Source organism: Platichthys flesus, chromosome 6 (genome assembly GCF_949316205.1).
Source record: "Platichthys flesus chromosome 6, fPlaFle2.1, whole genome shotgun sequence".
Taxonomy (NCBI): Eukaryota; Metazoa; Chordata; class Actinopteri; order Pleuronectiformes; family Pleuronectidae; genus Platichthys; species Platichthys flesus.
In genome coordinates this window covers 27376953-27620920 of record NC_084950.1, presented here as the reverse complement: position 1 = coordinate 27620920, position 243968 = coordinate 27376953, and the positions used below count along the sequence as shown (strand labels likewise).

At 42.7% G+C, this 243968-nt stretch overlaps 1 protein-coding gene and 1 long non-coding RNA gene across 3 annotated transcripts; both read right to left on the bottom strand.

Moving 5' to 3' along the window:
• Positions 1 to 34464: 34464 nt before the first annotated feature.
• LOC133955750 (uncharacterized) lies at positions 34465 to 35676 on the bottom strand. The gene is made up of 4 exons (XR_009920903.1): positions 35458 to 35676; positions 35065 to 35264; positions 34841 to 34959; positions 34465 to 34751 (listed from the first exon to the last, which is right to left on the bottom strand). It is a non-coding gene; the product is annotated as an uncharacterized LOC133955750 (long non-coding RNA).
• A 20391-nt stretch (positions 35677 to 56067) lies between these two features.
• Positions 56068 to 222578, bottom strand: LOC133955570 (cytosolic carboxypeptidase 4). 2 transcript variants are annotated; one of them, XM_062390471.1, is made up of 26 exons: positions 222451 to 222578; positions 204550 to 204613; positions 204196 to 204342; positions 202322 to 202453; positions 199836 to 199929; positions 182567 to 182604; positions 164239 to 164447; positions 162854 to 163019; positions 160629 to 160693; positions 146737 to 146853; positions 146275 to 146464; positions 135800 to 135878; positions 135141 to 135407; positions 122958 to 123041; positions 122683 to 122763; positions 122432 to 122580; positions 108378 to 108465; positions 108081 to 108213; positions 102723 to 102876; positions 97477 to 97657; positions 94350 to 94479; positions 81844 to 81975; positions 69947 to 70009; positions 69615 to 69728; positions 63434 to 63588; positions 56068 to 56912 (listed from the first exon to the last, which is right to left on the bottom strand). In XM_062390471.1, exons 1-26 carry the CDS (start codon positions 222505 to 222507, stop codon positions 56600 to 56602), a joined length of 3402 nt encoding a protein of 1133 aa, XP_062246455.1. In that variant the 5' UTR covers positions 222508 to 222578; the 3' UTR covers positions 56068 to 56599. The 2 variants fall into 2 exon arrangements, with proteins under 2 accessions (XP_062246455.1, XP_062246456.1); XM_062390472.1 differs by lacking the exons at positions 56068 to 56912; positions 63434 to 63588; positions 69615 to 69728; positions 69947 to 70009 and adding an exon at positions 72335 to 74827.
• Positions 222579 to 243968: the final 21390 nt, after the last annotated feature.

Here is a 243968-nt window from a genome sequence, read left to right as displayed (position 1 = left end):
GCTCCGATCGATCCTCCGCATTCTCACAAGAGATCTAAATCACAAGGTAGGCAGAAACCTGTTAAAGCAAATTCTGTATTAGTTAGATAGTCATTGTTATAGGTGTGAGAGTGCGGTGGAGAGATCGGAGGTAAGATATAAATAAGTTCTGTGTTTTTTGAGATGCAATGAAATGAGATAAAGAAATGAAATGAGATAAAGACATGAAATGAGATAAAGACATGAAATGAAATGGGATAAAGAAATGAAATGAGATAGAGACATGAAATGAAATGAGATAAAGAAATGAGATGAAGGGGAAATGAGATAGAGAAACCAAGAGAAGGATTTGAGGGTTTTTTCAGCTTGGCGCAAAAGATTTCAAAATTTGACGATTCAAACAATTGTTTGCAAATACAACAAACTGCAACCTGAATTAGTCAGGGGGTTTTGGAGGAAGCAGTTTTTGCCTGCACCGGCGAGTGAGGGACCAAGCTGCCAAATACCCTGTTGTTGAATCGGGTCCTAATAGATAGAAGATTCAGTGACGACGAATGCGGTGGGATCTGGGGTCGGAGTGGTGTTCTGACGGGGACAGTTGCTTAACGGGCCAGATACTGTTGAATCGATCCTGAAGCAATGATAATAAGGGTCTGCGAAAATATTGTGTACTGGGAAGTCAGCGCTGTTATGACGAGACCAGGCGCTTCACTGCAACCAGTTACAAAGCTTTGGAGCGCCCTTGAATTCGGAGTATAACGGCTGTGAAAATATTGTAGTTCTGACCGTGGCATCAGTTTCGACGGATCTGAAGCTTAACAACCCAGAGTGCAACTTTGAATCAAGTACCTAAGATTAATTAACGGGACTCAGGTAATACTATGATAACTCTGCACCTAGCACCTGTGCTGACGAGGCAGGAGCTTGACTAGCAGACTTTACAGTTATTCTGAGTCTAGCCTAAAAAATGGGGTAAGACGCCAAGCTGCTATTAATAGTATTGTGAGCTCACCTGAATTGTACAAGTTTTGTAAAGTCTATGGTGATTCAGCACTGAGGCTGATCACCGTAGGAAGCTGTCTGCTGTTTTGTTTTGTTTCCGTGGAGCTGCTGTTGCTGCAGTCGCCACGGTAACGCTTCCATATGTAGATACATATATGCAATGTCCGTTTTGGCTTATGTGGTTTATTATTCATGACACAAAGACTTGAGAGAATTTATTCTGGCTTAGTTTTGTAAAAGTTATTTTTTGTGTTGTGTCTTTTACGTTTAGAAATCAGAGTTGAGATTTTCAGACAGTGACTGAAGACGTAAAAGCAGGGGAACACTGTAAATAAAAACCTGTTAAAATCTTTGCAATCACTATTAGCTCTGTGTAAAACGCATTGATCATAGAATTAGTTTTCAAGGATGTTTTTGTGACCTAGAGACTCATTTGTTGCTTGAATCAGGCCCAAATTATAGGTCACCGAGACATTAATATTCTGTTTGCACCAAAGGTGAACAGAAAAATTTGTTTTATGTTTTTCCCTCTCTCTCTGGAGAGGTTTTGTGGTTAAATATAAGGTTTTAGGAGGGTAATGTGGGGATATTACTAAGATTCCTATTTTTTGCTTTGTGTAAATGAACTAGTTAGAATTAAAGAGTTTATTCTCAGGGCATTTATTTATTATCAATCACTGGCTTAAAGAGCTTATTCTGAGGGAAAGTTAATATACCTGATATCAGATTTAACTTTGTGCTATTGTTATAAACAAAATAGCGACTAGAAATTCAAACTAAATTGGCACAAAATAGGGAGAATAATCTTTCAATTTATTTTTAAGGCTGCCTGAATCACAAAAAATACTAAATCTAGGTTGAATTAAAAAGTATGTCTATGAAAACGAGCGAGGATGAGAGGAAAAAGAGTCAAGGTCACACTGCTGACTGAGACACAGAAAAAACTGACTGAGCAGAAAACTGACTGACAGGAAAACTAGGAAAAAAAATAGGAAAATAGACTAGAGGCTATACGCCTGCCATCTGATGTATGTTGTATGTATGGACGGGAGGAGCAAACTTGTAAAGAACTTGCCAAAGAAAGTAAAAGAATGTTGACTGAAGGTTTGAGAGATTAACGGATGACAAGAAAAATAAAGCTATGTTTAGGAATAAGATAGGAGTGAGATGTTTCAATTCAGTAATATCTTGCTCTGAGATGGATAATAGAATGTAAAACTTGAGGGGTAAAGAAAGTAGGGGAAGAGATGTGGGATAGAAAGATTTTGTATGTGCACAACAGTAGGAATGGGAGGGAGATAAGAGTGTTTGGGAGTCAGAAAGCCATCTGGGGAAGGCCAAACGCTTTGCAGCTTGCAACTGGCATTGACCACATAAGGAGGCTTGGTTGTTTGTTTCTATGTTGGGTTGTTTGTTTTTTACTATTGCTTCATTTAGAAGTAATAAATTCCAAACTTAATTGTTAAAATTATACTTTTTAGGCACAAATTTGTGGTTTCAGATTTTTCAAATATATCCAATCCATTAGAGGAAAGGAGAAAAGGTTTAAGCCTCCAAATTTCTACATAAAATCTGATCATTTAATATCTTATTTTTTACCTAGCACCGCAGGGATAATAGTAGACACCAGTTTAATACTTCACAATTTATAACTTTGATTCATAATATAACTTCAATGATGAGTGATTAACCGAACCTTACATAATCACATTAATGTGTCCTTTAAAAGTCCATCTCTGAGTACAGTCAAAATTTAATGTTTAGTGATTTTTCTTTCTTTGTTTTTTGATATTTATTAGCCATTTACACCCTTGAAAAGTGTCATCCTCAACTGTGGTTGTGTGACAATGAAACAATAATTGTTTTTGTTTTTAGTATGGAGAACTTGATTCTCTGATGTAATGAGCCCTGTGAAGCTAGACAGAGCTGGTCTGCTTTGCTCTGCTCGAGTTTGATGAGAAGGGAAAATCTATCTGTTCTCTTTGGAATATAAATCCATACTCCACCCCTTTTATTTTTATTTTTATTTCACAACAGTTTATGTTGAAACAATCATCGATTATATCTGTGAGCATAATCTAACAACTGTTTCATATCAACTGAAAACAAAGGATAATTGTTTCCAAAAGAGGGATTAATGTTTGAGTCTTGTTGAAATGGTCTAATACTGCATCTTTATTTTTATTTTTTAGAGCTGAAGTCATTAATGTGCTTGCGATGAACCAAATCAGTCATGAGGATGAGAAATTCAACTTAAACTTTCAACTTAATTCTGTGCTGCCTGAAATTATCAAAATACTAAAATTTAGACCTTTTGAATTAATACTTTTGCCATTTTGGCCTCTATACACCAACTGGTTGCTGATAAAGTGTATTACACCTGGGGAAAACTAAAGATATTAAAGCTCAGGTTACAACTGGTTTGACATAATTGGATTTGCTTGTTTAATTGTATAATAAATTAGGTTTTATTTAATATTTTATTATGTTTGTTTTGTTTTATTTTGGTCTTTGTTATTGTTTTTAATGTTAATTTTAAATTAATTTAATTTTTAGTTTTAGTTTTAATTTGGATTTAGATTTTGAATTAGAATTTTGAGTCTGATTCTGATTTTAACTTTTTACAGACAGAGATACATACCCCTGACATACCACCATGACCAACACCGACCAACCAAAATACACACACATTCATCGACATGTCACAGCGCTACAAAAACATTGAGTGGCTGAAGTAGAGGATCTGGTTTATTCTGAGTCTGTCCCTTCTGCTTGGTGTGCTGTTCTGGAGGTATTATTATTAACAGGCTAAAGAAAAATAAATAATAACCACTCAAAAACAGTGCTTTTATCCCGAAAGATGGCCGCCGCCCCTGTCTAGACCCCCACCACCCTGTTGCAGCTTCTCTCTCAGCTGGAATACGCAGCCTGCGAGGCCGAACGTCAAATCCAGAGTCTACAAGAGATAAGTATCGACCTTCAGGCACGTGCTGATATTGCCCTTGAACAGTTGCACCAGTGCAGAGCTTCTTTCGCAGAGAACAAGGAGAGTAGAGACCAACTGAGACGGGATGTGATGAACGGCAAACGCCAGTCCAACCAAACTCAGGACGCAGCAGAAAACCACAGGAAAGAGAGTATGGAGCTGCAACGCAACCTCAGTGAGGTCAGCAAAGAGTGGGACACTCTCAGACGATCAAACACCAAACTGAGAGGGAGTTTGCGAAGTGCAGACACCGAAAGAATTAGTATGAAGCGACAGTTTGAGGAGGAGGTGGCTGAGCTAAGCAACAACCTCAGAGAAGTGGAAAAATCACGACTGGAAGTTCGGAGAGAACTCCAAGAGCTGCAGACTCGTCGGTCAGGGGAGGTGCCCCTTAATCAGATGGCTGCCGTGTCAGAATTACATTTGGAAATAGCAGAGGCAGTAGCGCAGGCTATGAAAATCTAAAGAGACAATCAACCCATGGCTCCATACGTTCAACCCCCTCCATTCAGACCAAGACGGGGGTACGGCCGTGGTCAGAATGGAGATCAAACCATAGGTTATAACGATAATCGATGCCATCGGTGCGGCCAATCTGACCATTGGATCCGAGATTGCGCTAATATGGGACAAAGACGATCATCACCTAACCCTAACCCCCCCATTGCGGAGGACCCCCATGACGAGGCCGAGGAAGAGGCATGCCCCCCCGCACCCATACCTGATGCCATCTGCCGCCAGGGAACACGGCAACGGCTATGACCATTGAAGTTGCCCATTGTGTTAGGTTTAAATGAAGGTTCGGACCCCAAAGCAGACACGGAGTGGATTGTAGTAAGATATATGAACAGAGTTTATTTTAGCTGGCGAGGTAGGCAGGAGTAGCAGGGTGCTGGTTGGCTTGAGGATCCTGGCAACAAGGAGGACGAAGAGCCGTGCGACGAGGCACACAAGAGTATAAGGAGGAGGATGATTAGAAGGATTGGAAGCAGGTGGGTCTTGTCCTGTTGCAGCCACCAGCCAGCCACACACAACCACACAGGAGAACACAGAAGGGAAACGGGAGAACACAGCCAAAAACCATACAAACAAAAACACAATATCCACAGTACCCCCCCCTCAAGGGACGCCACCTGGCGGCCGACCCGGCTTGTCCGGGAAACGTTCAAGTCATCCAATAAGGCAGGACCAATGAAGAGGGAACGAGAAATCCACTGTCTCTCCTCTGGACCGTAACCCTCCCAGTCCACGAGGTACTGGTAGCCTCGACCACGCCGGCGTACGTCCAATACCCTATTAACTATGTACGCCGGGTGGTCATCAATGTCATCAATGGGCTCCGCAGGAGGGCTTAGTGGGCTGGTGGACACTGGCTTGAGGAGAGAGACATGGAAAGTGGGGTGAATCTTAAGAGACAGGGGGAGTTTGAGTCTTACAGCAGAAGGGTTAATGATCTGGTCAACCTCGAATGGCCCAATATACCTGGGTGTCAGTTTTCGGGACTCAGTCTGGAGGGATAGATCACGGGTCGATAGCCAGACCATCTGTCCTGGCTGATAGTCCCGGGGCCGGGGTGCGGTGCCGGTCAGCCACTCGCTGGTTGCGGGCAGCAGAGCAGACGAGGGCCGCTCGGGCCTTGCGCCAGTCACGGCGAGCACGACGGAGGTGCTCCTCCACGGAGTGCACTGCCACGCCAGTCTCCTGAGAAGGGAACAGAGGAGGCTGGAAACCATTAGCTGCCATGAAAGGAGACATACCTGTGGCGGAGCAGACCAGGGAGTTGTGAGCATATTCAATCCAGGCGAGGTGTGGCCCAGGAGGCAGGATGTTGAGCAGTGACACAACGCAGGGCCGTCCCCAAATCCTGGTTTGCCCGTTCCGCCTGGCCGTTGGACTGAGGGTGGTAACCTGACGAAAGGCTGGCTGACGCCCCCAACGCCTGGCAGAACGCCCTCCACGTTCTGGCGGCGAACTGCGGACCTCTATCAGAGACGATATCCATGGGGATGCCATGCAGGCGGAAGACGTGGGTCACCAGCAGGTTGGCGGTCTGGATGAAGTGGGCTGCCTTGGAGAACCGGTCAACCACGGTCAGAATCACGGTGTTGCCTTCCGATAGGGGTAATCCAGTGACGAAGTCGACCGCCACATGCGACCAAAGGCGGTGAGGGATGGGAACCCGGCGGGGGCTTGATGTGAGGCTTTGCTCCGGGCGCAGACGGAACAGGCAGCGACGAATTCCCTGGTATCCATTGTCATGGCGGGCCACCAGAACCGTTGTTGCAGGTGAGCCAGTGTTCTACGAAACCCAGGGTGGCAGGCAATCCGGGAGGCGTGTCCCCACTGCAGGACAGGAGATCTCACCACCTCTGGAACGTACAACCTGTCCGGAGGGCAACCCTGAGGAACCGGCTGGTCCCTCTGGGCCCCCTGGACCACACCCTCGATCTCCCACCCAGCTGCTCCAACCACACAGGCAGATGGCAGGATGGTGCTTCCAGCGGTGTCCTCAACCGGGAGAGCAAACTGACGTGACAGTGCGTCCGGTTTGACGTTCTTGGATCCTGGCCGATATGTGAGGGTGAATTGAAAACGCCCCAGGAACAGGGCCCACCGGGCCTGCCGTGAGTTGAGCCTCCGAGCTGATCCGAGGAAGGAGAGGTTCTTGTGATCCGACCAAACAATGAACGGGGGAGTGGATCCCTCAAGCCAGTGCCTCCACTCCTGCAGAGCTAGGACAACCGCCAGCAGCTCCCGATTCCCCACGTCATAATTCCTTTCAGCTGAAGAGAGCTGGCGGGAGAAAAAAGCACACGGGTGCTGCTTCTGATCGGCCGAGGAGCGCTGCGACAGCACAGCGCCCACCCCGGAGTCAGAAGCATCCACCTCCACAATAAACTGTAGCGCGGGGTCAGGGTGGACAAGGACAGGTGCAGAAGAAAATAACAATTTCAATCTTGCAAAAGCAGCCTCGGCCACCGGGGACCACACAAAAGGTACTTTAACAGAAGTTAGTTTCGTAAGGGGTGTGGCAACTAGTTCCGGATAAACCTACGGTAGAAATTGGCAAAACCGAGAAACCTCTGCAGCTGCTTCCTTGATGTGGGAGTAGGCCACTGCCTTAACCTTGGCAGGGTCGGTCTTAATTTGCCCCTTCTCCACAATGAAACCCAAAAAACTAACAGAAGAAACATGAAATTCACACTTCTCCGCCTTCACATATAAACGATTCTCCAGGAGTCTTTTAAGGACTAAACTAACATGTTGCACATGCTCCTGGAGATTGCGGGAGAAAATCAAGATGTCGTCTAAATAAACAAACACAAAACAGTTCAACATGTCTCTTAGCACGTCATTGATCAGGTTTTGAAAAACCACAGGTGCATTTGTGAGACCAAAGGGCATCACCATGTACTCGAAATGTCCCAGAGAGGTGTTAAACCCAGTCTTCCACTCGTCCCCCTTCTTGATTCTCACCAGGTGATACGCGTTTCGTAGGTCCAACTTCGTAAAAATAGAAGCCTCATGAAGAGGTCCGAACGCAGAGTCTATGAGCGGGAGTGGATAGCTGTTCTTAACAGTAATGTCATTGGGACCCCGAAAGTCAATACAAGGGCGCAGCGATTTATCCTTCTTCTCCACGGAAAAAAAACCTCCCCCTAGAGGAGAAGACGAAGGACGGATTAGACCAGTGGCCAAGGAGTCAGTAATATAATTTTCCATGGCCCCTCTCTCCGGCTTAGATAAATTATACAGTTTGCTGGAAGGATAGGGAGCGTCTGGAATCAAGTCAATGGAGCAGTCATAGGGTCTGTGAGGGGGAAGAGACAGAGCGCGGTCCTTGCTAAACACCTCCCGGAGGTGATGATAGACTGAGGGCACAGAGCTGACATCCACTGGTTTGGGTGGTAACAGCGTGGACGATAAGGTTGACGGGATGGCGGAATGCAAACAATGAGAATGACAGAACAGACAGTTGATAATGGCGACGGAAGACCAGTCAATCTGAGGGTTGTGCAAGCTTAACCAAGGAAGCCCTAGCACTACTGGGGAAGCCGGAGAAGGAATTAGAAAATAGGAAATAATCTCCCGGTGGTTGCCGGATAGCATCAGGTTAACAGGTGCCGTGCGATGGGTGACCTGAGCAGTGGTGGGAGGTAACGAAGTACAAATACTTCTTTCCTGTACTTAAGTAGATTTTTCACATATCTGTATTTTACTTGAGTATTTATTTTCCTGACGACTTTTTACTTTTACTCGCTACATTTGAACCCAGATATCTATACTTTCTACTTCTTACATTCTCAAAACTGTCTCGTTACTTGAGCAGCGGAGGTTGGTGCAACATGCGCCTGTACGCACGGTGCACCTCTCTCTCTCTCTCTCTCTCTCTCGCTCACTCGCGTACCCGCTGCCTCGGGAGATTTGCAGGTGCACCCCCCCTCACGCGAGACCCTCATGGTCCGGAGGTTGTTCGAGCTGCCTTGGTCGACTGGGTCGAGCAGGCTGTACCAGTAATGATCCCTCTGCAGGTTCACCATCAGGAACCCTGTTACGAGTTTAACTTCCACTAGATTCAAGTTTATTGATGATTTTTAATTTTGGTACTTGTACTTTTACTTTTGATACTTAAGTAAATTTCAACACCAGATACTTTTAATACTTAAGTACATTTAATATGAGCTAATTTAAGACTTTTACTCAAGTCATTTTCTGACGGGTAACTTTTACTTTTACCGAAGTCACTTTCAAGTAAGATATCTGTACTTTTACTCAAGTATGGCTTTCAAGTACTTTATACACCACTGGACCTGAGCTAAGAGCCTGCCATCTAAAGCAAAAACCCGCTTAGGGTGAGAAAGAAGCTGGAAGGGGATCTTTGCCTGAGAAGCAAAACTAGAGTCAATAAAATTGTCATCGGCCCCGGAGTCCACTAAAATGGACAGGGACCGGGAGGACTGATCCTATGAAACAGTCCCTTTAACATTCAAACGAGAAGGAGACGAAAAAACAGAGGTCTGGCTCACCAGTGCTCCTCCAGTGACTGGTGAGCCCCCCCTTTTGACAGAAGCGGGCAGTGCATCTTCAGATGTCCATCCTGCCCGCAGTAAAGGCAGAGACCATGGCGCTGGCCACGTTGACGCTCCCGTGGAGTCAGTCTTGTCCGTCCAAGCTGCATGGGTTCATCGGGAACGGAGAGGGGAAGAGCAGTCCGCGGGAGCCTCCTGTCGGGACATGAAGAAGTAGATGGAGGAGGCGCCAGCTCCCACTGAGGAGGATTCATATTCCGAGACATGGGAGGGGTGTGACTCACTTTCCCTAATCTCTCCCTGCGCCGCTTGTGGAGACGGGAATCTAAACGAATAGCTAATGAAATTAGCTCATCTAGTGATGAGGTCTCGTCCCAAGCGGCCAATTCGTCCCTTAATTCCTCTCTTAGTTCCCGGAGAAAAACCCCCTGCAGCGCTCTTTCATCCCACCCGGCCTCAACAGCAAGAATCCGGAAATTCACAGAGTGCTTAGCTACGGAGTTCTCTCCCTGTCGTAGCGACAGGAGCCGGCTGCTAGCCTCCTTGCTACGCAGCGGGTGATCAAACACTTTGAGGAACTCCTCGGAGAAAGAAAAATAAGAAGAACAAACCGGAGAATTTCTGAAAGAGAGAGCTACAGCCCAAGCCGCGGCTTTCTCCGACAGGAGACTCATAACAAAAGCTATCCGCGACCTGTCTGTAGTGTAAGTGAGGGGCTGCTGTTCAAAAACGAGATTACACTGAAAAAGAAAATCTCTACCTGTCCCTGACTGACCTGAAAACCTAGCGGGTTTGGGAATGACGGGTTCCCTGGGTTGAGTGGAGGAAGAGCTCGGTGGAGCCGCAGGAGGTGGCGGAGCAGGATCCGGAACCGGAGCTGGAGCGTGAGACGAAGCAGTCAGCGTGGAAAGGAGAATAGAAACTTGGTCCATCTGGCTGCCGATCCGAGCCACTGCGGAGGTAAGATTGTTGAGCGTTTCTGACATCTCGTTTAGGGCTGCCTCATGCTGCCCCACTCGACTCCCTTGGGAGGAAAGCGCCAGTCTGAATCTCTCCAAGTCTGCGGGGTCCATGTGTGGCCAGATTATTCTGTTAGGTTTAAATGAAGGTCCGGACCCCAAAGCAGACACGGAGTGGATTGTAGTAAGATATATGAACAGAGTTTATTTTAGCTGGCGAGGTAGGCAGTAGCAGGGTGCTGGTTGGCTTGTGGATCCTGGCAACAAGGAGGACGAAGAGCCGAGCGACGAGGCAAACAAGAGTTCTGTGTGAAGAGAGCAACAAGGTAGCGTACATCCAAAAAGACAAAAGGTCGAGAGTATCCTGCAAGTCCTTTGCTACCGTATTGGACGGAATAATCTGGCGTTGAAGTGATGAGACGCCCAGGCTTATATGGAGGAGGATGATTAGAAGGATTGGAAGCAGGTGTGTCTTGTCCTGTTGCAGCCACCAGCCAGCCACACCCCCTGCCACACAGGAGAACACAGAAGGGAAACGGGAGAACACAGCCAAAAACCATACAAACAAAAACACAATCACCACACATTGTCCACGGAAGGTCACGTTATACCCCCAAATTAGACCCCAAAGTGACCTTTTAAAACTAATGGAGAGTCCATCCCCTTATCATGTATAAATACAGCCCAATACCCACTTTTAAACAAAACCCTCACCGCCATTGAATTAGGAAAAACAGTCACCTGGATTATAGGTGACATTATAGCCACATTTTTATATGTCACCCCCTAAAAAAGTCAACTCGGACCACGGCATCACTAGAGTTCTGAACTTTAAAGCAATTACCTTTACACCGGCCCCGACAAACCAAAAGAGCTCAGGTGCTCAAACACCCTGACATCACCTGAAGGATCCAAACCCATCAACATGGCCAATGGAATGATATCGGAAACACACGCCCCACATAACTCCAAGGCCCTCTCCCAAGAAGAGATCAAACTCAGAAAAGTTCTCCAATCCAAACTAGCCCAGATATTTCTCAACCAGGCCCCTGGACCCACACACATCAGTAGGAAACAGACTCAGAAGAACATAGAAATACTCTGGTGGCATCAACAAATGACAGCTCTGGTAGAGAACTTAGTACACAAATACGGTACATGCAATTCACACAACACTTAAAAGACCATACAAATGACTATGGGCCGTTTCCCTGTTTCTAATGCGCCATTCAAAGCGCTGACCTCCAAGTACAGGGCAATTTAGGATAGGAGTTTGATTCACCCTGAATGTAACTATTGTAAGACTCTTGAGACCTAAAATAAATATGTTTCACCACTTAAAAAGGAATTAATCTGAATCCAATTAAAGGACCAGAGGTCTAAAACACTTTAACTCATAACGTGTTTCATCTCAAATGAAAAGCACAAACCATAATACAAGCCCTTTGTTTACACTTTATTGAATGCCATATCTATAATAATATTTAAATTTTGTTGCAACACTTTAAACTCTTAATTTCAGGGAAGAAGGTTTTTAGTTTTTGGTTTCACCAATTATCTTAACATCCAATGCTCTTAATTTGAAAGGTGTTGTTAAGCTCTACTTATGTTTTTATTATTTTATCATGAAAGAAAAGTCTGTCAGAATAACTTTTATTTAATCTGTTTCACCTGTCGACTCTGAAACGGTTTGTTGAATCTCATTTCTAACACATTTTTCCTTTGTATGTGATTCCTGTGTTACCACAGTGCAATTTGAAGTCAAAGTTTCTGAATTATCATGTATAGAAGCAGTCAGATGATTTTTGGAGAATGGTTTGAACACAAATACTCAAACGCTGTCATATCTGCTGCTTATTGAAATTTAGCTTGTTGATCATTTAATATTTCATGAAATGCCAAAGATTTTTGTCACTCTTCTGCCTCTTTTTGAATCTTTATTTGTTTGTGTCCACTAATTTGGCTACTACTCCTCAAAATCTTAAAGAAATTGTTGACCTCAAAAAAAGGGTCTACGTGTTTGTCTTGTTTTGATTACTTGTTAATTTTCCTTTGCAAATATAAGTTTATATAATCAACTTTACACTCAGTTACGCACTGCAGCATATTAATCACTTTACTGTTTGTTTCCTTTCAATCTGTGGGATCTGGGCTCCATGTCTCCACAACCCACTCCCATCCGGTGACAGCTGCACCTCTTGCAACCTGACAAACGGAAAGTATTAATTCCACAAAAGGATCTCAACAAGGCTAGGATCCGAGATCATTGACTCTTAAACTAATGTCCGAACAGCACTGGATGGGATGGTGGTTAGGGGTACATGGATGTCCCCAGTAAGTTGTTCACACCATGAAAATGGTGTGAAAAGAGGGATTGTTAGGAATTTAAATTCTAGATGGTATTTGGGTCTGACTGAAACTATTTGCAACTAAAGGGGGGGGGGGAGCATGAGCAGTTGGGCCATACATAAGGCCTTTATTCAAATGATTTATAAATAACTCTTGCTGCATATTGTTAATAATGAATCTTATAATTGTTCTGAATTCTAACTTTTGGTATTAAACTATTATTCCCTTAGAGTCATTCACAAATATGTTTCAAGCAACTGTCTGATAAAGTTCTGGAGTTCGGACAGAGTGACTTTGTTGACATTGTTTTGTCTCGTTGTTTTGGTTTCGAGGATCCTAATGTTTACATCAACAGGACATTGTTTGAATATAGCAGGAACATCTTATTCCTTTCTCCAATGTCCCACATGGCATCAGCTGTGTCAAGGCCTTTCATGAAGAGAACATTTTGCTTAGCAACTATCAGAGTAGTAGTAGCGTCACAGAGAGCGGCTTCTTGTTACTTCCTGGATTTCTGTGCCAAGAGGCGTGGACATGCCTGTGCACCTACAAGGGAGAACCAAATTGATTTGCGGTGACTCCCCTTCAATCTTTCATAACCAATCATATTAAATCTACTGTTATAACTATATCAAACCCCTTTTGTTCGGGGCCATTATTAACTACCTATTGCTAACTTAATTAGCCTAGGCTGTGATAATTGTCCATAGCTATGTTTTTCAACTTTCATTGCATCTCAATAAATATTTAAATTGGACCAGTCCGGCTCTTCTCTTATTTAGGATAAACCAACACACCTGACAGATATCAGATGGATCGTCCAATCACATGCGAGCACATGGTCACGTGGAAGACCTCGCGAGATTCAGTATGAACAGACGAGTCCTCAACTTTACATCGCTTTTCAGGCAGTCCTGCCTCCACGGACAGGATAGTTGTATCTTCGATGAATGGGATGTCTCGCCAGATCTCTGTTTTGCACCGGGAGTTGCATCTTAGAATGGACAAAGACCGCGAAGCCACCGTCGCCGCTCTCGCATCCGTGAACGAGCAGCTGACTGCCCTGGAGAGTAACCGTTCCACTTGGCCGGAGCCGAAACGGAAAAGACGGGCGCAGTGTCCCAAGCTTGCGGTAAGTGTTAAGCGAAAAATAATCCATTTTGCTAACTGCTAAGCTACGTAACTGGCAAATCTGAATAGCGTATAAACAACTGTAGGATAAGTGAGAAAGCCAGAAGAACAAATCAATGAGTGCCAAACTAGTGTACTTTTAAATGTTTATGTATTGTTAGAACCTGATTGTTCATAAATGTGACTTTTATATGTTCTTTTGCATTTTTTAGGAAACTGTGCAACGTCTCCATAACTCCGAGACAAATGGCAGGAGCTATGACCAGAGCAAAGGTAAGATTAAAAAAAGAAACGCTTTGTTTCTGTGTTAAATTCGTTCTCTCTCTGAATTCTTTCTACCATTTTGTTTTCACAGCGTGAGCTCCCGACACAATGAGTCAGTGACTTTACATTTAGTTGCTGCTCTCGCCGAAAGCGCGGATTGGCGCACTGAACGCACCAACGTCATTTCATTTAAGTTACTGTAGTAATGGTGTTATAGTGTTTTAATGTGGATCTTATTACAGTGTTTCAGTGACTGCTTTACTTGCTTTAATAGTATTGAACTAATGCTACTCATGTTGGTTTCCAGCTGCATGTAAAACGTATTATGGGACAATACGGAGGAACATCTGCTATGGTCAACCACGACATGAGGCTATAGGAGCTGCACGGAAAAGTTCAGCTCGGGATCGACAGAGAAGGAAGAGGGTAAGATAACTGCTATCACAAAAAAATGATTCACAGTTGTAAGTTTATTGTGTCATTGAAGGCTAAGGATGCCAACAAGACTGAGCAAACTAATCAGGAAGGCAGAGTCTGTGGTTGGCTCTAAGCTTGTCACCCTGGAGGAGGTGGTGGAGGACAGGATGCTGGCAGAACTGCTGGCAATCATGGACAATCCCTCTCCCCCCCTCCACAAAACACTGGACAAGCTAAGGAGCAGCTTCAGCCACAGACTCATTCATCCCCGCTGCTCTAAGGAACGATACAGAAAATCGTTCCTCCCAACCGCAATAAGACTGTACAACTCATCTTCCTCTGTCAGAGCCACCATCACAGAACTGACCTAAATATACCTGTCTCCTTCACTGTGTACCCTGTACAACACTCCGCTCCATATACTGGAACACTTCACATCATATATGATATGTGATAATATAAACCATATTGATACTATATATCATTTTATACAATAATACTGTCTTTTGAACACTCTGTCTACATATTCTTACACTTATAGTATATTATATTATCTATTGTATCGTCAAATATTTATATTTATACCCGTACTATAAATCATATATTATATCATTCTCTTTCAATATTCTTTGTATATATAAGTCTATATACACATATTTATACATGTGTACATGTTATTATTATTATTATTATTATATTTACTATTATTATATATATACTGTTGCTGCCATTATTACTATATACTGCTATTATATTGGTATAATTACTATCATATATAAATATATATTATGTTATATCATATACTATATATACTGTACTATTTTTTATATACTGTTTAACAATAACATGACCATCATCTCATCAGTACTATTACCATCATCTGCCACTGCACCTTATCTACCTATTTATCTTGTGTTTCTGTTTTTATTCTTTCTACCTCAATATTTTTTATTAATATAATATAATATTGTATTGTATTTTATTGTATTCAAATGTGACGGCTGCTATGACGACTTAATTTCCCTCCGGGGATGAATAAAGTAATCTATCTATCTATCTATCTAACTGTGCTGACTGTACTGATCTGTTTCAGTTGCTTGGAGCGAGGCAGAGGGTCCTGGCGCCAGATGAGGTGGAGTTCTGGAGGGGAACCACCATCGACATGATGTCGGATGAGGAGGATGGCTCATCTGAGGGGATTTCTGGGTGGATTGTGCGGCCTCCATCTTTCCGCAGCCGGGAGCTCTCCGATCTGTGCGCAAAACTCCAGACCAGGGTGGAAGCTGCCACCAATTACACAGCCATTCGCAACATGCAGCTGCACACTGGGGCAGATTCAGAAAGATTGCCACCCAGATTATTGAATCCAGGGGATGCACAGAAATTCTTTAAGCCACACATGAGACCCTAGGTGTGGATTCAGTCTGACTTTTGCTGATACTGCTTGGGCCAGTTTTGTGCACTGTAAATAAAGCTTTCATTCAACATTTGCAGCATTACTGTTTTTCTCTTTGCCCCAGCAATGTATATTGATGGCATAGATAGTGTTGCCAATATGATAACATGACATGAATAAATCTAGCGTCAAGCATCTGCAGTGCTTTTTGCAAAGGATTAATAATTAATATTAATAAATATAACAATATTAATAATACTTTTTATTATGGTTATTAAAATTATCATTGTTAATTTGTGGGAGGGGTTTACCACACGTGTGCTGCATACCCCACGTGTGTGCTGCAATGACTAAATGTGACCAATAACAACACTTCTACCAACCAATCACGAGTGACTTTCTGGGTTGGTTTCCTCCAATGGGGAATCGAGAGCGGCTCAGCAGCGGCTTCGCCTGGAGTCATATGCTAATTAGATAACACCTTCGCTCCAGGAAGAACTCGGTGCTGACGTGCTGTGAATACCTAATAACTTCAGGGGATCAGGTAACTTCCATAAGATTTCCCATGACACTAATTCTGCTTTTCGCCTAGTGATTGTCAAGTCAAATGGTTTGGCGAGTTAAAAATCTTCAAATGTTATTAGATATCTTACATGGTGGAGCTTATTCTCCGGACACACAAAGTCTCCGGCTCATGCCAGTTCAAGTCGGTGGGTGTCCTTAATACTCCCGTACGATCCTGTTAGCATTGTGATTACTGCTGCTATCATGCCTGTGGGTTAGCGGAGCAAAGCTAACAAGCCAGGTACAGGTACCTGCGAATCACTACTAACACCTAAATGAAATACTAGGGATGAGCGAGTACAGCATTATCTGTATCTGTATCTGTTAACCATATGAATTATCTGTATCCGTATCCGTACTCGGAGTGGGCGGGGCCTAACCCGGAAGTGGGTGTGATTTAACCCGGGAGTGTGTGTGTGTGCGTGTGTGTGAGTTTGAGTGAGTAAGAGAGAGACATAGAGAGAGAGGGGGAGTGTGTGTGTGTGTGTGTAGCTTAATTTGTAATATTTTTTATACCACTACTACGTAGAATGTGTCAGACACTCAGTGCGTGAAGTAAAATAAAACTGGTTAGAGCCAACTGACGGTTTAAAAAAGAAAAAAAAAAAACTCCAACGACTGGCAGAGAGAGGGAGAGAGAGAGAGAGAGAGAGAGCGAGAGAGAGAGTGAGAGAGCGTAGCCAGACGCTAGAGAGTAGTCAGACACTTAATGCGTGAAGTAAAAAAAAAAAGGCAGAGACACAACGCGAGTCGCTTTCTACCAGCACCACGTCTGAACGAACCCACGTTTAACAGAACTCTACTGGTTAATAAGTAAGTAAAACTGAAATAAAAACAAACTTCAAGCTGAAGAAACCCTAAACGTTAACCGAAAAGACCCGCGAACCTGAGTGACTGAGAGAGACAGAGAGCTGTTCTGTGAGTGAGTGAGCAGAGCGGTGTGTGAAGGGGAGGAGCGCTGTGACGCTGTGTGAGGATTTTCATTCAGTCCGAGCAGAGATAATGACTCGTATTACTCGTATAATACTCGTGCTCGGCAAAAGTGCTTTATCCGTACCGGATACTCGTTTCAGCCGAGTATCCGGCTCATCTCTATGAAATACTAAACTTTACTTACCACAGAAACGGGAGCGCAGACGTCTTTAGCTTCTCCGTCAGGAGAACAAGCAGAACATCAAACCGTGTTATTCATCCGATATGTGAGTGAAATCTCTCCACAGACTCAGGTCATGTTCACTGACTGGGGATAGTCTGTTAGCTCAGGTGAAGCCAAGCAGGCAACAGGCTAGGAGCTAGTGTTTCGCATTATTCAAGTTGCTAGGCAGATTTCGTGGGGCATATCTGAAAATGTGCATTTCACAGAGCAAGCACACAGACAGTAACACACACAAATAAAATTACTCCAAAAATAAGGCTATAATGCTTGTGAGTCAAGTTTATTCAAACGGACATTCACGCTACTTTGCATATAAAGTAAAATAAAATATATTTTGCCACAAAGTACAGATGTATTGAGCTTTCTGCACAACAGCGCAATCTGGATCTGGTGGGCCAGTGCCCTACGTCCCCCTAATGTAGAAACGCCACTGGTCGTTGTCATGTTGATAGGAGAAATTCCTCTTCATCTTCAGCTTTCTATTGGAAATATGAAGTTTTGTGCCAAACTGACTGGTATTTTTTAACTGTTCATTATTCCCTCCACCTTGACGAAGGCCCCTGTACCAGCTGAGGTAAAACAGCCATAAAGCATGATGCTGCCACCACCATGCTTCACTGTGGGTATGTTGTTCTTTGGGTGATGTGCAGTGTGGTTTTGTGCCAAACATACCTTTTGGAATTATGGACAAAAAGTTCAACCTTGGATTTGATGATTTTCTTCGAAAGAAAAAGCTTCCGTCTTGCCACCCTAACTGATAGACCAAACACATGAAGAATCACGGAGATTATTGTCACATGTAGTACACAGCAAGTCCTTGCCAGAAATTCCCGCAGCTCCTTTAATGTTGCTGTAGGCCTCTTGGAAGCCTCCCTGAACAGTTTTCTTCTCATCGTTTCATCAATTTTGGAGGGACGACCAGTTCTTGGTAATGTCACTGTTGTCCCATATTTTCTCCACTTGATGATAGTCTTCACTGAGTTCCATGGTATATCTAATGCCTTGAAAATTATTTTGTACCCTTCTTCTGACTGATACCTTTCAACAATGAGATCCCTCTGATGCTTAGGAAGCTCTCTGCATATGACAATCCGACAGGGGACAACAGAAAGACTGGGCTTAAATAGCAGGGTGAACAAAGACAAGACACAGGTGAACAATCAGGCAAACACTCAGGGTGACGATAGGGAACAGGTGAGGGAGAAAAAGAGCGGGAAGCAGCAGAGGGCAGAGTCTCCGGACAATAACAGGGCACACATGGTCTGAGACATAAACACAAGCACATGGCAACATAAATAAACAGGGGGAAACACATGACATAACAAAACACAAGCAGTCACATTGTTTTAGTTTTTTATATAAATTTTTCCCCCTAAAATTACAGTTTGTTTTTTCAATTGAATTGTTTGAGGTCACATTAATGGTGGAAAGGTTCTGACATTATAAAAGTTCTGACAAGATTTATCTTGGTCCCATTTGTTTACATCAGAAAACCTGGCATTTAAAAAGTCTACACGCCCTGGCAGGGGTGTGTAGACTTTTATATCCACTGTATATGTTAACTAATACCTATACAATAACTTTTATATTTTACAAACCATAATAAAGATAAACTTGTTAAAGGAAAGTTATAAATTAGAATCATCTCACGCGATAATTAAGTCCAGACTTAATTATCAGGCTCCAGCAGTAAGTCAAAATGCTGCAGCATGTGTCCTGACAGAACCAGACCGAATTTCTGCTGCATTAGCTTCACAAGATTGGCTTCCGATGAAATCTAGAATTTTAAATTTTCCTCCTCACATTCAAGGCCCTTAATAATATGACACCATTATACCTTAAAGAGTTGATAGTAATATATCAACCCACTAGAGCACTGCACTCCAAGAACTAAGTCTTACTTATCCTCCCTAAAGTCTTTAAAAGTAGACTAGGAGCCAGAGCTTTCAGATATCAAGCTCCTCTCCTGTGGAATCATCTCCATGGACTTTGCATGGCTCCCTAGTGTCTGCCCCCGACTTGGTGGCGCTGCGGCCGGGCTGGGTGCCTTCTCCCAGCTGTGGAGCTGTTCTTAGATTAGTTTCAACTTTATTGTCATGATATTGTTGCAAATTGCATGATTTCCCTAATATCGTGCAGCCCTAATAGTTAGTAGTTTGGGACACTTGCATTATAGAATAGAACAGAATGTCTTTATTATCATCATACAGAGGGAATTTTGTGCAACTCTCAGTGGCAGGCTTAACATAAAATATATATAAATATCAGCAACAATACATAAACCCAACTCTTCACACAAAGTTTAGAAAGTATGGAGGATGAAAAATGACTTAGCCATAAATAATTAGGGCCCGAGCACCGAATGGTGAGAGGCCCTATTGAAATTGTAAGGATTTTTATTATTAGGGCCCGAGCACCTGCGGTGGGAGGCCCTATTGAAATTTAAAGGATTATTATGAGCATTTTTCAACGGGCTCAAAAAATTGTAAAACTTTGCAGTAAATTAGAAAGTGGTGAAAATTCACGTATTCTGGAGAATTTGGAAATGGGCGTGGCAAAATGCCTCAACGACGCCACCTACGGAAAAGCCCCTCATTTAGCATTCACTGATCCTCACGAAAATGAGGATAGTTGTGTATCATGACCAGATGCACAAAAAGACTCAAGGACCATTATGAAAAACGCAACAGGAAGCCCGCCATTTTTGATTTAGTGGCCATTTTAGCCATATTCCACATTTTTATTTTGATGTACTTGTCGTAGAGCTTTCATCAGATCAACTTAAAAATCTGAGTGTCATCACAACAAGATTGAGATAAAAAAATGATTAAGGGATTTATTTTTTGTCACAACATGTGACTGTGGCGTGGCGTCAAAGTTTGGTTACACGCCATCAAAACGCGAGCATCTGTATCTCGCACATACATTGTCCAATCGAGTCCAAACTAGACATGTAAGACAAGAGTCCCAGCCTGATGACATCTACACAGAAATTATGACATGAAATCACAGCGCACAGGAAGTGACATGTTTTATATTTTGATGAACTGCTCCTGGCTGCTTTACAATATAAAGCTGAAATGAGCTCAGACAAGTCATTGGATCAAGGTCAGAATTGTGACATTTCCTCAAACCATGTAAACATTGATGTTTGGAGAGACGAGACGATGTTTTCGTAAGTCCACTATGCATTGTCCTATCACTACCAAACTTCTGTCACATGATAAGCGTACAAGCCTGAACAGCTCTATGTGTCAATATTTCCTCAATGTCACCTTTTGATTATCCATGAAACAGGAAGTACTTTGTTATTCCACTCTGCATTATCCAACAGGCTCCAAACTACTGACCTCTGATCACAATCGTGACCTGAACAGCTCCATATCTGAATATTAGGGTTAGGGTCATAGCGCTACCTACTGATCAGTGTGAAAATTACGTTGTGGTAAAATTGTCCAATCTACACAAAATTGCTCACGCTACATCAGAGCGCCTACTTGAACAGATCAGGTCTGTGTGTAATAATAGTGATGGCGCCACCTACTGGCAACAGGAAGTAAACTATCAATCGATTTAAATGTAATTTTCACAGGGTGACGTGCAATTGATAGCTTGGACCGTAATGAGCAATTAGCAGGCAAGGATCGGCGTCACTTGAAGGACGAAGATAGTGAAGCGTTTATCTTGCTGCAGTGCGCAAAATGCATGCAATGCAGATACGTGCGCTTGGTCATCGATCGCTCTCTCCACCAACCACTACAGGCTTCAACGTGTGGGTGCTCGGGCCCGCAAGTGCTACAACGTAGCCCTAGTTAAATGTATAAATACATACGAACATAAATAACTATAAGCATAGTCCTAAAGATCGATAAAATTATTATTGTTGGTGACTTTAATATTCATGTTGACAATAATAAAGATTGCCTTAGCGTAGCATTTATTTAGATACTACACTCAATTGGTTTCAGTCAGTGTGTACACCAACCTACTTATTGTTGTAACCACACACTATTACAGACAAATATCTAATCACCCCATCATCTCTAAAATCTTAGAAAAAGTTGTAGCCAATCAGCTGTGTGATAATATATATGAAGACTTTCAGTCGGGGGTTTAGATCCAAAATATTATCAGGACACACTCGGTAAATTTCCACTGCTATGCGGATGACACCCAGTTATACTTGTCAATAAAACCTGAACAAAGTAATCAATTAACTAAACTTTGAGCATGTCTCAAGGACATAAAAACCTGGATGACCCGCAATTTTCTCTTATTAAACTCAGACAAAACAGAGGTTATAATACTTGGCCCCAAACACCTTAGAGATACATTATCTAATGATGTAGCTGTGCTAGACGACATTGCCCTTGCTTGCAACGAAACAGTCAGGAACTTGGGAGTGATCTTCGATCCTGATTTATCCTTTAACCTCTTAAGAAACGGGTGAAATTCGCCTAAAACGCCTGTTTGAGGACACCAAAATTAAATTGAATGCTGTTCTTGAACTAGGTTCGGTTGGAGCCCTTCGTGTGAATACCAAGACACAGAGACAAAAAGGTGCTTTTAAATATAAATTGTATTATACACATTTAATTCACTCCATGCATGCGTTCATTCATTCATTCAGTTATATGTTCAGTTAATTAGAGTCTGTTGGTCCAAAAAAATGTTATTCCAAGGAGGGGGGAAAAAAAAGGTTACGGTTAGTTCTCTCCTACCGCTCGCAGGGCAAGGAGGCTGGTAGGGAAAGGTTGGTTCTGAAAAAAAGTCCATACAGGGATAGCTCGCCATCAATTGTCGGTAGCTTCACTCTTCGCACTTCGCACTGCCCAGCCATTTAAGAGGAAGTGCGCCTCTCGACCCGGATATTTATAGTGCCGAAACCGGAAGCAGTAGTTGCCCTTCCGGTTCGGATTTTTTTTTTTTTAAATTATTTTAAAGTCATGAGACCTGGGTTACACTTTCCCCCCCTGATCTCATGTCCATCCTGTGACATGGAACTGGCAGATTATCAATAGAATATTCTGATGTGACAGACGGGGGAACTTCAGGATCTGTTATGTATGCAAAAACAGTTGCCAACCCATGGTAAAGTGATTGGATAGTGTCCAATACGGGGCTTCCAAGTTTGGTATACTGTAGTCGATAGGGCGGTTTCCTGGTTCTGGTGGATTGTCGAATAGCAGGTTCATCATGATTGGGGGTGTGGGAAAAGTCAGTGGAATTTTCCAAGTCTCTGCTAGGAGAATCAACTTGTTCAATTTCCAATTCTACTGGTGAACTTAATGTTGGTTCTGCAACTAGTGATGACGCCGGGGATTCCGGACTGTCGGGCGGTGATGCGTTGGATGGAGTTCCAACTGCAATAGGTACATCAGGGGTCATAACTTGCGTTGTCTCTGAGGTAGTATGAACCGTGAATCTCTGCGGTTCCTGGTTAGATGTGCTGTACCAGTGGAACGGAATCAGTTCATCGTCGGATTGATTATCAGTGTCGGAAAAACTTTCAGGGTCTGGACTCGAATGAGTTGCTGGTCTGCGGGGAGGTTTTGGAGGTAGAGTTTCTTGATCAGCTACAGGTAAGAATCCACAAGCCAGAATAAGGTCTCTGTGAAGTGTTCGCAGTGGACCGTCTTTATGTTCAGGCCTGACCGTGTAGACAGGCAACAGATCCACTTTCTTCACCACAATGTAGACACTGGGCTCCCACTTATCAGCTATTTTATGCTTGCCTCTCAACTGGAAATTTCGGATCAACACACGGTCCCCCCACGGACAAATCAGCAGCAATGACATGTTTGTCAAATCTGGTTTTGTTTCGTTGCATCGCTTTCCCTGCATTGGCTGCCGCTATTTTATAGCTCTCCTCTAAATGTGACTTTAGATTCAGCACATACTGGGAATGAGTTACTTCCCTGTTCTTTAGCAATAGGCAGTCCGAAGGCCAAATCAACAGGTAGTCGTGGTTGTCTTCCAAACATCAATTCATATGGTGAAAATCCAGTTACATCATTCCGAGTGCAATTATATGCATGTACTAAGGGTTTGACAAAATCTTTCCAGTGGGCCTTTTTCTGTTCCGTTAATGTTCCAAGCATGTTTTGCAACGTGCAATTTAAACGCTCCACTGGATTACCTCTCGGATGGTATGGGGTTGTTCTTGTTTTTTTAATTCCATCCATTGCACATAATTCCTTGATTGTCCTAGACTCAAAGTCTCGTCCTTGGTCACTGTGAAGTTTTTCTGGAATTCCATAGTACTGAAAGAAGTTGTCCCAAAAACATTTCGCCACTGTCCTTGCTTTTTGGGTGGGTGTTGGAATAGCCAACGCATACTTTGTGAAATGGTCCGTGATCACAAGAATGTCCTTGACACTGCTTCTATCTGGTTCCAAAGACAAGAAATCCATGCAGACGAGTTCTAGAGGTTGTGTTGTTTTAATGTTCACCAAGGGTGCAGATTTTTCCGACAACACTTTCCTTTTTACACATCTTTCACAGGTTTTGATTTTGTGATAAACATCTGCAGACATTCTTGACCAATAAAACCTTGATCGAACCAGATCAAGTGTTCTCTCAAGTCCCATGTGACCATGTCATCATGTAAGCTGGTAAGGATTGTGTGTCGAAATTCTTGGGGTAATACAAGTTGATACGAGCATTTGGGTCCTATTTGCCTCCTCCTAACAAGAATATCGTTACGAAGCTCTAGTCGATTCAATTCCCGAAGAAGGAGGGGCAATTCTGGAAGTTCATTTCTCAAGGTAGGTGATGGTGTCTCTCCATTCTCCAGTTGAGTTATGACATGTCTTATGGCTTGGTCTTCTCGTTGTTTCTCAGCCACCTCAACTTCCGTAAGCCAAGGGATGACTGAGGTTCCAGCCAGACTTTCGTTGACAAAACTATCTGGCAGTGCGTCGCTAGACATGGAAAGTGACTGAACAAGGGCAAGATTATAGCTCTGGGAGTCTGGGTGGGTAGAACTGTAGAAGTGATGTCTTTGACAGATGGCTTTTGGTAAATGGTAAATGGATTTGTATTTATATAGCGCTTTACACTACAGTTTCACATTCACCCAATCACACACACATTCATACAGTGCATCTATCCCAGCAATTTGTTATTCTATGGGGGCCATTCAGGGTTCAGCATCTTGCCCAAGGACACTTCGGCATGCAGATTGTTCAGACTGGGGATCGAACCGCCGACCTTCAGGTTGGAGGACGACCACTCTACCCCTCAGCCACAGCCGCCCATGGTGTGTTGATCAATAGAGACATAATGAGGATCAGACAAATGATGTTGAGTAAAGTTCCATATTCTCTCCCTCTCTTTCTGAGACTTTAAATTACATTACATTACATTTAGCTGACGCTTTTATCCAAAGGGACTTCCAATAAGTACATTCAAACCCGAGGGTACATACTAAGGACGACAAGAATCAAGAAAGTACAATTTCTTCAAAATAAAGCAAAACTACAAAGTGTCATTTAAGTGCTACTAAAGTGTTAGTTTCATAAGTTGTTATGTTGTTTTTTTTTTGTTATTCAAGGTAAAGTCGGAAGAGGTATTTTTTTTGTTTTCGGCGGAAGATGTGTAAACTTTCTGATGTCCGGATGTCAATGGGGAGCTCATCCCACCATTTAGGAGCCAGGACGGCAAACAGTCGTGTTTTTGATGTGTTTACCTCGCAGTGAGGGAGCAACGAGCCGATTAGCCAAAGCAGAGCGGAGTGAACGAGCTGGGGTGTAACGTTTGACCATGTCCTGGATGTAGACTGGACCGGATCCGTTCACAGCATGGTACGCAAGTACTAGTGTTTTGAACCGGATGCGAGCAGCCACTGGTAACCAGTGAAGGGAGCGGAGGAGAGGAGTAGTGTGAGTGAATTTAGGTTGGTTAAAAACCAGTCGAGCTGCTGCATTCTGGATGAGCTGCAAAGGTCGGATGGCAGTAGCAGGTAGAGCTGCCAGGAGGGAGTTACAGTAATCTAGACGTGAGATGACCAGAGCCTGGACTAGAACCTGCACCGCCTTCTGAGTGAGAAGGGGGCGTATTCTCCTGATGTTGTACAGCATGAATCTACAGGACTGTGTTGTTGCAGTAATGTTGGCAGTAAGGGAGAGTTGGCTGTCGAGTGTTACGCCCAGATTCCTAGCCGTCTCTCTCGTGTAACATCAGAGGTCCAACTCAGTGTCTTGTAGCCATGACCTCGTCTCTGGTCCCACGTCAAAGAGGCCGGCTTCCGAGGGTGGTCTGTGTAGGGGGCAGGTGGTCATAATATGTTCGACAGTCTGTTCAGGGGCACCACACTCGCATGCAGCGCTGTCTGCCAGGCCCCACTTCTTCATTGAAGATTTAAACCGGCCGACCCCAGTACGCAGACGGTTCAGCAGAGTCCATTGCCGGCATGGAAGAAGGTCTCCTTTGGCTCCATCTCCTGGATCCAAGATGTAGTGGTGGATTTGGGTTGGCCCAGCCCTCTCCCACTCCTGTTTCCAGGCTGCCGCCAGCCATCCATCTTTGGACAGGTCCTCAGTGGTGGACCGGAGCAACTCTTGTGCCGCCTTGTTGTAAGGGTGGCGGTACTTGAGTCTGCTCAGAGGAGCTGCTGTCTCTGTGGTGTCATGGAGGATGTGCCAGTCATGCTTCCGTGCTTTCCTTGCCAGGACGAGAGTGGCAGCCTCTCGTCGTAGGCCAGCCGGTGCGATTCCTACTAGGACTGGCAGCAGGACGATTGGGGTAGGCTTCAGGCATCCAGTGATGATCCGGAGGGCGTTGTTGATAGCCACATCCACCATTTTCGTGTGTGGACTTCTGCTCCATACTGGGGCACAGTACTCCGCTGCTGAAAAGACCAGGGCTTGGGTGGATACCCGTAGTGTCTTGGCAGTGGCTCCCCAGGTTGTGCCAGCGAGGCGACGGATCAGTGCGACCCTTGATATTGTCTTTGCCCGGACATCTTCGAGATGTTGTTTGAAGGTCAGTGTCCGGTCCAGACGCACACCAAGGTATTTAGGCGCTTGCTGGGACTCCAGGCGCTTGTGGTCGGTGTATACCTCCAGTGCCCTCTTGGCGTCTCTGTTGCAGAGATGGTATGCTGCTGTAACAGTCTTGCCGGTGCTGAGTTGCAGGCGCCACTGATGAATTTCACCATATGTCGATCGGTTATTGTCCTCAGCAGCTTCAGGTGAAGTCCGCGGTGCCAGACGGTATCGTACGCGGCGGTCAAGTCCAGGTACACTACCCCAGCTTTCTCATTATCCTGGAAGCTGTCCTCGATGTCTTGAGACAGAAGTGTAACCTGGTCCACTGTGGACCTACCGTGACGAAAACCGGCCTGTTCCTGTGGAAGCTGTGGGTCAATCACTGGCTCAATGCGGCAGTGGATCATTCTTTCCAGGATTTTAAATGGAACACAGAGCAGCAATATGGGTCGGTATGCCTTGGGGTCTTCCGCAGGTTTGTTTGGCTTTGGCAGGGCGATTACAGAAGCACGGCGCCAGATCATGGGCAGCTTGCATCTCTGGTAGCAGCATGAGAAGAATGCACAGAGCCAGCTGGATGTTATTGTGCTCTGGTGCATAACAAACTCTGGGTGGATGTTGTCACGTCCTGGAGGTTTGCCTGGCTTGAGCTTGCTCATGGCCTTACTGAGTTCATCTGCTGTGAATTCTCCTGAGAGGTTGGAATCCGCACTGGCCACCCTGGAGAGGGAAGTCACCTCCTGCGTTATCAGACGGGCAACATCTTTATCTGCGTCTGGGAAGCGACCGTTTTTCAGGAGCTCGGACGCGATGGCATCTGCTGTGACTGGGCAGCTTGGGGGCTTTGTGCATCTGCCTGTTAGCCGGTTGATGGTTTGCCACGCCTTCCGACTAGAGTGGGTAAAGTCAATTGACTCAACAACTTCAGTCCATCTGTCTCTGCGTGTGGTGTCCAGTCTCTGAAGCAGTACTTCTGCAGTCGCATCCACATCTTCCCTGGAGATAGCCCTCTGGTGGGTGCTCAGGAGGCGGCTGCACTCCTCGTCCCAGCCAGGGATGTAGTTCCTGTTGTAGCCGCGTGGGATGGTCCATTTTGCCGCTCCTAGGAGGACCATACAGTAGGCTTCATAGGCGGTGTCCACGTTGGCTGCATCAGGTTCTAGCAGACTAGCAATCCTTCTTTCTGTCTCCTGAGCAAATGACTCCCAGTTGGCCTTTCGAAAGTTCCATCTTTTGACAGGTTTCCCTGGTACCGGTTGCACCAGTGATGGGACTTTAATGATGGACAGTCGGTGGTGTAAGCGGGGAAACCTGTCTAGGACGGGTCATTGCTCTGGCACACAGCGAAGACCAGGTCCGGGTTGGTAGAGGTGTTCCAGCGTGCAGAGAAGAAGCTTGGCGGCTCCTTGGGGTCGTACAGTAGCAGGGCATCGGTGTTGGAGGCCCATTCACTCAGCGCCACTCCGTTTGATGTTGTGTAGTTGTAACCCCAGTCTGTGTGTTGGCAGTTGAAGTCACCTGCGTAGATGGCGGGAGCAGTTATGGGCGGGAGTGACGTAGCAGACAGCTCTGATGGTGGGGGCTTATATACACTGATGACTGAAGTTTCCTGGATTTTAGTAACCAGCCACTCGATGTTGGAGCCTGGTGGGGATTGGCTAGTGGCTGACCAGGTTAGTTCAGTCCTCACGAAGGTTGCCACTCCGTGCTGCTTGCTGTGAATGGACCCAGCGAGATGGAAACCTGGCATCTTGAGGATGTTATTGTTAGTGCAGTGTGTCTCCTGTAGGAGTACAGCCGCTGCCCCATTGGAATCAGCCAGGTGACGTACGATTTCGAGTTTGGCGGTGGTGAGGCCCTACCTAGCCGTCTGAGTAGGGGTTAATACAGAGTTGTCAAAGTTAATAGTCAGGTCGTGGATGGGAGAGTCTTTCCCTGGAAGGAAAAGTAGTTCAGTCTTGTCAAGGTTAATCTTCAGGTGTTGTTGAGACATCCACTGAGAGATGTCGGTCAGACAGGCAGAGATTTGTGCTGCTACCTGTGTTTCTGATCGGGGAAAAGACAGGATTAGTTGGGTGGAATCGGCATAGCTATGGTAGGAAAAGCCGTGTGAGTGAATGACAGAGCCGAGGGAGTTGGTGTACAAAGAGAAGAGGAGAGGACCAAGGACAGAACCTTGAGGGACCCCAGTAGTGAGGGGACAAGGTTCAGACACAGATCCTCTCCAAGTTACCCTATAATTGCTTTCATTGAGGTAGGAAGAGAGCAGGGAGAGAGCAGAGCCTGAGACACCGAGGTCCTGAAGGGAGGAAATGAGGATCTGGTGGTTCACTGTGTCAAATGCAGCAGAGAGGTCTAGAAGGATGAGGACAGAGGAGAGAGAGGCTGCTCTAGCAGTGTGAAGCTGCTGAGAGACAGCAAGGAGGGCAGTCTCAGGAGGGCAGCAAGGAGGGCAGTTGAGTGACCTGCCTTGAAACCAGACTGGTGAGGGTCAAGAAGATTATTGTGGTTAAGATAGGAGGAAAGTTGATTAAAGATAGCACGCTCAAGAATTTTGGAAACAAAGGGAAGGAGAGAGACAGGTCTATAGTTATTTACTTCAGACGGGTCGAGGGTGGGAATTCTTCAGGAGAGGATTTACTCTTGCCTCCTTCAGAGAATTAGGGAAACAGCCAGTTGACAGGGAAGTGTTGATTAGATGGATAAGAAAAGGAAGAAGGTCAGGGGCAATAGTAAATTAGTTATCACCGAATTATCCCAACATCCCCGACAGAATTGTTTAACTAAGTGTTTTTCTATTTCAGTGGAAAGAATGCCTCCCCTTTTTACAACTGAATTTAAGTTGAGCTGCAGTCTCTGGAGGTATGAGGAGGGTCTTTCACCTGAGTCCTGAAGAGTGTTTAGGAACTGAGCAAAGAGCTCCTCCCCATCCTGCACAGTAGCAAAGGCCGAGTCCAGAACCTGCAAGTACCTAGCAGGTAAGGCTTCAGGACCTAACCCTTTAACCACATCGGCTGCACGGGACAGCAAACTCTCAAGGATTCGCCTGGTGACGTTTAAGGGAGAAAGACTTGGATCCGCTAGGAGAAATTCAATATGCGATCGCCATGTTTCAAAATCTGCTTGACTGCTTGGCTTCGGACACTTCCCTGAGAACGCACGCAGTCTGAAAGGAACAAGAGTGTGGGAGCTGAAATCATCCCTTCTCACAATGTGTTCCACCACCACTCTCTGTATTTCTGGTGGATTTAAATCATGTCTGGAAAGAGAAACTGGTCTTTGGGTAAGTACAGGGTTTGAGGGAAACAGTGGCTCCTGCTGGTCAGGGCTTGGAGGTGCTCGTTCAATTACTGGCTTTATGTCTCCATCCTCACTTCCTTGCTCCTCCACTTCGTCACTGATGCGACACATCATATCTTTCAAGACCTCTTCAAATGTCATTCCACTGTGATTAGCTATGTTCTTCAAGTCAGTTAGGTATTCCGTTGTGCGATCACCACCTAGGGTAGATGTGTATTCACCTGCTAAAGCTTTCACATGGTAGGTGGCATCTGGCACAGTGGGTGAGGGATGGGCATATGGTAGCAGTGGCTGTAACCCGTCTAAGACTGAGCAGTGCGAAAATTCTACGATCAGGTTTTTATAATACTTGCTAGTGGATATATCAACCCCTGACAGTTTAACAAAATCCATGTAGATACAATATGATATAATATAATTAAGGTATATGAATAGTTAATTTGTGAAACCTAATGTTGGGATTCACACATCAGGGCTCCTGGCTAGCTCGCCAATTTGTAACAAGTGTGGACTATAAGGTTCGGTTGGAGCCCTTCGTGTGAATACCAAGACACAGAGACAAAAAGGTGCTATTAAATATAAATTGTATTATACACATTTAATTCACTCCATGCATGCATTCATTCATTCATTCAGTTATATGTTCAGTTAATTAGAGTCTGTTGGTCCAAAAAAATGTTATTCCAAGGAGGGGGGAAAAAAAAGGTTACGGTTAGTTCTCTCCTACTGCTCGCAGGGCAAGGAGGCTCGTAGGGATAGGTTGGTTCTGAAAAAAAGTCCATACAGGGATAGCTTGCCGTCAATTGTCGGTAGCTTCACTCTTCGCACTTCGCACTGCCCAGCCATTAAAGAGGAAGTGCGCCTCTCAACCCGGATATTTATAGTGCCGAAACCGGAAGTAGTAGTTACAGTAGTATTTTAAAGTCATGAGACCTGGGTTACAAGTACATGCATGATCTTGGTCTCTTTTGAAAGGTAACATCCTGAACTTTCCCCCCAAACAGTCAGAATCAATCTAACTGCTCCTGGCATTTGGCACACAGTGAGGTAGAAGGTTTTTATTTTCGCCTGAATATTTTTGGTAAACAGATGCCTGCTGATGACTCTAGCTGGGACATATGAGCTGAAAAACATAATGGGACCCTAGCATGAAGCCTTGACTAGCCCAAGTTCAAATTTGACTACAATACCACAGAAAATGAATATTTTACAGATGTTTTACTAAGGGCATGTCTAGGCGTTTTCCAAAAAGGTCATTTGGAGGCTCCAAAGGACCCTTGGTACCCATGGTAACCAAATAGACTAAAAAGGCTACTTTTAGACTAAAAATCATACTTTTATATAAAGGAGACAAAACGGGTCGTATGGTTAAAAATGTATTCAACTATACATCTTTCATATTTTTGGATACATGCCAGCCATTGTAGCAGTCACGACTGCAGGAGGAGGCTTGTGGAGGACTTTGTAGTGCCCTATCAGGATGTCAGCACCCATGAACCTCGATGGACCTATGTGGGAAAAGAAAAATTAGTCGGGAGCTATTAGAAGAGCCGTACAGAGGCACCACGCCCACACCTATATGCATATCTGTTCACATTCATCTCGACACACAAAGGCACACTCATCTCTCCACCATCTATATGCACATTTTAATTCTCAAACAAAGACAACTATTATCTCTCCCACATCTAAATCCACACCTTTTACTAATCAACAGTAAATCCTAAAAAAACAGACAAACACACACACACAGTAATTTAGTTATTTATTATGATAAAATACATACTTGTCAAGAGTAATGTCTCGTCCTTCCTGAAACATGGCGTCTGCCTCGTAGTCAAACGACGTGTCGCTGTCTTCCTCTGATACGTCATCATCAGACTTGTCGCTGTCACGCCGATAACACAGATCCCTTTGCTTGTTCGGTCGTCAAGTTTCATTTCTCTAAACTTTTCTCCTTAGTGTAGCTTCAAAACTCTCCATAGCAAGACTGAATTCTGCACACAGATCTCACAGCAACGCCCCCGAACTTTTACGCACCGATCTCAAAACGAGTGCTCACTTACTGTTACGCACGGAGATGAGATGCTCTGGAAGCACCTGTTCGCTGTTTTGCAGTGACTTGCTGTGTGTTGATAGTTATCTATCAGGTAGCGGAGGACATGTACTTCCTGGAAAATGTAATTGGCTAAACGATAAATCAGTCATAACAAAAATCGACTGCAGTTGTCTGAGCCTCGCCACGTCAGAAGAAGGGCGCGCACTGTCTGTAAACGAGGGCTCTCGTTGGCTTTTGCCGAATGTGGACAACCCCTGCCTTCTCCAATTGGGTCGAATGAGCTGTCCATCTAAAGGTTAGAGTGCACCCTCCATTTTGAAATCCAGAGAGCCACTGTGTTTACTTTCTAACAGAAGTTAGGACGGAAAAAAAGTCAAAGCTGGCACTTAGCTGCTGGCTACTCTGAGATTACGCATCAGCTGGCTGTGGCTATTCTGTGATGATAATAGTGTGCTATGGAGTGATTATGTTACTGGATTCGATCGTCTGGACCTTTGGCAATGTACCAACACCTTTTTTGTTGGAATGATATCGATCTGTGGATTAATATCATGCTTCTTAGGTGAGTGACGTTAACTGTCTTAATAATTTTTTTTGGTAAGTTGTCTGACTGTTTCGTTGATTTTACCGGCTGTGGTGATCGGATTTTTAAATGGTTTACATCAGTGGAATCAGAAGAATCTTAGCTTTCTACCGATATGTTGCATTAGTACCTAGCTATACAACACAGTTCTTTAAATACAAATGTTTGACGCTGATCAAAAAAAACACACCTTGCAGGCTCTCACGGCCCGAATACGGGCCGCGATTGCATAGGTGGTTAATTCTCAATTAAAACCCACTAGAGCACTCCGCTCCCAGAATTCAGGCCTACTTGTCGTCCCTAAAGTCTCTAAAGGTTGAGTAGGAGCCAGAGCTTTTAGCCATCAAGCCCCTCTGCTGTGGAATAATCTACCACTTTCAGTTCGGGAGGCAGACACTATCTGTCGTTTAAGAGTAGGCTCAAAACCTTCCTTTTTGATAAAGCTTATAGTTAGAGCTAATTAGTGCGGCAGAACGTAATTTGTTCTATTTTATGACACATGACACACTGAGCTTCTTTTTCCAGCTTCTCCTTCCTCTTCTCCATCCCTATCCCCCTTCCCCGGAATCCCTTTGCTTTATCACCCGCAGATCCAGGGACTCTGTGGCTGCACCATGGATTGCGGTTTTTGGATCGCGTACCAGAGGTGGCGGTGGTGGATCCAGTGTGGCGGATTCTGTGTCATGTGGGCTGATATTGGTGGCGTCTGGTCTGGATGGTGGATCGTGTTCCTGCTGGTTGCTGACCATGGACTGTGATTGCAGGGGGACTGCTTGGCATGTCATGTTGGGGTTATCCTTCGGGATGTTTACGCTCATCAAATGCTGCTAACAACTTTATTCTTGATGATGTTTTCCTATCCGTCCTGGGAGAGGGATCCCTCACATGTGGCTCTCTCTCTGGTTTCTATGTATTTTTACCCTGTTAAAAGGGTTTTGAGTAGTTTTTCCTTACTCTTGCTGAGGGTTAGGGCCGAGGATGCAGAGGATGTCACACCCTGTTAAAGCCGATGAGACGAATTGTAATTTGTGAATATGGGCTATACAAATACAATTTGATTGATTATTGATTAATGACTAAAGGACACACAGGAACACCCGTTCCGAGGATTGGCGACTTCTAGGAGTGGAAAGGGGATGGAGAATCTTCAGAAATGTGATGGGAAGGCCAGACCATTTAAGTTCGAAGGATTGGAGAGTACACATTTGGAAAAAAATATATATAATTTAAGTTATTTTAAGACCCTACACCAGGAAAAAAGTTTGAAATACTAGAGAAAGTGTGGCTCAATGGACACATATTTCCACATATTCAGGGATTGTCTCAACCTAAGATTATGATGGAAAGGAATTCAGAAAACTTGTGGTGTATTTGACTCAAATACTCCTGGACTCCTGGTAGAAACATGTTATTTTTTTAAATCACTAATGGCACAAAGCTGAGGCAGGCCCTTTCAGCAACGTGTAAAATAATATTCACGAACAAGGGGCTTATACCAGTTCATCCAACATTGAAAGACTGTTTTTTTATAATTGTTAAAATAGTTCAAATGGATAAGTGGACTTATTCTTTGGGAGTATAAAAAGATGTTGTTAAAATTTGGATCAAATGTTAACCCCATTGCGATCAGACTTTGTTATATGCTTATTCTCTCTTCCTGAGCAGACCTGTTGAAATGTAAGCTCCCTTGGTTTTAACTAAATTATGGATTGATTTAAGTACTAAGATTTAAAGATATGTAGGATGTGGACTAGCTGGGTTGCAGGTTTGTATAGATGAGTTTATTGAGAAAGTGATATATTTAAAAGCGAAAAATTTAATTGATGTATACATCTGTCCTCCACACTACAAGTCTCACTTAAATGATATACTGTCCCTGTGCTTTATCCCTTGTGAGGGCCCAGCCTGTGAGCAGGGCCCCACATGGCTGAGGACAGCCAGACAGAGGAAAATAAGGGGCGTGGTGTTATCTAATTAGCATTTGACTCCGGGCGAAGCCGCTGCTGATTCTCGATTCCCCATTGGAGGAAACCAACCCGGAAAGTCACTCGTGATTGGTTGGTAGAAGTGTTGCCATTGGTCACCCTGGGTCATGCAGCACACACGTGGGGTAAACCCCTCCCACACAACATTTATAATAAAAATTAATTTATAGTTGTTACTAATAATATATATAATATTTAATAATTTATTTGTAAGCCTTTACCAAAAGCAATGCAGTTAATTAAGATATTCATTCATTTGATGCTTGATGTAATATGTGAACATATTGTACAGGGAAAAAAACATGAACAAGGTATATGTTGAGTCAAAGCTTTATTTACATACAGCACAAATATTGTACAAACACAACTGGCCTAGCCAGTGAAAAGCTAATCAGGTGAAGCTTGAAATGTCTCTTTGCAGCCTCTGGGTCATATGTTCTTTGTGGGACTCTGTCCGAATCTGCCCCAGTGTGTAGACATCTGTGGTGTGTAGCTGTGAGATCCAGTGTAGCTTCTGGTCTTATTTGAAGTGTGGCACACAGGTTGTTGAGCTCCTGGCTGTGGAAGGATGGATCGATGTCATCTGTCCCGCTTCAATCAGCTGTAGACACAATCAGTACAATTAGCACAGTTCAATGACAACATACACCTACATGCATCTGAAAAATGATTTAATGAATCTAACCTTACCCTCTTTCTTCTCTGCCGTCTCCTGAACGCCTCAATGCTGAGGCAAGGTCCGGTTGGTTGTACTGGAAGCTCCTTCATACCGGCTCATAATGGGTCTTAGGACGTCATAGTACAGGCAGCTGTAAAACAATATGAGAAACATGAGTTTATTATTAATAAACGGAAATAGCCTTGCTGCATCACCGTTGGAAGATCCACAGCAAAAATCCTAAACACATACTTACGCACTGCAAATGCGGACTTTCAGCGAGTCTCGGCGTAATGTGCAGTGACTGCGTCATTGTGTGCAGGAATCCGGCTGTGAAAACTATGAAATGGATCAGATAAAGTAAAGCTGGAGGATGTATTTTAAACAGAACAGCTCTTCTTTATTCATTCCCTCGCTCCGCCGGCCATTTTCATCACAGCTATGAGGGAGAGTTTCCTACAAACAAACAAAAACCACGTTTATGAAAAATGTTACAGAGAACAAACTGTTCATACATATTCAAACATGCACTAGTTCCGCTAAAGCACTCGATGCTTTATTTCACTTTTAACAACTGTCGCGCTAATGTTCACACGTTTTTCAAATCTGAGTTAGCTTAGCAGTTAGCAATGGCTTCGCTGGGTATCACCTTTGTTCAGGGACTGTGCGTCCGTCTTCTCCGCTTCGACTCCTCCACACCGGGCCCTCGGGCTTTGCTTTCCCACGCACTCATCTTCTCCTCCAGGGAAACAGCGTCGTGTCGACTTCAGCAAGTTATTAAAACCGAAAATAGAGTCACTTGTACGGAACAAACTACAGGAGCCTCGCATATCTGCGGCAGACAGACTCTGTATTCACGAGGCTGTGATTGGACATGCCGATCAGGTGATGACGCAAACGACTGACGTCCGCTTTTCAGAGTAAAGCTTCAAAACTGTCCTTTTCATCTTAAAGCAGCGGTTAAAACAGCTTTTAAATTTACATTTTATATGGGATGAGTATGTGACTGAGAGGACCCGTTTATGTTATCTGGTTTTAAGTTATTGTACTTACATGATTTCTGCTGTTCTGTGTTTGTACCCTCATAGTTAAATGCACATATTGTAAGTCGTTGAGTGTTTTAATTGAATACTGAGAAAGTTTAATAAGAAGTTCAAATGAGGGAATTTCCAGTATTTTGGGAGGACAGATATCTTTATGGAAAGCCAGTAGGGGAGAGCGGGGTAATGTTAGACACCCCTGTATCTAGGCAACGGAACACATTTGTGGTCATTTGACCATTATGTTTAAAAGCCCCTCCCGTTCTCCCCTTGCTGTGAAGGAGAAGTTGGTGCTGGTGCTGTGGAATAAACTGTTGTGTCAAAACAAATTGAATAAGGTAGAAACACTCCAACATATAAAACCATGTGATTGATGCTAACTGAAGATTAGCCTGAATTGCTAAGAGATGTTTTCAAAAACGGTGGCTGTGGGGTAAAGTGGGTCAAATGCTGTGGGGTAAAGTGAGACAGTGTCTCACTTTACCCCACCATGAAGCACAAGTTAAGTTTAGTTTAAAACATATTTTAGTGTTATATTACATTATAAATGTTTTATTTTTAATGTCATGAACATTGTAGAAAAGCCATCATGCCAAGAAACTATACACCAGGAAAACAACCTGGGGCCATACACCCCTCGCAGAGATGGAGAGTGTAGCTGCTGAGGTCATGCAAGGAAAGAAGTCCTTAAGAAAAGCTGGAAGGGATAGAAATATTGACAAGACAACCCTCAAAAGATTCATAAAGAAAAAAGAGAAAGGGAAAGTAAAATCAGTAGCCTGGTGTGCAGTAGCTGAGGTAAAGAGAATATTCACAGATGACATGGAGGAGGAGCCAAACACTTGAAACAACTAGCTGACCAGTTCCATGGCCTTGCTCCAGTTAAGTGCCGTGAACTGGCATTTGAATACGCAAAGAAAAACAATATCCCTGTCCCTGCCAGTTGGACAGAGATCACATGAATCATAATAATCATAAATGTGCTTAATTGACCAATCCCCATGATTCTATTACTTCATTTCTTCCTGTTGAGCGGATTGGTGGTAGATGTGTGGTTAACACATCCACTGTGCATTTAACCAGCACAATTGAAAAGTGACTGTAATCATGCCACTCTGTACAGTGGTTGAGATTTAGGATTGTGTTTTGGATAATAATAAAATGCTGAAATGTGCTTTTTCAAAGCATTGATTTTGCTTGTGGTATACAATGTAATTAATTATAGCACACTTACTTGACTTAAGATCAATTTACAATTTCAGGTTTTATATCTATTTTAAGCCTGGTGTACCAACGCCAGACAGTTTAGAAAAAGGTGTTATCTGCTCCGAGGGAAACTATCCTGATTTGCATTTGTAAAGTGCAGAGCTTTGGCATTTGCATGTGAAAGCCTCCCCTAGGCTTAGGAGAAGGGGGATCACCTCCAAACATTTTCAGGCTTGTAAAACGGCAAGACACTGATAACAGAAATTTCACCAATAATTTCCTACGACATTAACTGGCACAATTTCTTCTTTTCATGCAGTGATAAGGTTGAGACCTTAAGTTTGTAGAGAAAACCCAACAGTTATTGTAGCTGCTCACCTCTGTTACAAGCCTTTATAGCAAGCTGGCATTTCCCTGCGTCATATTAAACACACAGGTTTGACAGTAGCATGCATCGAAATGCTAAAGGTTCTGTATTTATATTGCGCTTTTCTAGTCATAATGCTCACTCAAATCGTTTTTTTACAGTGTCATTTTTGCCATCCCCACTATTCAAACATACAGGCACAAAATGTATCAATGTGCATCTGTAACGGATGTAAACATGAGATTCAGGACTTGGTTTTGGGTTCTTTATTTAGCTGCAGACACCTGCAGAAACCCTTATCTATTACATAAAAACTAAACTCACCAGTAACACACTGTTGGGCAAACAGTTATTAAATCAAAAAGGAAACCCACATACCTGCAGAAACCTTTTTCCTCCATTCAAAAGTTTACAAAATAGAATACATTTTAATAAAGGCTGCCAAAATAATTGCGCGAAAACAAAATGGCGGCCGCATTACATAAAAAACATCTCCGTGGACGTTTTAATAATGTTAATTTACAGCATTTCCAAAACATATAAAGACTCAAAACAACAGCGCAATGTACTTTTATATACAACATGAAATTTACACCGGTCATTTATCTAGAAAACAATAAAACAGCACAGAGCATTTCAACAGGTGACTTACCCTCAGTGTAACAAAATTGCACTGAGGGAAGGAAGAGCCGACAGGAAGTAAGAACTTCGGGGACCACAAAAGTTGCTGCACAGCAACATCACTTCTGCAGGTAGCATTAACAAATAAAATTATAACAATAAAATTCACAAATACAAATTATAAATACAGTACATTCTTAAGTCTGTTACACATCACTGTCTCTATAAAAATGTCAGAGCATCAGGGGCTTAGTATCTCCGGTATGTGACAGAAGAAGACAGGGTCTTAGATCCAGTCTTTTAAGAGGCCTATCTGATTTCGATGCGGCAGAGATTAAGTTAGAACAAATTGAGACCTGAGTTTGAACAGGAACATAATGCGCATTAAGATGCAAGATTAAGATGCATTTATTAGTCCCAAACACATGCACAGACATGCAAAGGCACACTCATGCAGGTAGGGAAATTTAACCCCTGTTTTTAACCCATCTGGTGCAGGACACACAGAGCAGTGAGCGACCATGGTGCTCGGGGAGCAGATGTTGGGGGAGTAAGGTGCCTTGCTCAGGGGCACTAGACAGGGTAGGGAGACTCTTGGATTTTTGGACAGATCAATCCAGGTTCGTCTTTTGTTGTCTCTCCGTGGAGTCGAACCAGAGACGAACCAGAGACCTTCTCTGCCCATAGTCCAAGTTTCTGCCACTAGACCACCGTCTCACCTATACTTTGGATAGACCCCTCTTTAATGATGATTACATTTTTCCCTGGGAAAATACACTATTGTAGTATTGACAAGATTACGCTTAATGACTAACCGTGTGTCATTTAAAACCATATATTTGTTAGTCCTTTGTTTTGAGAGATGAACCAGGTAAAGGAAGAATCACCTCCTCACAAGTGTCTAATTTTAAATTCTTGTACTTATTGTAGGGGTTTATTAGAACTGTGTCCTCTTCTACAACCTAATCAGTGTCAGGTGACGAATGAAGAATGAACCTTTTTTAGAGGAATGAAAGTTACAGGCCTTCTCGGTTTACGAGCTCTAGAATTTAGAAACCCCCTCTGGTGTACCACATATACATGTATAAAAAGTGCTGTATTTGAAAATTCTGTAAATGTTAATAAAATCTGTAATTTCCTTTTCAAGGAAAAATTAATCAACATCTGTTTTAATCTTGAATATAAATATTTAACCCAATAATACACAAGTTATATTAATAGTGGAAATTTAACTTTTAATTGTTTTTACTTTAAGGTGCAAGTCTCTTAATTTCGGCATCATGAAAAGTAAGTTTCCAAATATTTGCCTTGGGATAAGAACTTATTAAGCAACTAAAGACTCAAAGGCCCAAGCATATGAAATGTTTCAGGGTGGATTGTGAAGTAAGGGGGTAACATAGACATACATCAACATACTGCACAACTTTTGTCATCACATTACCATGGCTGAAGAGTCTGCAGGGAAGGAGGGTGTTTATGTGTAAAAAAAGCAGATAGGGTTGCAGGGGCAGACCGGGGGTAGGTAGGTGGCTGCTCCTTAGAGGGCTAATATCACTAATATTTGATTTTTACCTAAAAAATAGTGGAATGAAGTCTGTACTATGATTTGTGATATGTGAATTATTTAGTAGTCTGAAAGCCTACGGTAAGGCCTATTGCCAAGGGTATAGTGAGTAATGTAAATATGATACTGCCTATCGCCAGTGACACAGACACTGAGGGCTCTGTAAAATCAGTGCCCTACAGAGCCAGTTAGCACAGTTAGTCCAGTCTCACTTCTTAAAAGGACAGGAAGTTATCCTAGGAAGTTTTGTTTTTTTCATCATGTGTTAAGATTTGTGTTAACATAGGGGATATTTAAAATGCATTTCTGCTTAAGTAATGCTCAGGGTTATTTATTTTACCGGGAAAGGATAAAAATAGATCTAAGAATAGCTCAACCTTGATTGTTATTTATACAGCTGCGCCCAACTACACTGAAAGTATAATTGCTATGAATTGTGATTGTGGCTGACCTGCTGTCAGAATATGCTACAGTAGCAGCGAGTGCTGTGGGTTATGCACAACAAAATCAATAATAATAATTCATCATCATCATAACAATATAAATTAATGAAATTGTATTTATAAAGTGCATATTCACAAACCACAGTTTGGCACAAACCACAATTAATATATATTCCTGGAACACGTTCAGGGGCTATTCTCTAACAAAGCCCCACAAAAAACGCTGTTTTCTATTTATACCTGCTGCTTCAACCGGGGCGACACACACACACACAGATAACTCGGGTTAGCCTCCGAGAGCATTGTTTCTCCCCACCGGACCCAAAATGGGATCTCTCCCCCACCTCCCAGTCCGATGCCTTCCGGTTGGGGTGCCACATATCCGTGCAACAGTGCTGTAAATACGTGCACAAGCAACCATTTCAGAAAGTGCTGCAACTTTAAACACAACCTAGCAGCAAGCTAGCGTTAGCTCGCTGCTGCTACCCGTAAACCATATAACTGGCCGCAGCGGCAGAGACACTGTCCCCTCACCGGCTCTTCCGGCAGCTCCCCACAAACAGCTGTTTTCTATTTATACCTGCTGCTTCAACCGGGGCGACATACACCCAAAGAAGCTAGCGTTAGCTCGCTGCTGCTACCCGTAAACAAATACCGACCTGTCACCGGAACAAACACCGTCACGTCCCCAGAAGCGATCCACTGACATGGAGCCAGCAGCCCGAGGACATCACCCCGGAGCACCCGAGCACCGTGGCAGGAACGCTGTGGCTATGCTATTAAGACTGGCTGTGACGTCAATTCTGGTCGTAATCCCATTCTCACTGTCGATCCCCCCAACTCTCTGGATTAACTAGCTGTTGTCGCGCCCAGATTAGCTGTTTGTCAGTTGTAAATGGCTTTGTATTTATATAGCGCGTTTCTAATCTTTATGACCACTCAAAGCGCTTTACAGTACAGTTCTACATTCACACACACATTCATACAGTGCATCAATTTGTAGCATTTAGTTATTCTATGGGGGGCCATTCAGGGTTCAGCATCTTGCCCAAGGACACTTCGGCATGCAGATGGGTCAGACTGGGGATCGAACTGCCCACCTTCAGGTTGGAGGACGACCACTCTACCCCTCAGCCACAGCCACCACCACAGTTGTCTGTTTTTCACACGCGCTGTGCTTCCTCTGCTGTTGTTGGAGTTGCAGGTTTATCTCCTGCATTTCCTTCCATAACAAGTAGGTTTATGTACTTAACTAAATGTCAGGACTCTACAGTATGAAGATGCGCATCTTTCGGTCTGTCGATAACAATCAAAGCCCTGTTTTTTTTTAAATATTTTATTTTCAGTTTTATATTTTAATGTGTACAAACAAACATATCAATATACTAACAGTATAGAGACATAACAAAGGACAAAAAAGAAATAACAAAATGCCCCCCGTCCCCCTTAAAAAAAATATACAAATAAATAAAAATAAAATAAGATACAAAAAATAAAATAAATGGTCAGTGTTCAAGGTCAATACAAACAACTACATTAAGTCATTGAGTGTTTGGTGTAAGATATGTACCAATATAATCTAAATATGGCTGCCAAATTTTCAAAAAGGTGTTATATCGCTTTCTGAGACAATACGTAAATTTTTCCAGGGGGATGCAACTATTCATCTCAACAGACCACCTGTCAATAAGAAGAGGGGAGTCAGATTTCCATGACACTGCAATGCACTTCTTAGCCACACATAGAGCAACTTCAATGAATTTGAGTTGTGTATTGGTTAGAGAACAGCGAATACTTGTTAAGTTCCCCAATAAACAAAATTCAGGGTCCACTGGAACATCTACTCCCGTGATCCTGGTTAAAGTGGAGCAGATATCATGCCAGAAAGGCCTAACTTTCATACACAGACAGGTACAATGCAAAAAGGAACCAACTTCAGTATCACATCTAAAGCACATTACTGACAGGTTAGATTTGAATGAGTGTAATTTTTCTGGGGTAAGATATAATTGATGTAGAATATTATAGTTAATCAATCTGTAGCGGGCATTGATAATAGTTGACAAGCTGTTTTGACATAGTTCTGTCCAAAATTGTTCGTCAATTGTAACATTGAGATCTGACTCCCACTTCATTCTAGATTTATGCACACCTGGTTTTGGACCTTCATTCAACAATAGGCGATACATTTTAGAAATAAATTTATGTGTGTTCCCATCACAAACAAGTCTTTCAACGTCGTTCATAACAGGCAGAGTCATTTCAGGACCCAAATTAGCCCTCAGAAAGGATCTTAATTGGAGATAACAGAAAAAGGTTTGATTGGACAAATTATATTTCCTCTTCAGGTGTTCGAATGGCATGAAAAGTCTTTTGTCGAAGCAATCTTCCACCTGTTGGATTCCCTTATGGTGCCATCTGTCCAGAATCTTATTATCAAGTGTCATGGGCATAAGTTCATTTTGCTTTAAATGTGTTTTAGGTGACAGCCCCACCTTCAATCCAAGAATTTTGTGAACCTCATACCATATTTTTATCAGATGCCTCAATATAGGGTTATCTGTCCTGTTGTTTACAGGTCTAGAATTGTGCTTATAAATGAAGTCACTGGGGACCTTTTCATTCAGGGGGTATAATCCGATTTGTGTCCAAGAGGGGGCGCCACTGCTCTCAAAAAAGAATGAGATGAACCTCAGTTGAGCTGCCAGGTAGTAGTTTTTAAAACTTGGCAGTCGTAGTCCCCCCGAGCCATAGTCCCATGTTAGTTTCTCCACAGATATCCGGGGTGTTTTACAATTCCATAAAAATTGCCTGACGTATCTATTGAGAGCTTTGAAGAATGATTGTGGCAGTGGAATGGGTAGGGATTGAAACAGATATTGCAATCTCGGTTTTACATTCATTTTAATACAATTCACTCTTCCAATCAAAGTGAGAGGCAAGCCCATCCATCTACGTAAATCATCTTCAATCTTACTGAGCAGTGGGAGGTAATTCAGTTTGTACAGGTTTTTGAGGTTGTTGTCTACAAATATACCAAGGTATTTTATACCATCCATAGGCCATCTAAATTGACTTGTTCGCTGGAGTTTAGAGTGATCAAAATTTGTCAATGGAATAATTTCACTTTTTTCCAAATTCACCTTATAGCCTGAAACATTACTATAAGTGTTTAATACAGTTTGTAATTTGGAAAGAGAGTTATCAGGATCTTTTAAGTACAGAATAACATCATCTGCCAGTAAATTAATTTTATGAACTGCCTGACCCACCTGAAAGCCTTTTATATCAGGATCTTGTCTAATTGCTTCAGCCAAAGGTTCAATTGCTAAGACAAAAAGTGCTGGAGACATAGGGCATCCCTGTCGACTTGATCTGCTTAAAGGGAACGTAGATGAAATCTTTCCATTGGTGCTGATTTTTGCCTGGGGTTTATGATATAAAGTTTGAACCCAGCTAATAAATAATTGACCGAACCCAAACTTGGCCAACACTTTAAATAAGTATGGCCACTCTAGCCTATCAAAGGCCTTCTCAGCATCTAAAGCCAAAGCTATACTGGGTTCCATTTCAGATTTTGTTAAGTGAATAATATTAAAAAGCCTACACAGGTTATTAGCTGAGAAACGTTTTGAAATAAAGCCACACTGGTCTGGATTTATTAGTCGTGGCAGGTATTGGCCAAGTCTGTTAGCCAGGGCCTTGGAAATTAATTTATAATCTGTATTTAACAATGAAATCGGCCGATATGAAGAGCATTTCAAAGGATCTCTATTTTTTTTGTAAATAACAGTAATTATGGCTGTAGAGGAGTGTTCGAGTCTTAGAGGCCAAGTTGATGACATCCATGAGAAGTGGGAGGAGTAAGTCCTTAAATTCCCTGTAAAATTCTGGAGGGAACCCATCTTCTCCTGGTGATTTGTTTGCTTGTAATGAGCCCAGAGCTTTTTCAATTTCTTTTTGTGTAAAGGGCAGATCAAGACTATTTTGATCTTCTTGGCCAAGTTTGGGCAGTTCAATCATGGACAAAAATTCATCAATGCTACTCAGATTCTCTGGTGGTTCTGATGTGTATAAATGTGTGTAAAATTGTTTGAATACATCATTAATTTCTGTTGGGTTATGTGATACAGAACCTGTTTCAGTTTGGATTGAATTAATCGTCCTAGAGGTTTCTTCTTTTCTCAGTTGCCAAGACAGAATTTTGTGCGCCTTCTCTCCCAATTCATAGTATCTCTGCTTGTTTCTTAGAATGTTTTTTTCAATTTTGTAAGTATGCAAAGTATTGTATCTCAGCTTTTTATTTACCAAAGACTGGTGTACATCTTTAGACCTTGATTTTTGAAACTCCTTTTCCAGTTTCAAAATGTCTCCTTCCAATTCTTCTATTTCTGCCATGTATTTCTTTTTGATACCTTTGGTATAAGAGATTATTTGTCCCCTTAAAAAGGCTTTTAGTGTGTCCCATAATATAAAACTATTGGGAGAAGAAGCACAATTTGTCTCACAGAATAGCCCAATCTGATCTCTTATAAATTTGCAGAAATCTGGCTTTTGAAGGAGAGTAGGGTTCAGACGCCACCTATACATATTAGTAGTTTTTTCAGGCATATAAATGAACAGGGTCAGAGGTGAGTGATCTGATAATATTCTGGACAAGTACTCAGATTCTACTGCTCTGTGGATCAGCTGTGACGACCACAGGAAAAGATCAATCCGAGTAAAAGAGTTGTGGCGACCAGAGTAAAAAGAATAATCTCGGGTTTGAGGGTGCATTTGTCTCCACACATCAGTTAAGTTTAGTTCCTTAATGAATTCTATTGTAATTTTGGTTGCTTTAGATTTGGATACCAATAGAGCTGACTTATCTAGAACAGGATCCAGGCAGAAATTAAAGTCACCCCCCATAAGAATGTTTTGCCGTCCTGCCGACACCTTCAGGAATATATCCTGAACAAATGACTCATCGTCATAATTGGGTGCATACAAATTTAAGAGGGTCCAGGGTTCCGAGTAGATCTGACAATTCACCAAAACATATCTCCCCAATGTATCAACAATGGTTTCTCCAATTGTTACAGGTGTGTTCTTATTTATCAAGATGGCCACTCCCCTAGCTTTAGAGTTAAAGGATGATGATATTACATGCCCTATCCAATCCCTTTTCAATTTTCTATGCTCCAGGGGCACCAGATGGGTTTCCTGTATAAAGGCAATGTCTATTTTCAATTTTTTCAAATGTGTTAGTACCCTCTTCCGTTTAATAGGTCCTTTTAACCCATTCACATTGAAGCTCACAAATTTAACCACCCTGTTCATCACTAGCAAATGATTCTACAGAGATATTGCCCCTTCCATAAGAAAATGTGTCCCCTACGACCAAATAGTGTAAAGTAAAGCACTGACCAAATGAAAAACGGTAAAAGACAACAAGAACGGTAACATCCCTCCCCTCCCACCCCACCTTATGCCTCCCCGAACCTGGCACATAGCATCCCGTGTTCATCTCAAAGGGAGCTACTGGGCAAGTAACTAGAATATGTTACCACTAGCCCCCTCCCCGCGACAATATAGTAACATTAATTATATGATACCGCGATATAAACAGTATCAGCACCTCAAGTTGTGCGAACATGGCAGCAGTTCAAAGTGGACCGTTGTAATATAGTGTATATAAGACAAAATGCAAAAAGTCCCAATGCTGTGAGCAGCTGGTTAGCTGCTTTGAACAAATAGTTGCCTCAACTCGGCGCAACCGTGAATTAAATGAAGAATGTCAGTGTGTGGATCTACTCCCCTTCTCGTACATTATTCCTTTCCAGGGACTTCGCCGCCTCCTTCGGGTCTGCGAATATCTTGGGTTGCCGGCCATCCCGGGGTAAACATAAAGCTTCTCTGAAGGCACGGCGCTGAGCCATTACCTCGCTGGTGTATTCCGGGAAGACAAGGACCTTTTCTCCCTTGTACTCCATGGATTGTTGTCTGCCGAGGCGAAGAATCAACTCCTTCTCCTGAAAGTGATGGATGCGCGCTAGGATGGTACGCTGTCTGGTGCCGACAGCCGGCTTCGGTTGGAGGGAGCGGTGCGCCCGGTCGACTTTTACTGGATGCGGAAAGTATTCGTCGCCAACCAGTTTAGGGATTAATCTGGAGACAAATTCACCGTCCTCCTCACCCTCTTAGATCCCCACAATTTTGATGTTGATCCTCCGAGAGCGGGCCTCCAGGTCAAGCACCTTGGTGTGAAGCTGAGTGTTGCGTCCCGTCAGCTCAGTGCATTTAGCCTCTAGCGCTAGCATGCGGACGTCAAGTTCGCTAATAGCCTGTTCCTGGCTAGCTACACGTGCTTGCAGTTCGGCCTGCGATGCAGCGAGTGACTGAAACTTAGCCTCAAAGGCATCGAAACGTTTGTTAATGCAGCGCAGGATTGACTCTGATACCTCTTTGCACAGCTCCATAGGTTTTATCTGGAGGCATGTCCGACCTGGTGGGAGAATCGCCAGCAAGGCTGCAGCTATCGGCGGTCCTAGCTCCAGCTCCGGCAGCTTGACTGTAGCGGGATTTGGCTTTGCTGGAGACGTTTGGCTTCGGCATTTTGGATTTTCATTTGATAAAGTTCTTAGGGAGATAAACATACACACACTTTGGGTCTATGGGCAAAAAAAACGCGGTATAAAGATGATTTTGTAAGTCGCGGAGAGGAGCGCCGACCAAACACGTCTACATCCTTTGCATGCGCACTAGCGCCCCCAATCAAAGCCCTGTTGGAACAAATGAGTGGATTCAGAATGTGAAAAAATTGAGTGCTTTTACTTGTACGTAAAGTGTCATAACGTTTGTGTCATAAACAGAAACATTGTGGTTCACAGCGGAGTAAACAGAGAAAGATTTTATCCTGAGTTTTAATGTTTCTAGTATTAATGACCACTTAAAGCGTGTCTATTCTCACACATAGGCATACAATGCATCTATGTGCAGCATTGTCCCTATAAACACGGCAGAGACATTAGAGGTAATTTATTCTTATACTTAAAAATGGGATAAAACTGACAGATTGATGGTTAGAGGACGACCCACTCAAGTCTTTTAAGACAGTTAGTCAGACCAAACAGACCCGAAGGTGCATAGGAGTATAATGCGTGGACAGGAAGAATGTGTTGCCACCTTTAATTCCAGCTTTGAGCTTTTATTGATTATTACATTTTTCCATTGGAGAACACACTATTGAAACATTGACACGATTTTGCTTCATGACTGACATTTAACTGACTGACAAAATATGTGTGTTCTTCTTCCTGTTTGTTTTGAGAGATGAACCAGTCAAAGGCAGAATCACGTCCACACAAGACCCAACAGTGTCAGCACAGACTGATTACATGTTTAATAAGGTATAATCAATGTCAAAGCACTGCTGTGACTTGTGGTGGATCCAGTAATTATAGTAGATGTTATACTCTCAGCTTCCCAGAGGAAGCTCTTTATGAGTCAACAGATTAAGCAATCTTCCCACAGTTCCTGGGAGAGGATACTGTACATGCTGCAGCAAATTACAGGCCCATTACTAACACTGTTTCTAAACCCACTGGAAACTATGTAAGCAGTCAGTATGATATTAGATAGGTCTCTCTTTAGTAGCATCAATTGGTGCCCTGAGAATGTCTAAATCAATAAGGCACTACTATACAGTATGATTAGACATGGTATTTATTTTACTATTACGCTTCAGGAGGTTTAACTCACTACCGTTTGGACAAATTCAAGGTACTTCAAGCTTAGTCCATTTTATGCAACGTTTTGAGTCTACTCCACTATATCTCAGATGCAATTGTAAAATATTAGACAACCTGTCTGTCTACTGAAGACCAACTTTCTTAATGAAATTATTCCTTTTGTTGAATTAAGTTTGAACTTCCCAACGATATAAAAAAATGTTAAACTCAATTTTAAACATCTACTGCAGTAACATTCACAAAGATGCAGCAGTTTTCTGATGATACATTGAGTTCAAGCTCATTCAACAGGGATGAAATTGACACCTTTAAAGACTGGTGTTTCACCTCAAAAACAGGAAGGCGATGATATTCAATCCCAGAGAGGTGAGAATCAAAATGTTTTTGAAACAAGTGAATCAGAAATAGTGCTAACGTCTTGCAGTGGAACCAGGGGCGTATCAAAAGATTTTGGGCCCTGTACACAAGCAGTCTCTGTCAGCCCCCTTCTTCTCGATTAATTTTATGGGTGGAGGGTAGAGTCTTTGTCCAGGTTGGGAAGAAGAGGTGTAATAGCTGTGGAGGGGGGTTGGGAATGTGGGGTAGGGTTAGAACTGGTCCATTGTCTGTCAAATCTGCAGTAAAAGTAATTCTGGTCTTTTGCAAGTTTAAGGTCTTCCAAAGAGTGGGTGTCATTTTTTCCCCTCCCATGTATGAGAAGAGCCGGGCTGTTCTGGGGCAGTGTGGCCTAGGGGGTAGAGCGGTGGTTCTCCAACAAGAAGGTTGCCTGTTCAAATCCCACTCTTCCCCATCTGCATGCCGAAGTGTCCCTGGCAAGATACTGAACCCCTAAATGGCCCCTCATAAATGCTGAGTGTACTAATTGTAAGTCGCTTCGGACAAAAGCGTCAGCCAAATGACATGTAATGTAATGTAATATTTAGAAGCAATGAAAAGTTAACAGCATTGCTATGGGCACTCATCACAGCCTCGGCTAAATCAGTAGCACGGGGTTATCAATAATCGCACCGCACGGACGGCGTTTGTAATATTTTTAGAGCTTTTTTTTTTTTTTACGCATTTAATACATGTGCAGAAGGACCTTCCAATATACCCACAATTCCGCCCACTATGCACTAGTCACCGCTCTAATGCAGTCAGACGGCAGCTGCCATTCAAACAAACAAACAACATGGATAAATCTGATGAACCTGGACGGGAAGATCGTGTTCCAAAAAAACAAAGATCGAACATTCAATAAAACCAAGTTGATATGTACACTCTGTGGGAAGACGTTATCGTTTCACAGTAGTAATACCAGCCTTAAGTACTACCGCAACGCGAAGCATGCGTTGCTTGGCGAGGGGGTTTCAAGTGCAATGCGCTTAACCAGACTCACCCGCAGGACACATTGGGCAAAAGAAGCGGTCAGCTTTACTGTCAGAGAATGTTAACAAGTTAGTTTGCCTCACCAACTGGCTAAAGAACGACTAGCTAAGAGGACCTTGAGAAGCATTAGATTGTGTCATGGTGTGGTGAAGGGTTGTTTGACAAAAAATATAAAAATGTCAACCATCCTATAAAAAGAATGGCAAAGAAGCTCAAATAATTTCTGTTTGATTTAAAAAGAAAAGAAAAAAGTTTTATTCAACCATACAATGGCTAAGAAGCCCGAATTCTGTTTAGGATGAAGATTATATTAATGTTCCATTTGGAATAGTAAAGAGAACTGCTGAGTTGCAGCACCATTGTTTTGTTTATTTATTGATATAAAAAGAAAACATTTTTTTTGGTATATATCCGTCTTTTGTCATAACATTTTTGTTTTCACAAAAATATACAGAGAAAATCGGTAATGTGATTAATCATGATTAATCCATAGAAACCTGTGATTCATTTGATAAAAAAATATTATCATTTTACAGCCCTAAATATTTTATAACAGGTATAACAGGATTGGTAAATTACGAGAGGAAGTCCTCCTTGATAGGTCCGCAGGCGTAGTACCATCATCCCGGGTTCAAATCAGGAAATGATTAGGAGCCGCTCCCAGGTTAGCCCCTCCTTCGACCGTCTGCTGGGAAAACCTTCATGTCATGACAGTGTTTATCCACGCATGCAAGCCAGATCCTTGTGCCTGATAGCCGTTCCCTCTCTCCACCAATCGCAACAGGTCCTGAGTTGTGTGTGCTCGGGCCCGTTCAGTGCTACAATGATTACAAAAATTATAATTGTCAGAATCAGATCAGAATTATTTTATTTGCCAAGTATATTTGCACATATAGGAAATTGCCTTGGTGTGGTTTGTGCACTGTACATAAAACAACAATTGGACATAAATCAACAATATACACTGTAAGACAACAATATATACAGTAAGAAACAATAAGGTATGGGCATGTGCGGTGCTAAGGTGCAGTGGTTGGTTTTGGATAAATTATGTGCGGGGGGCAAAGTCAGTCTGATGCAGGGGGATTGTTTGTGTGCCCCACTGCCATGGGGAAAAACTGTTCAGGTGGTGAAAGGTTTTAGTCCTGGAACCTTTTTCCGGATGGGAGTCTAGGAAATAGGTGGGTGACCGGGATGGGAAGGATCAGCGATGATCTTGCCTGCTCTCTTACTGGTTCTGGAGTGGAACAGGTCTAGGAGAGCCGGCAGGTCGTAGCCGATTGACCTTCTCAGCTGACCGAATGATCCGCTGCAGTCTGCCCTTGTCCTTGACAGTCGAGGCAGCGAACCAGACGGTAATTGATGCGTTGAGGATGGACTCAATGATGGCTGTGTAGAACTCAACCATCACTTTCCGCGGCATGTTGAATTTCTTCGTTGCCGCAGGAAGAACATCCTCTGCTGGGCCTTCTTGATGGTAGAGGTGATGTTCTCCGCCCATCTCAGGTCCTGTGCAAATAATAGTTTACTTGTACAATGCTCCTGGTAGAACGTAAACACATGTGAGCGTTCAATCTAAGTGGTTTTCAAATTGTATTTGGTTAATTTCTGTCTAAATACAGTACATGATATACTTCCTGGTGTGAGGCACTCGCCAAATAGATGATAATTGGGGTCCTTATATTTTTGGCAACCACGGGGATACAGGCTGCTCTTTAATTGGTTTGTGCAGATTTCACACGTGACGTAGCTCTCTAGAGCCAGCCGCAAGTTATGAGGACGAGTTCCCACCAGTGTCTCCTGCCTTTGTATTGAGAAACAGAGTTGGCTAACTTGATGCGGTATAAGTAATGTCTTTGATCGCTCTGAAAAATGCAAACGTTTGACAGTTGCTAAAGGCACTTAGACACAATGAGGCTACCTTTTTTCAGCAGGCTTAGCATTGGTCAGCAGCTCGATAAAGGCAATGGCATTGGTATATTGTGTTTTTTTTGGGGGGGGTTAGGGTTTAACAGCCGCCACTGGTCCTCACAAAGAAATCCATAGTACAAACCCAGGGGCAGAGTCAGATCCATGTGAAACTACTGTAGCATTCAGAGTAAACCGGTTTTCTATTGCTGCTTCAGCAGGTATACATAAAACTACACATTTTCTAGTACAGCATCTCTAGAACAGTGGTCCAAATCTTGCGACCTGCTGTTCATTGGTCAGACAATTGTCTGATCTCGCCCATTAAATATGAATGAGACCAAACCTGAGGATTGTCCCCTGTTACTGATGATAAAATTACTCCAAGACCACATGATCCAATGATAGACAATCGTTTCCCCTCAAACTGCACTTTGGGGTCACAGACATCAATTTGTGTGTGTGCGAGCAAAATTTGAATGACAAACTCTCAATCAGAAACCTCACCCAGCAAGAATCCGTTATCGCCCATTATCGATTTGGTATGTATTTCACTGTGTGTGTCTGTGTGCTGTGAGTAAGTGCCTTGGAACTATATCACATCGAACCGTTCAACTACAGGTCAGTGGATGACCTGCTTATCTACTGAGTAACAGTATGAGAAAGGAACTAGTCACTATTCTGTACACGTATGTTTTGGTTTTATTTCTGTATATCACATTAAAAGAATTGATATAAGCAACTTTGCCAGAAAAATAGACAGAATCTTTGAATGCATACGGCACACAGGATAACTGTGCAAAGCGGAGGACAAACAAGGGTAAGTCACTTCAACAAAACAAGAATTCAGAAAAAATCACAAGAAACGCACAGAGCACTACTGGACTAGACGGAATTGTCTGGCAGAGCAGTGGAGTCAAGACCAGGCATTTATGGTGAGGTTGATGAGAGAGTGAGAGCAGGTGTGCCTTGTCTGCTGCAGAGAAGGAGAAGCCAGCCACACCCCCTGCCACGCTAATGACCTGCAGGGGAAGAACAGAAAGGGGAGGCAGAGAGAGAACACAGAATTCATACAACAAAACCAAAACAAACATAGAATCATCACAGAAACAGCTAATATCTGGACTGTAAAACGTCAGAGGCACCATTGAACAAAAATTGAATTGAATACTGTATAGAGATTGTATGTCAAAGTCATATTTTGACAAGTAAAATTACTGTTTTTGATATGTGAAAAAACAAACATTTCAGCCTACAACCCCTAATCGCTCCAATTATCATATAGTCAACATGTGTGTGTGTTTCTCCTTTGTGAATGTTTTCAGACACTTATTCAAGACATCACTCTGAAGCACAGATGTCTGACAAGCATCCTATCTTGTAACAATTCACCTTTTTTTTTTAATCTAAGGGAAAAATATATTATATGTATAAAAATACACTATAAGGAGAATGGCTGGAAGCTGTGTACGGGCGCCGCCCACGACCCTCTTGCAATAATCGAAAAATACTTGATAGGATCGATAACCTTGTCTTCTGGCCCCACCACATATGAAAGAATATATAATAACGAATTTAACCCAGAACATTGCATTTAATAGTCTTTTTTTTTTCAATGAACCTAACTATACACATGTAGCGCCAGCAAACACAGACGGGAATGTGAGCACAACCACTCAACTTCAAACAAATCACATACATCAATACCCCAGGTTCATATAGACCCTCAGTTCATCAAACAAAATAGTTTGGCCTTTATAGTAACGAATCCCAAAAAACATCCCAAAGCAAAGTTTAAGCAGGTGTGGCGTGGTGAAATTGCGGCAAACAATAATATACAAAATAGTCCAGGCTATTCTCACCACCTCAGACCGCCCAGAAAATGAGCCTGATCCTAACGGAAATCCCTGAAAGTTTCACCCAGGCAATAATCCATCTATTTGGAAATAATCCTTTGTAAATCGCTGTTTCAACGAACTTTGCTGGTCGCTCACCGGGCCGCACAAACAAAAAACCCTGTTGAGACGTCACTTCCCCCCATTTATAACATTCAGATATAAAGAAACAAATATATGCACTATAATACATACAATACAATAAACAAGTACAGATGGAGATCCAATCCCTTACCATTTTAATTTAAGGCTTCTGCCAGATTAAAATGCAAAGACTAAAATATATGTAGGTAACAAAAGCAGATTTTCTGTCCTCCCTAACACATTTACTATACCTATAAAGTGCACTTCGGTGACCTTTACAATTAACTCAACAAAAATTGTGTTGGTTATTTTACGTTTGTCTTCAGACAAAACAAATTTGGGTCCACTTTATGTAGTGTTATGTTATGGTATGTTGTGCTCCTTTTTTACCAGTAGATGGAAGTATTTAGTCACACTTAATTCTGTTTGATTGGACATATTCCTTTATCCTCTGCAATTATCTGGCTGCTCTGCTGGTATCTGACAGATGTGACGTGAAATAAAAACATAAATTCAGTCATTAATTTCTTATCCACAATCTTCCTGGAACTTCAAGATCTCCAGCTGCTCACCCGACCAAATTTCCCTTGAGACCAAGGGCCTCTCATTCTGTGCAGGGTTTGTCGCCTGGTGGCAGTGGGGCTGGTCTAAGTCACCTGCCGTATCTCTTTTCAAATAACTGCTGTGTTGGCAGGACAAAGCAGCACATTAGCCCTTCCCCTATCACCCTAAAAGGATATTAAAGTCCTAATACATATTTTAGCCACACATTCAGATTATGGCACTGCTTTTGTGCATGAAGGTTGTGTCAAATAAGACTTTTGAATACAGGTTAATCTCACTTACAATAAAATGTACAATGGCACAGTGGATGCATTCCACCTTGGCTTCAGAGAGTTGAAAGAGGAGGACTGTTATTAACCGACGCTCTGCTCTCCAGACCTGTGCCAGTAACCGCTCATGGCTGGGTGCTTTCCCAGAGAGGCTTTGAATGTAAAACATCTTTGACAAATCACTATGGCCAGGGGGACTGCATGAAGAAGTCATTTGCGTTGTGGCTGCTGTTAACACATTCTATGATAGTGGCACTGTCAGTCCCCAGTGTATGGATATCAACTGCTCTCCTTGGCGACCCCTCAGCCCTCTCTACTGACTTCCCAAAGGCACTCAGGGTCTGTGAGGAGGATGTGTTTCAACCTTTTTTGGAGCTCCAGGCTCCTGTGAACTTCCTGTGTAAAGGTCTGTGCTTATCAGCTGGCCCTGATCTTCATACATATCGTCCTCAGATCACTGGAGCTGTTTGAAGTCCCGAACTGCTTCAAGGGTTCTTGATATTGCTTCTCCTTCTACACCAACGACTGCATCTCAAGAGACCTGTCCTGAAATTTGTAGGGGACACAATGATAAGTGGCATCAACCGGGACAGTGATGAGTCTGGCCCTGTGTGTTGCCATAACAAACTCTAGCCAGGGCAGGTCTTTCCTACAGGCGACATAGGCGGTTGCCTAGGGCGCCACTCAAAGGGGGGCGTCAAAACTGCGCCCAGCAAAAAAAATAAAAAATACAAAATTTGTTTTTTTGCGCCACCTTCTATATGTGTTATGCCCCAAAATATTGTATTTAATTACTTTAACAGTTATTTAAGATTATTCCTACTAATATACATGATAGTCACGTGGTTTTATGTTTCATTAGAGAAATCAGTGATTGACAGCAGCACTCAGGTGGAACGTTTGGCACGGGAGCAGTTGCTACCCGTCCTGTCTCTTTGGCCAGATGCAGTCTGGATGAGGAACTGAATGTACCATGTCTTTATTGCTGCTGCATTCATCCTGTATTTTACAGGTTAGTAGTGGGTGAGAGTCCCCTACGTTAGCTTCTTAAGCTTCGCTTGATCACCACGAGTGTCATTGAGACATGTTGATGTTGTTTTGATTGTCTACTTAGACTGGTAAAACTTACAAACTCTGCTGGGCAGCGAGGCGGGAGACACTTGCGCCACTAGGTGGGCGAGGCTACATTCGCCTGTATAGGTGTTTATTTTACATTCGCGTCGTCTTGCAGGCGAGTCGCAATAGTATATTGTTTACTTTACAGTATGTAGTTCAGCTCCGACACACAGACTCTGTAATTAAGTTATGTAATGTTATTGTGCCTTATAAAGACCAGTTATAAGCTAATGTTCAATAGGTCTATATTGTAAATGTTTATATTTCTTTATGAGTGATAATGTATATTAAGATGATTGAAGTAAAGATACACCGTAATAATTGAATGTATGTTTTATGCACTTTTAAATGCAGTTACACTCAGAGAAATGCTTGTACTTGAAATTGTGTTTAATTTGAATAAGATGCAGAGAACATATATCTCCAACCAATATTTTAACATTAAAAAAATAAATCTATCATTAGGGTAAAATGAGCAAAAATCGAGAAACGGAAGGTTGTTCCTTGGTGTTGTCAGAACATGCTAGCACAGTGAGGCTTATGGTTAGTGTGTGTGTCCAAGCAACTTCCAGGAAGAAAGAAATAATTTTATAATAAGTTTTTGTTGAAAATCTGTCTCCCTGGACCTAAAGTGGACATCAAACTCTACATCCGTCATCAAAAAGGCCCAGCAGAGAATGTGTGTAAGGCTGAACCAGGGAGGGTCAATGGCAATGCTGAGGTTAGTTGGCCGATTACTTTCCCTGGATTGTAAAGGTGACATGAAAAATGCCAAAAAGAGAGGAGCGAGACTGGAAACAGCTGAGCAGCCAAGATGCTAGCAGTAACTGCATGACAGTTTGATGATTGATTAGTCGATTATAATTTTTTTACATTTATGTTTGCTTGAGTCACCAATAAAAGCATGTTGAAACCTGAATGGATGGTCAGTGACTATTATTGGGAGACCACAATGGCAACTTAATTTATGACAATGTAATTCCTGCAATAATCCATGGAGTTGAACCTGCCTAAGACCTGCTGATACAGTTCTACACTGTCTTTTGTAATCTGGTCTTGTACTTCTAAACAAGACATGGATGGATATCAATCAATCAAATTTTATTTGTAAAGCCCATATTCACAAATCACAATTTTCTCATAGGGCTTTAACAAAGTTTGATATCATCTGCCCATAACCTTCATATGGATATTGAGAGAACAGATTCGATTATGGCAGTCAGAAGTGCAGTAGAAATCATTGGTGGCCACCTGCAGTCCATCCATGGCAAATACATGCCAGGTTTAGGAAATGAACAGGAAACATCACTGCTCATCCATCACACCATAGACACAACTTATGGGTGGCACCACAGAACACTGTACAGCAAGTGAACGAGACACAGGAACAGTTTTACAACCAGGCCATCAAACTAATGAACACTTAGATGAAGTCCAAATCAATCTAAAGTCTATGTAAAAACACTTTGCTTATATATAGAGTGAGATGGCGGTTTGACTTTTTTATTTATTTCAAATAAAAAAAAAAAATTCTGTTATTAATTTAGAGCAGGCCTTGCAGGCGGGGTTGTCATTTCTATCTCTTTAAAAACACTGAAAATTATAGAAATATTCCTTTAACTTGTGATTTGTCCATTGACAATGCTCACACCCTGACACTTGTTTCTTTTCTCAATGAGTGTTTTGATTGATGCCTGTCTGATTGAGTCAGGGAATAGGCAGCTCTTCATATTTGATTGTTGCAACATGCCAATGCTGCCTTGATGCTGCTTTGCTCCCCTTTGTCCTATGCCATCGACATCTTCGTCTTCATCCAAAATGGCCATGTTACTGTTGATATCTGAATCCAGATCAGTGCCTTTGAGAGTTGGACAGTTTGTGGAATACTCAATCTCCTCAACACATGGAGGCTCATCGTCTTCAAAAAAGCTGCAAAAGAGAGGATAGAGTAAAGTTAGGTTCAGTATTGTTATAAAAACACTCCATATCTTTGAGTTATATCAGACATTGTGAATATGTCTCCTTGAGAAAACATATGGAAAAATTTGGTTTTTAATTAATCTTTACATCAGTTACTATTAGTTTTTATTTTTTTCTAGCATTGTCACCACAAAGCAGTGGAATAATGTATAACCCAGAGATTCATATAACACTGATTACTATTACTGAACTGCATAGCTTCTATGTGATACTCCCAGAACTTGAGGGAAGGGTAACATTGCGCAAAACACGTGTTACTGTATACCACGGGTTCCTTGTCAATTGAGCATCAGAGTCACAAGGTACAGGTTAGCTTGTGATTTTTATTCTGTCTTTGCAGACTATTTCACACACGCACATGCACAAACACACATACGGACATGCACACAAACTCACCCATGCCTCCGCCGGCGGTTTTAACATTTCCACGAACCTTACGGAACTGGGAAATAACTAAGTGTGGTTTAAACCTATTTTGTAGTTGAGTAATTTTTTGCATACCTGTCTTAGACTTCTATGACCTGAAACATTTATGAACCGAAACCTGTACGATCTTTCTATATACCTGTATGACCTTTCTATTACTTATTGACTTTCCAAGAACCTAATGAAAATGTATGCTAATCAGTTTTCTATACCTTGATCCCTGTCTCAAACTGTGCCTACAGGACCAGTCTGACCTGCCTCAGACAAACAGCCTTAGTTCTCCTAAATAATATCCCTGCATTTAACTGTTCTCCATCTTCACTCTGAGATCCCTGTGACTCTCTGTGTTGATCCTTTCAGCAGAACGCCCCTGACAAAGTGTGTTTTGACGGTGGGAGTCACTCCTGCCATTATGGGAGAGGCGGTGGAATAGTGGCAGAAAATTGGACTAGGGCCAGAAAATGAAGGACATCAGACTGGAAGGTCTCTGGCTTGAATCCACGGAGCGATCGAACAACATACCTGGATGAACAACACCTAGATCTGTTCAAAAGTCGAAGAGGACTCTCCCTAGCCCACTTTCTAAGTGCCCCTGAGCAAGGCACCTTACTCCCCCAACATCTGCTCCCCGGGCGCCGTGCATGGCTGCCCACAGCTCTGTGTGTCCTGATGTGTTCACCAGATGGGTCAAAAGCAGAGGACAAATTTTACCCATTTGTATGTAGTGTGTCTGTGCATTTGTGTGGGATTAATAAATGTATCTCTTGCCTGCTGTGTAGCCACTTGTTAGCATTCAGCTAATGCCACGCTAGTTCGCTAAATACGGACGTGGCTGCACGGGAGAATCAGATAAATCGTAAAGACTGTTTACGATAGACAATACTACTCTGCGAGTGAATGGCTTCTGATAGTCTGCGATCTGAAACGTGAAAGCATCTGTGCCCATGTTCAAAGACAACCCAAGGCTACGTTGAGTGGGGAGCTCATAGGCTAAAAAGTCCAGGCCCTCTACATCTGTTGAATGATCCTCAGGTGGGAATGCCTTGATGACCTTGGGGTGATTTGATGCAATCTTGTGCAACCTGAGGTTAGAAGCTGCAAGCATTTTTGTGCTCGCCCGACTACACTGATGGCCTTTTCCTCAGTATCAAATTACTAAAGAGCATCAACATAAAACTCACGGTCAACAAGGCTCTTGCGTCTCTGCCAAAGTCTGCCTCTGCTTCCTTGGCTGCTCTGAAGGGTAGTGGTCCCACCCAGCTGTTCGAGCTGTCTTGATGGAACTCAGCTTCCATAGTCTTGAGAAACATCATGTCCTCCGATGATGTCGCAAGTTTATGGTCTCCAGCAGTTAGAGTGGGGATTGTTTGTCCTAGGCTGTCATCACGATGTGTCATTGAGCAGTACGTGGGGGTCAGTGCAGCATGATGTGAATGCTTAGGTGCTTGACTGAAGATCTCTTTTACCTTGATTTGGCTGCAGATGGCTGTCCCGACCATTATCTAAGATGGACGTCTTGTAGCTGCTCACCTCTGATGGTCTGTGGGGCTCCTGCAAGGCACACGTCACTGTTGACAACCCATCCCAGGTCCAGCCTTTGAGCGAACGGAGCGTTTCCTGTACCACTTATCTGTTCACGGGCCTTGTGGACTCTGAGAATGTCTCTGCCCAGTAGGAGGAGTATGTCGGCATCCGGATCGAGAGGTGGTATCATGTCGGTGATGTGCTTCAGGTGAGTATGGTGGCTAGCTGTGGTCGGGGTAGGTATCTCAGAGCGATTATTAGGAATTTTGTTGCACTCTAGAAGTGTGGGTAGAGGAAAACTAAGTCTCTCATCTGCTGACTCCACGGTGAACCCACAGGCTCTCCTGCCCATTGTCTCTTTTTGTCCAGCACATGTTTTCAATGTGTACGGTTAAGAGGACCCTGAGATTTTGAAAATGTCAATGAACTTGGAGCGTGCCAAGGAGCGGTTGCTTTGCTCATCCAGCATTGCATACATTTTCTTGGCCTCTCCACTGTGTCCGGCTGGATACACGCTATCAGCACTGCTAGTTCTCTGAGTCTCTGTGGTTCTCTTGTTGTAAACTTGGGGAAGCTTCCGGCTTGTTGAAGAGGGCTTGTTCAATAGCCTCTGGTGACCTTATATTTCCTCAAGTCTCTCCCATGCCATTAAGAGTCCAGCATTTGGGTTTCTGATGTTGAATGCTTTGATTTTTCTCACATGTTCTGCTGACTCTTTACCCAGATACTTGAATAGCAAGTCCAGCTCTTCACCAGCGGATAGGTCTAAACCAGCAATAGCAGTCAGAAAAGATGCTTTCCATTCCCAATAGTTCAATTGGCCTCATCAAATGTGGTGAGGCCTGAGGTTACAAGGCTGCTGCGTGCAAGATATTTAGCCAGATCGATAGTTGTTTGGGGCTGATTATAATTGGATTGTAAAACCAGCTTAAACACTGAAAAGACTCCACGGTAGGTATTTTCGCGAACTTTACTGAATTTTGTGAAAAGACGATGCGTTAACACTAGGGGTGTAACGATTCATTTTAACTTCGAATGACGATTCATGGTTAACGATTCGATTCAAGGATGATCCTGGTTAATTTAGAACGATTTGATTCGATTCAGTGACTTGAAATCGATTCAGTAACTTTACTGGACAGTGCAGCAGCAGTGTTACCTTCTGCTGCTGCTGCAGCGGTAACACTGCTAGAGGTTCCTGGACTGTCGGCGTTTTGTTTAATCCCATGGCGCCTTATTAGATGGCTGGAAAGATTCGTCATGTTTCCGTGGTTTTTTATTTGGCTTCTACATATTCTACAAACAGCGACCGACTTATTTAGAACACTTTCGTGTTTGCAAAAGCCAAAATGTTTCCACACACTGGATGGATAAGTTGGCTTATAAATGTTTTGCTCGCCGTCTCCTCTGCCATCTGGCATGCTGTGTTTTGATGTTGTTCTGAGTTTGGCGCGGCTGCCAGTGCGTACCGATGACGTCACAGACAGGCAGACTGAATCGAGTAACGTTTAACGTGTCTAAAGTGCTAAAAAACAAACACACATCCATACAGTTTTTGTGCTTAAATCCAATGTGCAGTTTCCAAGTATCGATACAAATCGATTATGTACCATTTCAATCGATTTTTAATCGATAAATGTCGTCCGGAATGCCGATTTGCTGAGCCCAGATCGATTCAGTTGGATCGCAGGAATATAAATCGATTAATCGATTCAGTGGATGAATCGTTACACCCGTAGTTAACACGCAGAAGAAAGACACAACTTGTGAGTGGAGCTGCCGTTTATAAACAACACAGAAAACAACTTTGAATCACTTCCGGGGGAAGTACACCTTGATCTATGGCAATGATATATCCCTGAACTGCCTCAAGGGGGCGCTGTTGCATAGCTAAATATTAAACACATTTGGGGGACAGAACAATTATTATGATTAATGTGATTCATGTTGCACACTCTGGCTTACCTGCACATTGTTTCTCTCTCCAATTGGCAGGGACAGGGATATTAACAGTTTTTTTTTCTCTGCGTATTCAAATGCCAGTTCACGGCATTTAACTGGAGTAAGGCCATGGAACTGGTTAGCTAGTTGTTTCAAGTGTTTGGCAAGCTCCTCCTTCATCTCATCTGTGAATATTCTCTTTGCCTAAGCTACTGCACCCCAGGCTACTGATTTTACTTCCCCTTTCTCTTTTTTCTTTATGAATCTTTTGAGGGTTGTCTTGTCAATATTTCTATCCCTTTCAGCTTTTCTTAAGGACTTCTTTCCTTGCATGACCTCCGCGGCTGCACTCTCCATCTCTGCGAGGGGTGTTTAACCCAGGTTGTCTTCCTGGTGTAGTTGCTTGGCATGATGGCTTTTCTACAATGTTTATGACATTAAAAATAAAACATATGTAATGTAATATTACACTAAAATATGTTTACAACTAAATGTAACATGTGCTTCATGTCTCTTTTATATGTTGGAAGTTCATCAACATGTATGATATAAGTTTTTCTACCTGAATCAATTTGTTTTTTCTGTGAAAAAACACACTTTCCACAGCACCAGCACCAACTTCTCATTCATGGCAAGGTGGGTATGGGAGGGGCTTGAAAAATATAATGGTCACATGACCAAAAATGTTCTCCGTTGCCTAGATACAGGGGGTGTCTCACATTACCCAAACCGGCCGACCTTCAGGTTGGTGGACGACCACTCTACCCCTCAGCCACAGAACCCAGTGCTTAGAATCGCATGGAGATTGAGGCCAAAGAAGCGCTACAGTCACAACAACCCAGGTGAGGAAAGAACTCCGAAAATTAAGGCGAGTACCACAACCTTGGTGACCTTTTGCGTGTTACTGAGTCTGCATCCCAAATAACTTGGGACTAGGCCGGTTGATGCAGATCATTGAGCAATTTATACTCACTTATCTCCATCCCTTAGTGAGACCATTACTTCACACAACATTCTGACCTGGGAAAAAAATCCTGGGAGCACTGTGAGAATCATGTTCTTTGATTTGTTTGTGTTGGCAGCTGACCTTGGATATCGGTGGTGGATCATGATCATGCTGGCTGCTGATCATGGATAGTGGTGTTGGATCAAGATCGTGTTGTCAGCTGAACTAATGTATATCTGTCCATCCTAGAAGGGATCCTTCACATGTGGCTCTCGCTGACGTCTCTAAGTTATTTTTCCTCTTTTTGGTGTGGTGGTTTTTCCTTAGGATTAAGGGCAAAGAATGTCATATCTTGTTAAGCTCTAACTATATACTAAGATTTCTTCCTCGCGAGAACTCGCAATAGCTGCATTTACTGCAGCAGTAACTACAAGGACATTTAGGCATCAGAAATACTTTATTGATCCCAAGGGGAAATTGTGTTTGTTACAATTGCTCTATGCAAGATTAAAAACATAAGCATATAAAGATAAAAAAATATAAAATATATACAATATGTGCATTCTGTTCATTGACTATTTAGTGCAAGCATGGATATTTGCGGATATTGCTCAATGGACAAGTGGTCCAAATGCAGGCAAACTAAAGAGAGAGGTCCAAACAGATGTCCACACAGTTGTAGAACTGCATGACACATACTGGTACAATGTTTCAGTTGAATATATTTTACTAGGGCTGTCAAACGTTAAAAAAATGTAATCAGATTAATCACAGGCTAGTTGTGAATAAAAATGATTAATAACCATTTCTAAATGCCCGAAAAATCCCCATTTTCTATATGTATTGTCATTTATTGTTAAATGACAGAAGGCGGACATATACATTTTAACTTTGTTTTTTTTAATGAAGACAAGTCCAAATGATAGTTATTAAGATTGAAAAATAAATACCACACCATAATTAAATATTGTTGTCTCTTCTATGCCTCTGAGCAAATATAATTAGAACTTTTCTTCTTTATCAAACTCAAAGATAACCTTTATCTTAAACAAATGGGGCAACGTAGCCTTTTTTGGGGCAAATATAGTATGGTTAAATTAAACTTATCTTTTCTTTTTTAAATCAAACAAACAACCCAACATTTACACAATTAAATGTGAACGTGATATCTGAATCTGGGCCCATCTGTAGAAGCAGGGTTGACCAGTTGACACTGTTCCAAGTTCAGTTCATGCAGATGTAAATTAACTACTTAGCGTTCATATTTCATTTTTTATTGGGATGATTTAGGTGACAAACGTACCACCTTGTGTTTGGTTATGAAGATAATATCAATTACTGGAAATGTTCTGTTTAAAACCCATAGTTGTTATTTACTATGAGTTTAATAAGTTTATAAACCATTTTAATTGATGTACGATGGTAATTTAGTCCTAACTCAAAATCAGTCTCACAACATCCAACTGTGGAGATAAGATATCCCTTTTAGTAAGGACATTACCCATTCTAGCTTTAACCCATATCTGAAGTCCTAATCTCATGTTCTCACTTTGAAAGATTTTCCTAATTTCTTTTACCCCCATCAAGGTATTTTGTACTAAACTGTACATGTCTTTTAAAGATGGTTTCTTACTTGTGAGTGTTGTGGTCGAGGATGTTATGATCTAGGCCAATGTGGTTGCTGAGTCTTGTGTCGTAAAGAGCCTTCATGTCTTTTGTTACAGAAAGCAGACTGTGGCAGAACTTCACCCCCATCTCCTGCAGCTCCCTGGTTCCTGTTTGCAGGCCCTACACACACACACACACACACACACACACACACACACACACACAGTTAAATAGATTTGCACTTATTTATGAAACAAAGTGAAGCTATACCAACTCAATTCACACACATTTTAAAACTAATACCAGAGTTTTGTGTAATAGAAAAACTGACGATTATTACAGTTTTTTTCAGTCGCTAACAAGCGTTTTTCTAAACAGTAGTCACATTTTCAAAACTCTAAACACGATTAGCACAACATCGGTCCTTTGTGGCCATACCATTCACACATTTCATGTTGTTTTCACACAATATGCAGTCAGTGAACACATTTATATAATGCTTACATTTTCTTAACAGACAAGCTATACCTCCAAACAAAATTATGGATTGTTTTTGTATTATTTACAAATGTTAACACACAACATCCCACAATTGCAAACACAATATTCCAAACCTTAGATACAGTATAAAAACCTCTGCTTCTGTAATACAGTAATATCAGTTCTAAAACAATATATCTCAGCTGATAATAAACAAACAATTGAATAATTGACACACAGCTGATGTATGTTGGGTATATTGGGTCAACCACAGCTGATTCCACTCTGGCTTAGAATCAATGGCATTACTAAAAGGAGGACTTTGAGGAGTGATGTTTTTGGAAACAGAAGCCGAAAAAGATGTCTGGACGAGGAAGAGTTAGAGCAAGGGGCCCAGGGAGAAGAGCAGGCCCAGTGAGAGGAGCAGTGAGAGGTGTAGTAGTGAGAGGAGCAGGAGTAGTGAGAGGAGCAGGAGAAGTGAGAGGAGCAGGAGAAGTGAGAGGAGCAGGAGAAGTGAGAGGAGCAGGAGTAGTGAGAGGAGCAGGAGAAGTGAGAGGAGCAGGAGAAGTGAGAGGAGCAGGAGTAGTGAGAGGAGCAGGAGTAGTGAGAGGAGCAGGAGAAGTGAGAGGAGCAGGTCCAGGGAGAAGAGCAGGCCTAAGGAGAGGGCAAGGTAGAGGTATAAGAATGCGTGGTGGTGGCATTCTAAGGGCTACAAGGGCAGTGGTGAGTGATGGAATTCGTGCCACTATCATTGACCATGTGATAAACCACGGTCTTTCACTAAGGGAGGCTGGTGAAAGAGTACAGCCCAATTTGGGGCGGTCAACGGTTGCGTCAATTATACACATCTTTCAACAAACCAACAGGTAAGTTTGCATTTTGCATGGATTGTTTCTATTCTCACTTGACATGTCAATGAGGCCATACAGTAATGCATATGTTGATTTTTTTGTCCCTCAAAAGAATGCAACGTCTTCCTCCCTCTGGGGGAAGAGGTAAGCTCCTTAATCATCAACAAGAGCTTGCCATAGTAGATATGGTTGTTGCAAATAACGCAATTAAACTGCATGAGATTCAAAGCAGAATTTTGGAGGACCAAGAGATATTTCACAATATCAATAGCATCAGCCTCGCAACCATTACGCGGACATTGTCCAAACACAGAGTGCGAATGAAACAGCTCTACACTGTTCCCTTTGAGAGGAACAGTGAGCGAGTCAAGGTGCTACGACAACAATATGTCCAGGTATAGTGTGTATATTCAATTCAATGTACAGTTCTATAAACTTTGCACTTTTCAAGTAGGTAACCTACTCAGTAATAGGTTACAGTACTGTATGGTATATAGTACTATAATGGCATGATTTACATAAATTTTGTTTCAGAGACTTATGGAATTGGAGGCCAACCAGGCCCCTCATGAATTCGTATACGTGGTTGAGGCAGGATTTAATCTGGCCAAAAGGCGTCGACGTGGAAGAAATGTCATTGGAAAAAGGGCCACAGTTGATGTTCCTGGACAGAGAGGGGCAAATATCACTATGTGTGCGGCAATTTCAAATGCAGGATCACTCCTCCACAAATGTCAGGTTGGACCTTACAACACAGAGCGCCTCCTTGCTTTTCTCGATGATCTCCACCAGCGCCTGGTTCCAGAGCAGGATCAGGAGGGTAAAAAAACATGAGGACCTTCGTTATCACCTGGGACAACGTGGCCTTCCATCACTCACAAGCAGTTACAGCATGGTTTGAGGTCCACCCAAGACCGATTCGTCTATTTCTTCCACCCTATTCACCTTTCCTCAACCTACAATATGCAGTCAGTGAACACATTTATATAATGCTTACATTTTCTTAACAGACAAGCTATACCTCCAAACAAAATTATGGATTGTTTTTGTATTATTTACAAATGTTAACACACAACATCCCACAATTGCAAACACAATATTCCAAACCTTAGATACAGTATAAAAACCTCTGCTTCTGTAATACAGTAATATCAGTTCTAAAACAATATATCAGGATCACTCCTCCACAAATGTCAGGTTGGACCTTACAACACCGAGCGCCTCCTTGCTTTTCTCGATGATCTCCACCAGCGCCTGGTTCCAGAGCAGGATCAGGAGGGTGAAAACAGGAGGACCTTCGTTATCACCTGGGACAACGTGGCCTTCCATCACTCACAAGCAGTTACAGCATGGTTTGAGGTCCACCCAAGACTGATTCGTCTATTTCTTCCACCCTATTCACCTTTCCTCAACCCACAATATGCAGTCAGTGAGGTCCACCCAAGACTGATTCGTCTATTTCTTTCACCCTATTCACCTTTCCTCAACCCCATAGAGGAGTACTTTTCTACATGGAGGTGGAAAGTCTATGACCATCAGCCACATGACCAGTTGTCCCTCCTTGAAGCCATGGATGCTGGCTGCAGAGACATCACAGTTGATGATTGTCAAGGGTGGATCAGGCATTCCAAGCGTTTTTATCCAAGGTGTATCGCCTTGGATAACATCAGATGCGATGTGGATGAAAACTTGTGGCCTAACCCTGAAGATCGCAGGGATTAGATAAAGGAATTTTGTGCTTTTTTTTAGTTCTCCCTTTTTACTGGGCTTTTTGGTGTTGCTTTTTTGTTCATGGATATTTTGTTTTTCCATCCAGACAGGTTGTAGAATTAGATAAGTTCTTGTAATCATCGTTATTTGTAAAGCTGAGGGAGGGTATGTCAACTCACTCAAATTTACAGGAGTCCTTGTTCTCCAAATCTACAGCAGATGTGTTCAACTGGATTATCACATGCAGACAGAGTTGCAAGGTGAGTGGTACGAGCAAAAGTGGGGGACTGGTTCTGTCTGTGAACAATGGATGGTGCAACCCTGGACATTTTAAGATGGAGGCGATTTGCTGTGAGGATATTTAACTTTTGGCAGACGGGCTAAGAATGTATAATGTAACAAGGGAGTCTTCTCACATTGCTCCTTTCTTGCACGAGCAGGGACAATAGAAGCATATAACGTCATCCATGAGATGGTCGCAAGAATAAGGACCCAATACCCTGATGCATTAATTGTAGTATCAGGGGATTTTTGCCATGTCACCGTCACCTGCAATGTGACCAGCTTCTTTGTGGTGAATAGAGATTTCACAAACTTGAAGGGGTATTTAAAGAAACAAGTTCTTACTCTAGATTTTTTTAGGTTTCCATTGTTAGTGTTATCCGTTCTGTCTCTCCAAAATGTTCTGCTCCATGGTCATAGATCATGTTACCCTCCTCTCAAGCTTTGTTTCAACTGTGCCCTTTCGGCCTCCCATTTGCTTTTGATGAAGCTCCAGCCCAGTTCATCTTTGGTTTGGTTTGTAAAGGTTTCTTCTCCCTTGTTGGTTTTCCTGGCTGAGTGGGCTTTATACCTTCTTCTGAAATTGCCTCTGTGCTCGAGTTAACTTCTTCAGATACAGGAGGACTAATCACCTGTGAACTTAGAGTTGAGTCAAGTCACTGGACTTCAATCCACTGACTTGATTGACTACTTAGATTGCTGATCAATGCAAGATCCCTGCTCTTTCCATCAAGCACTTCTTTCCTTGGTATATTTTTAGGCCATTTGCCAATTTTATTTTCCTCCAGCGATAGGGACAAACCTGGAGCTTATTGACAGCTTCTGCCATGTTAGCTTCTTGAATTGTGCTTGGCTTCCTCTCTGTCGTTTCCATTCCAGGGTCAGCAGCCGTGTGGTCCTTTAGCGAGTTGTCTTCCGCCCCCACTCGGGACGATTCTTAAAATTTTTTTGTATCCATTTGTGGGTGTCTTCAAATACCAGATACTGTCAGTCGGTATTTTGTTACAAATTACGTTACATTTTTTATCGGCCTTTATCAAATACAAATGACAAAATACTCAAAGTAATTGAAATACGTATTTGAAATGCAAGTAATAGAAATACTGCCCATCTCTGCTTAGCGGCCACCAGTCTCTTAGATGTTAGAGACATAACTCCAGTCGTGTAACTTAATGTCATCAGGTGTTTTGGCCTTGTAATCAATGATACCGGGCAAACTCCAGGGTACATTGAGGCTATAGTAAACATTGGATCATCTGCAACATCAAGACATTCCAGTGGAGACAGGTAGATATTCAAGGGTGTGCAACATGAGCTGAAGAGGACACTAAAGCAGGCAAAGGTGGGGAACGATTTCAAGATTGTGAGAAAGCTGCAGCATAACATCAGAAGAGAGGTATGGAGCAGAATGGGGACCATTACTGGCTACTCAAAGCCAGCAAATGGCAGGATATTTGGATGAGCACAGGGCTAATGAATTTAACAGAACAGGTTTCACTCTACATCTAGTGTCTGCCATGTCCCCTGTGGATACTGCTTTACTTGCTCTTTCCCCCACAGCTCCAGGTCCAGTTTTTCCCCCCATCATCATCCTCCCTCACACTGTAGCACACCTGTGTTTACAACAGACAATGTGAGGTCAGAGATAAAGAGGTTGCATCCTGGGAAGGCAGTCAGCCGGGATGGTGTGAGTCTGTGAATACTCAAGGACATTGAAATAATCGACATGAACACGCTGATCAATAGAACAATAGGTCTCATCTGTCCTGCAGGTGTCAGATATATAATTGTTATACTGTTGGTTGATGAAGTAATAACCTCATTTGATATTGTTTTTCACTGTAATATCTTTGGTTGGCTGTTGATGACGTAGTGTGAGTGGTGTCAAAAATCCTAGGGGAAGATTTTTCCTTGTGGCTCAGTTTGGAGGGGATAGTACCCAGCGAGGGGCACTTCATATTTAGGGGTAGGGCCAAGGGAGAGGAATCGGGAAAAGTCCATAACAGACAGGAACACCAAGTGGGAGGACAGGCTGATAAAAACGGCTGGCTCGGTCATTGGAAAGAAACTGGACTACACACCAGCAGGTGCGAACAAACTTAAAGCTGTCAACTTGTATGCAAATCTCTTGGATCAGATGTTGATGTCAGGTCTGAACAAGGCCATATTTGCTCAGATAATCAAAACAGAATCCATATTTACACACTGACCAGCCAGCTGTTTATCTCAGTGAAGCACATCTTCACCTGCTCACACATTCGCAGAGATGTGAGGAAAGAAGGTTGACATACCCCAGATGTCCATTCAACAGGTAAACAGACAAAGGGGACAAAATTCCACCATAAAAAAAAATCCTATGTGCCCCCCAGTTTCTCTGCCCCTTCTGCAGGTGTGTGCCATCTTTCCCAGATGACTTGAAGGAGCCACAGGCACGGACAGCTCACCACCGCTCCTGCAGCTCATCAGCTGATCAGCAACAGGATAGCTACCCAGGTCATTGCCAGCTCGTCCTTGTCACTTCCATGGTAGTCATTCGTCCTACCATGGTAGTTGAGGGTAATTATTTTCCCTCAACTACCCCTTCTAAGATCCAGCGTTTTTTATATTCCTAAAAATACCTTTTTAATTTCAAGTGATTTTATTTTTATTTTTAATTCTTAATATTCTATAAATGTTAGAACAGCTAAAGGACAAAAACCTGAGGGGTCTTATTTAGGCATAAGGCCTACTGTGGTAACTGATTTACTGGAGTAAATGTGATATATATACTTTTATTTGCACTTACATGGAACAGATACTAGCTAATGAAAAATTTTCTTCGTCGTCAAGTCCACCTTATAAAGTGTCTTTGGACTAATTTCACACAGTCTTACATACACATACCTTGTATATTCCCTGGTCACAACCATTGTAAGTACTCTCCATTGTGTAACTTCTTAGCACACCCATCTCTCTCCAGACAACCACCCTGGCTGTGGCAGAGCGAGACTTTTCAACCTGATAAAAATACATAGTTTCAATATGACATGATTTATTTTGTCACTTTACTGTAAAGAACATTTTTGAAAATAAATAAAGCCCCAAAAAATTGATAAGACTACCTATTATAATGATAATTGTGGTGGTGATGAGACATGATGAAAACAGATGAAATAATTTAGTGTGTGATGATAATAAAGCTGTTGATGATTAGTTATTATAATTGTTATTATTACCAAATAGTTGCAGCTGTTGAAAGAAAAGGCAGGTGCAATACGATCCAGGGTCTTTGGAATGGTCTAGATAGATCGGGAAAGAGGGAGAGAGAGACAGATGTGTTCATCAGTGACCTGAATTTTATCAATGATTTGGTTTCATTTCCAGAATGACAGAAAAAGAGACCTCCCGGATCCCGTGGTTGCCAAACTTGCCAAAAATTTCCGGACCTATATTCACGTCGACTTGGACAGCAGCCCACATCCGGAAGTATTAAGTATTTAAACAGAAATTAACCATTTTGCCGAGATTGCTCTATCTCTTTCGGTCCCTTCCACTGGATATATCGGACCAACAATTTCAGGAGTGGGACAAGCATATTTCGAGGTTCATTTGGCAGGGACGAAGGCCAAGAATTAGATACCAGACTTTACAATTGGCAAAAAACAAGGGCGGGTTGCTCTCCCATGCTTAAAAGATTACTATACTGCTGCTCAATTGCGGCCATTAATATGTTGGTGCCACCCGGAATACTGCGCTAGGTGGAAGGAGATTGAAAGTGCTATATCGGATGAATTTCCAATCCAGGCTGCAATTGGGGATAAGCGCTTATTGAATAATTTAAAGGAATTGGGAAACCCATGGATATGTTTGTCACTAAAGATGTGGAACAAGGTAATAGCGCAAAATAACCTGAAGGATGCGGTTAAGGTCTTGAGATGGTGCGCATTTGATCCAGATTTTTTGCCTAAAAATTGGGACGCAAGATTTAAGAGATGGGGGTCGCAAGGTTTAACAGCGTATTGCACATTTTTGCATAAGGGGACCATGAATAGTTTTCAAAATCTGAAGGGGCAGTTTGGCTTGGATAAGGACGATTTTTACAGATTCCTTCAGGTCCGGCATTATATTGACCAGATACAGAAGGGGTGTACACAAGTAGGCTGGGATAATATTCTGTTGAAAGTGTTTATAGACGCTTATTCCACTGGCTCTAACCAAAAACTTATCTCAAGATTTTACAAGGGGTTACAACAAACAAAATGTAGTTCACTGTATGTAAAACAAAAATGGGAACATGAAGGAAACCTCGTTCTAAAGGACGAAGATTGGGAGAACCTATGTGAGATACAGTGGAAAACTTCCAGCTCAACTGTATGGCGAGAGTTTTGCTGGAAAAACCTTATAAGGTTCTTCATCACTCCAGCTCAAAAGAGGCACTACACAAATTCTTCGGCATGCTGGCGACAGTGTGGGTGCCTCGTAGCAAATCATTTCCACATATTTTGGTCCTGTGCATCATTAATTCCATTTTGGCGGGAGGTTTATAAAGTTATGCAAAGCATTTTTCAGACAGACGTTCAATTTAAATTTGAGTCTTTATATTTGGGTGCCTTAACATCAGAAAATGTTTCTTCAAATGTCAAATATTTATTTCGGATCCTAAGTGCTGCTAGTAGAAAAGCTATTACTAGAAGGTGGTTAAAACCAGGAAAACCTACTGTGGAGGAATGGATTGACATTATCTATGATATTTTTAAGATGGAAAGGATTACTTTTGCTTTGAGACTGCAACAGGGAACTTTTTTGAAAAGATGGGAAAGATGGATAACTTATATCACACCAATACGACCATCATTTGTCTAAAGTAGAGTGTTGTATCCTTTTTGTTTTTTATTATTTTCCCTCGGTAGAGGGCTTTTTGAGTCACTGAGGTTTACCCCAACTTGTTTGTTTATTTAGTTCTTGTTCTTATTTTACTATGTTTAAAAAAAAAAAAAAAAAATGCTTATGTGGATATAATACAGTATGTATGAGGTCCTATTGGGTTCCTGTTCACTTTTATGCTGTTTACTGAACCTGTGATACTTATATGTGGACTTTTTACATCTTTGGACGGTTTAGTGAGAAGTATATATGTATTGTTTCTGACTAATGTTTGGACCTGGAAAATCTTAATAAAAAAAAATAAACAGAAATTAACCAAGTATTACTTGATAACAAGTGGCGGTGTGGCCTAGTGGTTAGAGTGGTGGCTCTCCAACAAGAAAGTTGCCGGTTCAAACCCCACTCTCTCCCATCTGCATGCCGAAGTGTCCTTGGCAAGATACTGAACCCCTAAATGGCCCCTCATAAATGTTGAGTGTACTAATTGTAAATCGCTTTTGACAAAAGCGTCAGCCAAATGACATATAATGTAATAATGTAATGTATTGAATGCTCATAGGGGCTTACGGTCACCAAGGAGCATTGTACAAGTAGAATACTATTATCCAATTAAGTTATGTTTAACATACAGTTTTTTTGTCTCAGGATGTTGAAGGGGCCGTGTCCCCGCGCCGTGTATTGACCGACCGCCACTGTTAATAACTAATCAAATTATTGTAAGTTTGTCATCAAAATCATAACCATCCCAATAAAAAATGGAACAAATAAACGTTAACTGTTAAATTTGTATCTTTATTAACTGAACTTTAAACCAGTTCTTTTTAAAGTGTGAATTTGCACTGCACTGCTAACTTGACCTTCATCGATTGTTCAGTTTAACACAACTGCACTCACCACACCTGCACCATTAGTCAACCAGTATACATACACCTGCTCACATACCACTTCCCTGACAGATTGTCTCCGTACTTCATATCAAGCTTTCAGACATTCATTCCTCAGCCATTGCCTGTTTTTGTGTACGAGACTGCCCTATTCATAAATAGTTTTGCTGCCTTGTTTTGTTTTTTGTCTTTCTACTTGTTTTTGGGGTTTTGTGATTTTTGCCTTTGGCTTCCCAGTAACCGTTGCATCGTTGACTTCCTTCACGTATGACTTGATCTGAACTTTGAGTTTTGCCTGCTGCATGTGACTCTGTTCTTGTCCAACCATCACATCTCCCAAGCCAAATGTGCTGTTTAAATCTACTCAGCCAAAAATCACAAAAGAGCAACAAGCAATCGGCATAGCTAGAAGTACATCATCCCACTTGGGATGGAGCAGCTCTTTTAACTAGAAATTTAACTTAATCTATAAACCCAAAACGACAACCGCACTCAAAACAGGTCAATCTGAGGAGGGCTATTTTAGACAGGGTAAAAAGGGTGCTGTTTTAAATTATCCTTGTGGTATTTTGACCAATTTATGTTACAGACATTTCATTAAGACCCCAAGGAACCATATCAACTGTTGTAAAATAGGCATGTGATGGGTCCTTTAAATCAAACATTAACATAGGGAGAATTCCGCTCAAAAAACTAATAAAAAGTAACGCAACATCTGCAACAACTAAACAAACAAAATAAGATCACTGTCATAAAAGGCTGTTTTAATTACTGAATTAGTCTCTGATCGCAATATTGATTTATTGTCCCTCACTGAGATGTGGCTGCATCCTGATGAATATGTCAGCCTAAATTAATCTTCTCCTCCCAGTCATATAAATACACACATTCCCCGAGACTTTTGCCGAGGAGGTGGAGGTGCTGCTATTTTTAATTCCAGTCTATCAATTAATCCTAAACCTAAACTAAGCTACAACTCATTTGAAAGTCTGGTTCTTAGTCTGCCGCACCCATCCAATAATTTACAACAGCCAATGATATTTGCTGTAGTTTGCCTGCTCCTTGGGCTTATTATGAATTTGTAACGGAATTCCCTGAGTTTTTGTCAAGCTGAGCCCCAAAAACAGATAAAGGTATTATTGTCCCCTGCATAGCCTAAGTATGCAGGGTTCCTGCAGGTTTCAACAAGTTAAATTTAAGACTTTTTAAGACCCTTTTGAACTACTTTGAATAGAATTTAAGACCTATTTCACGGCCATACTGGCAAAAAAGAATGAAGGAAAATTACTATAAAAGAAGAAATAAGTCACAGAATTACTTAAATTTATAACCATTCAACATAAGAATAATGACTGAACCTAATGATACACAGAACGCTGTGTGTGTGTGTCTTAAGACCTGTTTTAGAAGGAATACAGGCGACAGCTAGCTGGCCTAGCACTGAGGCAAGGACTGTATCTCTTTACTCACAGAAGTTGGAAGACAAACAGGTCCAAAATAGTAACAGATATAATCAGAAATAACTGAGCCTTCTTATCAATAAAGACACTTTTTTTTGTCGAACAATTACCAAGTATGAGTTAAATTTACAAATGTTTCAGCATTGAGAAAAAGTGTGTTCCATAAAACATGGCCAGACAAAATGGTCAGAGAAGGAATTTTAACATCCCACCCCAACAGTATAAAAACCTCTAACTTTTCAACTCTGCTGCCTTGGCCACAATCTCCTTTTCAATTGTCTAAAGCTCAGCCAACTTCTCCATGCAGCCCCTTCTCAGAATAGTTGACCTGGAGATGAGCTTGGCCATCTTCTTGCCAGCCTTGCCCTCAGCCTCTTCTGCACACCTGTCTACATCTCTGGCCAGACCTTCAGATAACTATAGGATGGTTTTCTTTCTCTTTTTCAGGTCCTCCAGGTAATCCTCTGAAGATTTTCTCTTCTGACCCTGTGCTTCCGAATCTTTCTTCCTTCTCTCTTGATCCAGGTGGATGCAGTACCTGGACCTGGCTGATGCCACAGAATTCTGGTGCTCCTAAGTGAGTGGGACCCTCGTAACACCTCTGTGTAGCGTCACATAGTCACACACAAGCTTCTGCGCAACAACAGTGTCCTCCTGCATATTGCATGTCTCCACCTCCTTGTTCACAGAAAAGCCTCTCTCCACAGATGCTTGACCATGGGACAAGATGAGCAGCTTCTGGCAAAAAGCCCAGAGCTCAGGATAGGGATTGCTGAGGAAATCACGTAACAAGACGTTCAGCCTCCCCTGCATTGGGGGGAAGGAGAGGAACTCCTAACTTCTGCTGTTAGGAGTTAGGACTGCCTCAACTGTTTAAGAATGGCATCACCTACAACAAAACAGAAGATAAAGAAAAGTGAATAATAGATAAATCGTTAGATTACTTCAACAATCAGACATGAACTAATTATAATGGATCCGGAAATATTGTCAAAACTATATTTGGTTAAATGGTGTACAATTGGTAAAATGTATACAATTTGTCAGAGCCTATTCCAGAACTATTCCTACCAGCAGAAACACCTCCTGACAGCTGTTCGTCCTGCAGAACCCTCAGACATTTGTCAGACATTTCATCCGTCTCATGCAACTGTCAGGGTCTCTGTACATGACAGAGGGATCCAGACACGTCTTCTGCCTAACGGTTTTGTATTTGAGGGGGCTCTTCTCCTGCACTTTCCTAACAATATCTAACAGGGCCGGCATTCCGTCCCTTCTAAACTCAAGGACCGTGAGCTCTCGACTTTGGCTCTCTGGAGAAGGGAAGAAATAGGCCGTAAATAGCACAAAGAAATAACTGAATATATGCTGCCTGCATCTTAATCATAATTTGTAAAATTATCTTTTCAAATGATCACACTACCTTGACGATTGACTCAGCACCGAAGCCAATGTCAGTGTCTAGTAGACAAAGCCAGATTTTCTTGTCCGTGACAAGTCTTGGCAGAGGAATGGCATCACTGGCTTGTCTGTTTGGTACTTCTTCAAGAATGGATTGAAGGCAAGAGCCATGTAGAACTTAAATTTGGCTAAGACAAGTTGATCCTTCAGGGCGGCTGCATCGTATCAAAGGATGCTGTTCCAGGGTTTGGGATTTTCTTTGTTATTACTGCATCTATGTACTGGAGCAGTGATGGCCAGACCGCAAGGGGTCCTCAACATTTTTTATATTAAACATTTTCTTCTCAAACAATTTCTCCCCAAAAATGTAAATGTCTTTAAATATACATTAACATGGATCTAACATCTTAATATGGGAGTATGTGTGGCTTGAGGATGCACTGTCCCTTCAACATACATGTCACTAGGCCCAGTTTAATATAAAACCCAATTTTATACAATATATATAGTAGGGGGTCCCTGCTCCATCTCTACATCAGTTTGGGGATCCTTGTTGAAGACCCCTGGAGTAGTTATCAATAATTTATTACTTACTTTGACATTTTCCAGTGCTGTTGCATGTCCTATAAACTGGGACCCCAGGTACCTCGAACAACTTGCCCCTCGTCCCAGAAACGTACATGCAGGTCCAGCTGCTTGGTTTTGTTCGTCTGGTTCATGCTTTCATCGAACGGGCCGTTGTTTACTATAGCGACGAGGTCTTTCTTGATGTATTCCGCTAAACAAATTTTGTGATGTACGACTTTTGACTCCCCACCGCAGGCAAAGTTTTTTGCTACATCGGAATCAGGGAACCTGCATTTGAAAAGCTCACCTATGCCATCGTTGCTGTTATACGATTGGCTAAACACCAATCGTATAACAGCACCTCCGCTTTTAGGGTTGACGTAGACACAAACGTCGTCCTGAGGTCGATTATCCCTGACCTTGTTGCCGTAGCTTCTGCAGCTAGCACTCTAGCTAATGTAGCATTTGACACAGATGATGGTCCCGAAGCAGGGGCGACCACTGACTATTCGGCAGAAGTTTGTTGCTGGCTTTTCACTTGGGACTTGTGTTTCTCTGACTGAGCTTGTGATTCTCAAGCCTTTACCATTTTGCAGTGCGGACCTTTCCCCAAAACACATTTACTGGAGAACAAGTGTTATCTTCCCTAGGCCAGTATCTCGGCGCTGAACCATAGTTTTGAGCTCACTGGTTATTTGGCTCGCTGACTGGCTGCCATCCGGACCACACCACGAAGGAGGAGGAGACGTTTCTTTACTTTGTAACGTGGCCACTTTATTTTCTCGCTGTTCAGCAGGAGCAAGACTCCCATCACTCTGTCAGTGGTCATTCACTTTATGTTGTCCACACATTTTAACTCCTTTCTCAAGACACACAGGTGCACTACGTCACTCACTGGCCACTTTCCTTAAAGGGGGCAGGCCATGCGTGCAACTCAAGTTATCGTGAAGTTACTTCCTAATCCAATACATTTTTTAAGACCTAGCAGAATCAAATTTAAGACCTTTAAGACCTTTTTAAGGTTAAAATTATGATTATAAAATTGTAGACTTCTATGGACTTTTTGAGACCCTGCGGGAGCCCTGAGTATGGCATTCATTTCAGTATTAGACTCAATTGGCTTCAGTCAGTGTGTAGACCAACCCATTCATTGTTGTACTCACTCGACCTTGCACTATCATACAGTGTCAAAATTAAACATCTAATAGTTGTCAGGACCTAGTATTTGTGAACTATAGTTTGGACTGCATGTGTAGCCAAAGCCTGCAACCATAATTCTTTGTCTCCCAGGGTTCTTCAACTTCACAACTAGCTGTTAAAACTTCCTTCGGACACGACTTTCAGCCACTATTGGTCATTCTGGCCCCCATGACCCATGACGTCACCAGGCCAATATAAGGTGAAGCGCCGCACAGTGCTAATAATATCACATAATTTTGCTGTTATCAGCCTACAGTAAAACGGCATTTAATAATTTTTCAAGCATATAATTACTTGTTGCTTCAACATTAACTGCAACAGCAGCCAACATGTGTCTTTTTTGGTGTTGTCTTTATACAACATGTGCTGAGGATCATACAACTCACTGTACTTCCAATGTACCACCAATTATTAATTTAATGTCATCCACGTTGAAGAACTTCTCCGCTGTTTTATCCGTTCAAATTACGTATTCTCCACAAGCCTATGTGGAGAATACGTCCGCCTCCAGTCTGACCTGCTCTCACGTTTTGTTTTCAAATTTCGTCAACTAAAATAGGCTTCACATCCTATTACGTCTATGGCCCAGTGCTCTTCCCTGCAGGTCGCTAATCTAGAGTTTACGACCCCCGGCCTCGGTAAACTAACCAGGGATAAGTATGTGTAAAATGTTTTGTGGCTCATTACAGATTTAATTAAAATGGCTCTTTTGATAGTAAATCGAAAGAGCCATTTTAAGGTTGCCTACCCCTGCCCTAACCTGTGCACCTCTTACCAGAAGGTTCCAATGAGGTAACAAGAACAGATACAAAATAGGGAGAGAGAGAGAGGGAGGGGGAGAGAGAGAGAGAGAGTGCCTGACAAAGAAGTACACTCAACAAAAATACAAACAAACACAAAGAATTTATATTTCTCTCAGATTTGGTAAAATCTGTGTAAGTGAGCACCTCACCTTTCCCTAAATTATCCCTTCCCCTGAAGGGTATGGCATATCAAAAGATGTGGATTATAAAGCATGATTATTACACAGATGTGCCTTGGACTAGTCACATAAAAGGCAATTTTTAGGCACTGAGTTTCAGTTTCACATTTTTTTCGAAGGGAGGAAAAAACAAGTCAGTGTCTGGTATAACCGGCATAAGCCTCACGCAGTGCAACACATTCACATTGAGCTAATTAGGTTATTGATTGTCAGTGTTGCGCATGAAAGTGTTCATTGAACTTGTTAATATTTTTGACGATGAAATGAACGAATCAGTTTTCATATGATGAAAGTGAACGTGAGGGCCGTTCACTCTAGCGATACAGAACGTCACTCATCAATCAGGCCATCATGTGAAATACAAGGAGTTTCTCTCTGGTCCAGCTGTTAAAAAATCAGCACTGCTGATTCATGATCTTAGCAGAAGCTGCAGTTGATTTGTACCGCGCTGGAGTTTCTGTGTCCTCCTCACTCTGATCTGCTCTCACTTTAACTAATAAACACTCATCACTAGTTACCAGGACCTGATCAGTACATCAAGTTTGTTTGATTCACTCCAGAGTTTTTAAGGCTGCATTTAAATATAATGAAAAATGACTCTTCAACATTTTGTGTGCGCCCAGTACATTAACCCGGACCTGACACACAGTCAGGGATAAAAAGACCAGAGCGAGACGCATACATGATCCTACAACATGAATAACTAAACACATGACCGTACGTTTGTCGTTTAAAACATCCAATTAAAATTTGAAAAAGTTAACATGAACTAGTTCATTTTCATCTACATCAACTGAACTTTGAACAATGAGAAGTTGCTAGATATGGCAGGTATTGGAACCCGCTGTTGTACACGTCGATCCAAACATGATGAATAGGTGACATGTTTGGTGAATATTAAGGTCTTGCAGAACTAGGATGAGGATTTCATCATGTAATCTCTGTGCATTCAAATTGCCATTAATAAAAAGCAATTGTGGTCATTGACGCAGCATACCCTAACCCTGCCACCATGGGACAACAGGCTGGTTGAATGTACTGCCAGATTCTCAGAACAACGTTGGAATATTCAGTTATGGGCAACAGGTTAGATAGACATTCCTAGAGTTAGTGTGTCAACTGCACTCTCCCTCAAAACTTGTTTTGGTTAAGGAATTAACCCTTTTTATCTGAAACATGATTGTCTCCAGAGGAGGGACTTCCTCCCTCTATATAAGAACGGATGTCACGTCATCGCCTTCAGTCAAAAAAATAAGCACACCTCTTCCTCGCTCCAGGCAAGGAGGGTGATCTGGAAAGATTCCTCACTCATGTTTCAGAGAACCGGGGTTTGCCCCGATTTCCTGAAGCCAGATGTCCGGTCCGTATAAGTGCGCAATGCGTGCACCGGGCAGAGTGCATTCAGCCATCCTTGCTCCACTGGAGATGGGTGGAGGATTGAACGCCGACAGTTCAATAGGGCGATATGCTAATGCCGAGTAAAAACAGTAGGCCCACACACAGGTTTTGGTTTGAGAATTATTTTTAAATCCCCCCTAAAAAAACGCATGCATGACAGTATCACTGACAGTGCATGAATGTAGCTTACGTTCTTTGCAGATATCAGTGCCAGTAAGAGAGCCGTTTTAAAGGAGAGCACCTTTCCTGTGAGGAGGATAAATATGGATGTGACAAAATTTGTCTTTTAGGTCGATGGCTGTAAACCAGACGCCTGGACCTACTTAGCAGATCAGAGCTGAATGCATCAGCATTCTGAATTGTACCGCCTCATGTGTGTGTTTAGTGAACGAAGGTCCATTATCGGACCCCGACCGCCCGCCTGAGGATGCATCTGTCGTTTCGGGATATGGGAACCTGGCCGTGCCACTGCTTGGGTGAATATTTGGCAGTGTACGGCAGGGAAAGCGTCCAGCGGCTTCTTGGGGAGGCAAAGCTCGAGCGCTTCCACCTCTCTCTTTTTCTCCTCACAGCCGTTTTGCATGGTATCTAACACCTGAAATAAGCCTTTCAGGTCCACAGCAACATCAAGGAAATGGGCCTATTCCTTTTGGGAGAGACTTGATGAATGTAGCCACCGAGCTCTCCTGAGTGATCATCCATGGCTCTTCCAGATGCCTGGACAGCGCATCTGAGCAGACGTCTCAGGTCAGTAACCACGCACAGCTCGTCCCACAACGCCTTGGAGGGTGAAGCCACCATGTCATCCTCCATCTCTGCCTGTTAGGCGAGCAGCAGCGAATGGTTGTTCAGAGCTTTCACCGATGTGGCCACTGCCTTGTAGCTCTTCTCCGTCAGCGACGACTGTAAAAATTCCGCTTTTTAGGGCTAGGTGGGGCCGGCTGAGGTCAAAGTGGACCTCTGTGTTGAGAGGAGGTGAGTTGACAGTAAAGGTTCAACTGGGGGCAGGTGGGAGAAGCCTTTTCCCTCCATATCAGCCAAGTCCAACGTCGCCCCTCCCTAGACGGAGTTGTTGGCGGAGAGTGGATTACTCCAGGCACTCAGGAAACGCAGGCAGAAGCTGTTTGGTCAAAGCTTTTGGGCCTGGGCAGCCTTTTACCCTCATAGCGGGACATGGTGGTCTCGGTGATGGCTTCAGGCCACACAATTCCCAATTTAACGGCCGCTTTCTTACAGACCTTGTGTAGGTCCATGCTGGAAGCCAGTGGGCTGCATGTACCATCCCCGTCCCCTTCGATGGTTTTGGCCTCGTTGGAGTGATCTAGCGGTGCCACGGCGTCGAGCTGATCGCCCCAGATGGCACCCGCTGAAAACGTGTTTCCCTGGGTGTCTTCTGCACTTTCTTGTGGACTGGGGACGTTTACCCCTATTACAGGATCCACCTCAGGCAAACTAGCTTGGCGCGCTAGCCATTGTCGGCGTGTTTTTCTGGAAAGCCTTGCAAAACGCTCGCAGGTGTCCGGGGATGTTAGCGATTCTCTCTCCGAACATACAGAATGGTTATCTGCCCCCAATATTTTGTTTCAACAGGTGCACAACCTTGGTGGTACCTTGCTTTTTTCCATGGTGAAGACAGGAGCAGGGTCCATGGTTGAAATCTCTTTTGATAAATTTGAAGAGGTGAGTAGCTAGTATGCTGACTATCTACTAAACCCAGCCAGCTATGTAGTGTTCAGGTAATACTTGTTGATCAAGAGGTTAGCACGCTCTGTGAACAGTTTTGTTAGCCTTTTAGCTACACAAGCCGTCTGAGATAATGCTTCTAGGAGCAAACAAGGTTTTAGACTGAAGGAGATGACGTGACATCCGGTCTTATCTAGAGGGAGGAAGTCCCTCCGCTAGTGACAGACGTCACATCTGCTTGCCAGTCAGGACTGGCGGAGTGTAAAATTGCTTCTGGGGGACAGCGCGGAGAGCGTGTCCAATAGTGAGATACCACAACTAATGTTGAAAGAGAACTTTGGCATTTTGTTGAATGAAAGAACTGCACATTTTAGATTAGCGTTCTATTGTGTCCACTTCCAGGTGGACCTGTGCAAAAATCATGGTCTTTAATCAGCATCTGGACGTGCCTCACACATGGAATGGATTATCTTAGCAAAGGTAAGGTGCTCAGTAATAAAGAAATGTTGAACACATTTTTTGAGAAATAAGCCTTTTGCGTACAAAGAATTCTTTGAGTTTAATTTTTTTAACTAAAAGTGAGTGAAAACGAAAGTGTATCTTTTGTTCTGCACTGTGAGAGAGATAGATAGATAGAAGGAGAACGAGAGACAGAGAGAGAACATGCGACTTACCCTATATCCAGGGTCCTCTTTTAATCCTAAAGTGTCAACTGCAGATCCAGACTGCCAGAGAGTCTCCTTCACACTGCAGCCATACAGGAACACATTCTTCTTTCTGGAGTGGCCGTGGTAGTCACAAAAAACCTGGAAGATGTTTACAGGAAGAGAAACTAAGCTTTAAAGTGCAGCAGTTAATATCCACACAAATCGGTGGCACAATAACCTTAGTGTGGATTGTAAAGCAATAATTCAATTCAGTTCATCTTTATTTGTATAGTTCCCAAACATGATATACATTTTATACATTATATTTACTTTACACAGTAAGGACGAGACCTTAAGGATTGTAGAGACAGTTCCCACAATTAGCAAGCATTTTGCCGACTGGAGATAAAAGTCTCCCTCAACTGGAAGAAACCTCTTGCACCGAGGTCGACAACCAGTCGATCTTGCAGTCTTCACTGTCTATCCCAGAACTCTATGGACTCACTGGCTGTCGCTGTGGTGCAGATCAGCTTTGTGTCTGTTGCTTGTTTTTCGCACACGCTGTGTGTCCGCTACTGGCGGCAGAGGTCCTGGTTTATCTACTGCATTTCCTTAAAAACAAGTAAGTTTATGTACTAAAATAAGCATCAGTACTCTACGGTATTAAGATTTGCCTCTTCCAGTCTGTTGATAACAATCAAAGCCCCATTTGAACCAATGAATGGATTCAGAAAGTGAAAAGCTGGAGTGCTTATACTTTGAAACGGTTTTAAGGCAGTGTTGATAATACATTTGTGTCATTGACAGATAAATATTGTGGTTCACAGCAAAATAAACAGAAAAAAATATCTTTCACCTGAGTTTTAATGTTTATCTGAGGAATTTACATCACAAACAAAACGTTCTGTATGCTTTTTCAAAATAAAAGCACTACAGCGTTGCTGTTGACGTAATCCATTCCCTTGTTTAAATTTTTTTTTTTATTTTTAAATATTTGCAGGAGCGGAATATGCATGGCTTAATACTGTATGGCCGTATTCACCGTATTTTACATATAGTGAAAGCCTATATGTAAAAACATTGTGCTTCATTAGCAGCTATTCTGCAGAACATATTGTTGAACTGATGCTATAAATATGAATTGATATTAATGTGAATATTGTGCATTGAATAGATAAAGTTGCACAACTGCCTTTCTTTGTGTATATGTATGCTTGTACATTCAGCCTTAACCAGAAATTGTGAAAAAATGTTTTTGTTTAAATGAGGTTTAAATGTGTTAAGGTGAAAATAAGTCAGTGTTTTAAAGGGGACATATTATGCCCATTTCACCACAGTTGATATGGCTCCTTGGGGTCTTAATGAAATATCTGTAAAAAATTTTGGTAAAAATACCACAAGGATAATATAAAACAGCACCTTTTTACTAAAACAGCCCTCCTCAGATGACTCGTTTTGAGGGCCCCGCCCCCCTCTCACCCCAAACCCTTTCACCCCTCTCATCCCTCCCCCTTCTCACCCCTCACCCTCTCACGGAGGTGTAGGACATAACATTTTTACCTCCATTAATTAGCCTGTGTTTGAATGTGTTCTCAGTACAGAATGCATTCAACATCTATAGGTCAGATTATGGGCCTTTATGTCTAAGAGGAATAGAGCAGTAAGTTTTGTGTTTTTTTATGCATGAGATATCAGTCATTTCTGCAATACAAATATGACTGAGGAATAAAATACATAAATTACTCTTCCCTCTGTATAACTTTGCTAACTGCTCATCTTACACGTGTCAATTGTTGACATGTTACATATCAAACATTAAAAGCACAAAACTGTTTCTATAAACTTTTATTGTCAGAAAGATTTCCACAGAGCTTTTTAATCATATATATACCAAGTATAATAAAAACATTGATTACAAAAATACAATTTGTGCCATCAGTAGCCATACTGTAAACAAAGGAACACTTTATATTTGTGTGTCACCTTTTATTCTCTAAATACAATGTGAACTTTGCTCAGCCGTTAGAGGTATTTGGCGTACAGAAGCTTTGTTAGCTGGTGTTGAGGCCATCTGGGCCGGAGAATCAGGGTGGTCCTGCCCTCCTGCTCCGTGCTCCAGATACGCAGAGTGTTCCTTGATGCTCAGGGAAGTTATACAGGGTTCAGACCTGCCCTTGATTGAAACTCGACACATAGCTGGCTATAACTTCCTGCTTGTCAGGTTTCTCATACTTAGCAGAGAGATCCCCAGGTTTTTCAGCACCTCATTCAAATATGGGGCCGGGTCCTGAAAAACCTCGTGAAAGATGAGGTCCAACAGGTTATCCACGTAATCTGTAATACAAATTGGGGAAAAAAGTTGGACATTTTGCACTTTTTTGTATTTATTATTTTCTTTTTATCGTGAAGACGATAAATAAATGGTTTTTAAATGGTGAAGACCATTTAAAGACCATTTAAAGACAGCAGTTAATTGATATGTTATTTATTTTTCACATACTATTTGTACATTGTTTGGCTTTTAAATAGACTGCATCTGCTTTCACCGGCTTTGCTGTGCAATCGCCCTTCTTATATATTACATCTGTCCCCCGCCGACACACAGGACACACCTCAAACGGCTCCAGGGGGCAGTTTTCATAGACAATATATGTGGGTGTGTTATGAACAGGTTTGGAAGATTCCATTCTATTATGAAGACAAAGATTTCACCAAAAGGCTGCTAAAAAAGTGTAGGATGGTAATCCATCTGATTATTGAAATGTTTAGATTAAATATTGAGTCACTCACGTCACATCTGCTGACTCAGTCAAGACTGTGATCGAGTCATCATATCATAGGTAGCATCCTGTGACTCTCTGAAGTCCACACTTGAACAACTTGGGTTGTCCTCCCCCTCCTCCAAGCGAGGCCTCTTACAGCTGAGGTCCCAACACCGACATCAGTGCAGCACAGTTTTCTGTGAGCCTATGATAAAAAAGACATTCAGTATCCATGGAGTCACAACAAATGAGATGCTGTTACAACTTTAACAGGGAGACACAATCAATGACATGACAAAGTAGCTGAGGGTAAACTAAACTGTACTTTTGTAGTGAGGTCGCAGTGTTTTCATAGAAAGCTGCTTGCCATGTGTGCGCATCTTTGGTGGGTCCGTCTGGCATGCTACGTGATGTAGCATAGCACCGTGAACAGATGTGCTTGCCTGAACACAAAAAGCAGAAATGTTATTCATGTTTGTACTACTGTCATGCATACAAGGATACAAGGACACATTTCCCCAAACTAGGGCTGTTCATGAGTGTTGTGCTCTCCACGCTCTTTCCCCCCCTCCGCTCGCGTGTCCTCCCGTTAGTACTGTGCCGCTGATTTTTTTCCCACGGTAGCACTGGGCTGGAAGTTGGCTACAGCCGGCGCTCGTAGCAGCTACTACAAGCAACCGTAGCTAACTTCAAGCTACAGCAGCTACAACCAGAGCTCGTAGCAGCTGCTACAAACATCCGTAGCTAACTTCAAGCTACAGCAGCTACAACCGGAGCTTGTAGCAGCTACTACAAGCATCCGTAGCTAACTTCAAGCTACAGCAGCTACAACCGACGCTCATAGCAGCTACTACTGGGGTTCGTAGTAGCTGCCTCGAGCTGAGGGGGGGGAGCGACGCCGTCTTCTCGCTAAGACTCGCCAGCCGTCCTCCATTAATTGTTCAATAATGTTATTAATAATCGAACATGAAAACTCCTGTAAAGTGTCTACCTATCCCCCACCACTACATACTAGCCCCCCCACCCCCTCACACACACATGGCACAACATGCTAACGGCACTAGCCTCCACACAAAATGTCTAAAAGAAGCAAATACCAGAATTATAAAAAAAAAATACTTACATTTCCCTCGTCTTCAGTGTTGCAATGGAAAGATGGCACCGACCCCTCTTTCAATAACAACCCTTCCGTTGTTATATTGGCCCAGGTTGATAAAACAGTCCGATTCAAAATGGTGGCAGGAACGTTGCCATCATATATGAACTCAATCCATCTCAATCTTGTGTCTTCTGAAGCTGGAGTCACATGAAGACATTTGTGCAGCCGACCACTGAGCATCTCGGTTGTCAAATTCGATTCATGCTGCTAGTTAGCTTATCCAAGTGTTTCCAAGGCTTGCAAGAATGAAATGGCTGCCGGACACCGATAGACTGTCTAAAAAGTGGGTGGGTCCATCCATGTGTGGGTTGAGTGGTATTGGGGGAGTGCATAGATCTATGGGGGCATGGGCATGTTGCGACTATGACATCTATTTCGGTCGTAATTCCATTGGACGCACTCTAGCACATAGATTTTGAAATAGAGGAACCACAACAATCGCGGGAGTTGTTTTTTTCCAGAGTTTTTGGGAAGGTAGACATGCCAGATACCCCAAATAATGTGTAGAGGCACTACAAAAGTGGAATTTTCATAATATGTCCCCTTTAATAATAGGGTCATATATATAGTGTTATTCATTGGCCGTCAGTGACACGCAGTAAACCAGTTGTCCAACAGGTGGCCCAATGTGTGAGGCATATGTGCAGGGAGAGTGAAAGGAAAGTCTTAGGTGAGCATGTCACGTAAGAATATGTCTACAAGATGATAACATATTCTGCTGGCAAGCTGACGTGTGGCCGTAAGCATGATGCATGATTTCCTGTTTTTGTAATGCCCTCTATCTAGTCTGCTGTCTCTTTCTCTGTGTCTGTGTGTACGTGCGTGAGTGTATGTAATTACCTGAATTGAGACAGGTGAGCCTCACTAGCTGCATTCCATCCGTAATCAAGACAATAAAGCCTCAGCCCTGCTACAATCACCTTACTAGATTGTAGTGTCTGATCAGTAAATCTGCTTTCAAGCTTTTGCCTGTTGCCAGTTTTCCCAATTTAACTATTATTCTCCTGTTCTGCAGGTCATCTTCTCCACTCCAGATCCTGCTCTCCAGCCATCGGCTGGGTTCATCTGCATATTTTTTGCATGTTAAAGTAAATTTTCTTGCTTTGAACTTATTCAACTGTTGTGTCAAAACAAATTGATTCAGGCAGAAAAACTTATATCATACATGTTGATGAACTTCCAACACATAAAACCATGTTATTGATGCTAGCTGAAGATTAGCCTGAATTGCTAATAGATGTTTTTTCATGTTCAAATGTTGGCTGTGGGGTAAAGTGAGATAAATGCTGTGGGGTAAAGTGAGACATGAAGCACAATTTAAGTTTAGTCTTAAACATAATTTAGTGTAATATTACATTACATACTTTTTATTTTAAATGTCACAAACATTGTAGAAAAGCCATCATGCCAAGAAATTACACCTGGAAAACAACCTAGGGCCACCTAGGACACCCTTCGCGAGATAGAGAGTGCAGCCGCTGAGGTCATGCAAGGAAAAAAGTCCTAAAGGAAAGCTGGAAAGGTTAGAAATATTGATAAGACAACCCTCAAAAGATTCATAAAGAAAAAAGAGAAAGGGAAAGTAAAATCAGTAGCATGGGGTGCATGCTACTGATTGAGGCAAAGAGTATATTCACAGATGATATGGAGGAGGAGCTTGCCAAACACTTGAAACAACTAGCTGACCATTTCCATGGCCTTGCTCCAGTTAAGTGCCATGAACTGGCATTTGAATACACAGAGAAAAACAATATCCCTGTCCCTTCCAATTGGACAGCGTAGCTGGGGTAAAGTGAGACACAAGACCACTTTTTTAAAAACATCATATTTTCACTGCCCTTTGTCCTGAAGACATTCTGATCATTTCTATTTTTAGGAAACACCCTGAATTAATGGAAAATGTGTCAATTTTACTTATATATCATTTTAGCTTGCCTAGAGGGGAGCAAATGTAAAAAATGTCTCATATTACCCCGCTCTCCCCTAATAGAATTGGACCCAGAAGCAGAAATAGTCTTGCTACTCAGGGAAGATGTACTTAACGCCCACAAAGTCAGGCAACAGTTGTTTCCTGACCTTGCCTTACAAGTGTTAGAAGAGGTGTGCTTGGTTTGTGTACATAAATCCATAGTCAGTACTTTCAAGTCCAACCTCGAAGAGAAAACCTGCGATGCAGCAACAGTATGGGCCTTTTATGGAAAATATCTTTGCTAATGGATACGCAAAGGGATTGCTGTTAAAGAAGATGAGGACTACTTGTATTTCCCTACCTTTGGGGTCAACCACCTGTTGTGCAATAGTGCTTGAAAAGAGTTACCATAGAATGGTGTGCCTTTAGGCACTCAATAAATTTGGTTATCAAAATAAAATGTAAAACATTAATATTTAAAATATTAATATTAAATCATAACTTTAATTGGTTAAAGTTCTCGCGGGGCACCACCCTTCATAGAAGGGAAAAGATAGCCAATTTATTGATTAAGATCAGTCTCATTTAGATCTAGTTCAATTAGAAATCTCAATATTTTACCATTAAAGATTATATAATGAACAATGAAGGTTATGGAGTTCTTAACAGTGTAACGGTTGGCAAGATTCACTTATGCAATATTAATGACAGAACATTTGTTAAAGAAGAACATTTATTATGAACATAATAAAGTATAAAAACACAAGTTACTAAACAATCAAACTTACTAACAGGGAGGTGTGTGAGTGTGTGTGTGAATGTAAATTAGCATGCTTTAAAGAATGGTCCCTGAGATAAGAGCCCCCCCCCCCCCCCCTTCTTCTGAGGTTGCCTCACGGCACAGGGGGAAGGTTTAACTAGGTGAGATGCTATGCGTGTCTGTGTGGATGTTAATCAGATAATGATAGTCAGGGACAAAGCCTGTGGCGAGCCTAACTATTAACCTTCCTTTAACTTATGCCTACAACGTCACAGCATATATCAAACTGATAAACACACACCGATCAAATAAACAGTCTTGCTTAGCGTAGTATAATTATTAAGCCAAGATTATGTTACCAGTCCGAGGGAAAGAGGAAAAGAAGTTGCTGTTCAGTTTGCAGTTCTGTGGCGTCTCCTGGCTTTGTGGTCGTAGAGTTCTGCATTCGCGATTCTGTCGAGCCGTGTGCTCAGATGCTGGTTGAAGTTTTCCTGCAGGACATCGCGTCGCTACGAGGAGTTTGGTAGAGCTTGAAGGGCGAGGAGATTTCCTTGAAGGGTGAGCTGTGAGCTGCACCTCTGACCTCCGGTTGTGGGTTGGATAGAGAAGGAAGCTGGATCAGCCAGGCCCCCCCCCCCCTTGGCGATGTAGGAATAGAGAGGCTGGACAGCCTGCTGGCCTTCGAAGGATTGTAGAAAGAGAAAGATCTTGGGGAGACCTCTCCTTATATTGGCCCCGGTGACCTCACAGGTCTTGGACCAGAGTGACCAATAGGAGTTGACCCTGGTGGCTCTTGACACCTTTGTGTGATATTGCCCAGACCCCAGGACATGCAGCATCCTGTTACATCCTCTGGGAGACTGAGTTCCTTGACTTCCTAAGATCAATGGAACTTGTTGCATCTTGGGGGATTGAGTCCACTCCAGCACATGCGGCATGTTTGTTACAAGTTTGACTGAAAGGAGGCCTGTGGTTTGCACAAAAACCATGTCCCAACACACCCAAAGAAACTCAATCAAAACATGCTTATCTTTGATTCTGTAGTTCTTGCAGGCCCAAACCTCAATAATTCCCTTCTGGTTGCCCTGCTAAGCTTCGTCAAATTTCCTCCAGTTTATGAGGAAAAAGGACAATGACATCAACAAGGAAGTTATAGAGTAATGGATGGCTTAGTATCTGTATCAACTGAAGCCGGGGGAACAGACCTGTTCCAACAAACACAGGCCTCACTTGCAGAATCAGCCCCTTGCTTACACATGTTTTTGTCAAACTGTCAGGCAGACAAGGAGACCTTCCCGCTTGACAATAATCCCAGTAATCATGGACTTGGATCTTAGTGGAGAAACTGCACCCATGCAACAGAGCTTAGATCTGCTCTGGGAGATCACTTCTGACAGTTTCTCCTTCTCTGTATCGATCATAAACAAACTATTCAGCCACCGCAGAGTCCTCTCTACTGTCGATAGTGTTTTTGATCCCCTGGGTCTGCTGGCATCACTCACAATCAAGGGCAGAGCCCTCCTAAGGAAACTTACCTCTGAACTCTCTGACTGGGACACACCCCTCCCACAAGACAAACCTAGCAGAAGGGAAGCCTGGGAAGATTTGCTCCAAGACCTCAAAGAGCTTCATGTTCCACATGCTTACATGACAACCTCATCAGGTTAAGCAGTGCACATGGAGTTGTGTGGGTTTTCAGATTCGTCAACAGAGGTCATGGGTACTGTGAAATAAGTCGAAGTGGGAATCGTTATGGTTAAGGCAAAGCTAACACCCCCATCTAAGCCCACAATCCCAAGGCTTGAGCTTTGCGCTGTAGGGGTTGCAGATCTCATCCAGGATGAACTAGACCTGAAGTTGGATGCAACAAACCTCTACACTGACAGCAAGGTAGTGCTTGGCTACATTTGCAAGGAGACAATTTTATGCATCCGTCCACAACAGGGTTCAACGAAGGCTGAACAATGGCACTTTGTACAAACAGAGGAAAACCCTGCAAACCAAGCGTTGAGATCTGTACCTGCATCTCATCTGGTGCAGATGTTTTGGTTCACTTGACACTCCTTTTGAGTCAACCACCTGCAGAAAAAACACAATTAAGCGAGAGATTTGAGCTCATTGATCCAGAAAGGACTCAGAAATTAGCCCTCAGTTACGAACCTGTCCTACTTACCTAAATTAATTGATACTTACCTCTGACCGCTTTCAGCGCTTCTCTACCCTCTCCTCTTAGTAAAAGCACTGCATACACACGGCAAGATCCCTTAATCATTCCAGTCACAACAGCAAAGGATGGCACAGGTGTTACCTACCTCATACTCCCCCTAACATTCCCTGCTTGGCTCCTTTTGTCTTGTCTTGTCCTACACTTGAGAGACTCTCTCCGCACTGCTCTACGAACTTAAGATCATGGATTTGATCAGTTGGTCTCTCAACGCAATTGACACTAGCCTGACGTGGTCAGACTCACAATTCTAGTCAGAATGTGAGTCTGAGATCGCTCCATTGGGCTGTTATGGGGCGTGTTTCAACTGAACAGGAAATAAAATTCCTCTTCGCTCAATTGGATAGACCTATAACCAATCAGAGCAACGTAGTATGTGACGTATGTTAAGCAACACATTTTGAGTTATTTACTAACGCCGGGTTCACACCGGATGCTGAAGTGATGCCGAAGCGACGCTTCAGCGCAGCGCCAAGCCTTAAATAACAGCTGGCTCCCATCCACTCCCATGTTAAAACTTTGTGCGGATCACACCGGAGGCTGAAGCACCGCGCTGCGCCAAGGCTGCCTCGCTCCGTGCAGTGATCGTTTCGGCGTTGAGTCTATTTCTTTAGCTTGACGCGAGTGTATCGCACCGGGAAACACACTGAAAAACGATTTTAAACTATATTGATGACATATCTTATATGATATAAATTATCAAATATGCATCCCATACTTTGAAGTCCCCTTCTGTTGTCCTGGAGTTTTACTTTGACCAATGACATTATTCAATGTCCCCCTCTGCCCATCCACTACAGCCACACAAGCAGTGATACAGATAAAAAGAGAGAGAGATAGGGGGCTACGTATTCTCCACATAGGCTTGAGTGGAGAATATGTAATTTACCCCCGACACCCGACATTTAACGGAGCAAACAGCGAAGTTCTTCAACATGGATGACATTAAATTAATAATTGAAGTGGAGAAGTACAGTGAGTTGTATGATCCTCGTATAAAGACAACACCAAGAAAGACAAATGGTGGGACGCTGTTGCTTAATGTTGGGGCAACAAGTAAGTATATGCTTTTAATCTACTGGATCAACGGGTGATATTATTAGCGCTGCCCGGCGGTTCAGCGTCGTTTTAGTGTCCGGTATGAACAGCCAAGCGCCGGGGCGATAGGGATTAGCGCGGTGCTTTGGCGTCGCCTCCACGTTCTCTGTTCCTCTTTCAAAATGAATGCGCTGTCGATGTCTTCTAAAACAGACTCAATGGCAGCATCTACACATCTCACCTCTCCAGCGGCAGGCATGTTTGTTGAAAACGAATTCAACCCAAGGGCACTTTGATGACGTGGTTGATTACGTTACCGTTAATCATCTGTCCATCATCGTATAAATCCCGCCATGAAAATCTGATTGGTCCGGATGATTTCGAACCGGGCATAATTTCTCCCCAACGGAGCGACTCCAGACCGAACTTCCCGACCTCAAATGTTGTGGGCGGGGCTAAGTTCGTCTGGCATCCAGGCTAAATTGACACCATCTTCTTGACGAGGAACTCAGGTTCGGGGGAACCTGTCTGTCTTGCCGGGACGTTCGAAGCTGGCTACTCGATGGACGCATGGGAGAAGGGGCGTGTCGTGTGCCTAGCAGCCCTTTCCGTGGAGGACGTTCAAGACTTCTACCTATTCGGAACCATTATTACAGGCTTTCTGCTGATTGGATTAGGCGCTGGTTTATCGCAAAATAAATGAAACGGTGACAGCTGTCAAAAGCCCCCTAAGGTTGCCCCTCATGATTGATAAGCTGGGCAGAGCTGTTGGCACTCAGACTGCTGCTTTTAACCGAGAGATGGATAACAACATGGAGAAGCTCACGGCGCTGCAAAGGAAATTGGATCGATTCGGAGACCTGTTGGAAAATTGGAGAAAGTGGAGAAAGAGTAGACGCGCAAATTGGAACAAGGCTACTTGCAAGCCCAAACAATCCGAATCTTATCGGCCCCCAAATGTTGCTGGAACAACAACTCCCCTGAAGTGCGCTGCGATGAGACTCTCTTGCATTCCCTTCCCCCTTCCCACAGACACCTGTGGATTGTTGTCCCTGTCTAGGACCCTATCAGAAACCCCTTGCAGAAACTCAACCTTGGAGGACAACATTATTTTTGTTGTAGGCCAACTGAAGCACTCTCACCTTCCAACCATGGAAAGTTTTTCCCAAAGATAGATACATCTCGCTAATACACGCAAGCCACCACCATGACCAGGTGACAACTGATGGGTGTAGCAAACAGGGCAACAGGACTACGGATCTTAAGTGGCAAGACACTGATCAATTCAGTCCTGACCAATGGGTTCAGGTGTCACGGCATCAAGCAATTAGAAGAGGAAGCAAAACTTTCTGACATCGTCATCGAGGTGTTTTTTAATGAGGTGGAGGTGATTTTATGGTACAACAGTGATGTCACTAATGAAGATTATACACTAAAACTCTGCCGCTGCTGTGGATAATACATTGAGAGAGAGTGAAGCCGATAAAAAGAACCAAGCTTGAAATAAAAAAAATATAGAATCTAGATCATACATCACTGAACCCTCTATTCCTCATCATCCTTCCATTCGTATGCCATGCACACATCACATAGAATCACGCACCAGTGTCACAGCAATATTTATTTATGGATCCTCACCTCCACTCTGGGATTTTATTTGGAAAGTTTCTTAATTTCTTGTAAGTGATCTCAAGTGTGCTCTGTGTGTGCCTAATGGCACTGTCACGTTCACTGCAGTGATTTGACGATACACGAACAGGGTTAGAAGACATTATTACAACCTATTCATGACTTTGCTCCGTAACTCCGCTGTTAAATGGAATCTAAACGTAATTTGCTCTAAGTTCATTTTATATATTTTTAAATTAAAAGGTTTGCGAGGAACAGATATGCCGTTCAAGCAAAAAAAACAAGCTGCTGGCTTTTATGTAAATTTTGAATTGGATCAATAATCTGGCTTCAGTTCACCACCTAACGTCTGCGACTTCACTTTCCCATCTTCGAAACGTTTGGAAATACGCACATTTTCCCGTCAAGTTTGTTTTTATAAACCCAAATGCTCGTTGAGAAGTAGCATATGCACATTTCAGGTCCTGTTTTGTGCGTATACAACGGTTATAAATGAGACCCCTGGTCTGGGCCTCAGTTGTTGTCTTGCTTTGCCTCTCTGTTGCACCTGTTGTCACTTTCATGCACCAAAGCAGGTGATATTAATTAAGAATCACTTGTGCTTTCTAAATGGACAGATTGATGTCCCTGTAGTTTAACTGACTTGGTGTTATACTGTGATGATTAAGTGTTCCCTTAATATTGTTTTAGCAGTGTATGAATGAATTGTAGAGCACTGATGATAATGACAAAGGTGTGATATAAAAACAGTCCTTTTGCCATTTGCTTCATTCATAGAAGACCTTCTAAATGATCAAAAAGAAGCCTCTGCACCTCTAAAGAAAACTTATTAAGACATTAACCTTTTTAATTAGAAATTCAAAGAAATTCAAAGTGTGTAACTATATGTTTAGTAAAGATATGCAAAATAACTTAAAAATGACATCAGTTTAAAGTAACATGAGGTTTTCATCAAAGGAAAAAAACAGCAAAGATCAAGAAAACACAACATCAAAGGATAAGTAGATTAGGATAATGAGTTTACAAACGGACAGCCGGTGGTTTTATCTCACCAATGGAGTTCGCCCTATACTGTTGAGGTAGTAGAGGAAGCCTTTTGTGTGGTAAATGGTTGGACTGACGATGGGGTCTGGTTTACACCACTGACGATTCAGATCTTGACTGTTCAGATCACAGCGATTCCTGAGAAGACATATCAGAGGAGACCACATTGAGTGCTCAAATTATTCTGCTGTTGGTTATTTGGTGTGTTATCTTCTTTTACATGTCGTATATGACTAAAGGGAGACCATGAACATAAATGTAGAAAAGAGTAGAGTAGAGCAGTTGTTCTCCAACAAGAAAGTCGGCAATTCGATCTCCAGTCTTCCCCATCTGCATGCTGAAGTGTCCTTGGGCAAATACTGAACCCTGAATTGCCCCTCATAGAACAAAAACCTGCTGTTAATAGATGCACTTTATGAATGTGTGTCTACATGGCAAACTTTAATGTAAAGCGCTTTAAGTGTTCATCAGGACTAGAAAAGGTCTATATAAAACAAACCATATACCATTTTACCATTTACAAATTGAGACATCTCCTGTCCTTATTTCTTTTGCAAAAGTAAGGAAAAAACTGATCACCACATAATGATTGATACTTCAATGAGTAGAATATGTGTTTATAGCTGTGCAAGGATTCTTTCATGACTGGCACTGGTGTAACAGAAAGAAGAACTGATAGGAAATATTGTTTGTAGTCTTATTTCTTATGGTTACTGTACTTTTATTGAATCTTACCAATTATTTAGACAGCTTCTATCTGATAACCCCTTGATAAGCTGACCAAAATAATTGCATCTTCTAAACTTACAAGATGCTTTTTATCTTAGATATCCTACAAAATTAATTGAAGAAATTCTACCCCTGATAATAGTACTTTACTGAACACAATCAATTTCTCATTATTATCAGGATATGGACCACAGTCCTTAAAACTAGCTGTAATCAAACTAAACCCCTTCTATAAATGAATGATGAGTCATCTATTCGCACCAAAGTTAACCACGCTATTCCCCAGGGTTCTGTGCTCAGCCCAATTCTATTCTCATTATATATGCTTCCACTATCAAACATTATCAGGACAGACACTATACATTTTAACTGCTATGCTATGACACCCTGTTATACTTGTCAATAAAACCAGAACTGTTTAATCAATTAACTAAACTCCAAGGATGTCTCAAGGACCTAAAAAAACGGATGACCGGCAATTTTCTATTATAGTATAGTATAGTACTTTGCCCTAAACAACTTAGAGATACATTATCTAATGATATAGCTGCGCTACAAAAGATTGCCCTTTATTCCAATGAAACAGTCAAGCATTTGGGAAAAAGATGCAGACAAATTTGTCCACACCATTGTTACATCCAGACTTGATAATTGTAATAACTATTATTTATCAGGCTCAGGCGGTAAGTTTTTAAAGACTCTCCAGCTTGTCCAAAATGTTGTAGCACATGTCCTTACAAGAACCAAGAAAAGATACCACATTTCTCCTTTATTAGCTTCACTACACTGGCTTCAGATTAAATCTAGAAAATAGTTTAAAATTCTTGTCCTCACCTTCAAGGCCCTTAATAATATGGCACCATTATACCTAAAAGAGCTGATCGTACCATATCACCCCTCTAGAACACTGCACTTAAAGGATTCAGACTTACTTGTCGTCCACAAAGTCTCTAAGAGTAGAGTAGAAGCCAGAGCTTTCAACTATAAAGTTCTTCTCCTATGGAATCATTTCCCACTTTCAATTCAGGAGGCAGACACCATCTGTACATTTAAGAGTAGGTTTAAAACCTACCTTTACGATAAAGCTTATAGTTAGAGCCAGTCCTGTTTTTTCTTGGATCTGCTCTTAGTTATGCTGCTGTAGGTATCAGTGTCGGGGGTAACATGACACATGGAGCTTCTCTTCCCAGCTTCTCCTTCCTCTTCTCCCAGCTTACCAAATCAAAGAAATTAACATCTCATCAATACATGTTAACGACTTCACTTCTTCCCCGGAGTCCCTATGCCTTATTTTCAGCAGATCTAGGGCCTAGGCTGTGGCCACATCGTGGATTATGATGGTGGATTGCAAATCAGAGATTGCGATCGTAATGGCGAATCCTGTATCGTGCTGGCAGATTGAGTTAATAATGGGGGATTCTGTATCGTGCTGATTGGGAAAATAATGGCGGATCCTGTATCGTGTTTGAGTCTGAAAGTTGTGGTGAACCACGCTGGAGGTGGCAGCTGATGGTGGCATCCGATCATGATGGTGGATCTTGATTGTGGTGGCTGCTGACCATGGAGTAGGAATACAATAAGACTGCTTGTAGATAATATGTCTACTCAGATACTCTACCATTACTCAAAATAATCCGTCAAATCATTGACTTTCCATTATGCTACAAACTCTTTATTCTAATCAATGCTGCAAATACCGATTCTCCATTACACATGACATCATTTGCACTTCTGTCCATCCTGGGAGAGGGATACCTCACATGTGGCCCACTCTCAGGTTTTTATGTTCTTTTCACCCTGTTAAAGGGTCTGGGTTAGGGTTAGTTAAATTTTGTAGTTTTTCCTTACTCTTGTTGAGGGTTAAGGGAAGAGGCTGTCACACCTTGTTAGATAGATAGATGGATACTTTATTAATCCTGTGGGAAATTCACAAATCCCGTGGGAAATTCAGAAGGCCCCGAGAGACAAATTGTGATTTGTGAATATTAATAAAGTGATTGATTGACATTATCAAGCATTCACATCATAGATCTCGTTGTTGTTTTTCATGGTTTTTTCGCGATATACTTTCCTTATATGTATTTATACTTTGGACTCATTTCCCTGGTTTAGGTTTAAGTGAACTCCCCCTATCCTTTGAACTTTTCAGGTACGTAACAGAAAACTTTTGACTCAAAAAGGATTGAAGCAACCCTCCAGCTGATCCAGACTAGTATTTGCCGTCAGTGTTGTGTCCCAAACTTGGGCAAAATAAGGTACATATGTGTATCAAACCACACTCAGCTCCTTTTCTCTGTGCAGTGTACACAATAAAAATGTGGACACAACTTAACAAATAAGGCTTAAAGCACAATTTGTATGAACGTGAGAGATACTTTTTTAGACCAGTTTTCTTATCACACTTACGTGCCATTGATGACTCCGTCCGGGTTAAGCATTGGCATGATCTTGAAGACAAAGGCTTCCCTCAGACACTGAGCCACCAGGTCACTGCTGCACAGAAACTCAAGGGTCCCCTTCATAACCCAGCTGGCATTGGATTCACCAGGATGAACACGGCTTGTCAGCACGATACAGGGACGATTACCTGGAGAGAGGAACTTACAGCTCTATTATTTACTTGTTGGCATTATTTATGCTTTGTGGAGACTTAGAGTTCTGTTTTAGTATGTAGAGACTGGCTCATTCACCAACACACACAGCTCATCTGAACACCCTGTCAATCTGCGCAGACCAATGCTGCATAAACAGCTGAGCTAGATGTCAAATTATGTTCCATTTATGTGCGTTCTTAAAACTACAAGCAGATGTGCAATGCATATTGGAAAGTACCTTTAACCATGAAATATGTCCTGTCCTCTTGCTTTGCTTATTATCTTACATCCTGTGTGAATTATAGTCTAGCGTTTTACCTTTTGGTCTGCACTCTCTTACATTCTGTATACGTTGTATTGTCCTGCATTCCATCCTGCATACATTGTATGAGCAAAGAAAAATTAATTAGACCATATTAGGTTGTGACATCCGGTAACAGACAGGATATAACCTCTGTGATATTTTCAGAACACACTCTCTTGGTGCATCTCAAATGCTTTTCGTATCTTACAACACTTAGACAACTCCCAATCAGAACCTCACAGAGGAACTGACTTATTTTTTAACTTGAAATAACTTTACGTGCTCCAATAATGGGCCCAGACCCGAAATTTCACATATCGGTACCATATGGGTGGACAAATTCTAGTTGATATTTTTTAATTGTTTAACATCCCTAGATTATTTTTTAATGTGATAACCATTAAATAACCAGAGTGGCGGCTTATTAGTGGTTATTATCTTGTTTAACTGTACCATTATACTATTATCTCGTCTCCATTGAAATAAACCCACCAATCAATACTTTGAATGGCCTGCTATGTACTGGAACAGTTCACATTATAATTTTTATAAGGATATATAGTCAACCTTTGCGAAAATTGCAGTTTCAAATCATATTTAGTGGTTTCTTCTTCAAATACAACATTAAGTTAAATTTAACTAAATAATAGTCCCTTAGTTTGTTTATAATCAACCTAGGCCACATTAATTATAATTGAATTACACATGATACAGGCCATCAATGTTGTGGCGAGTAAAATAGTTTTGTTTTATTTTTCTTATTACCAGTACTTCAAAACACACATTTCAGGTACAACTGTTTAATTAGTGGTCTGAAAATGCATATGTCTGGAGGATGCTACTGTTGTACACCATGCTCACTTAAAATCAATTGGCATGTTCTATGTAACAATAATACTGATGGCTTGAATAGTAGTGTTATTTTACAACTGTACATATTGGGAAATATTAGGTCCACACCCTCAATGTAGGACTCAGTCACCATCTTCTGAGTCAGTTAACTCGACAATGGGCTCTTCCTCACTGGGTTGAATAGAGCAAATAGAACGTCCAAGCTCACTGAAGGCCTCTTGGTAAGCCTTGTCAGACTTCAGTAGCTTCAAGGCACCTATCTTTCCACAGTGTGCAAAGGCACTGACGGTGTCACAACCAGTGAAGGCATGCATGGCCTCTGAGACACCACTTCCTAGCGATTGGCTTAGCTTTGTTATGTCCAAGAACCTGGTCCTATTTTGGGCTCCACATTTCTGATAGATAGTACAGGGAATGTTCTTGTTGAATCCTAAGCATAAGACCAACACATCTGTGTCTTCAGCAGTAACGACAACTGTTTTGTAGCCAGACTCTGCTGCATGGAGAGCATGTAACAGCATGCGGGTGTCAGCTTCTTCCTGGGAAGATTTGAGCTCTGTTACCTCTTCCAATTGTTCTTCGTTGAGTTTGTATCAGACGTCATTACATGTGACATACAACGTCTTGTTCTGGAGTTTTTGTCAGTGTTTGGGTCCCTTCCATTCATCGACCAAGAATTTGGTAAGACCTGCTTTGTAGGATGTTGTGACCGGGTGCTATGTTCTTGAACTGAATGCCTCTCTCTGTACCTCTGTGGGCTCTTTCTGCGTCTTTTATGGATGTCTCCTTGTAGACATCAAAGAGAACATCAATGCGTTGGCTCTCATTCCATCGATGATGGTTGTTGATGGTTCTGGGATAACATCTGCAGGGGCAACGCTTTTCCCCAGGTGGCTGTGGCTGAGGGGTAGTATGGTCATCCTCCCACCTGAATGTCGGCAGTTCGATCCCCAGTCTGACCCATCTGCATGCCGAAGTGTCCTTGGGCAAGATGCTGAACCCCGAATGGCCCCCCATATAATGACAAAGTGCTGCGAATAGATGCACTGTATGAACGTGTGTGAATGGGTGAATGTAAAACTGTATTGTAAAGACCTTTGAGTGGTCATCAAGACTAGAAAAGCGCTATATAAATACAATCCATTTACCAGCTCTCTCGCTAGAGCAGCTTTATTGGTCTTGCACAGAGATCCATCGCCATTGGCGAGGGCCCAGGGGATCAGCCAAGACATCACTCATGTGAAGCTGTCGACTCTCAGTCACTAGGATCATGTGGCCAGACAAGTTCCTATCAGCCTTCAGAACTGCTTGCTTGGCTTTTCCTATGTTGCGTGGCTTTTTTCTGATGTCTGAGAAAGTTTTCACGTTCTTTTTTGTAATTTTGTCATAGACTTTGTTGTTGCTGGATTTGCTTCTAGTCGTTCTTGTTTGAAAGCTTGATATGCCTATTCTCCTATCCTGTGAATGCCAATGAGATCTGCAACTATATCTGGTGGTGCAAAAGTTGCAGCTGACAAGCTGACAACATCTGAGTGGTTTTGACTAAGCGGATTCAACCAACAGATATCTATGAGCTCAACAAGGGACTGGACATCAGCCTCATCTCTTCTGATCCTAGGCAACTGTAGATCTGGGTGATTAAGATGTGAATCTCTTTGACCCACCATGCCCCTCAGCTTTCTCAGGTAGGCACTCCGGAACTCTGATAATGTAATACTTGGTGACAGCTGCAGATTTGAGGCTGAAGCCCTTTGTTTCGCCAGGTGTTTGTGTTTCCTTATTGATAGTCACCTCAATCGTCTGGTCCACGGGAATTCTCCCAAAGGGATTCCTACTACCAATCTGGACCGAGAAACCACCTTGCAGGAAGTGTGTATGTACTTCAGGTTGATCGATAGCTAGTCTTGTCTTTCTTGCGTAGTAGTAGGGCAGGATACGGGCGTAGTTCAGTTTGTCATATGCAATGCACCAAAGAATCATTTGTTGGATGGATGCAAGGTGTAGCATCCAGTCCCCTTCTCTAGAAGCGCGAAGTACTCCCAGCATGATCTCCGTCATGTCCAGGTAGGATATCCAGAATGCTGAAAAACCTTGCCCACCTCTGAGAGATTCCAGGTAGGCTTGAAACAGCTACATTATGCGGTTGCACGAAGCATTCTCCATGATTTCAGCGAATTTTGCTAAAGCACGTATCAGTGAAAACAGTAATATGGCCCTAAAATATGAAAAGCTGCTTTTGTGCAAGGGTTATCATATATTAATAGACTTAAATCAGTCCTACAAACAACTTAATGTAGGTAAAGTTTTGCTCCCTCAGATGGTACCAATATGTGGTCTGGCCCATGGACTATAAGGACTGAAGCGATGGAACTCGACTAAAGAGTTTGTTAGCACAGGACAATCTGTATCTTTTACATTTCTAAATAAATTAGCTGTTACCCATTCACAAACTGTCAGAAGGGTGAGTATCCAAGGGTAGGTGGTCACCTTAACTAGGTTTTTTGAGGTATGGGAAGGACTAACTAGGAGTCTGCCACCACAAGGTGCGGATTGAACACTTTGGTCCCTGTCAAATACCTGAGCATAACTGCAAATTTGTTCAATTGTTAAATACATTCTGTCAAAACATTAGTTCAGCATTATGTTTCCACTGTTGCACGAACCTCATGTTCGTGTACCCCGCCTTACCCTTTGAAAATCAATGGCATAATGGAAAATACGTGGTGTATATTACAGGCAACAGTTTTATAATTAAGCTACAGGTTGTCTAATTTGGATATGCCAGGATGAATCTCGTGTTTTTCCCTTAAACAAAAAATGTCTATATATTTCAAACTGTAAGTTATCATTAGTTACTGGAAAATAATTTGATATGTGATAAACATCTGGCCTGAGCAGATCTTTGTTTTCTTGCATTTATTCTGTCCTATCCTGACGACTCACTTAGGAGCAGTGGTTCTAAACTGGTCTGGCTTTGGGACCCACGATCACCCCTTAATGGCAAACCACGACCCAAATTGAGGAAAATGTTAGACTTCTCAAACTATTGAATGAAAAATGGTGCAGTTTGAACCTGAGACAGCTCAGAATATCACAGTATTCCCTTTTACACTCAATTAGCTGCATTTTAATTAAAAAACAAAAAGTGAATCTTAAGGACACAAGGTAATACAAAATACCAATTAATTAACTTCAGACTGAGAAGTAGTTTCAAAAAGACTGATTCTATGCACACTCCTTAGAAAAATTAAATTGTAAGCTATTTTATTTAGTGGCTTTATTATGGAAGGTTGATGTGTAGTTCCTGTTATAAGCAGGGTGTTAGTTGGGACTTTGGTTTTGAAGGGGTTCTAACAGAAGGGGATGCTGTCAATAGTAAAGTTTGGAGGTGTGAAGGAAAATAAACGGGTGGGATATCCCGATTCAATAACCATCTCTTGTGTTCTTTTTCGGCTGAGGCCTGACAGTATAAAAGAACAAACGCTCAGCTACGCTATTAGGTAGTGTGAGTAGACGACAGTCCGCTGCACACAAAATCCCCTTCAAAATAAAAATTACATGATTGTATTCTTATCATTTTTTTTTGGCCCAGGCAAAGGCTCCTTTGCACTGAAAACGTGTCCGCGACCCACTTTTAGGTTGCGATCCAACAGGTGAGAAACCCTGCTTTAGAGAACACTGGCATCCTGGATATTGAGCCTAACCCACTAACCACTGTCATAACCTTAACCTCCATCCAATTAAACATTATTATTTCCCTGCGAAAGGAGTGATATACACAAATGCCGTACTCATAAACACCCCATCAATCCACAGTAAAATTGCCAGTCTGACCCTTTTCCTTTCAGCTCATCATTCTCTCTTTCTCACAAACACACACACACATGCACAGCAAAACTCACGGAGCTGGTGCATGTCTTTCCAGGCCCTGCTGGTAGGACAGGCAGTGATGGTGACCACTGGACAGAGGTTTCCGGCCAAAGTGCTACAAAGAATCTGCTGCCGGAAAAACACAATGGCAGGGTCCACGGATTTTTGCAGCACATTCAGATGAGCCTGAAAGAAACAACATATATATATATATGAGTACAAGTACAGTAGATTCTGATGCATAAATCTGTGAAAGATCTCCAGTGAATTGGGTCTATACTACTACTGTCCGCAGTTTTCCATTCACACATGCACTATGCAGTGGGAGATCTTTCATTTCATGAAAAGAAGAGTTTGTATCAATAAGTGACGCAGGAAATTTTGGGAGAATTTTCGGTTAACGGCTGTTCACAGGAATCTGCAGGCAGCACAGAAAACTGAAGGAATTGACGCGGGCTTACCAGTTTCTGGCAATTTTACAGGCCTGTTAATGTTTGGAGGTGACCCAACTGCTCTTAAGCCTAGGGGAGGCTTTCACATGCAAATGACAATGCTCTGAGCTTTACAAATGCATATCAGGATAGTTTCCCTTTGGGCAGATAAAACTTTTGGTGTAAGAACTCCAGTCTTAAAATAAATATAAAACCTGAAATTGTAAATTGTTTCCCTTAGTTTAGATAGTGTGCTATAATGATTTACATTGTATACCATTAGCAAAGATCAATGCTATAAAACAAATTTGAAACAATGCACTTTATTACATTCCAAAACAGTGACGTTCAGTAAGTCTGTTTCCCTGGACAGGACTGACAAACAACCTCTTCAATCTTAGTTGCCCATGAACACTATCCTAAATCTCAACCAATATGCAGATTGGCTCCATTACAATTACTTTTTCACTTGTGTTGGTTAAATAAACAGTGGATGTGTTAACCACACATCTACCAGCAATCCGCTCAACATGAAAAAATGATGCTCGGGATTATGTGTCTTTGCCCTGTAAGCTTCAAATTGAGGCCACTAAGCTGTTGACTCTGCTGATATTCCCTCATAATTTGAACTTCAATTGTCTTATTGTTGTTATTAAACTTTCTCAGTATTCCATTTAAACACAACACTTTTATCCATAGCGACTTACAATAAGTGCATTCAACTATGAGGGTACAAACACAGAACAGCAAGAATCATGTAAGTACATTTACTTAACACCAGAAAGAATGAACGGGTCCTCAGTCACATACTCATCCCATATAAAAGTTCAATTTAAAAACTGTTATAACCGCTGCTTTAAGATGAAAAGGACAGTTGTGAAGTTTTACTCTGAAAACCTCACGTCACTTATTCGCATCATCACCTGATGGGCTCATCCAATCACAGTCTTGTGAATGCAGCATCTGCCTCCCGCAGACCTGAAACTTCTGGCCCGTGTTAGATTGGTCCTACGGGTGACTCTGTTTTCAGTGTAAATAACTTGCTGAAATCGACACAACACTGTTTCCCTGGAGGAGTATGGACGAGTCGAGATGAAGAGGATAGTCTCAAACTTATGGTAAGAGCTACAAAGAGAGAAATAAGTCATTGCTAACTGCTAAGCTACTGTGGGATTAGCGAGAAAGCTGCTAAAAGAAGACTAGAGCATCAAGTGCTTGAGCAGAACTAGTTTTTTCATAAACTTTACTTTTTCTCCAATTTGTATTTTTGTAGGAAAATCGATGTCTCTTCACATCTCTGATGCAAATGGCCGGCGCCACTTATTCGCATCATCACCTGATGGACTCATCCAATCACAGTCTTGTGAATGCAGCGTCTGCCTCCCGCAGACCTGAAACTTCTGGCCTGTGTTAGATTGGTCCTACGAGTGACTCTGTTTTCAGTGTAAATGACTTGCTGAAATCGACACGACACTGTTTCCCTGGAGGAGTATGGACGAGTCGAGATGAAGAGGATAGTCCCAAACTTATGGTAAGAGCTACAAAGAGAGAAAGAAGTCATTGCTAACTGCTTAGCTACTGTGGGATTAGCGAGAAAGCTGCTAAAAGAAGAATAGAGCATCAAGTGCTTGAGCAGAACTAGTTTTTTCATAAACTTTACTTTTTCTCCAATATGTATTTTTGTAGGAAAATCGACGTCTCTTCACATCTCTGATGCAAATGGCCGGCGCCACGAAGTGGAGCGAGGGTACAATTAAGAAGAGATGTGCTATGCCCTACAAAATACATTTTCCAGGTTTACTTTATCTGATCCGTTTCATCATTGTGTTTCATAGCCTGATTCCCGCACACAACGATGCACTTCCGGTACATCCAACCGGACCTTGCATCAGCATTGGGGAGTTCAGGAGTCGTCGGAGTAGAAAGAGGGTAAGGTTTTAGTCATTAGATAATTTGTAGTTACATGTAGTGGTGTATGTTGTCATTGAACTGTGCTAATTGTACTGATTGTGTCTACAGCTGATTGAAGCGGGACAGATGACATGGATCCATCCTTCCACAGCCAGGAGCTCACCGACCTGTGTGCCACACTTCAAATAAGACTAGAAGCTACACTGGATCTCACAGCTACACACCACAGACGTCTACACACTGGGGCAGATTCGGACAGAGTCCCACAAAGAACATATGACCCAGAGGCTGCAAAGAGACACTTCAAGCTTCACCTGATTAGCTTTTCACTGGCTAGGCCAGTTGTGTTTGTACAATATTTGTGCTGTATGTAAATAAAGCTTTGACTCAGCATATACCTTGTTCATGTTTATTCCCTGTACAATATGTTCACATATTACATCAAGCATCACATGAATGAATGTATAGTCTTAATTAACTGCATTGCTTTTGGTAAAGGCTTACTAATAAATTATTCAATATTATTATATATATATTACTAGTAACAACTATAAATACATTTTTATTATTAATATTGTGTGGGAGGGGTTTACCCCACGTGTGTGCTGCAATGACCCAGGGTGACTTATGGCAACACTTCTACCAGCCAACCACGAGTGACTTTCCGGGTTGGTTTCCTCCAATTGGTAATCGAGAGAGGCTCAGCAGCGGCTTGGCCCTGAGTCATATGCTAATTAGACCTTCGCTCCGCGGCTCCGCGACCCTCCCCCCCGCTGCTCACCCCCTTTGTTCTCCAGAGCCATCCCCGCGGTACGTACTCTCTGCTTCACTGAAGTTACTGTCGGGGAAGAACTCAGTGCTGACATGCTGTGAATAGGCACTAACTTCAGGGGATCAGGGTAACTTCCATACAATTTCCTTGACTTTAATTCTGCTTTTCGCCTAGTGGTCCACATTGGAGATGAGTCCACTAAGGGTTGTGTCGTTTGCAAACTTCAGTAGTTTGACAGAGGTGTGGCTGGAGGTGCAGTTGGTGGTGTAGAGGGACAAGCGTAAAGGAGAGAGCACACAACCTTTTGGGGCTCCAGTGCTGATGGTCCGGGTCTCAGAGACAAGCTTGCCCAGCCTCACGTGCTGCTTCCTGTCGGTCAGGAAGTTAGTGATCCAGCTGCAGGTGGGCTCAGGCACGCTCAGCTGTTTCATTCTGTCCCGGAGAAGAGCTGGGGAGATGGTGTTGAATGCGGAGCTGAAGTCCACAAACAGGATCCTGGCGTAGGTGCCAAAGGATGAAGTGGAGTCCCATGTTGACTGCAACGTCTATGGTCCTGTTGGCTCTGTAGGCAAACTGCAGTGGGTCGAGGAGGTGGTTTGTTATGTTCTTGAGGTGAGTCAGCACGAGGCGCTCGAAGGTCTTCAATACTACAGAGGTCAGGGCAACTGGTCTGTAGTCATTAAGGCTGCTTCTTGGGAACAGGGATGATGGTGGATGTTTTGAGGCAGGCAGGTACAACACATTCAGCCAGTGAGGTGTTGAAGATGTCCGTGAACGTTGGAGACAGCTGATCCGGGATATTACAGGGATAAACATGCCTTACCACAGATAAGCACTAATGTGAGTTAAAAAAAAAACTACCGAGAAAACATGTTCCTGACAAAAGAAAAGAAAGAATCAGCTGTTGACACTGAATCATCCACAACTTGTTCATTCATCTCACAAATTAGTCTGGCTGGAGGATGGAAGGTAGATGTGAACAAACTATATGCTCATGTGTGACTATGCCTGTCATTGTCAGGTTTAAAGGAGGGGACATGTTCATCTTCCACAGCTGGGGGCTGGCTGGGTGCATCCTGGGAAGCCACACTTTCAGCAGTAAGTCCAAGTGAAGGCAACTGTACAGCTTGTTTTACAAAATCAGAGGTCTCCAAAGCTTCACACACAGCATGTAGGTTTACAGTCAGCGCAGTCTCTGGGGGGGGGGGGGGCTGCACAACAACAATCAGCCTAGCTGTCTATAGCATCCACATCACTTGCATCATCCATCTGCAGAAGCCAGGTAAGTGTTTTTGACTCAATGTCTTGTACATCAACAACTGGTTCACATTGCTCACTTCCGTCAACTAAAGAGCAGCTTGAAACATCAGAATCAGTATGTTTGCACATACAGGAAATTGCTTTTATGTCGTTCTTTGGTGCACTCAACATAAAACAACAATATAAAAACAACAATATAGAACAAATATATACAGTAACAGAGTTATGGGCACGTGCGGTGCTAAGGTGCAGAGATTGGCGATAGTGCCAATAATATTGGCTCCTGTCGGAAGAAAACTCACAGGGAGTAGTAGATTTCAGTGAAGAACTTTTTCTCTTGATGTCACAGGGTCCCTGATGCAGGTTTTAACAGATGCCACTTTGTAGATGATGGATTCCTATTTGTCCGCAACAAATCAATACACACAAGCTCCATCGGCTCAAAGGTGCGCCCACCTTTGTTCACACGGTGAAGAGGCGGAGTAGAGGAAATCGAGCTGGTTCGCTTGTGCGTCTTCGCCGGCAGATACTTCGCACACCGCTTCGAGGAATATTCCTCTCAAACGTGCGCTCACTCTGCAACAAGCTGGACGAACGCCAGCTACTAGTTAGTAAAAACAGACTTCTCCTCATCTTCCGTTCTGTTCTTCACGGAGACGTGGTTGTGTGGATCTGTACCGGACTCTGCGCTGCAGCTGGCTGGCTTCCAACTTTTCCGAGCGGACCGTAACACAAAGCTCTCCGGCAAGACGAAAGGTGGAGGTATCTGCTTTTACATTAACTCTGGTTGGTGTAATGATGTGACAGTGATTCAACAACACTGTTCTCCTGATCTGGAATATTTTTTCATTGCCTGCAAACCCTTCTACTCCCCCTGTGAGTTTGCTTCATTCATTCTGGTCGGGGTGTACATACCACCACATGCTGACGTGCAACAGGCACAACGTATGCTCGCTGATCGGATACTGTTGGATTAATGTGTGGGTGGGTGGGTGGATGGATGGATGAGTGATTACCTTCATGGCAGAGTATGTGTAGGGATAATGGTAGGCCAGATAGCAGACATCCTCGTTGTGTTTGAAGTTGATGGTAAATGTCAGAGTATAAAAGTTTGTTTTTCGTCTTCCTTGAGCTGGACAAAAGTGGTTTCTTGAGGAGAAAGTGAAAGAAATAAGAATTATTATTGCAAATTAAATTATTTACAGTGGTTGTTAAAATTAATGAGTGGACCAAGTCAAGTTTAACTTTATGAAAACAAATTTTTTCCACTGTCCTTTGGTAATAATAACATTTTTTTTTTATTTCATTCATACCTGAAATAACAAATTTCAGTTCCGGTCCTTGTCCAATGTGGTCTGCCTTCCAGAGCTTCCCTTACTGAGTACAGCACTGGCTGCATTCCTACAGTGGCCATATACACAAATACACACGCACGCACACACACACAGAGAAAGAGAGAGGGTGAGAGAGAGAGAGTGGGAGTGAGTGAGCGAGAGCGACAGTGGACAGACAGGTGGGACAGAAGACAAAAGGAAACACAGAGGCTTAAATACACAGAGGGAAGGCAGGGGCAATTAAACACTGGTGTTACACATGAGGACTGGGGAAGGCAATCACCGACAGGAAGTGAAGACAGAAACAACACACAAGGAATAGAGACTACCAAAAAAACGGAGTGCTATACCCCCTCTAAATTGAGATTTTCAGACCCTCGCTTCAAACGGAGAGGTAACCAGAATGCCTTGCGAATCACTGGTAAATCAAATATATTTTCCATTAATTGGGATTTAAAAAATTACGATAATGATTGTAATATCATTTCAATATATTACTGTACACTTTTTCACAACAACCTTAAAAGAAATAAAGATTGCAAGTGCGCTAGATTTAGCATTCTACCTTTAGCATGCTAGCGATCTTTTTTTGCATTATTTTCAGATAATGTCATGTCGCATCAACTACTGATGATGTGTTTGGTTTTTGCTACGAATACTGATGATGTAACAGCTTCTTGAAGTGCTGTCCGACTCTGTAGGGAAAGATTTAAACCACTAGCCCTTGTGACCCAGTTTCAAGGAGCAAGATAACCCTAAAAAACAAGGGGTATCTTGCTCCATTTCAAGGAGCAAGATAACCCTGGGTATTGGGATTGGGCCTTAGTATCTTGGCCCACTGGTACACAGCATGGCTAAATACCACATACCATTCCTTGTGTTCTAAGCTAGTTTGCAATGCATGCCCTAGCATTGTCTTATAGATAATTGCAGTACATTCATATCAGAATCAGAAATACTTTATTGATCCTAGGGGGAAATTGTGTTTGTTACGATAGCTCCATGCAAGAGTAGAAATATAAGCATATGAAGATTTAAAAACTTTATATAAAATAAAATGCAATAAAATAAAATATGAAATATATACAATATGTGCGTTCTGTACATTCTGTACATATGTGCAGATATTGCTGGCATTGCAATGAGTCCAGGCTGTTGACTCAGAATGTCTGGCACTCAGACGAAGGAGTTGTATAGTTGGATGGCGCTCTGTGGTGCATTTTGGTGGTCTCAGTATTGCACTGAACGTACTCTCATGTTTGACCACCAAGTCTTGGAGAGGGTGGAAGATATTGTCAAGGATGGCATGTAACTAAGACCGCATCCTCCTGTATGAAACCAACGTCAGAGAGTTCATCCGCAACCCTCAGTCTGCTTCTCCAGCACAAAACAGCAAACAGGAGAGCACTAGCCACCACAGTCTCGGCAACATCAGCATAATCCTGCAGATGTTGAATAGGCGGCTGCATATATGAAAAAAAAACACCTAACCTCAAAAAAATTCTAACAAAAGGTTTCTCAGCTATTTCTTGTAGTATTAGGTGTCCTTAGTAACATACTAAAAGTTTACCAAAGTTTGACCACTAGAAAGTTGTAAATTTCAAGATGGCGTCCAAGATGGGCAGAAAGTCCTTGAAATATCCTAACTGCTTCATTTTTTTACCTAGCAAAGTAATCTTGGTGTCTAATCCCATGTTTTTTGGGTCTAGGAATTCATTGGACTTGTTTAAATTGCCCTGGCATAATTATATACCTATCGAATACATGATTTTATGAGATTATTGGGCTGTAACGGTACACCAATCTCACAATTTGGTTTGTATCACAATGTTTGACCCACAGTTCGATACATAGGCCTACCTTAATGTTATGCCATTGCACAGTCATATGCAGACTTTACCATACGCCTTTACGGTAAAGCAACAGTCGTTTTTGATGGTTATAGTGAAGGTCCATCCATCAAAGACAATACGCATCAGAGACGTGGTGAAAACACTCACCCCATTGTTAACTTCAATGCAGAGACTGAGTTTGTGGGAAGAAAGGATGATTTCCTTTCCAGATCTTGCAACAAACAAGGACTTATCCATCTTATGACCGAGGAGCTGGAGAAGAAGGGCTGCTCTGTTATCAATGCTCCAGGTGACGCAGACGTGGACATTGACAAAGCTGCAGTCAAGGCCTCAGAACATCAGCCCACTTGATAGGGGAGGATACAGATTTACTAATTCTTCTCCTCTTCTATGCTGGGACGAAAAATAGAGGCCTCTGTTTTCGTTCAGACAAGTCCAAAGCTACTAAGGTGTACAACATCAGTGAGATGAAACAAGTCCTGGATAGTGACTTGTGTTCCCAGTTGCTGTTTGTTCACGCCTTCACAGGATGTGCTACAACTTCACGCATTTTTAGTGTTGGCAAACAGACAGCATTCCAGAAACTCGTGAATGGCGAGTCAACCATCCAGTCCTGTGCAAATGTGTTTCTGCTCAAACATCAAGCAAGGAATGTCATAGAGGACCATGGGACCAAGGCAATGGCAGTGTTGTTTGACGGAAAGAGTAGCGATTCACTTGCCTCTTTGCGTTACAATCTTTTTAGCAAGAAAATCGCCACTGCCAAATCATTTGTTGGCCCAGAACGTCTGCCTCCAACTGAGTCCGCAACCAAATACCACTGCCAAAGGGTTTACTTCCAGATCATGGTGTGGATTGGAAAGGAAGGTGACCTGAACCCAGTGGATTGGGGATGGAAACTGGTGGACAACCGATTCCTGCCAGTTATGACTAGTAAGACTGCTGCCCCAGAAAGCCTCCTGCAGATGATACACTGTAATTGCACAACTGCCTGCAAAACACAACGGTGCAGTTGCAGGTCATATGGACTACCATGCATGCCTGCTTGTGGACCATGTCTAATTGGGAATTGTGAGAATCACTATAATCAACCTCAATGGGAGGAAGAGTGTGACGACTAATGGTGAATTAAGGTCACACTGTAAGGTGTATAAATAAGAAAAGTATTTAAAAAATATACAAAAAACAAAAGACAAAAAAAAATGCATTATAAAAAAGGTAAAAAAAATATATAAAAAAATAAAACACACAAAATGAAAAGGGGTTAGCGGTACTGAGCCTTCACGTGGCAGACCTGTTTTGACTAATTTTACAGTACCACACAGTTCTTATTAGTTTAGTGTTTATTGGAATAAAAAAAATGGTTATGTACCACAGAAACCATCAATACAAGGCAAAACAATATGAAAAAAGAGAAATATGCAATTACTTAAGGGGAATTTGACTTATTTTTCGCATATATATGCTTGTAACCAATTACTTTAATCTATAAATGTACTTGTTTTCACTTATCTATCATGCAAATATGCTAATTAGAATATTAAATGGCCAAAACATGTATCAGGCACCAGTATTCCTGGTCTAGGAGGTTAACAAAGGAGTAATGGTCATTTGAAAGGACCTGACGGCGGCCATTTTGAAAATGGGGCCTTTCTTGGAGTCAAACTTTGGTAAACTTTTAGTATGTTTTTAGGTACATCTGATACTACTGTAAACCACTGAGAAACCTTTTGTTAGAATTTTTTTGAGGTCAAGTCATATTTGCAGCTGACTAGAAGGACCATAGTCTCCTCAGGAACTAGAGGCGCCTCTGGCCCTTCTCGTAGAGGAAATCCGTGTTCTTAGCCCAGTCCAGCTTATGGTCTATGAACACTACCAGGTATTTATACACTTCTAAACTGTCCACGCTGACCCCCTATTTCCATGGATGGAAACATGAGTCAATGGTGTTATGACCCTCCTCAAATTCACAACCAGCTCCTTTTTGTTTGTCATGTTGAGCTGCACATAGTAAGCCAACGCAGCCCTGTATTCAGAATCCTCACCCTTGCTGATGCATACAACTATTGCAGAGTCATCAGAAAACTTCAGGGGGGTTTGACAGGACTCTGTCTGGTAGCTGAAGTCTGTGGTGTAGAGGGTGAAGAGGAAGAGGGAGGACAGCTTCAGGGAATCTCATCAAATTTTGTAAAAACATGTATCCAAAGAGGAACTGATTACATTTTGTTGGACAAAGGTCAGAGTCAAATGGCCTTATGTTTTTTGAACTCGACGTTTCATTTTTCAATCACAGAGTTGGTCATGAAGGAAAACTTTTAAATTTGTGAAATGAGGCTTAATTTGCAACAGTGATTTAGATGTTGAGGTTCTTAATTACTGAATTACTCGGAATTTCAGAAAAAGCTTGAAAGACTGAGATAAAGCTAGATTCTCAACAATTGTTAAAAAGTTGGGTTTCTTGATCACTGTTATTCAGACTGCCAGAAATTGCTAAGTAAATTGAGATAAAGGACATTTTTCAACAATAGGTAAGATGTTTAGATTTTCAATGACATAATTTGTCAGAATGCAAGAAAACATTTTAAATTATGAAATAAGGCCAAAATTATTTAGATGTTGAGTTTTTGGATCACTGACTTACTCAGAGTTTAAGAAAATGATTGAAACGCTGAGATAAAGCTACATTTATAGGAATACCCAAAGGGATTTTGTCACCTCTGTCACAAACATTCACTGACACTCAAGGATGACATGTAAACAGTGGCGTTTCTGCATTAGGGGCACGTGGGGCACAGATCCAGATGTCGCTGTTGTGCATAAAGCTCAATACATCTGTACTTAGTGGCAAAATATATGTTTTTTTATTTTATATGCAAAGTAGCGTGAATGTTTGTGTGAATAAACTTGACTCACATATATTATAGTCTTGTTTTGGAGTCATTTGATTTGTGTGTGCTTCTGTCTGTGCGCTTGCTGTGCGCAACGGTCCAAGCTTAAGACTGTTGCCATGGAAACAATAATTAGCGTGAACCAGACAGGCCGAAGTTAGCATTGGGTGGTGGGGCACTTTCAGATGTGCCCCACGGAATCTGCCAAGCAACTCAACTCAAATAATGCGAAACGCGACTCCAGCTCCAAGCCTGTTGCCTGCTCGGCTTCGCCTGAGTTAACAGGCTAACAGGCTATCCCCGTCAGTGAACACTGACCAGGGATGTGGAGAGGTTTCACTCACATATCGGATGAATAATACGGTTCGATCTTCGATTTGTTCTCCTGACAGAGAAGCTGAAGACGTCTGCGCTCCCATTGCTGTGGTAAGTCAAGTTTAGTATTGTATTTATGTGTTAGTAGTGATTAGCAGGTACCTGTACATGGCTTGGTAGTTTAGCTCCGCTAGCCTGCAGACGATGCTGACGGGACCGTACGGAATTATTGACCCAACATGATCCGGTCCAGCCAGCGGGGAAAAGCGTTAGAGTTGATGAGGATGAGTGTGTTTGGAGAATAAGCTCCATCACGTAAGATATCTAATAGTATGTAAAGTTGATCACACAAAGATTTACTGTGATCAACTGAAACGTGATAATTTAAAGTCACATCTGCATTTTAAGAGCAGCTGTTTAAAGTAGCATTACGTCTCCTAAAGCTCTTTATTCAGAGTATTGATGTTGATCTGAAGCTCAGGTCTGTCTAATCTTTTTACTTTGATGCAATCATTTTACTTTAATGCTGTATATAGACAACATCTTTGTGTCGCGCTGAGCGCTAATATTTGTGAATTGTATATATAGGATTTCTGCTCCCTGCTGGCACTAAAAATGTAGCCCATAGTATATCTTAGTGGTCTTTATAGGCCTACTGCTTATGATAATCAGCTACCTCTATTTTTGTGATGGTGACATGACGTCATACAAAATTGCCCCACCAGAAATTTCAGGCTAAAATCTCCACTGCATGTAAAGAATGTAGTGGCCAAATGTCAAGGTCACTGTGACCCCACAAAGCACATTCTTTGCCTTGTGAATACAATATCTCCAAAAAAGTAACATTTTCACATTTGGCACAAACATTCACTTGATTATTCTTGAACATTATATCTTAAGATCAGGTTGAGTTAATGTCACAAAAATCTGATACAAACTTTACAGACTGGGTATTAAAGCAAACTGAGGGCAGGGGATGGTTGATTTTATTTCTACTAATTAGAATTTCATCATTAAAGAAGTTCCTTAAGATATTGCTATTTAGTGATCAATGAATACTGGGTTCGGTGGATGTGTGACTCTGTCAGCCTGGCTACAGTGCTGAAGAGAAACCTGGGGTTGCTTTTATTTCCTTCTATTAATTTGGAGTAATAGGCAGCTATTGCTTTGTGGATGGCCTTCTTATATGCTTTAACACAATTTTTCCAGGCTAGGAGATTTTCAACAACATTTGTTCTCTTAGGCAGGCTTATCCCCTTATCCAAGAAGTCTTGGTGTTCTGGAGATGGAAGCTGCCCAAACCACGAGGTAAGGAAATACACTGCTCAAAAAAATTAAAGGAACACTTTCAAAACACATCAGATCTCATTGTGAAAAAAAAGTATGTTGGATATTTATACTGATATGGACAGTTTAATGTCCTAGGAACAAAAGGATGCCACATCTTTGATGGAAATAAAAGTTTTCAGCCTACAGAGGTCTACATTTTATAGACACCCCGAAAATCATAGTGAAAAAGTGATGTGGCAGGCTTGTCCATTTTGCCAAATTTAAATTTCTGCAACTCAAAATGCCTCTCAATATCTTGTGTGGCCCCCACGTGCTTGTATGCATGCTTGACAACGTCTCGGCATGCTCCTAATGAGACAACGGATGGTGTCTTGTGGGATGTCCTCCCAGATCTGTCTAAGGGCATCAGTGAGCTCCTGTAAAGTCTGAGGAGCAACCTGACGGCGTCTGATGGACCGAAACATAATGTCCCAGAGGTGTTCTATCGGGTTTAGGTCAGGCGATCAAGAAGGCAATTCAATTGCATCAATTTCTTCATCCTCCAGGTACTGCAGAGGATACCTGCATACCCTTGCCACATGAGGCCGGGCATTATCGTGCATCAGGAGGAACCCAGGACCTACTGCACCAGCGTAGGGTCTGACCATAGGCTCATGGGTTCAAGGCTTTCATCCCGATACCTAATGGCAGTAAGACTGCCGTTCTCTAGCCTGTAGAGGTCTGTGCGTCCCTCCATGGATATGCCTCCCCAGACCATCACTGACCCACCACCAAACCGGTCATGCTGAACGATGTTGCAGGCAGCATAGCATTCTCCTTGGCTTCTCCAGACCCTTTCACGTCTATCACAGATAGACAGTGCTCAGGGTGAACCTGCTCTCATCTGTGAAAAGCACAGGGCGCCAGTGGCGGACATGCCAATTCTGGTGTTCTATAGCAAATGCCAATCAAGCTCCACGGTGCTGGGCAGTGAGCACAGGGCACACTACAGGACGTCGCGCCCTGAGGCCACCCTCATGAAGTCTGTTTCTGACTGTTTGGGCAGAGACATTCACACCAGTGGCCGGCTGGAGGTCATTCTGTAGGGCTCGGGCAGTGCTCAACCTGTTCCTCCTTGCACAAAGCAGCAGATATCGGTCCTGCTGATGGGTTTAGGACCTTCTACGGCCCTGTCCAGATCTCCTAGAGTAACTGCCTGTCTCCTGGAATCTCCTCCATGTTCTGGAGATTATGCTGGGAGACACATCAAATCTCCTTGCAACGGCACGCATGGATGTGCCATCCTGGAGGAGTTGGACAATCTGTGCAACTTCTGTAGGGTTAAGAAATGGCCTCATGCTCCCAGTAGAGATAATGACTCTAGCTAAAGCCAACACTAATGGAAAACCAGTCAAACTGATCAAGAGGGAGAAACTTGAAATGGCCTACACATGCAAAACCACTCCTGTTTTGGGGGTCGTCTCATTGTTGCCCCTCTAGTGCACCTGTTGTTAATTCCATCAACACCAATGCAGCTGAAACTGATTAACAACCCCCTCTGCTACTTAACTGACCAGATAATTATCAAAAAAGTGCAATTGAATTCATGCCATACCCTGATAAAAAGTGTTCCTTTAATTTTTTTGAGAAGTGTAGTTGTCTCAACCAGCTTTGGCCCTACTACAACAATGGGACATCCCGCTTGAGAAGAGTGGAGTCCTGTATCGCCAAGCGTTTCGCCTTGATGGTGCTGAGGCAGTGTTCCAGCATTTGTTGCCTGCTGCCTTGAAAGAAGAGGTTCCAATTCAAGGTCACCAGGAACATGAACATCAAGGTATGGAGAGAACAATGTAGCTATTATGGCATATGAGCAGTGTCAAGTTGCCAAGAACACCCAACCAGCTCTCAGTTTCATGGGACACTTGCTGACTTCTTGCCAATATTAGATCCTGGCCATGGATAACACATTGTTGGAGCCTGCCCATAATGGACTGGAAAACATCCTTCTAATGACTGATGTCTTTTAGTGACAGAGTGTTTCTCAAAGTTTGTTGTCCCTGCCCGTATACCCTCGGACCAGGACGTCAACTTTGAGGGTTGCCTAATTCAGTAGCTTTGTGGCTTTTACGGCATTGACAATACTTGCAAAACACTATCATCTGACTGGCAATGGACAATGCGAGCAGCAGGGTAACCTCCACAACTTGCTGCGTATTCTGCCTGGGACTCAGAAGAGAGACTGGTATTCCTGTCTGCCACATCAATCAATCAATCAATCAAATTTTATTTGTATAGCCCATATTCACAAATTACAATTCATCTCATAGGGCTTTAACAGGGTGTGACATCCTCTGGCCTTAACCCTCAGCAAGAGTACACTGCAACTTCAAAATCGTTGATCTAATTTTGTTTCGGAGTTAATTGAATTGAAATAGCACATTTCAAAACCAAAGTCACAAAGTGCTCTACAAAACAAGCAAGACATGTTTATATTTATATTATTATATATTTATATATATATATATATAATCATATGTCCTCACACACATACACAGGTTATGTATATTTAGATATATCTATATATATATACAAATGATGTGTGTGTGGGGAGGGGGCGTATGTTCATATTTCTTAGTTAAAGTGTGTTTAGGAGTGCACTTGCTTGACGGGAAGTCACCACCTAGTCAGTGTCTCTGCGCATGCGCATTTTCAAACACTCGCGCCGTCAGCCTGACCGGACGTGTCCACACACGTCCCTGTGCTGTTGGCGCTCCGCCTCGCTCTCCTCCCGCCCACGTGAACCAGGATAGACTCTGTGCTCCAGTTACCGCTGGTTTACTGCTTATTCTGCCACCCGGTGTCTTTTGAATGTAAGCTACTTGTAGAAGATATCCATAGAAGCCTCCTGTGTTTGCTACCTGTTAGCTACCTCACCGTGCTAAAGTTAAGAAACTACCCACGTGTTACATTATTGTCTTATCGAAGGAGTGTGCACATTGTTGTGTGTTTTAAAGGTTGTACTTTCCATGTACACGCACAACTTTTTGACGACGATTGCAGTGTTAGCTGTTTTGATTAGCATGCTAACATTTAGCTGCAAACTGCTGTGCTAGTTGAAGCGGTGCCACTTCCAGTCAGCCCGTGTGCATGTGACGTTCATCTACAAGTACTTGTCCTTGTGATAAATCACAAAAAGCTTGTATATGATTTTAATTTGAATTATTATAATGTATTGTTTTTTTTAATGAACCTCTCACCCTCTAAATGTTGACAAGTTTGAGGAGAGGGCTGCAATAATGCTTTTGTGTTAGTATTATTTTCAAAACATTATTTCTTGACTTACAACGATGAAGGTTAAATAATGGTAGCTTTTTATGGTAATTGAGTCATGTTCTTTATATATGCCGTATATGTCATCTTTTAATGTCTCCTTTTTTAATCAAAGCTAGGGTGTTATTACTACTTGATACAGTTAATTGCTTAAGTTTTTGTGAAAGTTTTATAATTGTTTTAAAATCAAAATAGTTAAATTGTTCTCAGATTTTTTTGCATTTTGATCTCTTAGTCATGTAATGTGTGCAGAGAATATGATCAGAATGTCTGTCTTGACCACCGCAGCAACCATATTTAACATGTATTTGAACACTGTCCTCTCTCTTTTTTAGACTTAGTAAAGTGGAACTGGGAAATGTTGTCATCATTGGACGCACACTCATTCATCACAGTTGATAAAGCTGTCCAGATCACGCAAAACACTTGGAAAAGGCCTCAGGGCCCTTCTGGACATATTTGATGACCAGGAAATGTAAGTAGGAGATTAATGCACGGTTCCCCCTATGTTCATACATCATATATTTGGTTAACGATGCTTTAATATACAGGTGTTTAAGCAAGCAACAGAATATTTTTTTTTTTACACTTGTGCTGTGACTGAACCTTCTCAACATTATCCTTACCTTTCCTGTGGAATATGATGGTTAGTAATATCAGAAAAAATATGTTGTCCAGGTTTACAATGGGGAAAACCATGGTTCATGTAGTTGTTGAATATCTTTGCATTAAACACCAATGCTGTTGTCTTTATAAAAAGTGCTCTGGAAAACAAATAAACATAAGTTGTGCATACATGAGAGACTGATTTAATTTTCAGTCCATTTGATTTTTTAATTTAGTATCTTTCAGACAGCTGACATGCTTGCACAAAGAAAGGCCACAAATCTCAGAAGTCTGACCTTTTTTATGAGGGAGGACAACTCTCTGAAGACATGTCTGGTAAGACAACTTTGGTTTATGCCATTAAGGTTGTTTTAATTTTTGACTGCTTTGCCATTATAAATATACAACGGGCCAGTAAATCTCTGGTTAGGGAGCAAACAGACTAATTTGATAGCAATTTGCCATAAAACAAATCCATGTTTTTCATTTAAATTTAAAAAGATTGTTCCCTGAAAATTGAAAGTTCACTCATTATTTAATCACCACTGTGCTGGTGGAGGGGTGGGTGAAGTGTTTGAGTCAACAGACATTCAAATTCGACTTGAAATGTCATTTACACCATATTTTTAGACTAAAGGTCTGCTTGCAGAAGTAGCGATGCTTACACGCACTCCATACGCCCATCGGGTGTGAGAGCTTGTGTGCAGATTTGGGTGTGGCAATAGAGGAAGATATCCGAGCACATGTAGTCGAAAAAATTTTATGGGGCTTACAGATACTTGGATGACACCATAGCAGCATTAATGAGGAACTTTGAAAAAAAAATCAGTTGTTTTGCCAGTTACTTCAATTGTAATGGATTTGCCTGCAAGACTGTTTATCCCTGAAACACCAAAGGTTTTTGGTGGATGCAAACACCTCACACATCCCTCTATCATAGTGGTGTGCAAATAAGTAATTTTTTCCTTTTTTGGTGGATCTAACACTTTTAAGAACTAAAATCATTTGTCCACTATTGAGCAAGATCAATATACCTTAGAAGTTGGAAACAGCAAAATATCTGAATTGTGAGAACACATTGAGAAAATAATGAAAAATTTGGCAATTTTTTTTACTTAGACCTAATAATGGGGGGGATGAAACGTTAAAGAACAAAATGATATTAATTTTTGTCTGTTTGTTTTTCTGTAGGATTCAGACTCGAAGGAAATGTGGGTCAAAGGGGATGAACTCATCGTCATCTGTGACTTGACAACTGCCTTCATCCTTCTGCTTGGACTTATCTACTCTCTCAACTTGGACTACCCGATAGAATTGCAAACTTGAGTCCTTTCATGAACTTTGGTACAAAGTGCTCAGGCTCTAAACAACATTTTTTGTTGTAGCCAGCCATGAAAACACACGCACACACCTATACATTCATGTCAGTGTGTTTTAACCATCCTATCTGTATTCAGTGTTTCTTCTCTGCTGGAATTGTTTCTCAAAAAAGTTAAAACATAAATGGTAGGTTTGAAGTAATGATCCTTTGCTAAAAGGGATGGTTAACCGAAACAGAAAATTACGCTGTTGAATGTTGAGGTGTCTGGACACTTCGATGACAACACAGGAGCAGTATGGAGGCATGTAATGTTAAAAAATATATAATTCTGGACTCTGGACACTTTATCCACCCCTCTATCAGCATAGTGGTGAGTAGATAATGACTGATTTTCATTTTTCTGCAAACTATCACTTTAAGTTTTAATGTGTTGTTCTGTTACATATACAGTTTGGCTTTCATAGGCTTTGTTTTGATAAGAATTGTGCGTTGGAACCATTAGGTTAACAGTGTCACTCAAAATGTCTGCTGTTACTATTGCAATGTTGACTATGTTGGCAGTTAATTTATTGATTTTATAATTGTTTTTACTAAATGTTTACCAATTGTTCATAATAAATAGATCATGTTTGAAGAATGATGCTGTCTTTTATTATTGAATTGTCATAACGAATGTCTAATCCTTTTGAAAATAAGGCAAAAGAGTAAATAATTTCTTTAAGTACCCTCAACTTATGGGCAGTAAAGTTGAATTAATACAACATTTTAGGTTTAAACTACAGTTCTCTCAACTAAAGCTATGTAGTGCCATTGACTTGTGTTTTCAATTTATAAGAAGACACACATGCCAGTTTAGCATATTTAATATTTTAAGTACTTTTAACTTAGATATATGAGTAGACCTGAAAACCCGGAAAAACTACTAAAAACCCTTTTAACAGGGTAAAAATACGTAGAAACCTCAGAGAGAGCCACATGTGAGGGATCCCTCTCCCAGGACGGACAGAAGTGCAATAGATGCCACGTGTAGGAGAACATCATCAAGATTAAAGTCTTCAAGATTATAGATTAAAGTCTCTAGCAGCATTTGATGAGGGTAAGCATCCCGAAGGACAACCCCAACATGACATGCCAAGCAGTCCCGCTGCAATCACAGTCCATGGTCAGCAACCAGATGGACCACGATCTACCATCCAATCCATCTACCAGCCACATGTACTCTAGTGCTACAACACTACTCACCATCATTCAACTGGTGAGTCTCCCTTTTTCCTTATGTTCGGCTAATAGCCCATCCTATCAGTTGACCTTCTGTTGGTTCAGGACCCTGTTAGTGGTCACGTCCATGAATGGCTTAAGGAGTACCAGACCCGGCTACAGATGGTCTTTGAAGGAGCCAGAGAGCGACCGAACATCACTGCAGAGCGCCGTAAGAAAAACTACGATCGGCATGTGCGAGATGCACCACGGATAGAGGGTCAGTTGGTGCTGCTGCAGGATTTGGGCATCATCAAATCCAAGACCTGTGGAGCTCTTTGGTGTATTAATTCCTTAAAGCAACTAAAGATGGTGGCTCAGTATACAGCAGTGCACCCTTGGATAACCATAACAAAACCAGACAATTCAATTGTACCCTCGTGACCCTGGTGGTGCGTTTGTCCGTTTTTGGTTATGATTATATGTATCTGCTTAATTTGAGGATCTTTATTATTTCCTTTCCATTTGTATCAAATTTTCACCCCCATTATGACTTGATTAATTAGACTTTATTTGGCTTTGAGTACTTTTGGTTAATTACTGGCGTTAATATATCTGTTTAAATGAATGTTTCTCGCTGTGTTCTGTTTCCTGTTTAATTTTGTAGTTTCTGCTCCTTGATTGTATTCCATCTCCACTTCCTTGTTGGTTCATCATCATTAATGCCTCGTCATTCGTCATTCCTCTTGTCAGTTCCTAATGATTTTCCCAGTGTGTTCTGGGTTTTTCAGTTCAGACTTTTGATACCCGTTCCTAGTTTTTTTTCGTTTTTGGTTGAATTTTCATTAAAGGACACTTTTTATTAAAATTTCCTGTCTCTGCATCTCTGGATTCATTTCACATCAAAATTACAGTTCACAACCTAAAAGCCCTTGGAGATATCATCTTTTTACTGTTTTGGTTGTGGAATGAGAGCAGGAGTTTCTTATGGCATTTGACAAAGATGACTTCACTGAAAAATTGCAGGGTGCAGTGAGTTACTGCGCTGCCTATTTGTCTAATAATCTGGTAACTGTTACATCAACATATAGGGTTAGCTAACCAAAGTGGTGGTGCTTGGTTTGAAAAGGGGGACCTGAAAAGGAATCAAAATCCAGACCCAAATTATTGTCCCAGTCCTCCCCTGGTGACTGTATTCCTCTGTAATGCATCCATTAATTAATTAACAAAATGTTACGCATTACAACCTCTCACCATAGTTGAATTGGCTGTTGCTCTTCTCACAGTTGATGACATTAAAACGATAGGGGACACCTTCCACCATATTACTGACTTCAAAGTAAAACCATTGGGTGTGCTGGGAGCAGTTGGCATCTGCATTCAATATGAGATCATATTCATATCTACAAGAGAAGAGAAGATAAGAGAATGTGTCTTTGGTTCTCTCAGTCAGGACCGGGATGAGGCAATACTAGTGTGTATTTTTTGTGTCCATGTAGTCATACCTGCGGATATGAACAGCCTTCCTCAAGTTCCCACACTCAAAGTTAGAGAAAAACCTCAGAGAATCTGACAGACACTCAAGGCTGACAAAACAAAGATAGAGAGAAACTGGACAGATTCATTTTATGGCACATTATGAAGATCCAATTTGAACACAGATATTAAAATTCAACATTTCTAAAAACATTTTAACAAGTGTGTTCCCTGAAAGATAGTTCAAACATAAATCTACTGAATCTATAAATGCCTACGGTGTGTGTGTGTGTTGTTCACCAACCTGCTGTCTTCTAGGTCATAGACTACCTGGTTGATGATGTCAGCAGTATTCAAGAAACGTTGGACATCTTCAAACACTTTCTGCCTGATAGAGACAAGCACATGCAGGCATATTAATAAAAAGGATAAAGTCTGTTCCTATGATATTTCAAAAACTCTGAAGATCCATTTAAACCAGCTCGACAGGTCAGGATAACTTGGATAACTTGGCAGTAAAGATAGATGGATATAATGGTTATAACTCATGGCAGTACAGGAAGTTGCAGAAGTTTCAATGAGAAGGAAGAGTGGGTCATTTATGAGGTCGCACTGGTTAAACACATGAACTGCTCTTAAGCAGAACAAACTATTTCTAACCACATCCACTTTGCTCATACATTGGGGCTGTTTTTGCCAGCAATCAGAAAAAGTAATTTACACACAGATTAATCAAAACACAGAACAACAGACTATCATTGTTCTTAAAGTCATATATATATCAAATCAAAGATACAAGTTCTTACCATTTTATATGGTTTAAATTAAGTCTGTTTTATTCATAAAAAAAACATCCAAACAAGTAATCAATATACACTTTCAAGAAATTTCATTATTTCTATTTCACCATATCAGACATAGACATGAAATCAAATCCCAGGTGATGATCTCCATCATAGCAACATTCATAGGATCACTTACACTTTAGCAAGTTCTCTTCAAAAGAAAAGCACAAGTGGGCCTCATTTATCAAACTTTCTTAAGAAGAAATGTCTTCTTAAAACCAACTTAAATTGTTTTAACGAAGATTGCTTGTCTGGGATAAGTGGAGAATATCCTATCACTCCAAAAAATTTACCATCTTTAGGTTTTACACACTGGTGTTAACATATTAGATGTGTCACATGTTCCATAGTTTTACTATTACAGCTTTTAGTAAAATGTTCCTTCCAAGTGTAGACTGAGCTGAGATTATTTCTGTTCTCAGACGAGAGATGGCTAAGGAAATGCACTGCACCCAGGTCTGAGGGTGCAGCAGAGCTCCCTGTGTGTGCACCTAGCAGCACCTGAACCCAAATATTGTATTTTGTTATATTTATATATTTATCTAATAGTTTGTAAAGCCCATTGTGGCAGTCACCCATGCCATGGGACTCTCACCACAGAAGACAGAGACAAACCATTCAGGTTTTAACATCTTGTTTTTAGGACCACACACATGAACAAACATAAAAAACTAAATTGAACTTCTTCAGCCTTTTAGCTCCATCTCTTGTGTAAGTGTCTCACCTCAGTGTCCATCCTCTAACTCTACCGGTGTTCTTAAGTCTGAGCTCCTTAGTGTTTTCCTGAAGAAGCTTAGTCTATGCCTTTTAAGTGTGAGGATCAATCAGCACAGGTGAGCGCTGTTAGCTGAATGAACCTCTGTGGTGCTGATGAAGGTGCTCGCCCAGCCCCCTCACCTCCACATATCCCCATCACCAAATTCAGGCAAGGAAGCCATCCGGCCTGACCTACTCCCCCTCCCCACAGACCAGGAGAGGGAGCCAGCCAAGACACTGAGGTTCTCTGGAGGTCGAGGAAGTGGGCTTCGTGCGCAGCATTTCTCCGGAGGCCTGGCAGGTGGGCGACGCGGCATGGATGCCCAGGCAACAGGAACAGGGCCTGCATGCTTCGGCACCAGGCTGCACCTGGGGCCTCTCCGCCGACGAGTGACCAGGTACAGGGGCTGCAGGGGCCGCATGAGTTGGCCTCCCCGCCGACAAGGGACCACGAACAGGGGCTGCAGGAACAGGAACAAGGTGTTTGTGCCTCACCGCTGACCTTGGAGCAGGGAACACCGGCCTTGGTGCAGGAAAGGAGCATCGCCTGACATACCCGGAACTGCGGCCTCCACCAGCCTCAGGGCTGTGCGAGGGCGCAGAATTGGAGCTGCGCTCGCTGTCGCCTTCAGCACTGCATGATGAAGCAGAATCGGGCCCGCTAGCCGCCACCTTCAGCGCTGTGCAGCAGGTTGGAGCAGGAGCGTACCCCGACCAAGCCAGTAGACGCTCCATGAGCTAAAGTCACGGAACGATCCGGAATCATGATCCGACATCATAGATTAATAAACTAAATACATATGATTATCAGTTTGTGTGAGGAGGGACAGAGACGATCACACAAACACACAAAGAAACACAGGCTCCCGCAGACAGACCCTGCACTCAGTATCTCATAGTTATAATATTGTTCAGTCACTTTAACCCTGATGTCCTGACTGTGCTAAGTCATAATTATGAGATGCTAAGTCATAATATTTTTTTCATCACAGTGGCGGAAATGGGCTTCCATATATTTAGGTTCTCTTTCAACATTCGTTTCGGTATCTCACTATGGGGTACGCCCTCCGCGCTGTCCCCCAGAAGCAATTTTACACTCCGCCAGTCGTGACTGGCAGGCAGACGTGACGTCTGTCACTAGAGGAGGGACCTCCTACTCTATATAAAACTGGATTTCACGTCATCGCCTTTAGTCTAAAACCTCTTCTCCTTCCTAGAAGCATTACCTCAGACGGTGTAGCTAAAAAGGCTAACTAAATTGTTCACAGGGCGAGCTAACCACTCGGTCGATGAGAGTTACCTTAAAACACTACATAGCTGGCTGGGGTTAGTAGATTGTCACCATACTATCTACTTGCGGCTTCCAATTTAACAGAAGAGATGGCAATCATGGACCCGGCTCCTGTCCTCACCATGGGCAAGAGCAAGGTACCACCGAGGTTGTGCACGTGTGGGAACAAAATAGCAGGGGCAGATACCAACTCTGTATGTTCGGCGTGCCTCGGACTGGAACACGCCCGAGAATCGCTAACATCCCCGGACACCTGTGAGCACTGTGCACGCCTAACCATGAAAACACACCGACGCAGGCTAGCGCGCCAAGCTAGTCTGTCAGAGGTGGATCCTGTGATTGGGGTAACCGTCCCCAGTACACAGGATGGTGCGGAAGACACCCAGGGAAACACCTTTCCCGTGGGGCCAGCTGGGGCGATCAGCTTGATGCCGTGGCACCGCTACATGACTCCGACAAGCCCGATATCAACCTAGGGTCTGGTCAGGACGGAGCAATCGGAGGTGACTCCGACTCAATGCAGTCTATCAGCCTCGGCTCCGAGGACGATGAGGTGGACGTGGAATCCGTGTTCACCCCACCAGCCGCGGGGCTGGCGTCCGAGGATGGCCCACCGGCTTCCAGCATGGACCTTCACGAGATCTGTAAAAAAGCAGCGGTTAAATTAGGAATTGCGTGGACTGAAGCCCTCACGGAGACCACCATGTCCCGCTATGAGGGCAAAAGGCTGCCCAGAGCAAAAGCTGGCACCAAGCAGTTTTTGCCTGTGTATCCCGAGTGCCTGGAGGGGGCGACTTGGTCCTGGAGTAATCGACTCTCTGCCAATGACCCTTTCCAGGGAGGGGCGATGTTGGATTGGGCTGATATGGAAGGAAAAGGTTTCTCCCACCCGGTCGAACCTTTACTGGCGACTCACCACCACCCGACACGGTGGTCCACCATGATCTCAGCTGGCCCCACCCTGCCCTCTGAGGCAGATTGTTTCCAGTCGTCGCTGACGGAGAAGAGCTACAATGCGGTGGCCACATCAATGAAAGCTCTTAACGCCTCTTCGCTGTTGCTCGCCTACCAGGCGGAGTTTGAGGATGACATGGTGGCGTCACCTTCCACGGTGGTGTGGGACGAGCTGTGCGTGGTTACGGACCTTTGCCTGCGTCTGCACAGATGCGTTGTCCAGGCGTCTAGGAAGAGCCATGGCCGTGATCATCACCCAGGAGAGGGCTCGGTGGCTGAATTTATAGAGCCTCTCCCAGAAAGAAAAAGCCCAGGTCCTCCATGTTCCCGTGGACCCGAAAGGCTTATTCGGCCCGGCGTTAGCTACCATGCAAAAACGCTGGGAGGAGAAAAAGAAAGAGAGGGAAGCGCTCCAACTGTGCCTCCCCAGGAAGGCGCCGGCCGCTTCCCCAGCCGTACACCGGCAAGTATTCACCCAAGCAGTGACACGGCCAGGTTCCCAGTTTCCGAAACGTCAGACGCACCCTCAGGTGGGCGGTCGGGGCCAGAACAAAACAACGGAGCCCAAGGGAGCCTGGGCGAAAAAACCTTTTGCTCCCAGCGTGACAGCGGGAGATCCAGCTGCCCACCCTGCCTCTCTGGGCGGGGGGGGGCAGGTTCAGCCAGACACCTGCTTCCCTCCCGTCGGAACGGGTTCTGCTCCAAGGAGCTTGTCCCAGAACCCACAAAAGGCGTGCAGAGGCCATGTCGGCACTCATAGTTCAGTAAAATCAAAGAAAGGAAAGATCGGCGCTGCAGAGAGCTCAGTGGAGCCGCAGCCGAGTGTTTCCAAAAGCACATTGTGCGCAAGCACAATGTGCCCAAACAAACATTCCTTTCCCCTCTGTAAAATGTTCAATAAATATCATGTGTGGTGTGCATCTAGGCCGAATGCCGAGGGCGCAGCCTCACTTGTTCATAAAAAACAAACAGAAAAAGAAAAAAACGATAGGAGAACGGGCTCGCATAACACCACAAGGGGGGCAGTATGGCTCCACCTATGGCACAGCCACCCAGCCGGCCTGTTGAGAAGGGCAATGTGGGCGCTGGAACCACACGGCTCGTGTTAACCTCCTCCGCTCAGGCACTAGGGCCGCTGGCGGCCCGAACTCGACAGTGGCGAACCTGTGGGGTATCGGAGTGGGTAATGAAGACTGTGACCAGGGGCTACAGGCTTCAGTTTGCGTCCACTCCTCCCCGTTTCAACGGGATATTGCAGTCACAGGCGCAGGGAGGAAATGTGTATATATTGCAGAAGGAAATCACTGCTCTGCAGAACAAAGGGGCTGTTCAGGTGGTTCCACGAGAACAGAGCCAGAGTGGCTTCTATTCAAGGTACTTCTGATCCCGAAGAAGGACGGAAGTGTACGCCCGATAGTAGACCTGCGGACAATAAACACATACATGAGACTGTACAAATTCAGAATGCTGACACAGTCAGCGCTGATCCGTTTTGTGCGTCCAGGCGAATGGTTCACAGCCATAGACCTAAAAGACACGTATTTTCACATCCCTATTTACCCTCCTCAGAGGAAATATCTGAGGTTTGCCTTCCAGGGCATAACATACGAATACCGAGTGCTCCTGTTCGGTCTTTCATTAAGCCCACGGGTGTTTGTGAAATGCACCGAGGCAGCGGTGGCGCCCCTGAGGGAGGGGGTGTACGTATAGCGATGTATATAGAAGACTGGCTCATAGTGGCACAGTCGCCCCAGCAAACTCAGGCCCACACCAGTCAGCTCATATCGCATCTGGTGGCCCTGGGTTTTGCGATAAATTGGGAAAAGAGTGTTCTGATTCCAACTCAGAGAATCACATTCATAGGACTGTCCCTCGATTCTGTCACGTTCAGAGCGTGTCTGTCCGCAGAAAGGATAAAAGCTTTCCAAGCTTGTCTGGCACCTTTTCGCAGGGGGGCATTGCTTAAATTCAGGTCGTGCCTCAGACTTTTAGGGCTGATGGCCTCAGTTCTGGTGGTGATTTCACTAGGTCGTTTACACATGATAGCAGTTCAGCGCTGGGTAGCGTTGCTCAAACTGAACCCAACGCACCACCGCCATCGCCAGGTATTCGTATGGCCTGCGTCCACACCCTGCGCCCATGGAGCTGCACAGGTTTTCTTACCAAGGGCGTTGCCATGGGAACGGTCATGGCACTGAGGGTGATAACAAAAAATGCCTCTCTTGCGGGCTGGGGGGCCACGCACAAGGCACGAGTACAGTGAGCGGAACTTGGAGTTTATTAATGCAGTTCGGTCACATAAATTGTCTGGAACTGTTCTTTGGCACTGAAACATTGTCTGCCCCTTCTCAGAGGGCAACATATTCTGGTCAGAACCGACAATACCACTGTGGTGGCATATATCAACAGACAGGGGGGGCTGAGCTCGCATCATCTTCACACATTGGCACACAGACTGATAGTGTGGAGCAGTTCTCACCTGTTATTCCGCACACGGAACTGGGGGGCAGATTCTCTCTCCAGGGGCAGCCCTCGCTACAAGGATTGGAAACTCCACGGTGAGGTGGTAACGCAGATATGGAGAAAATTCGGCCGGGCTCAGGTAGATCTCTTCGCATCAGAAGAAAACGCACAGTGTCCGATGTTTTACTCTCTGATCGGCAAGAACGCACCGATGGGGGGGATGCGATAGCGCACGAGTGGCCACAGGTTCTACTGTACGCTTTTCCCCCGTTAGAGCTGATCACACCTACTCTGGCCAGAGTGCGGAGAGGGGTCATGCCTTAATCCTTATAGCTCCCCGCTGGCATGGAAAATACTGGTTGGGGAGATATACCAGCTGTTGTGCGCTCAGCCGTGGCCGCTGCCTCTACGGAGGGATCTCCTGTCACAGGCTCACGAGGAGATTTTTCACCCTCATCCTGAGCGCATGGCTCTATGGGCTTGGTCCGTGAGAGGCTGAATCTGACCACAGCTGGACTTCCACAGAGTGTCATCAAAACTATTCAGAGCGCCAGGGCTCCTTCTACACGCATTGCATATGATGGCAAATGGCATGCGTTTGAGGTTTGGTGCGCAAAAGCAGGTGTGGAGGCTTTTCAGAGCCCTGAATCTGGCATTTGGACATTCCTACAGGGACTTTTGGAAAAGGGTCTGGCTTTTTCCATGGTCAAAGTGTACTTAGCTGCTATTTCAGCATGTCACATAGGCTTTGGTGGCCAAACGGCAGGACAGCATCCTCTTGTTTGCCAGTTCATGAAGGGCACAAGGCGGAAGCGGCCGATGTCAAGGAAATTAACCCCACCGTAGGATTTGACACTGGTGCTCGAAGCGCTATCTGGCGCACCTTTCGAGCCACTGCAGCAGGTAGAGCTTAAAATGCTCTCGTTTTAAAACGGCTCTCTTACTGGCGCTGACATCTGGAAAGCGTGTAAGCGACATTCATGCACTGTCAGTGAATCCGTCATGCATGCGTTTTTTTAAGGGGGATTTAAAGGTTTTTCTCAAACCAAATCCTGCGTTTGTGCCAAAGGTTTTAACTCGGCATTAGCATATCGCCCTATTGAACTGTCGGCGTTCCATCCTCCACTGTTCTCCACGCTTGAGCAGGGACGGCTGAATGCGCTCTGCCCGGTGCGAGCATTACGCGCCTATGTGGACCGGACATCTGGCTTCAGGAAATCAGAGCAGCTGTTTGTGTCCTGGGCTACGTAACACCTGGGGAAGCCTCTTAGGAAGCAGCGTTTGTCCAGCTGGATCGTGGAGGCGATTGCCACAGCCTATCATTGCAGGGGATTACAGCCCCCCATAGGTCTGCGCGCTCATTCCACTCGGGGGATGGCTGCGTCATGGGCACTGTTCTAGGGCGTGCCTGTTGAAGAGATATGTGAGGCTGCCAACTGGGCAACGCCTCATACCTTCACCAGATTCTACAATCTGGATGTTACTGTACCTACATGGTTTCATACAGTTCTGAGCGTGGGGTCAGTCTCAAATGTCCCTGTCTGACTGACGGATTGTTTTGTTTGTTATTGTTCTTTGAGATAAGCTGGCAATACGGGAGTCGCTATATCCCATAGTGAGAAACCGAAACGAATGTTGAAAGAGAACTTGAGGTTAAGGAGTTAACCCCCGTTCTCTGAAACATGAGTGAGGTATCTCACCAGATCACCCTCCTTGCCTGGAGCGAGGAAGAGGTGTGCTTATTTTTTTAGACTTCCGGTTTTATATAGAGTAGGAGGTCCCTCCTCTAGTCAAATCAATCAATCAATCAAATTTTATTTGTATAGCCCATATTCACAGATTACAATTCATCTCATAGGGCTTTAACAGGGTGTGACACATCCTCTGTCCTTAACCCTCAGCAAGAGTAAGGAAAAACTACTGAAAACTCTTTTAACAGCGTAAAAATACGTAGAAACCTCAGAGAGAGACACATGTGAGGGATCCCTCTCCCATGATGCCACGTGTAGGAGAACATCATCAATAATCAAAGTCTCTAGCAGCATTTGATGAGGGTAGACATCCCGAAGGACAACCCAACATGACATGCCAAGCAGTCCAGCTGCAATCACAGTCCATGGTCAGCATCCCATCCAGACCACGATCCACCATCCAGACCAGACGCCACTCCAGTCCTCAGTCACCGTCCACCGCCGCCCACAAGGACCCATCACAAGCCACCACTGCGGTCCTGGTCCACCGCCCGTACCCAATGCCAACGCGACACAGGGTCCGCCACCAGCACCACGATCAGCCCACATGACTCAGAATCCGCCACACTGGATCCAACACTGTGACCCCCGGTGCGCGATCCACAAACCGCAATCCATGGTGCGGCCACAGAGGCCCTGGATCTGCGGGTGATAAAGCAAAGGGATTCCGGGGAAGAGGGATAAGGATGGAGAAGAGGAAGGAGAAGCTGGAATGAGAAGCTCTGTTTGTCATGTGTCATGAAATAGAACTAGTAACGTTCTGGCAAACTAATTAGCTCTAACTATAAGCTTTATCAAAAAGGAAGGTTTTGAGCCTACTCTTAAACGAAAAGATGGCTAATACTGGAGAAATGTGCTCTCTTCTCTTTGTTCTTGTCAGGACACGCGCTGCGGCATTTTGGACAAGCTGTAGAGTCTTTGACGACTTACTGCTGGAGCCTGATAATAATGAATTACAATAGTGCAGTCTCGATGTAACAATGGCGTTGACTAGTTTTTCTGCATCTTTTTGTGAAAGGACATGTCTAATTTTTGAAATATTACGCAAGTGGAAAAAAACGGTCCTAGAAATTTGTTTTAAGTGACTATTAAAAGATAAATCAGGATCGAAGATCACTCCCAAGTTCCTGACTGTTTCGTTGGAAGCAAGGGCAATGTCGTCTAGCGCAGCTATATCATTAGATAATGTATCTCTAAGGTGTTTGGGGCCAAGTATTATAACCTCTGTTTTGTCTGAGTTTAATAAGAGAAAATTGCGGGTCATCCAGGTTTTTATGTCCTTGAGACATGTTCGATGTTAATTAACTGCTTGAGTCTTTGTAATAACATTTTATGGTCAATTGTGTCGAATGCTGCACTGAGATCTAACAGAACGAGGACAGACACAAGTCTCTGATCTGAGGCTATTAAAAGGTCATTAGTGACGTTTGCCAAGGCTGTCTCTGTACTGTGATTGGCTCTAAACCCCGATTGAAAGTCTTCATATATATTATTTTCCTGGAGAAACTCACACAGCTGATTGGCTACAACTTTTTCTAAGATTTTAGAAATGAAGGGGAGATTAGATATTGGCCTGTAATTGGCTAAAACCTCTGGGTCTAGGGTGGGTTTTTAAGTAGGGGTTTGATGACAGCTATTTTAAAAGACTGTGGTACATAACCTGATGATAATGACAGTTTGATAATGTTAAGTAACGAACAATCAATTAGGGGCAGAATTTCTTTAAGTAATTTTGTAGGAATGGGATCTAAGATACAGGTTGTTGGTTTAGAGCCTGAGATTAATTTGGTAAACTGATCACGGGTGATCAGAGAGAAGCTGTCTAAGTAATGGGTAGGATTCTCAGCCGTTTCTGAGATCTCTGTTGTTGGGAGGTTATTAGTGCCAATTGAGGGCAGGAGATGGTTGATTTTATTTCTAATAGTTTGAATTTTATCATTAAAAAAGGTCATAAAGATATTGCTATTTAGGGATCGAGGAATACTGGGTTCGTGGAGGTGTGACTCTCTGTCAGCCTGGCTACAGTGCTGAAGAGAAACCTGGGGTTGTTTTTTATTCTCTTCTATTAGTTTTGAATAGCAAGAGCTCTTGCTTTGTGGAAAGCCTTTTTATATTCTTTAACACTATTCTTCCAGTCTATTAGATTTTCAACATCGTTGCTGGAGCGCCACTTCCTTTCTAGTTTTCTTGATAATTTTTTTTACTCATTTGTCTTGGAATTATACCACGGAGCTAATTTACTATGTTTGACATTTTTCTTTTTTAGAGGCGCTATTGAGTCTAATGTTAATCGTAATGAGTCTGCAGAGCTATCAACGAGGTGGTCGATCTCAATGGAGCTCAGGTGTTTAAAGAATTTGTTGTTTATATGTACTGCTAATACGGGTTTAAATGTAATTGGGATTATTTCCTTAAATTTAGCTACAGCACTATCAGGTAGACATCTAGAAAATAATTTTTTTATTAGTGGCATATATTCAGTTAATGAAAAATCAAAGGTTATTATATTATGGTCTGATAGAACTGGATTGCGCGGAAGTACTGTTTTACCGACACCGTACGATAATACAAGGTCAAGTGTGTGGTTACCACAATGAGTAGGTTTGTGCACACACTGACTGAAACCAATAGAGTCTAGTATTGAAATAAATGCTACGCTAAGGCAATCTTTATTATTATCAACATGAATATTAAAGTCACCAACAATAATAATTTTATCGGTCTTTAGGACTAAGTTTGATAAAAACTCAGGGAATTCCTTTAAAAAATCTGTATAAGCCCTGGGAGCATGGTAAACTATAGCAAATATGATTGGCTGTTGGTGGTTCCTGGATTGGCGTGGAAGACTAAGAACCAGACATTCAAATGATTTGTAGCTGAGTTTAGGTTTAGGATTAATTGATAGACTGGAGTTAAAAATAGCAGCAACTCCACCTCCTCGCCCAATTTCTCTAGGAACCTGTGAATTGATATGACTGGGGGGAGTAGATTCATTTAGACATATTCATCAGGATGCAGCCACGTCTCAGTGAGGGACAATAAATCTATGTTGTAGTCAGAGACTATTTCCTTCACTAAAAGAGCCTTTTTTGCCAGTGATCTAATGTTTAAAAGACCACATTTAAAAGTCTGGGTTTCCTGTGTTGTTTCAGAGGTTGTTTTAATTTGTATAAGATTTTTGTGTGGAGTTAGGGTTAGGGTTAGGGTTAAACCTAACGCTAACCCATCGCTATCAACACACTACATTTATTACATGTACCAATACTGTTAAGGGAGGCAGAGGAGTAGGTAAACATAAGACACTCAGAGCAAGAGAGAGCAGTAGAGCAACAGGGAGAGAGAGAAGACGTCGCTGCTATACAGCTACGAGGGTGAGCTCAGACAGAACACAGAATCACTAAGCACGATAGAGTAAGGGTTGGTATGTGCGAGTGTTTAACTACAGACCGGTGATTTTAGCCGTAGTGCTACAGAGAAACAGCTGTGTTTAGCAGCGGAGCTAATTCGCAGAGCGACCACCACCAGTGGCAAGAAAACAGGAAATGACGCAGCACGCTTACCGTAATGATGTCACGTCTGCCTGCCAGTCATGACTGGCGGAGTGTAAAATTGCTTCTGGGGGACAGCGCGGAGGGCGTGTCCCATAGTGAGATACCTCACTCATGTTTCAGAGAACGGGGGTTAACTCCTTAACCTCAAGTTATAGGTTATTTGAAAGTTAATGATGGTTATTTTATGCTATTGAAATCTTTCTTCGCATGCAACTAGCTACTTACTCTAACCTGGCACCAACACACACACACACACGCATATCTCTCCACACATCTCTCTGACCCCCGCCACATGTCGTAAACATACCATGGTGGAGGTTTATTGCCTTCATAGGGGCCAGCCGCCATTTTGAAAGCACACTCACTCACACAGACACACAGATACACACACACATATTCACATACACATATTTTCCTTCCTTTGAAGGGTGGTGCCCCGAGGTAACTTGAATTAATTAAAGTTATTATTCAGTATTAATATTTAAAGTATTTATATTTTTTCTGATAACCAAATTTATTGAATGCCGAAAGGCACACCATTTAATGGTGTCACGTTTAATGTATCATTTGCACAACACAATCCATACATGTCTTTCCGTTATTTTATACACATACACAGCCAGCACTTAGAATTTGCCTGCATTTACAGCATATTACCAAGGGGAGCAGAGGCTCCTTAGCATTTAATGGAACACACCCACAAACAGGCCATTCTAAACCAGGTTCTTCACATTGAGTTGAGAGGAGTGTCTTGATACTTCATCTCTTTCATATTTTGACCAAAGTATGAAAGAGATAGTTTAATAAGACCAAAATAAACTATGCCAAATGTGGACAAGGGATATAATCTATTTTGTTTTAATAAGCATGCAGTACCTCTGTATGTTGGGTTTGCGAGGGACCATGGGTTCATGCCTTGCTGGAGGGATATGACCCCAGAAATCAGGGAAAGGTAGGATGCTGAACCCTGGAATAGACTTGGTTTGAGTGGCTACAGCACGATACAGCTGGGGTTCATGGTGTGGAATACAGGCTCCATGTGTCTTCAATAACTTGTCTATCATGGTACAATGGGGAAACTCTTCTCCTCCCTCCTGCTCTTCAACTTGTTCATTTTCTTTAAGACCTTGGGCGGCGTCTCCCCTATGAGAAAAAGAACATAATAAGATCAGAGTGAAGGTCATACTGATTAATGACTCTATTATACAATAATATGAGAGACTGACTGAGAGGTGACCCCAGGAATGACACATAACAAAAGGAAATGACTTAAACGAAAGTCAGTGTACAGATAGCTCAAATATTCCTCGGCTTAACTTACATAGAATATTCATTCAGGGTTAATTCTGTTTAACGTAAAGTTCAAAAGATCTGGCCATTTCGGTCAGGTAATGTCTAAGTAAGGTCAGGGTTGCAGTGCCTAACTGTCAAACACGTTATCAAGATAGGTGGTCTAAAGTAAACGGTAGAGTTATCATTGAGAATATTATAAACCTTAGTCCAAATACAGATACATAGAAAATACTTTGATGTACCTCAGCTCTCTACCTGTAGTCCTACAGCCAAGGATGCTGCTGTGACAGAGAAAGTCAGGGGTCTCTAACTGAGCAGCAGCTAGACAAAAAGAAGAAATACCTTATTTTAAATGAACCTTTTTAAGAAAGTGAGGACATCAATAAGAAATAATGAAAAACTAGGGCTACGTTGTAGCACTGGCGGGCCCGAGCACCCGCACGTTGAAGCCTGTTGCGGTCGGTGGAGAGAGCGATCGATGACTAAGCGCATGTCTCTGCGTTGCATCCACACACAGAGCTGTTCAGGCTTGTACTATTATCATGTGACAGAAGTGTGGTAGTAATAGGACAATGCACAGTGGACTTATGAAAACATCGCCTCGTCTGGCGAAGGATGATCCTTCACCAAACATCAATGTTTAAATGGTTTGAGGAAATGTCAGAATTCTGACCTTGATCCAATGACTTGACTGAGGTCATTTGAGCTGTATATTGTAAAGCAGCCAGGAGCAGTTCATCAAAATATAAAACATGTCACTTCCTGTAGCCACCAGGGGGCGCTGTGATTTCAAATCATGATTTCTGTGTAGATGTCATCAGGCCAGGACTCTTGTCTTACATGTCTAGTTTGGACTCGTTTGGACCATGTATGTTCGAGATACAGATGCTCGTGTTTTGATGGCGTTTAATCAAACTTTGACGCCACGCCACGGTCACACGGTGTGACGAAAAGTTGATTTTTTTTTATGTCTTCTACTGAATCATGCTCTTGTTGGCATCTGTTCCTTGTTCCAAGTGGTTGGGGGCAATCAGTTTCATTTGCAGGCAGCAAATTTCGTCTGTAATAGACAAATGACAGTAACTTTTAAAGCTGAATTTGTGTGACAAGCTGTATCATGTGATTTTTTTAAATCGTTCAATAAATGCAGTGTTTTAAGCAGTGATGTATTACAGCAGTGTTGTTGCGCTCATATTCATCGTATGGCAACGTTCGTGATGGTGAGTCCTAATGTTGAAAATTGATCGAACATAGGCTATGGAGTCACATGCAGCTCTTCAGCCCCTCTGCAGTGGCTCCCTGTACAGTGCATGTTGCGCATATTGGTCTTGAACGGTGAACTTACCAAATTAGTTCTTTCACATGATGAACGTGAGTGAACGTAGCGTTCACGTTCATTTTTTAAATAATCATCGTATCAGGCCATCATGAAATACCAGGAGCGGGTGAATGTGTGTGTGTGTGGGTGCGCGCTCCCAGATAGTGGACACACACACAGAGCCGGGGCTCCGCCCTCCGCCCTGAGCCCCACTCACTCGCTCAGAGAGACACAGTGAGATCGGAGCTCGTTCACATGGAGCAGCCTCTCAGTGACTGACCGGCTGCTTCTCAACAGTGGAAACAGTGAAAACAACGAGTTTCTTTGGTCTCAACTGATCAGAGATCATCGCCTAAGCTTCTCAATCAGAGCAGAAGCTGCAGGTGGTTTGTACCGATCTGCAGTTTCTGTGTCGGCTTCCAGTCTGAACTGCTCTCACACTTTGTTTTAATATTTCAGCAACTAAAATATGCGTCACATCCTATTACATCCCAGCGCTCTTCCCTGCAGGTCGCTAATCTATAGTTCCGACCCCCGGCCTCGGTAAACTAATCATGGATAAATCCCAGAAAAGAAAAGTCTGGGAGGAAACTAGAGTTTAATTCTGCGTGGACAGATTAATTTGCTTTCACTGCCACCGATGCTGTCTTACATGTATGCTTGATATGTGGCGAGGAATTAGCAAACAATAAGAAATGTAATGTGGAAAGATATTTCCAGAGCAAGCTCGCAGCATCTGCTGAAAAGTACCAAGCTGGAGATGAGGAAAAAAAGCTGAGTTCTGTGTTTAGTTTAATCCAAACTAGGCCCAGACATGTATTTTGTTCTCCAATTCATAAGAATTTGGTGTTTTCCTATTTTGTAACAGGTAAAAATAGCAGTTAAATGTCAACAGTTTTTTATATTGTCGTTCTATTATTTAATAAATACAACAAACTATAGTTTTTATATATATTGTATATCTATATATATATGTATATATATATAACTTTATAACCTGTGTTATCAAATATGTTGTGCGGCTCCAGACAGATTTAAATTGGGGGAAGAGGGGACGAAATGGTCACAATTTGAGTCTTGATCAAACTATGGTCTTAGGATGCCCTCTGGTGCCTTAATATTGGCGCTGCAGGTGAAATTCAATATTAAGTCACTAGAGAGCAGTATAGGACCATGAACTACAGACATGGTGTTTTCATTTTGTTTATCAAACTTATAAGCCTCACCACGGTCACACAGATTGATGAAAAGTTTAAATTTCGATAACTTTAGATCTTCATCTTGTTTTGAACACATGCATCAATTTTTTACGTTGATTTGATGAAGGCCCTACGAGAAGTGAATCAAACTGCAACACTAACAAAAACAACACATTTCCTGTTGTTACCAGGGGGCGCTGTGATTGTAAGTCACAATTTCTGCACAGATGTCTTCAGATCGCAACTCTTGTCCTAGAACACTGATTGAAACCACACAAAATATTTGACTCCAAAACAAGACTATAAAGGTTGTAAGTCAAGTTTATTCACACACACATTCATGCTATATTGCATATAAAATCCAATAAATATAGTTTTCCACAAAGGAAAGATGTATTGGACTTTCTTCACAACAGCGCCATCTACATCTGGTGTTCCAAATGTAGAAACACCACTGAACTAATTCATACCAATCGCAGACTACATATGTAATGTTGAAGTACTTGTCCATTAAATGCAACCATTTAGACAAATGACATGGTTAGTTTGATTTTTGTACATATATTGGGATAATATTTTAATATCCCACAAATAACTAATGTGACAACCAGTGTAAACACAGTTCTTCAATTAATTATATAATTATGTAAGACCACAGTACAACGGTTCTATCTGAAATCTGTTGTGCTTCATACACAACACAAAACATTCTTTAACAGTGCTGTTTTTGTCTTCATAGATTTAGAACTGCAGCACCTGATGTCCTCAGCAGCAACATGGTGGAGATCTGCAGCGTCATGCTGTTCAACACGTAGACGACTGCATCGTCATCTACACAACACTTTTAAATTCCTCCCTTAACTAAAGATGACCTGCAACTGTTTAGTGGTGGCAGTCATTGCTAAGTGTCATGTATAAGAGTTAATGTCTATCTTCATTATGGTCGGTTAAAAAAATAAACATTTATTAGAACAATGTGTATTTTTTGCTTTCTGATTTGATACACTTTCGAAAAGAGCACTGTGTTTAATATTTCTGCTTTGCCATAAGAGACAGAACATGGTCATCACAGCTGTGTCCTTCAGGCTCTTCTGTCCCTAATAAAATGATAGGAAACATAAAATATATCGTTATTGTACAGGAAGTGTTACTTTTGAACAAATGCGTATTCTCATTTTCTGAAGATATTTAACTATGTATTTGAATATGCTTTTGGATTAGAACGTGCACTAGCATGACAATGAATGTACAATATGGAGTTATTTCACATTAAAAGTATTGCATTATAATTTAATACATTATGTATTATGTGCAATACTTTTATTGTTTTAAGTAATGAAAACAGTTCTGTACCTGGAGTCAGTGTTCAGTTTGGTTGGATTCAAGTTGTGTCTCAGGTTGGACATGCTAGAGGAACATTGAACACAAATACACAGATATGTAAAGTCTTTCATGTACCAGGTCAACAGCTTAACAGACTTTTACATGGTAAAAATAAAATATTAATTCAAAGTTAATCAGATCATAATCATTTCAGCTTAGGAAATAGGTAGTGCATATAAGCCTACAACTCTGTATGACACTGTCTGTTCTAGTAAAGTTACAAGGCTATGATTTACTCATATTTAACAAAAGAATTCAGTGAAGTCTGTCTGAGATTAAAGATTTAAATACTGAAGGTGGGAGACACGGTTACTATTCACTGTAACACGTTACAACACTACTCTGAAGAAAGAGCTTTAGGATACGTAATGCTCCTTTGAACAGCTGCTGTTCGATACAGATTTGACTTTAAACACTCAGGTTTCATTTAGCTTAGCTAGCCCGCTACCGAAGCTAGCTTACAAGCCCTCACACAGTCTTCTGTCTCAGAGTCATCTTCATAAAGTAAAGCTTATATCTGCTGGGTGGACCCGCTCATGTCGTTTCATGTCGGTGTTTGTCGGTAATAACCCCAATCGAATTAAGGACAGTTACTGCACCCATGCGAAGATATTGTTTAGCCTCTGGGCTAACGCAGCTTTGCTAACAAGTTGATTATGTCGGTGTTTGTCGGTAATAACCCCAATCGAATTAAGGACAGTTACTGCACCCATGCGAAGATATTGTTTCGCCTCGGGGCTAACGCAGATTTGCTAACAAGTTGCTAATCACTTGTAACACATCGAAATAAAATAGTTAACTTCACTTACCACAGAAGCGGTAGCGCAGTCGCACTTAACGTGTCCGTCAGATGAACAAGCAGAAAACAAACTGTGCTACTGATCCATGTGTGAGTAAACTTTCACCACCACAAAGCTTGTATTCACTGAAGGAGATTGTCATGATGAATTCACTTGCAGCTATGTTAAATTGCGTTTCGTTTTCACGTCGAGATGATGAACTCTGCTGCCAACCCATAAATCATTCGCATGATGAAAAGTCACAACAATCTTATGCCTACATTATCAATATCTTGAAACCCATTTGACACAGTTTGACATGGTTTAGCAAAGTGGCTGAGTAGAAATACATCCAGGTGTGAGTTGACCAAAACAATATGATCTCATGATGCGTTCCTGGTAACTCCGTTAAAATTGATTTTGTTTGTCATGGTGAGCTGATGAACTTTGATGCCACGCCAATAATAATCCGCATGATGAAAATTCACAGTAATGTTATGCCTTCATTATTAATATCTTGAGACCTATTTCACGAGGTTTGACATGGTTTAGCAAAGTGGCTTGGGAGAAATACATCAAAGAGTAACACCTACCAAAACAAGATATTTCCTTATGCCCCCAGGGGGCGCTGTCCTTTTAAGTCATGATTTCTAGGTAGATGTCTTCCGGTCGCGACTCTTGTGTTATATGTGTAGTTTGGAGTTGATTTCGACAAAATATGTCCAAGTAACAGAAGCTTGCTTTTGTTGGCGTTTAGTCGAACTATGAGACCACACCACAGTCACATGATATGATGAAAAGTTTAAATTTTGATAACTTTAGATCTTCATCTTTTTTTGTAGAGTCTCATCTAATTTTTAAGTTGATCTGATGAAAGCTCTCCGAGAAGTACATAAAAATATAAAACGTACCAAAAACAAGACATTTCCTGTTGCCACCAGGGGGCGCTGTGATTGTAAGTCACAATTTCTGCACCGATGTCTTCTGGTCGCGACTCTTGTCGTATGTGTCTAGTTTGGACTCGATTGTACAAAATATGTCTGAGATACAGAAGCTCGTGTTTTGATGGCGTTTTCATCACACTTTGCCGCCAAGCCACAGGCACACGGTATGACGAAAAGTTGATTTTTTGATAATTTTCAGTCTCCATATTGTTATGATGACAGTCATTTACATTTTAAGCTGATCTGATGCACTATGTCAAAGTTTGATTCAATGGCGTGTAATCAAACTTTGAAGTCACGCCAAGGTCACACCGTGAGACAAGAAATCGATCTTTTAATAACTTTTCATCTCCATCTTGTTGAGATGACACTCAACTAAATTTCACGTTGATCTGATGAAAGCTCTACAACAAGTACATCAAAGTAAAAGGGTGGAATATGGCTAGAATGGCTACCAAATCCAAAATGGCGGGCTTCCTGTGTGGTTTAGCATGTCTGTCCAAGAGACTTATTTCTTTGTCATGAAAAGACACATGTCCCTATCGATTTTTGTAGACGTAGACCAATCGTAGTGCCAGGGCTGCCCTTTAGGGGGCGCTAGTCAGTTATTTTGACACGCCCATTCCTTTAAACTATCTGTATATCTTCAGGGGTGGGCTGTTGATACACACATGTAGTTTGAGGGAGCTGGACCCATGAACACGGAAGTTACAGCAATTTCGTGTGTCATGACGAGTTGAACTTTGATGACACGCCATTAATAATCCGCATGATGAAAAGTCACTGTAATCGTAAGCCTACATATCAATGTCTTGAGACCCATTTGACACAGTTTGACATGGTTTCACAAAGTAGATGAGGAGAAATACATCCAAGTGTAAAATGTACCAAAAACAAGACATTTCCTGCTGCCACCAGGAGGCGCTGAGATTTTAAGTCACGATTTCTGTGTAGATGTCTTCAGGTCGCAACTCTTGTCTTACATGTGTAGTTTGGTGTCGATTGGACCAAATATGTCTGAGATAGAGTATGACGGTATGACGAAAAGTTGATCTTTCAATAACTTTTGATCTCCATTTTGTTGTGATGACACTCTTCTAAATTTTAAGTTGATATGGTGAAAACTCTATGAGAAGTACATCAAAGTCAAAATATGGAATATGACCAAAATGGCCACTTAATCCAAAATGGCGGGCTTCCTGTTAATTTTTTCATAATGGTCACTGAGGCTTTTTTGTGCATCTGGTCATGATACACAACTGTCTTGATTTTCGTGAGGATCGGTGAATGCTAAATGAGGGGCTTTTCCGTTGGTGGCGCTGTTGAGCCATTTTGCCACGCCCATTTCCAAATACTCCAGAATATGTACATTTACACCACTTTCTAATTTACTGCAAACTTTTAAAACTTTTTGAGCATGTTTATAAATTCTCAGAATAATCCTTTCAATTTCAATAGGGCCTCCCACCGGAGGTGCTCGGGCCCTAATAAAAATCCTTAAGAATTCAATAGGGCCTCACACCGATTTCGGTGCTCGGGCCCTAATTAAAAGGCGTTATATGTATTTTTATAAGAATATTGTCAATAAGTGACCATGAGTAATAAATGATACAACACTTGGTTGATAAATATATTTGAACTGAATTTAGCCAAGGATAGGTCGCAGGAATTAAATGCATAGCTGCACAGTATGTACTACTGACAACCAATCATTAATAGAAATTGGGTGGAAATCCATTGGAAAAGACAATAACAGTTAAACATCAGTTTAACAACAGTCTTTGAAGATATTAGCCCAACCCAGGTAAACGTATATTCATATATGTGTGTTCATGCTAATTTGCAATATATCTGCAAGATGATGTATTCACAATCTCCATTTCAGATGGCCTCAGCTCCTCCTCCTCTCTGTTATAAATTAAGTTTGTTGGTCTGTTTCATTGGAGTTGGGGTTTCTAAGCAACAAGGTTCTCTTGTCCTACTACCAGACAGATTATCCTTCACATCTTTACTTGACCTCATGATGCTTTCCATCAAGGTCAAGGAATAATGGTTTGGAGTTGTTCAACCACTGCCAAAGTTGTATTTCATTTTGTAGTATGATCAAGATTATGGATGTGTCGTGTATATTCGTTAGAGTAGATCATGTTGGTATGTGCTAAAAACACAATGACAGGCTCACATTTATGGTTCCTGCCTTTTGGACTCTCAGACATTCTCACAGTCTTCCAGATGTTTGCCTTGTTTGTTCTTTACCTTTTGGGGATGACCTTTGACTTCGGGTGTTGTCTCTGACCAGCTGGTGGATGGATGCAGAGGGAATGTTTTTGACTAATGTGTCTTAATGTTCAGACACAAAAACATGCCCTTATTTAGGCAAAAGTCCCATGGAGGACGTCATTTACCTGAAGTCATGGGCGGAACCAACGTACCTATATAAATGTGTGTAAGAGCCTCGCACGTCAAATTTCACTTTTGGCTTGTGTGTCTCTGGGTATCTAGATGCCCGTCCCGACCTGTAATTTCTTGTAATAAACTTTGTTATACTGAAAGTACTAGGTCCTCAGAGTCCTTCCTTCTACTGCATAGAATATACCATAGATGCAAAGACATAGTAAAACACAGTATCAGGACAGGATATTCTCAACCCAATAAACAGAGAGCATCACCCATCATATCACGAGAGAGACAGTTCATCAGCTCCTTTAACAAGAAAACATTGAGGAAAGTTGTAGTGCCAGGTCTTCCCTGCTGTTCTTATTGGGAAAAAAAGATGGGAGTGACAGATTCTGTATTGACTAAGGGAAAGTTGAATTCAGCTGTCAATGTTTACATTAGCTGAGGTTCATCGAAATAACTCAATGATGAACTCCACCGACATCATGTTGATGACAAGAAGGAATAGAGAGGCTAAGCACTCTGTCAGCATTAATGCCGAATGTGGATGAAAACTCTAAAGGCAACCATAATGGTCCTTTGGGGAAGACAGGGAGAGAGACAGATCCCACAAAGTTGATCTGGAATCAAGGGTTACTCGTGAAAAGATTAGTTCATCAGCAGAAAACAACTTGGGCACTCCTTCCCCACATCTAATACCACCCCACCATCTCCTAAACCTCATCCACCTTCCCCTGTAACCCAGGACCTACACCCCCAGATCCAATCCCCCATGCCCTCCCAAGGACCTGCGGCTGAGAATCCCCTCACCTGAACCCGTCCTCAGGGCACCTGCTTCAAAGCTTACAGCTGATGGTGTCTGACACCCAGTGCCAGATAGTGCAACAGGAGAGCCAGCCGCAGGAGCAGGCTGGCGCGCATCAGGACCTCATGGCCCTGTGGCTGCAGAGGGAAGAGCTTTGGCTAAGGGAGATGGCTGAGAGGGACAATGGGAGAGAGAGAGCACGCATGGAGAACGAGATCTGCAGTAGGTCCAGCAATTGAAGCAGGATGTCATCCGCCTTAAGAACATCAACCAGTCCATGCTTCCTTGCAAGTCAAAGCTCTGGTGCTTACTGTTCAGCCTGTTGAGAGTTGAGAACATGGACAGAATGATCAGCTCCTATGTGAGGAAGTGGTTAGGCATCCCAAATGTCTGAGCAACATTGGCAGAACACAGCATCTCGAGCTTTGAATCTCAAGTTTAATAGAGGAGTTTCAATGCACCGTTACAAGACTGTAACCCTTCAAGACTCCAGAGACAAATCAATACGTTGTGTGACCATCACTGACAACAGGACGGAAATGGACAGAAAAAGAAGCAACTCAATGACAAAAGCAGCCATCCAGCAGAATGACATTTTGGGCCACATTCGACGGGAAAAATGAGGTTTGAGCCTTGGCCTGTTTAACACGGGCAACTCCGGCAGGGCAATTAAAAATTGGCAGTCCTGCAAATCCAGCTTCAGGAAGAAGCAGCAAGATGTGCAAAGGCTGTCACTCAAGCCAGACAGGGCAGTGGATACAATTGGACAGCATAGAGTAAAGGAAGATCAGGGGCAATCTATGACATCCTTCCTAACTCAAAAACCTACAGCTGTGGCTGAAGAAAGATCCATTCCGCCCTCTTTGCTCAACTCCAGCTACCCTCAGGAACATCCTCACTGGTTGTAAATGAGTCTCTCCCAGGGAAGGTATGTATAGTATATATGGAGACACAACCAGGTACTCAGATGCTTTGCAGCAACAATTGAAGCAAAGAGAACTGCTACTAATACTTTGCAATCCAACACACAAAACACATTGTCACTACCACCCTGAGGCCAGACCTGATACTCTGCGCATTGTCTACTTTGTAGAATTGAAAGTACCCTGGGAGGATACTGTTGATGAAGAGAATGAGAGTAAAAGGCGGTATAAAGACATGGCATTTGATGCAATTATTTGAATAGCCCATATGCAAAAATCACATTTGTCTGATAGGGCTTAGAAAGGAGTGACATCCTCTGTCCATAATCCTCAACAAGAGTAAGGGAAAACTACCAAATAAACCCCATAAAAGGGGTAAAAAAAAAATAGAAATCACAAAACCACCAGGATTTGAGATGGGTCCCAAGGAACTAAGGACATGCACCCAGGTCTGATTAACCTGTGTTAGACCTGCCTCAGAACAGGGTGTCGTGAAATTAAAACAAGACACACAATGGCGCTAGTGGTCACTAACATCCACTAACTTCAACTGTTGGTAGTCAAGTATTTGGGTGGAATAATATACATCTATGTTAGTTTCACTTCCACCCATTGTTCAGTTTTCCGCCACTGCACTCACGACACCTACACCTCATCACCAAACAGTCACCCAGTACACACACTGCTTTCCACCCCAATTGTGTGATGTTGCTTCTGTGCACTTAGTACGCTCGTGGTTTTCCTAGTGTTGCTTCTAAATGTATGACTTTTGTCTTAATTGTGGATATTTTGCCTGCTCCCTTTGGATTTTCAGCTTGTATTATTGGAATGTTTGCCTGTGCATGACCTTCACTTTTTTCGGTAAAGACTTTGACTTCTTCCTTATCCCTTGGCTTCTTGAGTGTTTTCTGCGTTTGAGTCTCTTGGTTCCAGCATTGTTTCAACACTTTCATTAAATTTCATTCTGACCTGTTGTGTTTTCCTTTGTGGAGGTTTCTGTCTCTGACTGAGAGCCTGAAGAGGAAGTGGACAACTCATTGTTGGAATCACCCTTCTTTCTGTCCATCCTGGTGGAGTGAGGGGAGAAAGTGTTGAGCAGCAAAGCTTCCTCATCTGATGATGGTGAACTCTCCTCTGGCTCTGAACTAAGATTCAGTTCCTGGGAGACACACATGTTATTTTACCGTCAATTTAATTAAATATTTTGCAAAAATTATATCATACAATTTCTCATTCTTAACTAAATAATGAAAAATCTCAGACCAGTGAGTGATGATGGGATTGAAACAGTGGTTCAGAGTGTTATGGGTTTCACTTGTTACCTTGACAGTTTTAAGCATGCAATTATTTTGGAGGAACTGCAGAGTTCCCAACTGCAAAGTGCATGTCTAAAAGCAGCTAGATACAGACATAAACACACACTTGCATTACCTTAAAGTCATGTGACAGTTCAGGACACAGGTGGCCATACTGTGGCAGTAGCTCTATAGGTCTGTCTAGGTCCGGACGGAGACATAGTCTGTTCAGGTCTGTCTCCAAGTCATCATCCTTGATAGAGGAATGCGCACACACACCCCGACACACAACCCCCGCCCCCGCCCCCCCCCCACACACACACACACAGACAGGTACAGATGTGTGTGTGTGAGGAAACAGATGGAGGGAAACATACTTTCAGATGCAAACAATTACTATTTTGATTTATAAGATCCACATTGTCAGTTTAAGCTTTCCATTGGCCAAGCATCACAGGCAAAATTCTTATGTGATGCCCCTTCACTTCCTGCCTGTTAATGTTTTGAAAATGTTCCTTACTACATTACATGTCATTTGGCTGACGCTTTTGTCCAAAGCGACTTACAATTAGTACACTCAACATTTATGAGGGGCCATTTAGGGGTTCAGTATCTTGCCAAGGACACTTCAGCATGCAGATGGGTGAGAGTGGGGTTTAAACCAGCAACCTTCTTGTTGCAGAGCTTCCACTCTAACCACTAGGCCACACTGCCATACTACTATAAGCAATAATCTCTGAGCTACAACCTCAACGTAAACACTTAAAATGGCAAGTTTCCTCGGTGTGGGTTCAGACAGTCAATATATATCTATTGTTTGTTGTACTATTTTGTAGAGAGAATTTGCCATTTTAATGAGAGTGCCCTCCTCATATGCAAATGCTCCATAAAGTTTCCCAATACACTATTTTGTAGAGGCATCTTTGCAGGGCCGGTCTTTCCTACAGGCGACATAGGCGGTTGCCTAGGGCGCCACTCAGAGGGGGGCGCCAAAAACTGCGCAGAGCAAAAAAAAAATTTTAAAAAAAGGCAGAGTTTTTTGTGCCCCCTTCTATATCTGGTATGGCCCAAAATATTGTATTTAATTACTTTGATGGTAATTTAAGTACTTTCATTTGAGAAATCAGTAAATGACAGCAGCACTCAAGTGGAAAGTTTGGCACGGGAGCAGTATGTCCTGTCTCTTTGGGGGTAACGTCCGCCCACTTGCCAGATAGAGGTCTGGACGAGGAACTGAATGGTCTGTGTCTTTATTGCTGCTGCATTCATCTAGTATTCATTTAGTAGTGGGTGAGAGTCACCTACGTTAGACATGTTGAGACATGTTGATGTTGTTTTGATTATCTACTTAGACTGGTAGAAACTTAGAAACTGAGGGGAGACACTCGCGCACTAAGTGGGCGGGGCTACATTCGACTGTATAGTATTTATTTTACCTGCACGTCGTCTTGCAGGTGGGTCGCGATAGTATATTGTTTACTTTACATTACATTATTACATTACATTTTTTGGCTGACGCTTTTGTCCAAAGCGACTTACAATTAGTAAACCCAACATTCATTAGGGGCCATTTAGGGGTTCAGTATCTTGCCAAGTATCTTGGACACTTCGGCATGCAGATGGGAGAGAGTGGGGTTTGAACCGGCAACCTTCTTGTTGAAGAACCACCACTCTAACCACTAGGCCACACCGCCCCACACTTTACAGTGTGTAGTTCAGCTCCGACACACACACTCTGTAATTCATGTATTGTTATTGTCCGTTATAAAGACCAGTTATAAGCTAATGTTCAATAGGTCTTTATTGTAAATGTTTATATTTCTTTATGAGTGATAATGTATATTAAGATGTTTGGAGGAAAGAGACACCATAATAATTGAATGTATGTTTTATGCACTTCAAAATGCAGTTAAACTCAGAGAAATGCTTGTACTTGAAATTGTGTCTAATTTGAATAAGATGCAGTCTGGATGTGGAACTGAAGGCTCCGTGTCATTATTGCTGCTGCATTCATGCTGTATTCTACAGATATACTTTGTTGCTGTGGTATCAATTTTGGGACCTATAACATATATCTCCAACCAATAATTTGACATTAAAAAAATGTATCTAACATTAGGGTAAAATGAGGCAAAAATCGAGGTACGTACCTCCTTGGCGATGTCAGAACATGCTAGCACATTGATTAAGATGCATTTATTATAATTGTTTTTTGGATGTAAAAGTACATTTTCTTGCTTTTAACTTAATCAACCGTTGTGTCAAAACAAATTACTTCAGGTAGAAAAACTTATATCATACATGTTGGTGAACGTCGAACATATAAAACTATGTGATGGATGCTAGTTGAAGATTAGCCTGAATTGCTAAGAGATGTTTTTTCTAAAACGGTGGCTGAAGCAGAAGTTAAGTTTAGTCTTTAACATTTTAGTGTTATATTACATTATATATGTTTTATTTTTAATGTCATAAACATTGTAGAAAAGCCATCATGCCAAGAAACTATACACCAGGAAGACAACCTGGGGAAAAACACCCCTCGCAGAGATGGAGAGTGCAGCCGCTGAGGTCATGCAAGAAAAGAAGTCCTTAAGAAAAGCTGGAAGGGATAGAAATATTGATAAGACAACCCTCAAAAGATTCATAAAGAAAAAAGAGAAAGGGAAAGTAAAAATCAGTAGCCTGGGGTGCAGTAGCTGAGGTAAAGAGAATATTCACAGATGAGATGGAGGAGGAGCTTGCCAAACACTTGAAACAACTAGCTGACCAGTTCCATGGCCTTGCTTCAGTTAAGTGCCGTGAACTGGCATTTGAATACGCAGAGAAAAACAATATCCCTGTCCCTGCCAATTGGACAGAGAAACAATGTGCCGGTAAGCTAGGGTGTGCAAGAGATCACATGAATCATAAATGTGCTTAATTGACCAATCCCCATGATTCTGTTGCAATATTAGTGGTTGTCAATCTAGCTGTCGTGACTGTCGGGAGTTTAAGTCAAAAAAGTAAGTGGACCACTTTACCCCGTAGCTGGGGTAAAGTGGGACACTGCCCTTTGTTCTGAAGACATTCAGATCATTTCCATTGCTAGAAAACATCCTGAATTAAGGGGAAATGGGTACATTTTACTAATATATCATTTTAGCTCGACTAGAGGGGAGCAAATGTAAAAGTATGTCACGACTTGAGAAAAGGAGATGACCCAGTAGCAGAGGTATATAACAAAAGGTGTATTTAATACAAAAGAGACTTTAACTAAACAAAACGCAAAACAAACACTAAAAGAATTGAAACACTGAAAAGACATGAACTAGAGATGGAACAAAGCTTGAAAAACAGACAACCCGACCGAGGACCAGGGGAAGGACATGAACTAGAGATGGAACAAAGCTTGAAAAACAGACAACCCGACCGAGGACCAGGGGAAGGACAGAGGCTTAAATACACACAGGGAAGGCAGGGGTAATTGGCCACAGGAGCAACACATGAGGAGTTAGAAAGACAATCACCAAGACAGGAAGTGAAGACAGAAACAACCCACAAGGAACAGAGACTACAAAATAAAACAGGAAACAGAAAACACAGAGGCAGAAATACACAAAGTAGTCCCACATTACCCCGCTCTCCCCTACAAAGCTGTTTAAGATGTTGGTCTATTGTTATCTTTGTTAATGGTCATGTGCATAAAGGGGGTGTGTTTTGCAGTGCAAACCTCTGAACCATATTTCACAGAGGAAGACTGCAGGTTGATTCTGAGTGGATATGAAGATATTTAATACAGTTTAATTGAAAAATGTGACACTGACAGTGAACAGTCAGAAGGTTTATTAAAATACATTGCTTAATGTATAAGCAGTGTTTTTGTCACATATGTTAATGACATGTCAGTGCACAACTGAGATAAAACCGCACACAATTTTGGATAGAAGACGACTGCTCTACCGCGTGAGCCACAACCACTCCATAATGTTTTCCTGACCATATGAATGATGCATCAGTATGAATATGTTATGCACAAGTGAAGCTTCCCTTTAAGTAATTAGATCCGATCCACCTATGAAAAGTGACATCTCTGTTTTTATTTTTGCAAACATTGACTAAAGATCTCAAAGGTCATATGTGAAGAACAAAAAGTTCCAAATTCCCTTATGCAGATCAAACACTGAACAATAATCACTGTTCACATGTATCAAGTCTAAAGTGTGTCTGTCATTTTATGTTCATAAAAAGATGAACACAAGATTCACTGAATTAAACTTTATTAACTTTCTTTTTTCTTTTTTAGGGTATTTAAAAAAAGCATTTAAAACATTGCAAAAAGATTAAAGATGCAGCAGGGTTGCATTTCTAGTAAAATCCTCTTCGGAGTAAAAATTACAGTTAATTCTGTTATATGTCTGTTTGCCTTTTATGGCACAAAGTATAACACAAAAAGCAGGAACAATAAGTCTGTATGATAGCTATATTTAGTAGTAAAAAATATATTATATAAATGTACGTTGTTCACGAATTATATGAAATGTTACATAAAGAGATGAAGTTATGATAAAGAGATAAAAATGACAGACAAAATACCGACTCGCAGAGTTTTACAGTGAAGACTCTTATCATGTCCTTACATGGTTTGCAAGTGTCTTACCAGACTAAATGTAAATGATTAATTGTTTAGCCTTCTACAGCGCATCTTATCCGAGCAGGTACACATGCAAATCTCAGTAGACCATGACATTTTCACTGTTCCTTAAAGACTATTGGCCATCGACCCGACATGTTTGATTGAGGGAGAAACTTGTGTGCTTCACATGTAAATACCATTTTATTCTTGCATATTCAGTGTTCCAGGAAAATGGTCTGGCTGTACTCATCAAAGGGAGGGAAAATAACCATTTTGTTTGTAATTGTTTAAACCAATAACAATTACCTCAGAGTATGAGGTAAAACCAGGGGCCTGTACTATGAAGCAAGGTCATTGGCTTAACGCATCTTCACGAAGTCAGAAGTATCATAATAGTTAACCAGTACTACAAAGGAGGTTAAGTTTTAACCTGAGGTATGCTGCCATGACAACTTACACAGCAACCTAAAACTGCTCTGAGCAGGTTTTGTGTTACCATCTATTCCTTAAAGATGATTCAAATCTGCTGATCCTCCCAGATCATGTTCAATATGAGATATATTTGTATATACACTAAAAAAATGTTTACTATCAATTTAGTAGCACTTAAATGGCTCTTATTATAGCACTTTGTAGTTTTGCTTTATTTTTGAATAAATTGTACTTTCTTCATTCTTGTTGTTCTGGGTTTGTACCCTCGGGTTGAATGCACTTATTGTAAGTCGCTTTGGATAAAAGCGTCAGCTAAATGAAATGTAATGTAATGTAAAACACAGAGGAGGTCTTAAATACGGTGGCCCTGAGAGCTCAACGAACAGCAACTTAAGAAAACACATGCAAGTTGACAAAACACAAGCAAAGTAAGAAAACATCTTCATCAATTTCACAACACAACACAACACATTACAAAAACGCGCTGCAAATAGACACACGCGCTGCAAATAGCACATGCGCTGCAAATAGACGAACGCGCAGCGAATAGACGAACGCGCAGAACAGCTCAAAGGGATGGACACCGCTGCCACAGGAGACACTAAAACGTCCAATACATCATACAATTTCGGTTCCGCACAGGGGTTGTCATCCCGCGGCTCTGGAGCCGAACGCGGCTCTTCAGCCCCTCTGCAGTGGCTGTACTGTACAGTGTTGTGCATATTTTTCGCGAACGGTCAACTTAACAAATGACTTTTCATATTATTAACGTGAACGTACCGATGAACGTGATTGAACGTCACGTTACTTTTTTTAATCATCATCGTATCAGGCCCTCATGAAATACCAGGAGCGAGCGTTTGGGGGCATTGAGCCGGAGTGGGCGGTGTTCAAAGCCTCCATTGCTGAAGCTGCAGCGGCTAGCTGTGGCCTCAGGGTCTTAGGCTCCTCAAGGGGCGGTAACCCTCGGACACCGTGGTGGACACCGGTGGTCAGGGAAGCCGTCCGATTGAAGAAGGAGGCCTTCCGGGATATGATATCCTGGAGGACTCCGGACTCGGTTGCAGGGTACCGACAGGCCCGAAGGGCTGCAGCTGTTGCCGTGTCGGAGGCTAAGCAGCGGGTGTGGGAGAAGTTCGGAGAGGCCATGGAGAAGGACTTTCGGTCGGCACCAAAGTGTTTCTGGAAGACTATCTGGCACCTCAGGAGGGGGAAACGGGGAACCATCCAAGCTGTGTACAGTAAGGATGGGACTCTGTTGACCTCAACTGAGGAGGTCGTCGGACGTTGGAAGGAACACTTTGAGGAACTCCTGAATCCGAATAACACGCCCTCTATGTTGGAGGAAGAGCTCGAGGTTGATGGTGTTTCATCGTCAATTTCCCTGGTGGAGGTCACTGAGGTGGTCAAACATATCCGCAGTGGCAAGGCCCCAGGGATTGATGAGATCCAGCCAGAAATGCTAAAGGCTCTGGGTGTTGAGGGGCTGTCATGGTTGACACGCCTATTCAACATCGCGTGGGAGTCGGGTACAGTGCCAAAGGAGTGGCAAACCGGGGTGGTGGTTCCCCTGTTCAAAAAGGGAGACCAGAGAGTGTGTGCCAATTACCGGGGCATCACACTTCTCAGCCTCCCTGGTAAAGTCTACTCCAAGGTGCTGGAAAGGAGGGTTCAGCTTTTTGCAGATGACGTGGTCCTCATTGGATCATCGGCCTGTGACCTTCAGCACTCACTGGATCGGCTGGCGGCCGAGTGTGAAGCGGCTGGGATGAGGATCAGCACCGCTAAATCTGAGGCCATGACTCTTAGCAGGAAACCGATGGATTGCTTACTCCGGGTAGGAAATGAGTCCTTAGCCCAAGTGAAGGAGTTCAAGTACCTTGGGGTCTTGTTCACGAGTGAGGGTACTATGGAGCGTGAGATTGGCCGGAGAATCGGAGCAGCGGGGGCGGTATTGCGTTCGCTTTACCGCACCGTTGTAACGAAAAGAGAGCTGAGCTGCAAGGCAAAGCTCTCGATCTACCGGTCGATCTTCGTTCCTATCCTCACCTATGGTCATGAGGGCTGGGTGATGACCGAAAGGACGAGATCGCGGGTACAAGCGGCCGAGATGAGCTTTCTCAGAAGGGTGGCTGGCGTCTCCCTTAGGGATAGGGTGAGAAGCTCAGCCATCCGTGAGGAACTCGGATTAGAGCCGCTGCTCCTTTACTTAGAAAGGAGTCAGCTGAGGTGGTTCGGGCATCTGGTAAGGATGCCCACTGGGCGCCTTCCTTGGGAGGTGTTTCAGGCACGTCCAGTGGGGAGGAGACCTCGGGGAAGACCCAGGACTAGGTGGAGAGATTATATCTCAACACTGGCCTGGGAACGCCTCGGGATCCCCCCGTCAGAGTTGGTCAATGTGGCCCCGGAAAGGGAAGTCTGGGGCCCCCTGCTTGAGCTGCTCCCCCCGCGACCCGACCCTGGATAAGCGGACGAAAATGAGAGATGAGATGAGAGCGTTTGTGTGTTGTGTGTGTGTGTGTGTGTGTGTGTGTGTGTGTGTGTGTGTTAAGCGGGCTGACCGGTCTCGGGTCTCGGGGCACCGACCCCGCCCACTCTCTCAGAAGAGGGGGCAAAATGTCTCTTCTGATAGTAAAGGTTTCAAACCCCTGCACACTATGGACAATACATGGCCTCACAAACAGGGTCTTGCGTGTTAGCGCTGTTTATTCAGTTTAAGAGGAGAAAACGGGATGTCTCCAGATCGGACCATCTTTAGAGCTCAGAGCTCACTGTGGCTCTCTCCGAGCGAGTGGGCGGGGTCGGAGCCCCGGTGCGCTGGCCACACACACACACACACACACACACACACACCCGCTCCTGGTATTTCATGAGGGCCTGATACGATGATGATTTAAAAAATGAACATGACGTTCAATCACGTTCATCGTTACATTTACGTTAATAATATGAAAACTGATTCGTTTAGTTGACTGTCGCGAAACATATGCACAACACTGTACAGTACAGCCACTGCAGAGGGGCTGAAGAGCCGCGGGATGACAACCTGTCCTCTGGAAACACTTCCGTTGTGTTGTCGCCTCTATTTGCTGCTGAGCGTTCGTCTATTTGCTGCGCGTTCGTCTATTCGCAGCGCGTGTGTCTATTTGCAGCGCGTGTGTCTATTTGCAGCGCGTTTCTGTAATGTGTTGTGTTGTGTTGTGAAGTTGATGAAGATGTTTTCTTACTTTGCTTTTGTTTTGTCAACTTGCATGTGTTTTGTCAACTTGCATGTGTTTTCTTAAGTTGCTCTTCGTTGAGCGCTCAGGGCCACCGTACTTAAAGGTAGTATAGTCAAATTAGTCGGGAGCCTCTCCATTTGCATCAACCCACTACATCCTCTAACCGGAAGTCTTAAATCCCTGTATATATATACTGTATTGCTGTGTGAATATGATTTTCTGTTTCCGTTTTAGTTTAAATCCCTCCCCTATCATTTATTAATATATTTTCCTCACAGAATTCTTAGAACACTAAATTTGGCTGAGAGCAAGTGTTATTTTCAAGCCCTGGTCATAACATTAAAACATATACGTTGGATTAGCCAGTATGATTTATGGTGTCTTATTGACATTTCAGGCTTGGTTCATGCTGCAGCCATGCAGTGGTAATATTATTAGGGCCCGAGGACTGACAGACACTGACAGACAGTGAGGGTTAACAAAAAGACTGTGCCACACAGACATCCCCTTCCCCATATTCAGGACTTGATTGAGCGGGGCTTGGGCGCTATAGCTGTTTTTCCATCTTAGACCAGGGCAAAGCCTACCACCAAAGCTTTATTGCCGAAGGTTCGAGACATGTCACTGCCCTCAGGACCCTTTGGTGTTTATACGAAGGGGTCAGAATACCCTTCGGATTGTCAAATACACCAGCAGCCTTCCAAAGAACCATGGAGGAAATGCTTGAGCCGCTGAGGGATGAGTGTTGCATCCCTTATCTCGATGATGTCCAAGGTCATTCGAAAAGCATGTGTAGGTGCAGTGCCGCGTACTCCAAGCCCTACATTGCCACTGGGTTAAGTTGAGGCCCGTAAGGTCTGAGTTGTTTTGCAACGAGGTCATGTACGTTGGTCGGCTGGTGTCTACAAATGGCGTGAGAGTTGATCTAAAAAATGTTGAGTGGGTTCAAGCATTGAAGGAGACAACTCCATGACAGTAGGAGATATTTGGAGGCTGCTAGGTTTCCTTATCTATTACTGAGCATATGTACAAGACTTCTCATGCATAGCAAGACCACTATATGAGCTGCTCTAATTAAAAATCCAATTCACTATAACCTAAGCCTGTCAGGGGGAAAACATAGGGCCCTAAACTGCTTTCACGTACCCCAGTAGAATGGCATAATCAACATGCTGTATTTTACAGGTTAGTAGTGGGTGAGAGTCATCTACATTAACTCCTTAAAGTTTAGCTTTATCACCATAAGTGTTAATGAGACATATTGATGTCTTTTGATTGATTTTGACTGTTAAAAACTTTTAAACTCTGCTGGACAGTTAAGCGGGAGACACAGCTTCTAGGTGGGATGTGACCACAATCGCCTGTATAAGTGTTTATATTACCTGCATAGTCTTGCAGGCAGGTAGTGTTGAGATATCTATGTTTCTCTGTATCTTTTGACTATATTTTACCTATATCCTGTGAATAATGATAGCTGCATAATCTAGATAATCAATAAGGCTTATGCTACAACTGTTTCTTTTCTTGGGATGATGTCTATCTTTTTGACTCAGACACAGGGTTTGCACAACAAGCACAGGTTCTCAGGAAAGAGAGAGGTCCTGCCAGAATTAATACAAAGAGGTGTTTCATGAAACGTGGTGAGAAAAAGATATGAAATCCTCCTCTCTGTCTAATCTGTCTCTCTCCGATGTAGCAGGCTCCCTGTTGGCCAAGGCCACAGTAGTGGGACACCTGGTCAGTTGAAAGTGATGTGCTTGCAAAAAACTGCACTTTGAGGAAACAGTATACATCTGGCCAATAACTGAATTTTCTCAAAGAAAAAGAACGGCCTCTGTGCTGCCCCCTGTGTCTGTATAAATACTGTGGACTTAGGATGTGTGTGAGCTTCTTCTCGACATGATCCAGTGAACCTGGTGACGTGTCCGGCAGAACCCCAGAGACTCTCTGTAAGTATTTCATTGTTTTACAATAAATGTTCAATTTCCAGAACTTCATGTATAAGTGTCTAATTATTCCTTCTCAAATCCTGGATCAACAAACATGCTTGTCCAATCGCCGGAGGCGAGGTCAAGTTTAGTGCCTGGCGACGACAGTAGCTATGTTTGTATATCTTCCAGAGTGAAGCTGTGTTGTGATAAGTCACTGCAGAGGGTGGTTAAAACTGCCCAATGTATCACCAGTTCCTCACTCCCCACCATTGCAGCTGTCCAGGGCAAGAGAAGTCTGCGGAGAGCGCGCAGCATTGTCAAGGACAGCTCTCACCCCAGCCACAGACTGTTTGCCCTCCTCCCTTCTGGGAGGCGCTACAGGGTCCTCCGTTCCCGAACTAGCAGGTTCAGGAACAGCTTCATCCCTGCAGCTGTCACTCTGCTGAACTCTGCACCGCAGTGATAGCAGCAGCCCACCCAGCCAGACACCCTCCTCCAACCACTGAACATTTGAACACTTGCACTACACTGTCACTTTTTTTTACTACTGTATTATCCTGCCTATAGTATATTCATATCTATATATTTCTATATATGTATCTTGCTTAAAGTTATTATATCATACAATACCTGTTAATACTGTACTACTTCAGATATATTACTTACTGCTCATAGTTCTTATATCATACAAAAGATGTTAATACTGTACTATGTCCTTTATTACTGCTCATAGTTCTTATATCATACAATACCTGTCAATACTGAATTATTCAATATATATTTGCTACTGTACATATCTTGTTTATTTACATTTCATATACGCACAATACTCTTTAACTCCTTTTTTTGCACTTCTGGTTAGACGCTAAACTGCATTTCGTTGTATAAGTACTTGTACTGTGCAATGACAATAAAGTTGAATCTAATCTAATCCAAGTGTGCATGTCCAGAATTTATTTCTGATGTCACAAAAGTTAAGTATCACTGTCACCTGCACTACGTGATTATAGTAGCCCTGTTCACTTATATATGAGTGAGAATTTGTATTAAGATGTTGTTTGAAGTAAGGAGACATAAGATGTACACCAGAAGTGTGAGTTACACTGAGAACACATTCCATTGCAAATGATATGTTTATACAATTGCGCTATATAAACACAAAACCATTTACCATTTACATGGACAGTTTACATCACCCAGCTGGTCAAGAAAGCACAACAGCAACTGTACTTCCTGAGGAGGCTAAGGAAATTCAGCATGTCACCAAAGATACTTAGCAACTTCTACATCTGCATCATTGAGAGCATGTTTACCAACTGCATCACCTTGTGGCAGAGAGTGGTAAAAACTAATTTGAGCAGCGGTTCCCAAACTTTGTAGGCCACGCACCTGCTTCTACATCCCGACCGGTTTCACGTACCCCCAATCCCAAACACCTTCCAAAAAAGAAAATACGCAACAGAGTCTATTTATAGCCCCATTAAATGCATCTACTTTAAGCATGAACACATGACCACATGATCAGAGCACATGTAGAGTCCACAGAAGAGCCTGCTCCATTGTTAAGTGTGCAATACAGGATGTCCTAGACCAGTGGTTCTCAAATGGGGGTACGTGTACCCCTGGGGGTACTTGAAGGTACTCCAGGGGGTACTTGGGATTTTTTTTCTTTATATTTAAAATTAGCATCCATTCAAAAATCCTTGAAAAATTGTTACTTAACAAATATTCAATATAATATAAGTGTAAGTTTATGAACTCAATTTTATATTCAGTAGGCTTTTCAATTTAATTATCCTAAAAAAACTGAATCTCCCCCATACCGATGGTTTGACCCAACCTGGCACACGCCACCTGTCATCGCCTGTCATCACCTGCCTTGAAAACTTCAACAATGGAGTCGAGTTGAAATGCAGCAGCAATACTGCTGAAACACGGAGGGACAAGCGCCAAAGAAGGCGAAACCAGAGCAGAGAGCCTTCCCTAAACAACACCGTGAGAGCTTGTGCCTCTTCGAAAGGGGCGCTAAAACGTAAAAGTTTTCCGTTGTGAAGTTAATGATTCATGACAAGAAGTCCGCGTCTCTACCGGTACCCTTTCAAAATAAAAGCATGTAATACAAAAGCGGAAATGAAATTGTATGACCTTAAAGCGAACAAATATTTCACAATAAAATGACAAAGACACTTCACCAATATTAACATTAACATAGATTGGGTTATTTACACTTTTTGTTTTTTTCTGTGGGGAGAGATTTGCCAACAGTGGCATTAAGCCACCACATCTTCAGCGGTATCTCCAGACAAAACATGAAAGTCATGTTGCTAAGCCACCTGAGTTTTTTAAGAGGAAACTTTCTGAATTCAGGTCATCTCAAGACATGATGTGAAAAGCCTCCCAGAAGCAAGCGGAAACAAGCAACCTGTCAGTATTCTTTTCGATCCTTAAAGGAGATATTTTAAGATGATAAATATAAAAAAAATATGTTTTGAGCTAATCTTTTATTTAAAACTAAGTTAATGATTAATTTTTTGGGAAGAAGTGTTTAGCTATAATTAAGTTCATGAGTTCAGTTTGAGAACATATCTTTATTATGATCCCAAAAGAGGTCACTTTAAGTTGATAATTATTTTGATGTGCACAAATCTTTATTTATATTGAGATAATAATAGGCTAGGCGAGCTAAAATGATATTTCAGTAAAATTTACACATTTCCCATTAATTCAGGATGTTTCCTAAGAATGGAAATGATCAGAATGTCTTCAGGGCAAAGGGCAGTGAAAATATGATTGTTTTAAAAAAAGTGAGAAATCAAGGGGGTAAAGTGATCCACTTACTTTTTCCACTTTAGAACTACCATAACAACACATGTTGTAATGGTTAAAATTCTGACAGCAAGCTTGACAACCACACATTCCAAAACTAATATCGGAATAGTAAAAGAATCATGGGGATTGGTCAATTAAGCACATTTATGATTATTATGATTCACGTGATCTCTAGCACACCCTAGCTTACCGGCACATTGTTTCTCTGTACAATTGGCAGGGACAGGGATATTGTCTCTGGGTATTCAAATGCTAGTTCACGGCACTTAACTGGAGCAAGTCCATGGAACTGGTCAGCTAGTTGTTTCAAGTGTTTGGCAAGCTCCTCCTCCATCTCATCTGTGAATATTCTCTTTGCCTCAGCTACTACACCCCAGGCTACTGATTTTACTTCCCCTTTCTCTTTGTTCTTTATGAATCTTTTGAGGGTTGTTTGTCAATATTTCCATCCCTTCCAGCTTTTCTTAAGGACTTCTTTCCTTGCATGACCTCAGCGGCTGCACTCTCAATCTCTGCGAGGGGTGTTTGGCCCCAGGTTGTCTTCCTGGTGTAGTTTCTTGGGATGATGGCTTTTCAAAATGGTTGACATTAAAAATAAAACATATGTAATGTAATATTACACTAAAATATGTTTAAGACTGCACTTAACTTGTGCTTCATGTCTCACAAAGCATTTGTCCCACTTTACTTTACAGCCAACATTTTTCTTTTTGGAAAAAAAAACGTAACTTGAGCTTCAGCCACCGTTTTAGAAAAAACAACATCTCTTAGCAATTCAGGCTAATCTTCAGCTAGCATCAATCAAATGGTTTTGATACATTTTTTTTTAAACAACAGTTGATTAAGTTCAAAGCAAGACAATTTCCTTTAACATGCAAAAACACATTTTTGTGAAAAAACATAATTACCACAGCACCAGCACCAAGTGTCCTGATAATCAAAGGCTCAGAAATTACACACAAATGCATAAACATAAGACATACACACACAGGGACACACTTACATAATCTTTGCTCTCTGCCTGTTGCTTGTCAGTGTTATCATCGTCACTCTCCTCACTGCTGTTATCTGGTCACAAGAGAGAAAGTTAAGTGAAAATGTCAGTGTCCAATATGTGTGTGCATGTTAAAGAGATAGTTCACCCAGAAAAGAAAATTCACTCATTATCTACTCAAGTCCACCAGAATTGACTCAGCTAGTGGATGTTTTCGACAGTCCCTGAATGCACCTCGTCGGAGGATTAGGATTAAAACACAATGGAAATTACCTTTTTTCTAGTCAAATTTGAGTTTCGAGGCTTGTGGACACTTACATTGTGGATAACAACACACGAGCAGTAACGAGGCATGTAATGATTTTTCTGTTGTTTAATTATGTTTGAAGATTTGGTCACCAATTTCTTTCATTGTATTGCATTCTGCTGCAACTCTGTTTACCTCTGTACTTCTAAAGTGTTTTGTGGACTCAATCACTTTACCAACCCCTCCATCGGCAAAGTGGTGAGTAGATAATGAGTACATTTTCATTTCTGGGTGAACTATCCCTTTAAGTCTAGCCTGAAGAATTACCTTTTCCTCAGCAAAAAACAAGGCTACAATAAAAACACATACTCTCATATTAATTTGGAAATATGGAATACACAACCAAACAAAACCAAACAATTATTCAAACTGCATTATACCTATTCATTTATTATCAATATTGATTGTTTCTAGTGTGATTGCTTTACCTTCAAATATTACCAAAACAAAAGTATTTTGCTGTACTTACAGTTTTATCCAATTTATACGATTACATTATGAGTGATCAGTTCGAAAAAGTTCGAAAAGGTTTCTCAGGTTGCTGTGCTCATCCCAATTGTATTGGCCTGGTATACAGGGTATGTTCTTTTTACCCTTTTAAAAAATTTTTTTGTTGTTTTTCCTTACTCTTGTTGAGGGCTAAGGGAAGCTGATGTCACACTTTGTTAAAGCCCTATGAGACAAATTTGGATTTGGGAATATGGGCTATACAAACAAAATGTTATTGATTGATTGATATGTTCAGTAAAAAGACAAAACAAAGTTACAAAAGTTAGATACAATATCTAATGATATAGAGTAGCTGTTCTGGATGGCATTGCCTTTGCCTCAAGCAAAAGCGCCAGGAATCTGTGACTTATCTTTGTTCCGGATTTGTCCTCTGATTAACCTTTATAACAAATTTCAAGTACTGCCAAAATAAGGCACATCCTATTTCTTTTTAAAGATGCAGATTCGGAAAAATGCATTCTCACATTAGCTTCCTCCAGACTTGATTACTGTAATTCCTAACGACTTATGATTCTTAAAAGACTCTGCAGCTTGTCCAAAATGCTACATCAAGTTTAATGACAAGATCTACGAGAAAAGATTACCTGTATTACTTTCACTACATTGACTCCCTGTTAAATTCACTCACCTACAAAGCCCTTATTGATTTAGTGTCCTTATACTTTAAAAACACTAGACCCTTGTCACCCCACTAGAGTACTGCAGTCCTAGGATTCCCCCATAATTTTCATCACTAAAATTTCTAAAAGTACAGTGGAGAGTTCAGCCTTCGGCTATCAAACTCCTCTCCTGTGGAAATCTCCCAGTTTCAATTCAGGGTGCAGACCCCCTCTTACGTTTAATAATGGTCTTAAAACCTTCCTTTTTGATAACGCTTATAGTTATAGCTGCCTCAGGTCTGTCTTGGACCAGCTCATTGTTATACTGTAATTGTTGTTGACACATGGAGCATCTCTTTGCTTTCTTCCATATTCATCTTCATTCTCTCCTGAAGGCCTTGTTTAATTGCAGATTCAGCTGCAGCTGGAGGCACAATGTGGATCGTGGTGGCAGAGGATTGTGGATTATGATTATTACTAGATTGCTAGATATACAATATCAGTCATTGCTGCTCCCTCGCTGACATTTTCTTTTGTCAAAACTTTAGACATTGATACATCTCTCCATTTACACACTTTCTTTTCTCATGAATGCAGTAAATATTGTTATTTTGTTGATGTGCTATTTTACATGCAACATCTATTGCAATTCTGTCTATCCCTTCCAAATGTCCAGATTAAAGCTCACCTCCTGGTATCTTAGGTAGCAAATCCAGCTGCCTCCATGTTAGTGGATGGGAAATGAACCAAACTGTGTTGTGGGCTGTAACGTAAAGCTTTACCAAAAGTTGTGTCATTACTTTGATTGTTTACAGTACCTGGTAAAATGTCTACATCAGGGACGGTATGCACACTTCCTGGCATGAGGAAGGTATATGCAGACTGATCTGATGTCAGTGGTAGAGGCGTTTTGGGGAGACACTTCCTCATCAACTGCACAGAGGGCTCAATCAGAGACTCCAGACCTTTCGTCAACAAATCTGTCTACAAAGGTAAAAACAAAAAAGTGACATGTTAATAGACTAATCATTTGCTCTAGCTGGACTGTACTGTGTATTACAAAGGGATAACGATGTACAAATTAAGCTGTAATCTACAAAACTGGTACTGCTATAAGCATAATGGGCATAAATATGAATATTAAAGGAATAAGACTTTATTTTAGAACATGGATGGAGAATACCCCTTGTATGTTTGAAGGTCTACTAAACTAATTATAATGCCAACCACCAGTTGATGTTAGGGACATATCTTCAGATGTTCATCTTGGCGTCATCATGAAGCCTATGTTGATAAAGTCTATAGTTAGGTCTGGATCAGGTGAGTCCTGAACCATCCCTTAGTTAGGCTGCTATAGGTCTAGAATGCTCAGGGAACTCCCATCAAGCACTGAGCACTTCTCCCCTTCTCATTGTCTCTCTGCCCCCACATACATTTATTTATCTTAATTCACTAAAATGTTTCTTCCTCCCATAGTCTCCCTCTCTTTTTCATTCTCTTATGAAAGAGCAGGTAACTCTGACTCTGTTATTATTATTAATAATAATAATAATAATAATGCGTATTAATTATTATATGAACTGTTGCTGCTATCGTTAATAATCAATAGCATCTTAACACTGTTATTGTTTCATTATAACTAGTGAGAGCTGATACCTGATTGTGCCCAAGTATTCCTGGTCTCCCTCTCCTCTCTCTTTCATTTACTGTTATTGATGGAGTTTAATCTTGAAGAGTATGTGATATAATTTAGCCTTGATCAATTCCAAAGCTTCTCAAAAAGAGCATTGGAAATCACAGTCTCAACATTTGAGAAAACAGGTGATTAAGTTGTGGTTTGGCTTGTCTGACAAAGAGCTTCTACCTTGTAACACTGGTGTGCCAGACATGATTTCTGGAATGCTCTCACTGAAAGAACTGGGAATTGAAATGTGCAGCTTCAGTAATGAATAGGACATAGAAGAAACTAAAAGGCAAAAAAATACAGAGTGTGATGCAGAAGTACATTGTTTGTCCACTGAGCATTTGTGCATGCAAATGTGTGTTTATATGGTTTGACCAATTGATTCGAAGTTGCCTTAGATTGAGGACTGTGCCGGAAGTGTATGAGTGATGTATGATAGGGAAAGTGCTGCACAAAGGGGGAAAGCTGTATTGTAAAGCAATTTGAGTGGCGCTTAATAAATACAGCTATGAATTTTACCTGTGAGGTGTGATACAGCAGTCTGAGTCCTCCCTGGGATATGAAAGTCTGTCTGCCAGGATTGTTGTGGGTGACCTTATGGAGGCAGCGCAGCAGCATGAGCTGGATTTCTATGGCAGTTTGTTCAGTATCTCTGCTGTGCCAGTCCTCGTAAAGTTGCAATAGGCCAGAGATGTAACCCTTTGATATCACAGAACAAACGTTATCCTCTGTGAGGGAAAAACACACAGAGAGAGAGAGAGAGAGAGAGAGAGAGAGAGAGAGAGAGAGAGAGAGAGAGAGAGAGAGAGAGAGAGAGAAAGAAAGAGAGAGAGATCAGTATGTTTAACTATTTAAACCCTCTGCTGTTATCATCAGTATTGGCTGATTGGAGACAATTTAGAGTGAGCATATCAATATAAAATAAAGAATGACATACATCGTTGACACCCAATTGTCTGGCTGTTGGCTACATGGTATATATTAGTTCCTCTGCATCCACTCTGAACACTCTGAACACGAGCTAACATATTGTATCTTAGCTCTATGTAGCACCAGTTTGGAGCCACAAACCTCAATGGTAAACAACCACATCATAAAAATGCTTGACTAAAAGAATTTTATATAACAGTTTTTTAACCCATTCATACCCAGAAAACCCTTGAGGATACAACAGCGTAAAATGACAGAGACAAAAATGATGTATTTTTAGTTTGGTCCATGTCCCGTCCACTAATATGGAGATGGTAGACATTATTCTGGATCCAGAACCAGACGCCATTAAAATTGGACCTATAATCAATAAATTATTCAGAATTGTCAAATTTTGATAGAGCAATGGATTTTTAATCTCTTTTTAATACTGTTAGAATATGTATATCACTTGCTTTGATTTGACGGTAAATTGTTGGATGCAGACAATGTTGATACATCTGATATTTCAATATATGTTGCACCTAATCATAAATGGTTTTGGTTTTGTATTTCTATAGCGCTTTTGTAGTCTTGATTGCAACTCAAAGCGCTTTACAATAATGTAAAATAATAATGCTAGTAAGACATTATGATGTTCCAGATCTTTGCTTGAGGACATATTCTATACCTGGACCTCTCATAAAATCCCAACATAAACTCCAGATGCTGCTATTGGCGTTGTGGGATCATTTGTGGTGCAGGTCATGTATTCTTGCTTGTGACAGAGCATGCTGGTTCTGACGATGCAATATGAGTACAGCTATCACTGCCTGGGATGTCATCTCCCATGTGACAGTTTAGATAAAAGACTTAACATGGCTGCTGTCTTGTAAAATCTCGTAATCATTCAGGGAGCTGTGGAAAGAGAATTGTAGATTGTAGATTATAATAGAATTAAAATTAGATTAGCAATTCCAGATCCTTCAAATGGGATATAGAGGATTTTAAAATTGGGATTAATTGATAAGATTGATAGTAAAAATAATTCTACCTCCTTGACACTAATTATTAATTCAAATTAATTTCCTAAACAGCTTTGGATGGCAATGATATCATGTTTAAGAGACCACATTTATCTATCTTGATTTGCAGAGATTTTGTTAATTTCTATAAGGTTTTAAGAGGAAAATTTTCTCTACTTATGTTTGATTTATTTAATTAAAAGACAATGTCTATAGGGTTTAAAGTGAATGACGGATCTGAAGAGTAATGGTAATTCTGGTGTTGGAAATGTTGTGCATGTGATACCTTCAATGTGACACCAATAAATGGTGTGCCTTGAGGCATTCAATAAATTTGATTATCAGAAAGGAAATTTATATAAAAAATATTAATTTTAAATAATAACTTGAATTGATTAAAGTTTAATCAGGGCACCACCATTCAAACAGAGGGAAAAGATAGCCAATTTATGGTTTAAGTTTCATGAAAGTTCTTACTAGAAATCTGGAACTCTTATCAATAATTACATTTATAATTATAACCAAAATTACAATATAGGTAGTTAGCAGAGTTGAAGGATATGGAGTTCTTGACAGTGTAGAGTTTGGCAAAATCACACTTATGCAACATTAATGAAGACAACATATTATTATATAGATAATAAAAGTATAAAAACACAAACTACTAAAGGTGTACTTACTATATAAAGAAGTTAATGTGAGTAAGTGTATGTGTGTGTCTGTGTAAGTGAATGTGCTTTCAAAATGGCGGCTGGCCACTATGAAGACTAAAGACCCCATGGAGTGTTCATACCACCAGGAACACCCTCTCCGAGGTGCTCGGAGAGGGTGTATGTTGGAGAGCCTAGGGATACCCCTTGGGTGTGATCGGTCCGCTATCATTTCCGGACCTCACACTTCTTGTTTCTTTCCCTATATCACCGAACCGCCACATTAAAACCCAAATACAACTACGATTCTGTTGTTGTTCTCATCTCATAAAATAAGTTACAAACAAGTCCTCTTCCATGTCAAGCAGCTCCAGCTCCATCAACAGCCTTTGTCTGTTAGTTGCCATCATTCACTGTGTGTGAGGAAAGCCGGGAGGAGGTAAATAAACGATCTACGACTTCTTCTACATACAAAGACGTCATGAGGTAGGCTTCTCTAAGCTCGTCTTCCCTTGCGCCACCTACTGTACTGGCAGTGAATTGTTTTTATAAATGAAAAAGTGTCTGCCGTATCCGTCCGTCCAGTCCTCCGTAACGGAGTCGGAGTAGCATATTTCAGCCTTTAGTTGCATGCAAAGAAAGACTGTAAAGAGCATAACATAACTAACATTAACTGTCAAATAATTAATTAATTATTACCAAATATTCCAACAACACAAGTCAAACTTATAAACATCACATGAATAGAATGGAACAGTCTTTGCTTAGCCTAGTATAATTATTAAGCCCAGTTGTGTTAACCATCCATGAATAGGGGGCAAAAGGTTGATGTGCTGTTTGAAGTCCAGTGAAGTCGTCTTGCTGGTTCGTGGCTCCTGCTGTTGTGGTTCCACTGTATGATGCAACTCTTGTGCTGAAGTTCTTAGGCAGGCTCTTAGGCGCTGCCTTTTGGAAAGTTTTAGCAGTCTTCTCCAGGCAGGCCTGCTTGAAGGTTGATAGAGCTTGGGTAGGGAGGAAGCTTCCCTGGCTCAGTGAGCAGGAGAGGCGTAGCTCTCCTTCATGAGAAGTTGAGTAGTGACCTCCAGGATTAATGAGTGGAAAGAGAAAGAAAAGACAGGGAACTGGGCTTATATTGGCCTGGTCACCTCATGGGTCATGGGGCCAAGAGCGACCAATATTGGTTAAAAGTTGTATCCAGGGACAGTTTTAACACCTAGGTGTGAAGTTGAAGCACCCTGGAAGACTGAAATCTGGAGGCTCTCTTTGGACTCCATAACAAAGCAACATGTTCACAATTACTAGATCCCAACAGTAATGATAATAACTATACAAATTATTATTACAATAAACACAATCCTACATGTTGGGGCTGCCAGTTGACGTGATGCAGCTGTAATCAAATGTCAAAAGTTTATATCTCATAGTTAATAATCTAGGGTAATTATTCAGCTAGTGAATAAACCTGGTAATGAATTATTAAAGGGAGTGTAAGGGAAATGTAACATGTGACCATAATATAATCATGTTTATTTCTCCTTTGATTGATCATGATTGAATCTCTAAAAATGTAACTTTGATCATGCTGTTTCTTGGCTTGATTAGTCTAAACACAGTTACCTGATTACCCCAGACACAGCAATCTGATCATGCTGTTCTCCTGTCTTACTGAATGAAATTGACCTGATTGCCTTAACTAGGCAGTGTTTGTATTCATGTGATCAGAAGATCTCATCCATTGACTGTTTAACAACTGTGGCGTTTGTGTTGTGTAGTTTGTGGCTGTGTTCTTCCCCTTCCCTTCTGTGTTCCCCTGTGTGTTGTGTGTGGCAGGGGGTGTGGCTGGCTGATGGCTGCAGCAGGATGAGGCACACCTGCATCCAATCCTCCTCATCATCCTCCTCCATTTAAGCCTGGGCGTCTCAGCACTTCGACGCCAGATTATTCCGTCCAATATGGTAGCAAGTGATGAGCAGAAAACTCTCGACTTCCTTGTCATTTGGATGTAAGCTAACCTTGTTACTTTCTTCACCCAGGACTCTTGTGTGCCTCGTCGCTCGGCTCTTCATCCTCCACGTTGCCAGGATCTACAAGCCAGCCAGCACCCTGATACTCCTGCCTTCCTTTTCCTCGCCAGCTAAATAAACTCTGTTCCTTATTGTTGAGATATCTATGTTTCTCTGTATCTTGTGACTATATTTTACCTATATCCTGTGAATAAATATTAGCTGCATAATCTAGATAATCAATAATGCTTATGCTACAACTGTTTCTTTTCTTGGGATGATGTCTATCTTTTTGACTCAGACACAGGGTTTGCACAACAAGCACAGGTTCTCAGGAAGAGAGAGGTCATGCCAGAATTAATACAAAGAGGTGTTTCATGAAACGTGGTGAGAAAAAGATATGAAATCCTCCTCTCTGTCTAATCTGTCTCTCTCCGATGTAGCAGCCTCCCTGTTGGCCAAGGCCACAGTAGTGGGACACCTGGTCAGTTGAAAGTGATGTGCTTGCAAAAAACTGCACTTTGAGGAAACAGTATACATCTGGCCAATAACTGAATTCTCTCAAAGAAAAAGAACCGCCTCTGTGCTGCCCCCTGTGTCTGTATAAATACTGTGGACTTAGGATGTGGGGGGCTTCTTCTCGACATGATCCAGTGAACCTGGTGACGTGTCCGGCAGAACCCCAGAGACTCTCTGTAAGTATTTCATTGTTTTACAATAAATGTTCAATTTCCAGACCTTCATGTATAAGTGTCTAATTATTCCTTCTCAAATCCTGGATCAACAAACACGCTTGTCCAATCGCCGGAGGCGAGGTCAAATTTAGTGCCTGGCGACGACATTATCCATCTACAAACCACTCCTTGTCTGCTTGGGGTCCGAACCTTCACTTAGACGTTACAACAACCCCCCTCCCGAATGGGAAGGGTTAGCCAAATGTCAAATGTTTTTTTTTTAGCCAAATGCCAAATGTTTTTTTTAACTAAGTTCACTGTTCTAAATATGAACTAGTTCACGTTCATTTGTTCCGACTTTTTGGATGGTTATGATTTAGATGAAAAACTCATGTATTTAGTTATTTATCAATGATTAACACTGAGTCCTGGTTGTGCACGTCACATCTCGTGTTAAACTTTGCGTTCACAATGTTGACGACTAGTTTTTCATTATGTTAAAAATGCAGCCTTATAAACACTAAGTAACCTTCATGTACTGATCAGGTCATGATAACTTGTTTTAAAAGAATGTTATTTATTACCTTAAGTGACTGCAGGTCAGCAGGAGTGTGGAGGGAGGATATAGAAACGCCAGCATGATACAAACCAACCTTCTGATCATGGACTAGGACACTCTATATTTCCTAGTCTTAGACGGTAAGCGTGTTGCGTCATTTCCTGTTTTCTTGCCACTGGTGGTGGTCGCTTTGCGAATTAGGTCCGCTGCTAAACACAACTGTTTCTCTATAGCACTACGGCTAAAATCACCGGTCTGTAGTTAAACACTCGCAGATACCAATCCTTATTCTATCGTGCTTAGTGATTCTGTGTTCTGTCTGAGCTAGTGTGACCAGACGTCCCCGATTTCCGGGGACAGTCCCCGTTTTCGGTGATCTGTCCCCGGTCAAAGCTGTCCCCGGAAATGTCCCCGATTTTGACAACGAATGGGGGAAAAATCCGCGCAGACTCAAACACCAGTTATTACTGTAGTCATTTAACGCATCACCAGAGAAAACGTCGTATGACGTACAGACGTTATCAAGACGCACGACCAGACGCAGCAGCGTCAACAACAACAATCTAGAGGCGGCAAAAAGGAAAAAGAGAAGATCAGCGGTCATAAATGGTATGTTGTGTATGAACTTATTTATTTTGTGTGAATTGGCAGTAGACTTGGCTGTGTGTGTGTGTGTGTGTGTGTGTGTGTGAGAGAAGTGATGTAACGTTAAAATAAGTATGATTGTTTATCTGAACTGAAGACCTAACGTAACGTTATAAAAGTCAGTGAACGTTAACATTATGACAATGTTTTCATATCTGTCATAAGTGAAGCTGTAATGGTAACGTTAGCATGAGATTACCAGGTGATGACATTGTATGTGGCTCTGTTTTGGAAGAGGGGGAGGTGGAACTGCTTTGTTAGCATGTCATTTTCCTGTAGGCATAGTGACCTGAGACTGTTAAAATAATAATAATGATGATTAATTAATAATTAATTAATTAATAATAAGTCAATGGTTGATAGTTGTGTGTGTTAGGCTGCTGTTTTGTTTCGCGCTGTGTGGGTAATCAATGACTGTAGTAGTTATAAATGCAGACCATTTGATTAGCTGATGCCCTGAGTCACTGTTTTATATGTCACTGTTTTTAGTAAAGGTGAAATAAAGAAGTAAACAACAGAGTGAAGGAGAGAAGAGGAAAAGAGCAGGAGAATAGTGTGGAAAGGCAGAAATAAAGAAGTAAACAACAGAGGGAAGCTAAGGAGAGAAGAAAGAAGGGTGAAGAAAAGAAAAGCATTGAAGGAGAAGAGAACAGACGAGAGGCAAAAAGAGTAGAGGAGAAGATGGCTCTTTCAAAGAAGCGCAAATGCCATTTTACAGAACAAATCCAGAAAGAATTTCCATTTATACGCCCCTATCGCCCAGGCCAAGACGACACAGTGGTCCACTGCACCCTTTGCCAGTCTTCTTTTTCAATTGCCAGTGGGGGGAGATATTCTGTGGTGGAGCATCAGCAGACAAAAAAACATAAAAAAGGGCTGACTGCCAATGCTCTTACGCCCACTATCACCACATTCTATAAGAAGACAGAGCCTTCCCAAAAGGAGTTTGAGTTAGCTGTGCAGGAGGGCATCTTGGCGTACCACACTATGAAACACAATCATAGTTACCGATCTATGGACTGCACAGCACAACTGACAAAGAAGCTTTATGAGCCAAAGTTTTCCTGTGGCCGGACCAAAGTTGAAGCCATAGTGAATAACATCTTCGCACCATGGGCAACCAATATGGTAAGACAGGACCTAGAGCAGGTTGAATTTGTTTCCCTGTCCATTGATTCATCCAATCATGGACATTTGAAGCTGCTGCCATTAATCGTCAGGTATTGCAAAGCAAATGATGGCAGCATGTCCATAGAAACAAAATTGCTTGATTTTGTTGAACTTAAAGGAGAAAAGGCAGAGGAACTTGCAGCTGAGATCATGGTGGTGATTGAAAAATTCTCCCTGGAAAATAAAGTAGTGGCATTCTCTGCCGACAATACAAACACCAACTTTGGCAGGCTGAATAGGGTGGGGAGAATCAACGTCCACACCAAAGTGAAAAATGCACTGCAGCGGGAGGTGATTGGCCTGGGTTGTCCTGCCCACATCATCCATAATGCAACCAGAACAGCTATGGATACCCTTCCCATCGATGTAGAGTACCTGCTCACAAAGATATTCGGGTATTTTCATATTTACACTGTTAGAGTGGAAAGATTGAAGAGCTTTTGTGAATTTGTTGGCCAAGAGTATCAAAAAATCTTAGGACACAGCAACGTTCGCTGGCTGTCCATGCTCCCTGCTCTAGAAAGAGTGCTTAAAATGTATGCACCACTTAAAGCCTTTTTTCTTTCTGAAGAGAAATGCCCTGTTGTCTTGCGAAGAATGTTTGAAGATCCACTGACTGAACTGTGGCTTGCCTTTTTCCCATGGAAACCTGGCCATATTTAGTGAAACAATCAAGAAGCTTGAAGGCCAGGACCGCTGTGCTTAGGAGTCAGCTGCAATCCTGAGAGAGGTGGAGATAAAATTGACAGCAAGACGTGACGACAGCTTCATTCCAGTACTGGCCAGAGGACTACTGGGAGAGCTCGTGGAAAATGCAGCAATTACTTGAGAAAACTTTCTCAATACAACTCAGTCTTTCTTCACAACGGCTGTGAACTACTTGCAAGCTTGGGGAAAGCATACAGACAATTTAAATGACTTGCACTGTCTCCTTTTAAAAAAGAAACCTCTGCGCGAAGAGATCCAGAAGGCAACAGCCACACTGCAGGAAAAGTGCCCCAATGTGAAAATCAAAGAAGATGATTTGTTTGATGAGGTTTCTGCCCTGCAAGAGTTCCTAAAGGGGGAATCACTCTTGAAATGGAGAGAGATTGAGACACCACTCAGTCAGAGATGGAGCACAGTATTTACTCATTTCAAAGAAAATGACATCCCCTCCACTAACCTGCCAAGATTAGTGTCTGTTGTCGTGCTTACCCGGCAGTAATGCACCAGTAGAGAGGGTGTTCTCTCAAATGAATGACATATGGACAGACAGCAGAAATAGGTTCACTGTTCCTTCCATCAAGGCCATACTTATTGTAAAGGAACTGTCCCCCTGATGAGTGACTTTTGTGGGTGCACTTTATAAATTTAGGTTTTGATTTTAATACAGTAGCCTATTACTATTGGCTCTGTTCTTGCAGTTTTTCTCATGTTCTCTGCTCTTATTCTACCCAGGCTCCTGAGGCGGAGGTGGATGAATGAGGGACCCACCATCACACACAGGCAACGCCAACCATGTGCAGTTTCTGTAACCACACCTCTACCTGTGAAGGCTTCAATTATCTTATAGTCCAACTAACTTTACAATATCTACTGACACTGAGCTGTGATAATATAACACTGTGAAGACATACAGGAAACATTCTGCATACTGATAAAGTGTTTGTTTAATTATGAATTTCATTTTCTATTAAAATCCATTAATGATGTGTTTTTATTAACATAACTAATGTTAATAAAAACACATCATTAATGGATTTTAATAATCTAATATTTTTTCAGGGCCCCTGTCAGTCACGGCCACGGGCCCTCAGAATTTTCCTAACTTTTTGCCCCCTAATGGCACCTCTGACCTTTAGTGTAATTAAAGCTGGTTAAAATACATGAAAAAGTACTTGTCCCCATTTATTATTTCATAATGATAATATGTAATGATTTTTCACCGCCGCATTGTCCCCGATTTTCATTTCAGAAATCTGGTCACCTTAGTCTGAGCTCACCCTTGTAGCTCTATAGCAGCGATGTCTTCTCTCTCTCTCCCTGTTGCTCCACTGCTCTCTCTTGCTCCGAGTGTCTAATGATTACCTAATCCTCTGCCTCCCTTAACAGTAGTGGTACATGTGCTCCTTTCAGCGAGGCACCCGCTGATAAACAAACCCTGATTATTGGCGACTCGGTTCTGAGAAACGTCAGGTTAGCGACACCAGCGACTATAGTTAATTGTATCCCAGGGGCCAGAGCCGGCGACATCGAATCTAAACTTAATTTAATGGCTAAAACTAAAAAAGGTAAATACAATAAAATCGTAATTCACGTCGGCAGCAACGACTCCCGGCTTTGTATGTCGGAGGTCACTAAATTGAATGTTGAGTCGGTGTGTGTGTTTGCTAAAACGATGTCAGACACAGTAGTTTTCTCTGGCCCGCTCCCTAATACAACAGGTGATGACATGTTAAGCCGCATGTTGTCTTTTAACAGCTGGCTGTCGAGGTGGTGTCCTGTAAACGCCGTGGGCTTTATAGATAATTGGCTAACTTTTTTGAGAAAACCTGGTCTTGTTAGGAGAGACGGCGTTCATCCCACTTGGGATGGAGCAGCTCTCTTATCTAGGAATATTACTAAGTCTATAACATGACAACCCATAGTTGGGACCAGGAAGCAGAGCTGCAGTGCTAAACACTTCTCTGCGCTCCCTCTGGATCAGTCACAAAACCCCATAGAGATTGTGTCTGTTCACCGTCCGATTATATTATTGAAATTAAACAATAACAGAGCGAGAACTCCTCACAAAAATGTAATACAAATTAAAACAACCTCTGAAACAATACAGGAAACCCAGACTTTTAAATGTGGTCTTTTAAACATTAGATCACTGGAAAAAAAGGCTCTTTTAGTTAATGAAATAGTCTCTGATTACAACATAGATTTATTGTCCCTCACTGAGACGTGGCTGCTTCCTGATGAATATGTCAGTCTAAATGAATCTACTCCCCCCAGTCATATCAATTCACAGGATCCTAGAGAAATTGGGCGAAGAGGTGGAGTTTCTGCTATTTTTAACTCCAGTTTATCAATTAATCCTAAACCTAAACTCAGCTACAAGTCATTTGAATGTCTGGTTCTTAGTCTTCCACGCCAATCCAGGAACCACCAACAGCCAATCATATTTGCCGTAGTTTACCGTGCTCCCAGGGCTTACACTGAATTTTTAAAGGAATTCCCTGAGTTTTTATCAAACTTAGTCCTAAAGACCGATAAAATTATTATTGTTGGTGACTTTAATATTCATGTTGATAATAATAAAGATTGCCTTAGTGTAGCATTTATTTCAATACTAGACTATTGGTTTCAGTCAGTGTGCACAAACCTACTCATTGTGGTAACCACACACTTGACCTTGTATTATCGTACGGTTTCGGAAGTGAATATTTAACAGTACTTCCGGGCAATCCAGTTCTATCAGACCATAATTTAATAACCTTTGATTTTTCAATAACTGAATATATGCCACTAATAAAAAATTAATTTTCTAGATGTCTACCTGATAGTGCTGTAGCTAAATTTAAGGAAATAATCCCAATTACATTTAAACCCATATTAGCAGTAGATATAAACAACAAATTCTTTAAAACCCTGAGCACCATTGAGATCGACCACCTCGTTGATAGCTCTGCAGACTCATTACGTTTAACATTAGACTCAATAGCGCCTCTAAAAAAGAAAAATGTCAAACATAGTAAATTAGCTCCGTGGTATAATTCCCAGACAAATGAGTTAAAAAAATTATCAAGAAAACTAGAAAGGAAGTGGCGCTCCAGCAACAATGTTGAAATCTAATAGACTGGAAGAATAGTGTTGAAGAATATAAAAAGGCTCTCCAAAAAGCAAGAGCCGCCTACTATTCAAAACTAATAGAAGAGGTTGAATAGAATAAAAAAATAAAAACAACGCCAGGTTTCTCTTCAGCACTGTACCCAGGCTGACAGAGAGTCACACCTCCACCGAACCCAGTATTCCTAGATCCCTAAATAGCAATATCTTTATGACCTTTTTTAATGATAAAATTCAAACTATTAGAAATAAAATCAACCATCTCCTGCCCTCAATTGGCACTAATACCCTCCCAACAACAGAGATCTCAGAAACGGCTGAGAATCCTACCCATTACTTAGACAGCTTCTCTCTGATCACCCGTGATCAGGTTTACCAAATTAATCTCAGGTTCTGAACCAACAACCTGTATCTTAGATCCCATTCCTACCAAATTACTTAAAGAAATTCTGCCCCTAATTGATAGTTCGTTACTTAACATTATCAATCTGTCATTATCATCAGGTTATGTACCAGTCTTTTAAAATAGCTGTCATCAAACCCCTACTCAAAAAACCCACCCTAGACCCAGAGGTTTTAGCCAATTACAGGCCAATATCTAATCTCCCCTTCATTTCTTAAATCTTAGAAAAAGTTGTAGCCAATCAGCTGTGTGAGTTTCTCCAGGAAAATAATATATATGAAGACTTTCAATCGGGGTTTAGAGCCAATCACAGTACAGAGATAGCCTTGGCAAAAGTCACTAATGACCTTTTAATAGCCTCAGATCAGGGACTTGTGTCTGTCCTCGTTCTGTTAGATCTCAGTGCAGCATTCAACCCAATTGACCATCATATTTTATTACAAAGACTCAAACAGTTAATTAACATTAATGGAACCGCCCTTAACTGGTTTAAATCATATTTTTCTGATCGCTCCCAATTTGTGCAAATTAATGATGAGTCATCTGTGCGCACCAAAGTTAACCATGGTGGTCCACAGGGCTCTGTGCTCGGCCCAATTTTATTCTCATTATATATGCTTCCACTAGGAAACATTATCAGGACACACTCGGTAAATTTCCACTGCTATGCGGATGACACCCAGTTATATTTGTCAATAAAACCTGAACAAAGTAATCAATTAACTAAACTTTGAACATGTCTCAAGGACATAAAAACCTGGATGACCCGCAATTTTCTCTTATTAAACTCAGACAAAACAGAGGTTATAATACTTGGCCCCAAACACCTTAGAGATGCATTATCTAATGATATAGCTGCGCTAGACGACATTGCCCTTGCTTCCAACGAAACAGTCAGGAACTTGGGAGTGATCTTCGATCCTGATTTATCCTTTAATAGTCACTTGAAACAAATTTCTAGGACCGCTTTTTTCCACTTGTGTATTATTTCAAAAATTAGACATGTCCTTTCACAAAAAGATGCAGAAAAACTAGTCCACGCCTTTGTTACAGACTGGACTATTGTAATTCATTATTATCAGGCTCCAGCAGTAAGTCGTTAAAGACTCTACAGCTTGTCCAAAATGCTGCAGCATGTGTCCTGACGAGAACAAAGAGAAGAGAGCACATTTCTCCAATATTAGCATCGCTACACTGGCTTCCAGTTAAATCTAGAATAGAATTTAAAATTCTCCTCCTCACCTTCAAGGCCCTTAATAATATAGCGCCTTTTTACCTTAAAGAGCTGTTAGTACCTTATAAACCCAATAGAGCACTCCGCTCCCAGAATTCAAGCCTACTTGTCGTCCCTAAATTCTCTAAAAGTAGAGTAGGAGCCAGAGCTTTTAGCCATCAAGCCCCTCGGCTGCGGAATAATCTACCACTTTCAGTTCGGGAGGCAGTCACCATCGTTTCGTTTAATAGTAGGCTCAAAACCTTCCTTTTTGATAAAGCTTATAGTTAGAGCTAATTAGTGCGCCAGAACGTTACTTGTTCTATTTTATGACACATGACACACGGAGCTTCTCTTTCCAGCTTCTCCTTCCTCTTCTCCATCCCTATCCGGAATCCCTTTGCTTTATCACCTGCAGATCCAGGGCCTCTGTGGCCGCACCATGGATTGCGGTTTGTGGATCGCGCACCGGGTGTCGCGGTGTTGGATCCAGTGTGGCGGATACTGAGTCATGTGGGCTGATCGTGGTGCTGGTGGCGGACCCTGTGTCGCGTTGGCATTGGGCACGGGCGGTGGACCAGGACCGCGGTGGTGGCTTGTGATGGGTCCTGGTGGGCGGCGGTGGACGGTGACTGAGGACTGGAGTGGCGTCTGGTCTGGATGGTGGATCGTGGTCTAGATGGTTGCTGAGCATGGACTGTGCTTGCAGTGGGATTGCTTGGCATGTCATGTTGGGGTTGTCCTTCGGGATGTCTACCCTCATCAAATGCTGCTAGAGACTTTGATTATTGATGATGTTTTCCTGCACGTGGCATCTATTGCACTTCTGTCCGTCCTGGGAGAGGGATCACTCACATGTGGCTCTCTCTGAGGTTTCTACATATTTTTACCGTGTTAAAAGTTTTTTTTGTAGTTTTTACTTACTCTTGATGAGGGTTAAGGACAGAGGATTTCACACCCTGTTAAAGCCCTATGAGATGAATTGTAATTTGTGAATATGGGCTATACAAATAAAATTTGATTGATATTTCGTTTTTTGTTCGCTCTAAATGTGTGGAATTATAATTTATAAGCTTCAGTTAATTGCCAAAATAGGTTTGAATATTGATTTGGAGCATCGAAGAAGCAGTCGCTATTCTTTCTTTCTGCACATTCAGATTTTTTGATTGCTCATGTCTTTATTTTTTTAAAGAAGAAATATGTTTTTATTAGGGCCTGAGCACCGAATGGTGAGAGGCACTATTGAAACTGTAAGGATTATTCTTATTCTAACCAAAACGAATGGGCTTTTTGAGGGCTATAACATGCTAATTATTTTTTTAAACTTTGCAGTAAATTAGAAAGTTGTCAAAATGCACATATTCTGGAGTAATTGGAAATTGGTGTGGCCAAATGGCTCAACAGCGCCTCCTGGAACGCAGCCCCTTGGTTTATCTTGACTTCTCACTAAAAAATGTCTCAAGGAGCATTGTGAAAAAAAGCAACAGGCAGCCTGCCATTTTGGATTTATTGGCCATTTTGGCCATATTCCATATTTTTACTGTGAAGAACTTGTTGTAGGGCTTGTCAAATTGAGACGAGTGTCATCACAACAAGACGGAGATAAAAACTGATTAGAGATAGATTCTTCGTCACACCGTGTGACCGTGGCGTGGGGCCAAAGTTGGATTAAACGCCATCAAAACACGAGGTTCTGTATCTCGAACATACATTGTTTAATCGATGTCCAAACTAGACATGTAAGAAAAGAGTCCCGGCATGAAGACATCTACACAGAAATTATTACTTGAAATCACAGCGCCATTTTTTATACTTTGATGAAATGCTCCTGGCTGCTATACAATATACAGCTCAAAAGAGCTCATTCAAGTCATGGATCATGGTCGGAATTGTGACATTTCCTCAAAGCGTGTAAACATTAATATGCGGCGAAGGATCATCCTTCGCCAAAGGAAACGATGTTGTCATAACTCCACTTTGCATTGTCCTATCACTACCAAACTTCTGTCACAGGATTAGAGTACAAGCCTGAACAGCTCAATGTGTCAATATTTCCTCAGTGTCATAGAGCCACCTACTTATTTTCCATGAAACAGGAAGTACTTTGTTAATCCAGTCTGCATTATCCAACCGTCTCCAAACTACTGACTTATGATCACAATCTTGACCTGAACAGCTCCATATATAAATATTAGTCCAGGATCATAGCGCCACCTACTGATCAGTGTGAAAATTAAGTAACATTGTCTAATTGACACCAAATTGCTCACGCTACATCAGAGCGCCTACTTGAACAGATCTATATGTCTGTGCGTAATAATAAAGATGGCGCCACCTACTGGCAACAGAAAGTAAGCTTTGTTTTACAACTTTCATTCGATTTACATAACATTTTCACGGTCTGATGTGCTATTTGACAGCGTGGACCGTAATAAGCAAAAAGCAGGCAAGGATCGACATCGCGTGACGGAGGCAGGAAGTGAAGCGTGGAAACGTGCACTTAGTCATCGATCGCTCTCTCCACCGACCGCAGCAGGCTTCAACGTGCGGGTGCTCGGGCCCGCCAGTGCTACAATGTAGCAGAAATTTCGTGCCACGCCATCAAAATGGCGTTTGACAAAACGTCACAGTACAAGATAGGGCTGGGCGGTTTTTCGGTTTCGATTCGGGATCGCGATAAAATTTTGATCGATCTCGATTATCTCCTTGTGACATGTATTCAATCTCACGTAGCAAAAGAAAGCGCAACAACAGAGTCGGAGTCTGCCGGCTGCCGTCTGCAGGTAGGACACGACACGCCCACTTCCCATCGTGAGAGTAGCGGCAGTTGCGAGAGTGAGAAAAAGAGAGAACGAAGTTGGAAAAAGGAGAAAAAATTAGTGAAACTGAAGTCGGGGACAGCGAAAATAATGCCGATGTGAAAGCGACATCACTACATCATCCGAAACTGAAGACATTGTCCAAAAAAAGGGTAACGCGACGTCACTTGTGTGGACGTGGTTTGGATACGGCAAAAATGACGAGGAGCAGACGAAGCCGGTCTGCAAAATATGCCGGCGGTCATAGGATAGGATTTTGAAATCCTAACTCTCCTCTCGTTTCAGGTCACTTGCCCTTCCTCATGTGTCAACGGTCTGATTGTCTCCCCTGATCCCGGATTGTTTCCACCTGTTCCCTTCACCCTCATGTGCTTATAGTGTTCATCTCCCCTTTGTCTTGTGCCAAAGTGTTTCGTCCTTGTCCGTGCACCTAAGCCCTTTTCCACAGTCATTGTCGTTTTTTTGCCTATGAGGTTTGTTACGCCACGTAAGTTGTGTTCTGTTTCCTCCTTGAGAGTGATTTTTCGTTTGTTCAAGTTTTCTAGTTTAGCTTCGTTTTGTGTTGTTTTTAATCTGTTTTTCTTCCTCCCTTTTGGAGCGATTTATGTTTCTTTTGTCCCGTTTCATAGTAGTTTGGTTTTCCTCTTCGGGAGCGCTTTTGATTTCTTGCTCTAGCCTTTTGTTTGTCATTCTTCGGGAGCAATTTATGTTTTAAACCTCTTTATTTTTCTAGTGTGTGTTTTGAATTTATTAGGGAGTTTCTTTCCCCGAGTTATTCTTGCCAGGTCTTAGATATAATAGTTTCTCTCAGTTGTTAACACACAAAAAGCGAAAATTCTGCACAATTTGCACAGCCTTCACTTCATGTACCAATCAATCACTCAACAAATTTGGCACTACTTCAAACTCCCTTATCTGCATTAGACTCTGACTTTCATTCTTTACACTCTGATGTCAATTACACATCACATTGTTGTCAAACACTACACACAATGTTCAGTTGTTGCACACACTTCTCAAGTAAAATCTCAAAGCATCAACCTACAACAAACAAATACTCAAATCACTAAACATTCAGGTCTGTTGAGCAATTTCACCGCATTTTCACAGCCGAACAGGAGACTGAAATTGTAGATATGGTCCGTGAGAACAACTCTATCACACTCAGACAAATAAAAACTAGGATCCTGACTGACCATGCTACATTTAGAGTCGTCCAGACCGTCAGCATCTCTACATTGGACCGTATTCTTCATAGGACTGCCATGCGGATGAAACAAGTGTTCAGGGTCCAATTTGAACGGAACACAGGCATCAAGGAGTTACGGCGAGAGTTTGTGCTTGTAAGTACCATTCATTCAGCACTGACACACACATGTATTGTACCTGTAAGCCAATATTGTTCCTTTTCTACAGTGTCTCACTGTAGCCCACTGTGTTGACCTCTTTGTGTCCATACTGTAACTTGCAATCTCATGCTGTCTGTGTCAGCGGATCCAGGAGCATGACACAGCTCATGTGTTGTACCAGTACATCTTTATTGATGAGGTGGGATTCAACGTGGTGAAGAGGAGGCGATGGGGCAGAAACCGCAATGGCCAGCGGGCCATTGTGGAGGTCCCCGGCCAGCGTGGTGGGAACATCACAATGTGTGCTGCAATGAATCACCATAGAATCTTGCACCGTCATGCCCACCTAGAGGCGTATAACGCTGCCCGTCTCCTTGTCTTCCTGGATGGCCTGCATGACCTGCTGGTACCACCTGGCCAGGTAGATGACCCACAGCGGATCGATCACGTTTTCATCTGGGACAATTTGAGCTTCCTCCGGGCTGCTCAAGTGCCTGAGTGGTTCCAGGACCACCCACATTTTTCCGTTCTATACCTTCCACCTTATTCTCCTTTCCTGAATCCTATTGAGGAATTATTTTCAGCTTGGACTTGGAAGGTATATGAACGGAACCCACAGGACCGGGTCCCACTGCTCAAGGCCATTGAGGAGGCTTGTGGCGAGTGTTGTGGCCTGTCAGCATTTTGTGTGTGAGGTTTTTAGTTTTCTGTGTGCAGCTTTGTGAAAGCCGCTATTGTTTTGAAAACAGGTGTCCACAATTGTGAAAAACTGTAATTTTTGTGAAGGGGGGGGGGGTTGAACAGGCCGGTTTACAGTACTGTTCTGTGTGTACCGAAATAAACTTTTTTATGCTGCATATTTGTGTGCTGTTTTATGTTTGACTATGAAGAAAGTAGGCCTACACTGAGACATTTTACAAAAGGAGAAATGGCTCATTCTCCAGAGTCAATGTCATTCATATGGTGTGTTCCATGTTGATCGTGTTTTCAATTTTGCACTTCAGTGTGCTCTTAATGCTTGGTAGTGTGCAAGCGAATGCTTAGTTGTGTTCTCAATGAATGGTATGTGTGTGTAATTTGAAAATATGGCTGTGTGTACCAAATATAAACATAAACACAGTTCCATTTTGTGAACAGTTAAGAGATTTGATGGCAAATAGTCATCTTGCAAAGGGAGTGTCAGGTTTAGCATTTTGTGTGTGAGGTTTTCAGTTTTCTGTGTGCAGTTTTGAGAAAGCTTTTATTGTTTTGAAAAACGTTAACAATTGTGAAACTGTAAGTGAGTTTTTCATAGCCCAATCTTTTGTCACTCTTCATAGAGGATCTGAATTCAATAAAGTGTGCTAGTACGTGTAATCCTCTGCATCTGAGTCCTCATTTCAGTCAAGGCCTGACACTCACCATTCGGTGCTCGGGACCTAATAATAATCCTAACAATTTCAATAGGGCCTCTCACCATTTGGTGCTTGGGCCCTAATAAGAAAAGGGTGTCAAAAATGCAAGCACTGCCAGTGAAGAAAATGCTGGATTGTGACAATGGTGGTAATAATGATATACTTATAGTATAAAGGAAACCATGAGCTGGTGAATGCAGAAAGTCATGAAAACTTACTTGAGCACAGCAGGGCCGCAAAGGCATTAATTGCTGCCCTGGAAAAGAAACAGAGGGAGCAGTCATTTTCTGATATTTTATTACGTAAACATTTTGTGAGCATGGTACACGAGTTAGGCCATGACACATAAGGGTTTGTGTTTTTGAGTGTTTTGATATGACGACACATACCAAAATAATTGTCATTCAGATGTTAGTATTTGCAGTAGCTCATTGTTTTAAAGGTCTTGACCTTCTATGCAAAGTGCCTTGAGATAATTTTTATTATGATTTGGCGCTATATAAATAAAATTGAAATTGAATTGTGATGTAGTCCTATACTGTTTTGACTTTGTGGTTTCTTTATATTCTTAATAAAACAAGGATATATGCCTTAAGGGCTTTCTATACGTTGTTTTTATTTTGATTCAAAATATCTGGCAGGTAGGAAGAACAAACATGACATAAGTATAAACAAACTAAACAAATAATTGAATACATAAATAAGTTACAAAATATATAGTTTGTGGCAGAAAAGACCATTTCTGTTTTCCTAAATGTATATTTATTATTGATGTATTTATTAGAGTATTACATTTTATATTTCTACATCCATTTCTATATATTTTACTTATATATTTCTACATTTATTTACTTAATTTACATTTATATATAATCCTGTATCTTTTTGTCCATATGTTAACTACTGTACATAGGTGGGCTTTACAAAGTCTAAAGCCTGTTTGGTCATAGCGTGGTGACCATTGGATCTCCTACTTTTGTCCGGAGATGGCTGGTACACAGGTGCTTTGCCCTCTCAATATGCTGCCTAGCCTGCTTTTGACTCTTGGTTCTATAAAACGCTTTGCCAGTTGACATTGTAGAAAATTGTATTCAAGATATTGTAAAAAAGCTATGATTGACATTGAATTGTTACTTCCTCTGTTTCTGAAATGATGTGAAGTTAACTGATGATGTAAGAGACTTCTTGCAGTTTTTCTTTTAATAAGATTCATTTAATAATTTTTTGCATAGCACAAAATCATAACATACAAGGCACTTTACATAGTAAAGTCCTACAAAGTTATATAGAAACTTGACCTGACCTAAAATCCAAGTGCAGACACAAAGACCAGCAGAGGCAGTTCAGTTATTTATTCCAATAAATTCAAAACAAATGCTTTGCTGGGTCGAGATTGCATCAACACAGAAAAAAGCAAGTAGCTGTAGCCAAGGTCGAAAACACAAACACCAGAAGAGAAGCATCTTTAGACAGTAACAGACCTGAACAGAACCCTTACTGAGCAGACACATTGCTAATAAATACACAGGAATCAGGGATAATTGAACCCAGTTGTGATACAGTACGGTAGCTGTATACAATCCGTAAAAATAAAATTAGCATGAAGTGCGTTTCAACTACATCAAATGCAATGCGGATTGTGTGAGAAGGGGAAAAATGCTCCAATGCATACTAAATTTGCAAGAATTTCAGTATGCACCATGACCTTAGTAGACAGACTTAACTGCCCCATAATACATTGCGTTCCTCAGTTTCTTCCTGTACAATGGCAGAGTATGCAGTGGATGATGCCGGCTTAAAACCAGCATCGCATATAAATGTCGATAAATCATTTTACCATACAACTTGTTAATACTTGCTTAACAAGATCTATATATAAAATTAATTTATTTCTATTGTTGGAATTTAATATATCGCACTACTTGCCTGCCAGCATCTTAGAATACATTTTAGCAAGTTGACTAATATCAAGGTAGCTAACTAAGTCGTAAATGTGGATGAGTAATAACGTGATTAATAATACCATGTTTTGTTATTCATTTCTTTAAGGGACAGGAAGGGGACACTCAGCTCCTCATTAAATGGAGCACTGAGAATGAACAGCAATTCACTGGCTGGCGTAATTCCACCATCAAGGGTTTGGAAGTGTTGTAATGTTCATGAGCCCTGCTCTTCACTTGATGATGTTATGTTATACTACTACTACATGTTGCATTTGAAAAAAGAAAACGAAGAGGAGAGGGAAAAGGACGGAGAAGCAAGGGGCCTTGGGGAGAAAACAGAATAGGGAGAGAGAATGAAGAGAAGACAGATGGCATAGTGAAAGGAGAGAGTAGATGGACAGCAGAATGAGGGAGGAACAATAAGAGAGAGAGTGAAGAGAGAGCAATGCTGAGCTAAGCCAGACAGGAAAGATTTAAGAAGATGACGGAGCTGTTCTTAGAGAAAGAAAGAATGAATAAAACACGATTCAGTTTTACTTCTGTAATGATTTTTGTTTCTTGAAAAAACAATCACTGTAAAAGAGCTGTGGAACACTGTTGTTTGGACTGGAAAAATTACACAGCGACCAGGACAGGGAGCTGATATTGCGAGTCTGGAGAGAGCACCCTCATGGTTTTTGCGCCAAATGGCATCGAGATGCATTCAGGCTTTTTTAGTCTAGATTTATCCATGTAACTTGAAATATGTGAATGGAGGTCGGGACGTGTGTAAATGCAGGTTTAGGAGAAAAGAGAGAGAGAGGGAGAGAGAAAGAAAAGCTCTCAAAACATAATCAGGGTCAAGGTCGCAGGGACTTCACCACTCGGTATCCATATTGGCGTTGTATACCGATCATTTGATCTGTACGGCTCTCCGTTACGGCGCGAGGCACTTTAAAGGGGACATATTATGCCCATTCCACCACAGTTGATATGGTTCCTTGGGGTTTAATGAAATGTCTTAAATTTTTGGGTAAAAATACCACAAGGATCATTTAAAACAGCACCTTTTTACTCTGTCTAAAACAGACCTCCTCAGATCGACCTGTTTTGAGGGCCCCGCCCCCATCTTACCCCACCCCCCTTTTACCCCTCTCATCCCTCCCCCTTCTCACCCCTCCCCCCTCTCATGGAGGTGTAGGACGTGTTTGAATGTGTTCTCACTACAGAATGCATTCAACATCTATAGGGCAGATTATGGGCCTTTATGTCCAAGAGGAATAGAGCAGTAAGTTTTTTTTTTTTTATGAATGAGATACCAGTCATTTCTGCAATAAAAATATGACTGAGGAATAAAATACATAAATTACTCTTCCCTGTGTATTACTTTGCTTACTGCTCATCTTACACGTGTCAATTGTTGACATGTAACATATCAAACATTAAAAGCACCAACAGCTTCTATAAACTTTTATTGTCAGAAAGATTGCCACAGAGCTTTTTAAAAATAGTTATTAAATGTACTGGCTGGGACAGAGGTAATAAATACAAAAAATACCAAGTATAATACAAACATTGATTACAAAAATACACTTTGTGCCATCAGTAGCCATACTGTAAACAAAGGAACACTTTATGTTTGTGTGTCACCTTTTATTCCCAAAATACAATGTAAATTTTGCTCAGCCGTTACAGGTACTTGGTGTACAGAAGCTTTGTTAGCTGGTGTTGAGGCCATACTTGGCAGAGAGATCCTCAGGTTTTGAGATCTTCAGCACCTCATTCACATATGGGGCCGGGTCCTGAAAAATCTCGTGAAAGATGAGGTCCAACAGGTTATCCACGTTATCTGTAATACAAATTGGGAAAAAAAGTTGGACATTTTGCACTTTTTGTATTTATTATTTTCTTTTTATAATTATTTATTTATCTATTTATCGTGAAGACGATAAATAAATTGTCTTTAAATCGTGAAGACTATTTGGAGACAGCAGTTAATTGATATGTTATTTATGTTTCACATACTGTTGTATGTTTGGATTTTAAATAGAGCCTGTGAGCATCACGGAAGGTTGCATCTGCTTTCACCGACTTTGCTGTGCACTCGCCCTTCATATATTACATCTGTCCCCCGCCGACACACAGGACACACCTCAAAGAGCTCAAGGGGACAGTTTTCATAGACAATATATGTGGGTGTCTTATGAACAGGGTTGGAAGATTCCATTGTATTAGAACGACAAAGATTTCACCAAAAGGCTGCAACAGCTTAAAAAGTGTAGGATGGTAATCCATCTGATTATTGAAATGTTTAGATTAAATACTGAGTCACTCACGTCACATCTGCTGACTCAGTCAAGAATGTGATCAAGTCATCAGGATCATAGATAGCATCCTGTGACTCTCCGAAGTCTATACTGCAACAACTTGGGTTGTCCTCTCCTTCCTCCAAGCGAGGTCTCTTACAGCTGAGGTCCCAACACCGACATCAGTGCAGCACAATTTTCTATGTGCCTATGATAAAACAGACATTCAGTATCCATGGAGTCACAACAAATGAGATGCTGTTACAACTTTAACACAGAGACACAATCAATGACATGACAAAGTAACTGAGGGTAAACAAACCTGTACTTTTGTAGTGAGGTCGGAGTGTTTTCATAGAAAGCTGCGTGCCATGTGTGCGCATCTTTGGTGGGTCCGTCTGGCATGCTACGTGATGTAGCCTAGCACCGTGAACAGATGTGCTTGCCTGAACACCAAAAGCAGCAATGTTATTCATGTTTGTACTACGGTCATGCATACAAAGATACAATGACACATTTTCGCCCGTAGCAGTAGCAGCAGCTGTAGCTTGAAGTTAGGTTTGTGAGTGTTGTGCTCTCCACGCTCTCCCCCCCCCCTCCGCTTGCGTGTCCTCCCTGGAGTACTGTGCCGCTGATTTTTTCCCACGGCAGCACTGGGCTGGAAGTTAGCTACAGCGCCCGTAGCCGCTACTACCGACGCGTAGCAGCTACTGACGGCCGTCGCCCCGTAGCAGCAACTGGCGGCCGGCGCCCCGTAGCAGCTACTGACGGCCGGCGCCCCGTAGCAGCTACTGACGGCCGGCTTCCCGTAGCAGCTACTGACGGCCGGCGCCCCGTAGCACCTACTGACGGCCGGCGCCCCGTAGCAGCTACTGACGGCCGGCGGCCCGTAGCAGCTACGGACGGCCGGCGCCCCGTAGCACCTACTGACGGCCGGCGCCCCGTAGCAGCTACTTACGGCCGGCGCCCCATAGCAGCTACTGCCGGCCTGCGCCCCGTAGAAGCTACTTACGGCGGAGGCCCTGTAGAAGCTACTTACGGCCGGCGCCCCGTAGCAGCTACTGCCGGCCTGCGCCCCGTAGAAGCTACTTACGGCCGGCGCCCTGTAGAAGCTACTTACGGCCAGCGCTTAGCAGCTACTTACGTTCGGCGCCCGTAGCTAAGTTCCAGCTACAGCAGCTACTAGGCACACGTGAGCGGAGGGGGGGAAAGCGCATGGAGAGCACAACACTCACGAACCTGCCGTGCGAACACCGTTCACCGTGGACTCCGACGCCGTCCTCTCGCTAAGACTCGCCAGCCATCCTCAATTAATTGTTCAATAACATTATTTATAGTCGAACATCAAAATTCCTGTAAAGTCTCTACCTATCTCACACCACTACATACTAGCCCCCCACCCCCTCACATACACAGCACAACATGCTAACGGCACTAGCCTCAACACAAAATGTCTAAAAGAAGCAAATACCAGAATTATAAAAAAAAAATACTTACATTTCCCTCGTCTTCAGTGTTGCGATAGAAGAATGGCACCGACCCCTCTTTCAATAACAACCTTTTCGAGAATCCGTTGTTATCTGTTTTGTTCATGATGGCGCCACGCATGGCGGCCACGGTGTTGCGCTCTTCTTGTGCTTTTCATGTTTTTGTTTATTTGTACAGTCTCCAGCACTCCCTCTACGATTACTTTTTCTAGAGAAGAATTTATGAATGTCCGACGTTCCATTCCGCGGACCCTTTCACCGGACTTTACAGACCCAGACACTTTTTCTGAGATTTTGGTCGGAGGAGCCGCAGCTCTCTGTGGAGGAGACGCAGGCGAGGTAAGCTCGCTGGAGCGCTGGTTAGACTACGTAAGCGGGGGTTCCGAACTCCGCTCCCGGCGTTACACCTGGCAAACGTCCGCTCTCTGCCCAATGAAATGGATGAACTGCTGCTCCTAAAGAAGATAAACAGGGATATATCAGGATCTTCTGCGCTGTGCTTCACTGAAACCTGGCTTGGTGAGTGCATCCCTGACAGCATCCTTCATCTGCTGGGCTTCCAACTCCACCGCGCGGCCCGCGTTACGGAACCAACGGGGAAAACGAGGGGAGGAGGAATCTGCTTCTACATCAACGAAAGTTGGTGTACAGATGCCACAGTGCTATGGAAAATACGCACTCCTCAGCTAGAAGCCATTTCCATAAACTGTAAACCTTTTTATTCACCGCAGGAGTTTTCCTCCTTTTTTCTGGTCGGCGTGTACATACCACCTCAAGCCTGCGTGAGCGAGGCACAGCAGCACCTGGCTGATCAGATAACCAGCACGGAGCTAAAACACCCGGACTCTCTTCTGATTATTCTTGGGGGTAAAAACCAAGCAAATCTCAGCCGTGAACTGCCAAAATACAGGCAGCACATTAAGTGTCCCACCAGGGACAAAAACACACTGGACCATTGTTGCACAATACTGAAGAATGCATATCGCTCAGTTCCCCGTGCAGCTTTGGGACTCTCCGATCACTGCCTGCTTCATCTCCTTCCAAGCTACAGGCAGAAACTAAAATCTACTAAGCCTGTGGTGAAAACTGTGAGGAAATGAACCAACGAGTCAAAGCTGGAGCTACAGGCCTGCTTTGACTGCACTGACTGGAGTGTTTTTGAGGCTGCATCTTCATCACTGGACAAACTCATGGACACTGTGACGTCATATATCAGTTTTTATGTGCATACCCACCAAAACGTACTGCATCTTTAATAACAATAAACCGTGGTTCTCAGCAAAGCTCAAGCGGCTTTGTCAAGCCAAAGAGGAGGCCTTCAGGAGTGGGGATAGGATCCTCTTCAACCAGGCCAGGAACACACTGACTAAGGAGATCAGAGTGGCAAAGAGGAACTACTCTGAAAAGCTGAAAAACAGGTTTTCAGCTAACGACCCTGCATCAGTGTGGAGAGGCCTGCAGGCCATCACTGACTACAGGAAAACCTCCCCCCGCCCCATGGTGAACCCTAAACTGGCTGAGGATCTGAATGTGTTCTACTGAAGGTTTGATCACCCCACATTAACACCTCTCACCCGCTCCAACCAGGTCTTCACACAACCATCAGCACCCCCTGTTATCACCCCCCCCCCCAACTCCCCACCAGCACTGACGGTCCTTGAAAAGGATGTGTGCCAGCTCTTTCAGAGACAGAAGACAAGGAAGGCACCAGGCCCAGACGGTGTGTCACCCTCCTGTCTGAAAGCCTGCGCAGATCAGCTGGCCCCCATCTTCACACGGATCTTCAACAGATCTCTGGAGCTGTGTGAAGTCCCCTCCTGCTTCAAAACTTCCACCATCATCCCAGTCCCTAAGAAACACTGCATCACTGGACTGAATGACTACCGGCCCGTCGCCCTGACGTCTGTGGTTATGAAATGCTTTGAAAGACTTGTGTTGATCTGAAGGACATCACAGGCCCCCTGCTGGACCCCATACAGTGTGCCTACCGGGCTAACAGGTCAGTGGATGATGCTGTCAACATGGGGCTGCACTTCATCCTGCAACACCTCGACTCCCCAGGGACCTATGCAAGGATGATGTTCGTGGACTTCATCTCAGCGTTCAACACCATCATCCCAGAAGTCCTCCTCACCAAACTCATCCAGCTCACTGTGCCTGCCTCCACCCGTCAGTGGATCACAAACTTTCTGATAGACAGGAAGCAGCAGGTGAGGCTGGGTGAAATAACCTCCAGCACCCGGTCAGTCAGCACTGGTGCACCCCAGGGATGCGTGCTCTCCCCACTGCTCTTCTCCCTCTACACAAATGACTGCACCTCAGGAGACCCATCTGTTAAAATCCTAAAATTTGCAGACGACACATCAGTCATCGGCCTCATCCAGGATAATGATGAGTCTGCATATAGGCGGGAGGTCGAACAGCTGGTCCTGTGGTGCGGTCGCAACAACCTAGAGCTGAACACGCTTAAAACCGTGGAGATGACAGACTTCAGGAGGAGTCCCCCACTACTGCACCCCCTCACCATACTCAACAGTACTGTGTTGGCTATGGAATCATTCAGTTTCTGGGATCCACAATCTCCCGGAACCTGAAGTGGGAACCCAACATCAACACAATACTCAAGAAGGCCCAGCAGAGGTTGTACTTCCTGCGCCAAACTTACTTGGCCAATAAACCTGATTCTGATTCTGATTCTGATTATATTGGCCCAGGTTGATAAAACAGTCCAAATCAAAGTGGTGGCAGGAACGTTGCCATCATATATGAACTCAATCCATCTCAATCTTGTGTCTTCTGAAGCTGGAGTCACATGAAGACATGTTTGCAGCCGACCACCGATTCATGCTGCTAGTTAGCTTATCCAAGTGTTTCCAAGGCTTGCAAGAATGAAATGTCGGCTGGACAACGATGGACCGACGGTCTATAAAGTGGGAGGGTCCATCTAGGGGTGGCTCGAGTGGTAGTGGGGGAGTGCATAGAGCTATGGGAGAATGTACTAAATGGGCATGTTGCGACTATGACGTCTATTTCGGTCGTAATTCCATTGGACGCACTCTAGCACATAGTTTCTGAAATAGAGGAACCACAACAAATTGCGGGAGTTGTTATTTTTCTAGAGTTTTTGGGATGGTAGACATGCCAGATACCCAAACTAATGTTTAGAAGGTAATGCTTCCCCCACCAGGAGATACAATCTCCATGCTGGATTTTAGAGGGAAACTTTAGGGCTGGCTTCAGCTTGGCCTACAGGCCTCACTTTTTATTACCTATTGTCTAGTCAACTCACTGGTCTGTTGCCCAACAACAGAATAATAATTTCACTGAAATCAATTTGAAATTCTGAAACATCAGTAGACAAAAAAAATTGATACACATAACTAGCTAACTATATGGATAGACTTATGATGAACATATGATCAATATCAATATTTAGGCCAGTGGGAGTTGGGCCTTAATTTAGGGAAGTCCACAGGCCCAGGGTAGATTGCACATCTCATTTTATAAAGTAGATTTAGTCATTCTCTAATTACTTGTTATCAGATTTTTGATAATAAAGTAGCATTGTATTTGTCAGTTTTCTGTATCTACATATCTAAAAGTCCTTTTCTTGTCATTTTATTACAAGGAAGTGTAGCATTTTCATGAATTCACACTCTTTATGGAAAATGGGCACCAGCTCTTGCAGCAAATATCACTTATAAAGTCAAAAGTTACTGATTCAATGGATCTCCATTGTCTACCTCAAAGCAACACAAAGATAAATGACTAATATTTGATAGGGAGTATATATAGTGATGAAAAATATAAGATATCTAAAATAGAATAAATGCATCATACGGATAAATAGCAATGGAATGGGCAGGCGGTAATTTGGGTCATAGTGGCAGATCATATGTTTATATGGGATTGTGGTTATCACATTGTGATGTGCGCTCTCTCCACTGCTCTTTTTGCTCTATAAGAGCAAGTAGAGCAGGATTTCAGGGGAAACCCTCTAATAGTGCACATTAGGGCTGCTCGATTATGGAAAAAATCATAATCACGATTATTTTTGACAATATCAAAATCACGATTATTTAAACGATTATCAATATGTGCCCTTATTCTAAAGTCTATGCTTTATTTGTTTAATCACTTCGGGTTCCGGTAAACACCAATGACGGCTTTGTGTCTTATTCCTCCGTGAAACCAGGATATCGGTGCCCAGGGCCACAGCTGTGGAGGAGGTCGCGGTGTCGGAGGTCGTGGTGGTGTATCCAGTGTGGCTGATTCTATGTCGTGCCGGATGATTATGTAAGTATTATTTGTTTATTATCATAGATAGATATTTACCGCATCTGTACGGCTTTTCTAATTGCTTCTGACTTATTTTTCTTTTCCAATATCGTTCCATCGAGGTGCATGGGTGACTGCTACAATGGCTGGCATATTGCCAATAACATGTTGAATGTAAGTATTATTTATGTTTATTAGCATGGATAGATATTTTTCGTCTGAACGGCTTTCCTAATTGCTTCTGACTCTTCTTCTTTTCCCATAACGGTCCATGCTGACATCCCAATAGGGCACTATAAAGTCCTCCACAGGCCTCCTCCTGCGATGTGCCTTTGTGTTTAGTCCCTGGTCGTGACTGCGAAAATAGCTGGCATGTAACCAAAATAATTAAAGATGTACATTTGAATACATTTTTAACCACATGACCAGTTTGGTCTCATTTATATAAAAGTATGATTTTTAGTCTAAAAGAAGCCATTTTAGCCTATTTGGTTACCATGGTTACCAAGGGTCCTTTGGAGTCTCCAAATTACCTTTTTGGGAAACTCCTAGACATACCCTTAGTAAAACATCTTTAGATCTTCATTTTCTGTGGTTTTGTGTTCAAATTTCCAGCTCATAAGTCCCAGCTAGAGTCTGGGGGGTAGACGGTGGATGGGGGGCTTCCACAGCAAAAGCCTCTCCCTCAAGCAGCATGCTCCGCGCCGGAGATTCCAACCTGACGTCCCCTGTATTTCGGCGTCAGAGGTCCTCGCTGGACCTTCTCCAGTCCCTGCTCCGCGCCAGAGGCTCCCAGCTGATGTCTCTCGTTCACCGACTTCAGTGGTCCTCACAGCGGCGTCTGCTGAAGCACCGGCTCCAGTCCCTGCTCCGCGCCGGAGGCTCCCAGCTGATGTCTCTCGTTCACCGACGTCAGTGGTCCTCACAGCGGCGTCTGTTCCAGCACCTGCTCCGGTCCCAGCTCCACGCCGGAGGCTCTCAGCTGATGTCACTCGTTCTCCGACGTCAGTGGTCCTCACAGCGGCGTCTGCTCCAGCACCGGCTCCAGTCCCAGCTCCACGCCGGAGGCTCCCTGCTGATGTCTCTCGTTCACCGACGTCAGTGGTTCTCACAGCGGCGTCTGCTGCAGGACCTGCTCCGGTCCCAGCTCCGCGCCGGAGGCTCCCAGCTGATGTCTCTCGTTCTCCGACGTCACTGGTCCTCACAGCGGCCTCTGCTTCAGCTTTTTCTCCAGTGCCTGCTCCGCGCCGGAGGATCTCGGCTGACGTCCCCTGTGTTTCGGCGTCGGAGATCCTCACACCGGCGTAAACTCCGGTGCCTGCTCCAGTCCCTGCTCCGTGCCGGAGGCTCTCGGCTGACGTCCCTTGTGTTTCAGCATCGGAGATCCTCACACCGGCCTTGGCTCCAGTGCCTGCTCCGTTCCCTGCTCCAGTGCCTGCTCCGCGCCGGAGGCTCTCGGCTGACGTCCCGTGTGTTTCGGCATCGGAGATCCTCACACCGGCATTGGCTCCAGTCCCTGCTCCAGTGCCTGCTTCAGTGCCTGCTCCGCGCCGGAGGCTCTCGGCTGACGTTCCGTGTGTTTCAGCGTCGGAGATCCTCACACCGGCGCTGGCTCCAATCCCTGCTCCACGCCGGAGGTTCCAACCTGACGTCTCCTGTGTGTCGGCGTCAGAGGTCGCCGCGGCACCTGCTCCAGTCCCTGCCCCGAGCCGGAGGCATCCGGCTGGCGTCTCATCTCTTCAGGCGTCGGAGGTCCTCGCTGCACCTGCTCCTGTCCCCGCTCCATTCCCTGTCCCGCGAAGGAGGGTCCCGGCAGACGCCACTTTGGTTCCAGCTTCTGAGGTCCTCACGGTGCCAGCTCCGGTTCCTGCTCCAGCACCGGGGCTGAGGTCGGAGCTCTTGCCCTCTGCCCCTGACCGGTCTTCGAGCTGCCCGCCTGAGGAGCAGGAGGAGCTTCCGTGCTTGACCGGTCTCCATGTCGTCCAGCGGAGCCCTTGAACTCTGTCCTTGAGCGGCCACGGCGGTCCTCCCGAGCCTCTGTGCTCAGCCCCGGAGCGGCCACGGAGCCGTCGGGTTGAGACTGTACTTTGTCCCTGACCGGCCTCCGGGCTGCCCTCCTGAGGAGCCCCCGTGCTTCGTTCCTGTCCGGCCTCTGGGCCGTCCACCTGAGACATGGTGCCAGGTTCCGAAGGGGCCAGGGAGCCGTCGGTCCGAGAACCTGGGCACGTCTCGTCTGGGATCCGGTCCTTGAGGGGGGGGGGTACTGTGACGCTCAGTCATTTATGTTTATGGTTTTCTGTCTTGTGTTTTCTATTTCCTGTTTTATTTTGTAGCCCCGCTGTCACTGTGTCTTGTTTCAGCTTCTCGGTGTCTCACTTCCTGTCTTTGATTGTCATCTCCAATCCTCAAGTGGTTCACCTGTTTGTAAATGCTCCTGCCTTCCCTCTGTGTATCTATTTAAGCCTCTGTGTTCCCTAAGCCCTTTGTGGGTTTGTACTCGTTGTTGTCTGCCCGTTTCCACATGTGTAGATATGGTTTGTCTGTGCTTGCTGTCTCGACTAGCTTCTCCTGCTTCGTTGTTCTCTGTGCGCTTTGTCGCCTGTTTAACTAGTGTTAGTGTTCCTGTTTTGTTTCTTTCTTGTTTAAAGGCTTTTTTATATTAAATCCCCCTTTTGTTAACAACCTCTGCATCCTGGGTCCATCTCCTCCACCAAACCTTGACACTGGTCTCACGGTCCACAAAGAGATTTACAAAGAACGACAACATCTTTATAAAAACACTCTCAACACTACCCACACTGCATTTTACTCAGGCCATGAGAATCCCAAAACAATTTTTTCAACCATAAACAAACAACTAAAACCCATGGAGAACCTCTCCCACTCTTTTACAAGTAACAAATGCAACGAATTTGTACATTTCTTTCGAACAAAAATCGACACTATTCACAACCAGCTGACCTTCACCAACCCAATTTGACCCCAACCTGACCCCCCCAAGTGGACAGATCACACCCTCTCAGCCTTCACTAAACCATCTTTATCTGAACTATCCTCAGTGGTAGCCAGCATGAAATCCACTACCAGCGCCAATGGGCCATGAACCCATATTCATGCTATCATAAGAGCCAGAAACTCAACTACTGAAACAGCTAACTATTTGGTTCCATAAACAAAGTCCTTCACAAACTTCAAAAAGTTCCAGACCTCTGCCGCCCGCCTACTTACCAGCACCCAATCAATTTATCACATCACCCCAGTCCTCCATGACCTTCACTAGCTCCTGGTAAAAACTTCTACTCACTACCTACAAGACCCTCCCCAACCTCTCTGACCTCCTCCACCCCACACCCGCCACCACGGCTCCTTTACGCACACGCTGTGTTGTGAGGTTTTGGGAGCTTCTTTACGCAGACGGATTATTCTAAACCGCAGCAGTTTATAAAACGTTATTGAGCTAATATCTACATTTTACAGTGTGGGCTGTTTTACATTATTATTTACACCTGATATGTGTGGATGAATTTTAATGATTTAAATTCCCTCATCATCTGGTGGTGACATTTACGCACCGCGCCACAGACTGTACATGACGATGTGCATAATTATTTTGGTTCATCTTAGAAGTCTGCATTTGTTATTAATTTATGAAATTGTGATGCTGTTGTTACGAAAGCTTTATATATAACTTATTAGATTATCTTGTTATTGCATGGCCACAAATTAGTAATTCATCCACCAATGTCAACAGGGGCTCCGCAATTTTCTAGTGATTACATTATATTGTTATATTTTATTTTAATCATTTCTTACGAGAATTGAACCCCAGCTTCCCTGAGCTTACCCGAATGTTCAAGCGGACCATGTGCCTTTTTGGGAGCACATATTTGCGTGAAAAGTTCTTCTCCACCTTGAACTTCAATAAGTCCAAGTACAGGTCCAGACTTACTGATGATCATCTTCAAGCCATACTAAGGGTCTCAACTGCTTCCTCCCTCAAGCCAAATGTGGCTCAGCTATGTGAGAGGAAGCGCTGCCAGGTCTGTGGCAGCAAGAAGTAGGCAAGAGAAGCCAAGTTCAGAAGAACCGTTCATGTTCTTCAATATTCTATTCATGTTCAGAAAAACCCATTGAAGTTAAATAACTGTTAGTAACGTTTTTTTTGGTGGAATACCTCATGCGACCAAGCCTCACCCAGATACTTCCTCCAGCGGCCCCCAGGTGATTTGAGTTTGAGACCCCTGCTTTAAAAGGATGTTGGTGCTGGAAATCATTGTTCTTCCTCTGGTAACCATGGTTACCTGCAAGGAAACGCCTGCAGTCATTATTGTTTTGCACTAAAAGGGCTTCAGAGGCCAGGATATGGCTGCTAGTAAAATTGCACCTAAATTGACCATTTATCTGATAATCAAGAACTTCAAAGTGAGAGATTCAATTGTTGTGAAGAAGGCTTCAGGGTGCCCAAGAAAGTCCAGCAAGCGACAGGACCATCTCCTAAAGGTGATTCAGCTGCAGGATCGGGGCACCACCAGTGCAGAGCTTGCTCAGGAAAGGCAGCAGGTAGGTGTGAGTGCATCTGCACACACAGTGAGTCGAAGACTTTTTGAGGATGGCCTGGTGTCAAGAAGGGCAGCAAGGAAGCCACTTCTCTCCAGGAAAAAGATCAGGGACAGACTGATATTCTGCCAAAGGTCCAGGGATTGGACTGCTGAGGACTGGGGTAAAGTCATTTTCTCTGATGAATCCACTTACCGATTGTTTAGGGCATCTGGAAAAAGCTTATCCAGAGAAGAAAAGGTGAGCGTTACCATCAGTCCTGTGTCATGCCAACAGTAAAGCATCCTGAGACCATTCATCTGTGGGGTTGCTTCTCAGCCAAGGGAGTGGGCTCACTAACAATTTTGCCTAAGAACACAGCCATGAATAAAGAATGGTACCAAAACATCCTCTGAGAGTAACTTCTCCCAAACATCCAAGAACAGTTTGGTGACGAACAAGGCCTTTTCCAGCATGATGGAGTACCTTGCCATAAGGCAAAAGTGATAACTAAGTGGCTCGGGGAACAAAACATCAAAATGTTGGGTCCATCCACTAGGAAATTCCCCAGACCTTAACCCCATTCAGAACTTGTGTTTTCGATCCTCAAGAGGCGGGTCCAACATACAAAAACACACAAATATTGACATACTCCAAGCATTTATTATGCAAGAATGAGCTGCCATCAGTCAGGATGTGGCCCAGAAGTTAATTGTCAGCATGCAAATATTGACTCTTTGCATCCACTTAATGTTATGTTCGATAAAATCCTTTGACACTTATGAAATGCTTGTAATTATACAGTATACCATAGTAATATCTGAAAAAAATATCTAAAAACACTGAAGCAACACACTTTGTGAAAACCAAGACTTGTGTCATTCTCAAAACGTTTGCCCACAGCTGTATACTTTATGGGGTTGGTCATTGGTGTTTAAAATATACTGAATATTCAACTACTTTCTTTGTAGGCGTACTTTACAATATTGTCTGGACCATCCACTACTATTTTGAAGGTATTTTGTACAATTCTTTAATGTGTTTGTTCAGCTCTTTTTCTATTTCTATGTAAATACACTGAGAGAAAGAGTAAGAAGAAGCAAAAGGAAAAGAAGCAATAAAATTTTGTCTGCCCACTGTTTGTATTCCAGTAGGTCAGATGGTCTCTTGAGTGCAGTCACACTGATCTTTATGTTTGGAGAAGAAGAAAAATAGATTCTGTTTTGTTAAATTGTGTGAGCTAATCTATAAACGGTTAGATTGCATATTCTCTCTCCACCTAAGACCCAATAAACCTTTGCTGTATGAGCAAATAAAGCTATATAGGGTGAACTAGATAAATGTAGTTTATGAATAGGGAGTCATTGATTGATCAGTGTGAAACATTAAAAGTTAATTTGACAATAGTGTATCAAGTGTTCCTAAAATCTATAAATGCTTGCAGCTATATGACAAAATATAATATTATTAGCTGCAGTGTAGTTATATAAATGTAAATGTATAGTTGCTTGTTAGATGAATATCTCAGGAATATTAAATCTCTATTTAGCTTTCATTAAGTCTTAGATAATTTGATAGAATCACTACACAATTCTAATAGCAATGTGAAAACAATATTGTCCAAATTACAGAAAGTATGTACTTTTAGTATACATTTTCAGTACAGAATGTAATGTGGTTTTATGACATCTGTCTGTGATATATCAATTTGGTGACACTTCAAAGCACTGTTAATGATTTAGTGAGCTCTGGTCATTCGTTTTTGTTGACCTCCGTCGGCCAGTTCCATCTGAATACTCCTCAGTGTTCAAACAGCATTCATTGTCTTTGTTTCCAGATCCAAAATGGAGCTTTAATTTATCAACACCTATCTTTCGATACATATGGGAACTTGTGTAGGCCTATGCAATATCACTTGGCAAATGGCTGTCAGATTAGTATTTATACAGTAAGCTAGCTTCATGATATCTCTTGCCCATTTATACTTAATTATAATAACTCCTGACGATTTGGTTGTATATGATATGGAAATTCCTCACAAAGACATACTGAATTGTTAGTTTAAGAGTTATAAATGGCTATCACCCATGATTTATGGGAAAGGCTTGTCATTCAGCAACAGAAGGGGCTACTAAGTTGGGACTAATTGTTAAAGAGAGCTCTTGAACTGAGTGAAAATATCCATGCGGATGTAGTCATCGAGTCGGGGAGCTGTCAAATCTGTCAAATGTAAAATTTCACCCTTCTAACAATCTGATTTTTTCCATTCCCCTGAAACCCCATTCAATACTATTTATTATTTACATGTCTAATTGAAGGAAATAGCTTTTTTCGAAATAATTTAAGTTACACAAAAAATTCGGCGCATATTTGTATTATTTTGGTAGGAAAAGTGGGGTTCACAATAGGGTTGAAAAAATCACATGTACTAACTATATCAGATACTTTAGCCAAAATATAAATGACAGTAGATATAGATAATATGTTTTGTTTCAGATATATTTAGAGAATATTAGTATTTCCAGCTTAGTTGAGTGTTTGGTACTCCTGCTTTTGTTGGCCAGTTGAACTGGGTATACTGGAGGAATCTGCTATTTGAGTCAAATGTCTTCAGTTTTGACAGACTACCTGTCAGGGCTCAAAGAGGAGGAGGACAACATTTTCAGGACAAATAGGATAATTACCTTTAAATAAACACTGCAGTATGTATATGTATGGTGCAGCCCCTCTGTGATACAGTTTACAAGACACCATACTGCAAACATTTCCAATAATACAGTTAAGGACATCTTACCTAGCCAACTGAAAGTTATTTTTAGATCTACATACTACCAAAGTATAAAAAACAAGTCATTGCCGTCAGCCCCTGGGTTCTGAGAAAAGCATTTCAAAACCTCTGACACTACTTATTTATCTAAAGTTGTCAGAGTAAAATGCAGATATACTGGGTAAACATACTTGATGATGTGCAGATTTTTGGTGGTATACTGAGGGATGAGGTGGAAGATGACATCCAGTCCATGGTTTTCTCCTATTAGGTTGGCTGCAGAAACTGTTAGGATAACACAACAACACAATTAAATACTATTCTTTTACAAAGGAATGATGAGAGTTACTGATGTTAGTCATCAAATTTGTTTAAATACAGGTATTCTACCATGGAAAGTAGGGGGGGAGGGAACACTTAGAGTATGCTAAAACCTAGCTCCACACTAAAAGAATACATAACATAAAAACAAATCTTGTTAAGCAGATTAATGCGTGGGATAAAGGACGTGATGCCAATGTAGTCCATTTCCTGGGAATGATATACATCTGCCCTAAAGATAATAGCATATATAAAGACCATAGAAGCTCATAGTTTATATGATCCTGAGAGCTTAAGTCATGGTGTTCTGGTCTTGTGCACATTGGTTCCCTTAATAACTTGATAAATACCCAGTTCCGCAATCTGGTCCAATAGTAAAACTGTGAACCTATAGTTCACCAAGGCTTATTCAATTCAAAACAGTTGAGTCCTCTTTATTGAAGATATGTCGGCTTGTCTAATAATCAGAATGTTAATCCTCGGTTCCTCCAGTCGACATGATTGTTACGTACAGTATTCTGTATGTCCTGTATGTATACATGTATTGTGTTCTGTTTTGTGTTGTTGTTTTGTCTCCTCCTCCTTCTCCTGGTTGACTGGTGATGCCTGCAGGGACCGTAAGGGCGAGCTCTCGGGCAGGACGCGTCAGTGAGGTTGGCATAGAGGAAGAAGCACCATGGCCTCTCATCTCACCTGGTTCCAATCATAAAATCACCACACCTGTTTCCCGGATCTCCGAACGGACCTGCCCCTTTAAATAGTACTTTGTTTTTTGTTAGCGAGGGGAGGTTTTTGGGTTGAGCTGTGGCAGAGCTCTGATTGTGTTGCTTGGTTTTGCTTAAGTGTTTGCTGGTGCATTGACTTAGTTTTACTTGTATTATTTGAGTTGCACAGGGACAATCCGGGGTCTACATCTATCACACACACGTAGGTTTACTTCTTGTTAATACCCGAGGTTAGAGTGAGCACCACCTGCTGAACTTTTGGGTGCTAAGCACCTGTAACGGGGGGGTTGGTTTCTTTATGTTCTTTTTTTTTGGTGCCACAGACAGTCCTTGCTGATCCCTGTGTTGCTTTGTGTAAATAAATACTCTCTTTGCTTTATATCGGGTCCTGGATTTTGTGTGACTGCACCCTCACTACCCCAAACCTGGTGCATTTATGTTATCTCCTACTTCGAGCCACCAGAGGGCGTAACAATGATGAAGTGTCATACATAGAAGCACTTAAAGTAGTATAAAGTACTTTGAGTGGAGCTAAGAAGTAAAAAGGAGCTATATACATTAAATCAATTTGCCGCATTTAATACGCCAAAGGTTTGGCTTTGAAATGTGCCCTTCTGCAATACCTCTCTATTCTGCCACAGTTTCTGTTTTTCATTTTGGCTAGATTTCAATTTTTTTGGTCTTTTGACTTTCACTCTTGAATATTCTGTATAATCTAATGAGCTGATATCTGTTTATTTCTTATCAACTCTTGCTGTTGTCTATTATAATTTGTTTATAGCTGCATTAAAACAAGATGGCGCCGTACTAACGGGTGCCTGTCGTAGCAGCTCCTGGTATCAATATTTTATATTTTATATTTTATATTATTGTATTGTATTGTATTCAAATGTACCGCTGCTATGACGACTTAATTTCCCTTCGGGGTTGAATAAAGTAATCAATCTATCTATCTATTATCGTCATTGCCGCTAAAATTTGGAATTTGTAGTTAATTGCCAGTTGTTCACCAAATCCTTGTAATCTTATAACTGTATTGTTTGCACCTGCCCCTCCACCAAACTGTACTCCCAGGCATATAAATGGTAATGCCATGTCTAAGAACATTGCTTTCATAAGTATGGGGGCATGGATAATGTCCGGTTCATATGTAAAGTTTGTATCTTAGCTTGACTGCTACTTCATTGACAACTAGTTGATCAACACTGCACATACCTATGTATGTACTTCACTCCATGATGAGCTGCCAATGCATCAGACACTTGCCATGTTATTTTGAAACATTCCCTTATCATATTAACAAGTAGGATAATGAGAAATGCACAACGCCTGTCATTTAATCTCATAAGTCTAATGTGCACCAAATTGTACAAATGCATTGGTCTCAACATGATTTATAATTCCATTCATTTACTTTAAGATTAAACAATTTGAATTTCCTGTAAATTGATAAAGATACACAGATCTGCACTAGATTTGGATGAGTTCTTCCCTTGCTAATGCCCCATCCTCCCATCTAGTTTGGTTTAGCAGTTAGCATATACTGATGATAAACAAACACAAATGGAAACCTTTGCAGAGGTACAAAATTGTCAACGTTAATGCTGTTGTGACTTTTCATGTGTTGATACCTGATGAAGAAAACACTTGGATGACCCAGAGACAGGCAGCAGCCATCTTGACATGTTTGGCATTGTGTTTTAGCAGATTCAGAGTCAGCAGCACAGCTCCAGTCTCCTCTGCCTTCACACCAATACGACTATCTGCACAAATGGATACAAATTAATATTTTTATTAAAATGAAGCCATAGTAAGGACAAAATTTACTAAATGTATCCTAAATGGCTGCTGATATCCTCATCTGGAGCTGCGTTCGCACTGCACACAAACTTCGCACGCACTGCACACAAACTCTTGCCCAAGGGTACACAGGAGGTGCCGTTCGCATTGCTACCTTTGCTAACATCACTCCTTTTGCGAGCATTGCTACTTCCGATTGTGGACTTTTAAAAATCTTCATCAAATGCCAGTCATTTATTTTATATTCTGTATGGTCCCTCTGTGTTAGTAAGTATATCTCAATATGAAGTCAATACACCTCTACAAAGCTAATTATCCCTGTTATTCATCTATAGTTACTAAGTTCCTATTTTTATTCAGAATCTGCCAAAGTCTTGAGACTAAAAAAGTGCTAGATAAATACAGCCCATTTACACATTACTATTATTGCAGCCTCTAAACCAGACCTGGGCATTGTACGGCCCGCGGGCCGCAACCGGCCCTTTTGCTGTCTGTGACCGGCCCGCGTGAGGTCAACGGAATATTAGGAATCACATGTAAATAAGTGAACATCATGCAAAGAATACAACATTTATTTTATTTTGTTACACATCAGTGGCCCCTGCAGTCACCAGATCTAAATCAAGTCGGATGTTTTAAAAAATTCTTTATACATTTATTTGATTATTAAAGACCCCTTTCACCCCAGCCATAAACATTTTTGCCTGCTGCCATCTGGCCGACTGTACCGCAGCATCAGGGCCCGCACCACCAGGCTCAGAGACAGTTTCTTCCCCCAGACCATAAGACTTTTAAACTCCTCTGAACTGCAATAAATCCACCAGACCAGCACCGTGGCATATTTGCATATTTGCACTACTGCACAAATTGCACTATTGTTGTTTTATTTTATTTCTCTCTTCAAATTTTATTTTTTGGGTTGTAATTACTTAAGCATTGCTAGAAGAGAGCCTATGACTCAAGCATTATATTGCCAGCAACTGCTTAATGTTATTGTTGTGCATTTGACAATAAAAAATCTTGAATCTTGAATCTTGAATTCTATTCTGTCTATGTGTATTCTTTGCAAGCTTATGCACTTATACTATGTGTCTATATACTGAGATGATCAGAAACTGCAGGCTACATGGACAAGCCCTAAGATAAACAGGTACAGGTGAAAGCTCAGTTCGAAGGCCTCCAATGACAGAGAATTATAATAGGTGTTCAAATTGCACTGCTAACCAGTGATTGAATACCCCATTAAAAAAACAGTGATCTAAAGCCAAAATCCACAATGGAAATATGACACCATTAGAATTAGGACAAATCAGTCTTTGTTTCCAGTAATATACTTTTTTGTATCTACAACACCGACAACTTTGGGATGAGGAGGTTTTTCTATGGATTTCCAGATTTCCAGCACAAATATATGGCAGATAAATCTGGAGAAATAATGTGATGCAGTAAACAGAAAGCAGAAATAAAAGGAATGTTTCCAACATATTGTTGAATTCATGACATAAAAAAGAGGCTGTTTAAAGGCAAATATACTGTATATAAACAACCTTAAATTAGTGTGGTATTGATCATTAGGTGCTCAGTGAGTATAGCTACAATAATCTTGTGTAATACTAGTGTGTAAGAAGTTTGATTAAAGACTTAAATAGATATAATTTAGTTTCTCATCACCATCATTTTTGTAAAACTTTTGATCATTTCTCACCTCTGTGTCCAACTTTAGCCAGCAGGTGCAGCAGTGGCAGCAGGACAGTGTAATTGGGACAGAAACTGAAGCCAGTGTTGACCAACACAGACAGCAAGGCCTCGCTGCCACCTTTACTTATCAAATAGTGGATACGACGATCTGTACCTGAACAGAGACATAACGTTGATACAAAACAAATTATGTTATAGAGCTAAATTACTTGTGAGTTTCAGTGAGAGTGGCACATTTTGTTGTCGTTATTATTTCTCCATGAGTCCATTAGCAAACTGGATTCAGCCTTAATTGCATGGTGTCTCCTCCCACATCACATTGAATACAGCTGGTGTTGGTTTAAAGCTGATATTAGCTCACCAGCTGACAGAAGTTCATCCAAGACATTGAGGATGTTTAAGGTGCTCGCCACATCCCGTTCATTCTGCAGACACAAACAACAAAGAAATATAAATAAATGCAAAACATTTTCTTTTACATTGATGGCTATAATATTATATAGCCATCCATCTATATATTATCAGCTCGATGACAAATAAAGGAAAGACCAACATGAGAAACACAGGCACATAGGCATATATATTCCTTCCAGAAGGTCATCCTCTCATCAGGGATTCCTCTGTGAAGCCCATGCGCTGAGCACACTCTGAACCAACAAATCAATTCAATTAAATTGTATTTGTATAGTGCCAAATCATAATATACATTATTTCAGGGGACTGTACATAGTGAGTGAAAGTGTGAGAGAGAGAGACAGATTACAATCCGGCTCTCTGAGCTACTTCAATAACATCACACGGAGGCTTGTATATTAAAAGACACAGCGATACCCGTTAGCTTAGCGTAGCTGCTCGGCAAAACTGCCGTTGTAAACATAATACTGAATTACTTCTGGGCAAATCATACCTTGACCCATGGCATTGCTATGTACCTGAAATAACCAAAGGGGATGCTGTTGCATAACTAAACATAATACACATTTGAGGGACAGAACAGATACAACAAAAAAGAAAAGAAAATGCAAACCAAAATATGATCAAAAACCAGCTCATCTCATGCATGAAACATTTTCAAAGCTCCACATTGTTGGTCAACAAAACAAAATATTTTTTTTGTCTTGTTATCATTCGTTTGAGAATAGATGTTGCGTCACCATCACCCAGGTTGTTAATCTTCTCCGGCTGAGATAAATGGCCATTTTTACTTGACACAGAAGAAAACTTGCCCCTTCCTTTTTTCTTTTTAATGTACATTTGACCTAGAATGAAAGTTTAACATGAAAAAACTTCATTAAATAAAGTAGATAACAGAGTGAGAAAACGAAATAGAGGAGACTGTGAAACAGTGAAAGACTTTCTCCCTCTGGGGACAGAAGGGACAAGTGTCAGCAACTTCTGGATTTATTACAGAGACAACTGCATTGACAGCAACAGCTCCATGAAGAACCCTCCACTGTAGATCCCTAACCCTCTTAGTTAGAGGTTTGTACAGTGTTCTCCACTCCAGCCTCCGAGCCTCGTTCAGGGCCTGCCTTTTAATTTGTTTTGATTCAGTAATCTGACAAATAAATAAAACAGTGTCTTACCTGCTATAATGCTCAGGTTGATGTCAAAGACATTGTATAACTTTAACAAAAACCTTCATATCTAAAGACAGAAACAAGTTTAAAACTGTTTTTTTCCTTTTGAAAACCTGAATGTGTTCTCTTTCTCCTGTGGAGTCTGTCAAATTCTGCAGCTCCACTACGTTTCTCTCCAAAGCTTTCATAGATCTGGCCATGTCCTTTGTGACATTGAGAGTTTACTGTAGGCAAAGTTGTTGGATTTTTACTTTGCCCACGTCTCACCACAGCTATAAAGAGGTCTACTAATAAATGCCTAGATTAATATCTATACATTTATTTATAGTTGTATTTATGTATTTATTTATTTAAAATTAACTTACACATTTATTTATACATTTATTTATATATTTCGAATTGTATCTATTTATTTTTACATTAATGTTTTTATTTATACTTCTATTTATCCTCTGGACAGAACAAAATAAACTTTCAACTTCAGTCATCTATAGTTAGGGGGCGTGTTAAAGCTTCTGATTGGTTTGTAATGGTAATGGTATTGTATTTATATAGCGCTTTTCTAGTCTTGATGACCACTCAAAGTGCTCTACAATAGTTTTACATTCACCCATTCACACACACATTCATACAGTGCATCTATTCGCAGCACTTTGCTGTTCTATGGGGGGGCAATTCAGGGCTCAGCATCTTGCCCAAGGACACTTCGGCATGCAGATTGGTCAGACTGGGGGTCGAACTGCTGACCTTCAGTTTGGAGGACGACCACTCTACCCCTCAGCCACAGTCGATGGTGAATCGACTGTGGCTGAGTGTTACAGACCCAGCAGTCTCAACCAGTGGATTGAGTTCTCTTGAATAGAGCTATGAGTTTGGTTTGCACTGTGAAGCTATATCCAGCAGATGGAGATGAGGCTGTCGAATACATATAATATGGTATATAATATGGTATTTTTTAAATGATCATACTTTTTTTTTTTCTAATCTATTCTCTATACCAGTTGGAAAACATGCGATATGAGACAACCTTGTTTAATATCGGGAGGATGATATGCGATAAATAAACATAAACAATCCCTGGCTACAGACGCAGAGACATGACAGCTCCGTAGCCGGGAGAAGGCATACAGCCCGGTCGCAGCACCACCAAGGCTTGGGCAAACACCAGGGAGCCGTACACAGCTCCACTAAGTCCACTTACAGTGTGAATAAGGGTCTTTTCTATGGATGATCATTGACGAAGAAGAAAAAAATTGTATCTCATAATTATGACTTAGCATCTCATTATTATGAGATAGTATCACATTATTATGCGATAGTATCACATTATTATGACTTAGTATCTCATAATTATGACTTAGCATCTCATTATTATGAGATAGTATCTCATTATTATGACTTAGTATCCATAATTATAAGTCCATAGTGTGCAGGGGTACGAAACCTTTACTATATAAAGAGACATTTTGCCCCCTCTTCTGAACGAGTGGGCGGGGTTCAGGACCTTGGGCCGGTGCAGTTGGTACAAACACACGCACACGCACGCACATGCACACTCGCCCGCTCCAGGTATTTCATGATGGTCTGATACGATGATGATTTAAAAAATGAACGTTACGTTCACTCAAGTTCATCGTTACGTTCACGTAATAACATGAAAACTGATTCGTTAAGTTCAGCGTTCGCAAAAAATATGCACAACACTGTACAGCCACTTCAGAGGGGCTGAAGAGTCGCGTTCGGCTCCAGAGCCCTTTTACACTTAACACATCACTGACATACATATATAAATCACACACTGAGAATACATTTACCGATAGAGGAATGGAATGCAATGATGTGATTGTGTCAGTGTCCAGTAGGAAAGTGTTCTTGTGCTGCTGGAGTGGATAGTACAATAAAATGTATAAATATATTAAAGCAGCAGAAAACTATATATATATAAATATCTAAATATATAAGAATATGTAGTGGTAAAGTCTGTGCATGGGGCTAGCATAGCCAGTAAAGGGATGGACAGTGGGTTGGTATATAATAATGAGATGAGTAGAGAAGAGTAGAGTAGAGAAGGGGAGGGCAGACTGAGGTAGACTCATGCATGGCGTTATGTAGCTGAATGGCCCTGGGGACAAAGGACTTCCTCAGCCTGTCGGATGAGCATGACAGTGACAGGAGTCTGCCACTGAAAAAGCTCCTCTGTTTGATGAGAGTTCTGTGCAATTGGTGGTGCTCATTGTCCAAGATAGTCCGCAGCCTACTCAGGGTCTTACTCTCTGCAACTGTTGTGAGGCAGTCCAGTTCAGAGCCAACAACGGCTCCCGCCTTCCTCACCAGCCTATCCAGTCGCCCTGCATTCCTCTTCTTTATGCTGCCCCCCCCCCCCCCCCAGCACACAACAGCATAGAAAAGGACTGGTAGAACATGCGCAGGAGTTTATTGCAGATGTTGAACGACCTCAACCTCATCAGGAAGTAGAGCCGGCTCTGACCCTTTTTGTAGATTTTATCCACGTTGGCTGACCAGTCCAGTTTATTGTCCATACGGACTCCTAAATATTTGAAGGTGTTGACCACCTCCACACTGACCCCCTCGATGGAGACTGGAAGCAGAGGATGCTGAGACCTCCTAAAGTCCACCACCATCCATTTGCTGCGCGTTTTATCTATTTGCTGCACGTTTCTGTAATGTGTTGTGTTGTGACATTTATGATGTTTCTTACTTTGCTTGTGTTTTGTCAACTTGCATGTTGCTGTTCGTTGAGCTCTCAGGGCCACCGTACATCCGCTCTGTTTGCTGCGTCAACCAAACCAAACAGAGTGCTCTGAGCGAGAGATAGACAAGAAAAGAGGGAGCGAGCAAACGGTGGATGAAGGCGCTGCTCTGAATAAATATTGAATTAATTAATAAAAGTATTGATCTTTATGTGATGATCAGTATTGATATTGTGATGACAAACAAATCAACTTTTAAACTGAAGTAAGTCAGATACGTCAGCAGAGAGAGATTCGATTTTTCACAAACACTTTATTTACATATTCTTCATTTTACTAACACTTGTTTACAGCATTATTCAATAAATAGAAAAAGTGCTGCTGTTAAAAAAAACTCAGTCTGTTAAAAAGTGTGGAAAGTACAGCTCATTGTTGGTGACGGAGCAGAGGATGTCATTAAAACACCAAGTTATTTTAAAAGACTCAAGAGCAGATACCATTGTGTAAAAACTGGTCCGGAGGTTTACCACCCACACCGCCCCCGCTTCCTGCCCATTCTTGTTCTCTACCCTGTTTTTTCTAATAATGTAAATAGCCATCTTGGCCTCACCTGAGAGGTGGTTGAGGAGCTGCCATTTATCTTTATCTGTTTTGTTGTAGGCAGCTCCCATGATAAAACCCTTCTCAGTAAAATTGACGTTAAAATCGCTAAAAACCGCAGTTAAAAGAGCGAAGAAACTTGTCAGTCTCTTGCACTCAGTAAAAACATGATAAATTGTTTCACGTAGGTCGCAAAAAGGACACTTGCTTAAAACGATGGGATTAAGAATAGAAATAAAAGCGTTGGAAGCGACGGCGCCGTGTAAAATTCTCCACTGGAGGTCGCCTGTTCTTTTCTTAAGGGGTGGTTTGTATAAAATCCTCCACTGTGGGCTGGGTCCATGCTCTCCCCACCTCTGTGACCATACAGTGGGGGGTCTGTGGCTCAGTCCGGTCTGGTGGATGCTTTTTACACAGTTCCTGTACAGTGTCTCTTTGTCCATTTTGTGTAATGTTAGTTTGTGTGTATTTATTTCAGTTAGTAGGGGGCCGGTCTTTTCTCCCAGGCCTGGGCTCAGGATAATTTTTGGGTAGGGGTCTGCAGCCTCTGGTGCGGTCTCCCCCCTCTGGTAGGCCCTCAGGAGGTCCTTTTTACGGATGGAGAGCCTCTGGGCCCAGAGCTCCAGGATCCTCTGGGCCATCCGGGTAGACTGCAGCCCAAGCAGGGAGCCCAGGGCCTGGGTGTTGTTGAGTGCCTGCCCCAATGCATCCACCAGCTGCTGTAAGGTCACTGTTCCAGATCGGGTCAGCGCCGCCATTAGGCCAGGTGTTGATGTGCCGCTGACGTCCAGTCTTGCTCCATTCACGAGTGGTTCTCTCAACAACCAGTACAGAGAGTCTGCTTTTTGGCACCTTTTTTGTTAAAAAGGGCCCATGATTTAAAAACACCTGATAAAAAGGAGGCACCCACTTAATTTTAAGAATTTAGAATCTGTTAAAAACAGAGCATCATCCAACCCCATGTTATTGGCACGCCTAATGATGCTGCTGGCCACATTTCTCCACACCAGATTTGCTGGACCTGTTGGATATTTTTGGATGAACTGGAGTCTAAAAGTTGCAGTCCGGCTGGCCAGGTGGACGAGGCCCTGTCCCCCTTCCTCCCTGGCTAAAAACCCCCCCTCTGTGGCACCCAGTGTAGACCCCCCCAGAAAAAATCCTACATTTTCTTTTGTAAAGTGGAAAGCAAACCAGGGGGGGTTCCACACACATTAGGTGGTGCCACAGTTGGGATGCCACAAGATTATTTAAAACCAGTACCCTCCCAGGAAACAGGAGCAGCCATTTCCATTTTAACAGTTTGTTTTCTATTTTTTCTGTGACGTTCTCCCAGTTCTTCTTATGTATGTCGTTGTTTCCTAAAAACACTCCTAGGTACATTATGCCCTCCCTCTTCCATTTCTTATTCTGCGGAGGAGAGGTTCCAGGGAGAGTCCGTAGAGCATCCCAGACAGAGCACAGCCCTGCCTGACACCTCTACCCACCCTGAATGGAGCACTCAGACTGCCGTTGATCTTCAACACGCTCTCAACGTCACTGTACAGCACCTTGATCTTAGCTATGAAGCCAGCGCTGAAACCAACCTTCCCCGCGTTGAACACAGGAAGCTGTGTTCAACGCGGTCAAAAGCTTTTTCTTGGTCTAGGGAAATCAAGCCTATATATACATCGAATGAACTGGAGACATCCAAAAGGTCTTGAATAAGGTGGACATTGTCCACCATGGACCTGCCGGGAACGCAGTAGGTCTGGTCCCTGTGAATGACCTGCTCCATAGCCTTCCCCAGCCTGGAGGCCAGTGCTTTGGACAGAAGTTTGTAATCCACACAGAGCAATGACACAGGGCGCCAGTTCTTGATGTCCTGCAGGTTCCCCTTCTTCGGGAGCAGTGTGAGGACAGCCCTCCTGCAGGACACTGGCATGGAACCAGACGCCAGACACTCATTAAAACCTGTAAAAGATCGTGAGATGAAATGCCCCGGTAAGCTTTATAAAACTCCGGTGTCAGTCCGTCAATGCCAGGAGCCCGCCGTCCCTGCATGCCTTGCAGGGCGGTCAGCAGCTCCTGCTTCCGGAGGGGGGCAGCGAGCTGTGAGTTGGACTCTTCTGAGATCTGAGGTAGTTCTTCTTAGAACTCCTCCCTGCCAGTGTGTTCTTCCTCAGAAGAGTACAGCGCTTGATAAAAACTCACAGCCCACTCTCTTATCTGGCATGGCTCCATCAGCTCTTGCCCTGTGTCTGAGAGCAGAGTGTGGATTACTCTCCTCTGCCTGTTCTTTTTCTCCAGACTGAAGAAGTAGCTAGTTGGAGCATCCGTTTCAGCAATGTTCAGGAACTGAGACCTGACTAACGCGCCCTGTACTTTACTTTCTAAAAAGTCGGCTAAAGCCATTTTTTTTTCCTTTGAGGCTTTCAATATAACCTTGATTTCCGGTGGACTCACTTAAATGTTCTAGTTCCACTATGTCGATCTCTAGATCTTTCATAGATCGGGTGGCGTCTCTTGTGACATTGAGGGTGTGTTGTTGACACAATAGGCGTATTTGTGTGTTACCATGGTCCCACCACTGCTTAAGACTGCTAAACTCGCCCTTCCTCTGTCTAAAAACACCTCTGAAATAAATAAAAACATCTTTAAAATTCGTATCGAATGTTAAAACAGAATAAAAATGCCAATAGGCGCTCTTCGGTAAAACATTCCTGACAAAAACATGACATAATAGCAGGGAATGATCACTAAAACCAGCCGGCATGATAGCGCAGCTTTTAAAAATGTTAAAGTGATGTTTAAAACAATAAATCCTGTCTAACCTGGCTGAGGAGATCCTACTCTCTCTGATGTGGGACCAGGTGTACTGTCTGCAGTCTGGATGCATCCTCCTCCACACGTCCACCATGCCGTGAAAGCGGACCAGCTGCTTTAAGGCGTGCTGAGAGGCTGGATGAGGCTCTGCGTGGTTGCGGTCCAAAATCGCATCTTCGGTGCAGTTAAAATCCCCACCCAAGAATAAAAAATCCTCCATGGCACAATCATTAATAACCTCACTTATTTTCAGTATAAACGGCTTCCTCTCTGCACCGGTTGCTGGAGCATAGATGTTAATAAAATCAGCAGTAAAATGGTCGAACTGAGCTTTGGCTAAAAGAAGCCTCCCCTGGATCACATGTTTGACCTCCAGCGAATTTGGTTTAAAAGCCGTGGAGAAGAGGAAGCCCACTCCTGCGCTCAGGGAAGTGTTGTGACTTAAAATGGCCTCCCCTCCCCACTCCCTCCTCCAGTCAGACTCATTATTAAAATCACTATGCGTTTCTTGTAAAAACATGACATCAATTTTTTTCATTATCATAGTTTCATAAATACAGGTTCTTTTCTTTTGATCTCTTGCACCGTTCACGTTTAAAACCCGAACTTTAAAACATCAATGTTGTTATAAATGTTAGAAACAAAAACAGAAAACAATAAATTAATTAATACACACATTGCTGTCCTTTTCATCACTGCTCAGTTGTCTCTTTGCTCTGAGCACCAGTTTTTTAAGTCTAAAAACTTCCTGGTCTGTGAGGCCAGATTCCTCCCCCTGGCTGACGTGGAGTCTGGCCGAGGAAATAAAAAGACAGAGATCTGGGAAGTGCTCCTCAAGTTTCAGTTGCAGATTTTTTGTTTGATGTAAAATGATTTAAATTTGTCTACTGTAAGGGTTTTCTTTTTTTGACTGCTGTTAAAAGGCGGAAAGTCGCTGCTATCAGACACACGCTCACTTTCACTCACAACACTCTCCATTTGCACTTTACTCGTCTTTGAGTCAGTTAAAACTGTCCTAGCTGACCTCCTACGTTTTACTGTTTTCTTTTCCTTTATTGCTTCTTCCTCCATCTCCTCCTCCTCCACCTGCTCACTCCACACCATCCTGCCCTCAGCTGCTTCTCCTCCTCTCCTTCCACTGTCCCCTCCCTCCTGCTCAACACTTTTTTCTTCACCCGTCACCTCCTCCACCTGTTTGCTAACTACATCACCCTCTTCCTCCCCTTTTTCTCACACCTCCTTTTCCTTTACCTCACCCACAACATCCTCCACCAACACATCCCCCCCAACACCCGGTGTATTAGCAAAACTCACCCTCGCGATGGCTCGGTCACAGCCACGGTTCTCCACGGAGATGTTGGAGGAGAAAACCGTGGCGCAGCGACCGGGCGCCCAGATGTGACAGCCAGCCCCTCAGCGGCCGGCCCCCCGGAGGGACCGGCCAGCCCCGCGGCGACCGGCTCCCCAGCGGGTCCCTGTCGCTCCGGCACCGGAGGAGCCGCGGGGGGCTCCTGCCCCAGCGCTCGTAGCCACATCAGGACCCGGGCGGAGCCGGGTCACTCCGTTTCGGACAGGCTCTCACCGTGTGTCCCTCCTCCCTGCACCCGAAACACTTCATCATAGATGAAGTGGCGAAATTCACGTAGTCGTAATCATCTACTTTAACATGGAAGCAGAGGTTGAGCGCCTCGTTCCGGTTGTTAAGTATCATACAGAGCTGTCTGCGGTGGGACACTACGTGTTTCAGTAACGGAGACTTACATCCAGACAACAACTTCCGTATCGGGCACGCTACCTTCCTGTGTCTGGAAAGCTCTCTACTGAGAAAACTCATCGGTGATGAACGGAGGGACATTGGACAGGACCACCTTGGTAGCGGGTTGGGACAAAGGCAGTACCTGTACAAAACAGCCGTTCACGGTAATACCTGTGTCTACCACAGAGTTCACCTTCTCCACGCGGTCCAGGAACACGACCACAGCGCTGTTCATCCAGGCCGCTGACACCACACAGCTGTGACCGACCTTTTCCCCCACAGCGAGACCGATGCTCTCCACGCTGCAGGGGAAACTTACACAAATCTTAACCCCGTGCTTACGTGTCAGTGATTTAAAATTCCCACTGGCCATGGTGGCCAGTGGGCATCGCACCACCAGAGAGAGAGAGAGAGAGAGAGAGAGAGAGAGAGAGAGAGAGAGGAGAGAGAGAGAGAGAGAGAGAGAGAGAGAGAGAGAGAGAGAGAGAGAGAGAGAGAGAGAGAGAGAGAGAGAGAGAGAGAGAGAGAGAGAGAGAGAGAGAGAGAGAGAGAGAGAGGAGAGAGAGAGAGAGAGAGGAGAGGAGAGAGTGAGAGAGAGAGAGAGAGAGAGAGAGGAGAGAGAGAGAGAGATACATACATACATACATGGGTCAAATGACATGACGAGGTAGAAGTATAAAGTTCTGGGTCAGCCAGCCCAGGGCAATGTTGGAGCCTTAAGGCCGAATTATAGTCGGGTTGCACGCACGCACGCAAGACACTGAAGACACGCCCCTTTCGTGCCCTCTGGCGGCTTGCGTGCGTCCGCCAATTTTTCTAACTACACGACAAAGCGACGCGAGCCTCACCCAGCCCGCAAGGCTTGCGATTGGTCTGCTTACTACATCCCATCCGGAGTCTAGTTTCCGGTTTCATGCCCCACAATACGCGGAAATCACGATGATTTAGGAGAAACGAATATGGACCAAATAGATGAGCACTTGGCAGGAGAGATCCGAAAGTATGACCACTTGTATAACCCGTCACTGACTGGCCGATTTGTCCGCCAGAAAGAGGCTATGAGGAGCCGGAGTGGCGATATAAATAAACAGTCGACGAAGAAGAAGACGTCTCTCCTTTGTGTGTTTTGTCTTCAAAAAAGAACGTTACTCCGCCTAATGTTCTGGCGGTGAATTGCGTTGCAACGCGCGCAGCATGTTAGAGAAGTATAAACCAAAACGAGTCCGTCGATGCAACTGCGTGGCCTTCCGCGGTTGCAGTCGCAGGGACTATAATTCAGCCTTAGGCAATATTTCAGTTTGCCCCCCCCCCCCCCCTCCAGAGGTTACATTCATTAAGTTAATATAGATGTTTTAAATGTAATACCGCATGTAGGCTATATAAAAACAATATAAATATATAATAGAAAATATACAAAGAGTCTGCTGTACTGACAGCTAGCTAGCTATTCCTGTCGACGAAAATAAACATTGATGATGTGCAATTCTCGTGCGGGCAGCTGCCTGGCTGTTCACACAGGAAGCACATTTCTCCACGCTGGTTTGGGGGTAAATGATGATGGTCTTCACAGGTGACTGACCTCCACAAGCCTATAGCCGCCCCCCACAAGAGATTGTGTGCTTGTGTGTGTGTCTGTCTATTTAGTCACAACTGACAGCCTGGTATCAGGTGAAGAAAAATAAATGATCCGTTCCCCCAGTTTAACAAACCACTTTACGCATGTAAGCATATAAAACAATCAATCAAATTTTGTAATGGTAATTTTATTTTTTTGTGAAGCCTATATTCACAAATCACAATTTGTCTCAGAGGGCTTTAACAAGGGATGGCACCCTCTGCCCTTAACCCTCAACAAGAATAAGGAAAAAAAACAAAAAAACTTTTAAGTGGGGAAAAAGAACGTAGAAACCTCAGAGCAGTGTTGCCAACTTATCGACTTTGTCGCTAAATCTGGCGACTTTCCAAACCCTCATGACGACTTTTTTTGTCAAAAGCTACTAGCAACAAATCTAGCGACTTTTTCTGGTGATATTAGAGACTTTCTGGTGTTTTGGAGACTGACATGAAAGCACTTATCGTTCCGCATTTACTGTCCTCAACGAGCAGTGCCATTGAAATCAGTCTCTTCAACGATGCAGAGTCCACATCTCTTGTGTGGAAAGTAGTGAAACAGAACCCTTTCAGGGCCCTGAAAATAGCTACTTTCCTTACTGTGGAGTTGGCAACACTGCCTCAGAGAGAGCCACATGTGAGGGATCCCTCTCCCAGGACGGACAGAAGGGCAATAGCTGCCACGTGTAATGTAGAACATCAGAAAGCATTGATTAGAATAATCATTTGTATTGTATCATAATGGAAGTTAAATAAATTGAAGGATTATTGTCAGTAATGGTCGAGTATTTTAGGATAAATATTGTATATCAAGCAGTCTTGTTGTTATCATAGTCGATGGTCAGCAGCCACCACGATCGGATGCCGCTATAGTCCACAGTCATTGTCCACTGCCCCCATCAGGATACATCATCAGCTGCCACCTCGATCGTGGTCCACCTCAACTATCAGATGCCAACACGATACAGGATCCACCATTATGATCTCGATCTCTGACACGCGATCCAACATCATAATCCACAATGTGGAGGCATCTGCGGACGATAAGGCCAAGGGACTCCGGGGAAGTATTCAAGTCAGTCTGGATAAATTCAACTGACTTTATAAATTAGTACGTGTGGGTGGCGGGGAGCACTCCATTTGGTTTGACGCAGTTGAGGACTTCATAAGCTAAACCAGTGATTCTCAAACTGAGTGGCGCCCCAGTGGTGGGGCGCGGAGGCATCACAGATTGGGCGCGACTGGGAGGGGGAAATATGAGGCGGAAATAATATTATAGCCGAACCAATGTTTTAACTTCTGCATCTCTTTAATGGCGGAGAAGTAAACCAAAATTTCTGAAAGTAATGTGGATTAAATGTTCATGTGTATTTTATGTTAATACACACGTTAAACCTGGCCCATTTTGTTGGGGCGGGGGAGCGGCAGGGGCGTGACAAATATTCTAGACCCAAAGTGAGGCATGACAGAAAAAGTTTGAGAACCACTGAGCTAGACCGAGGGCAGAGATTATTAAACTGAGGGGCCGGTTTGCTTAATGAGGTAATAGATTTATTTTTTTCTTCGCTTGATACCAGGGGGGCTCCGTACATTAAAATAGTACCAAATATTGCCAAAAGCAAATGGAATATTATGCTCAATAAAGAAAAGGAAAAAGGTTGGGCATAGCTTGTGTACTTTAAGTGCATGCATGTGAGGAAGGTTTATCTATACTTTGCCTTCATGTAAGATAAATCTTATATAAAATTTTGCATTAAAATTCAAAATAAATTAAATGCACTAGCAATATCTCTGAAACGACATGTCACTTATTAAACACAATTAGTTGAGACATAGTCTAAAATGCCTCTTTCAATATAAACGTAAGGTTCTTATAGAACTGACAGGCAGGCTGTTGTCAGTTCTATAATGTCAGTTTCATATTGAAATCATCATCCAGCTACAGAGCCATCAAACCAAGCATACTCACTGGACTAACATCCGAGGTCCGTATATCAGCGGTAAAACTTAGGTTGGTATCTATTAGACTGCGAATGTGTGTGGCGAACACATCCTACGGGGCAGCTAAACATCTGAAAGAAGTGGCAACTTGGCAGTGTGTAGCTGGGCTTGAAATGTGGCATTAGCCGGCGAAAAAACGGCTGGTCATCAAGCACGATTAATTCCGTTATTCTTTCATTAATTGCTTTAGCCTGTGGAGTGTCTCTAGCAAACGTCCTGCATTTCTCAAACGCCTGCTGGATAAACACTGCTGCACTGACACTCGCTTTGGCCTTTACCCCTCACTAATACTGGCTGCAAGCGCCTCGTATCCTTGCCTAAGGTGAGTTATGACATAGATAGTATTCAATTTGTAAATGTTTTTCCCCCTCTCAGAACCTTAGCACATTTGTTGCAAATTGCAATTCTACAGTCACTCTCAGAAAGTGTGATCAACGTTGACACCGGACTAACACTTTCAGTTCCGACGTAAACACATAACACTGGTGTAATCGTGATGTGATGTATGATGTCATGAGCCTGGTTAGCTGTGATTATCGGACATTTTATCGGCTAGAACTGCCAATTCTGATAAATAAATAATAATATACAATCCCCAGTAGTATATTGGACCGATATATCTATCATGCATCCCTACAAACCATCTGGCTGATAAATATACGCAAAAAGAGCAAGAAGGAAAATAACTGTAGATGTGGCAGTAAATTGTAGCAAGGCTGAGATCAAAAGTATATTCCAATCAGGACTGAAAAAGAGATTGGCAGGAAGAATGGGACAGAGGAAATAAGTGCAGATACTTTCATAGTAGTCAAAAGAAAATAGATGAAATGAGAAAAACCACCTGAGATACGAAGGATTCTGTCCACAATATTATAGCCAGAGACACCCTTAAAAATTCATTCCAAAGAAACAGTTTAACGTTAAGTCAAAGAGAAATGGTACTCAGGTGATGCAGGATAAATTATACTCAGGTTTCTAAAAAACACAGGACTCTATAACAGAAATTAGGTAAATATCCATTGTGAGTCACATTGATGCACCGATGTAGCCTGGATGCCAGACGAATTTAGCCCCGCCCACAACATTTGAGGTCGGGAAGTTCGATCTGGTGCTTCAGCTTCCGGTGTGACCCGCACAAAGTTTTAACGTGGGAGTGGATGGGAGCCAGCTGTTATTTAAGGCTTGGCGCTGCGCTGAAGCGTCGCTTCGGTATCACTTCAGCGTCCGGTGTGACCCTGGCGTTAGTAAATAACTCACAATGCGAAGTTAACATACATCACATACTACGTTGCTCTGATTGGTTGTAGGTCTATCCAATTGAGCGAAGAGGAATTTTATTTCCTGGTCAGTTGAAACACGCCCCATAATCACAGCCCAATGGAGCGGTCTCAGACTCACATTCTGACTAGAATTGTGAGTCTGACAACGTCAGGCTAGCACCGATGATTTCTTTGCAAAAAAAAAACATCAGAAGAAGAAGGGGTATTATGAGTTGGCTGCCTGAACTAGCTAACAAGGGCGATCCATTTATAATACTATCATTAAATATTATATTAACATTCAATGATTTTTTTTTTTTTAATGAAAGGGGAAACATGAGAGCTTTCTTATATTCCAATTGTGTTTGCTGGACTTATTACTTGGCGCTTGTCATACCTTCATAGTATGTTTAAAGAACACTGTCAACAGTTTTCATTTTGTACTTAACAAATATTTTTTTAAGGTCCTCTAGGTCAGCCTCCTTGTCTCCATCCCTCTGTGTGTGTGTGTCTGTGTGTGTGTGTGTGTGTGAGAGAGAGAGATCACGAAGGGCATTAGGAGTGCAGCTGTTTCTGATTGCCAATCAACTCAGCTTAAAGAGCAGACTTCAGCTTCACTATGCCGCCAGAGCTTAGTCTCTGTTACACCCACCCCTCCTGTGCATACTTATCAGTTTTTTGACTCTGCGATCTCTGGATGAGCCCCTGCTCACCTGGGGCCTCATGTACTAAGACTTGCGTGGATTTCATACTGAAACTTGGCGTACGCCAAAACCCAGAAACTGTCTTACGCACAAATAAATTCAGATGTATCAAAGTGTGCGAACGCATGGATCCAAGCACGTTTCTTTTGTACATCTCAATCAACGTGGAATTGAGCGCACATGCCGACGTGCCAAACTCCTCCCTGTCCACGCCCTCATTTAAATATGCAATTTCATTTAAATAGGCCTCTGGACCTGAGATTCACCTATTAATCCGATCACCTGGCACCATGAACAGAGTTAAAAAACGCAACTTCACGGAGTCCGAGCTCGAGATTTTGCTCCACGAGGTAGAAATGCGCAAGCATATGTTATTTGGTACCCTGTCAACAGGGATAAATGCTAAACAAAAGACAAATGAGTGGGAGCGTGTTTGCGAGGCCGTCAATGCAGTGGGGTCTCAGCAGCGCACACACTCTGAAATAAAAAAGTGGTCAGACCTCAAGGTGGAGGTGAAGCGGAGGGTTTCTGCCCACCGCCGAAGCGTGACCGCAACAGGTGGGGGGACGGGAGTGGGGGAACTCTCCCCCTTCGATTTGAGAGTGGCCGCTTTGATCGGTGACACAGCTCTCACCGGAGTGGTGGGAGCCCATGAAGGGGACACCGATCATCCCCAAGGTAAATATGCTGAATTCATAAATGCTGTAATTATACTGGTCATACAATTGGCTGCTTACAATACACAACGTAAAAACCACACAATGAATGAATGCAGAAGTGCACCGCGGGCGACATTTCTAACTTTACGCCCGCTTTTACTGACGTGAATACTGAACACGTCAGAGAAACATGATATTTGGATGTGCACAAGCCCCAGATGTGCATTACGCTGGTTTATACATACGGGACAATTACACGAATAAAGCATTTACTCACCCAGAAGCCACCCATCGCGTACAGTGCCAGCCTCCAGCCTGTTCCCAACCATGCTGTTGGTCAGAATGAATGAATCGTGCGTTGAACCAGGCCACCTTGCCACGATGTTAAGGAGCTGCATTTGCGCATCACATATCACTTGGACATTGATAGAATGAAAGTGTTTCCTGTTAACGTAAACAAATTCATCCTGTGATGGCGCTTTTATGGCAATATGTGTGCAGTCAACAGCTCCGATTACATTAGGGAAACCGGCTGTTGCTGCAAATTGCGCTTTAATGTGGGCCTGTTCAACAGCATTGTATGGGAATTTGATGTACCTGGATGACATTCGGATGATTCCGTCCCACCCAGCTGGCATGGCTCGGCTCAGGGTGGACTGGCACACTCCTGACCGATCGGCCAGCTCCCGCTGGAAGGCCCCTGTTGCCAGGAACCCCAGCGTGGTCAGCACCTGTGTGGGCACGGACAACCCCTGGCTCCTGGCTGTGTGGCGCTCTAGGGCCGGCCGCAGCTCTGCGCACAGCTCCAGTAAAACTGGCCTGGGGAAACGAAATCGGCTCATGAGCCAATCGTCATAATTTGCGAGTAAGTCCTCGCGTTCCCTAAATATACGTTCCCTTCGGATGTGACCATTTGCGATGTCCTCTAACAACGCTAACACAGCCATTGTTAAAACAATTTTCTTCATCCATTGCGCATGCTTTTATAGCCACCCATATAATTGCAAGGTGTGTTAATTGTTCATTAGTGTGTCTCTGATTTGCAAATCACTCTGATGAGTCATTGTTTTCACCTTTTTTCCCAGTTTCCCAGCGTCACCTCTAAGTGTCGCCAAAGGAACAATAGCTGTAGAAACGTGCGTACGACAGCTCTGGAGCTGGCGTGGGGAACGCACATTTTTACGGTCATTTCACGTTTTGTACATCTGAACGTGAGCGTGGAAAAGGACGTACGCCACGTTTTTCTGCGTACGCAACCTTAGTACATGAGGCCCCGGGTCCTGTAGATTCCCCTCTCTGAGCCCCCACTCCCACCACTACCGGCCTGAATGCCTGCTCTGAACACCAACTCTCTTTCTCAATAAATAACTTGTAAACCTGTTCTCTGCCTCTATGTCTACATTTGGGTTAAGTTAAATCTTGTGCTTTGTTTTGTTGAAGAACATGCAACTTTATGCTTGGACCTTATTGCAGCATTCATTGTATGGACCGACCACAGGAACCTTTACTACCTGCGCTCCTCTTAACAACTGAACTCTCCCCAGACCCACTGGGCCTTGTTTCTCAACTGTTTACACTTCATGCTCACGTATGGTCCCAGAACAAACACTAATCAAATCATCAAGATCGTCAACCCCTCTGCCATAGGATTAAAAACGCCTTCTTCTATTAAGCGGCTTTAGATGTGGGGTAGAGTGGTGGTCCACCTACCTGAAGGTCGGCAGTTCGATCCCCAGTCTTCCCAATCTGCATGCCGAAGTGTCCTTGTGCAAGATGCTGAACCCTGATTTCCCCTTTATAGAACATGAAAGTGCTGCTAATGGGTGCACTTTGTGAACGTTTGTGTGAAAGTTAAACTGTACTGTTAAGCGCTTTGAGTGGTTATCAAGACAAAAAAAGCGCTATATAAATATAAAACCATTTTCCATTTAAGATCCACCCCACGTTTCATGTTTCCCTGCTGACAACAGTTACAGACAGAGAGCCTGCTCAGTCCGGGACAGCTACCATCTTGTTTCCTGCCTGCCTTTGCACTTCATTAAAAATACCATTTGTTCACTCACAAATCCTGTTTCTGCTTTTGGGCCCAGTTCAAAAAACAAAACCTCAGAGCACAGCATCCTAACCTGTACCAAACTCATGCCAACATGTCCACACTTCACTTTCAGTATTTTAATATTCCTCTCACTTCTGCTTTTACTAATGCTAATGCTAGTCATCTATAAGTGAGCATATACTGTACTCTGAAATGTCAGCGAGCACCAACAGAGTCCCAATTCTACAGGGAATATGTGGCTAATTCTAGTGCCTATGGTCTCATCACTTAATCCTCTTAGTGGCTCATATAACAAATGTCACATTTAGCTAAATCTAGTACAGCAAGTAAGTTTTATAGTAAATACTGATGATTAAATGAATAAACTCATTTTTAACCAAAAAAAATTCTCTGAATTCACATAATACTGTTTTTTTAAATAACTTCTAACTATAAAGTAAAAGCTTAAAAATGAAGCCATGTTTTTGTTATCCAACATTGTAGTTAAGATATGATCAGCATAACAATTATAGTAAGATCCTACCTTAAGAGCAGAAAGAAGGACCTCGAAGCCAATGGAGGTTCTTGGAGAGGCTGCCATTCTTAGTCGCCTTTGCTCTGTACCAGTCAGTTGGTCTTAAGACAGTCAGACAAAGTTAAACTAACTTGCACACAGATAAACAGAAGGACAGAAATATTGGAAGGTAGGTGTACTCGCACTGCCAGAGATCCTCAATCTCTCTCTCTCTCTCTCTCTCTCTCTCTCTCTCTCTCTCTCTCTCTCTCTCTCTCTCTCTCTCTCTCTCTCTCTCTCTCTCTCTCTCTCTCTCTCACACCAACAAGCGTAAAACCAAAGCATCTGTCTCTAGTTCTCTCTGACACCAACACATATGTCCACATGCAACATTGCTCCTGTGACAAATAAGTGAGAATGAAGTGACACAGACTCCAAAATAAAATTGTCCAGTGCATGGTATGTGTGTGTGTCAGGGAGACAAACAAGGAAACATATTCACATGACACTCCTCTGTAGGTGTCCTCTTTTTCTGAAAAAATGCTCAATGTTGAGTGATTAATGTGCTATACACCATCTTACTAAATATTGTACAAATATATATTGTTTAAGTTTTTCTATTGGAAAATAAAAACATGGGTATTTGGTATTTTGGAGAAGATTAGTCCCTTGAACATATATAAAATATGTGTCCTGTTGTGTTTGAGTGCATGCGTATGCCTGTGCATGTGTAATTCTATCCCCTAGGATAAAGTGCTCCAGAAAACATTTGTGCTGTGGTGTTGAGAAGGCAGCCACTATAAAAAGGCCTTGACAAGACCAGCTGGTCAGCTGCAGGACACAGACTATAGTAAGAGACAGACCTCAATGAGTAAGGGTTGAGGGCTGATGTAAAATTAACCCTAAAATGTTAAAATGTTTAGGGTAATAAACAAACAACACAAGAAAAATGCCAAGTATTCAGTCATTTATGTTAAAACCACCACAGGTCCAAAGTGTCTGGAACATAAGAAAACCTTGGCACTTGTGTTAATAAACAGTAACATACAAAATTACATACAAAATATATTAACACCCAGGTATCTGTCTATTATGTACGGTATTAGAAACATCTGTCTGTATAACCTAGGGGTGTAGCGGTACATGTATCTTGGTATTTCGATACGCATGTGTACCGAACAAATGCAGCGAGTCCATGTGTGGAACTTATTTCCGTACGCACAAGTCTCAAATTTCCAGGGACAACTTTAGGAAAGCACCGGATGTGCTGTCGGCCTGTGGTCAAAGCAATAACGAGCGTCATAGGTGTTTTTATAGCAGCGGACATGCCACCGTTCTTTGTTGTTGAGAACGCAGGCTTCAAACACACTGAAAGTAATCGAGCCCCGTTACAAAGTTTACTCTCATCCACATTTCAGCCAGCAAGTCACACCAGCCCTTTACAAACCATTGTCCCTATAGTGAGAGTGTTCTCCACAGTGAAGACATTGTTAGTACCAGCAAGGCCACCCTTTGTAAACCATGTGGACAAGATCAGCTTTTGGGAGAAAAGCACATGAAAATACATATATTTAATAATGATAATCATAAAACACTAACGGTACAGTTTAATTACAGTTAATTTTCTACACGCTGCACCTTAATAGATATTTATGTTGTGCAATAATGCTTAAAAAGTGATACCATAGAATGGTGTGCCTTTTTGTATTCAATAAATTTGGTTATCAAAATAAAATATGAAACCTTAATATTTAAAATATTAAATCATAACTTGAATTGGTTAAAGTTGTCTCGGGGCACAAACCTTCGAGAAAGGGAAATGATAGCCAATATATTGATATTCTCATTTAGATCTAGTTCAATTAGAAATCTCAATATTTATTATTAAAGATTATATAATGAACAGTGAAGGTTATGGAGTTCTTGACAGTGTAGCGGTTGGCCAAATTCACTTATGCAACATTAATTAAAAAACGTTTTAAAGAAAAACATTTATTATGAATATAATAATAAAGTATAAAAACACAAATCACTAACAAGCGTACTGACTAAACCAAGATGTGTATGTGAGTGTGTGTGTGACTCTGTAAATCAGGGGTTCTCAAAATGGTGGTTGACCAAAAGAGTAACGCCTTCCTGTGGGCTCCTAAGATGGTGGTTTGGCCCTGTAAAGTTAACAGCCCCCCCCCTTTCTTCTGCAGAGAGGAGGTACGTAGGTGGAGAGATAAGCTTGGGTCTGTGTAAATTGAAATCAGAGAATGAAAGTCTGTGTAGAGCGTCACTAACATTAACTTTCATTTAACTTATTACCACAATCTAACAACATTTATCAAACTTATAAACATCACACAGAATCAAATAAACAGTCTTGCTTAGCTTAGCGTCATTATTTATATACCAAGGCTTGCTCGATGTCCCCCTAGATGGCGCTTTCAAACCAAATGGCTGCAAGACCCCAAATTTGTTAAATTTCTTGGTGATAACATTGACATTTACTTCCAGTTGAATACAGATCAAACAACTGCAAGTGTAAAATGGGAAGCATTTAATTACATTAGAGGCATGATGATAAACTATACAAGCTTTAAATCTAAGTCCCATTTTGAAGAACTAATCAATCTTGAGACTCAGATAAAAATTTCCATGACGAAGACGTAACGAAAACGGATCTTTGAAAATAAAAACTATGACTAAATCTATTTTAACTTACGTTGACGAGAAGAGACAAAAATGTTGGTGGTTGACTAAGTCACATCATTTTTTTAAACATCATCGTATCAGGCCTTCATGAAGTATCAGGAGCGGGCGAGTGAGTCTGTGTGTGTGTGTGTATGTGTGCCCCAGATAGCGCACCGGTCCGGAGGCTCCGCCCCCCGCCCCGCTCACTCGCTCAGAGACACAAGATCAGAGCTCATTCACATGAAGAAGCCGGTCAGTGACTCACCGGCTGCTTCTTAACTATGGAAACAGTGAAAACACAGAGTTTCTCTGGTCTCAGCTGCTCAGAGATCAGCGCAGCAGCTTCTTGATCAGAGCAGAAGCTGCAGTTGGTTTGTACCGAGCTTCAGTTTCTGTGTCCGCCTCCAGCCTGACCTGCTCTCACTTTTTGTGTTCACATTTAAAACTAAATATATATTTCTAAGGTATTAGGCTGCAGCTATATGTTTTTATTTATTTAGGTACAAATAGCAATAAAATGTCAAGAGTTTTCTTTATGGTCGTTCTATAATTTCGTAAATGCAACAAACTATAGTTTAGTATAGTGTAACTTTATAGTAAACTTTATTAGCTTTGTTATCAAATATGTTTTGCGTTGTTCCAGACAAATTTTATTTGGGGGAAGAGGGGGCAAAATTATTCTTTTGAAAGTAAAGGTTGCCGACCCCTGCTATAAACTTATGCTGGTAGGGATATCTAATGGACAACCTAAGTACTGCAAGCTAGACTATTATGCAGTTTTAGACACAACACAGGGTCCCTGGGCCTGAGAAGGGAAGAAAAGGAGTTTAATGTGGCTACTAAATGTGACTAAAACTAAGAAGGATAAAAATGACTAAATGTGACTAAAACTAATATGCATTTTCGTCAAAAGACTAAGACTAAATCAAAAATAGCTGCCAAAATTAACACTGTTAATTAGCACTGTTAGAGCTAGGTACAAAGAGCTTTCCGCTAACAAAATTGCCGCAAATCTTCTTTGGTTGAAACAATCCTACTATGACCAAGGTGACAAAGCGGGGAAGCTCCTTGCATGGAGAATTAAAAGAATGCAAACAGATAGAGCTATAAATTCAATTAGATTAGAAAATGGAAATATGGCATAGACCCAGCTGCAATAAACTCCTCCTTTAGAACATTTTATGAATCCCTTTATCAATCAGAATATCCAGAGAACACGCCACAGATTGAATTCTTAGACCAATTAGATATCCCGACTATAACAGATCAGGATAAGATTGAACTGGATAAACTATTTACGGTTAAGGAAATGTTAGAAGCTGTGCAGAACATGAGAAGTGGGAAAACCCCAGGGCCAGATGGGATTCCTATTGAGATTTATAAAATGTTTCCAGAAAAATTGCTCCCTCCACTGCTAGAAATGTTCAAAGAGGCATATAAATCAGGAATCCTGCCCCAATCCTTACGGTCTGCACTTATGACCTTGGTACCAAAGCCTGGCAAGTCACCAACAGAAAGGGGATCCTATCGCCCCCTATCTTTTTTTTAATACTCTTTTTATTGGTTTTATGAGTACAAACATTAGAAAAACAAAACAGACAACAAAACAAACTAAACAAAAAAACGTCCCACCCCAAACTAACAGTAAGCACTGCAGTATTTATCTTTACACACACACACATATATATATATATATATATATATATATATATATATATATATATATATATATGTATGTACACACACATATACATCAATGTTAATTTTGGCAGCTATTTTTGATTTAGTCTTAGTCTTTTGACAAAAATGCATCTTACCTTTTCTATAAAAACATATAGCTGCAGCCGAATACCTTAAAAATATATATTTAATTTAAAATGTGAAAACAAAAAGGGAGAGCAGGTCAGACTGGAGGCGAACACAGATACTGCAGTTTGGTAGAAACCAACTGCAGCTTCTGCTCTGATCAAGAAGCTGAGGCGCTGATCTCTGATCAGCTGAGACCAGAGAAACTCTGTGTTTTCACTGTTTCCATAGTCAAGAAGCACTCGGGCACTGAGCGGCTGCTCCACGTGAACGAGCTCTGCTCTCACTGTGTCTCTCTGAGCGAGTGCGCAGGGCGGGGGCCGGAGCTACGGACCGGAGCACTATCTGGGAGGAAACACACACACACACACACACACACACACACACACACACACACACAGACTCACTCGCCCGCTCCTGATACTTCATGACGGCCTGATACGATGAGGTTTTAAAAATGATTGTGACTTAACATTTTCGTCTCGTCTCGTCAACGAAAGTTAAAATAGATTTAGTCATAGTTTTTATTTTCAAAGATTCGTTTTCGTTACATCTTCGTCTCGTCTTAGTGATGGAAAAAGGGTCGTTAACGAATATATTTCGTCATAGTTTTGTCAACGAAATTAACACTGATATACATCCATGTATACACAAACATAGATACATACACAATCAGCAGGATGACAGGAGACAGGCAAGTGAATAGCGTGTATAAAATAAATAGAATGAAACAAAATAAAATAAAAAGGCAGTCAGGGCTCCCCTTCCAGGAAAAGATTATGAGTTATGGTTTCTGTAAGAAGGAATGCACCGGTTCCCAGATCCTCCAAAACTTGACTGATTTGTGGTTAAGGTCATGAGTCAACTTCTCAATAGGAAAAAGAGCAGAAATCTGTGATATCCACATGTCGACTGTAGGGACCTGGGGAGTTGACCACCTCAGCAAAATAATTTTTTTAGCCAGAAATAAAATAATTATCAACAGAGATTTGGTGTCCGCATCAAAGAGATTGTCTAGGGTATGAGGAGACAGAAAGAAGAAGTCAGCTTGTGAATATGGGATATAGAAATAAAATTTGATTGATTGATCCCCATTCTGTATTCTTATCATATTAATTGAGTGATCATTATTTAGATTTTTCAGTTGATGGGCAAGCAGGCGACTGGACTTATTGCCAAATTCATAATATTTCTGTTTAGTTATTTAGTTATATTCAATTTCTGAACATGACGAGTATGATCTAAGTTAAGTTCAATCAAATTTTATCAATCAAATTTTATTTGTATAGCCCGTATTCACAAATTACAATTCATCTCGCTTTAACAGGGTGTGACATCCTCTGTCCTTAACCCTCAGCAAGAGTATGGAAAAACTACTAAAAACCCTTTTAACAGGGTAAAAATACGTAGAAACCTCAGAGAGAGCCACATGTGAGGGATCCCTCTCCCAGGACGGACAGAAGTGCAATAGATGCCACGTGTAGGAGAACATCATCAATAATCAAAGTCTCTAGCAGCATTTGATGAGGGTACACATCCCGAAGGACAACCCCAACACGACATGCCAAGCAGTCCCGCTGCAATCACAGTCCATGGTCAGCAACCATCCAGACCACGATCCATCATCCAGACCAGATGCCACTCCAGTCCTCAGTCACCGTCCACCGCCGGCCACCAGGACCCATCACGAGCCACCACCGCGGCCCTGGTCCACCGCCGGTGCCCAATGCCAACGCGACACAGGGTCCGCCACCAGCACCATGATCAGCCCACATCCGCCACACTGGATCCAACATCGCGACCCCCTTGCGCGATCAACAAATCGCAATCCATGTTGCAGCCACAGAGGCCCTGGATCTGCGGGTGATAAAGCAAAGGGATTCAGGGGAAGGAGGATAGGTATGGAAAAGAGGAAGGAGAAGCTGGAAAGAGAAGCTCCGTGTGTCATGTGTCATAAAATAGAACAAGTAACGTCCTGGTGCACTAATTAGCTCTAACTATGAGCTTTATCAAAAAGGAAGGTTTTGAGTCTACTCTTAAACGAACAGATGGTGTATGCCTCCCAAACTGAAAGTGGTAGATGATTCCACAGCCGAGGGGCTTGATGGCTAAAAGCTCTGGCTCCTACTCTACTTTTAGAGAATTTAGGGACGACAAGTAGGCTTGAATTCTGGGAGTGGAGTGCGCTAGTTGGTTTATAAGGTACTCACAACTCTTTAAGGTAAAAAGGCGCTATATTATTAAGGGCCTTGAAAGTGAGGAGGAGAATTTTAAATTCTATTCTAGATTTAACTGGAAGCCAGTGTAGCGATGCTAATACTGGAGAAATGTGCTCTCTTCTCTTTGTTCTTAAGTTCAGTCTTAACAGCGACTAGCGCCTTTAAGTTTGCTAGATTAGGTGACTGTTTATGTATCTGCTAAAGCCTAGTCAATTCTTTTTCAAGATTCTTTCTGTTTTCCTCTAAAGTGTTTTCTGATGAGAGCTGTAGGATATAAGGTGACCACGTAAAGTGGCTTTAGCTGCATCCCAGATCGTAGCAGAGGACACTGGAGAACATTTATTGTCGAGTCAGAATTGTGATAAGTTAAGGGTTAATGCATAGATGTAGCGGAGCGTGGTCTGATAAGACAATAGAGTCTATTCAGCAAGTCTGGACAGAGTGTAAAAAGTCCTTTGGAATAAAAAAATAGTCCAGTCTAGAATACGAGTTGTGGGGATGTGAATAAAACGTGTAGTCTCTCATTTTAGGATTTAAATGTCGCCATATATCTGTCAATCCGGTATCTGTGCATACATTTTTAAGGACAGCAAACGATCTCGGGTTAGACATGTTTACAGAGGAGGATTTATCCAGAGAAATGTTCATTATACAATTTAAATCGCCGGCTAGGAAGCCCAAGCCCTTACAGTGATGGTTAAACATCAAAATCATTTGCGACATAAACTGGGGTGAATCAATATTCGGTGCATAAATATTGTAAATAAATAGTTATATGTTGTTCAAGAATCGAACCCTTAATCAAAATAAATCTCCCCTCTGAATCCTTTTCTTCATGTTCCAAGATGAAGGGAAGGTTCTCTTTCTTAGCATTCGTTTCAATGTCTCACTATGGGATACGCCCCTCGCGCCTATTCACAGAAGCACTTATTCCAATTCGCCAGCCCTGATAGGCTGGCAGTCGTGACGTCCGCGTCAAGGTGCCGCACCTTAAGTAAGGCGGATGTGGCGTCACACGTCATTCAAAACAAGCACACCTCTTCTCGCTCCACCCCAGTAGCAAGAAGGGCGGTCTGGTGAGACATCTCACTCATGCTACTCAGAGAACCGGGGTTACGAAAGTAACCTAAAGTTCTCTTTCTTAGCATTCGTTTCGATGTCTCACTATGGGATATGGAGACTCCCTTATTGCCAGACAAGCTTATCTCGGTGAGTGACCGCCAGCCCCCTCACTTAAAAGTGAGATCCACATTGGAGCCCACGCTCAAGACAGCGTGGGTCAGGCCAGGGGATGTGACATCCAACCTGTAGTACCTCGCAAATGTGAGGGGAGAAGACCAGCTAGCTGCAGCGCAGATGTCTTGGATAGAGACTCCCTTGAACAGGGCCCAAGAGGTTGCGAGACCTCTAGTAGAATGTGCCCGTAAACCAGTCGGAACCTGAAGGCCTGAGCTGGAGTAGGCCAATGCAATGGCATCCACTATCCAGTGAGAAAGTCTTTGTTTGGTGACAGGTTTGCCCCAGTGGGGCTTAGCCCAGGACACAAACAACTGATACCCTTTTCTAAAGCTCCTTGTCCTTTCCACATATGTGTGTAAGGCACGGACAGGGCACAGCATGTGTTACCGCTGCTGTTCTGCAGAACCATAGGGAGGTGGCTGAAAAGCTGACAGTTCCACTGGGGAGCATGGTTCAACAACCTTTGGAACAAATGCAGGATTCGGTCTCAGCGTCACCCCAAGGTTCCCCGGGGTGAACCGCATACATGCTGGATGTACAGATAAAGCGTGAATATCACTTACACGTTTAGCTGTAGCCAAAGCCAATAACAGAGCCACCTTCAAGGATAACGTTTTTATGTCCACGTTATCTAATGGTTCAAAAGGATGACTAGAGAGGGCTCCAAGCACCACTGCTAGATCCCATGATGGTGACATAGTCTTAGAGATGGGCAGCAACCTCCGTGCACCCTTCATAAAACGACAAACCAGGGGGTGTTGGCCCACTGGTTTTCCATCAAATCCAACATGGCAAGCAGAAATAGCTGCCAAGTAAACTTTGACAGTAGAAAATGCCCTCTTTTGATCAATCAAGTCCTGCAGGAAGGACAGGACTGTACCAACTGGACATTGAAAAGGGATTTCCTGTGCCTTAGCACACCAATCCTCAAACAACCTCCACTTACAGTCATAAAGAGACCTAGTGGATGATGCTCTGGCATTCTGAATTGTGTTAACAATATTCTGTGATAATCCAGTCAGGCTCAGATTAAACCACTCACGGGCCAAGCCCACAGGGCGGGGCGCTCCGGATGAGGGTGAAATATCTGTCCGCGTGCCTGGGAGAGCAGGTCCCTGCGCAGCGGGAGAGGCCATGGGTGACCGTGGAGGAGCTGTCTCACTTCCGCCAGCCAGTGCATGGACGGCCAGTGAGGAGCGATCAAAATTAGTGACAGACGATTCTTCCACACCCTGAGCAGTGTCGGGGGAATCAGAGCCAGAGGTGGAAAAGCGTAAAGCGGGACGCGCGGCCACTCGTTAGCGAACGCATCCAGCCCCAGCGGTGCGCTCTGGTCGTGCAGGGAGAAGAACAGTGGGCACTGTGTGTTCCCCCTCGACGCAAACAGATCCACTGTTGCGCGGCCGAAATGTGACCAAATCTGAGCTACTACAGCCGGGTGAAGTTTCCACTCCGCGTAGAGAGGATTTCCCCTGGACAAAAGGTCCGCACCCACATTCTGAATTCCGGGAACGTGGGTCGCTCTCACTGAGAGCGACCCATGATGTCCCCGGAGGAACGGCAGAAAATGTTTCAGCGTCAGAAACACTGCCATCAACTCCAGATAATTTATATGGGCATGTTTGAAATCTGTGATCCACATCCCATTCGCGGATCTGCCCTCGAACACACCGCTCCAGCCTGACAGGCTGGCGTCCGTTGTGACTACTTTTCTGGCAGATATTGCGCCCATGCGCACCCCCGCTGTTAAGCCGTTACACTGCGGCGTCTGTGGCGCACAGGATCCAGTTTGAGAGAAGCCACCCAGCGCTGAAAATCTCTCATGTACAGCCTGCCCAGCCTCACCACCAATATTGTTGAGGCCATCAGTCCCAATAACCTGAGGCACAGTCCGTACGTGACCCGATGTGTTATGGCAAAATGAGAGAGAGGGGACCTGAAAGTGTGCACTCTCTCGGCTGACAGGCGAGCCGTGTAGGTCAGTGAATTTAACGTGAGACCCAGAAAGGCAATTTCCTGTCTCGGCGTTAACACACTCTTTTCCCTGTTCACCACAAAACCGAGATCGGCCAGGTGAGTCAGTACAATGCTCGTGTGCGCCGCAGCCTCTTCTCGCTTCACGAACAAGCAATTTTCTAATCGGCGTTGATGCTAACTAGCTGCTGTCCACAGACCGGAGCTAACACCTCCATCGCCGGACGCTAGTGGAATAAACGCCGATGCGACTGCCTTCACCAAAGGTAGTTGCTTCTATTTGAATAGCTAAACCGCACCGGGAGCCTGCGGCCACCACACTGCCTGCCACCGGAGCTAGCTAAAAGCGACTATCACTCCAGATAATTCGCTCCCCTTTATTACACCAAGCTAAATGGCTCAAGCTGCAAAGCTTCCTTCCACCTCGCAACCAGGCGATGCCCATCGCCTGTGCACCTGTGGAAAATAAAATATCGAGCATGGACACTCACCAGGTCTGCTCCGCGTGTCTCGGGCTGGAACATGCCCGCGCCGCTGTCAGCAACGCGACGACTAGCACGCCAAGCTAGCGTCTCTGAGAGGGACCCGATCCTTTCCTGTGCCACTACCGAGGAACCCCAACCCGGTGTGGACGAGGAGGACGCTCCAGAATCAGAGATTCGGCGCTGGGGCGCCACGCTGGATTTGCTTGACCCGCCAACGGAGCCACCCCTCATGTTGGATTATGAGGAGGAGGAGTCCGACGGCGGGGATTGTCTGGTGTCGGACGGTGACGACGAGGATTATGAATCCTGCTTTGTCCCACCTTCACAGGCTCTCAGCTCTCCAAGCCCTGCAAAGGGCTCGGTTGGGACAATTACGCCCCAGCCCAGTGGCGATAGGCCCGCGGTCGTGGCGGAGGCCCCAAGGTCCCGCTACGAGGGGAAGAAATTACCCCAAGCAAAGAGCAACTTCTACCGGTGTTCCCGGAACTCCTGGAGGAAGTTACCGCCTCATGGAAATAGAACCCTTACTCCAGCAAAACCACCATTCAAGGTGCATCTTCCTTGGATATTGAGGGAATGGATAAGCATGCCATGGCCCGCATGCCTCCCATGGAGCCCCTGGTGGCAGCACACCTTCATCCACGGCTGTCAGCTGCCTCATCCAGGGCCCCCACACTTCCTCAACGTCACCTCCATGTTGTCAGCTTACCAAGCGGAGCTTTTTGACGACATAGCCAACATGCCCGAAAGTTCCGCGTGGGACGAGATCACAACAACATGCGGTGTACAGGCGGCAGGGAAGTGCATGTCGATGTTGGTGTTACAAGAGAGGACGAGATGGCTGAATCTGACCAATCTGTCTGATAGAGAAAAGGAGGACATCCTGGACATGCCTATTGTCCCCGAGGGTGTCTTCGGCTCCGCCCTCGCCTCAATGCAAAAGCGCTGTGAGGCGAAGGAAAAGGAGGATGAGGCGCTACAGCTCTGCCTTCCGAGGAAAGCACCTGCCGCGGCGCCTCCGCCCCCCCGGCAGGCTTTCGCTCAGGTTGCCTCTAGGAGTGCCGCTCCTGCTTTCTGCATCCCGAAGCGCCCCAGGGCTCAACCGGGTGCGAACACCAACGGCCCCCCAGAAACGAAGCCCGCTTGGCCGAGAAAGCCCTTCTATTCCCCGTCAACCCAGGCTGCTCAACCGGGTCCGTCGACCAGTCAGCAGGCCAGGCGGAAGAAGAAGGCGACTTAGTGGTCAACCCCACCGCGAGCGGAGCTGCCACCCGTTCCCTGTTCACTGGCAGCCCAGCTATCACGTGTGTTAGGGGAGAAATTACCCAGTGCCACCCATCCCTCTCGGCGACGCGTGGGCCCAGAGCTCAGTTCGTGCGTCCCAGTAAAGAGGAGAAGAGACATGTTTCAGATGTGGGATTGTTCAACGCCACATCAATGTCTCACAAGCACGCAGTTTTCCACTGACGTATCCAGGCTCACAGCCGAGGGCGCATGGTTGCAAAATCATAAAAACACAAAAACAAAACCAACGAAACACAGAGGTGCAGAGCACACTGTTGTTCCCCATGACACCGCAAGGGGGAAGCAGCGTCCCACCTGCGGTGAAACATCCCGTTCCGCTCGCTCCAAGCCTATCAGACCGGGCATGCGCAGTGATACTCGGAAGTGCGCAGCTGGTACGGGCCCCCAAAGATCGTCTGTGTCAGACAGAGCTTCACTCCCCCCTAACTTTGAGGCTAGAGAGTTGGAAAGCATGCACAGCGTCAGAATGGGTATTAAGAACACTGGCCAAAGGCTAAAGGCTTCAATTCGCCACAATGCCCCCCCGTTTTCCCGGCCTCATTGCTTCCCGTGCACAGGGAGAGTCGGCCCGGGTGTTACGGGAAGAAATATCAGCTCTATTAAACAAAAGAGCCATACGAATAGTGCTAAACAGGCAGGGACTGGAGGGTTTCTATTCGAGGTATTTCCTGGTCCCAAAGAAAGGGGGGACCTCATTACTTCCATCCTGGACCTTCGCATTTTGAACTCGTATCTCAGGAGATACAAGTTTCGCATGCTGACACACTCAACGCTGATACGTTTGATCCGACCGGGGGACTGGTTCACATCAATCGATCTGAAAGACGCGTATTTTCACATTCCCATTTATCCTCCGCACAGGAAATATCTGAGGTTCGCTTTTCAGGACACAGTGTACGAGTACCTGGTACTCCCATTTGGCCTGTCACTGAGCCCGAGGGTGTTTGTGAAATGTGTCGACGCCGCTATAGCTCCCCTCTGGAGCGGGGTATACGCGTGGCCACTTATCTGGACGACTGGCTGCTGCTGGCGCGCTCAGAGCAAGAGGCTGCGGCGCACATGAGCATTGTACTGACTCACCTGGCCGATCTCGGTTTTGTGGTGAACAGGGAAAAGAGTGTGTTAACGGCGAGACAGGAAATTGCCTTTCTGGGTCTCACGTTAAATTCACTGACCTACACGGCTCGCCTGTCAGCCGAGAGAGTGCACACTTTCAGGTCCCCTCTCTCTCATTTTGCCATAACACATCGGGTCACGTACGGACTGTGCCTCAGGTTATTGGGACTGATGGCCTCAACAATATTGGTGGTGAGGCTGGGCAGGCTGTACATGAGAGATTTTCAGCGCTGGGTGGCTTCTCTCAAACTGGATCCTGTGCGCCACAGACGCCGCAGTGTAACGGCTTAACAGCGGGGGTGCGCATGGGCGCAATATCTGCCAGAAAAGTAGTCACAACGGACGCCAGCCTGTCAGGCTGGGGCGGTGTGTTCGAGGGCAGATCCGCGAATGGGATGTGGAGCACAGATTTCAAACATGCCCATATAAATTATCTGGAGTTGATGGCAGTGTTTCTGACGCTGAAACATTTTCTGCCGTTCCTCCGGGGACATCATGTGTTAGTGAGGACGGACAATACGACCACGGTGGCGTATATCAATCGTCAGGTGGGGTCTACGTTCTCTACAGTTACACACTCTTGCACGTAGACTGATATTGTGGGGCGAGGAGCATCTCCTCTCAGTGAGAGCGACCCACGTTCCCGGAATTCAGAATGTGGGTGCGGACCTTTTGTCCAGGGGAAATCCTCTCTACGCGGAGTGGAAACTTCACCCGGCTGTAGTAGCTCAGATTTGGTCACATTTCGGCCGCGCAACAGTGGATCTGTTTGCGTCGAGGGGGAACACACAGTGCCCACTGTTCTTCTCCCTGCACGACCAGAGCACACCGCTGGGGCTGGATGCGTTCGCTAACGAGTGGCCGCGCGTCCCGCTTTACGCTTTTCCACCTCTGGCTCTGATTCCCCCGACACTGCTCAGGGTGTGGAAGAATCGTCTGTCACTAATTTTGATCGCTCCTCACTGGCCGTCCATGCACTGGCTGGCGGAAGTGAGACAGCTCCTCCACGGTCACCCATGGCCTCTCCCGCTGCGCAGGGACCTGCTCTCCCAGGCACGCGGACAGATATTTCACCCTCATCCGGAGCGCCCCCCCCTGTGGGCTTGGCCCGTGAGTGGTTTAATCTGAGCCTGACTGGATTATCACAGAATATTGTTAACACAATTCAGAATGCCAGAGCATCATCCACTAGGTCTCTTTATGACTGTAAGTGGAGGTTGTTTGAGGATTGGTGTGCTAAGGCACAGGAAATCCCTTTTCAATGTCCAGTTGGTACAGTCCTGTTCTTCCTGCAGGACTTGATTGATCAAAAGAGGGCATTTTCTACTGTCAAAGTTTACTTGGCAGCTATTTCTGCTTGCCATGTTGGATTTGATGGAAAACCAGTGGGCCAACACCCCCTGGTTTGTCGTTTTATGAAGGGTGCACGGAGGTTGCTGCCCATCTCTAAGACTATGTCACCATCATGGGATCTAGCAGTGGTGCTTGGAGCCCTCTCTAGTCATCCTTTTGAACCATTGGATAACGTGGACATAAAAACGTTATCCTTGAAGGTGGCTCTGTTATTGGCTTTGGCTACAGCTAAACGTGTAAGTGATATTCACGCTTTATCTGTACATCCAGCATGTATGCGGTTCACCCCGGGGAACCTTGGGGTGACGCTGAGACCGAATCCTGCATTTGTTCCAAAGGTTGTTAAACCATGCTCCCCAGTGGAACTGTCAGCTTTTCAGCCACCTCCCTATGGTTCTGCAGAACAGCAGCGGTAACACATGCTGTGCCCTGTCCGTGCCTTACACACATATGTGGAAAGGACAAGGAGCTTTAGAAAAGGGTATCAGTTGTTTGTGTCCTGGGCTAAGCCCCACTGGGGCAAACCTGTCACCAAACAAAGACTTTCTCACTGGATAGTGGATGCCATTGCATTGGCCTACTCCAGCTCAGGCCTTCAGGTTCCGACTGGTTTACGGGCACATTCTACTAGAGGTCTCGCAACCTCTTGGGCCCTGTTCAAGGGAGTCTCTATCCAAGACATCTGCGCTGCAGCTAGCTGGTCTTCTCCCCTCACATTTGCGAGGTACTACAGGTTGGATGTCACATCCCCTGGCCTGACCCACGCTGTCTTGAGCGTGGTGTTGTGCAATAGTAGGAGTAGAATTGACGTTGGCTTATTATTAATAATCATGAAATATGATTATTAAATTAACTATTATTTATTAAAAATAATCAAAAATGATAAAGCTATTAATTAAGAACAGTAACACATTTAATTAGAAATGATACGGTTATCCATTAATAATAGTTAAAATAATTAATGAAAACAATAAAATTATCAATTAAGAATAATACAAATCTGTAATCATTGCTTCTTGTCGCGGGGCACCACCCTGGTTACAGGGACCAACAATTCAATCTTTAAATATCAGTCTCATAATGATAAATGTCAATCAATCAATCAATCAATCAATCAAATTTTATTTGTATAGCCCATATTCACAAATTACAATTCATCTCATAGGGCTTTAACAGGGTGTGACATCCTCTGTCCTTAACCCTCAGCAAGAGTAAGGAAAAACTACAAAAAACCCTTTTAACAGGGTAAAAATATGTAGAAACCTCAGAGAGAGCCACATGTGAGGGATCCCTCTCCCAGGACGGACAGAAGTGCAATAGATGCCACGTGCAGGAGAACATCATCAATAATCAAAGTCTCTAGCAGCATTGATGAAGCACAGTCCATGCTCAGCAACCATCTAGACCACGGTCCACCATCCAGACCAGACACCACTTCAGTCCTCAGTCACCGTCCACCGCCGCCCACCAGGAGGACCCATCACAAGCCACCACTGCGGTCCTGGTCCACCGCCCGTGCCCAATGCCAACGCGACACAGGGTCCGCCACCAGCACCACGATCAGCCCACATGACTCAGAATCCGCCACACTGGATCCAACACCGCGACCCCCGGTGCGCGATCCACAAACCGTAATCCATGGTGCGGCCACAGAGGCCCTGGATCTGCGGGTGATAAAGCAAAGGGATTCCGGGGAAGGGGGATAGGGATGGAGAAGAGGAAGGAGAAGCTGGAAAGAGAAGCTCCGTGTGTCATGTGTCATAAAATAGAACAAGTAACGTTCTGGCGCACTAATTAGCTCTAACTATAAGCTTTATCAAAAAGGAAGGTTTTGAGCCTACTTTTAAACGAACAGATGGTGACTGCCTCCCGAACTGAAAGTGGTAGATTATTCCACAGCCGAGGGGCTTGATGGCTAAAAGCTCTGGCTCCTACTCTACTTTTAGAGAATTTAGGGACGACAAGTAGGCTTGAATTCTGGGAGCGGAGTGCTCTAGTGGGTTTATAAGGTATTAACAGCTCTTTAAGGTATAAAGGCGCTATATTATTAAGGGCCTTGAAGGTGAGGAGGAGAATTTTAAATTCTATTCTAGATTTAACTGGAAGCCAGTGTAGCGATGCTAATATTGGAGAAATGTGCTCTCTTCTCTTTGTTCTCGTCAGGACACGTGCTGCAGCATTTTGGACAAGCTGTAGAGTCTTTAACGACTTCCTGCTGGAGCCTGATAATAATGAATTACAATAGTCCAGTCTCGATGTAACAAAGGCGTGGACTAGTTTTTCTGCATCTTTTTGTGAAAGGACATGTCTAATTTTTGAAATATTACGCAAGTGGAAAAAAGCGGTCCTAGAAATTTGTTTTAAGTGACTATTAAAGGATAAATCAGGATCGAAGATCACTCCCAAGTTCCTGACTGTTTCATTGGAAGCAAGGGCAATGTCGTCTAGCGCAGCTATATCATTAGATAATGCATCTCTAAGGTGTTTGGGGCCAAGTATTATAACCTCTGTTTTGTCTGAGTTTAATAAGAGAAAATTGCGGGTCATCCAGGTTTTTATGTCCTTGAGACATGTTCGAAGTTTAGTTAATTGATTACTTTGTTTAGGTTTTATTGACAAATATAACTGGGTGTCATCCGCATAGCAGTGGAAATTTACAGAGTGTGTCCTGATAATGTTTCCTAGTGGAAGCATATATAATGAGAATAAAATTGGGCCGAGCACAGAGCCCTGTGGAACACCATGATTAACTTTGGTGCGCACAGATGACTCATCATTAATTTGCACAAATTGGGAGCGATCAGAAAAATACGATTTAAACCAGTTAAGGGCGGTTCCATTAATGTTAATTAACTGTTTTAGTCTTTGTAATAAAATTTGATGGTCAATTGTGTCGAATGCTGCACTGAGATCTAACAGAACGAGGACAGACACAAGTCCCTGATCTGAGGCTATTAAAAGGTCATTAGTGACTTTTGCCAAGGCTGTCTCTGTACTGTGATTGGCTCTAAACCCCGATTGAAAGTCTTCATATATATTATTTTCCTGGAGAAACTCACACAGCTGATTGGCTACCACTTTTTCTAAGATTTTAGAAATGAAGGAGAGGTTAGATATTGGTCTGTAATTGGCTAAAACCTCTGGGTCTAGGGTGGGTTTTTTGAGTAGGGGTTTGATGACAGCTATTTTAAAAGACTGTGGTACATAACCTGATGATAATGACAGATTGATAATGTTAACTAACTATCAATTAGGGGCAGAATGTCTTTAAGAAATTTGGTAGGAATGGGATCTAAGATACAGGTTGTTGGTTTAGAACCTGAGATTAATTTGGTAAACTGATCACGGGTGATCAGAGAGAAGCTGTCTAAGTAATGGGTAGGATTCTCAGCTGTTTCTGAGATCTCTGTTGTTGGGAGGGTATTAGTGCCAATTGAGGGCAGGAGATGGTTGATTTTATTTCTAATAGTTTGAATTTTATCATTAAAAAAGGTCATAAAGATATTGCTATTTAGGGATGGAGGAATACTGGGTTCGGTGGAGGTGTGACTCTCTGTCAGCCTGGCTACAGTGCAGAAGAGAAACCTGGGGTTATTTTTATTCTCTTCTATTAGTTTTGAATAGTAGGCGGCTCTTACATGGTGGAGAGCCTTAACACTATTCTTCCAGTCTATGAGGTTTTCAACATTGTTGCTGGAGCGCCACTTCCTTTCTAGTTTTCTTGATAATTGTTTTAACTCATTTGTCTGGGAATTATACCACGGAGCTAATTTACTATGTTTGACATTTTTCTTTTTTAGAGGCGCTATTGAGTCTAATGTTAATCGTAATGAGTCTGCAGAGCTATCGACGAGGTGGTCGATCTCAATGGAGCTCAGGGTTTTAAAGAATTTGTTGTTTATATCTACTGCTAATACGGGTTTAAATGTAATTGGGATTATTTCCTTAAATTTAGCTACAGCACTATCAGGTAGACATCTAGAAAATGAATTTTTTATTAGTGGCATATATTCAGTTATTGAAAAATCAAAGGTTATTAAATTATGGTCTGATAGAACTGGATTGCGCGGAAGTACTGTTAAATTTTCAATTGCGACACCGTACGATAATACAAGGTCAAGTGTGTGGTTACCACAATGAGTAGGTTTGTGCACACACTGACTGAAACCAATAGAGTCTAGTATTGAAATAAATGCTACGCTAAGGCAATCTTTATTATTATCAACATGAATATTAAAGTCACCAACAATAATAATTTTATCGGTCTTTAGGACTAAGTTTGATAAAAACTCAGGGAATTCCTTTAAAAATTCAGTATAAGCCCTGGGAGCACGGTAAACTACGGCAAATATGATTGGCTGTTGGTGGTTCCTGGATTGGCGTGGAAGACTAAGAACCAGACATTCAAATGACTTGTAGCTGAGTTTAGGTTTAGGATTAATTGATAGACTGGAGTTAAAAATAGCAACAACTCCACCTCCTCGCCCAATTTCTCTAGGAACCTGTGAATTGATATGACTGGGGGGAGTAGATTCATTTAGACTGACATAATCATCAGGATGCAGCCACGTCTCAGTGAGGGACAATAAATCTATGTTGTAATCAGAGACTATTTCATTAACTAAAAGAGCCTTTTTTTCCAGTGATCTAATGTTTAAAAGACCACATTTAAAAGTCTGGGTTTCCTGTATTGTTTCAGAGGTTGTTTTAATTTGTATTAAATTTTTGTGTGGAGTTCTCGCTCTATTATTGTTTAATTTCAATAATTTAATCGGACGGTGAACAGACACAATCTCTATGGGGTTTTGTGACTGATCCAGAGGGAGCGCAGAGAAGTGTTTAGCACTGCAGCTCTGCTTCCTGGTCCCAACTATGGGTTGTCATGTTATAGACTTAGTAATATTCCTAGATAAGAGAGCTGCTCCATCCCAAGTGGGATGGACGCCGTCTCTCCTAACAAGACCAGGTTTTCTCAAAAAAGTTAGCCAATTATCTATAAAGCCCACGCCGTTTACAGGACACCACCTCGACAGCCAGCGGTTAAAAGACAACATGCGGCTAAACATGTCATCACCTGTTGTGTTAGGGAGCGGGCCAGAGAAAACTACTGTGTCCGACATCGTTTTAGCAAAAGCACACACCGACTCAACATTCAATTTAGTGACCTCCGACATACGAAGCCGGGAGTCGTTGCTGCCGACGTGAATTACGATTTTATTGTATTTACCTTTTTTAGATTTAGCCATTAACTTAAGTTTAGATTCGATGTCGCCGGCTCTGGCCCCTGGGATACAATTAACTATGGTCGCTGGTGTCGCTAACCTGACGTTTCTCAGAACCGAGTCGCCAATAATCAGAGTTTGTTTATCAGCGGGTGCCTCGCTGAGTGGAGAGAATCTATTTGAAACGTGAGCTGGTGGCTCTTTAATCGTGGGCTTTCTAAGTCTAGCACTATGCCCCCTCCGGGTTGTCACCCAGCTGCCCTGGGCTCCCGGCTGCACGGGACTAGTCTGGGGACTGCTCGTTAAGGCTAAGCTACGTGCTAAGCTAGGTGGCTCCGCGGCTAGCGGGAGCCGGCTAACTACAGCTAACGGAGTTTCTAAGCTGCTGAGCCGAGCTTCTAAGTCGCTAAGCCGAGCCTCCATCGCTATCAACACACTACATTTATTACATGTACCACTACTGTTAAGGGAGGCAGAGGAGTAGGTAAACATTAGACACTCGGAGCAAGAGAGAGCAGTAGAGCAACAGGGAGAGAGAGAAGACATCGCTGCTATATAGCTACGAAGGTGAGCTCAGACAGAACACAGAATCACTAAGCACGATAGAATAAGGGTTGGTATGTGCGAGTGTTTAACTACAGACCGGTGATTTTAGCCGTAGTGCTACAGGGAATCAGTTGTGTTTAGCAGCGGAGCTAATTCGCAGAGCGACCACCACCAGTGGCAAGAAAACAGGAAATGACGCAGCACGCTTACCGTAATCAGCCTCCACAAAGGTGTGTGACTGTAGATGTGTAAATGTCAAATCAATAATCTCAATATTTAATATTAATAATTATTTAATTAACAGTGAAGGCTTCTAAGTTCGAGCACAGGCAATCATAATCCAGCTGCAATCACATACATATGCACAAATAATCACAGACTACAGATACTTTAATTACAAAAGCATTTATTAAAAAGGGGAAATAAAGTTAGTGTTATTTAATGTTTCATCATTTTAACAAACTCCGATATTTCAAAGATAAACACAGCAGCAGCACTTATCACAATTCAGAAAGTACATGTAAAACCGGCGGTCTACCTATGTATGTCTGTCATGGTATGCGTGTGTGTCTGTGTCAAAGTGTCTCTCTGTGTGTGTGTGTCTATGTGTGTGCATGTGAAATACAGTTAGTGTTATTTAATGATTCATCATTTTAACAAACTCCCATATTTCAAAGATAACAACAGCAGCCGCTTATCACAATTTAGAAAACACATGTATTCATCTATGTGTATCTGTGTGTGTGTATCTGTCTGTGTCTATCAATGTGTCTCTGTGTCTGTGTGTGTGTGTGAGAGAGTGAGAGAGAGAGAGAGAGAGAGAGAGAGAGAGAGAGAGAGAAAAAGAAGGGGGGCGTGGCGATGACGAAGTCACGTCACATCTAAGATGGCGGCCGATCATGATTCGTGGAACCAAGGCCTAAAAACTCTCAAAATGGCGAATGGACTACAAAACAAGATGGCGGAGCCGTTATGAATTTAGAGCCAGAATGGGAGGAGAGTGAGAGAGGAGGCGTGGCAATAATAGGTGGTTTAACTTGCGTTCTTCAAAATGGAGTCTATGTTAATGACACCATGTGGCCGGAGCTCACACTGGTGGTCACATGAATTACACAAAGGGATTTTCAGACAAAGAGAATTCTTTGTCTCTGCTTTGGCGTTCGGCCACATGGCTTCCAGATGTGTCCAGCCTCTCTGAATATAGATTTAACTATGTTACATGAACTGTATTCTAAATACAGATCGGATGTGTGTATAGGTCGGTTTAGAAGGAGAGAGAGAGAGAGAGAATACGAGGAGAGAGCAAAGATCTCTAAAAGCACCGTCAGAGACAAGTTACATTTACTTTACCACTCAGCACCCAAGTGGCGTTGTGTGCTGAGGTTTGACCGGTTAAGTATCTTTAAAGTTGTTCAAACGGTCACAATGAGCTGGAGACGCTGCTCACGGCGCTTAAAAACTATGGCACAAGGCCGTAACCGGAAACCGGAAGCCGCTAAAACACTAGAGACTCGGCGGTCTCATACAAAACAAATACATTCAAGTATTAAACAATACGCTACGTATTAGATTAACATCTGCCCAGACAATAAAGCCTCTTACTG

Coding starts and splice junctions, on each gene's coding strand:
- LOC133955570 (XM_062390471.1), bottom strand. CDS start 222,507: ATGGCAGCCTCTCCAAGAACCTCCATTGGCTTCGAGGTCCTTCTTTCT. Junction 202,454..204,195: donor GGCTAAAGTTGGACACAGAG/GTGAGAAATGAT, acceptor CCATTTGTGCAG/ATAGTCGTATTGGTGTGAAG. Junction 122,581..122,682: donor AAGGCTGTTCATATCCGCAG/GTATGACTACAT, acceptor CTTCTCTTGTAG/ATATGAATATGATCTCATAT.